At 36.7% G+C, this 288,358-nt stretch overlaps 4 protein-coding genes across 6 annotated transcripts; 2 read left to right on the top strand and 2 right to left on the bottom strand.

The window, feature by feature from the left end:
- Window positions 1–8,851: 8,851 nt before the first annotated feature.
- LOC149072182 (uncharacterized) lies at window positions 8,852–25,988 on the top strand. Of its 2 annotated transcripts, none has more exons than XM_089246195.1 (8): window positions 8,852–8,978; window positions 10,539–10,603; window positions 15,841–15,948; window positions 16,072–16,271; window positions 17,233–17,380; window positions 18,296–18,772; window positions 20,176–20,422; window positions 25,862–25,988. In XM_089246195.1, exons 1-8 carry the CDS (start codon window positions 8,870–8,872, stop codon window positions 25,921–25,923), a joined length of 1,416 nt encoding a protein of 471 aa, XP_089102321.1. In that variant the 5' UTR covers window positions 8,852–8,869; the 3' UTR covers window positions 25,924–25,988. The 2 variants fall into 2 exon arrangements, with proteins under 2 accessions (XP_089102321.1, XP_089102322.1); XM_089246196.1 differs by lacking the exon at window positions 25,862–25,988 and adding an exon at window positions 24,933–25,775.
- A 521-nt stretch (window positions 25,989–26,509) lies between these two features.
- On the bottom strand, window positions 26,510–47,273 carry LOC149072180 (regulator of microtubule dynamics protein 1-like). 2 transcript variants are annotated; one of them, XR_016194339.1, is made up of 11 exons: window positions 46,806–47,273; window positions 45,447–45,609; window positions 43,598–43,709; window positions 40,141–40,277; window positions 39,877–39,954; window positions 38,654–38,752; window positions 37,772–37,822; window positions 30,075–30,155; window positions 29,517–29,612; window positions 28,999–29,206; window positions 26,575–26,956 (listed from the first exon to the last, which is right to left on the bottom strand). XR_016194339.1 is itself a non-coding variant. In XM_089246197.1 (10 exons), exons 1-9 carry the CDS (start codon window positions 47,123–47,125, stop codon window positions 29,547–29,549), a joined length of 1,107 nt encoding a protein of 368 aa, XP_089102323.1. In that variant the 5' UTR covers window positions 47,126–47,273; the 3' UTR covers window positions 26,510–26,956; window positions 29,517–29,546. The 2 variants fall into 2 exon arrangements, 1 of the variants encoding a protein (XP_089102323.1); XM_089246197.1 differs by lacking the exon at window positions 28,999–29,206 and having other exon boundaries at window positions 26,510–26,956.
- Window positions 31,457–33,773, top strand: LOC149072181 (uncharacterized). The gene has a single exon (XM_089246287.1). It carries the CDS (start codon window positions 31,785–31,787, stop codon window positions 32,592–32,594), a length of 810 nt encoding a protein of 269 aa, XP_089102413.1. The 5' UTR covers window positions 31,457–31,784; the 3' UTR covers window positions 32,595–33,773.
- Window positions 47,274–109,732: 62,459 nt separating the features above from the next.
- Window positions 109,733–244,561, bottom strand: LOC149072179 (uncharacterized). Its single transcript, XM_089246551.1, has 12 exons — window positions 244,303–244,561; window positions 241,284–241,664; window positions 220,916–221,312; window positions 197,006–197,050; window positions 156,771–156,932; window positions 154,344–154,598; window positions 134,714–134,737; window positions 129,994–130,130; window positions 128,759–128,990; window positions 127,836–127,958; window positions 125,299–125,630; window positions 109,733–115,262 (listed from the first exon to the last, which is right to left on the bottom strand). The coding sequence occupies exons 3-12, from the start codon at window positions 220,995–220,997 to the stop codon at window positions 114,780–114,782; spliced, it is 1,875 nt and encodes a 624-aa protein (XP_089102677.1). The 5' UTR covers window positions 220,998–221,312; window positions 241,284–241,664; window positions 244,303–244,561; the 3' UTR covers window positions 109,733–114,779.
- Window positions 244,562–288,358: the final 43,797 nt, after the last annotated feature.

Raw genomic sequence — 288,358 nt, 5'->3', positions numbered from 1 at the left:
ATGTCCGACGGCATACGACGCACTCTTGAGAAATGTACTAGCTCTAAGTCCGATCAATGAGCCAAGCCGTAAGGACGATGTGTGTACTTCATCTGCCGATTCCGGTGCCAAGCGCGAACAGAAGGTCAAGTCCAACGACAGCAATAACAGCGATTTTAGCATACCTAACGAAGACCTTGAAGAGAGGATCATAGCCCAAGTCGAGAGTTACTTCACCGACTTCAACATCACGAAGAACAAATTCCTGCTGAAACAAATTCCGAGGAACAAGGAGAGCTACATCAGTCTTAGGTTGGTTTCATCCTTTAGGAAGGTCAAGACCCTGACCAAGGACTGGAGGGTCGTCTGGTACTGTCTCAGGAACTCGAACAAACTCCAAGTCAACGGAGAAGGTACTAAAGTGCGCCGGATCGTGCCCATACCGGCGTTCGAGACCAGATGCCCTAAAATGAACCTGGTATGCGACATGCCGTCCGAGAAAGTGACACCCGAGTCCATGTCACAGTTTATGTCAGAGCACGGCAGAGTTGTCGACGTGACAGTCGTCAATCGAAGATCTATGATACCAAATGTTTGTACGAAGCGCGGCCTCTACGTCAATGGGGACGTGGTGAAGAAAACGTTCGCCCTCGTCGAGTACAAGACCAACGAATCCACCCAGAGAGCGATCGCTGAAGAAGGCCGCGACGTCGCTGAGGACTGCGTCAAGATAGCACCTCTCCTATCAGACGTCTACGAGACCATTCGGGACAAGTCCGCGTCCGAGGGCAAGGCCTCACAGCTGAAGATGAACTCGAAACGATACGACGATGGACATCCTGTTAGCAGGAGGAAATCGGCACCGAAACGGTTCCAGTATAGGCAGGAAATGTCCAAGCAATCGGACCGGCGGTTGTTTTCGTATTGATTTGCCAAGGGAATCAACAGAGCTCCGAACCGGCAGACAAAGACCGAGAAAGCCAGAAGCCAACCGGCTAAGTCTTCGACCGCCAACAACGGTGTGCCGAGGAATAAGGGCAGGGAAAGGTCATCCTTCGCTTATGCCAGTGGCGACCACCACCTCATGAACTCTTGGGTGAACAAACGTTATTTGCCGTTCAAGGGTGGTATGGCCGCCTCCACAGCAGCTGCTGCTGCTCGCCTGCCGGATAGCTTCATGCGTTGGCCCAGGAGACCCGAGGTGATATGCAAGGTAATGCCGACGCCCTGTCACGGTTGCCGTAGAGAAACTGAGTTACGCTCTTGAAGCATCATCATCATTTAAAAAATTATGGTTGTGCTTTTCGATGATGGGAATAACTTGAAGCCTTCATAATTTAAAATCTTTCAGGTGCGAATAAATCCGTAGGCCTACCCAGATTAAACGTTTTAAGAGGATCCCGCTTATAACACTTTTCCAAAAATCGTCGTAAAAAACTGTGGAGGAAAAACATGTATTTGAATAGTTTTTTAATAACCCCAGTCTGCACAAAATTGAAAGCGTTCTAATCTAATTTTCTTGACTACTCTTTCTTCGAATTCACCACCCGCTTGCGCCCCTCTCACCACTCCTCCAACTACACCTGTGTTGAAAATCTTTCAGGTGCGAATAAATCAGTAGGCCTACCCAGATTAAACGTTTTAAGAGGATCCCGCTTATAACACTTTTCCAAAAATCGTCGTAAAAAACTGTGGAGGAAAATCAAAATGACTAAAAGTCACCCTTTTAGTCATTCACATGCTTCTTTTGATCACCGTTTGGTTACTTGCACACGCTCTAGGCCATCTTAACGCATACCTTCCCCTTCCAGGGGAAGACCTCAACTGCGGGGGGGGGGGTTGGCTGGTGAAAATGATATCTGGTTAAAATTTTCGAAATTAAACATGTCACATTTTTCGCCAGATAGGGGGCCTCAAAAAATCACTTTGCCTGAGGGCCCAAGATGTGATCAAGACGGCTGACTCTACGCCACTCACTGAACTGGTTCCTCGCTCTGTAGGTCGCTTGTTTGGTCATTCACATGCCAACTCACACTCTAAGTCAGTCTTTTGCTCACTCGCGTGATTGCAAACTCACGTTGGTCATTCCCTGACCTTACTGTCTAGGCGAGGGGGATTTATTTCACCGCCGTTCTCCCATCCTACTAATTTTCTTGGCCACTCACTCCTCAAATTTGCCGCCGTTCTATTGCCCTGGGCTATAGCCCGATAAGCCCCCCCCCCCAACCCGTAAATACGATACTGTCTTCAATGGCATGCTGGTTAAAATCTGAGTGTTGCAGAAAAAAAATAGCAGCAAAAAGAAAAAAAATACTCAGATTGAGTTGAATATTTTTGGAACTATATATATATATATATATATATATATATATATATATAATAGAGATATAAATTAATAGTACAATTAGGTTCTCTCTAATCTGGCACATATCGCACCAGGGTGTGCTGGATTACAAAAATTGCCGAATTACTGCATGTTGATTGAACACCCATTTAAACAATATAAAATTCTGTGCTCATAGCCATGCACTGATATATTTTTCTCTTCTATGCTCGAAGAAAACCGGCCTAAAAATGGCGAATTACTGGAAGGATTATTGAGAGTCCATCTCTATATGTAGAAGACGGGCCGAAAGTAGGATTTTTGCCGCCCCACAACTGTAAAATTCGATAATTTTATAATGGTGTGTTCTTTGTTCCCACCTAAAATTGCCACCTCTAAATTTTGCCACCAAAGGCAGTTGTCCTACCCTTCCCCCCCCCCCCATTCCGGCCCTGCGTATGGGATACTTTATTTGAGACAAAGAGTATGGGTCTCAGATGCAAAAATGTTCATGAATGAGTGTACAAAGCCGGAAATTTTTAATGAATTTTCTTCATTTGAAAATTATAAGTGGTAAATGAGGAAATTGAAGGTATTATTTTTGTAAATACAGACATGCCATCAATGGGTAAAAGCTTAGTGTTTTTACTGTAACGTTTCTTTTTATTTAAAGAGAAGATACAAGTTTGGTGTGTTATAAAATTTTCTTTGAATAACTAAAATCGTTCAGATGATCTAAAATCGTGAATGAGACACTCAGAGACCACAGAGGGGCCCATCTGGGGGTTCCTCACTGATGTAAACAAAGCTCATTTGGCCGGTCCCAGCACCGGCACGCAGTGTGAATAGGGAACAAAACTATCTTCTGCTGTACTGAAACCGAAACCGTCTTATCGTTGGCCCTTCATGTGAGAGTACAAAAGTTGCGCCGCGTAGACTCAGCTTTTTTTTTCTGATAGCATGTGGCCATTTAAAGTTTGAGTGATCACATACATTTTTTGCAAGCGCAGTGCTACCCGTTACGGGTAAGGGACTGTCTTTGTGTGTACGTAGTACATACCTAATTGATAACTGCTTTTTGTGTGTGGGGGCTTTGGATTAATTATTTTTCTTCAAATATTCAAGAATCTTCTCAAGGATAAGAGATTTCTGGTATCCGAGGTAGCTCATAATTCATTTATATAATTTTGTTTATCTGTTAATGTGCATCAGAATTCCTTTACAAAATGTTTATAAATATAACACATAGGCCTATTATTTATTCTCCTGTCAAACTTTTTCTTGCGAGAGGTATTTTTTGCGAGGGTAACATGCACAAATATCCAAATTTATTGCCAAAAAAACAGCTAATTCATCAATTGTAACATTAATTGTTGCATAGTAATGCTATTTTGAATAAGTGCTTTGCTTATTGAAAAAATATTTTTATGAAAATATGAATTTTAATTGTTTTTATTTTCAACTAATTTTAATTTTTAATTAATTTAAAGTTTTAAATAATATAAATTTTTAATTAACTTTTTTCAAAATATTAATTTTCATATTTTAAGTATGTCTGACGTCTGCGGACACCAGGTTGGTCCTCACTGTTCGACACATTCACTATAAAAAATCGTCGTCGTCCCCAAGATATCACCCTGCATCCGCGCCTGAGTGTGAACGTACATACAGAAGACTCATTGATGGAATTTTATATCACACGCAGTAACGTGTGGTACCACGTCACGTCAGCGTAGTGTTTCAGACTTTAGATATTTAGTCAATATCGAACCTAGTCTCACCATTACGTTAATTTACTACCGTTTTATCTTCGAAGGCTGAGAGTGCGAAGTATGAAATCTTATGGCTCGCTTTTGCAACAAGGAACATGAAATGTTTTCGATGAAAACTGTGATGTGAAAAATATTTTTTGTAATGTTAAACACCAAGTCAAATTAAAATTTGGATAATAAAATGTTTCACTCTTTAGTTCACTGACCTTTACTGCGTTGGAATGATGACTCTGATCTGGGACTTCTCCATCTTCCAAGGTGATTATAGTAATTTAATTTTTTTTTATAAATCACAATCTAAACTAAATTCAGTATTTTGAATTTTTTTTTAATTCTTGCTAAACGCAGAAGATAAAATAAAAATTGTGATGGATTTGTGAATTTGTGTGATGCGATTGATGCGTGAACCTAGACCAGATATCAATCCAGTTCAGACCACGGGTACCTCATATACAAGGTTATCCCCGTGCTAACACAACAAATCCGCGTGCAGATGTCCCTCACTTTACGCGATTAATTTGTTCTGAAAAACAAGCGAAGAATACCCGTAAAAGAGAAACGGGACATGATAAATAAAGGACCGAAATCCGTATCAAAATGAACGATCTGAAGTTAGCTTCTCGGCAACTAAGGAGAGGGGGGTGTTGAAGGAGAGACAGAGGATTAGAATGGATGATGATACGAACTTTGAAGCTAGTTATGGGGACGGAATGTCAATAACGCGAAATGAAGAGAGCGTATGAGATTTGAGGTTGTCGGCAGTAAGCCGACGTGCGCTAGCAATGTGCGTACCGAAGTGGGAGCCCAACGCATCTAAGTTGCAGGCATAAAAACCTTAACAAAAGTGGTGTTCAGGCTCTTCATACTAGGAACGCTTGGAAACCGCAAACCTAGCACAGTGAAATTAAAACTATTTTTTGCGGGTGTGTGCCACTTTGAGCCTGTGTTCCACTGTTGTTACACATTATTGGTTACCGTGGGGTTTCGTTTCTCTGATACAATCGTATTAAGTTTTTCGTTCTCTTGAAGCCCCACGAGGATCAGAAAAAATATTTTGAGCAACTGAATATACACAATATCCACGTGACTATGCCGGCCAGTTCCAAGAGAATATTAGAATGGATGATGGTACGAACTTCGAAGCTAGTGATGGGGGTAGAATGTCATTAAAAAGGAGTGAAGAGAGCGCATGAAATTTTGCGTTAAGCAATTTTTTGTTGATGCTACACATACGCGGCAGTAAACCAGTAGCAGCTGTTGGATTTGCACTAGCAGTGTGCGTATTGAAGCGAGTCCAACACTTCTAAAAATCGAACGAGAATTTTTTGTTAAGGCTCTTTAAACTAGAATGAAAGAAGTCCCGGAACGGAAATGGGTACCTAGGCATGAAAACAAAGAAAGGGGCGTCGATGCTCTTTAAACTGTGTTGCCTCTATTTCGATAACGAGCGCCATATGGTAAATTGTTTACAGTGGGGCTGCGTTTGTGGTGGAATTTAAACGATTAACTTAAAAAGGGGTTCACGAAGCCCCGCAATCAAAAATTTTTGAACAACTGAATACACACCTCCATGTTGCCCACTTTATGCCGACAAGAGAACGTTGGAATGGATGGAACGGGGCGGAATGTTAGTGAAGAGAGCGCACGAAATTACGCTAATCGATTTGAAGTATGCAGGGCCACAACTAGGGGCAGCAGGCGGGTCTCGTGCCCCGGGCGCTAGACCCGAGGGGTCGCAAATTTCATTCCGAAACCTCTCCTTCAACATTAAAAGGGGACGTAAAAATGCGTTCTTGTCCCGGGTGACCAAGCGTCTAGTTGCGGCCCTGGTTCACTGTTAGATTAGTAAACCAGTAGTCACTTATATTTGGGATAACGATGTGCGTAGAAATCAGAACGAAAGTTACCGTCCAGGCTCTTCAACCTAGAACGAAATGTGGTCGTACGAAAATGGTTGCCTAAGCACGAAAGCGGCTCTCCAAACTAGAAACATTCCGAAACCGCTAGCACGGCGAAGTAAATCTCGCTTTTTTTGTCGCAAATTATTGGTTACTGTGGGACTTCGTTTCTTTGAAACTTTAAGGTATAATCGTGAAATTTTTTCGAGAAGCTCAAGAGAATCAGGAAAATGTTTTGAGTAACAACACAAACCTCCATGTTGTCCACTTTACTATGCCGACAAGTTTCAAGGGAACATTAGAATGTATGATACGAATTTTGAAGCCAGTTATGGGGCGGAATATCAATAAATAGGAGTAGAGAGCATATAAAATTGCGGCAAGAGATTTGAAGTTATCGATGCTGCGGCAGTAAATCACGCTATTCAAACTGGAACGAAAGCGGCTTTCCAGGAACGAAAATTTTATTCTAGTTTGCGTGACCGTCCGGGCACGCAAACTAGAATAAAATTGCCGTCCAGGGTCTTCATCCTAAAACGAAAATGCCGTTTAGGCTTTCCAATCTAGAACAAAAGTAAGTCCAGGCACGTGAGCAGAAATGGTTGCCTAGGCACGAAAAGTGGCCTTACATACTCTCCAACTAGACTTTTTATAAACGCAAACAAAGCAAGAATAATTTCTCCCCATATTTTATTGTTCCGGTATCAAATAAAGAACAGTTTGATGCGTGCGTACGTAACTTCAATTGCTGCTTCAAATTATTGGCTACCGTGGTACTTCGCTTCTAAAGAATTTTAAGCATTTCAAATTTTGTACGTTCAAATTGTTTCGAGAAGCCCCACGAAAATCAGAAAAATCTTATGAACAACTGACAATGCGCATCTCCATGTTGTCCACTTGACTATGCCGACAAGTTCTAAGAGAACATTTAATCCTGGTAGCACGGCAGTGTCCCCGCCAATTCGAGCAATACAAGCACGGCCGTAACATGGGTACAACTTGGGTAATTTTGAGACCTTCATATCTCCGTATTGAAGTTGCTCAGGTACTTGATATATCTAGAGTATTTTTACAAATTCAAACTTCTGAATTTCACTTGATCATTTATAGTTCTTGAAAAATTCGAATTCAGTTTAATTTACAATCAAAGAAAAAATCGCCCTGTATTGCATGACAATGAATATTACACAATTAGCTTATTACGAATCCTCTCACGAAATCCATTTTAAGAAATCCTCTGATCATAATAGAAATTCTTAATCATCACGGGAAGGATGTATGCCATTTTAGTCAAAATTAAAAATTGACAATTTTATTTTGCTTGACTAAAGCTTAGATATTAGGTATTAAGTCAATACGTAACGAAGTCAACCACGACAGTGGGAATGGTTATCAAAGTAGATGAGAATCATGATCAAGGAATCATATTCTTAGGAAATCATGATGTGTGTGTTCCAGGCAGTGGTGTCGGAGTCCGGGGGTGCTGAAGCACCCACGGTAATTTATGGCATAGGTCTGAGCACCCACTGAATAAAGATCAAGACGAGCCCCCACAACACTTCCGACGCCCCAGTGTTAAAGCACCTATAAAAACAGGAGAGCAGACTTGTCCATCTTCGAACAAAGACCAATTTTTCCGCTCAAAGCGATGTCTCGGAAATAGTTAATTATTTTAGTATTAAAAAAAATTATTTCTTTACTTGTTTTATTTATTTGAAATCTTCAGCTCTGAATCTTCGTTAATTCGAAATTTTCATTAGTTTTTGTGATTTATATTTGTGTGCCGATCCTTTTTTTGTATGGTTAATATGATGCGGTTCCCCTTCCCAAAAATATATATAACAACTCGGCTACATAGGCATTTTTGGAGCCTCGAAATTTTCCAGACACCCCTAATACCGCTTTTATTTCCTCATCGGGGTCCGCGTCTGGTAGGGAAGTCCCAGAACTACCCTTAGGGGTGTGCGACAGATGCGGTCACACTGGGGCCCCCGCGTATTTGGGGATCCCGCACATACGGTAATAATAATTTCTTTCATAAATTCTTAATTTTCATCCATTCTGAAAATCTGCCTTTTCATCTAGAAAAAAATAATTCTGGAAGTCTGCATTTTTATTTAAAAAGAAGTAATTCCAGACTTTCTCTGTATTTTCATCTAGAAAGAAATAACTCTGGAACTATCGCTTTCAAAAATTGTGAATTTTCATCCATTCCCGGAATTTAGAATTTTCATTTATTCTGAATTTTCATGGGGGTGCTGGAATTACCTCTGCCAATTACTTTCCTTATTTTCGATGAATGAGTTTTTGGATGACGACTCCCCTGTCCCACAGAATACATACAATCGGGGCTAAAGAGAGCCGAAATTATTAAGACGCCTCTAGCCCCGCAATTATTTTTGCACCGGACCCCGCGTCTGGTAAGGGCTGCCCTGGGAAGCCCTGTCCACAGATGTCTGTAAAACGTCAGGAAGTAAATTTCCCAGACCAATTACCTGTAAATTCGTTCAACACACCAACCATAAAAATAAGACAATATTATATTAACTCTTTTTCTACACATACAATATTTTCGAATGCAAACTAAGTCTTCATTCGAAAATTCATTTCTCACTCAAGATCTATAGCAACGTCAACATGGAGGAGAAGAGTTAAAAGTTTCAACATTATCTTTGATAATTTTGATGATGAGAAATGATTAAGTAGAGATAAACATGGGGGTGGGGGAGATAATAAAATATCTTGCAGAAACGCCACTGTCCAGTGAAAACAATGTTCCCAAGGAAACCGTCTGACCCAATCAACTTTCTGCTGCTGATTTTTCTTTTCTCTTTATTTTCCGAATTACTACCGTTATATACAACTAACTTCGTTCGCAGTTCACCTGAAAATTTGAGATGGCTGAGGACGATAATTTGGAATGGGTTTTCGATTCTCTTGTCGAATTCCTGAAAGGACCGGTCTGGAATATCCCGGTTTTAACATTTATTGAGCAGAAATCTGTAGGTAAGTTAATGAAATTTTTTAATTTTTAGCTAGAAAAATCAACTCGTGATTTTAGTATTTACTTATTCGATTTAAATTCAAAATTAAGAAAAAAGTTCATAAATAAATTCACCAAAAAAAACGTCTCTATATATATATATATATAAGGCAGTGGTACACTCAATTGCTTTTTAATTCGCGGAGCTCTTTTTAGTCTATAATTTCGATGACGGAGCCTTGTAGGCTTCTGTTTTTATTTATTCATAAATTTAATGATTAATTTTATTGTCCTGGCGCAGCCACGAAACTCCTGGGAAGTACATACGGAGACCTAAGGGCTCCGCGGAACACAGGTTGAGAATTCGTGTCGTGAGAAGTATTCCTCCAATCCTCGGAAAACTGGTCTTTTAGAGAGGTGAAATAATATCAAAACATAAAAAAAAATTCCGAAGAAAAAAAAATTGGTCCAATAGGATGGTGGTCCTTTTATTCGGTTGGTCCTTCATAGAGGTTTCAATCTTGTATACGCATGCAGTATAGATTGCTAGAGAGTCATTCATTGCCGATTTTTAAGATAGACACACACATGTCATATCACAGTATCTCTAATAACCTATTTATTACACTTGAGTAATTAGGGTTTGATAATAATTTAATGCTCTCTCATGAATGAATCAAGTTGCAACCAGTTTAGTTCATCAACTCACATTAATGTCTGATTAGACAAATAACATATCCCTAGCCACAGTAGGCCCGAGCCCCGTTTACCTATCCGTTAAGATACCACTGTTCATGACTCCATCAAGAGACTGACAGGGCTTTGTGGCCTTACATATTTTTTAAAAAATTACCTAACTAATTTGATAGAAAATTAATATTTAGGGCTCAGGGAAAGTACCTGACCTAGTCTAGCTCACTGATGTTAGGGACATGACCGTATTTTTTGCCATATCCATACCGTATCCATTTTTATACACTTTTTGCGAACTCAATCAAACTTTCAAGTTTGCGTAAAAGATGTAAAGTGATTTCAACCCATTTTCAAAATCAAAAAGTGTGTCTTATACGGTCAGAAAATACGATACGGTATATGTCATTAAGTATGCATTGAAATAAAAATGTATATCTCAAGACTATGCGCGATAAAGGCAATAAATACCCACGAAATTTTCCTTTCAGAAACAACCAAATATTCCTCACTGTTTTTGTTGCCTGAAAAAACTACGTATTTACTGTATAAGCAATTTTACTGCTAATTTTGCAAAAGTCCGAATGTCAGAATATTTAAAATACAAATACAAATACAAATACAACGCCACAACAGGCAAAATGCCCAACGAGGTGGCTGATAAAAAGATGCCCATAAAAATATGGTTGTCATATGTTTCAAAAATACAGCAACCCAATTAAAAATGCAATTAACACAAATTACAAACAATATATACACATGATAAAATATTATACAATGCCCATAAAGAATACTTATGGTTGTCTTATCTTATATATATATATATTTAATTTTCAACCGTTGTAATTTAAAAAAAAAGTGATTGCAATATTTCCCCCCCCCCCTTGTTTCAGTGTTTGAGCCAGGAGCGGAAAATGAAGAAGAATTTCGAAAAATTCACGATCACTACAAGAATCTAGTAAGTCATCTATGATTACCATTTTTGTCGCACTACGGTCATTTTCTGCACACGAGGGCTAATTAGACCGGGACCTACGATTTATTGCCGGTTCCGAATGGCCGGCTTCTTTTTTATACTCATCGAGAGGTTAGTGCGCTAACCCCTCGATGTGGGACTCCCTGCGGTAGCAATTTTTTCTGCGGTCATGTCGCCGTTTTTGTTGTATCCTGTGTCAGGAACGTTTTTTGACAAGGACGAACCGGGTACCGAACTCGCGACACCTCTAAACATCCTTTGGTACTTTAGGCGAGTATCTTATCGACCTGGGCTACCGCGCCCTCATCTATGGTTACACTCAAAAAAATAACACTTCGATAATGTTAATAACATCATTGCATGGGTGTACAAACTCTGATTCATTCGAGAATATTATCCTACCCATAAAATTATTAAAAATGATATTTTATTATAATGAAATACGATGTAGAACATGAAATTAAAAATGTATAATATGTATAAGAAATAGAATTAGAAACCTGAATATATCACTTTGAACACTCAAAGACTTATACACCTATATCAAAACGGTTCAAATATAGAAATACTACCCCTAGCAGAAATTGTTTAATCATGTACAAAAACATAGCATGGTACGTTTAAAACTCAAAAATAAATAAATAAATAAAAAATAATTCTTTTTTTTTCTCCGAGTGAAAATTTTTGGTGAAAAAAATCATTCTAAATACGGAATAAATGAAAAAAAAATCATAAATTTATTACAATTTGACCTTGAAAATCAGTTCATGAACTGGCAACACCCAAGGAAAATGTATTCGATCAGCACTTTCGTAAGAGATAAGTGTTCGATCATTGTTCTAAAAAAATGTATTGGCTCGAAATATGCAAATGAAATAATGTTTGCGCAGTTGCAGGGTAACCAGACAATGCACAAAAAAATGATGCACACACACACACACAACCGGTTTTTCACCATTATAACTTTTTCTAAAGCACTAAGATATAGCCTCTAGAATAGCCTATATATCTTTCTAATGACCTCGAAAAGCTGATAATTTGCATGTTGGAAGACGGAGTTGCTTATATAAAAGGTAGTTTTAGATTCTTTAACTGTGTCCAAAGTATTGGGAACTGCCTTTGGGAAAAATTAAGCTATGGTCTATCGATTTTCATCACAAAATGCACCACATTTTCTTTCGGAAGAAGACTATAACAAAAAATCAGCAACAATCACGTGTATTTTCCTGGGAAATAGGGGGAAATAAGCTCTAGCAAATTATGTCATATTAAGGGGCGTACACAGCATTGACTTTAGGAGGAACACGAAAGGTTTGGGGGGGGGGGGGTCTTCAACACACGGAATTTCTTCCAGAGAAATTTCGAGTTACCAACCTTTGACAAGCTTTCAAATTGACAGAAATTGAGTAAATTAGCATATAAAAGATACTTTCTTTCGATGTTGTAATTTTTTTCACGAAAATATTTGAATTTTTTTTTAATTATTGGTTGTCTCGGGGGAAGGCATGAGCCCCCTATGCCCCCACTTCTGCGTACGCCTCTAGTCATGTTTATCTACAGAATTGTAAAGAGCCTGTAGTAGTTGTCGTGGTTGTCGCGCCACAGAGAGAGCAGCAGGCCTACACATAACGGTACAATTATTCAATCATTGCACTTCACTCATAGTTTGATGGCAGATTTTAGAATTTTTTTTACACATAAACAAACTTCACATTAGGTTCACAACACGCACACTCACGTCCCGGCATGTTCAAATTCGTTAGAAATTCTGTAGAGGAACGTGTACGAGGTGCATGTACGATTAAGTAGTAGTAGCGGTTGTAGGAGCCGTGCAAACATCGCTTTTCGGATATTTTTAACGTGTTTCCAACTCGTGAATATTTATTTAAGTATTTAAATGGACTTGGGCCATTTTTTAATGAGTTAAACTCAGTGATTTTTCCAATTTTTTTTTTCTTTTCCACAACAACCTTGCAACATGTGGCCGCTGCCTGCTATTTTTGTATAGCATGTTCAAATATTGGACTTCACACTCGTTTTTTGAAGTGAAACTTCTTTAGCGAGGCATAGCAGTGAAATTTTGTGAGGGAAAGAACGCCGACATGAAAAGTGAAACGGAAAGGCTTTCGTTTCCCTTAGATCCGGTTCCGTAGAATAACTGGTGTGTGATAAAGTACCGATGAGTGGTTGGGGTATGTTAATAGATCCTCGGCCGGGTTAAGGTGAATAAAAGAAAGTTGTTTTGGAGAGGTGGGGAGAGTGTACATAATAACAACTCCTACTTATGCGACCCAGAATAACGCGAACTCGAGTAGCGCGAGTTTGGGGATTTTTTTTGAAAAATACGCATTTCTCAAATTCAATTATAATCACAAACTAGTTACTGAATTGGTAGTGATTAGTAAATTATAATCAAGCAAGAATTGTTTGGTTGATCAGAACTGTATTGGTACGACATCTGCCATTTTTGTAGACAGACCACAGTTTTATACACGAGGTCCAACGTTATTGCCAGCCTTAAAAAAATAGTTTAATAGGATGCTCGTCAATGTGATAACTCACCGGGTCTGCAACTCTTAATCAATGTTAGCTTACGTTGTTTTCTTGCCACGTAATACCTAAACCCAGGTTTTATGAAAATGTTTGAAACATACTACACATGACGTTCGTTTGCACAGAGATTTCATGAAATATGAATTTTTCTAAAGACCTGATTTTTTGCGGCCCGAGGCAACTAGATTTCATCTTTCATCATGCCATCATTAAAAAAATAATTCGTCACTTTTCATTTAGTACGCATATAAGAATAACTGCATTTTTTATTGTAATTTACACTAAAAAATAGTTAATTGAGACTAAAATTTAGAAAAAAAAACTAATACTTGTGTCTAACAGCAATGAGAGGATGAAAATTCAAATTTATGAAAAAATTCGTTTTCTAATCATTTTTGAGCGTTCTCTTCATGGCCCCCCACAAGGGCGGGGCTGACAGGGCTCTAGCCCTGGGACTCGAGACAATTATCATAATTTTTTTGTTTTTTTGCGCTATAAAATTAACTATAGAAGGGCCCATAAAAAGTCTGACCAGGGGGCCCACAAAAGATTCCAGCCTAGAGGCCCTGATCCAAGATGTGGGAGCCATGCCTGTCTTTGATTCAAGGCCCTGGGTTAGATTCTCAGGGATCCCAACAGTGGTGTCAGAGCGGGGATTGCAGTGCTCAAGCACCCACAGTATTTTGTGAAACCATTCTGTGTGTGTGAGATTAGTATATTCCGAATTCAAAATCTCCTATATTAAGCTCGAACCGAGCACTCAAGCTGCATATACACTTCCCGCACCTCTTAATACCAATTAATTTTGTCTAGATCAGTGACATCAAAGTCATGCTTCGACTTGCATCATTTCGCAACTTTGAGTTCGTGAGATTTACAACCAGAACCACCAGACCAGATTTACAAGCGCATCAAACTTCCATTTAACCCTTAAGCCGGGTTTTCCTAGGAGCAGGTTACCTGCACCGTGTGCAGCGTGAAAACGCTGATTGGTTAAAAACTTGAAATTCAGGTTTTTTTACCAATCAGTGTTTTCACGCTGCAAATGCTGTAGAGACCTGCTCCTAGGAAAACCCGGCTTTAATGACGCGATATTTTTAGGAATCAAAAGAGTTTTTATATCTCATTTCAGCTAGTACAAATCAACTAGTTTAGAAGTTGGTTGCATGGGCGAAGATACGGGGGGGGGGGGCATGCCCCCTATCTTCGCCCAGCATCAAAGGTGGAGTCGACTGATCTAATGTATATGCGTATATATGAATTGACGTCATCGTCATCGTGCCCCCCCAGACTTTCAAGTGTATCTCCGCCTATAGTTGGTTATTAGATAAAACAGCCTAGTTGGGTAACAACACAGTAGGTTTTTATTAAAAGTTTTTAGTAGTTTTTTGTTTAGTAACCTAGTAGGTAAAACATCCTACCTTTGTTTCACTTCTATCGCGCGAGATTCTCACGAAGTTTTTTCTCTCACTTTAACTTGTATTTTAGTCCTCCACCTGTCTTTGTGATTATAATAAGGAAAAAAAAGTCATATAAGAAACTTATACCTTTTTACCATTAGTACATTAGAACGCTTGTTTACATTACGAGAATTGTCATTCTCAGTAAATGAATAAATGTTGCCTAGTAATTATGGTTCGGGCAACGAATGCCGTTAGAGTCGCATTCCGATCGAAGATCTATTTTCTTTTTTGGCTTTGTGCGTTTCCAACCATCAAAATTTCCTAGCGACCAAATAGAAGAGATGGTCATGCATTACTAGACCGTGAACGTATGTCACAAAGCCAAGGTTAAATCAAGTCCAAAAAAATCAGAAAAAAAACTCCAAGGAGATAAAAACCCAACAATAGACCGTTTCTTTATATTTTGAGATAGAAAAATCAGACTTATAAAAGCAGAATGAAATATTTCATGTTGAATGAAATTTTCCGGTTGACAAAAGATAATTAAAATATATTTTACTTACAATTTCATTTTATAAATGCAGTAAAATATAATATTAATCTCACTTTAACCCTTTGTGGTCTGGAGGTTTTTTCGGCACTTCGTTGGTACAGTTCGTACTTTATAGGGCGCCTCCGCAATGAGGAAGTCCCCTGAATGTTTGTGCCTTTGCAGTTTTTGTATAGCTCAGCGCTTCTCAACTGGTGCTGCGCGGAGCCCTAAGGGCTCCGTGTGAACTCCCAGGGGCTCCGCGGCTGTTCAAGGAAAATAAGAAAAAAACCAGTAAATTTGGAAAAAATAATTATTAATATTTTTGAATAATAAAAATAAGTCAGTAACTTTGATGAATAAATAAAAAATAGGCCTACGGGGGCTCCGCCATAGAAATTATATACTGGAAAGGGCTCAGTGGGTCAAAAAAGGTTGAGAACCACCGCTGGTATAGCTTATAAGTTCTGCTGAGATTCACAGGGGGCCTTCCTGTTATCGTAAGGGGCCGTTGTAACCATGAAGTACCGTTGTTTCCTGATGCAGACCTATATCGAGTCGACCTCGTCATAGGACCACAAAAGGTTAATTATGGACATCTGGTGATCTTATAATAACAGTGGCTAGTGACAATTGTACAGGGTGGAAAATGCATCCATTTATAAATTGATGATTTGTTCGACATCGGTCATTAAGATTGATTAAATCAGATATTCTGTATCCACTTTCCTTAGGTTGATTTTATGCTCGGAAGTTATATGGAAGATATTCAAATCACACCGGAACAATTCGAAAAAGCTTGTTGTGTTGCATCTAAAAAAGCTTTAACTCAATTTCATCAGGTAAGTAATTAAAATTTCAAATATGTCATAAAAAATAATCTTATAGTAAGAAATTGGCATTTCATATATGAAATCAGAGTTGGTTATTATCCTCATGCAGTTTATCATGAAAATGTTTCGCAGAATCTTTTTGAGCAAGTATGGGCAGCGGATGACTTCGAGATTTTCCGTAGGATGATGACGCAAAAGAATTTGGAGCTGCAGCTTCAAGCACTTGAAGTACTGGCCCAAAAATATGGGCTTTCTCCTGAGTTCATGGAACCTACCGATGAGCGCAATACACCCAATGAAGAAGAAGAAGACATCATGAAAGAAATAATAAGGTTTATACGTCAAATTGCCTTCCATATATTTTATGTCATAATTATTGTGGTAATGACTGAAACTACATTCCGTGTGGTCACACTAGCACCACCGTCTTAACGCAAGGGCCCGACCCAGGCCCGGCCCGGGGGGGGGGGCTCAGAAAAATTAGAATTAGTTGAAGTTTTCTAAAATTTTCCAGGTAGGGCCTCAGAAAAATCACTTGGCACGGGAGCCCATGATGTTTTTAAGACGACCCTGAACGCTATAGTGCCCGATCTCAAGATACTTACTTCACTGCCACCCAAGAGTTAAACGAAACACTGGTTTAGAATCAGTTTAAATTACTGCTTTCAATATAATTTTATCGAGCCGATTAGAAACAAGTAGGCAAGAGCAACCATGTCCGGGCTGCGTATTAACAAACTTTATAGAAGAGTAAGGAGTCAATTTTTATATACTCTCGTGATTGGTTGCAATGAGTGACTGAGCGACGAAGGTAGAATGACGTTTTTTTTACCCCTATTATGCCTATCGTGTTTTTTTTTTACTTTTCTCTCGTAGTTGCAGGATGCAGGCACTTTCTTTTTATGAATTAGAAAATGAGACTGTGAAATTTAAAAAAAAGATGAAATTCGAAGAAATGTTTACGATTCGCGAGAAAGTAAAAAAAAAGCATTCTATATACATATCTTCAACTTGAACTTCACCATGAACTCCGTCGAAAGTGATGAATTGCTTTCCTTCATCCCTTATTGTGGCCAATAACGGGAGTTTAAATGTCCTCAGTCGTATGAATGTAAAGTTTGTTAATATGCACACGTGCTAGAATTTGAATCTATAGACCTGAACAACCGCCCCCATTTAATTTCCAGATTTTTGAGGAGGATACACATAGAGTATTTCCTTGTACATTTCAAAATCTGTAATGGAATAATACTCACGAGATTTATCTCGAATATAATTTCTTAATTATTTTAGAAAAGCTGTTCTGGAGCAGGAATCAGAAGCAAACAAAAAAACTAATGATAACGTTTCAAATGATGATCAGACGGCATTAGAGCAAGCTCTCGAAGAAAGAAGTCGTTTAGAAACACAGAGGCAGAAAGAAAAAGAACTATTGAATTTGGTGAGCTATGAATTATATATAATGAGATTACTTAATTTCTTCATATAAAAATATTCTCTCTCTCATCTGTACATGGCCCTACCATATACGATTCAACTAATTCATTTATAAAAATTTGTCGTGCTTGATCATTCAATCGCTACTAAAAGATTTGGTTTTAATCAAGCTGACCGCATTTCTTCGAGAAAAATACGGGAATTTGGGATCCCAAATATACGGGAAAATACAGAAAATCTCCATAGGTAAGCAAAACTGCCAATTGTGACTAAAATCACTGAAAATTTGACAATTGGCGGGTAACGAAGTGCTACAGCAAATCGCAGTGGATTAAAATGTTAGTCAAGAGAAAAACGTTGAAACGTGAAAAATACGTGAGATGAATATTATATTTTTAGTCATAGTCATTATAATAGAATTAATAAATTGGGAAAATAATTCCAATTCCTGATTTCGGTAAATAATGGAAATTCAAGTAAGCTTTGTTGAAAATACGGTAAATAATGGGATATTTTTACAAAAACAATTCGGATGGCCAACATAGAACATAGGCGGAGATACGGGGGGGGGGGAGGCACGTCAATGCATGAGCCGACTGTGATCTATTGTATATGTATATATATGAATTGACATCATCATCATCTTGTCCCCCAGCGTTTGAAGTCTCTCCGCCTATGTTGTAAAATACGGGAATGCTCCTGGAAATACAGGTCATATGATCACTCTAGTTTTAATCGAAACATATTTATAAAGTGTACTTAATCTTCTTTATATACCGAGTCACAACATATAGTTTGACTATGTATGATCATGTTGGTGATTTCAATGTGCCTGAACACAAAAACTACAGCTGTTTTAAAAATTTCTGGTCATGTTAAAGTTAGCTGTTGAAAAAACACATATTTTATTTCAATTTAGGCCATGCAAATGTCATTGAAAGAAGTTCGTGATTCGACCGATGTAACATCCTTTTCTCCGGAAGTACCTCGTACACCCAATCCTTCTCCAATCGCAGACGATGAAAAGGAGCCAAATGAAAATTTATCAGCAGAAGATAACATTTCTTCAACAGATAACGATGAAAATGTAGATACAAACACTGCACCAAAAACGTTATCACCATCAACTTTAATAGCCATTGCTCAAACAGTATCCTCGCCTCATGAAAGTTCTGCGGAACAAGATCGATTTATCGATGATGTTGCATCGAGAGAAGCAAATGAAACGTCTTCTAATGAATCTTCCACTGGAAGTTTGAATGTACAAGATTCTTCTGCGCATCTAAAAAGCAGTTCATCGTTCTGTAGTGTAACAAAACCACCAGAAAGTGATACTCCGATTTCGCAACAAAGACCATGGTCAGATGGAGCAGATCAAGAAAGCACTATAAACCGAGTAACAAATTTAACCATACTTTTTTAAATGTTCCATAATATAAACATTAATCAAAGATAACTTCTCCAATAATAATAATGAACTATGTTTTGATTGGTACACAATTTGATTTCACTTAGGCCTCTAACGGTATTCAATTCTTTCACGAGCCAAACCATAGCTGAAGCCACTAAAAGAGAAAGATTTGATACGCTGCACTAAACTGGTTTTCAACCTTTGAGATATCTAACTTAATACTTTGTATTTCGGCAATACCGAGATATTTCGCCTCCTTGAGGTGGTAATGTTTTCCTTCCCGCAAACCAGTCGATCAATTATCAGTTGGCGCAACCAGCTTCTGTAAACACTTTGATAAGAGAAGGAACGAGATGTGTTTGAAATCTACTTTTTTTCCCCTTCAGTTTGGAATAGTAAAGGAATATGCGTATAGTGTAAATGATATAAAAAGAATATTTCTTTCCCTCGGGTTTGTTGTTCTCGGGGTTGAGGGTACTATCACAGGCACACAAAATCGGAAAAAAAAGCTTTTTCAAAAAAAAATGCGGCATTTTACTGAGGGTTTGGTTACCCAACCTGTGCCAGCTATAATGCGGATCAGTGAAATTTATAAAACCGCGGAAAGGGTTAAGGTGGATTTTAAAAAAAAAACCAAGAATTTCCAAAATCACGTGACATATCAAAGTCCATTCTCGTTCTTGAAGGAATAAAAGAAATCCTGTCAGGGAGGCACAAAAGTAGACCAGTTAAGTTCGATAATTCGACTAATGAATCATATTAGTTACAATCAATATTTTAAAAATTATAGAAATTGTCTGGATGATTATAAACTGCTCGAGCACAATAAAACGCAGTGTATTGAGACCTCTTTCGGATCACTGACGCATTTAGCGCCTTTGAGTACAGGCTTTTGGGAACAAATTTGGATGATGTATAGTTGAAGTACCAGCAATATATATCAGATACGAATATCTTTGTTAACATTCAGGAAATAAAAGAAACAAAGATGAGTGGAGCAGGTTTGCCATTTTCCCCTTTCCACATATGTGTATGTGATACCTACCAACGAAACGTCACGATGATATGAGGGAAAAAACAGTGAGAGAGCGAACTCCAGCTTTTTTCCAGCTACTCTTATACAAGAGATGTCTTGCATTTGTATGGGAAGGGCTTAATTATGGATGGCAATTCGTTCATTTTATCTGACATGATGGGCTCATTGGGCGGATAGCTTAGCTTCGGGCCTATATCTAACATTAAACTAAGACAGACATGCTATAAATGATATTCAGTCCTTGACTTGGCTTTAAGGTGTCTCAGTAGACGTTCATGATACAGAATTTTATAAATCTTCATACTTGTTTAAGCTTATAGATTGTAAATTTTCTTCAATTTTCTTTTTATAGATGGAAATAACACCCATTGACATGGAACGACGTCAAAATTATTTACGACAACAAAGAGATAAACTTTTAGCAATGAAACGACAAGAAAGAAGTAAAAACCTTTCAACTTATGAAAGAAGCGAGCAAAGGCCAAAATCCGCTAAAGCTGCACGAAAAATTTTGCGACAAGAAAGTAGTGAAAGCATCGATCCTCAAACTTTAGCCTTCCGGAAATCCCTCGCAAGTCGACTAAAAAACGAAGTCGTTGGTAAGTTGAGACTATCACAATTACATAATATTCTGACAGTTATCCAATTAACATAATTTTGGAAGGAGCACAGAGAGTTGTTTACATTTTTAAATGTTATATTTGAGGCATGCAGTGCTTCTGCTGATACAGTATTCAAACGCATTTTTATTTCCAAAAACGTTTTTGCAATAAAAGCTCTACATTAATACTGGTTAGGGGGGGGGGGGGAATATGTATCTCTTCTACCTTCCATAAGCTAAAAATACCCGAGATATCCGTTCTAGAACCAACATACGCGGAGATAGACTTGGAAGTTTGGGGGGCACGGTGATGATGATGTCAATTCATATATACATTAGATCAGTCGACTCCACCTTTGACGCGGGGGGGGGGGGAAGCACCTTCCCAGTATGTCCGCCCATGAGAACCAATCAGTAACACAGATTCTGAACAGGAGATTTTAACAGTATATTTATACACACTAAAAAGGAATCGTTTTCCCTCCCCAAAAAAGTTCATGAACATGATTTGTTTATGATCTTGTGTTAAGCCATCTGTTAAACATTGATGGTATTGAAATCAATAGGCTTTCTGGGTATTATGTCGAGGTGAACAGGAAAAAAGTGTTGTTCCTCTCCACTGGGAACAATTTTTTTTCCTGTTCACCTCGGCATAATAACCAGAAAGCCGTTTAGTGATTAGCTATTGTCATTTATTACAATTCAGATTTTTCAACTCACCACTTTTCTATGAGCAGAGGAAACTGCCAATAAATTTCAAAAGAGTAGGTTTCGAACTAAAACCTTATAAGTTAACGAAGGTGCCTATAAGGGATTGACATAGTTTACATCAGTGGTTCTCAACCTTTTGGAATCGCGGCCCGGTGAATCAAATTTCTATGAGTCTACAGCCCGGTTTGGAATAGCTTACTTGTTTATAAGTTAATAATTGATAAAAAAAAACAATTATCTTTTAATTGCAATCCAATTATCTGATTAATTAAAATACATTTAATCAATTAATTAAAAATACATTTAATAAATTAATTAAACATACATTTAATCAATTAATTAAACCCCCCTTTAATTGAATAATGAATTTAATTCCTTTTAATCGACTGATTAATTATAACCATTTTAATGAATTGAATCCATTATTATCTTACGGAGTGATGTAACATTTTGTTTTTTGGTAATGCATGATAATGTATTAATAACGTGCAGAAGTCAAAACATAAACAAAGCGTTTCATCAGCAACTGCAGTAAACATCCTCATTGCTTAGGCGCCGAACCTGGGTACTTTTAATTTTCTCTTTCAAACTGAGCACAACTCAGGTCTGTCATCTATGGACGATTTACTACCTAGTGAGTTGTGCCGGAAGTGTAAATGTGTGTTTGTACCTAATAGCCTGAGTGTGTATGCAGTGTTGTGTTTGATTTTTCAGTGCTGCCATCGATATTTCAGAAGCGAAGTGAGTGATGTTATGATTGAATTACATTTGTACTGTTTGTAGGTCTCTTGCTCTCTGTGGCGAGACTTTTTAAACGGGAGACCGGCTCGCATTCGCTCCTTGAAGTTAGGAACCACAGAAAACCAAGTATTTTGGAACCTGGGTACTGAGGCTGTTTGAGCACCCCAATAAATTTTACGAGGCGGCTAAGCCCTCAATAATCAATATACAATACAACACTCCACTCCCTCTCCTGCATAAGGGCTTGAGCCACCCCCCCTCAGTGTTTTCTTTCATTTCTGCACCTCTGCATCATTAGAAAATTCAATTGATCGAAAATCAATTGAAATGTCTTAATATTCAATTTTAGCATAGTGTGCAAAAATATGAAATTTTCATTCACAGTGGGCAATTGAATTATTTGAACTGACATTGACGCAACACTTATTTATTAGCATTTTTTTAATAACTTAGTGTAAAATATATCTTACAATCGAGCTTTTAGTCTTACCTAGAAACAAGGTTGTGATATAAAAAAAATTGTCTATATTGTAACTCACCATAAAAGTACGCTGAAGAGCAGAAAATTTTTGTTTGGGCAAAACACTCTCTTTTTGGTATATTCACGATAGATGCTTATGTTAGATTGTGTAACTTAATAAATTTCAAAACTTTGAGGGCCCGATTTTTCTACTCTAAAACTTAAAAACTTTTCTCTATTTTTTAATAAAAACTTAGATTTGTGAACATATCATTTGAACAAATGAAATATATGACACTGGAAAAAAAAATCAAAACGAAAACTCTTGCAATGTAATTCACTGCTTTCTGGCAAAGAAAACAGTATTCGAGTTATCACCAGTAGTTATGTGCACCTTGGTGACCGATTCAAAACACACTATTTTCTGTATACAGCAGGTGCTTCACTGATTAGTTGCTGACATTTGCCACACATATGTAAAATACTTCGTTCGTTTCTGAGAACATATACTAAATTGTTATAATAGGATTGCTAGAGGTTTTTACCGCTGGCCATAAATAACAGGTCCAATGGTCAAAGGTAGTTTTCTATTGCTTAGAAATTCCTAATCACTCACAATTACTCCCCTTTGAAGTTATCCAGCTTGGTCACTGGTGAGTAGCACAGATGTTTTTCCAGTCTCCAAGGAATTCTACAGATACCGAGTTTTTTATGGCATTATTGTCATCAGGGCATTTTCTGTGGTGCAGACAATGACAAACCATGAACAACCATGAACACGCAAACAACAGGGTCATCTGGTTGTCAACAGACATCCCTGAAGCAGTAGGATATTTTTGGGGAAAAGGGACGGAGAGTATGGAAAAACATCCCCCCTGCTGTATTGCTCGGGTTTCATGATGACATACTCAAAACTGCAAAAAAAAAAAAGAAATTAAAAATACTAGTTTCGGGGGGGGGGGGGGGACCAGCGATACGTTTACCTTCCTTGGGGCCTTGCAACAAAACAAAGGATTTTTAATGCAATATAGGGGAAGAGGGATCTTCTAAATTCTTATAATTTAAAATTGTGGCTGGAAGCCTTTGTTCCGGAACAATAGGAAGGTTTTTCATGTTCCCCTTGTATGATTTTTAGACTGAAAAATTCGAATAATATGTTTCATAATGGTGAAATAAACCAATTGTTCATGGAAATGCTTTGAAAAATGAAAGGGTAATTAATATGTTCTCGCGGCCCGGCAGTTGAGAAACACTGGTCTATATCATATTGGCCTTTCGAGTTGTTCTTTCCCCCGAGAAAATGAGCTGAGTAATAAACTGTATAAAACATTACTATTCAAAGGAAGATATGTTCAACCCTCCAAATTCATCTTTTATCAAGCGTAATATAGTACTGTGGGATAGTTCTTCCAACCGCTGCCAGAGTATGCTTGAGAGTCAATATTCAATTGGAATGGAGATTAGCTCACCTTCTCCAAAAACTAGGCTGATCTCAATGTTTACTGCTTTTGCACAAATTAGATTAAGTTTTCCTTATTCAACCCTTTCAGCAACTCTAATTTTTTTCTTTTCGCATCCTACAATGATGATACAAAAATACCATACCCTGTTTGCACAGGGGGGTATGGCATTTTACTGGTGAACTGTTGACCCTAGAAGTATACTTCCAATTAGGAAAAATTTCCAAATAACGTGTAGTACTCAAATATTAAATATATGCCATTCTTGTTTAAAGTTGTTGTATAGTTATTAAAATAAAATAAAGACTTTCTATACAGTCCCCATGTGCCCCAAAACCCAATTAGAAAGTTGTTGCCCTGTCTTTCCTGATGCCAAAAAAATCCCATGTTTGTAAGTGCAATATTCCCTGAGATATTTGAATTTGGAAAACTGAGGAAATTTGGGAAAACAGAGTTAAATGTGGGTAAAACGGTTTTTCCGCATTTATATATATAGAGCTGTATTTTTTTCACCTTTCTTCCATTTTTCTAATTCGAATATCTCAATTGAGATGTTTCCATGTTTCAATCCAGAAACATGGAATTTTTTTGGCATCAGGAGAGACAGGGCAACAATTTTCTAATTGGGTTTTGGGGCACATGGAGACTGTATAAAAAGTCTTTTTTATTTTATTTTAATAACTATACAACAACTTGAAACATGAATGACATATCTGAGTACTACATGTCATTTTGATACTTTTTCTAGCTATGTCTAGGATCTCTATATCTCTAGGATCAACGGTTTGCCACTAAAATGCCATACTCCCTGTTTGCTATATACACCTTGTATATATGCTAATTGAGATTCTCTCAAACCAGAAGCTTTAGTTACGTGGAGCATACATTGAAAAAATTGACTCATGTTTGTTTGACTTCTGGATTGTCATGAGAACTATGTTGAATTTCGCGTCACCTTCAACTTTAAAAACCTAATATATATTATATTTACCTTATTGAGATGATTCCACTGGAGTAAAAAATGAACATCACATTTATTAATAACTAAGCAAAATAAATTATTTTTTAAAAGTAATATTTCTTTCTAAAAAAATAAATTTTTTCTACAGATCTCTTCTATTACTTTATATTTCCAGATTACACAGTGTAGCAATTTGACACTACAGTTTTTCCACGGCGAATATGAAAATAGTTCTACTCCTATCATATCTATGCCATTATTATTTTAGAAGCATTTAAAGATAGTTGATGGATCAGTTAAAAACTATACATACTTGAAATTGTGAATATAGTATAGGCTATTTCGAAGAGAAGTGTTAGAAAATAAAAATCCCTACTAAGAGGAATCTGGAGCTAGTTCTAAGGCTCATAATGAAGATAATGAAAATAGAAAATGTTCAAAAAGATGCCATGAATATTGGGAAAAAAATGAAATTTGTGTACTAAATGATGCTGTGGTCCTCACAATACAGCATTTTCTGAAGTAAGGCAATTTGAGTTGTCTGCACATGACTATTGAAGGACAATGCGGTCCTTTGAATACAACAAATCTACATTCTCTCTTTACAGTTATATTTCACTCTTCAAAAAAAAAAAAAAAAAAACACAAATAAAAGTTATAAGGTTTGAAGAGTAAAGGTCTTTTAAAGTATATGCTGGTCCGAATTACTTTCTCAACAGCATTAGAACTTACTCCAAAGGCTTCCGAGTAGGAAAAATACTCATTTCTTTCAACACCTTTATTAATACATAGGTTTAGAAAATGAACAGCGAGCTTTTATAGTATAAGCTATTGTAAAATACTGTATTTAATAACCAAATCTACTTTGTGATTATTTTTTGATGAATTATTCACATGAAGATGGAAATGATAAAAGAAATATGTATATCTGGATGGGCAATATTTATCATACTTTGTGAAAAGTCGAGTAACTGTGAATTAAACGCTACTGCATCTGAACAAATAAATTTTGTGAATACTTTTGATGCATGTTTGATTTTAAAAAAATTAGTTGCAATGTCAACTTCACCTGTGTGTATGAAATTTTTTTTTTATATGCAATAGGAAATATATTGTGTTGGAAAAGGAGCCATTCAAAAACACACAATTTAAGAAACCATCCATGAATATAAAGGACTGTGGGCTACATTCAGAAAAATCATCTCAACTAAAATCAAGCCATACATCCAGAAAGACTAATGTTACATATAGAATATTTTATCCAAAAATGTTCATATAGATTCATCCCTTTGATTTCTCCCTTAATTATTTCTTAAATATACCGTATATACTGTGTGTATGAACTACTCTCTCACAGTACAATTCACCCCCCAAATTTTAAATGGTGTAACCTAGAAGAGGATTTAACCAGAGGTGTGTGTCAGTGGGTTCCATCATCTGGTTTTCAAATTAGCAGCACATTAATGTAATGATGCTGTTGGCTCAACATACATATACAAACAGACTATTTTCTGTTGTGAATATATTAAAAGCTAAATAAAATATTATTTGAGGTACTTGACCTTACTTCCACTTTACCAAAAGTGAATTCCATATTATAATTTTTTCCATAATTTATTAGTAGCACAAACTTGATTAGAACTGGTTGGTTACCACTCTAATTTCACTTTATTTTGTGATATTAAGAGATCTTTCATTTCTTTTCTTGTCTGACAATTATAAGTTTAACGAATGACTAAACTGAAGTGACCATTATAGAAATTCATTAAGTTTAATTTCCTTACAAATAGTAACCAAATGCAAATGGTTCTTCAATATAACATTATTTATTTCATTTTATACACAACTTCATATTTATTTAGTTGTCCCAAAAAAAATTATTTAAATTTAATGCACTGGTGATGGAAAATTGTTACAACAAAATAATTAAAAAAAAAGAGATAACATTCTCTAACATAAGTTTTTGTATAAAAAATAAAAAATACACTCTATAAAGTACAGATACACATAATATAGCTATCAAAACATTAACATATTAACAGGGAAAAAAATCTTTAAAAACATTTCTTTCTATTCAATATGTTTAAAATATTTTTATCCACAGAAAAGAGTATATGGGAAATAGTCAACACATCATATAAACATGCAATAAGCATGATGCAGTTACTCAGATGAGAATTTCATTTCATGGGGGTGCACCTAAAAAAGAATAATGAATAGAAATTTTATAAAGTTAAAGTTATAATGAAGGATAAATAAACCTTTAAGCAATATTTATCATTTACACACATACAAAGAAAAAAGAAGCAATGATAAATGAAGAAACGTCTAGTGAATAACTTATAGGGTAATATGGCAAACTTCCATATTGGCAAACAATCAAATCAAAGAGATGTTTGAGTGAATAATATGTACATTCATTCACTTTTCATAAACATTTTTAGTTTGGTAGCTGAATAAAACGAATGCCCAAAACTGTACAGCGAATATCATGTTATTAAGCTTCAAGGGGAAATCATAATACATAATGAATATCTTATCATTAGTTCTTACTTTTATTCTGTCATCCTTGTTGATAAAATTAGAAACTAAGACTCATTTTACAATAAATAAGTCAAAGATTGTTTGAAAAAAACTTCAGCCAACATACCTCTTACACTACTTTTCTAAAAAGTCATCATTTAAATTCAAACACTTGTAATATTGTGTAACGAGTTTTTAGATACTATGGATTTGTGTTTATTGGCTGATCCCATTACAAGTTTACTGATTTAATTAAGTGTGACATGATCATTATTTATGAATTCACTGTTTGAATGTAACAAATCATATGTAATAATGATGAAAATATCAGATGAATTAATCTGTTCTGTGATTGTGTCAAAATTTTAACAAAGGGAGAAAGAGAATATCTATAATGATGAGCAAACAGGACACTTTTGTTTCACATGATGACTGACAAATTCAAAAAATAACAATTGGCATGCCACATTTGATGAAATTAATGGAAGCAGAGGGACACTAAGTGGCATCCAAAAACTCATTACACAATATTATAAGTGTTTAAACTTACATGATGACTATGTAGCAAAGTAGTGTAAGGTATGTTGTTGTTAAATAAAAAAAGTGTTCCCAAAAATTAATTGAAAAAAACAGTTGACTGATTTTCAATTGTGAAACAGGCATTGTATTCTGGATACACCTCGTAATAACCAAGAAAGAAAAAAAAATTATTAAAACTTTAATGAAATAATTAAACAGATAATCATGTCCATATATAGACAGGAGTCATGATTAATTTGAAAGTTCTATTTGGAAAATGTTGCCTACAGATGTGCTGAACATTTTTAGTATGGACTGGAGTAGAGTTCCTTCTACTGGACTATGGTTAATTAGCCTACAATCTATCTATTACAACGCCAGCCATAAAAGCCTACATTCTTCCAGAAAATCATGTATTCTGTTAAGCATAAAATATGTAAGACAGCTATGGTTTAAGACAAGGTTGGAAAAAAAAATTCCCGGGTATCTCTGATAATCCTAATGGTAAATAAAAAAATTGTATGGATGTCTAATTTTTTTTTTGTATTTGTGACACATTTATTCTGGTCTGATGACATCACAATATTATCATTTCTCATAGCTGCAAGTAATAAGATTAATTAAGCTTTCAGCAAGGTGGTAAGTGAAATTAATTTCATTCTGCTTGGCTCCTAGAAAATTTGGCTAGTGCCTGAATTGTTTTTTCTGAATTTGTCCAGCCTTAGTTAAAGCAATAGAAAAAAAAAGCCACATTGTCATTTTATGGGTTAGTTAAACTAAAAAGCATGAGAAAAAAAGATCAATAAATACGTCAAGATGTTGTAAATATGAAATTTATCAAACATTTTAATAGTTGGATAACCTTGTCTCTCAATATAAAGTTGTTTTCAGTATAGAGAAGGAATAACAAAGACCTAGACAGTGACAGAAGTGAAATTGAATCAAGTTTCTCTCCTGAAATATTTATAAACAAATTTGTATAAACTATGAAATAAGAAAATATGCAGATTCTTTTTAGCCAATCAAAAAACCTAAAGCTTTCCCTTTCTTTTTTTTCCTTCAAGAAACTATTCAAATAATGGTCAATCTATGAGTAAACTGAACACTAAACTTATGTTGTTTTTTATTTTTTTCTTTTGGTTTGTCTGAGAATTCAAAATTATTTGCTTGAAGAAATGTTTTTCAATCTTATTTTATACCTGATTCAAATAAAGTATTCACTTATGATTGCCGGTATTCTTCATACAACATGTGTAACTGAATATAGCCACATAATACACCACAAAATTATGGATTTTTCATGAACTTTATTTGTAGGGATGATGTAATGCTCAGATATTGGCCATCTTTCCTCAGGGCCTTCCATCACAGCACTTTCGATTAGATCCCATAAGATTCATTTCCCCTCTAAAATAAGACCAAAAATATGTGAAAGCAAAATTAATTTTTATGGAGAAAACTGGTTCATTTTAAACACTTACATAACCAGTTTTAAAAAGTAGCTAACACAGTTTGAATTGTAATATTGTAAAGTTCAAACTGTTAAATAGGCTGGTAAACATTGGTAAAATATGACATTACTGCTCAGCAGTAACATACTCTAGATGCATCAACTTCACACACACACTTTTCATGCATATTCTAAAACATCCTATATTAAGTATCAATATTAGACTGAAAGAATATTATGTGGAAAAAATATCAGGAAAACACTTACACAATGACACAAAAAAAAAATTAAAATTCTTTATGTAATCCGATATGTTTGATACTTATACTCCAATTCTTTCAAGTCTTTGTGAGCCAAATTATCCTGAAAATAAAAAATAATTTGTGTTAGCAATCTAATTCACTGAAACTTTTCAAGGAAAAAAAACACATGAATAAAATAGAAATTAGAATGTAGACTTTTATCTTGATGAAATTTTATACAATATATACAATTTGGAAGCAAGATATCTGAAGAGTTCTTAAGTATTGTTTTATAGACCAAATGATAAGTAGGTTAAATTACCTAATAAATGTGTGATTAACATTTCAGATTTTGATAAATGCAAATACGAAGATTTTTTGGTGAGCATTACTTATATGATTATTTTATGAATAACAGATGTAAAGAGAAAACTCATTAAAACACATATTATCATAAAAAGTATTTTAATAACTGTTTTCTATAAAAGCCAAACACAAAGTAAATCAAACTGATAAAACTTTCTTTAATTTCATTCAATTTTCATATTTTTATGAACCAAAATATTCTATTTGCATTACTTACACTTTCACAACTGATAGGAAGCTGCAATGCTCTGTCAATGTAAGTAATAGCGTGACCATAGTCACCTTCTGCAATATAGGTCTGTATATAAAAAAATTGAGAAATGAAATTACACCAGCATAGTCGATCAGAATGCAACAAACTTGAGAGCATTAATATGAAAAACTAAGAAGAGTCAGTAGACATATACTGTGTGTACATATATAAGGTGGTCATGTTTTATAGATACGAAAGCAGGACATTATGATGGCCAAAACAGAAAATTGTGAATCATCAAAACATCACCAGTAATTGCTAACTATTATTAAAAACTACCAAAATTTGCAGATACCAGACCCGTCAAAAAAGGAGATTAGTGCATGAAATATATATACGGGGTGATTATAAAAAAACTATCCAGACATATGGGCCCCTAACTATCATACCATTCACAGAAACTGAATGAAATTTTGGCATAAGGTATTTTGAGGTATGCGCTCAAGAATGATATGGAAAACAACAGTGTCACTCTAACAGTTACGGTTACAGTGAGAAAATTTCGAAAATATCAAATGGTAACACCAAGTTTTTTGTATTGGAATGCGATCTCCATACTGAAAAACACTAAATAGCGTTGGAATGGCACCTGTAGCACGAAAATCCCCGGAGCTAGGCAAGGAAAAAGTAAAAAGGACTTTGCCGTGCACCAGAGCATTAATGTTCGTTTCATTCGTCACACCGTTTCTTCGGCTGAGATCCCAGCCTGATTAGTCCTCCACAAGGTCATGTGGAAAATTTGTGAAACACAATAAAATGCTTTATTTTATGCTGCTTCTCTGTCCTTATTGGTTGTCCTCACTTTTAACCTATCTACCGCCGGTGATTTTCATGCTACAGTTGCCGTTCGAACGCTATTTAGGGTTTTTCACAATGGAGATCACATTCCAATACAAAAAACTTGGTGTTGCCATTTGATATTTTCGAAATTTTCTCACTGTAACCGTAACTGTTAGAGTGACACTGTTGTTTTCCATATCATTCTTGAGCGCATACATCAAAATACCTTATGCCAAAATTTCATTCAGTTTCTGTGAATGGTATGATAGTTAGGGGCCCATATGTCGGGATAGTTTTTTTATAATCACCCTGTATATATATATATGCCTATAACAAATAAAACATTTATGGATATGCAATAGAATTTTAATGATACTGTGGTGTCTCACGCAGACGACCCCCCAAGAGTCGGGTCAACGACCTCGAGTGTGTCACGTGATCCCGGGTACTGGAGACGACCGTCTGGAAAACAGCAGGGCAGAGAGTCACTGCACACGAAAGCGTGAGGTTCGAAATTTCTATGTCGGCCTTCCTTTTCATTAACCCAGATTATCATGTTTGTGTCGTCGTAATAAATGTTTATTAAGAAGCTGTGGCTCTGTGTGGTGACTCCGCAGTGGTGACCAGCGACGTTTAGGAACATTAACCATCAAAAAAAGTCCATCTTCATTGAAGATTTAATGTCATGCATTTTCGGAAATTTTCTTCTTTCCGAGCCTCCATTATGTCTGTGGTTACGACGACTCGATTCTTCCCTCAAACAGGCCCCTGAAGAACAGACCCCTCTCGCCCACGCATCATCGTCTGCTCTTCTTCTCTTCTGGTGTGTGACCTCCTCCTCCTCTCTCTCGTCTTCTCTTCTTTTTTTTCTCTCTCTCCCGTTGGAGCTGAGCGATGGCGGAAGAAAATGCTCAAGTTTCGAGGATTGGACTTCGATTACCTCCGTTTTGGAAATCCAATGTCCAACTATGGATTCAACAGTGCAACAGTGCTTTTCAACTCAGTGGAATCACTAACGATGGCACGAAGTATGCAGCCTTGGTCTCTTCCTTGGACGGAGAATGCTTGTCTTTCGTCTCGGATCTGATATTAAATCCTCCGGCAATCAACCGCTATCAAGCCTTGTCGGATCGCCTCATAAAGGAGTTCGCCACGACAGAACATCAAAAAGTCAAGGAACTTTTGAACGAGCTACAGCTGGGTGATCAAAAGCCAAGTCAACTGCTGCGAAAGATGAAAGAACTCTCCGGCAACAAAGTCACTGACGAGTTCTTGCGCACCTTGTGGATGCAACGCTTACCGCAAAATATTCAAGCAGTGTTATCGGTTTCCAGTGAGCCATTAGATCAACTTGCTGTCCTAGCCGACAAAGTGGCTGAAGTCACTACCCAAAATTACGTGTGTCGAATCCAGCCATCGTCATCATCGCAAATGCAGTCGACTCCAGATCGAACCGATTCGACATCAGCCATCGAAACGCTCACCAAACAAGTGGCAGAGCTAACGGCTACGGTGAATCGACTCTCTAGAGGGAGATATCGCAGTAACTCCCAACAGCGACGAGCTAGGCGTTCAACATCTCGTTCAAGTCGAGCACGGGATATCTGCTTCTATCACAACAAGTTCGGTGAGAATGCCCGCTACTGCCGTCAGCCATGTAAATTCCAGAAAAAAAACGACGACCTTCCATCATCGCTGGTATGATGGAATCGGGCAACAAATCCAGCAGGCTCTTCGTGATTGACAGAGTTACGGGTGACCATTTCCTTGTTGACTCTGGCAGTGAAGTTTCTGTTATACCACCTAAAAAAAATTCGTCAGCACTACATCCAAGTTTCCATTTGTTCGCCGCAAACAACAGCAAGATTCTTGCCTATGGTTCCACGGTCAAGAAACTTGATTTAGGTCTCCGGAAACCTTTTTCCTGGACATTTCTCGTAGCTGACGTCACTTCACCAATACTTGGAGCTGATTTTCTCAGCAACTTCAACCTAATTGTTGATGTGCGAAACCGACGACTCATCGATTCGCAAACATCATTACGGGTACTCGGATCGATCAAGCCCACAACACAACCTTCCGTCACTACCATTGGAGATTCTGAATACAGTGTTATATTTCAAGAATTCCCAGATGTCTTCAACCCTTCACAGATCGGTAAAACAGTGAAACATGTGACGCGACACCATATCATCACTCGAGGACCACCGGTGGCTTCCAAGCCTCGACGTCTCAATCCAAAAATTCAACAACAGGTGAAAACCGAGTTTGAATTCCTTTTGGAACAAGGGATTATCCGGCCCTCCAAAAGCCCTTGGAGCTCTCCGTTACATATCGTGCCCAAGGCAGATGGTACTGTACGTCCTGTCGGTGATTATCGTCGTCTAAATAGTGTTACGGAATTTGATTCTTACCCGATACCCCATATTCAAGACTTTTCACAAGAATTGCACGGTAAGTCTATTTTTTCTAGACTAGACATCTTCAAGGCATACCATCAGATTGGCATTGCCGAAGAAGATATACCGAAAACCGCAATCACAACCCCTTGGGGTTTATTCGAGTATACAAGATTGAGTTTCGGTCTCGTAAATGCCGCTCAAACTTTTATGCGGTTCATGCATGAAGTATTACGAGGTTTACCATTCTGCTATGTATATCTTGATGACATTCTATGCTTTTCTGAAAATGCCGAAGAACACAAAATTCATTTAAAACAAATATTCCAACGTCTTCAACAGTATGGCTTAGTTTTAAATGTGTCAAAATGCATATTTGGTGTTTCTGAGCTTGAATTTCTAGGACATGTGATCAAACCATCGGGTATCACACCTCGTCCAGACAAAGTACAAGCTGTACTCGATTTCAAGCAACCGGAAACCATTGAGCAATTGCGTAAATATTTAGGTCTCATAAATTTTTATCGCCGTTTCCTACCGCATGCAGCTGAGACACAAGTGCCACTGCATGATCTATTGAAAGGTTCCACGAAAAAAAGAAAAGACAAAACAAAAGTTGTGTGGTCTACATCAACTTTGAAAGCATTTGAAGATTGCAAAAAGCTACTAGCTAATGCCGCATTGCTGGCACATCCATCCCCGTCTGCCCAATTAGCTCTACAAGTAGATGCTTCCGACTATGCTATAGGCGGTGCACTGCACCAGGTGACGGACAATGGTCTTCAACCGCTAGGTTTTTTCTCACGTAAACTTTCACCCACCGAAACACGATATAGCGCATACGATCGAGAACTTCTTGCCGCATATTCTTCCATAAAATTTTTCAGATATATGCTTGAAGCTCGTGAGTTTATACTTTTCAGTGACCATAAACCACTGTGCTATGCGTTTCGACAAAAAAGTGAAAAATGCTCACCTAGACAGCTAAGGCATTTAGATTATATATCGCAGTTCACAACGAACATTTGCCATATTCCTGGATCGCAAAATATTTCCGCTGATATCTTATCACGCGTAACAGCAATTTCAGTTCCTGGACCTCTTGATTTTACTGCCATCGCTGAGCAACAAGAGGGGGATAAAGAACTAGAGGAACTTCTAAAGAGCGAATCAGCTTTGCAACTGAAGAAAGTATTTCTTCCAGACTCAGCTAAAGCGCTCTACTGCGATTTATCAACAGGTGCTGTTCGACCTTATATTCCAGAAAAATTTCGATATGATGTGTTTTGGAATATGCACAAACTCTCACACCCAGGAATTAGACGCACTATTGATTTGGTCAGAAAGCGATTCATTTGGCCATGTCTAGCTAAAGACTGTGCTAAATGGACAAAAGTGTGCATACCATGCCAAAGATCCAAAGTGCACAAGCACACGAGATCTACGCTACAATCGTTTGTGGAACCTTCCCAACGATTTCAACATATTCATTTGGATATCATTGGCCCACTGCCCATTTCCGATGGATATTCTTATTGCCTAACAATGATAGACCGGTTTTCACGATGGCCAGAAGCGGTACCTATCCGCGACATCACAGCAACTACGGTAGCTACAGCTTTTCTTTCCACCTGGATTTCTCGATACGGCACACCTTTGACAGTAACAACTGATCAAGGTCGCCAATTCGAATCGCAGCTATTCCGAGAGCTGTCCAAATTCATCGGAGCGAAACGGGTCAGGACAACTGGATACCATCCACAAGCAAACGGTATGTTGGAAGAGTGGCATCGCCCTCTCAAAGCCGCGTTGAAATGCAACCAAACCCATAAATGGACTGAAGCATTACCTACAGTTCTACTCGGTCTTCGGTGCTCTCTGAAACAAGATTTGGGGTGCACACCTGCAGAACTACTGTACGGAGACACTTTACGATTACCTGGTGAATTTTTCCAAGCACGAGCTAATTCCAACTCAACTGACGCTTCCGAGTTTCTACAAATGCTGAGAACTCACGTCCAAACTTTCCAGCCACGACCAATGAAACGGCATGGAGGACATCCTACATTTGTTCATCATGATTTGAAAACTACTTCTCACGTTTTCGTAAGAACTGATAGGGTGAAACGTCCTCTGGAACAGCCATTTGAAGGACCATACAGAGTGATCAGCCGGACCGACAAAGTGTTCAACGTGGACATAAGAGGAAAATCAGTGTCAGTGTCAGTCGATCGGCTTAAACCGGCATTTCTTGTGAATCCGACGGTGGAGCCGGTACCTGTATCTCCAAACGTACCAACCGCAGTTACGTCTGACAGACTCGCAGCTGATTCTGCTGTGAAACCAGTCAGAACCACTCGTTCTGGACGTACTGTCCACTTTCCAGATCGTCTACAGTGCTCGTGATCACTGATGCTACTCCATAGTACGCGATCACCTATTATTACTCGTGATCACTGGGGAGGGAGTGTGTGGTGTCTCACGCAGACGACCCCCCAAGAGTCGGGTCAACGACCTCGAGTGTGTCACGTGATCCCGGGTACTGGAGACGACCGTCTGGAAAACAGCAGGGCAGAGAGTCACTGCACACGAAAGCGTGAGGTTCGAAATTTCTATGTCGGCCTTCCTTTTCATTAACCCAGATTATCATGTTTGTGTCGTCGTAATAAATGTTTATTAAGAAGCTGTGGCTCTGTGTGGTGACTCCGCAATACTTTTAGGTGTGCCGTGAGATAAAAAATGGTTTAAAACTGCTGCTTCCCAACAGCCAATGAATCAGCATTGTTAGGCAACATACCATCTAAACTGATGATGTGAAACCAATTTTGAAAAGCGACTAGAGAGAAGGCCTTCATTCCCAAGATGCAATTTGAACCCAGACATGTTGAGAAAAAAAAATTAAATGTAATAAAAGAAAAAAATTGTTAACTGAATGATGATGCTTTAACCACTCAACTGATATGTAGCATCTATTTTTTTATTACAGCAAAAAAGTAAATTTACCAGCATTTGTTTCATATACAGGTCTCTCCTGCTTTTTGCGAATTCGCATAATGCAATTTTTAAAAGCTTGTTTTAGGAATTTCAACCTGCAAAGTTTGGCTCGGAGTTTAACTTTAATTCTGGAAATAGGCTTGAAAATTGAAGATATAACATATTTAAATCCTTTGACGACGAAATACGTTGAATTTGATGATGTAGCTGAGATAATTATGAGGGAATTCTCAAATAAAACTCACCAGATCTCACTGATGAACAACGTTTGGTAACACATTCACAATGTCATGAGAAATTTAATAAAAAAAAGAGAGGTTCCAGTGAAACTAGAATTTTATAAGGAGATGAAAAGTGCTGCTTGTCAGCTGAATCTTGACTGTTTCATGAAAAGTTATCAGCCTATCATACCAGGCTCTTCGGGATAGAAAACATCCACACTCACTAGAATCAATCAGAAGTAGTGAAGACAGATAAAGTATTAATTTAATTCATTTATATTGCCCAAATTCACTTGATTTATTCTAAAGTATGAACAGTTAATTCATTAAAAAAAAGTTCCTTTGTTGTTGGGTTCAATTTTTTAAAAATAATTCTGAAGAAACCAACCCCCTCTTTCTATCTTTTTCATGTTAAATTCCACTCATTTTAAGCGATTATGTCTTATGCGACTATTTTGCAGAACCAATTAATCACGTAAAGCGAGAGATGCCTGTATATTCAGGTATTATGGAATAGTAAAAAAATATGAAATACCAGGTTTTCTCTGCTTTCAAATATGGCCACCGCATGGAACAGTGATAAAGTACTTGAAAATGACCCCCCCATGATGCTATAGAGTCTGTATCGTTCGGTTGCCACCATCACCATGGCTGCTATAGGAGAACATTTGTTTTTCTACTTCCTAAAATTTACTCAGACAAGTTTACAAAGGTGTTTATTAATTGTTGGAAATGTGCCCGATAATTTGAAACTAAGCACAATGTAAATAACAAGTGTTTTATTTTATAGGTGGAACACTATTTTCTCACAGATGGTGTGTTGGATAATATTGAATACTATAAGTATTATCCGAGTTGGACTAGAATATCTCTTCAAAATGGAAAGTTCAGTAAGATAGAAGAGGAAAGGAGTCCAGAAATAATGTGTCCCCTGTTCAGGGCCGTCATTTCAACTTTTTCCAGGGTGGGGGGGGGGGGGGCAAAGAACATGTACGCCATGTATTTATAATTATATATATATTTGTATATATATACCATTTTTAGTGTATTTTCAAAAGCCGGGGGGGGGGGGGGACAACGGCCCCGACCCGAGAATGTACGCTATATATATAACACCATCTGCTCATTAAATATTTCTCCAAAATCTGATAAACGAGTGTCATTTATACAGTTTCATATATATTAGAAAAAGGAAATTCTTGTTATTATAGCAGGAATGCATTTTATAAGTTAACTAAAATCACTAAAAATTAACCTACATATTTACCTTAGCAATGAATAACAAATTTTCTTTCCAATCGGGTTTCAACCGATCAGCCTATAAAAAAAAAGTAAAAATTTAAATATAAATTCAAAGTGTATAAAAGAAATGGTATATATAATTTGCTATATTTCTATGCTATGCATCTTTAATCATGATTTTGAGACATAAAATTTTACTTGTTTTCATTGTGATTAGTTACACCACAATGTTTTTAGAAAGTAATGGAGTTTTCGGGAAGTAAATGAAAATTAAATTGGCTAACCCAGTCCTAAGTTTGGAAAAAGTGATAGGAAAACTCAAGTATATCACAAGTATATTACATTTACTGCATGATAAGGTGTTAGGAAACATTTTTAATACAAAATTATGTTTTAAATGGTATTTAGAATGTTTAAAAGTTTGTTTTTCTTCCATCACCAATTCACTCTATAAACAATGGTAAATCAACCTATAAGTGTCTTGACTTGCAAGTAATCCAAGCAATGAGCAAAATATATCCACTATAAATGCTTCAATTTTTGGCAAACATTTGACTAATAAGCATAAAATGTATATGGAAAGCTCATTTCATGTTTGAAAGTTTAAAAAATTATAACAATTCAAAGCCAATAACATTGTCACGCTGTACTTTAAACTGAATTTGAAAAATTAATTAATTATTAATTTATTTATTTTAACAAACACTGCCTCAAGTTTTCAATCACTTCCTCAAGGACACCAAAAATTTGAACAGTTAAGCCATCTTTGTTCCAAGTTTTTAAGGCATCCAAATAACACTTAACATCACAGAAGACCTATTTGACAACATTTTAAAGGGTAAAACGCTGTTATTTATAAACCAGATTAATTCAAGAAAAATCTACAAAAAAAAACTATATTGCCAACTTTTGTGAGATGATCTCGAGCCTCTTCTAGCGAAGATTCAGGCATTGAGGAAAACAAAGCAGTTGCCACCTTCCTTTCAAGCCAAGAAAGTGATGCCACCTAAAAAAGTTTTATCCTAATATCAACATAATTGAATTTTAAAATGTAATGTTTCATAAAACCAACTTGGCTAGTTTACAGTGAAAAAAAATCCTGCTCATTAAAAAATAGTTTCAAAAGGTTTATTAAAACAAGCATCATAAGCAATCTCAAAAATTTATTACTTTTAATATTCAACCTGTAATTTTCCCAATTGGTGCAGAATAATAATTGTAGATTCCTAGAGCCGCATATCACAGTTCTGATGTTCGAAAACATTTAACATTAAAAAAAAATTCCTTTATAAGATTAGATAGCAATTGTTAATCTATCACACATAAAATTTCAGTAGTTAAAAAATAAACAAAACACAATTTGTAAATATATGTGAAAATCTGAAAATATATACAAATCTTCAATGCCAAAAGCAGAATATGCTGAAATCTGTGAGGTACGTTGTAGAACAACCAGTGCTACTGCAGAACTATCTGGAAGAATTTTAAGAAATGTGTAGAAAACAAGCTATTATGGTGATTGTTACTGCAGAACATTTCCAGTCAGCAGAGGACTTGTTGCAGAACAATTCAAAACATTCTGCTTTGGGGTCTTCAATGAATGATTTATACAAGTTGTGTGTGTGTGTTCTCAGATATTCATATGGAAATTACTATTTCTTAAAAGATAAATAGTCTTTCCTCATCTATCATGTGTACGTTATCTACACCAGTGGTTCTCAACCTTTGGAAGCCCGCTGCCAGTTGATTTCATTTTTGTGAGGGGAAGGGAAGGCCCAGTCACACACACGACTAATGGGAAATAAATGGGGAAAAATGAGACAGTGAATCATTCACTGCCCCATCTGACTCATGTCAGGGCCTGGTACCAGGCCACGGCCCAGCAGTTAAGAAACATTGATCTACAGTATTATATTCTTTGACTAACTTGAATCAGACATGAGGAAGGGGAAAGATATCTTTCAAAAACTATTTCTTTTTCTGTTTCCAAATGTAAATGCCATTTCTGGCAATTTTCTGCGACTATGAGATGGGATACATTTCGGTCAAACAAAGTAGGATTGAGATCTCAGTCCCTGCTTGCAATGTGTTAATGAAAAATTTGAAAATAAAAAATAATAACTCAGTTACTTCATAACAATATCTGCCAATCATGTAATGCAGAGTTGGATCAGATGGTTTCAGAGTTAAGGCTTGTTCAACATGATCCTAGATAGGAAAATAAATCTATGTAAAAAAACCTTATTGTGATAAATGCTGAATGGCATGACAAAATTTAATAACTATAAATACAGCTATTACAAAAAATAGAGAAAATGTTTATATTTCAAATGTGGTTAATATAATCAAGACATTAAATCAACATATATAATAGTGAGAGCCACAAAAACTTACTCTGAATATCAGCCCATTCATGATTCTGTCTTGGGTAGAAACATAATCCCCTAATGAACCTATTGTAATAGCACACCATTTGTGAACTTCTGAATGCTTTTGGTCTAGTTCATATGCCATTTTTGCATATGTTACAGCTAGGGGGAAATACAACAGATAAATATCTAGCAAGCAACACAGTAATTTCTGAATGTATCAGTGGGAACTAATGAAGAAAGTAGAAAAAATGCATATATCTCAAAAAAATTAGGAATCAAATAAATATTAACACTGATGATGCTTTGAGAAATTGGTTCCTACATTTCAATATCTCAAGTCATTTATTTATCATATCTCATGACATTTAAATGAAAATTGTGTAATATTCAAAATAACAATTGTGCAATGCCATTCTTAAATAATAAGACAAAATACAATTAATTTACTCTGCTATGAACAGGAAATATACATAAAGTGAAAATTTGCTGCCACAATGTGTGACTTTGATAACAACATTGTAATTTTTATTTTGGGAATAGTGTGTTGAAAAAATGAAATAAAAACTAGAAGAATCGGATTATTCCTAAGAAGACACAGACTTGCTTTGCAAAATGCTTATTTTGCAGCTATTGTTTATTAGCAAAGAAACCATTTTTGTGATGCTGATGGGTTTGCCCATCTGATTATGAACTTGGAACAAGACAATTACCTATGAACAAAAAATATGAATTTCTATTGTAGAAGAAAACAAAAATATTACATGTCATTTAAATAATCAACTAGAAAATTTGGCAAAAAAATGAGTAATTTCATAAGAAAATGAGAGCATCAAAGGTATTTTCTCATATACAGACCTCATTGATGATGAAACATTTCCAATCCAAAGGAAATACAAAAGATACTCACTAAAGCTGTACATTCAAATAAAACATGTCAAGATTTATTTTCTAAACTTAGATCTGGGACTTTAGCAAATTTTATCGATCTACAAACATAGTCAATGAAGTAGATATGTATGCTTCCATGAACTGTGTCACTGAAACTGCACCATATTCCTTCTGTGCGGATTGTTATATCATATCTAAAAGTTAACGCATAACCCAAAATTTTGACAGTTTTATGCACACATGATTTGAGATTTTTGCTTCTATATATCTTGCTACAACGATATTCGATATAATGATAAATCCCCCTACAATAATAGTTTTTCTTGGTCAAAAGAGTTCTGTTATATCAAAGTTTCGCTGCATTTCTTTTCTATTCACCATGTTATTTTACATTTTTCATCCCTTAAATACACAGAGTCTGTGCTGAAAATTATGTTGTGCATAAGCATATTCCACACTGTCACCAATTAGCAACTGATGAAAACGGACCTCAATGAAAATCATTCTCAGTTCAATACATCCCTTTCTAAAAATCACTTGCACCAGCTGAAAACAATGTGAACTGTAATTTTCTATAACAGGAGAAATTTCTACAAAACAATCATCTGTGCCCAATCCCATGTCAATAGTTCTAGCACAAAATTTCACGATACTTCACTTTTCTCCAACATGTCATTTTCGAACAACTGCTCAGAGTTATTCATTGTGATAAATGCTCAGTGCCTCCTAAACATTCCTCGGAGCAATTTTTAACTGATGAAAAAGTGCTCTGCATATGTTGAGTACCTAAAGAGAACATTATTGTTTAGAAATGTAAATGATTGTTTTGGTCATTTGATCATTTTTGTCACACCACGGTCATTTTCTGCACATGAGAGCTAATTAGACCACTACTACTACACCAGACATGTACCTCGTCCATATTTCTCTAGGGAACTTCTAACGAATTGGTACATGTTGGAATGTGTGTGTATGCATAGTGAACCTTCCGTGAAGTTTGTTTCTGTGTAATGCTTGTTATATGTAATGCTGCCATCTGCAATTAATTTTTTTAAACTATGAGTTTTTCTCAACTTGTAGCGAGTGAAGTGCAATGAATGAATAATTATACCACTGTAGGCCTGTTGCTCTCTGTGGTGAGACTTTTTAAAGGGGAGATTGGCTCGCATTCGCGCCTCAAAGTTGGTAACTGCAGAAAATCAACTTCAGCCAACCGGTGACGGTGGGGGTTTGAACCCGGATCTTTGCGATGAGAGTTCGTCACTATGGCCACCACAGTGGCGGCTAATTACACCGGGACCTACAATTTATTGCTGATTCTAAATGACAGTCTTTTTTATATGCACCGAGAGGTTGGTGCGCTAACCCCTCTGTGTGGGACTCCCTGCAGTAGCAATTATTTTCTGTGGTCATGTCGCTGTTTCTGTTCTATCCCTGTGTCAGGAAAGTTTTTGACAAGGACAAACCAGGTATTGAACTCGCGACACCTCTAAACATCCTTTGGTATTTTAGGCAAGTATCTTATCGACCTGGGCTACAGCACAAAATGACTGTTTTGAGATGTGCATGTACATGAGATGTGGATTTATGCATTCACAAACTGCAGCCTTCTATCTTCTAAACTTGAGAGCGACAAATCAGCAGGTTATTGCTCATGTATATTAATGCATGACTTTAAATGTTGGTAACTACTTGACGTTTGTAGTGATGGAAAGCTTTAACCTTTTGCAGTCCTATGTTAAGGTCGACTAGACATAGGACTGACTACATCAGGAAACAATGACACTTCATTGTTACAATGGCCCCTTATGATAATAGGAAAGCCTCTATGAATTCAGCTTCTCGGCAGAACTCAAACTATACAAAAACTGCAAAGGGACACCCAGAGGCCTTCCTCACTGTGGAGGAGGCACTATGAATATAAACTGCACCAACAACATGAATGAACGCCAAGGACTCTGCCACCAGACTTATCCAGTTGCCGAAATCTTTTCCAGCCCAGCTTCATGGCAGAGTCTGGGACAAAGTGAGTGCACCTAACAGTCCGAGTGTGCAGTGTTGTGTGTGATTTTTCAGTGCTGCCATCTATACTTAAAATTGTGAATGTTGTATGAGTGTAATGATTGAGTATTTGTAACGTTGTAGGCTTGTTGCTCTCTGTGGCAAGACTTTTTAACGGGGAGATCGGCTCGCATTCGCGCCTTGAAGTGGGAAACCACAGAAAACCAACTTCAGCCGACCACCACTGTGGCGCTGGTGGGGTGCACCAACAACAGTGCAGAAAAACCTCTGGACTTCAAAGGGATAACTCACCCCAAAATAAAAACTATCAAACTTGGTTTAGCCGTTTTCTAGAGTCGCAAACCTATGTATATCATGTCCAGCAGTTTTTTATTTCACCTACTTGACAGTTGAATTGTTAGTGTAATAGTCTGACTGTACAGTTCTGGGTTCTAATCTTGCTTCAGGCATAAATGAGTGCCTCTAACTCTAAAAATTTTTCTGGACAGATCCCACAGATCTCTTGGGAGAATACTTAAAAACCAACAGAAACACTAGGCCTAATCAAAACAAAAACATCATATTTATACCTTCAAAGGCCAATTCTTTCTTTTTTTCTGATTCACCTCTTGTTTGTGCAACAATGCTACATAAATGAGTTACTTTTGCCAAACGCCACAGAAACTCCACATTATTTGAATTCTGAAAGCATAAGGCAAAAAAGTTTTTTTTTATTCAAGGCATTTCAAACATTTTTTTAAAGCAATAGATAATGAAAAACAAATACTGTTTATCTCACAAACAAACAATCAAACATTTTTGGCTGAACTTCAATTTTGCATTACTGAAATTTAACAATACTGTGAAAAAAAAACTGAATATAATTAGAGTCAAATTTACAGCGTAATGAATATACATTGCGGGAAAATATTTTATATATCTGTATGCCGGAGGTAAAGGGCACTATGTCCATTTTCATCAATACGAGATGTTATTAATTTGCATTACTTTCGTTACACTACACATAGGTATAGGACACCAAGTTCTATTTCAATAAATAACAGAGATATTCATTTTATAAAAGAAGTGACATCCATAGAAGGACATACTAAAAACAATCTCTAAATGGCTCTCCTGTAAAATTTACCTTTTGTGACATGGTACCCTTTACCTTCGGCATACAGATATATTCCCGATAACAAAGAAGCAGCTTAACTACTAGCACATGAATTGTTAAAATGTTCAGGTTTTTGAATCACTGAAGATTTTAATGAAAAAAATTGACATATACAGTGGAACCTCTAATCCAGGTGCGGCCAACATTTTTTCCCAAGTCCATTGCCATAGTTAAGACCATTTTCGATGAGTGTGTCACTCTCAAATTTTAAAACCTAAACTATATGTCTATTTTTTACAGAGCAGGATCATTGGCTGTCGTTTTCTTTTCATAATCTTTTACTTTTCACCAGTGCAGCACAGTTCATGATGGATAAGGAAACTAGCCCTACTGATGATATGAACATATTTTTACATAATTCTTACATACCCCACAATTTATCAGTTTGATTTTTATTTGTTTGTAAATAAATTCATGTGACCTTAGCAGACTTTTATATTTTTGGGAATTACCTCTATCAACCAATCCTCCAATAATTAATTCCGTCACATGAAGTGACTCAAGACCCATTACTCCCTAGTTGATTGAGGCTCTACTCACCATAGGGCAGACCAACACCATCTATAGCAGACGGCCTCTGCACAAAGCTTGTGACGTCACTGAAGAAGGTCATCTCACCTATAGCCACTAGATGTAGCAGGCAGACGAGATATGCCATCTTTACCCTCTCTTGTAGTATATCCAATAGTTATAGGTGAGATGACCTTCTTCAGTAACATCACGAGCTTCACACAGAGGCCTTCTGCTAAAGATGGTGTTAGGCTGACAGGGCTTCAACCCTGGAGACGAGACGATTCCATCGTTTTTTATTTTTTCCATGCTTAAATTCACTTTAAGGGGACCATATGAAAGTTTGGTCAGGAGGCTCCAAAAGGTCCCAGCCTAGGGACCCTGCTCCAGGATGTGGGGGTGATGGTTCTATTATATTATATGGTAAAATTATCCCAATTTCTTGTGTAATGGTGCCTTAAATTACGAGTTCAATTAATTCCTGTAAGTTACTTACTAGTATCACGAAACACTCTAATTTTGAAGCAAGATTTTCCATTTGAAATAATGGATATCACTCAAACTGTATATATAAGCTAACCCCCCTCCTGATTAGAATTTTTTTTCAAATAAAATTATTGAGATTATGCACGAGTGTCATTTTTATAATATAAATTTAAATGGAAGAACACAATAAGAATATTTTTTTTTCAAGAAAACTTTCATACATCAAAGAAAAAATTATTTACCTTAAATAAATGTTCTAGGCTTACCTTTTGTTTCTTGGCTGTCATCATGCAATATAGAGATTCCTTATCTGAAGAATCTGCATCTAGTAAACTATCGATTTCATCAAACCATTTTTCTGTTTGTGAAGTCACAGAACTGTCGGAAATAGGTCCATTCACGGATGTACAAGCTCCAATGACTTCTTCTCTGAATTAAAACAAATATAAATTAAAATAAACCAGAACAAATAAAATATTAGTTCCAGCATTTTATTTGCAGATTAAATGTTGCAGAGGATTATTGAAGGAATTTTATGCCACAAATAAACAAAATTTGCAAGTGCAAATTAGCCTATACACAGGAATTCACAATAAAGTTATGATAATAGGTGTGATTATAGTCCTCCAACCACCAGATGAGCCTTGGTTATGTCACATTACATTACATCTCATGTCGGAGGATTCTATTTTTTCTAAAAGGACAAGCAAAATGTGAAAATTCAGTCGCTGACAAGTGATTCTCAATGTACAATCACTTTACCTAAAAGGAAAAAATTAAATTGTCTGAAGTGATGAGACGTTGCCAAGTTTCACCTCATGCTTGGAGCCTACCTACATCTATTAAGAGAGGAACTGCTCCATATTTTAATTTTTTAGTGGTTGAGAAAATGTTTTCATACAACTGTATTCTTTCACTTGTAAATCATCTCTCACTAAGGACGGTAAAATACAAATGGGTAGCATACATACAACGGTAAATGATGTACAAATTACAAATAAATACACGTATAAATTTATGTAAGTTGTTTATATTAAAATATGTTAATAAAAATAGTCTACAATGCCTGCAGATTATTGTGGAATTAAAAAATACAAGACTTAAAGTCAACCCCATCACGATTGATTTATCTCATGATTTATTATCACAGTAAAACTTCTTATCTGAAATAAAAGGGGCTGAACCCGTATAAGATATGAATAAATATCTTTAAAAGGAATAAAATGAGGAACATTGGAGTTGAATATTGTAGGGAAATATGCTTGTTTCATACAACAATTCAAAAAAATTTTAAAAATAATCTTAAAAATGCACTGTCTTCAATTAATTATACAGTACAACATACATTTTTTGTGGGTTTCAAAATTTTCGTGTGGATAATTCACTTTCAAGTTTTCTCGATTTCAACCAAATCCTGGAAACACCAAGTTCCTCAATCTCGATAAGGGAAAAATATGAACAATAAAATCATCTATAAAACCACATTTTTTCCAACGTCAACCTTTACCATTACATTGATTTCTTTCAAGGAAAACAATCAGTTTCCCACTAAAAATAGATGCTAATCAGTAAAAAGCAATTAGAAGTATGGCTCAATTATCACAAGGTAAAAATCATATGCTTACGTATCAGTGAAATCGAAATATTCATCATCATCTTCTATACTACTAGTGTAGCCAGTGAAATATTTACTAACGCTAGTTGATGCTTTACTCGAAGAATTTCTTTTTTCGGAAGAAACATGCCTCCGTTCTCTAGTAGAGGGTGTCGATTTCAGTTCCTCAATTTCTCGCCTAAGATTTTCAATAGTAGTACTAAGGTGAGATAATTCGCGTGTGACACATTTATTACTTTTATAATACAGATAGATGCCACTAATACCAACAACAATGCCAGCACCCAATGCCGCTATCATACTCAAGCGATCTTTCATCACATGCTCCATATTTAAGAAATTATTAATTAATTATGAATCCACTTTCAAATACAACTTTCCTCTATAATCATGATCACCTCAGCGATTGTCAACCTTTCCTCCTTGCCAACAGCGTACATCTATCCAGAAGTAAACATTGCTGCTGCCGTGTGACTTGACTTGACTTGACAGTCATCACTGTGACTGTCATTTGACCGCGATCATTTTTCGTCACCCAGAGAATCAGGGTATACGTAGACTTTTTGTCATAGTCCCCCACCATTGTGAGCAATGGTTGTTAAGGAGGAGTCCTTGAAGATGTTTCAGGGGCCCTACAGACTTGTAACTAGGTTGAGGCAACCGGGCAAGGCTCCCTCACATTCTGCAACAGGGCCCCTAGGCTGGAATCTGGACTGGCCCCGGGCCAGACTTTTTACGGACCCACTATAGTGAATTTATAGTGTTAAAAAATAAAAAAAATGCTAAGAATCGTCTCCGCTGGAACCCTACCAGCCCCACCATCCTGGCCCCACATCCTTAATCAGGGCCCTAGGATTGGAGCTTTAACGCCCCCTCCAGCCAATTTTTTCACAAGCCCCTCTATTGACAATTTACACCAAGTATCTTCAACCCGTTCCTCACGAGCACTACGATACTCCCTAAAACATCCAAGGTGCTCGATTGTTATGTGCGGAATATTATTTTGTTAAGAGGTTCGGACCGTGGTCTTCGTCCATGCCCCCCACTTAACATCTTAGAGCCGGACCCATAAGCTGAGCTTTCGCACCTGGCCCAGGATTTTTCACGAGCTCCTCTATAGTGAATTTATAGTGTACAAAAACAAAAATAATAAGATTTGTCTTGGGCCGTCGTACTAGAGCACTTGTAGGGGGCCATCCTTCATCTTACTGACAAAGGGGGCTCCTGGCCCGCGTCTTATTATTGACACAAAGGGTCTGTAGAATATGAAAGGTCAAGAACCCCTGACTTTGTGGGACAACAGGATTATCGCTATAGAAATTACCTTAGAGAAGTGATGATTTTCACTGTAAAAATAAGGGAAATTTAAAAAAGAAATATTTTCCACCATACGTGTCAATAGTTTTTAAAGTTTATTATTATTAGTCAAAGAAAGAGACTCCGGATATTATGGCCGAGGTGAACTCTGAAAGAAAAGTTTGTTTAAATCCGCTTGCAATGGAATCCCAGTCCCCTTACAGTCTAGGCAAGTGCGTTAATCATCATGATACGATTTCTACCTCCCTTATAAAACTCAAAATAGTGTTTTTTTCCGAGTTCACATCAGCAATAACATCCAGAAAGTTTCTTTCCTTGATGTATTGTGGGCTGAGAAGAAGCATCTTTCTCGACTATCGCCATCTGGAGGCCATCTACTGAAGTTAGGAAAATCTTTAGTTTCCAAGGACAGAAGAAGTAGTATCTCCGTGGTGCAGTGGTTAACGCACTTGCCCGGACTGTAAGAACACTGCGAGGTTCGATTACCTGCAGACACAAGCAAGCATTTTTTTTTTCCAAGTTCACTCCAGAAAATCTCTCTCTCTAAATTTTTATATTTTTAAATGTTGCGTTCGTCATCTTATCTTGGCCATCTTACGAGCATCATAGACGAGGCCCTCGGGTAAAGTGTTTTACTGATATATTTATATTTCTTCTCAATGGTTCCAACGAAATGTGGCCGTTGTAACGGATGCGGTCGTTAAAGGAGCTCTTGTTAGCGGCAACAATAAACCCTGAAAGACTTAGTCAAGTCAAGTCGAATCCGTTACTTTCGTGAAACCAATTTGGCAACAACTGTCATTCTGTCAAAAGTTTTTATGACGTTTTCCAGTTAACGTTTCCTCCCCAGCCGTTATCAGCGCACCTGTTACCCATTAAAGCCATGCCGTTATGTTAGTAACGTTCCTCGAGTTTGTGAAAATTGTTTATTCAAATTATATATTGATTTATTTAACGTTTTTCTTCAAGATTTATTTGATTTTAAAATTTGCGTTTGATAGATTTTATATTTTTTATTTTATTTTGATGTTTTGTCATGTTTTCATCACTCTATGAATTATTATTTAACCATTTGAACATGTCTAATTAGTTTTTCCCACTTAATTTCGATTGATTGGGAAGAACAATTATGATCACGATCCTTTTTCCTAATGGTTTTAGAGAAATATGTTTAATAATAACGTTAAATCGCCCGTTAATTTTTATTTTAATGGGAAGAGTTGTAAATTTACTTATATTAGTTATAACTTTTTCCGATTTTGAGCTGATGCATCTGCCAAAGCAGTAAAAGATCGATTTTAAATTATAAAGTATAAAAAAGTAAAATATTTATTATATAGTAGTAGAACCTAAATTATATGCGTTAAAAAGTGTGCAAAATGTGCAAAGAATGCCTAATATGCACATAAACATTCAAAACATGCAAAAAATTCAGAAAATATGCTCTAAAAAAATCAAATAACCTGACACTTGATGTTTTTTGAATTGGATGTTTTGTATTTTTTAGTGCACATTCACTTACAGAAATTCTCATGCTGATAATTTCTACATGTTTTTTTATTTAAGCATTTCTAATTATTTTTAGCTTCTCATTAAGAAAGGGGAAAATATTATATATCTAGATTAATTGCAAACAAGCAGGGCATCAGAGGTGTTTCAAACCTGTGGGTGCTCGTCTTTAGTTTTATATAGGAAATTTTGATTTCTGGCATCCACAGCATGACCCTGGCTTAAGCACCACAGCAAACACTGAAGGGAATGTTTGTTATAAAATCCTCAGGCTGCATTTTTTTTACCTTGCATTTAACATCTTACTCAAAAGAGAAACAAATGTGACAAGTAAATATGAAAAATGAAGAATGTGACCTTCAGCCAGTTCTTGACGAATCAAAAACATATTTAGGTGTTAGTGGAATTTCCTAGGAGCCAAGTATAATTTTTCCATGCGTTAGCCTTGGACTTCAATTTAGCAATCACATGTAGAAAATTTTAGGCAGCAATACTGATGTTTTAGTCATGTGTGACCTGGTGCTTGGGATTTGTCATGTCCTGCCTTTAGCAATTGCCCATTGTAGCTAGGAGTTGCTGAGAGTTCCCTTAGTGTCTTTTTTTCCCAACGGTCTGACAATAAGTCGCCAAGGTCCACATAATGCTGCTGGGGTGCCGTTTTCTCTCTTCCCTTCCAAAATTATAAACTAAATTGAAAAATAATTACTCAGATTGATTAGTTCTATATCAATGGTGAAGTGGCACCATTTCAGCCCTGTCATATAGGTTCTCACTTTGCGTGATGAATACCAGCAACAGCTACAAATATTTCCACTCATTCATAAAATAGGCCTACCACCTTGCAATAAATGTTATTTTTCCAAAAATACTCTCCCACTAATCATTATTTGTAAGGAAAATAAACAAACGATATGCATGTATTTTGAGCAATATTCATTTTAAAAAAATAAAAATTCGGTTCAGCTTTCATGAAATTTTATAGATATCAGCGACTGTTTATTTTTAAAATTCTGATTTTTATTCCATTTATATTCATTAATATTAAAAACGACTGAAATCTGTATTATATTTGTGTATAATCCAAACTCTGATTACAATTACAGTCAAACCTTGTTAGTGCGTCACTCAGTTAATACGTCACACCGCTTATCGGGTCACTTTTTGGAAGTCCCAATTGTCCTTAGACAGGAATTGGCACAGATATGGCTTACTCCGTTTAACGAGTCACTCCGCTTACCAAGTCATATTTTTGCTCTCCCAAGAATGACTCATTAACGAGGTTTGATTGTATTAGCTTGTAATTGATGCATTCTTGATGTTATACATGTATTCCTCGCTTCACATGTTTGCATCCACGGCTGCTGTTATGCGTATCTTCAGTTCAGCTAATGTAGCTGGTAGGCACATAAACGTAGTCTTTTATAAACCCCCACAAAAAGAAATTGAACTCTGTGAGGTCCGGCGATCTTGGAGGCCAGTGATGTTCAACTGAATCATCAGGTCCCGCACAGCCAATCCATCATTTAGGAATGCGATTGTTCAAAAATTCTCGAACGTCCAAGCTTCAGTGTGGTGGTGCCCCGTCCTGCTGGAAAATTAAGTCATCAAATCGATTTCTAACTGTGGGAAAAACCAATCTTGACAAACACTGTAGTGGCGGCTAAAGGAAGAGCATTAGCACTACCTGTCGGCAATTGCGTGAAATTTGAGATTTCCCTCTTTCTACCTATACAATATTCGATCAAAATGGATTAAAAGCTGAATAGTTATGATTTTTTTTTAAATCGAATGATTCTTTTTGAAACACCCTGTAGTATTTTCTATATTTTCCATAAAATTCTTCCAGATTGTTCCACAGGAGCACTGATTTTTCTGTGCCATACATGGAAGATTTCGGCATATTCTGCTTTGCGGATCCTGAGACTCACAAATTAAAGCTATAACATAATTTAAATCACAAAATTTGTGGTTTTTATGATTTAGATGAAACAAATATGGGACAAATGCTAATTCGCAAGATGTCACTAATCAACATCTTTTTGTTAACATTGAAAATTTTATCAGAATTTTTATCAAAGAAAAAGATCCTAATGAAAGTAAAATTGTCATATTTATGAGGAATATTCAGAATTCTCTATCAATTCTCTTGCTACTGAGATTTTCATAAAAGAAAACGAAGAATTCTGTTTGTCACCTGAATCTAGACTATTTCATTAAAAAAAGCTATCAGTCTATTACCAGGCTCCATCCACACTCACTAGAATTAATCAGAAGTACTAAAGACAGAAGTAAAAAGTATTAATCAAATTCATTCATATAGCTAAAATTCACTAGATTTATTTAAAAGTTTGAATAGTTAATTCATTGAAAAAAAAAATTATTTTGTTGCTGAAAGTTGAGTTTATTTCTTTATCTCTCTGAAGAAAATTCCCTATTCCTATCTTACCATGTTAAATTTAACTCACTTTACCTTTATTTAGCGTAGCTGTTCTCAACCTTTTTTTAATCGCCTTTTTAGTAAAAAAATTCTATGGCAGAGCCCTGTAGGCCAATTTTTTAATTATTCATCGAAGTATCGAAGTTACTGATTTATTTATACTATTTAAAAAAATATTTATAACTATTTTTTTAAATTTTACTGGTTTTTTTTATATTTTCCTCGAGCGGCCGCAGAGTCCCTGGAGAATGCACAAGGAGCCCCAAGGGCTCTGTGGAGCACCAGTTAAGAACTGCTAATTTAGCAGAACCAATTAATTATGTAAAACGAGGGATGCCTGTTTTGTGAAACACAAATCAATCCTCAGTCCCCAATTCATAGGTCCCTATTCGGTGCAATTGTGGAATATTGATGCTCCTATTCGGGACAGTGGGGATAGTTCATTGAATGAAATATTTTATTAAAAATTTAAAACACAAAATGAATTCAAATACCCAGTAGAATATAATATTATGATGAGATTTTATTATTCACATAACAAAGATTAGGCTTGCAAAATATATCTTGCAACCAAGGCTTCAACTAGGGGGGGGGGAGCAGGTGGGTCTGACGCCAAGGTGCTGGACCAGAGGGGGAATGCAAATTTCACCCTTTAACCTTTCCTTCAACATAATAAGGGGATGCCAAAATGCAGGCTTGCCCCGGCCGACTACCATTTAGTTGTGGCCCTGCTTGCAATTACATGTGTATTGTTTTCAATCAGTGATACCTTGGCTAATAAAGATAATGTGTTCTGCAATTGTATTTGTTAGTAAATTCCAAATGCGATTCCCATGGGTTTCTCAGAAAAATTGTTTGATTTGTTCCTGAATGCTGTTAAAAATTTGAAGATAAATTTTGTAAAATAGGGAAAAACACTAAAAAAGACAAGCTGGCTAAAGGTTGAGATGAACAGCTTCACAATGAGATGAAGGAGATATATGTGAAAATGAGAAACTGATCTTTTTATTTTACTATTCTGTACACAACTCAGCTGGTTTGTGGGTCTCCCCTCCCCTTACTATGTGATGTGGTCAGCTGATATATCTGTCTCTTGCAGACAGAAAAGATAAGCTCCTAGAATGTCTGAACTCTCATTTGATGCTAAGAAACTTACTGCATGCCCTGAAAACACTCAAGTCTAGGCTATTTTTAATAACAATTTTCTCTTCTCTGGTATTCATTTATTTTACTTTGAATGGCTTGAAAACTTTTAAAACAGAAATACCGTATATACTCGTATATAAGCCGACCCCCCTACTTCAGGACCACCAAAACCGCAATAAATTGAAAACCCGTGTATAAGCTGACTCCAAAAAATCAGTGCATTTTAGAGAAAAAAAATTCTTATATTTTCATAGAAAATGAATAGCTTGCGGAAATTTACAACAGAAAATGATTCAAACTTTTTAATCTGTTTCTTCTGAGCCTCCAAACTCATTGTAATTCATCAGATCCTCACAGGGTGCGGCATCTTCGTTTTTATCTTCATCTGGGCTGTCATTGTCATTTTCAAAGAGGATATCATCTTCAGTTCTGTCCATCGCATTGTCGATGCAACACTTTTTGAAGGATCAGCGGAAACAGAATTCCATGTCTCATGTACCCATTGGCACACTAGGCCAATGTCAGGTTTCTTCAAGGCACCACTGTTTGTAGTTTCTTGATCATCGGAACTCATCCATTCAATCCACAAATTCCTCAAATAGTCTTTGAAAGGCTTGTTAATGCTCTTATCTAAAGGCTGTGCAAACTACGTTAGCCCACCTGAAATCAAAGCCAATGATGTTTTCGATTTCTTTGCCTTAGCTTTGACTTTATCGGTTCCGTGGGGTTTCAACATATCCCATACCAGTAATGCGGGGGTCGATATTTTCTTATAAAAAACTAACCCGAGTATAAGCCGACCCCCCCTCCCCACTTGAGGAACAAATTTTTCCACAAAAAAACTCGGCTTATACACGAGTATATACGGTAATTTTTTTTGAGGTAGGTCTGGAAAGCAATGTCAAGGTGGATATGAATTCATCAGCAGGGGTGGCACAAGACAAAATTTCTACCCGTGCAGGAACTATTTTTGGTGTCTCTGCCCTCCAATTTATCCCCTTCCCACCAATTCTTTTTTTAAAATTCATTCATTTTCATGGGGGTAAAGTAACTGCAAGATTTTATGCTACTATATTATTTCCCCCAAAGCAGAATTTTTTCATAGTTTTGCAACACGGCTTCAGGTAACTGAAAATGTTCTGCGATAAAAATTTCCATAACTAACAAGGAAAGGGTCGGAAGGTGTCATATTCAAAAAATTATGAAAAAATTGAAGTACATTCATCTCACCCAGAAACATAAAAACAAAAAATATATATAAAATAGCGGTGGAGTTCAATTGTTAAAGCCAGAAAAAAATTGAGGCCGAGCCAAATTGTCCCATAATGTGCAAGTCTTGTAAACTGAGACTTTTTAAAGAAAATGACCCCCCCCCCTCGCCATACACACACAGGCTTTTTTTACAAAATATTATAAAATTCAATGTCTTTAATTGCATCTCCAACTGAAAAAACTAAAAAAATATTTCAATAACACTTGAGGGAATAATAATTAAATCGCGCATTTCAAATCACTTAAAGAAATAAAATGTAGTGGGACATTACCTTTGCAGTACGACATTGGGTAAAAAATTGCAACAAAATCTTCTCGACTTGGGAAAATTTCCTATCTTGGACTCTCATTTTTGTTGGCAGTAGATGATTTGCAACCAGCAGCTTGGTCTTTGATTTTGTTTCTCTGCTTTATAATCGTTTTTGAAGTTGCCACAGAGATATTCAACTGTTTTGCAAGATCGACTTTCATCATGAATTTAAAATTCTTGTTGAATTCTTCCAAAAAATTTCCAGTTATTTTTCTTTAAAAAAAGCACTTTTTGTTTTGTTGACATTATGAATGGCAGATTTGGCCATTACCTCCTAGAGATACAGGTAGGTATCTAGGAGGTAATGATTTTGCACAGCCATCAAGCGAAGCACCACAAAGAAAGAAAATTCAACAGGAAATGATGGAAAGAACTTATTGCATATGTGTACCGTATGTGTCTCTTATCAGCAAACCTGTAACCCCTGTGTGGACTTTCATTACCCTTTGAGGATAATGGCAAAAATATTGAAAGCAATTCTGAAAGGACATATGGCCGTCAAAACAATGAAACCTTTTTTTTTTTGGACTCACTGCGTCTGCGTATTCTATGAAAGAAGCAATAAACAAATCACTTAAGTGTCCGCTCTAAATGACCATCAGCTAGCTCAATGGCTAATTTTGTATATGTTAGCAATCATCCTAAAATTCATGTCTATTGTGGTGGCAATATGCAACAAGAACTGTTGCAGCAACGTGTTTTCACTGCATACAAAAATTGTTCTGTGTGTGAGACGAAGTGAAAACAATGAGTAATCAAGGTTTTGCGAGGAATAAATGAAGTATTTTAACATTAAAATGTAAAGGAACATATTACGACGGAAGCTAACCATCGTATAATCGTGAAAGTTGTATAACCGTATACCGAGCAACATATAAACAAGGTTCCACTGTATTTCTCTTTTTTCTTTCTTTCTCTCTCTCTCTGTGCTATACCTAATCATATGTGTTTGAATAATGCCACTCTAAAACTCTAGGGTTGTGGGATTTCTAGATTTTTAATTTCATTCTTGACCTGTATTGGTGTTCAAAATATTAATATTAAAAAATATTTTTGAGCGACCCATAACAATTCCGCCGGTTATTTTTATATTTTTGTGTATATTTAAATGAGTAGAACTAGTGGCAATTTTTTTGAAGCTTTTTGAGGATGACACCTTCTGACCCTTTCCTTGTAAGTTTTCTACACACACGTCTAGTTTTGCAGATAGTTTTAATCTATCTCTACACGAGAAAGTTTTGCAGCAGTACTCATTATTCTGCAACGTAGGTCACAGTTTTTGGTACATTCTGCTTTGAGGATTATTTATTTTTTACCTTTTCACCTCAAATTTGACACCACCTTCTAAAGTGAAAACATAATTTTCAATATTTTTTCCTCAATAATTTTTTCTCCCTTTCACCTTAGAACAGCCACATCTCTTCATAGGGCTCGAGCGACAGTAATTCTGATGATAATTGTTAATAAAAATCAACTCCCTAAATGGTTGTTTTATGTTGGAGTGCATATATTAGGGCCCCAAAGCAGAATGTGCCAAAATCTGCGACGCACGTTGCAGAACAATTTGGGAAAATTTTAAGAAAAGTACAAAAAAAAAACTTTATTACATGTATGGGGATTTTTACCGCAGAACATTTCCAGTCAGCTGAGGGCTCGTCTCAGAACAGTGCTAAACATTCTGCTTTGGAGTATTAGGGTTGACAAATTGAAAAAAATTAGGCGCCAGAACTAAATTTGTTAGGAGCTAAGACTGGTTTCTTGTTCAAGAAAAGCTGTCGTAAATAATTTTTTTTTTAAACTTTTCTGGGACTTGACCTTTTCTCTATGACACACTGTCATATAATGAGAAAAATTTTGTGTCATCCACAGACATAAATTTAGCAATCACATATAGAAAACTTTTGGTGCCAATGCATATCGTCTAGTCCAGGGCTGGACAAATCCCAGGCTACATGTCTCCATGGCGACTAAAAATTTTGTACTGGCCCTTAAAAAAAAAATTCCTTTGTGTACTTATTAAATTGTGGGCTGAGGGCAGCACAAAATGTTTGGAATTTATAGCAGCATATCTGCCAACATATAAAAGAGTCACTATGCCCTAGAAAAGTCAAAAGAAACATTATTTTGGAATAGTTTTTTCTGGCGCCTAGATTTTTTTGTGATTTGTCCAGCCCTGGTATAGTCACCATCATCAGCTAGCATGTGGGTTTTGTTAAGCCCAGGCATATACTGAAATATTGATTAACAGAGTTTGAAAAACCAAGAAAAAAATCTTTGTTAGCCAAAAAATTTGTGAGTCGAGGTTTCTTGCATAAAATTAATTGTTTCGTAAATAATATATTGAATTAAATAATATATGTACCTGTATATTAAGACTGAATTACAGCAATCCGTCTCCCTTCTTTAATGGTTGGCCAATAAGAAATGTAATTCATGTCTTCTTTTGACAATGAGTTGATTTTAAAATGTCTTAGGCCTAAATCAAATATCGTAAAACTTTAGTATAACAATACTCTGCGGACCAAGAAAGAATATCATGGAGGAATTTATCGTTATATCAAGTATCATTGTAGTGAGGTTCACTGTTTGTAACTTTTTACTAATAAAGGTTTTATTTCTATATTGTTAATGCAGTGGAATCTTCCATGCACATGAATAACAGGGGCTGAACCCATTTCGAATAGGAGAGATTACTTATGAGAGTAAATGTATCTATAAACCTGTAAAGATGCTAAAATTAGATGCTTTGAAACTGATAAATAACTGCACCAAACTAGGGTCAAAAATTTAACAAATATTTTACTGTCTTCTAGTCTTATAAACTAACAATAGGTCTATCACTTTTTTTTGGAGATTTTTTCCATGTTTTAAAACCAATTTCACTTCTGCCGAATTTATGTAGGAATCATTCTGTAAAAATATATATAGTTCACATGACTTGGAATATTATTCTATGTACCATTTTAATTTTTATAACACTGGAAGGTAATTTACCTAATTGCATGAGGTAACCATACACTCAGCCTGCACGTATCTTTGATATACATGTGTTAAAAAGAGTTATTTTATTTCTGTGGTTCTGAATATGGAAGGTTCTACTGTACATGTAATTTTATAATGCGGAAAATTTCATGATGTGAAAAACTTCTTAGTTATACTGTGGTCATACATGCAGCAGAAGCAAAACTTTCAAATGTGTTATGGTATTATGTATAATCTTTAAGTGCTAGCAAGTGACAACCTAAACTGGTAAAATGCTAATGTAAATAAAATACTATATTCACTTGTGTGTGAATTTATCACATTTTCCCCATCTCCAAAATCCATCTCTCATTATCATCTTTTGATAATGTTTATCAAAATGTACATTAGGGCCAATGACAATATTAAGAGGAAATACACATTTTCGCAACAAAGAAATTAAGCGGGAGTTCGAATCAGAGATGTGTTAGATTTTGATAGATACAGTATTATGTGGAATATAGTGAGGCCAATGCAATTTTGACGAAAATCCCCTTTCTATAAATAAGTGTTACGTAATACATGTTACATATAATAATAAAAAATCAGATGATTGGCCTCTATAGGTTACAAATATAATAAGCTAAAACTGTATAGTGCACTTAAAAATTAATTCCCACAAAATGTAAGCTATATTCTAGCTCAAAAACACAAATATACTAGCATGTATGGCTTTCAGAATATTTGTTATCGCACTTTAGGTTGAGGGCCAAATTATTAATATTACAATGACCATGCCTCTTTTGAGATATGATAGAGCAGTGTTTCTCAACCTATGGGCTGCGGACCAGAGGTGGTCCTCTACAATGGTGTAGGTGGTCCACTGACCAGACTTGATAAAATTAATTCTAATAAAACTTTAAAACTAGAATGCAATTCTAACTGAATGAAAACCTATTCAACCTTTGTAGTTGATGTTAGTGTTTTTCCATGGGGTTTCAAGTAAAAATTACACCTTCATACTTGGGTTAAACATACATCATCGTGGAAAATGGTGGGAATATCAATCCTACGGGATGCAATAAATACAGGTTATCACTAAATTTAGTCTTAAAATGCAGTTCATTGCCTCAAATGCGATTTGTTAATTGCTGCAGAGTGGGCAAATGAAAGGGTTGCTACAAATCATTATAAACAAAAATGTATTTCACGAGAAAAAATATGTAAATGATTAGATAACCATATTTCATTGAGAAATATACGTTAAACTGGGATCTTAAAGAAAAAAGTAAAACACGGGACATCACCAATTGGCATCAAAAATGCTGCCAGAAGTAAGCACAATCACCAATTGTTATTAAAATTACAGAAAAATTGCAGAAAAAAATGTTGAACCTGGAAAATATGTGAAATGAATGTTATATACAAAACGTTGTGTATTCGTGATCTTTGTTAATATTACAAATTCAATATTTATTGTGTAAAAAAATCGAAACAACAAAAGTTAAAGGAATGTCCTGTAATACGGGACACAAGTGGTCTGTCAAATTGTTTCAGACATTCTACTGGTCCTTCAGTTCAGAAAGGTTGAGAAACGCTGTGATAGAGCATTTTGATTGTTTCAAATTTTAATATAGTAGCCAAGTTACTGAAAATATTGATAAAATAAGTATAGAATGTTCTTTCACCTCTTTTTACTTTTGGTAATATTTTTTTTTTAAATAACTTTGTTTCTTCATCCCCTATTTTTTTAAATTATTTTCATTGTTAGTTTTTTTTGCTCATAATTTGTTTTTATCACAAAGGATTACTATTCAATATTGATGTATAGATGAATAAATTTTATTTTGTGATGTGTTGCACAGTTTGTACTATTTGTAATTCCACAATTTTTAATTGTTTATCATAATTAGCAACTCCTTGTTATAGCAATCCTGTCAAAAAAGGACGAAAATTTATTTATTTTTATTACTAATTAAGACGGAAATACATGCCAATTCCCCTTTCTTGTCAAGGCTGCTATAACAGGAAAGTACCTACAAGGGTACCTACTTCTATTTGTAAATCTCATTTAGAATTGCGACTATATGTGGAATATATTTTGAACAATGGAATTAGAAAATTTAGACTTTGCATTAGGTGTAATCTTGCAATCATTATAATATTTCATTCAAATTCAAGAAGTTACAAAACTTCTTTCAAGTGATTTGAAGTAAACACATGGAACTAGTGGTACCTTGTAGGTTTTTTAAAGTAAGTAAATTTCTGTAGTACCTAGCAAAAACTAGTTCCAAAAATGGTTTTCTATAGTAATTAGAGTATATTTTATTATTTTTTTATTTTGGGCCAAAGTAGCCTGTGTGTGCTGTATCGTCCTGGTCTGTATGAAAGTTATGTAGTTTGCAGAGATATATTATATACATTAGTTATCAGTTATTTTCTTTTAACTCATTGGTATATAATTTTTTTGTTTAATGAAAATCATTCAGTCAGTTTGGATACTCTGTATTCTGGATTCGAGGGTACCTTTTTTGCAGTAAATTCCAAATCCCAGTTGGGTTGAAATTGGTTTTAGAAATAGGAATCTGGGGGGGGGGGGAATCAAAAACCAGAAACAATGAAGTTTTAATTTCCCAAAGGATAGGCAAGTAAAGGTAAGTTATTTTTAAAAATCTGAATTGGAATCGGAAATACACTGCTGGCCACCGTAAATGCAACACCCTGAAGGAAGCATGCAAATAATATGAAATTTACAACATGCATTAGCGGAGGTGAGATATGCAAATGATTAGAATTTCAGCGCAGACGCACATCACGCGCGCCTGTGGCGCCGCTTCAAAGCGCTATTTAAGGCTTGGAGATTTCGACAATTTGAAGTACGGCAATTGTGTTTTTCTTGTGGTTTTTTCAAAAAAACGATCAATTATGCCTCGTAGAAAACAGCGATCATCTTTTGATCAAGTATCCGAGTTCGACAGAGGAAGGATAGTGGCCTACCGAGATTGTGGATTATCTTTCAGGGAAATCGGTAGTCGTGTTGGACGAAACCAAACAACTGTAATGCGGATATGTGATCGTTGGATGCAGGAGGGTACGACGGACCGACGTGTTCGATCGCATCCACCTCAATGCACCACTTCACGTGATGCCAGGCGTATTGTGCGTATGGCAGTGACCGATCGCTCAGCCACATCACGAACCATAGCACAGCACATTCAGTCTGTACCGCATCATCCAGTGTCTGCGCGTACCATTCGACGCTGTTTACAGCAGAGTGGTCTGTCCGCAAGACCTTCGTCTACCCTTGACGCAGAACCACAGACGTCTCCGCCGCCAATGGTTCGATGAAAGGAGGATGTGGACGGCACAATGGAATGAAATTGTCTTTACTGACGAGTCACGCTTCTGTCTGCAACACCACGATGGTCGGATTCGAGTCTGGAGACACCGTGGAGAGAGGATGCTGAACAGCTGCGTTATGCACCGCCACACTGGTCCTGCACCGGGTATTATGGTATGGGGCGGTATTGGATATCACTCTCGCACTCCTCTAGTACGCATTGCCAGTACTTTAAAAAGCCAGCGCTACATCTCCGAGGTGTTGGAGCCAGTTGTCCTTCCTTACCTTCAGGGCTTGCCCACAGCCATATTTCAACAGGATAATGCGCGACAACACGTGGCACACATTGTCCAAAGGTTCTTCGTCAATCGCCAGATTGAATTGCGTCCCTGGCCAGCTCGCTCTCCGGATCTTTCGCCTATAGAAAACATGTGGTCCATGGTTGCTCAACGATTGACCCAGATTACATCCCCAGCTGCCACACCAGATCAACTTTGGCAACGCGTGGAAGCTGCTTGGTCTGCTGTACCCCAAGAACACATCCAAAGTCTCTTTGAATCAATGCCGAGGCGTGTGGCAGCGGTGATCTCCAACAATGGCGGCTACTCTGGCTACTGATTTTGGCAGGAACCACACTTCACAGAAGTCTATAAATTTAATCATTTGATGCTTGGTCAACATGTTATCTACAAAATAAATATTGTTGCGATATCTCTTGTCTTTCTTGGTGTTGTAATTTGGGTGGCCAGCAGTGTAGTTTGGGTTAGTTCTGACATATTTGCAGGTAAGTACATGGTTCTTATCTCATTTTTTGCTGGAAAAGAAATTTTATAATTAATACGTGGTGATCAAAGCTTAGCTTCTTGCTTTATATGCTTACAAAACATTCATTATCAAATAGTTTTTGGTCTAACCAGCTATGTATTATGGAGATATGTAGCCAAGGCCGTCTTAAGAGCATCATGGGGCCCGGGGCCAAGTGATTTTTCTGAGTCCCTACCAGGTGTATTCTAGGAAATTTTAACCAAAACTCATTTTTGTGAGGACCTTCTTGTCTTGGGGCCCTGGGCGGTGCCTGGATGGGCCCATACATTAAGATGACACTGTATGTAGTGCTTACAAAATGAATTTTACAAGCCAAGTTTTTAATTGGATTTTCTTTGGTAAGTTTATATCAAAAAATTCCCTTGTCCTTTTAATCACATTGTGAAAAGTAGCATTTGTGATGATACCACAACTTACATGTGACTCATTCCACTGAATTATTATATTTTCCTCATGTAACACTCATTTTAAAAGCTATTTTTCATAAAGCTAGGTAAATAATTATTTTCAAAAAATCAAACTAATTGAGAAATTATTAGGATTAAAAAAAAATTGACGCTTGGAATATCTCTAAAATAAAAGTACCAATCACATAACAAACTGCTTTGATCTGACTGAAATATCTTTTTAAACACATCAACTGAATCCATTCATTTTGCATTTGGGCCATTTAGTAGCGTCTATTGCATTGCGCCCCTTGTAAGCAGTACTGTGAGTTAGTCTTGTCAGAATTGGTAAATAATTATTAAATAACCCAATGTATTACTTTATGTCAATGTATGCTGATGTGAATGAATTGACAGATGACAGTTATTGCAGCAAGAATTTATTAGTATGATAAATTTTATAGGAAAGAGGCAACATCAAGGCTGATGATTAATTAAAATAAAGAATAAAAAGCTAAGTGAAGAGAAAGTCAATTCAAAGAAATGAAAGAGAAGTGCAACATTTAAATGAGAGGTAAGTAATTTTTTTTTTACATTTGATACACTATAAGTAGGGTATCTGCATGTGTATGGTTGACTTAACAGTAAGTATTTGTTTCTTAAAAAGTTCTAAAACTTGTAGTATCAGCTTTGGCTCAGTTCTCCTAATTTGGTGAGGAAAAGTCAGATATTTCTTATCCTGTAAGAATCAGATAGTCTTCTGATATCTTTCAAGTTCTTCAAAATGTAGTGATAAGAGAAGAGTTCATATGTTTCCTGAGCAAATACTCTGCAGTACAGTATGTGGATTGGTACAGAGATTTCTCACAGTCATTCAAGCTTCTTCTGATGAAATATTGAAGGAAATTGTCTTGTTATCTGATTCAAGGCAAAGTAAAACTATCATATATTTTCTCTCTCTATTATTTTTTTACATTAAGTATTAGTTGAAACGATGGTGCACATTTTTAAGATGTTAAACTGGAGCACAAACCACCATGTTTTTGCTATCTGGGTGAGTGTACTAAACCACCGTGCCACAGAGATGATGGGTATCCCTACTAGTTCATAATTACAAACACAGAGATGATTTGGCTTGCAACTCAAGTTTGGGACTTGCAGTAAATCCACTTTACTGAAAGTTGCCACTCTAATCATGTTGCCATATTCCCATTTTAACTGAACAAGCAAGCATGCCGGGAAATTTAAGTTACAGATTCTGGATAATTCTCAAATATCTGTACTCTAACAATCATTGAATTGGCTGATTTGAACCTTGTCTGTTCTCTGCATTTCAAGATCCTTTCTGTTTTACAAACTATGATAGTTTATAATTATATTAACAGATAATTTGAACTTTATTTTGGTTTTTGCTACCACAAATCTTGATTTATTAGCCCTTTAAGCAGTTTTTAAAGTTTCCCTGATCCGCATTATAACTGCCACAGGGGAAATCACTAAACTCTGTAAAATGCCACTTTTTTTGCAAGAAGAATATTTTTTCTGATCTTGTGCAGCTGATAAGTGCTTTCTCTATCCTTTCCTATTATTAATACTATACTCATATTCCTATACTATCCTGAAGGGGAAGGAAAAATACAGTCCCTCTCCTTTTGTTGAAAAACTTTGAACAAAAGCTGACTGCCCACCAGCTGTTGATCTGACGGGTTGGGGGAGGGGGAAGAAAATGTTATTAGAAGAAGAAAACTTACAACAATATCTGGTCCCGGCATTGCCGAAATAAGAGTGTTTAAAGAAATGAGATATCTTGGAATTGCTAAAATACAAGGCATCAAGTTAGACGAGATATCTCATCATCGCAGCTGTATGGGTTAAACACGTTTGCTGCTAAGCATATTCGTCTGCATAGATTAGATGACTTACATGGAGACATATGTATGTAGACTGTGAAGTATTTTTGTAATCCTTGATCATGTGTGTGAATTGAAGTAAGCTGAGTGAAAAATGAAAGAATTGCATTGCAAAACATGATTTGTTCTAATACAAAAGCAACCACATATTCTTTCAATCTATAAGCATGCAAAAAAAAAAAAAACTGTGCAAAAAATGGTATCTGCACATTATATTAGGTTTACCATAATTAAATGAGAACGATAAGTAAATACTCAACTTTTATTATAGTTATCAAAGCCCATGTGGATCAAGTTCGCTACATGGAAAAACTGTAATTTTATTCTTATCAGGGTTGGTAAAAAAACCAAAAAACCGGGTTTTTTGGTTTAAACCAGGTTTTTTTGGTTTAAACCGGTTTTTTGTTTTAAATAGTATTAACATTAAAAACAATGAAATTTCTGAAAAATCATTCAAACTTCTAATAATTAACTAAAATAAAATGTTTATTTATGTAATTAGCACTATTCCCATGCTAATTAATCAATAAATATTTATTACATTTTAACAAAAACCAACTTTTGCAATTTAATTATTTTTTGCTTAACTCAATGGATTACTGTGTGTTTGAAAATTCTTTTAATGTTATTATTAATCATATAATATACAAAGGTTTTTCTCCAGTTACTTTCAGTATACTTAATTAGGAAGCTATTTTGCAAAAAGTAATAAAAATTAGGTGAATATAATGTATTTAATGAAGCATAAATAATGCAGATTAATTAGCAATGATTTACGATATACAGGGTGATTATAACTAAGGTTCTGATTTCAAAACACTGTAAAAAAAGAGAAAAAAAAAGTCAAAATGACGATTGTCAAAATGACTTGAAAATTGACATGAATATTCCTGAAAAAATGCAATTTTATTTGGTAAAGGGGAAAAAATACTTGAAAATGTAAAATTAATGCCATCATCCAACATGTGGGAAATTTGCTCGCAGAATGGAAACGATAGCCAGTCATGGCAAAATGATACCTTAATTATTTCACGATTTCATAATTCATGGAAACATCACAAAAAACGAAGTAATTGAACAAATAACTACAACTTGCTTAAGAAATGTTAAATATGTTGTCCACCACGTGTTCTGGCTATGAGGTTGAAAGCACAAAAATTCTTGTTCAACAACAGAATCGGAGTATGCCATGGTCATAATGTGGATGTGCTTACAATTCAGCTTTATTAAACCAAACACCCCCCCCCCTCGTTAATATTCCTGAGGAACTTCTAACATATAGGGAATGTGCTGGAGATTGCAATTCACCAAAGTTTGCAATCTGACCACTGTTTATAACATTTTGAGGTACCCCCACAGCCAGAAGTTTCAATGGTTAAGGTGCATCCTGTCAAAATGGGTCTTCAGCAGCTGCTTTGCTGGTATTGCAATGTGCATCTTGATGGAAGTTCTATCCACACACTGATGCTGTGGAAGTGCCGAAATGATGTGGTTGCACAAAATAGATTATACTGCTGGCCAAGTACAGCATCATCTACTTACACATTTTGCACTTTTTTCTTTTGCGAAAGAAACTTCCATTGCTTCAGGAGTATCCATGCAAATTTTCAAGTCATTCTGATCAGTACTTATTGTACAGTTAAATTATAATCTCCCTGTATATAGCTGATTATTTTTCATAAATCTTATTATTCAGTAGAACCCTGATTAACTGGGCTTAACAGTGTAAAAGTATAAAAAAACTACTATTCAATATTAAGACTGGGAGATATACAGTAAGAGACATGCTACTTCTTATGGGAAAGAAAATGAAAATGTATGTGAGGTAATGTAACTACTAGTACACTAGTCTTTGTCCTTTAAGGACAGTTGGTGTCTTTATTGGATTATAGGACCACCTGGCCCTAGCATGATGGTGTCACTACTGTACCTGCTTCTTTGTGAAGGGAAAAAGAAACCCCGTGAGATAATACACCACTACATTTAGATGTGTGATGCAATCCTTATTCATGAATTTGCTAAAGATAGAGCATCAGAACGTAGCCAAAGGTTAGAAAATGTTGTAAGAATGAGAAATTTTGGCTTTTGTATATAACTTTAAATAACTAAGATACTTCATATGAAAAATATATATATATTCTAGCCACTTTTATGAGACTTTTTGAAAAAAACCACTTATAAAATCTTATGTCATTTAAAGATATACCATCAGAATGTACCCCAAGGACATAAAATGTGGTAAAAATGAAACATTTTGGCTAATAGTGAACCAATATGATATTTTTCAAGGAAAAAAATGGTATTTAGGCAACTTTTATTTGATTTTTTTGAAAAAAACCGAAGTGGTTTTTTTAAAAAAACCACTTGGTTAAAACCAAGGTTTAAACCAAACAACCCTGATTCTTATTCACTTATTTATTCAGTATTTAATGTAAATGTATTATATGATATTGGTCCGTTGGATGTGAGCCTTAATAAAATTCACTTTTCTTGGCATGCTGGTAATAGATCGAACCCCAACATTCAAAAAGCTGGCATCATTCAATTTTGGCGGCATGCCAGCTGATTTGGGAGTTTACGGTAGTTGGGTAAAAATCAGGATTGATAAAAATCACATTTTTTTTCAAAAAAATTAAATTCTATTTTTTTTTTATTTAAATCAGATTTTTTTTAAAATTGAAATTCAATATTTACTCATTTTTTAATTTCGAGTTCAAAATGCTGACTTATTACAGGTATTGAATGGTTTTCATAACAGTTATAGTTCTCTTTTTTTTAACTAATAGACAATATTGAGTTCCAAAGATCTTTGTAATTCGTGTTTGCAGTGCTGTCTTAATGCATGGACCCACCCAAGCACGGCCCTCAAGAGAAAAGGGGCCTCAGAAAAATGAGAAGTAGTTGAATTTTTCGAGAATTTTCCAGGTAGAGCCACAGAAAAATCACTTTTCCGGAGGCCTCATGATGCTCTTAAGACGGCCCTGCATGTGTGCATCATAACGAAAAACCACTCTTATTTTGACTGCACCAGGATACAAATACAAAAACAACGCCACAATAGGCAAAATGCCCAACAAGGTGGCTGAGTTACTTCCAGTTCAAAGTTTTATTCGTTCTGGAAAGTTACTTATCTTGCAGTAAACTTTCTCATTTTAAAGTACGGAGATCTCTTTAATTCGGTCCACAGCCACCATAGGCATGAGATTAGCTAGACTGCTCATCCTATTGTCTGGTCTTTTCTTTTTTTGAAGCACGCACCCACATCCTGCAGCAGGACTCAAGGTTGAGATTTTTGGTGGGCCATAACGGGAGGGGGTATGCAGGATCGACCTTGGGGGGCACAAAACGTTCATTTCCAAGAAATTTTTAGTTACCCCTGTTCAAAAAGCATTTAAATGAACAGAAATTGATTAAAATAACACATAAAGTATTTTCATTTAATATTTTAATTTTATTTTACTGAAATATATTTATATTTTTCCAATTTTTGGTCGGCTTGGGGGGGAGGCGAAGCCCCTATGCCCCCCCCCCCCCCCGCGTACGCTTCCAAGCTCTAGTCTAGATTTTTCACGAGCCTCTGTATATTGAATTAACATTGAGAAAAAAAATCATAATTGTTCCGGTCTTCCGAGCTGAAGTCCTGTCAGTCGCACCCTTGTGCGGGCCATGGCCAGAACACCAAGAAAAAAAAATCATAATTGGATGAGCTGAAAATTTATTTTTCATGGATATTCTATCCCCGACAAATTGTCAGAATCTCGCTAACTTTGCTTCAAACATATATCTCATTCGAAGTCCCAAAATATTCAATTTCAAAAAATGTTAACACATTCACTGCCGATTATGTTAGTTTGTGTTGATAGTTAATGGAGGATTCATGCGCTGGCGTGAGATCGACAGTGAATGTGTTAATCGCAATATAATATATTTATTCTAAATTAATATGTAATGACACAATAAAAAATTTTATATATCTAAATAATATATTTTAATGCATATCAAAGCAAAAAAAAAAAAAAGCTTTAACGGAAACGAAATTGTACGCCAAGCCTCTATCAGCGGGACACTTCGGGGAACAAAATGTGCAAATAATAAATAGTCATACGAAAAAGAAATCTAATTCATTTGTGAAAGGTAATTTTTCCAGCTTTAATAGATGTTTCATTCCAATCTAAAGCACTGCAGGATTTCGGCATATCTGGCGATTTTTCAAGCACTTCGGTGTCCACACGTGTAGTAGCCATTGGAATAACAAGGAATTTCTTTCCATTCGTAAAAGTACCTACTCGTCACGCGGTTAGGTGCAGGAAACAAAAAGTAACCCTGCATGTGCGATCTAGTGTCATATCTATGACAGCCACACAATACTAATACTCGTATAGAAAAATCAATTACAGTTTTTAAATTTTATCTATTCCATGCATAATGAAAGTCGTTTTACAAGACAGTAGTCCTACATTATACAACTGTGCAGGAACGTCTTAACAGCACCGTGGCCCACCGGTGAAGAGATGCATACTGGGGTACCAGCCATCTCTAATTAAAAAAATTTCGTTTATTTTATTTATTTATTTTTAAATTATTTTTGTCATATTAACATGAGGCACCTCCAAAAACTTCAGATCACTCTTGTGTGTGTGGGGGGGGGGGGGCATGCTTTCAGACGGCCCTACAGATGTTCGTCGTTTTCGACTTGTTCAAAAGCACCCGAGCTTTCTCGTACGTTCCAAGCTCGAGCACTAAGCCGAGAATTACCTGGCAAGTTGAAACATTTATAGCGAAGATTTTTTTCTCGTAACTTGGATTAATCTAAAGTCGAGACAATCGTGACTCAAGATACAACTGTATTTTGTTTGAAATCAATCTTCAATTCGAAAAATTTCTGATATATATTTTCTCGGTCCTGGAAAATTCAAAAGATCCCCAACCACTTATTTTTGTACGCTCAACAAAATGCAACCCTCGAATTATTCAAAAATGATGCAGTCGATATTATTCTTTCATATTACAAAAATTGGAAAATTCTTTGATTTCAATCGGCTCTAATGATTGGTCTTTGCTATAAAAACTTCGAGTCCCATCATAATTTTTTTTTTCTGATACTGTATATAGAAGTCAAATAAAATAGTGGTCCTAAATATAAACTACGTGGAAAAAAATTGGCATGTTTTTTAATCCATGTTAATCAGTTAAATAAAAAACTGAGTTCCCTTATTATCGAAATCTTTTCGTTTCCGGAAGAATGAAGCTAAGATAACAGAGTAAAATGTGTAAAAGATTTTCAATGTCAACCCACGTTTAATGAAAATAATTTTTTTTATTGTATGCTAGACAGCGCTGTAACAAGAAACGAAAATTTACTCTGTCGCCCGGGGTAAACATTCATCTCGGCGTGCCCCTCCCTGTAATTTTGAACGGAAGAAGAGAGCAAACTCAGTGCCATGTTCTAGAGCAGTGTTTCTCAACCTTTTTTACCCGCGACCATCTTTTGGACTTTTTTTTCTCGTGGCTCCCGTCTTACCTAGGATCTTCGACCCTCATCCAGAAGCGAGATCCTTTCTACGTATTAAATTGATTTTTTTCAGTAAATTTATATTGAACAAAAATTTTGTAAATAAGATTGGTCTCCAGACCACTGGGCTAGAATTTATTGAGCTCCCCTCTAGTCCGAGTTCTATTCAGAGCAGTCTCAACATCATGGACCCTTAGTGATGTTCTAGTAGTCCCAACTTAGCTGGAAATAACAGCCTACTTACGGAGTCTACCATTTATCCTCAAAATTTATTGTACTGTACGAAATCTCATGAGGTGGGGGTCACTTATGGACATGAGACCCCTCGGTATGGCCCGTCATAAGAGTGGGACTTGTAGAGCTGTAGCCTGGAGGCCCGATGAGATTCTCATCATTTTGTGTTTTTTCACAGTATAAATTTAGCATACAGGAAAACGCGAAAAATATAGCCGGGCCTGCTGCAAAATGTAGAGGGTCAGGCCCAGATAAGTCCATGCCTTAAGATGACCCTGGTTTTATAGGCGGTTTTGTTGGATTCTATAAGTGCTCACCCCCCCCCCCCCATATTTCACTTGGAACATACATGCTCAACCCATGGCCTGCGGGCAAAATGTAGCCATCTGATGTGGCCCGCGACCTCAAACTTGACTTTGCAAAAGTGAATAAGCACTGAAGCAGCACATTTACAGATCATTTAAGTGGCCTGCTGCACATTTACAAATCAATCAATCAATCAACCTGGAGCACTATTCTAGATAATTTAATTGGCCCGTAACACTTTTTCCAACCAATGAAGTGTGGCCCACACTCTTCAAAAGGTTGAGCACCCTTGACTTGAAAGCTTTATTTCTTCACACCTGCATTTTTTTTCTCCGCTCTCTGTGGCCCTCCAAACTACCTGTTATGCTCCCCCCTTGAAATCAAGTACCACGAGCCGGTTGAGAACTATTGGTCTAGAGCAGGGGGTGTCAAACTCAACCGCTTCCTGCGCAATTTGCTTCAAAATTATCTTTTAAGTGGGTCGCCAGTTATTAAAAATTAATAATTAAAAAATCAATTCATAATAAAAATGCTTATTTTGTAATTAAAATTTGTTTACTTGGAATTGAAGGGAAGTGAAAAAGAAGGATTATATATAAATAAACCATAAAAAATTAATTCTACCCACCTAATCAAGATTTTTATTAATCAACTGTTGACACAAAAAAAATAATAATTGAGAATATCCTCTTCTAAATGGCTTTCGATCAAATCCAATTTACACCTAAAACTTGACCATGCACGAAAAATGTGTTGGTAGCTGATGTCTTCCTGGAAGTTTGTATTTAAGTCATTTTTAAATGTTTCGTAATATCAATTGATGTCGCACCCGTGTCTTATCATTAAGAAATAAAACACATCTTGATATTTCATTTTTAGGGACAGTTTTGCCTCGTTTAAAAACAAAAATGTTTTTTAGAACTTCGTGACAAGACAGCCAATATATTTCTGTATAACGAGGTTGCCTCTTGAATTCGCTTTCCAAATCTCTAAAAAGTTGTTGGAATTGGCGATGCTTGAAGGACGCTGGATCGGATGAAATTCAAAGTGTTTGTGTTTGTCACAGACTTGACAACGCTGCTGGTTATTTCCATCTCTTTGTAGCGAAAGGGCTGCTGATCAATGATGCAGTGGAAAGATTGCAGTTTGAGAATGTCTGAATACATTTCCCAAACTTTTTCTGTAAGCCTTGAAGCAAAATTTATATTTTTTGCCGGCCATTGTCATAATACAAGCCCGAAGAAACAGTCATCTGAGCCACGCATAGGCGTACGAAGAATTTTCTCGAGGGAGGGGGGGTTTCAGATTTTTTTTTCCTTCTGGGGGGGGGGGTCACGTTTTTTCCTACAAAATAACACTATAATCTTGGCTGAAGGGAGAGTTAGAACCCCAAACCCCCCCCCCCCCCCCCTTGCGTACGCCAATGGAGCCACGTACTGAGTGCCCAAAATGTTGGTGATCGCTAGTGAACAACACTGCACATTTGAGGATATTCCTTTCAACTGGTCACGTTAATTATCACCTATTGCTGAGTTATTTTCGACCAAAATACATCTCGATATAAAAATATCTGGTCTAGAATCTAGACCAGGCATCTTCAACCCGTTGCTCGTGATCACCACGGTGCTCCCTGAAGTACCCAGAGTGCTCGATGATCGTATTCGATTTCGTGCTCGCGAGCGCTTGATCAACGTTCCAAATAAAACACCTTGTAAAAATTTTATTCAAGGATAGAAATCATCCTGATTTCATGCATTCGTATGTTTAACTTGCCGTAAGGGTGCTCTTCTTTTGATGATGGGTACAGGCAGTGCTCGTGACTGGAAAAATGTTGAAGACCTACTCTAGACCAGTATTCCTCAAACTAGGCAATATCACCACCGGGGAGGGACGTGGTAGAAGCTATTGTTATACAGTCGAATCCCGTTTTAACGAATACCGTTATAGCGAAAAGGACTTTTTTCTATGGCTTGGGGGGGGGGGGGGGGAGGAGAAAATTTAAACAATACGGTGCGTGAAAAAGAAATAAAATATATTATATTTTATATATTAAGCGTAGGAATGCTTCATATTTCTTTTGTTTCGAAACGAGTGGCCTCGAAAAGAAACAGTTTTCGATTAAAAAAAAAATTTAAGATCATTTCTGAAGTTGATGCTCGAGTAAATGAAAACAATATGGCATTAAAATACGGCATATCTCCATCAGGGGCGTACGCAGGATCGACCTTTAAAGAGAGTACGGACTTAGAGGGACACAAAATTTTTCTTCTCCAGAAATTTTGAGTTACCACCCTTCAAAAAGCATTTGAATTAAGAGAAATTGGTTAATATGGCACATAAATAGTATTTTTTTTCGATACTTTAATTTTTTCATCGAAATATTAATTCCTCCCTCCCTAATTTTTGATCGGCTTGGAGGGCGTACACGGGCCTCCTGTGCTTTCCCCCGATTTCCCGAGAATCCCTCTGTTCTTTCAAAATTTTTAAAAAATCGGACAAAGTTGGAATTTCGAGTTCAAACAGCAGTTTTTGGATTCCCATAGAGAAAACCACTAAACTTTCAAATTTTCACGATGTGGATGTAACTGTCTTTACAGGACATTCTTTGAAGACATTTTCCAAAAACATGCATGGTTTCAAGACATTCATTCCCGAAATGTGCCAGTTACCAGCCCACTCGTGAGGAAAGACTGAAATTTGCATGTGCTTTTTGGATGTGAAATCTTTTAAGCATAGCACGCGTTCGAGTACGCGTATACTTTAGGGAAATTGTTGTTTCCTCAGCTTCTTCAATACTTGTACAAAAAAAAAATAACATATTTGAGGCAAATAACTCGTAAGTGAAACTTATCCAAAGAAAAAATCAATGCGTATCAATATTTGAGTTATTTTTGAAATTTAACTTCATTCTTTTTATTACCTAGAACGTAAATAAGTAACTTTTGCTTAAAATCAAATTCCGCTACAGCGAAATTTTTTAACGAATGTTAAAATTCGTAAAATCGGAAATTCCTTTAAACGAAATTTAGTTATAACGAAGTGATTTCTTCAGTTTCTTAGAGTTCGTTATAACGGGATTCGACTGTAATATAGGATCCTATGGGTTGGGGACGATGGACTATGGAGTTGGGGGCGATGAGGGGAAAAAATCCGAAATTCCGAAGAAAGTGACGATGGAGCGAAAAGTTTAGGATACCGTGTTTTTTGACAGAAAAAGAAACCCCATCTTTAGTACAAGAGGTTCTGTTGTAGTGTATATGTTTATACAGTAGAACCTCCTGATAATAGACGCCCGTTTATAGGTAGTAAAATACAATAAAGCCCGTTGACATATTCAAAAAAAGTGTCCGCTAAAGGGGAGTGTCTGTTATGGGAGGTTCCACTGCAGTGGCGCCGACATGAAGAAAACATTGGGGGCTGAAAGTTGCTGTTCGTCCCGTATATACGGGACTCGTACGCAGGAGGCAGAGTGGTGCAGTGCATTGTAAATTCATGAATTATTGGAGGGTTCAGCCAACACCTACAGAACAAGCTTCCACACGAAGCTTGTAACGTCACTGGCAGGGCGTCGGAAATGTTTAGAACCTGTGGGTGCTCGTCTTGAGCTTTATATTGGAAATTACGATTTCTCAATCAATTCTGGGGGTGCTCAGACCCGTGCCACAAATTACCGTGGGTGCTCGAGCACCCCCGGCTCCGACGCCACTGGTCACTGGAGTAGTCCATCTCACCTATAGCCATTGGATATGCTGCAAAGAGACGCGTATGCGATATCCAATACCTATAGGTGAGATGGCCTACTTTAGTGACGTCACAAGCTTCATGCAGGGGCCCTTCACAAAATTTATTGGGGGGAGGGGCAATTAGCCTCAGTTCCACTGTAATAGTATTCAAGGATTTGCACCGGTGAAGCTCACAAAAAGTGCATGGAAACTGATAAGGCAAATGTTGAAAGTAAAAAAAAGGAATGGATAAGTAAACTTTTCTAAAAGGAATCCCTTTTTTTAAGCCCTAGTAACTGAGGAAATTGATAGCAACGCTCAAAGAAGAGCTCCCTCTCTCCAACTCCCTTGACAAGTGTTTTGACATTATTCTACCAGAGATAAGATACTGTACTTAGAAAGCTTAATGACATCAAACTTCTCTTGTGAGAAAATAGCATTGTACGAGTATAATATCCTAGGGTGATGCTGATTAAGAACAAATTGGGATCCCCCAAAACGAAAATTCTAAAAAATACCTATAAACATTTTCCTGCATACAGCGGCGTATTCACTGTAGGAGCTTAGTAGCTGTAGTCCAGGGTGACAAATTTGAGTAACATTTGTTAAAGAAAATTCAATTAGAACGGGAGGAGGGTAGCAAAACCATGAATTCGACTTTGCTTCCATAGACATAAGTACATGAAACATCTTAACATTAAAAAAAGAAAAACTTTCAATGCATATCTTGGAGATCATGAATCAGGGGTGATCATGAACCAAGGATCTTTTTTTGTTCGATGAGGCTTTCTTCAAAACACCCGCTGACTCTATAATTGCATGTGTTCATCCTTGGTGATACGGCTTTGTAAATTGCACAAAAGGTGTAAAGGTAAAAGGGGAGTGGAGAAGAAACTTTAGGAGGGGGAAGTGGCAAGGAAAAATCCGATGCTGACAATACTAAGTCCCGTAGGGATTCGTAAACTTGCTACCAAACAACCAAAAGTATGTCGCTCCTACTCAGCAGTACCTTACCGGTTTTGGACTACCAAAAATTAGAATTAAAAAAAAACTTGGTAACCCTGTGTGTGTACTTATCCCATGGCCCCCACATCCTGGGGCGGGGCCCCTAGGTTGTGATCTTTTGCGGGCCTTCCGATCAGACTTTTCACGGGCCCCTTCTATAGTTAATTTATAGCGTGAAAAAGCAAAAAATGATGAGAACTGTCCCGGGCCCTGTTAGCCCCCCCTCCCCCATTGTGGGGGCCATGACTTACCCTACGTGTACCTGACCTCTTTTCAACCTATTATACTGTTGCGTTATTAAGTTCGTAGTGTTCACCGAAAAATTTTGCACGTAAATGAGTCTTTATTCGTGGTTTAGTCAAATACCACGATGATTGAATCAAGTTTGATTAACTCTCAACAGCCAAACGTATTTTTACTTTTTAATTCGTTTTTTTAAACAGCGAAAAAGTATGATACCATGCTGCGAGATTCCGTAAAATAATCTACTTATCTGTCAGGAAGTCGTGCAGACTGGCCATTATTAAGCCTTAAAATTTTTTTTCGGTTGAGAATCATTGCTTTAAATGTTTATTTTCACTGCTTTTTTTTTATTTTTTTTAAAGGATTTATTCTAATTCTTCATTTTAAAACTCTTGGTTCGATTTTCCGAGATTTTTTTCATCTGGAATTTATTAAATCTTGGCCTTAATTCTTTTATTTTATATATAATGGCATCTCTTTTCGCATATCGATTCATACATTTCCGATTCTGATGAGATGAAATTTTCAAACAAATCAAGCGTATTGTGGAGTCCTTTTAATACAAAATTTTGTGTTCCACACGAGTTGTCTCTCACCATATACACTTCTATTTATGCATATATCATGTTGTGATCGCGAAATTTCTTTGAAAATTTTCAGCTCCATCGCATATTTGTATTTCGCATACTGTATTAATTTTAGCAAGAGTAGAATCCTCTTTGAAAATTAGAGTAAAACATAGCAATAAGAACGCGTAATTTTGAAAACTTCAATAATTCACTACGTTTCATAATGCACGTAATACTCTCTCATACATACTAAACATATACAAATCCATATGTTTGGAAATGTACTTTTTGATTACGTACGTAGATAGATATACTAAAGGTACTAGCACGGAATGAATGCAAAACTATAAGCCAACTGCAAACTTAATTAAAAATCAACGGTTTAAATATTCCTAGCAATTTGCAATTTTAATGCTATAAATTTGATTCTATGGCATATTTTTTCAAACTGTCTGAGCAATTTCTTTCATCATGTTTAATCAAGTTGGTTTTTTGTTAATTTAGCATGAAGAATCGTTATTATAGAGGTAGAATGAGAAGGTAATTAGATCGATTGAAAAAAAGGATCTCATAACTCAAAATGATTAAACAAATCAAAGATTTTGTCACTTCATCAAATAAAGAAACGATCTAATAACACAGATATTATTAATTAAATAATTTATTCTTGCTTAAAATATTTCCTTAGAAGGATGAAAATTGGAAATAATAGTTCTATTACTGATCAATAGAGGGCGACAAAACACGTTATACCAGAATAATGTGGATATATAAGAAGTGCCATCTCTTGAAGAAATAATACATAAAACTGAGGTATTGCCAGATTTGCTATTTTACATATCGAGTTGAAAAAGTGCCATCATTGTGGTTTATAATTACAATTTTATTTCTAATCAAAATAGAATATGTGTATACCGGTTTTTCATAAATTTATCTTCAAAGATGTTGGACTATGAAAATTTGAATTTTGAAATTTCATTGTTAAAATTATTGATTGGAAATTTAGGGAAAGATGTAGCATTTTTTCCGGGGTTTATACACTAATCAGAAAAATTTAACTCTCAATTATCATTCTTTTGTCCCTGTATTATTGAAGACCATTCTTTTGTCTATATATATAGAGAGCTAAAGCCCTATGTAATGCTGAAGTTGACGGCGTTATAATGATATTTATTTATCGCAATTTAACTGATATGAGATAAAAGAGGCTTATTACAAATTTTTATGTACACGTGAAGTAATTTGATTTAATTTTTTTAAATTGATGTAAATAGTGAAAAAATAATTTAACCTCATTTGATTTATTCTCCTAGATAAAAACGGTTATCTAGTACTGTGATTGAAGATCTTTTTCCGATTCGGTAGGTAATTGTAACAAAATATATCTGGTAGTAATTTTCATGTTCACTGTTTATGTTTACACTGAAAACAAATTATACGCAGTGAAACCTCGATATAACGATATTCTATGGACCAAGAAAAAATCGTAGAGGGTTTATCCTTATATTGAGAGGCAGGTACCATCAAGGTTATGCTGCTGTTGGCATCTTTTCTAAATCGGCGTTAGTACCATCAATATGTGCTTTTGAGTATTTAGTCGCCGCAAAAAATTTTAATTGATCGGTTGATAAACAAAATTCAGTTAGGTGTATTATGCCAGTAAAGAGGTTTATTGCAATACACTTTGGTGTATTACACAAAAAGTAGTGATACTGAAAACTTCAACAGTTTTGGTGATCAGGTGGTACCATATACCGATAGCATTAGACGTCCTCGTAAGAACTAAAATATGTGACGAGTTTAAAAATATTTTAAGGATATTTCAAGCAAAATAAAAAATATATAATGTCGCAATTTCAAAATATCATTATAAACAAGTTTATATATATATATATATTGTGGTAAAGGATATTGTTGTATCCAGAAGAGTTGCACGTTGATTGAGGATACGTATATAAAGTAGTGATACTGAATAGGCTACCGTATATAGAGCCGCACATTTGTTCGGTGTATGTCAGAAGATTTGCAGTGACGTTGTGCCCCATGCCATATCTTTTAGACACGGGACGGAACAGATGCAGTATGGTCCGCCATGAATTTGGTGACTTTTTCCTCGCAATAAGTCGCCAAGACAGTTATAATGGGGCTCTGGTTTGCCGTATTTTTTAACATCTTTCCAGTTTACGCTGGGTGATACCAGATGGCACTAGATTCGCCAAACAGGATTTTTCTTTTGTTAATAATAATCCAAGAGATGTGCTGGAAATGGAACAACGGCTGTTTTGAATTTTTGAAAAAACACGGTGAAGAAGGAGCCGTTGTTCCATTTCCAGCACATCTCTTGGATTATTATTCCTCTCTTCTGTAGCTCACGTTATTTGGATTAATATCTACTGGTCAAGTTGTATCGTACCGTTTTATTATTTCATTATATTTATTACTTATTCATCCATTGTCATGGCTTCTGTCTTATCGGTTTATTATTTAAAATGTGCCTAGAGAATTTTTCATGCCTGGAATTCCTTATGCCCCGATCTGTTTATTATTATCCGTTTAAAGGCCAATGTTCCATAAATGGAACATAGTTTTTATTTATAAAAATATCAGATAAAAATTGATTCAAACATTTCGAGTTTTTTACCGTATATAGAGGAGAGTTTGAAGTATTTTTTGAAATAAATTAGGAAACTTCAGGTTAATCTAAAAATTTTTGGCAGAATTTTGAAATTTGACATTTTCTGGGCATTTTTTCCCCATTTTGATTAAAATTTGCCAAAATTTCAATTTTAAAGTAATTGAAAATTATTTTGTGTGTTTCTACTACTTAATATATCAATCAAAGTAAATGAATTAGTTTCTTTGTACTGTTAAACATTAAAGAGCTACACTTGTTCAAAAATGCATGTTCCATTTATGGAACATTGGCCTTTCAAGGGAGCTGGATTCTAGGGTTATGTAATGTGCAATGTGCTGCTTCGATTTTCCCGTTCGAACCCCAGGGTGTTATCATCATTTGACATGGTTATAGGGGCTAATTCTGGGTAATATGACACAGAGGATTGTGCTTTCTGGGGTGGATTGTTTATATTGGGTGAGTACGTCTTTATTCTTGCATTCTTAGTAATGTATATTTTAACAAACTGCAGACTAATCAAACCAAGTTCGACAATCTTAGATAGTCTTGTTGTGTTCAGCTGAGTGTAACCATATCAAAAAGATATCTAATATTAGAAGAAGCTGTAAGATATTTAGAAACTCTTTTTAGATTCCTAATTAGAGGATGTAGATATATTCCAATTAGGTGCTAATGAAAATGTGAGCATCGTGGATGAAGATGATATTGTTGAAAATCATCTAGTATGAACAGCTCCAACTGATGTATGTGAAATGCTAGGTAATTTTGCAACAACGAGAATGGGTTGTTAGAAAACTCCTGAAACGTGTTCTTCAAAAGGTGTAGGGCAGATAAAAGGAGCAAAGTGTAAGTGCAACACTCAAGTTAAGAAAAAGCAAGACAGTTTTGAGCAATCCGAAAAAAAATTATATGGGATAAAAAAAATATTTTTTCTAGAATCCGACCAAAACCTCAGCTCTGGATTCCATTGGAAAAGATTTACCATATGACCATTCTAGCACGTTCGATAATTCATTCAGTGTGTCGAGAAGCGGATATTATTTCTCATTTGGAATTCCGAAGAGAAGTGACAATGAACTTTCTACGATCTAAGGAGGGGTTAATTATTCATCCAGGTCCACGTTATCAACTGAAAAAAAGATGTCAGGTGATCTGATGGCCATTATATTGTGTCTGCGACGCAAGGATGGCGTGCCGTTTGCCAAAACAAAACACTATGTATAAATGCTACCAATGAGACAAACGGGTCCATCAAATATATGTTTTTCTTCTTTTATCACGGACATTATAAAGAAAATTTGAATTTTCTGCACTCACATTTTTATGTTAAAACAACCAGTATGTGTTGCGAATTTGAATTTGTAGTAGAAAATAGAAAATTTCGTGTGATAACTGGACTCCAGAAATAAATAATCGTGAGAATATAGGCGATACCAGTTTCCGCTTTCACCTCTCCCCAAGTGCCAATGTTCCATTTATGGAACATCGTGAAAAACAACGAAAAAAAATTTTTTCTTCAAATTTCAAACTCAATCTATGTATAAGCATGCAAAAGAACCTCAAATTTCAAAACAATAAGTGACTTTGTTCATAGTTCGGCCTTTAAACAGTTAAAAAAAAGGTCCGGGTTTTAGTTTTTAATACATAGAATATTTATTTATTCAACATGCCTGGAATTCCTTATGCCCCAATCTGTTTATTATTAAAAAAATGGTCCAGGTGTAATTTTTTTCAACTGATATTTTTTCTATTTTTATGCTTGGTGGTTTCTATTATGTTTTGCACGCTGATGATTTTTTTCGGCGTCCGTAGTGTCTGATGTCCTTGGTGACTTTTCGTTGGGCCATCTGATATGTTTGGCACCAAAAATCGCCAAGTGGCGGACCATACGACAGCTGTTCCTGCTTTTCAAAATTTATATATTAGTCCATGTTTGAAGTCTAACATCTTTGTGAAGTAGCCAGAAACTTGTTGATCACTTTCACTTGTCACAGTGGCTGCTGTTATATTATCCGATCCCATCTGAAAGATCCTATCTCGCCATCCAAAGAATCTGGTATCTACTTCATCCCATGCAAGAATTGCGAAAATGGTATATTGACCAAACTAGGAGAAATCTAAATATTCGAGTTCTCGAACACTGAAAACATGTTGAGGGGGGGCGGACGGATAGTTCGGCTATTGCCCAACACTGTTGGCAACTTTTCCATAATTTTGATTTTGATAAAGTGTTTGTTTTTAAAAAAGCAACACATAATTGGGGAGCCATCTGTTGCAAAGACCACTTGGACGCAGCAAATACAAAGGCGAACTCTTCGGACGACCAGACTTCATCACCCCTCCACGACTCATTCGTGTGAGTTCTGACCACGTGGTCTTGATGACGGCTCTCCATTGAAGAGCCAAAATGCGTCGACTATTCTATCAATTAAATTTTATTTGTCTTGAAAATGTGGCAATTTTTTTATAAATTAAAACCAGGCAAAGTTTCTAATTTTTGTGGTGATGTATTTTTTGTTTCAAACATCAATTTATTACAATAATTAAAACAAAATGTTAATTGCAATTTTGAATTTTCCAACATAAGAGTCTCAAACATATAAAATATAATTTTATAGTTTATTTATCTAAGCTTATCTTAATTTGTGTTCAATTTGCTAAGCAGAATAGAGCTGTTTATTCAAAATATGTATGATAGGGCATCAGGGTTAGGTTTTTTACCCCAGAAACTAACTTGGTATTAAAACTGTCAAAAACTTAGTCAATGATGCCAAATAGTTTTTGTTAACCTGACAGATATGTTAAATAATAGAACACTTTTATGTAGATTAAAGGGTTTTATATTCAGAATTATAATTACTGAGGAAAAATGGCTATCTTGATATTTTAAATTTTCTGATCTGCCTAAAATTTTATTCCATATAAAAATTCTCACGTAGCATCTGTTAATACACTAATTAAACTCATTTATTTTCCCCGAAAAATTTCTTAACTCAGCATGTATAAATTCACAGTTTTAAAGAGTATTTTGAACTAAAGCAGAGCTGATAGGACTTGATACCCAAAGCATTTTTTTTGCATGTTTGAATACAGCTTCAATTAGAAAAACATTGCATTATAAATGCTAGTAAATATACCATATCATAGTGCAAGAGTAAGAATAACTAAGTTTGACTAAGGATAAGTTACAGGAGTTTCTTAAGCATTATATACAAGCTAGCATTGTCTAATTAAATGACGTTTTAGTCCTACAATTTAGTATTTTGGTCTCTAGATATATTTCAATGTTATGCACAATAAGAGTATCGTTTTAAGTATCAGTGATTATGTGGATAATTTAATAACAGAAATCAACATTACATATATGATGTAATAAACTGTTTTAAACACTTATCTGTTGTATAAAGAGTGCAGCAGATAGATGGTTTATATCAAAGTACATATATAAGCAGTTGAAGAAATTTTGGAAGTGACGTCAAGAACCATCTTTAATCAGAGAATGTCAAATCCTTCCATAGTTTTCTCTTTAGTGCTATGCTTTATTCAAATTATATATTTTATAAGGAAAAAAAAACATATTTTGTGCTAAATAATTCTGTAGAGAGTAGAAAAGGATTTTACAATCGTATTAAATATTTATTTTTCGTATAACAGTCACTTTAAACATTACATGCAATTAATGTGTGTATTTCCAATGGGAATTTTTATATTGAAAATCAATATTTGAGGTTTTTGACAGTTTTTACTGTGGGTTAAACCATCAAAAACTGCCATGTGTCAAAAACCTACCAACCCTGGTTTCAGCTCAATGAGCTAAAATATGCTTTTTACAGTAATATCGCGGATCCTATAGACATAAGATTAACTAGACTGCTCATCCCCCCTATTGTCTGGTCCCCTGTTTTTTTTAAGCACACCCCCCCCCCCTCCACACACATGCCGAGTTGAATAACAAGACCATGGTATCATGACTTGGTGCACTATCTTCGTACTTGGCGACGCATTCTTTGTAACATTGTAACAAGTGAAGAAAATTTAGATTTTTGTTATTTTTGATTTTATTTAAAAGCGGAAATAAAGCGCATTTTAATATACAAAAGTAATAAATATATGGTATACCTAACTTTCACAGATGAAATTTCTAATAAAAATTGGTGCGGTAATTTTATTTTTGTAATATAAATTAATTTTTTTCCCTTGGTACACGAGCGTATGCAGGATCAACCTTTGGAAAGGACACAAAAATTTTCTTCCCAAGAAATTTTGAGAGAGTTAGCAACCCACTCGTCACGTTTAGGCGTAGGAAACAAAAAGCAACCCTGTATGTGCAATCTATGGTTATGTTCAGGGGTGAGAACTCTGCGGCACACTGCGCCAAAATTAACATTTTGCGATATCCTCCTCCAATAGTGTATTTTCGTATTTCTCTGCACCAAATAGTGAACTTTGCTTCAGTATGCCAAAGAATTTTTGTTTCTGCTTGCCGCGAAACGATTCTTTCCGAGAAAACAGTGTTTTATTCCACTGTACTTAAACTATCGGCCCCTCATCAGGCTTTCCATCACGAAACCCCGATAATATCCGTTACTGTGCAACTGAAGATAGTTTGCAATGGTATTTCAGCTTTAAAGCGCAAACGTGATTCAGTTTCAAAAAAGAAGTCTCCACTGGAAGCAGCAGAAATTACTGTAGGCGATCGTCATTGCGTCAAATCCTGATTGTTCATGAAAAAAATTTCATTCCGGGAGTAGAAAGTGCATGTCCGCAGAATTACGAATGATAATTTAGAAACTGCCGATTAACGAGCATCAGATTGCCAATATCGCTGAGTGTTGAATTGCCAAACATCGTGTTGATTCTTCCAAAATTCTCTCCTATTTTGCAAAAATTTCTTTCCGAGTATAAAAAATATTGAAAACTTATAGAAAACTTTTAGCCCATTTGAAGTGCTGCTGTTCCAGACAGCAAATAGTGCCCTCAGTAAGCAAAAATCATCTTGGGTGGGATGCAGTTTAGACCCCTTCAAAAAGTCGCCAACTGTGGCACCTCGAAAACGTTTGTTTACCTTCAGCCTCAATTGAATTATACTGTCTTATTGGTCTGCTAGGGCTTGATTTCTGCTTAGTGAAATATTCTTGCCATGTATCCTGCTTAGTGAAATAATATTGTGGTGCAAACAGAGTTGATAATTACAGGCTGGGGGCAGGGGTCCCCTTTAATGGCCGGAGGAGCGAAGCGACATAGCCAAGCCAGAACGAAGTTTGACCTACAGGTGCAGCCACTGATTTGCATATTCGCATGCACCTGTTAGTGATTGGACGAAACGTTTTCTGCGCTAATGCATTGCTGAACTACGTGTCACTTCCCTCACGCGTTGTTGCAGGATGTTCTGCTCACAGTCGCGTTTCAGCACCGATTTTTTACATTCTTGACAGTTTTAAATGGCTCCTGTTGGACCGAGGCCTAGTAACTTCAACCACTTCAAAGTTTAATAATTCTGGTTATTTTAATTTCGTAATGTCGTGATGTATTTCTAAAATTCGGTAGTATGAGTTTACCGCCCGTTCAATTCCGTTGGATTGTTTCGATTTATTATGCGCATTTTGGATTATTCACATGTTTGTGTCCTAAGGATAATTTCACGAGCATGTGTCCCATGGATTATTTCTGTTTCTAACGGATTATTGCTGTGCCGTTCAGGATGGGAAAAAAAACAGGTGAGCGGTAAAAAAAAAACCTTTTTTATTTCCCTTTCTCAGGGTTACATTAGACTCGGCACTGCTTGGCGCCATGGCTCCAAAGCAGTGCCAAGAAGGGTGCTTGTACTGCTTTTTCACCCCAAAAACAAAAAACAAGCTGGTTAATGAACAGATTCTTGTTAATTTTGCTGCTTTAATTTATAAATATCTGCTCTGAATCCTATATTTTGCTGCTCCAAAACTGCTCAAAATTCTGAATTTTCTGTTTCAAAACTGCTTAGAATCCTGAATTTTGCTGCTTCAAAATGGACTTCGTCACTTCCCACCCCTGTATATTATATCTATGGCAGATCCCTGCGTGTTAAGCAGCAAACGTTCATCACTAACAATAAAATATAATAAATGAAAATAATATAATAGTTATATGATTGTACAAAGCCACATTATTCCCTTTTTGAATGATACCAAACATGCCGAAATCTTGGATTAAAAAAATTAAGATATAAAGTTCGCCGCTGCGATGTACTGAGTATGCCGCTCGACGTTGAGGGATTAATACATACAGCCCTCTTTCACTCATCAGTAGCCTAAGGCAGTGTTTCTCAACTGCCGGGTCGCTGCTCAGTCCCGGGCCCTAACACTAGTCACACCAGACTGTCAGTGATTCACAGTTTCATTTTCCCTATTAATTTCTCGTTAGTTGCATGTATGACCCAGCCTTTTACTTACGCAAGAGAGATTTATTGGGCCGTGGGTTTCCAAAGGTTGAGAACCACTGGCCTAAGAGACGTGAATAATGAGCTAATGGACATGATTACTTTTTTGCCACATGCATTAATGCTGAAGATTCACAGTTAATACATGCGCATGAATGAAGCAATGGCCTCACAGTTCTATAAATAGCAGGTGGTAGTAATAGAACTATGTGTTCAGACAAATCCCTTTAATCAGCTCAATCAAATTCACTTGCAATGACAATCACTAGCAATTCTATAAGCACAAGCAAGCAAGACAAAGCCTCTGCTGACTTCTTCCATTAATTGCTCTCAGTCGGTCAATGCATCATATTTGGCCAAGTGTTTCACCTGTTAGCAACCACCTGCATGCAATAAACAGCTGACAAGACCTTCTGTTTCCAAAATCTTTTTCCCAGCTATCTGGATCACTGCAATTTCTCCCATGTCACAATGACATAAACTATTGCTTGATAAAGCACAGCCCCAAGCATTTATCTACCATTTTCGAGACCCATTTCATTCATTCCACAGACAACACCACATGCATAACACTTAACAAATTGTTTGTTTTAATGTTTTTGGCTGATTGACCTATATAAATGCAGCAAAAAAAGAAACCCTGTATTGTTTCAATAATGTATGTGTACTTAAATATTTGAATTCTCTCTTTTTTTTTCCAGAGTAATATTCAACAGAGCATATGCACCACTAGATGAATGCTGGTGTGGCTTTGATAACATCTCAAATATGTTAAATTATTTGCCTAATTGCAACGAGTTATTTACAGAAATGGAAAATCAATGGTAATGTATATAATGCCAAAAAATTTAATGCTCCTAAAATTTGTCCCAAGGGTAAGTTTGCGATTTCATTAACAGATTGTTTAGTTTGTCTATTATTTCCAAGGTGACAAATCTCATTCAAGTTTTCTCTATATCCAGGGAGTACTCTATGAATGAAATAGCTAACCTTGATTGATATAATGTTATCAGGGATCTTGTTGACTTTTATTAGTTGTAGTAATGAGACTAATGCCAATTAGCCAGAAATATTTGTAGCCAAATTGATGAAAACCACTTTTAAATGGTCAAAAGAAAAAAAAGTGCATGCATGTACTGACCATATTTAATTTAGTCATCCCGATAAGTGCAATTATTGTCAAATACTTTGTTAAATTATCTGTGATTTTCAAAGCTAAGTCATGCTGAGAAAAAAAAATCTTCAAACCTATTGTCTCTAGAACCCAGGTAGTTACAGAAACGTATAAAAGTAAGAAGTAAGAACGTGTACCATAAAATGCACAATTTAAATGTTCATATACCTTTTCCCAAAATTTTGTGTATTCAATGTAGTATAGCATGTCAGTGACTTCACTGCCCTTCAACCAGTGAGAAGCTGGATAGATATTGTTTATCAAATTTTGATTCCCCCAAAGCAAAATATGCTAAAAACTGTGACATACATCACTGAAGAATCAGTGCTGCTGCAGAACAATCTTGGTAAGAATTTTAACAAAATAACTCTTCGGTGACTAGAAAACACTATTGTGGGAAATTTCACCTCAGAACATTTTCAGTCAGCCAAGGACTCTTTTTTGGAACAATGCAAAGACAATCTGTTTTGGGGTTTTGATCCTTTGTTTAGTAGCAAAATGAAGCATCTGGATGCAATTTATCACAATGCCAAATATTATTATGGATGCTAAACATTACAGACAATTTATGAACCATTAGCTACCCATGGCTTCGCTCATGTGAATTTGATAATCTGAAAACTACTTGGCCATAATTCCCCCATATACCATTTGAATCCCTCATGACTCCCGGATGATTAATTTTCAGAAATCTCATTACAAATATATACAACAGAATCAAGGGAAAAACATTGAAAAATGGGAGCAGGTCGCCCCCAACCGGTCTTTCAGCAGAAGTAGAGTTTGGCTAATTGCCTCATTGCTCGATCCAAGATGGGATTCCCATGTGATGAAGTGGAGTTGAAAACACTTGTTCAGAAGTATGTAACTGAAAATAATTTAGGAACTAGGTTCCGTGATGGGCTGCTGGAGGATGACTATACAGTGGGTTCATGCGACGCCATCCAAAGTTGGCGTTGAAGCAGTCTGAACACCCACAAAATTGTAGAAAAACTGCTAGAGACCCTGAAATGCATGTTTCCAATCACTCCAAAATTTTGGGATAATTGGAAAAAGCAAGGGTAATTGAAAACAGGTTTAAAGGGGGCTTTAAATCAGCTTACTAACTTTGGTTTCCTCGTAGTAGTAGTTTCCAAGCAGGTACAGAGTAGGTATAATCCTTGAAAAGAAGCAAATTTTTATTTCCAGCAGATTAATTACGTGTTATGTTTGAACTAACTAAAAATAGTTTCCAATTATATCCCGCCTGACCCTAATTATTAGACATTCATATTTTTAGTGTAGTTTCTATATTTTATAAATCCCAATGTTCTCTATTCCTAATTTTCAATAAATAAATGTTTCATTGCCAATTTTTTAAATGCATAAATGTTCTGTTCAGAGTTTGTGTGCTTATTCACCCAAACATCCAATGTTAATTACAGCAAATTGTGAAAAGTCAATTGTTTATATCACAGATACAAGGATTATTGTATAGAATAAAGGTAGATGTGCAGGTAAAAAGAATTAAAGGAAACATGGCTTTTGTGTGACCTCTTGTTAATTAAAGAGATGAAACCCAGGTGTGGCTAAATGGTGATAGTTTTTTTTATGCAACCATAAGTCTTTTTTCCCCCCATTCTTGGCTCACTCAGCTTTTTCTGGTTGATTTGTAAACATTATAAGTGACTATTTTCTTAAATGCTACTAAAAGCTTACATCAAGACAAAATGTAATTTTGACTGCTTTGTCTGATGTTTGTACCTTTAGTGGTTGTAATGACTGCTTTGTTACCTAATTTTAGCCAGGTATATCTTATTGCAAATTTAGGAAATAAAAGTTCTTTCATGAATGTGCTGTTCTATTTACAGGGTGGTCATAAAATAGCTTTGTAGTACACGAGCCCCTAGTGGTGGCAAAAATTAGCCAATGCAAGATAAATTCGAGATATGGGGAGGGGGGTGACACGCACATGTGAACACAATGCATTTATCACAGTTAACTTCATTAAAACATTTCAAAAGCAATAATGTTGACATATAAGAACACTCAGGCCCATCATTTCAACATTTTCTGGGGTGGAGGGCAAAAAACATACACTAATTGTATGTATATATATGTGCTCAGTGGCCAAAAAATCAGGAACAACCCCACTCAAACTTTGACTCGTCCATGCATCACGTGCGCTGATGTAATAAACTGGATTTGCTGATACAAAGCTTTCTCCTGGTCAAACGCATCAGTTAATGTTACAATTTTCCTGTTCATGAGGAAAACTAGATTTGAATGACTTTGAACACGGCATGATTGTGGGATCCAGAAGGGGCAGTTCGAGTATCTCTGTAGCTGCTAACCTTCTTGGCTTTTCTTATACAACAGTATCTTGAGTCTTCAAAGAATTGCAGTTAAGCCAAAAAACTTCAAGCGGAACAGTGGGCAGGAATTGCTTGTGAACGAAAGAGGTGCTAGGCAACTGATACACATTGGGTGCACCAACAGAAGACCTGAAGCACAATAAATTACAGCTCAATATAACTTAGAATCGTTGCAAAGCATATTCGTATGCTCTATGAGATGGATTTTTAAACAGATTGGTTTTAATAGCCGGGGACCAACATGAGTACCTTCGATTTTGCTTCAAAACCAACAGAAATGGTTTTTGTGGGCTAGAGAATGTCAAAATTGGACACTTGATGAATGGAAAACGGTTGGCTGCTCTGACGAGTAAAGATTTCTTCTCCATGACATTGATGGCAGGATCTGTGTGTGATGCAAGCAGTATGAAACCATGGACCCGGCATGCCAGACAACTGTTCAATTGGGTGGTGGCAGAATCACAGTCTGGGGAGCATCTTCCTGGTATACTCTTGGTCCCTTATTTCCATTGGAACCAACCATCAATGCCAGTGCCTACCTTCACATCGTTGCTGTATGGGAGTATTCAACGATGTATTGTCCGGTGTACACACTCAGTCATAAACGGGTGTACATGGTATACCCATTTATGGCCTTAATGTTTTCTGATGAAGATGGATATCTATATATACACACCATTTCATTAGCATGGGCTAATATTCCTTTTCAATGGTTTCAGCGAGTTGTAGAGTCCATGCCTAGAAGTATATCTGCGGTCGTCAAAGCCAAAGGAGATCCCACACGATAGTAGTGATGAGTAGCAGGGTGTATTTCACCTTGTTTGCCCATTTGTATGGTACTTTCTAAATTTTTGTAATTGTAAAAGACTCCCCCCCCCCCCTCCTCAAATGACAGGCCTGAGAATACTGATGCCATGTTGTGACTAAAATTTCAGAGAAATTAGCGATTTTTTAATTTAGTTGTGAAAGTTTGTTTTAAAACATGCACAGTAAATTAGTTCTTACAAGTTCTTGGCAAAAAAAAACCTATCAAAACAATATTCAGATTCGAAGATAACCATTGAAATTTATATACATGTTATTAAGATAAGTTTAGGAATCCTTTTTGTTTTTATTTTAATTTGTAATGCTTTATTTTTTAAAATTAGTCTTAGGCCCCTTTCAGATGGAGTGAATGCGGACGCAGGTCCAGAAGAAGTTTTAACAATTAGTATATACAGAGCCTTTGCCTCGAGGCAAAATTCGCCCGTAACTTTGAAGTGTTTATGCAGGTTCGGGCGTCGTCTGTATGTGTCAAAACCAAAGTGTGGGCTCTGCATCCGCACATACAAGTTTTGTACATTAGGTTATTCTGAGCAATTCACACGATGCGGATTGAATGACGCGATGCCGCTGTGGTGGTCGAATGGTTATAGTGCCGGACTCGTGATGCGAGGATCCGGGTTCGAACCCCACAGTGGTGGTCGGCTGAAGTTGGTTTTCTGTGGTTCCCAACTTCAAGGCGCAAATGCGAGCCGATCTCCCCGTTAAAAAGTCTCGCCACAGAGAGCAACAGTCCTACAACGATAAATCATTCAACCATAACACTTCACTCATAGTTAGTAAAACTGGGGGCAGATGACAGCACTACACATAACAAGCATTACACAGAAAACAAACTTCACGTCAGGTTGCACTACACGTACACGCACATTCCCGCATGTACCGATTCGTTGGGGGGTTCCGCGGGGGGGGGGTGCATGTGTGGTGTAGCAGTAGTAGGTAGGGGCTCGGGGATCCATGATGTTCTTAAGTCAGCCACCTCGTTGGGCAGTTTGCCTGTTGTGGCGTTGTATTTGTATTTGTATTTGTATTTGAATTTGTCCGCATCTTTGGCTACTTTTTAAAGATGGTTTTGCATGGAATTTTTTTTTTTTTAATTATTTGCCATAAATACCCTTAAAAACACCATATGAAGGTCCCTGTTCATCAATAGGATGTACCCACATACGTCTATCCCTCCATTTCTTTCTGAGGTAAAGGAGATATAGCAACTTTTACTGCTTCTTGTCCATACTTGACAATTTTATACAATAAAACCTGTCAACAACGGCCACTGACGGGACCAAAATTATAAGCCATTCTGTAATTCATTACAAATATAATTTACTTAAATTTAATTTAAAAATTTTAATTTTTTTCTTTTTAAATATTAAATTTTTTTTAATAAATATAAATATTTAAAATTATTTTGAATATATTCATATTTTTAAAATTTTTAATCTTATGTTTTTAAAAAAACGTCATCCATGTACGGCGTTCACTCAGGGTCGGACTAAGACGTTTGAAGGCCCTAAGAACTTGAATAGCTTTCGTGCCCCCCGCTACCTACAAGTATATTTTACTCGATATTAGATCTCTAAACTAAAAAAAAAGTGCAATTTTATATTTCAGAAGTAACTAATCTAAGGATGGGATTCCACTCTAAAAGGTTTATGAAAGTTATTTTATAAAACTTGAAAAAAGCAACCAATAAAAGTATCGGTTACATTTGAGCAAATGCAACCAATCAGCATATTGGTTGCATTTGTAAAGAACTATTATAAAATTTTTATAGTGTAATCTGGGCTTAAGACAGAATCATGATGTGAATATTTCTAAGCACAGACATTTTGAAAGTCTCCACCCTTCCCCTTTTTCTACTTGCAAAGTTTTTGATATCTCCTGAATTTTTTTTTTTTTTGAAACACCATAGGATGTTTTTTGAATTTTTCTTTCATATTTTCCAAAAAGACAGATCTTAGATTTTTTTTTTCCAAATCTTTTGAGAGAGAGAGAAAATATTTTAAGATATTTTCTCCCATCGACTACTTGTGAGAATCGAACTGAAGGCATCTTTATACCCATATTCTACGGGGTTCTAAATTAAACCACCAAATAATGGCTCTAGGCTGCCTATGAGCACTGAATCAGGGGTGAAGGAGAAAGATAATTACAAAAATGTTGAAAAAATTGTTTTTATGCACAAATTTCAAACTAGAGATGCGAGCGAATCGCCCGCACCTTTAGTGCTCGTGTGAAAGTGCATCTGCTCCGTGTGAAAAGGGCCTTAAATGGAGGATGATGCACTTGTGAACAAAGCAGATATGAACAGTTTATAAGAACCTCCTCTACATCTGTTAATTTGAATTTTTTATTTTGTTTTGCAAGCATTGTGCTGAGAGATGCCACTGTACTCTAATTTACCTGGGTCTGGGACCCCGGTTATTCGAAAAATCTGGGTCCTTTTTGAGTGAAAGTGGGTCCCTCTCAAGAAAAATTATCTTGAAAAAAGGTATGGTTCCCCCTCCCCCTGTAATTCACTGGTATTTATATGAATTTTTTCCAGTGTGCCCCATGTCTTTGATCACTTTCTTATATATCTTCATTGAGACAGAGCTGCGGCAGTGTCGTCTTAACGCATGGTCCTACCCAGGTATGACACAGGGCCTCAAGAGAAGGCCTAAAAATAATAATACATCGTTGAATTTTTCTAGGAGTATGCATGTAAATTTGCCAGGTAGGATCTCAGAAAAATCACTTGGCCTTGGGGCTCATTATGCTGTTAAGACGGCCCTGAGTGGTAGGCCATGTTCTGTGAAGGAGGAGGAGGTATCTCTGTGAATCAAATAATTCATTTCTAAAAATATCTTCTATTCCATTGTCTACTAGTAGGAAATGCTTGCAAAGAAGCCCATTAACACTGAGAATTTAACATATGTAATTTAGCACATGTGATAAATCTAAAAGAAATATACAGTTGATCTCCCGCTTATAACATTCCCATTTAGAATGGTTTTCCACTTAGTACGACTTACTTTCATGGTCCCAACTCTAAGTAATTCTCATTAAGATTTCACATTTAAGTATTTTCCTGTTTACAATATTTTTTATGACAGTTTTTTTGAAAAACGTTATAAGCAAGATCCACTGTAATTAAAAGTTAGAGGCACACATTTATATATTTACCAATAAATCAATCTATAAATTCCCTTCTGATTGATTTTCCTTTTTTTTAAAAAAATCTTAACTCTTTTAATAATACCTTCTGATTAAATTTAAAGCAAATGAGATTCTCTCTCTCTGACACTTATCTTCTGATTCCCTATTCATTTAAATCATTGCAAAGCAATTTTCTGGTAAAATGATTTTATTTTCCCTCCCTGATGGTCCACCACTCTGATCTGTCTGTATTTTAACTGCCACATATTTTCACCTGAATATTGGAGCTATGTCAGATTTGTGTTGGTGAAACTTAACAGTGTGCTTGAGTGTGTGTGCCCAGCATTTGGCATGTTCAGTAGGTGGTGCCATCTATCCAAGGCCACAACTAGATACTTTCTCAAACAGCACAAGCACACATTTTGGCACCCTGTGTAATGTAGAAGAAGCAGCTATAAAGGATGAATTCAGCACCCCCTCTAGTACAGAGCCCAGGGCACTAGATCCGCCTGCTCTACCCCCTCCCAAACCCAGTTGGCCCTGTATCTATCCTCCAAATTGGTAATGCATGGATTTGAAATTTAATGTATACACATTTGTATTTTAAATCTGTGTGATCGTCGTGTCGACCAGAGTTTTTTCAAAGGAATAGCCAACTCAAAATTGTAAAACCTTAGAAAATCGTATTTTTAGCCAATTACCACTGCGCAATTGCGGGTTCCAAACACCCGGATTTTCACCAAAGGCAAAATCGGGGGGGGGGGGTATGGGGGCCCATGCTCCCCCTCCCAGGAAGATAAAAAATTAAAAATATTTTTAAAATATTAGAAAAAATACATTCTTATACTATATGTTAATTTGAAATTCTTTTTGAGTGTCAGTGACCCAGGATTTCTGTGGAAGAAAAACAAATCTGTGGAGAAGCCCCTCCAAAAGTCGATTCTGTGTACACACCCTTGATTTTCATGATGCAAAACAGTGACTACCACATAGCAGCTAGATACAAATACAACGCCACAACAGGCAAAATGCCCAATGAGGTGACTGATAAAAAGATACCCATAACAAATATGGATGTCATATATACTTTAATCATATCTCCCCAGCACCTACGTTCATCCAATGTAAACATTCAAAAAATGAAGTCTCTCTTCATAACTCAAGCTCCGTCTCCGTATGCCAATAAGGACACGCATAGCTCTTCTCTGCACCCCTTTAACCAAGTCTATGTCCCTCCATATATAGGTATAGTCTCCAAAACCCTACAGCATACTCCTGTCCAGTATGAACTAAGCCTCGGAAAAGCGGAAGAATGATTTTAGGAGAACGCAAAGAGACTTTTTTGAAAATGGAACAGCATTCTTTTTGCTTTTTTGACCACCGCTGAACAATGTTCAGAAAACCTAAGCCGCTTGTCAATGAGAATTTCCAAATCGGTGACCCTAGTTGCATCCGGGATAGTGACACCATTCAAGTTGTAAGAGAACCATGGGGTGTTTGAACCAAACTGAGCAACCATGCACTTGTCAATGCTAAACATCATGCTCCATTCATTTGCCCATGCTCCAATCCTGTTTAAGTTGGTCTAGAGCCACTCCCTATTACTTTGATTCCCGACTACCCCCATTAGCTTCACATCGTCTGCGAACTTCCTAGCAATCCCATCGACACCCTGATCAAGTTTATCGATAAAAAGTGAAAAAGTATGGTGCCAAGGACATTTCCTTGAGAAACTCCACTTGTGATGTCTGTCCAACCAGAGAATTCCCCATTCACCCTAACTCTTTGTGCCATATCTCTTAATCACGACTCTATCCAATTCAGCAAGTTGCCCCAATCCCATGTAATCGCTTAAGAGTTTACATTGTTAGACCTGATTGAATACCTTCTGGAAATCAAGGTAAACAACATATACATTTTTGCCCTTACCCAAAGCTTTCATCACATGATCATAGAAGCAAAGCAGGTTAGTAGCATATGACTTCCCCTTCCTGACGCCATGCTGATTATCTGATAATACATTATTCTCATCTATCCACTTCACCAACTGCCTTTGATAATAATTTCCAAAATTTTTGAGAGGGAGATCATCAAACACACTGGATGGTAATTGTGTGGACACAGCTTCTCTACTACCCTTTTTAAATATTAGAACATTATTAGTGAGCTTCCAACTCCTTGGGAAGATATCCTCAGTAACACTATACTCCTGTAGATCTGTGCGACTGGCCCCAACAATTCATTCCCTGAAGACCCTGGGATAGATATCATCTGGTCCTGGTGCTTCGCTTGCACATACATTTTTTAGAAGATTTAGGACCTCCACGTCTTCCACTTGAATAAAGTTGGGGATTTTATTACCCCATGCAACATCCTTACATTAAATATTATCTCTATTAAAAACCAACGCGAAAAATGAAAGCACTATACATGCCTACATTGCTCTCTACCCTAGATCCCCCTATCAAGAGGGGGCCAATTGTCCCCTTACATCCATTATTTACGTATCTAAAAATGATTTTGGGTCAGAGCCAATGTTATCTGCCAACCTAGATTCAACTTCCTTTTTACTATCCCTCATCACTTTCTTCAATGTTCTTCTTTTATCAGTAAACAATGATAGGTCACCTAACCCCTTTTTATACTCTCTGAATGCTCTTTTCTTTTTAAGATAAAGGTTATGCATGCTATCCGTGAACCATAGGGGGTGTGATGTAGAAACACGCTTTTTTCGAACAAAGGGTATGACGTCATGCAAAACAGAGGACAACTTTGTGCTAAATTCTTCCCATTGTCTTACTATCCCGACTGATTCCAACCAGTCTTTGAAAACTTCTGCTAACCTCTCTCTCAAAACATCAAAATTAGTTCTCTGAAAACAAGGAACCAGTCTTTTGTTATCAACCTTAGCCGAAGAAAAGTTACAGTGAGAACTGATGACACTGTGATCACGAGAAGAAAACTCGTCCCCCACCGAAATGATAAAACTGTGGTTATTCAAGGTAGAGTTTTTAACGGAAAATTTTTTATAATTTGAACTGGCATTCCAAATCCTTTACGATTATATGAATCAAAAATGCACATTCACATCGCTTGTAAGAACAAGGCAAATTTATGCCATATAGACGCTGTCTTTGAATGCCGGCAAATAGCCGTGAAAGTATCGTAATTTTGGGTATGTAAGCGGAGGGGAGAAAATGTGTATTGTATATATAAACAATACATTACAGTATACAAAGTGGCAAAACCACTTTTTCAAGGTCGCACGATCATGATAGACAGCTAAAAGAAGAGATAAGAAAGGGGAAAAAAGTTGGGAAAGTTTTTTCTCTTTACTCTTTTCTTCTTGGAACTAGGAAAGAATGCATCCCAAAGGACGCATGAACTAAATTTATATGCGTCTGTTTCCTTTTGATTTAAAATTGACAACACTTTCCAAGAAAGAGGGAAGGTTAGAAGTGTGTGAAAGTGGTCCTGATGAAATAATGCCATTGGAGAATAATTTTTGCAGCAAGTATGCTGTTAGACAAGTAGAATAGAGGAGAATAGAGTTAAAAAGAATGTGAGAAGTTGAACAGAGTGTGCTCTGTTGCAAATATATATGAATTTAGAAAATGAGCTCTATAAGTATAAACTCTAAGGCATAGCATTGAAGAAATGTAAGAGTAAATAAAAATAGTATAGAGAGCAATCAGGGTTGGGTTTTTGATGTCAAAATGACAAGCGTCAAAAACTGGTTTAAACTGTTGAAAACCCTCAAAAACCTAAATGAATGCTTTTTGATAATGTTTTGAACCCAATAGGCATATAACATGATAAAAAAATTACTTTTTTTGTATATTACAATGTTTTATTTTTAAACATTAATTTATTACAATAATTAAAACAAAATATATATACACTCAAATCTGTTTTTGTGCGGTGGATAGGGACCGCATAAAAAAAAAAAATCTCACAAAACTTCACGAGTAGCTATAAAAAATATTTTTCGCAACACATTTAAAAAGTATTTTTTTTATTCGGTGGATAGGGGCCGCATAAAAAAGTCTCACGTAGAAAATAACTCAAAACCTTACGACATATAACTAAGAATTGCTTTTATAAATGAAATCAAGACACGAGGCTTGGCAGCAGGGCCGCAACTAGGTCAGCCGGGGCAACAAAATACATTTTAGCGCCCCCTCATAATATTGAAGGAGAGATTAAAGAGTGAAATTTGCACCCCCTCTAGTACAGCGCCTGCACCCCCCTAGTTGCGGCCCTGCTTGGCAGATACTTGGAATCTCGCCAAACCTTTTGGAATCTGATTGAGAAAATACACATGCGAACATTTTTAAATATTTTATTTACATATGTAATTATTTTACACATACAAAACGTTTTTGTATGCCTCTTATAGTGGATTAAACTAATCCAAATTCTTTACCAAGAGCTGTGGATCCTTCACCTTCTGCTATTTGTTTTAAAATCGTAGTCTTAGTTTCTAAGGAAATTGCCTTTCTCTTCGCTTTGTTTTTGCCCTTATTCATTTTCAGGGATTATGTCGAAAAATAAAATAAAAATCCTAAAACTTTATATCTAAATGGAAAAAATAATAAATTTACCTTCAATTTACGCTTTGAAATGATGGCTTATCTTAATGGTCCAGGAATATGAAAGCACTTTGAAGGACGTCAATTAAATAATGCGATTATATACTTCAATACATATGTAATGTAATTGGCTGACGCAATATTTATGTGATGAAATATCAAAAATCGAAAAAACTAAATGGCTGATCAAACCTACTAATTTTTTTTATTGATAACTTTGTCAATTATGTTCTAATTTGATTGAAATTTTCATATACCGCACAAAAAAATCGCATAAAAAAAATCACACAAAAAAAGACCGCACAAAAACAGGTTTGATTGTATTAGCAAATTCAACATAAGAGTCTAGAACATATAAAATATAATTTTGTGGTTCATTTTATTTAAGCTACTGATTACCTGTGTTCAATTTGCTAAGTGGAATAGAGCTGCTTATTGAAAATATGTATTATAGGGGTATCACAGAGTTAGGTTTTAGACTTCAGAAACTATAAATCAGTAATAAAACAGTAAAAAACTTATTGTCAATGTTGCCAAATAGTTTTTTAATCTGATAGATATGCTAAATAAAAAACACTTACTTTTATGTAGATTAAAGGGCTTTACATTCGGAATTATAATTACTGAGAATCTATTTTGATATTTTAAATTTTCTGATCTGCCCAAAATTTTATTCCATGTAAAAATTCTCACACAGAATCTGTTAATACACTAATTAAACTCATTTATTTTCATTTTAAAATTTTTTAGAAGAGTTTTAAAGAGTATTGTCAACCAAAGCAGAGCCGACAGGACTTAATACCCAAAGCATTTGTTTTGCACATTTAAAATTAAATGCAGATTAAATTGAAAAACCATTGCATTATAAATGCTAGTAAATATACCATATCATAGTGCAGAAGTAAGAATAACTAAGTTTGACTAAGGATAAGTTACAGGAGTTTCTTAAGCTTCATGTACAAGCTAGCATTGCCAAATTAAATGACATTTTAGTTCTACAATTTAGTATTTTGATCACTAGATATATTTCAATGTTATGCACAATAAGAGTATCTCAGTGATTATCTAGATAATTTAATAATAACAGAAATGAACATTACATATATGATGTAATAAACTTTTTTAAACACTTATCTGTTGTAAAAAGCGTACAGCAGATGGTTTATATCAAAGCACATATACAGGGTGATTATAAAAAAACTATCCTGACATATGGGCCCCTAACTATCATACCATTCACAGAAACTGAATGAAATTTTGGCATAAGGTATTTTGATGTATGCGCTCAAGAATGATATGGAAAACAACAGTGTCACTCTAACAGTTACGGTTACAGTGAGAAAATTTCGAAAATATCAAATGGCAACACCAAGTTTTTTGTATTGGAATGTGATCTCCATTGTGAAAAACCCTAAATAGCGTTTGAACGGCAACTGTAGCATGAAAATCACCGGCGGTAGATAGGCTAAAAGTGAGGACAACCAATAAGGACAGAGAAGCAGCATAAAATAAAGCATTTTATTGTGTTTCACAAATTTTCCACATGACCTTGTGGAGGACTAATCAGGCTGGGATCTCAGCCGAAGAAACGGTGTAACGAATGAAACGAACATTAATGCTCTGGTGCACGGCAAAGTCCTTTTTACTTTTTCCTTGCCTAGCTCCGGGGATTTTCGTGCTACAGGTGCCATTCCAACGCTATTTAGTGTTTTTCAGTATGGAGATCGCATTCCAATACAAAAAACTTGGTGTTGCCATTTGATATTTTCGAAATTTTCTCACTGTAACCGTAATTGTTAGAGTGACACTGTTGTTTTCCATATCATTCTTGAGCGCATGCCTCAAAATACCTTATGCCAAAATTTCATTCAGTTTCTGTGAATGGTATGATAGTTAGGGGCCCATATGTCGGGATAGTTTTTTTATAATCACCCCGTATATAAGCAGTTGATGAAATTTTGGAAGGTCAAGAATCATCTTGAATCAGAGAATGTCAAATCATTCCATAGTTTATGGTATGCTTTATTCAAATTGTATATTTTATAAGAAAAGAACCATACATATTTTGTCCAAAATAATTCTGTAGAGAGTATAAAATTATTTTAGAATCATATTAAATATTTATTCTTTGTGTAACATAGTCACTTTAAACATTACATGCAATTAACGTGTGCATTTCCAATGGGAATTTTTATATTGAAAAGCAATATTTGAGGTTTTTGACAAAGGTTTTTGATGGAGGGTTTTTGACATGACAGTTTAAACCATCAAAAACTGCCAGGTGTCAAAAACCTGCCAACCCTGATTGCAATGAATGCTATGTTGCTTCTATGATCACATGACCAAGGCTTTGGGTGAGGGTAAAAATGTCTGTTATTCATTTTGATTTCCAGAAGGCATTCGATCGGGTACAACATGATAAACTCTAAAGTATTTACACGAGATTGGGAGCAACTTGTTGAATTGAATCATGGTTGAAATATAGGTCACAAACCGTTATGGTGAATGGAGAATTTCCTGATTGGACAGACTTCAAAAGTGGAGTCCCTCAAGGAAGTGTTCATGGTCCCATACATTTTACACTTTTTATCGTTTAACTCAATCAGGGTATCGATGGGATTGTTAGCAAATTCGCAGATGATGTGGAGCTAATGGGGAATGTTTGGAAACAAAGCAATAGGGAGTTGTTCCAGACCAACTTGAACAGGATTGCAGCATGGGCAAATGAGTGAAGCACAGCCTTTAACGTTCACAAGTACACGGTAGCTCATCATGGTTCAAGCAACCCATGTTTCAAGCTGAATGGTGTTATTATTCTGGATTACACTGGGGTCACTGATCTGGGTATTCTTATTGATGAGTGGCTTAGGTTTTCTGAGCACTATTCAGTGGTGGTCAAAAAAGTGAATAGAAGTTTTATTCTCAAAAAGATCTCTTTGTGTTCCCCTAAAGTCATTATTCCACTTTTCAGAGACAGTTCGTCCTGGACTGGAGTATGCTGTAAGGTTTTGGAGACCGTACCTACAGAGAGACAGACTTGGTTGAAGGGGCGTAGAGAAGAGCTACACGTATCCTTATTGGCACAGGTTGGGGAACTTCAGACTTCAGAAATGTGATCTGCATTGGTTGTTTGCACAAATTTTCTTATTTGTGCCTAGCACTGCTGTTTATCTTATTACAGGTACCATTGTAACACCATTTATGGTTCTTTACTACGCCGATCACTTTGCAATGCATAAATGTGAATGTTGCCATTTGAATTTTTTGAAATTTTGCTGCTGTAACCGTAATCGTAAGAACATCGTAACATTTCTGTACTCATTCTCAAGCGCATACTCTGAAACACTTAGACCTTGAATTTCATTCACATTTGTTGATTTTTGTGGTCACTAGATGACTTGCCTTGTATATCGGCAAAGACTTTATGACACCCCTATATTGTTAATGTGGTATTGTTAATGTAAATGTGGTAAATTTAGTATAGAGCACTATTCAGTACTATATATATATACTTATTATATATATAATATTGGTTATTATGCATAATAATGACCAAAAACCACGAATTATTATACATATTAATAAATATCCAGTTATTATGCATAATAATCGATTTATATCACATTTACTTTAACATATATATATTATAATTTCTTTTAGATTACCGAGGTTTAGCCAGCCAGGCCTTTCGTAAGCTGTTGTGATGCCCCGAGGGCAGTTCTCTGCAAAAATTCTTGCATTCCGCATTACCGAGGTTTGGTGATAAAAGTAAATTTTTCTGTTGTATATGATGCAGCTAGCTGTGTATATGTTACAACTCTTTTCATTTGTTGAACAGAGACTGAATAGGATAAATTTTACTTTATTTGTCAGATATTGATTTCAAATGTAATGGAAACACAGAACTTGCCACCTAAATTTTTTTCTTTATCTTGACAACGGTGACTAAAACATGTCAGGTGTTTCAAGTGTTTCAGGTGTTTGATTTCATATTTATGTGCCTTTAATAACATCGTGCATAAATTTCTCAACCAAATTATCTGTGAATCATAACTCAGAGCATATACCAGCCATACCGTTTACATATATACCATGTCTCAAATGCTTGCATAGTTGTAATATTTTTCATTGAAAGATCTAATGACTGGCTTCAATATTGGACATCATCAACACCAAGACAGTACCACACACACATTGGACTTATTCAAACGTTGAGAGCTCTTTCAGCTTTGCATTGTTGGTACTGTCTGAAAGTGTCTATCTACAGATGTCTATCATGCGATTAGTGTGTACTTCCATTTTTTAGTAGTGAGTTTTTGAAAGGAATGAATTTATGTTTGGAATATTCTAGGACAAAACCTCACAGGCTGTGGTAAGGTTTTTTTCCCCACAAGATGCCAGCTAGGATCGACATCTCAAGGTTGAGAAAGTTGGGAAGAACCAATCTTTGTTTGTGCCAACAGTTTGCATATAAGGAAAAATGTATGGACACCCCCACGAAGCAGAACACAGTCGGACCCGCTTTTATTGAGAGTCTGGATTTAATGAGCAAATTGATATGCATTTTGTTTATAACAGTGCTAGTTGCATGACAATTCTGTCTCTTTTAGTGAGCAGGTTTTTTATGGTAGCTCAGATTTAATGAGGGATTCAAAGGAAAAACCTTGCACATATACAACATAAAAAATACAAGGCAATACAAAAATGAGAGAAAATGAAGAGTGAATGCAGAACCATATAGTTTTTGTTGAGTTTATTTCACTACTCTCAAAATATGGAGATAATGAACTTTCACAAGAATAATGCACTTGACAAAGGATGACTGTCAATCAATCAGTTCGATAAAAGGTTTATCACCCCTTTAGGTTTGTGTCAATGTGCAGGAAAAACAACACTTCATCTAGAAAGCGTAAGCGGATACAGAAGGGAGGGCAATCATCCCTCCCCACACCTGTTCAGTGAAAAAACTGTATTATTGGCATAGGCTGAGGTGAACATCTCCCCTTCACTGTGAAAACTTTAGGAGACTCCTCCCCCCCCCCCCCCCCCCACCATTTGAGGAGGAGCTGTATCTGCTTGTGCTAGATGGGAGGAATGAGCATGAGAAATAAAGATAAGAAACTGATCAATCAGAATTTTAAAAATTTGGGGGAAAAGGTTGGGAACCACCATGTCTGTGGAACATTTTCAGTCAGCTGAGAGCTTATTACAAACATTCTGCTTTGGGGTATAGCCCAAAGGGCTGTTCAAATTAAACATACACAAAGCTTAGACAACTCAAATATATATGTAGGGGTGACCAACAAGCATCAACACTGCATGTTTTAGTATTCATAGCAACTGCGCAGAATGTGGTCACTCTGAGACATACCTCAGTCATATAAGTAACAGCTATGTTCAATGGATAAGTCCAAGTAAGTGAAGGGTGGCATGATTTCATTTCCATGCAAAGAAAATGCTTCAACCAGTGAAATATTTTGTCAAATACTAGCAGTATATGTATGGGAACATATATTTGTGACTGGTAATAAACACATTTTAAACTGGCAATAAAAATTATGACCCTTAAATAAAGACCTCCCATACCCTCCACCTCCCACACTTTCATGCATTAGCATGAATAAAGAAGGCAAATTTGAGTATGCTATATTTGACAAGGCCACATTGACAATCTTCTTTATCAACATAATTGTTCACCTTACAACTTGGTACATCATGTGAATACAGTGATTTGTTTTACAGAAAAGTAAATTTTACAAAAAAATCAAAGCATTTAAAGACACATATTATGCTTTACAGCATGGCTTGATTTGGTGATTAATAAAACCTGTAAGTTCAGGCAAAATGCCATACATGTTTTTTTTTTGTCTATTTTCAAACTTTTTTAATTAAAATGTGTTTTTGAATTTTTCCTGCCGTAAATGCCTATTTTAACATTGTTTTAAATTTAGTCATGAATTTTAGAAGCCATATTATGTAGAACTTGGATATTTTCAGCATTGAGATCTTCAGGTGTGTGTGTATGTGTGTAATTATAAAATCTTCAACCTTTAGTATTTTTGTCAGCACACAAGGCCCCACCCTCCTGGCCTCATTTAAATGAAAATAGGGGTAAGTGCCTGAGAGACAGGAAAATTGGTGTTAGAGGCATAGAAATTGTCCTTTTTATCTCTGCTATATACATAGCTTTCAAATAGCTATCACTACACTGTCGAATTCGCAAGATTGTAAGTGTTCTAGATGAAAGTAATCAGTGTATAAAAGCTTCATTCATTCATTCATAAAAGCTTCATTCATTCAGCGTATAAAAGCTTCATTCATTCAGCGTATAAAAGCTTCATTCATTCAGCGTATAAAAGCTTCATTCATTCAGCGTATAAAAGCTTCATTCATTCAGAGTATAAAAGCTTCATTCATTCAGCGTATAAAAGCTTCATTCATTCAGTGTATAAAAGCTTAATCCATTCAGCGTATAAAAGCTGAGAATAAACTAGAAAGTTTGTTTCTCCACATGCTTCACATAACATATCTTGCTCATGCATTGAATAGAATTTTAGATGAATAGATGACTGAGGACTGTCAGCTGATGTCCCAATAATGTCATGACTCCAACAGGGCAGGTGGAGGGTCCAGAGCTGGAGCCCATGTGTGTGGTTTTTTTTTTACACCATAAATAAATTCACTGCGAACAACCTTGGCAAGCTATTTTGGATATGCAAAAACTATCTTCAGAATTCGCAAGATCTTTTTCCATATTGATGCAAATCAATTACTAAGCTCAATACTGTATTTAAAAATTTTGAGAAAATTTTTGCCTATGGCTAGCACTGTCCTGCACATGTCAGAAAATTGCATATTGAATGTTTGATTAAATTGAACTCTCACCTAACCTTGAAAGACCACAAACACTTTTCTTGGTATAATAATAACTTTGCTGAAAATGTAGTTGTTATAATCTATTATGGAAATAGTAGATTCAGTGAGCACAGTCAGAGAGAGTTTTTAAGCCAGGTTTTGGACCCTTAATATCAGCTTTTAATTGCCTTTCTTTTTTTCCCCATTAGTTACAAATGCCTTTATATAGTGCTTATTTTAGGCATTTTTAGTGCCTTCTTGCTTGTCTATTTTGACCATTTTTAGTGTTTTTTGCACAGAAATTGAATAATGCCATATAGTACTTACTAGGATGTATCCATCCAGCACAGCTGTTTCTTAAACGTTCTTCTCTACTCAGCTGAGGCATGTCTCAATCTGACTATATCATGCGCTATTATTATAAATACCATTGATACAGTGCTGGTCAGTCCATCAAATGTTTGAGTTTCTGTTAGCTCATATGTTTCTAACTGTTGCCCAGTGAATGAATACCAATCAAAATATAAATCATTGCTGGGATCAAACCCTGGTCTTTTGGCATGAAAATTTATCATAGTTAACTGCTAAAAGTACTCTGACCTGTAAAAAAAATATTTTTCCCCATGTAACAAATACCAGATATTAAGTATAAACAAATGGTTTTTGTTTATGCTGTTTGATATTAACCCCTCAAATGGCAGGAAAATAGACATTCACATTTATAAATTTGGACTCGCCTATATCCGTACCGGCTTGATAAGCATAGATAAGCAATGTGAAATTTATAGGAAATTGAAAAACTTTAATGTATATGTGAAAATTTGTAATATCCGTGTTTGTTATAAGCGAGTCAGATTGTAATGGGTATTGAAGAAAAAGTTTGAATAATTAAACTTTTTTGTGCTTTCATGAACTGCAATCAAGTAGTTGAAATATGAGATTGCTTGATATTAGTCAAATTCCAGATCTATGAAACAATGAGAAAGATTTGAATCAAGCTTTTTACGAATCTAACAAAATTTACTGTTGGTATTTTAATTTTTATATTCATGAAATCTGTTCTGTGGTTATCTTCCAATTTTTTCCATCATGCTTATGTGGTTGTGGATTATTATATGCAGAACAACTTATTTTGTACTAATTTTAATTACTTTTTTTTTCATAAATCAGTGTTGACCTTTATATGAAAATAACGTTATCCATCCATATAACCGTGGCTCATTCATTAGTAAGAAATACCTTTATATACAAGCTGTTAACCAGACAATCTTTTATCCAGATCTTGACATAATATTAATCAGAACACCAAGACAGTAGTTTACCAGGATGCAACCCGGATCATGACGATATTGCAGCAGGTGCTGCTGCTTTATTTTGATTGACCAGCATTATTTTTCCTTTGACCATGGAATAAAAAATTTTTCAACATGCACCAAGATTTGTGTATGTTTTTAATGTGTATTGTGCTGTAAACATTTTTTCATTTATTTTTCATGTGTTCCATCTCCTTTTGTTGCATCTCAGTTCTTACTCCCTAAAGTAATGTATATCAAGCACCATGACATACATATACTGCAGAACTATTTTGGAAAGGATCTTAAGAAACGAAGGAAAAATAACTCTTCTGTGCAGAAAACACTATTATAGGAATTTTTAATTCAGAGTATTTTCTGTCAGCTGAGGGCTCATTGCAGAACAGTGGAAAATATTCTGTTTCTTAGGTAATTTTATATATTGTCGCCACCTTGTTAGAAGCATGAATGTGCAAATTTTAGTTTTTTTTATCAGCTGGTTGGATACCTAATTTTGCTATCTAAGTTTTGCCTGAAATGCAAATGTGTGTCCCTATTGAAACATATGTTACAAAACACTTTAAGGAAATAACTGCCATAGAGTAACATGAGTGGCATGGTAGCCAAAGTTGGTAAGATACATAAAGTACCAAAGGATTCTTAGAGGTGTTGTGGGTTCAATACCCGGTTCATCCTTGTCAGAAACTTTCCTGATGTAGGGGTATAACAAAAACAGTGACATGACCACAGAAAAAGATTGCTACTGCAGGGAGTCTCACAGTGCACCAACCTGTGTTGGTGAGTATGGTATGTAAAAAAGGCTGTCGTTCACAATTGACAATAAATTTTAGGTCCTGATCAAATTAGCCCTCATGTGCAGAAAATAACCATGGTGCAACAAAAATGATCAGTAGCATGGGTACAGTAAACATTATAATGTCATTTCCCATGTTTTTTTTTTTATTAAGGACATTGCACATTGATGCTTCTAACATGAGAGGGACAATATATGCATAAACTAAAGACTGGGAACATTACAGCTTATAACTACAGTAGAAACTCTCATGATCTGAACTGATTCATTATATAAACATATTTATCAGGCAATGAGATTTTATTTCAACTTAGACTTTTCATGATTTTTTACCCAAAATTAGTTTAGACTGTTTTTTGTTCAGTCATTTTCATTTTTCCCCCTATTTTCTCTAGTTTGAATGGAAACAATGAAACAAAATATTTCGAAATATTCCTATTTTAAGAGAGAGAGAATTTGTCACTGTGTGAGTGTGACCCATGAATATGATCATTTTGCAATCCACACAGTTTCCCCTACAAGAATACTTTTATTTTTCTAAACAGAGAATATTGATGTTTGTGAATCACAGAAAGAATAGGCGAAATTATATCAAACAGGTCAGTGTGAAAAATACAGATTGTACGATTGAGAAAGTGTCACTTAAAAAATTTCAAAGAATAAACAACATACTAGCATAATGTAGGACTTTCGCTAGTTGAAAACAACCACAGTGATTGAGATTTGATGAATGTGAAATGCATAACTATAATACCAAAATCTCAATCTTTTGGGGATCAGCAGTATAGCAAACTGGAATTTATAATGTAAGGGTATTGAAATGAAATAATGAATATTGATAATAACAAGCTGGTTGTTAAAAAATTTTAAGAAGGCAAAATTTTGCTTAATTTCATTCAAGCTGATTTTTTTTATCAACATAATGTGAAGTTGAAGAAAAATATTTTTTTTTTCATTGACCTGAGTAATACAGTGTCTTACTCAGTCATTAAAGAGAATAGGGAAAAACTGATTTTTTAAGTAAATAATGCAAAAGAGATGAAGGGGGGAGTGATGAATGCTTGAAGAATGGTCTTGACCAGTAAAAAAAAAAGCAGTCGACACCACTCATCTGTTTTCTTATATTTCATGAATAGAACTAAAATACCTGTATCATTGAAACCAAAACTATACATCACCCAAATTTGTTGTCAAAAATATATTTGTTGTGAGGGAGTCTAAACTGATTTCTAATGTTTTCTGAAAGGCCTCCAAATACCCTACCTGGGATAATGAAAAGATCAAATAGATGCTGATACAGAGCTGATCTAACAGTGAAAAACTATCAATTTTTTTTATCACAACTATGTGCATTGAATTATTGGAATAATTTTAGTTACAAGTGTAATGAGTAGTTTCTGTGGGTTGTCTATAGTTTTGGTATACTAAAGAGTATAATGTTCAGAGTTGATGAGAAAAAAATTCAATTTTCTTTTCATTATATAAATTTAAAATTTTGTTATAAAACAATTTTGATCTCACAGAATATTGTTTAGAAAATACCAGCTTTGAAACTTATTAAAATTTATGGGTCAGGCAGCTAGCTGAAAAAAAATTGATGCAAAATGTTGTGTTATACAAGAACATATGCCTTATGAAGAACAATATTTTTGTTTCTTGTGTGTGTGTGTGTTTTTAATATTATTTCCCAATAGAATGCTTTATTAGTTTAAAATGATTCATATTTATACATATAAGCACGTGGTTGTAAACATGTGCAGTGCAGTTATTTTTGGGCATTGAATATATTTTATTATGCATTTCAGAAGATATGGTCAGTCAATATTGTCTGTCATACACAGTTCCAAAAACTACTTAACTGGTTAAACCAGTGGTGACCAAACTTTTCCTAACCCATGCCAAAATCAATTGATTGTGCAGCTCTCCAAAATATGTTTGCATGCGCCATTAAATCTTTATAGTTGCTCTCTCATCTGGGGTTACCAGACATTCTACATTTAAAGAAATTTCTCAGTTTCTGTGAAAAATTGTAATTAAATTTAAAAACTGGAACTTTTTTCTCTTTTGATAATTATTTTGCAATTAATACTTTTTGAGACATTGAACATCATTATTGATTCATTGTCGGGACTTGAAAATTTTTAATGTAGTGTATAGTTGCCTACACCCTAGTGACATCAGATTATAGCTTTTATTTACAACCAATAAAAAATTCTTGCCGACTAATACAATGATTAAAATGATTAAAAAAACTGGCATGGCAACTCTATCTTCAAATAAATTTCTCTTATAATTTTTCTGGAAAACTTCAGCATGCCACTACCATGGTTTGCCATTGTCATGGTTAACATGTGTAGTGCTACACTTGATACACGTTGACCACCTCTTGAATAACTAATCAATATGAAACAAGTAACAACAGTCAGAAGCGGATTTAATGGTAGGCACACTGGACCCTGACTTCTGCAAGGGCCCTGCAAAAGCCCAACTTTACACTTTTTATAATTTAAGGGGGGGGGGGGGTTTCAAGTCAGCGGCCCCTTGGTCAGCAGGGGCAAGCATGCATTTTGGTGCTGCCTTGTTGCCTTGTAATGTTGAAAGAGAGGTAAAAGTGTGAAATTTGCACCCCTTCTGGTCCAGCGTCTGGGGCGGCAGATCTGCCTGCTCCCCTGTTTGATCCGTTTCTGACAATAGTAGAACGTTAGATAAAAATGTGTATGGCAGCTATAGATATTTGTAGATCCTTCAGTTTTTTAGTAAGAAACTCAAAACAGTGGTTATAAGAATTATGTTCAAATAATAATCAGATTTATGTGTAAGGTATATCACTTTCAATGTCATTTTGCAGGGTTCCCAGCAACCTAGAAAGTCAAAGAAATGAAAAATGGTCAGAAAAATTTTAAATATTTGGCAAAAGTCATGGAAATGTGCAAATATTTGATAAAAGCCAGGGAAAAGTTCAGTAAAGGGAAAAAAAGGAATTCCAAAAGCAAAAATTTGAAATTCAGAAGGTTAGGATTTTGAATTATATTTATTTTTTTCAGAGTTTTAGTCAGGGGGAAGTATGGGAAATAATCAAGCAGATTTTGTGGGAACCCTGTTTTGTTTATAACATTACTTTTTGAAAATCTCAGTCATTATAATTAGCAAATCGGGCTTAATCATTATTGAGTAACCCCACTTTTGAAATCATTTTTATTCTTTCTCCAGGAGTGATGTTATACCATATTCTGACTGTATATTTTTCTTTCGAAAATCAGTTTGTGATAATTCTCTTTGGTTTCACACACATTTCATGTTACTGTATTTTTACTTTATCTTGCATTATTATTGTGTAAATGCAAATTATTGTGACAATTTTGAGTTTATAAATTTGTATATGAAAAACTTCTCTGTTGAACATAAAATATATACTTGAGAAACCCTGTGCAGCTTTACAATTAGTGTAAAGAAACATTTGCTTTTTCAAGGTACATATTTTATATTACTTTCCGAGAAATTTCATCATACATTTTGAAAAAAAGAGAAAAACCATGCTATCGAGGTTTAATCTAAGCTGGCCTGTTTCTATTGTTTAGTTGAAATTTCAAGTTAAAAGCAAGTGTTTTTTTATTAAAAGTAAATATGTCTTTATTTTCAAATATTTCATTTTAACTTTTGCAAAATATTTGTTCAAATGATTACACTCTTCTGTGTGACATAAATTGTCTGTTGGATCTATTCATTAACCTTTATCTTATTTCATTTTTATATTGCCAATAATATTATATTCTCAGTTTAGAATGAAAATTATATATTTGACAAAAAATTATAAATTCAAAAATGAAGAGATCGACTCAAAGTAGCATATAAAAGTATGTGTTCTAATAAGCTATTGATCTCAATTTGTACAGTTCTGGCAGTTCACAAAGGAAGGAAAACTTGCGAGTATAAAAAAAGAGCGAAAAAAAAAGAAAAAAAAAGTTATGTAATTATGAAGCAAACTTTGATAGAACTGCTCTTCGCAATAAAATGTATACTACAAACAATGAATTTTCTATATAATACAGCTGCTTTAAAACTACATCTACTGATCACCTGATTTTTTTTCTTTTTGAAGAACATTAGAGAAATAAAGCTTTCAAGGCAAAGAAGCAGGTAAAACAAATATTATAGAGCAATAATTTAGCAACGTTTTCAGCGACAAATGTTATAGAGAGCATAACAGAAGAAAATCTATCAGAGTTGAGTAATACGGATTACACAGTGAATTTTCCGTTATATAATAACATGAAATTTTCAAACTTATGGTCGCTGGAAGACACATAACGGTCCACTAGTTGACGAACTAATAGTAATATCTTTCTCCATTTCCTTGAGCAGCAGCATTCCTGTTGACATTCTTCATTAGGCTGTTCTTAAAAACAATATATAATAAACTGGATCGAAACAGAAAAGTTTTTTTATATAAGAGATAATTCCACTGAAGCTACTGGAGTTCCGTGTTTTGTTGCGGTTTAATTTTCAATGTCATAGCACCATATTTAATGCTCGACAACAACAGCACTTTTATGTATCGGTCGGAAAGTTTGATTCAGAGCATTGTAGCGAGGGTACAGCATATGGAAGGCCACAGGCAACACTACATTTTTGCGTATCATTAAAAGCCTCACTATATATATATTTTACAGACAAGATATTATGCCTTAAAGCTAGTTCCAAAATATGTATAAAATTCAGTTACATAAATTAATGCAAAATCTTTAAGATTGCGTACGCTTTTACTAAGTATTACAGCGCAAGCACTCAATGAGATACAGTTCGACTAATAAAAATAATTTATCAATATTATTTTTCGAAAAAAAATTTAAGGAAAAAAATTATAGATGCCTATATGTCAATAAAAATGATTTCAATAGAATTAATTGAGCAAATGTTTGCCCTATGGCCAGTGTGATACAATATAAATGAATTTTTCTATCTAGTAAAATAAAGTTGGAAAATCTTTTTTTATATGGTAATAATGGGATAGGATAAACGGGATATCACACAGTTCAATTTGATAAAAAATAAAATTCAAACAGTTAATTGAATATGCTTACACTTTGCTAATTAGAAAAGTTAATATATATTGAAGTAATATAATTTTATAGTGTTGCTTGGCATTGTAAATCATTTGCCAAAATGAGATTTGTTAGAATCGGTTTGATGATTTGCTACCTAGTCCAGACCAGAATAGTAAAAAAAATATTTGTATTTCTGTCTTTAAAACTATCTACAAGTAGTTTGTATCAGAAAACAAACTTTCAATTCCAAAATACGAAATTATAACTTTATTAGAAATGTATATTCTACTAAAAAGTTTTAAAATCCATGTTGGATTCCAAACATCAAAGTAGAGGTAAAAAAGTTCCTAGTCTTAGAAAACAAAACAAAGAAACCAATATTTTTGAAAAAAATTGTTGTAATATATATTTGGTTATCTTTGTATAGAAGAATATGAATTAAATCTTTATTATACTTATGCTATGTGAACCACATTAATTATCAAAAAGCAAGTAAGATAACTTTTGGCACAATATAAAATCAATATACAGTAAAACCTCCTCTAACGGCCACCTCCAAACAACAGTAATTTTCAAACAATGGCTACATCTTGTTTGAACCGAAGGCATCCCATAGACTTCCGAAACCTCTGAACAATGATTTTAGAACAATGGCCACTTTGGACATGAGAGTGTGGAAAAAAAAATTCATATCATGATGAGAAAAAATAATTTTCAAGCTGATTTTTAAGGGAGTTTTCCCGCTCCCCAAATTTTATGGGGAAAAAAGATTATGTATGCTTTTTTTTCTGGGTACAAACGCTAGATGGAAATATCGAAGGCAGTAGAAAGGAAAAAACTTTAAGAGATAATATAGGGGACAACAGAAGAGACCTATTGTCAGTATTCTAATCATGAGAGCAGGGCCACAAATTGATGCTTGGTCACCCGGGGCTAGCTCACATTTTGACGCCCCCCTTGTAATGTTGAAGAAGAGGTTTCAGAATGAAATTTGCACCCCCTCGAGTCCAGTGCTCGGGGCATGAGACCCGCCTGCTCCCCCCTAGTTGCGGCCCTGCATGAGAGGGGTATGCAAGTTATCCGATTACTAGAAACCCTTTGTTTATTTGCCACTCCTTACTTCAAGGGATGGTTCTGTTCAAAAAAAAAAAATAGTGCTCACAAATAGGAATAGAAATGTTTAGGAGTTTTTGAGGCATGTGTCAATCTTTTTTTTTTTTAATAATAATGTATGTTATCGCCTATGTCTTCAGCTATTGGATTGGACTTGGGAATGGCCTAGGAAGAAGGTCTAGTTGAAGAACTGTTTAGGGTTGCTGGTACACTATTGTGGTCCATATCAGTTTTTCTCGCTATTTGTGTTCTATCTGAGCACTGCAAGCCTGAATTTTAGGATGTCATAATAGTGCTGTAGATCGATTGATCAATTATTATAACATTATCAAAATATATAATCATATATTTTAATATAATCAATTATATAACTCTCATAATCAGTTACATAATGGATTGTCATTTCACATGGGCGGAGATATGGGGGGCATTGCTCCCCCCAGCGTCAAAGGTGGAGCCGACTGATCTAATGTATATACATACAGGCCTATATGAACGAACATCATCATCATGCCCCCCCCCAGACTTTCAAGTCTATCTCCGCCTATGCATGCTATATATGTAGATCACAAATTTTATTTTATTTTTCCATAAATAAAACTACCATTCCTAATAGTGGCCACATTTTCCCGGTCCCATTAGTGGTCGTTTTTTTTTTTTTTTGGGAGGTTTTACTGTATATTCAAGTCACCAATTTTTATTAGTCGACCAAAAATCGTATGGGGGGGGGGGGGGAAACGGAAGTGATTTCTCAGTGAATGCATCAGGAAAACCTGCACTTTAGACTATACCAATTGTCTTGAAAATCTACCACATTTCACACTCTTTCAATTTAAAACCTATACACTTTCAAATTCATAATGAGATTTCTTTTGAAATTTCACTCACTCTGCTCTGTTACTAGAGATACGCCATAGCTAAAACTATTTAGAAATAAATATGTTTCTCTTTCTATAGCCATAACTATTTGAAATAGTTTTGAAAATATGGAAGCATGTCTCTCTTAAATTTAATATTCATTTACTTTTTAATAATATGATTAATTTTTAATTGAATAAAATTGAAGTCAATTTTTTTGTTTTTATTATACCATATGTTGTAATGCAAATAGCAAAAAAAATGTTGAAAACAAAAAAGGCTAAATGCAAGAAAAAAAAATAACTCCTTATAATGAGTACCAAAAAAATGTAAGATAGCTGGGTGGACATGAGAATGAGAGTAACCAAAAAACACAGCTTCTAACTAATGTGTTTCATGAGAAATAACTCAGCAAGACACAACTGAATTAATAAAATTGAAGCAATTGGTATAGCACCAAAAATATTTGTGTGCGAAAGATGGTATCAAATTGAGCCTTTTTTAATGTTTTGTTTAAGATTTTCAGTATAATCAATAGAAAATAAAATATGATCATCACATGGTTGGAAATTTCTATTGTAAATTCTCTGCATTAATTGATATGATATGATAGTACTTTATATGCACTCGCACCATTATATCAGTTTTAAATGAATATGACTTGTTAGGCAGAAAAATGTTTTTGTATACCATCAATTTGATTTCCAGAATCACTAATGACTTGAAACATTTGTTTATAGCCTATCCAGATAGTATACATTGTAGAATAATATACATAGTATATTATTTTGATTCAAGAGGATGACTTGTATAAGTTGAAATATTCATTCTTTCTTTTACTGTTGCTCTATCTACGGGTTTGATGCTGTTGAACTGTCTGCAATATGATACTAATACATATATATTACGACACATTATATGTTATATAACAATGAGAAAAATATGTTTTTTTAATCTTTTCCATCTATTATCCATCAAGCTGCAATTTTTGGCAAATTTTAAACCATTATATTTGATAGTCAGAGCCGACCAGGTGCCACTTGTTTTTACCAGTGAAATTATTTATACTTTATTTCAATAAGACTAATTATTATTCCTGAGTTCATATGTTTTCTTCAGGCTATGCCTACTTTGCTAAGAATCGAATGCACCATTTTTTGCAACAGTTGCAGAAGTTCGCTCATTTTTGTTTCTTACAAAAAATTCAAACAATGTATGAGGAAGAATCTAAACTTAGATTATATTTAATAAGATAAAATATATATAACTCTAAATAAAATTAGTCTACAGAGGAGGTGAAGGGAGCAAGAAAACTAAAATGAATATGTGCATACATAATTGAGTGAATGTGTATAAGTTTTTTATATCACTTAATTTAGAAGTATACAGTTGGCACTTTGAATTTGGCATCTTGAATTAGTCATACAAGAAAGAAGATAAATTCAAGAACTTTAACTTAAAAAAACCTCCTCTATTCAAGAATAGACTTGAAAGATGGTTTGTTTCAACATAAATTTAAAAGATGATATTTTTACGGGTGTATGGATGAGTATTTGTAAAACGAATACTAAATATCATTTGTATGTGTTTTAGCAGTTATAATACACTACTGAAGTTATATTTTCTTGTTTAAAATGAGCTTTGCGGAAGACCTATATTGCTATGAGACATGCAGCTGCTTTTCTCGCTTCCAGTGCCTACCCTCGCTCAACTTTACTCTTTCTTTTTGTTTTGTCTTGTAATTGAGTGTTTTAACTGTCAGAAATCTTCTTTCTTGTTCATCTGTGGAAGAACAACATTAAGAAGTAAAAAGAGATTTATTTTGCTTAGGTTTTGTTTGCTCAGTTCATGATATGGACTTAATGAGTTGTCATCAGCGATGCACTATAACATCTGGAGCCGACCTAGTGCTGTCGAAGCTTCTAGGTCTAGGGCTACTCGTTGGAGGTTCAACGACCGCTTCTGCTCTGAACCTCGTACTTGGTGGCAGTGGTAAAGGCACAGCATCATCCGCTTCTTCTTCATCCTCTTCAGGAGGATCTTCAAGGTAGGGCCTGTAAGGCCGGTTGTGCTTTTGGCAGACAAGATTGTCGGGGTGGAGCTGCTGCTGCTGCTGATGATCGCTGTCCAAGGTACGCCGGTGTTGCAAGGGAGGGGGAGGTGGAGGAGGCAAAGGTGGAGACAGGCTTCCCCTTCTTCGAGGATCTCCATGCTCTTTACAAAGAGGGTTGACTCCGTCTGGAAACGAATTGCTAATTATGTGAATCCCCGTTGAGTCATTATCTTCAGAACCATCTACTTCTCGGCTGATAACATGACCACCATTCGGGCTTTTGTGAAAAATGCTCAAATCAACCTGAAACAATAAACAGTGTTGGTGATTGATTCCAATTTGTAAATGAACATAAAAATGAAATTGTCAGCTGAAATTCCAAGAACCATTCAAGCGAGACATTATAATGAGACTAACTACAGCTAGTTGGAAAATTTGCACACAATGAAACTTTATTGTAAGTTTGTGCTGGGGAATATGCGCATTGAAGTTTTCACCTTGAGTTTCAGGATGCCAGAAATCTTTACATATTTATCCAGTTTGTTAGAATAAGCTGGTTTAATACAAAAATTTTGTTTAATTTTGAAGAAGCACTCAATAAGAAAGTACTGCAAATGAATGTTACAAACGCAACAGGATGCTTACATTTTTTTAAAACTTTTATTTAATTATTTACTTGTTTTTTGGGCACATGCGACTACTTATCATTGACTTATGCAAACTCAGTGTTATGACTTTTTATCTTTTGCTTTCCCGCAGTATTAAGCTGATTCTGAGCAGTTGGACAGAAATAACCATGCCCCAGCTTCAGCTTTCTTTAAAACTGAGTATAATTCCGGGCTATCACTTTGGGTAATTTGCTAGCAAATGAATTGTGCTGTAAGTGTGCTTACGTATGTAAACCGAGCATGCACATAGTGTTGTGCACAAATTTTTAGTGCTGCCATCTATTTTCCAAACTATGAACAAAGTGAAATGGTTCTACTCGTATATGTGTACCGTTGTAGGACTGTTGCTCTCTCTAGTGAGACTTTTTGACTTAAGAGATTGTCATGCCTTGAAATTTGGAATCACAGAAAACAAACTTCAACTGACCACCACTGTGCTGCTGGCCAATATTCTGCCACCATTGAGCAATTCCACTATTAATTTTATTACCATTCAAGGTTCTCACTGGCGAAAGCAGAGTGTTATGAAGGACAAGGCCGCACCTAGATGTTTTGTCAGCTGGGGCAAGTGTTTATTTTGGCACCCACTTGCAATGATGAAAGTTGGGTAAATGGGTGAAATATGCACCCCCTCTGGTCTGGCACCCAGGGCATCAGACCCGTCTGCTCTCCTCTAGTTGCAGCCCTATCTATCATCCGCAGTATCACGTCAGTTTTATCGTTACAGCTAGAGCCTCTAAAATATTTTTAGACGCCTTAGCTAGAGCCAATAGCTGTTCCCATGCCATTTTTTTCAACGATTAGACGTCACATTGAACAGAAAACTGGTTTTTCCATCCGATTTGGATTTTTCAAGGCATCTTCCGGCATAGGGGACAGCTATTGGCTGTAGCGATAACATTGACGCAACATTGCGCAGTAATGGTGGACAGTGGCATCGGAGCCGGGGGTGCTCAAGCACCCACGGTAATTTGTGACATGGATCCGAGCACCCCCGGAATTGATACAGAAATTAAAATTTCCGATATAAAACTAAAGCCGAGCACCCACAGTTTCGAAACACTTCCGACGCCTCTGATGGCGGATGATGAGTCTGCCTAGATTTATCCAGTGGTTATATATCATGAGGCTTTTTGGATCACGTGATATTTCACTTTTTCTTGAGGGACATACAAGACAACCAATATGGCGACTTCCTGCGCGACTCATGAAAGAAACAAATCTAAATTAAAGAAACATAGAAATGAATAGTTTTTTTTTTCTTTTTAATGGAAGCTAGATATTTCGAAATTGTTTTTAAGTTCAAGTTATTGATCTGCCTGTTTTTGCTCCAAAACTGCTTGATTAAAGCAGCGGAATTTCTTCAATGTAATTTATATGAACCCACATAATTAATTTCAAAACATCCTAAACTACATGGATTGATATGCAATTGTATATTATAAAACAATACGGAGTCATTAATTTTAATTTTCGTGCTTGAGAAGATATAAATAAAAAGTTGAAATCAATGTTATTGCATGGATATCCACTTCAAAAGTGGGCCTGGCTCATTATTTGATATTTAATTTTCTGGGTTCGTATCTCTTAGAGAACCCAATATTTCGAAAATCAAAAATTCGATTCAATTTTTAAAATTATCGATGTGGTAAAGATAGGATCTTTCAGATGGGAAAAGGTGAGTAGATCCCATCTGGAAGATCCTATCTCACCCTTCAAAGAATCTGGTATCTACTTCATCCCATGCAAGAAATGATTGCGAAAATGGATATATTGGCCAAACTAGGAGAAATCTAAATATTCGAGTTCTCGAACACCGAAAGCATGTTGAGAAGGGACAGAAGTTCGGCTATTGCCCAACACTGTTGGCAACTTTCACATTATTTTGATAAAGCGTTGTTTTTAAAAAAGCAACACACAATTCCGAATTGAATTTTCTCGAGGGATACTTTATCAGAACATGCCAGAATTTCCTCGTTAATGATGGAAGAAACACGCCACCTATTTCGTCAGCTTGGACAGACTTTATTAACCTCAGTCGTGACAAAACTTTCAACACTTTGCAACAGATGGCTCCCCAATTCGCATCCAAAGACCACTCGGACGCAGCAAATACAAAGGCGAACTCTTCGGACGACCAGACTTCATCACCCCTCCACAAAGCCGCTTGTAAGTTAAGCGTACCCACTCAATGTTAAAGAAAGGCCGCGGAATTGATGGCAGCGCCATCTGAAGTTTGATGGGTCAAACTTGCCGATTGATCACGTGGCTCCCACGCTTCTCTTCCCCCCTTCCCTTGATCGTGTTATTCCGATTTCAACTTTGATTTATTTTTCAGTCTATTGCTACGGAACCTAAAAATCTTAATTCCCACTAAAGCGGACATTTTTTACTTCTTTATAGGAGACGTACTTGTGCATAAAAATATAAATCACTCAGTAACAATAACAATGTTATCGACACTTCAACAGCTAAATCTATACTTGTGAACACCCGTCTTCGTGTTCATTTTACACCCATCAAATGCACGCGGACTTATTCAATAAATATAATTTTAGTTGGCCCTCAGAAGGCCCGTTTTTATAATTTTAAAGATGAAAAATTTGCCAAAATAACCACGAGCAATAGCTAACCAACCTAACCGAGAGTCTTCACATGAGTAAGTAAACAAAATGGCGCCGTGATGGGGAAATGCATTATGGGAAATGACTTTCCTACCCGATGCTAGCAGCCAATCACAGGCCAGCAGGCACCCATCTAAACAGAGAGGGCGCTGATGCCGTTTGGCTACCAGTTTAACAATAGGACTGTTTACGCTTACTCTTAATGCAGCTTTGCCCCTCCACGACTCATTCGTGTGAGTTCTGACCACGTGGTCTTGATGACGGCTCTCCATTGAAGAGCCAAAATGCGTCGACTATTCGACCAATTAAATTTTATTTGTCTTGAAAATGTGGCAATTTTTTATAAATTAAAACCAGCCAAAGTATCTAATTTTTGTGATAATATGTGTAAGTTCTTTGAATCATATCGTGCGGGGGGGGGGGGGGTTCAAATGACCTCAGCCCCTAGGTCCCGGCGCCTATGGTTGTCAGTTGTCATAATTTCACTGCAATTTTCTGTAGGGCTTCATTAATCACGAGTGGCCACTTATCTTTGATTTGAGCTATACTTAGCGAGTTTGCTTACTTTTGGCATCATTTTTAGCGCTGGGGGCGCGGTAGCCCAGGTCGATAAGATACTCGCTTGAAGTACCAAAGGATGTTTAGAGGTGTCGCGAGTTCGATACCCGGTTCGTCTTATCAGAAACTTTTCTGACATAAATGTGCAACAGAAACGGCGACATGACCACAGAAAAGATTGCTATCGCAAGGAATCCCACATCAAGGGGTTAGCGCACCAACCTCTTGATGAGTATGAAAAACGCTGCCATTCGGAATCGGCAATAAATTGTAGGTCCCGTTCTAATTTTCCCCGGTGTGCAGAAAATGACCGTGGTGCGACAAAAATGATCTAATTTTTAGCTTTAATTGGCCATGTCCCGTATTTTCCCTTATTTGGAAGCCTAATATACTGTATTTTTCCTCAAGTAAATATGGTCAGCCTAGTAGCAATATTACATATATTTGCGTTTTTATAATTTGCAAAAAAACAAATAGGGAAGTATAGAAAAACAAATATAAGTTTAAAATGCATCTTCTTCAATCATTGACTGATTTCATAGATCTTCCGACCTTCGTTATAAAACATGATATGTGTTGATTCACATATAACAATTCATCATTGAAAAGCTTTACATTTTCATTCAAACAAAATTGCAATAAAAGTATACTTTAATTTGTCGCGTGACAATCAGTAACGAATAAGGGAACCTTTTAAGACTCTCTCAAAAAAGTTTTTTTTTTGTTTAACAAACATTTTGATAATTTTTAATACTTTAATGCGAAACAAAATTTTCCGATTTGAAAAAAATTCAATAGTTTATGACGTAAAATCATTTACGTATATCACGTCTCATTTCATGACCTTCATAATGTCATTTCATAACCTCATAATGTTGATGGTTGTTAAAGGACTATGAAATAGTGTGATTTTTTTTTTCACTAACGTCATTCACCGAAAATGACCAAATTTTAACGTCATGTGACTGCTTGGGAGCAGACGACATGCGTGACGTCATTGCTCTGACAGAACTTAGTATATATATATATATATACACTGAAGAGCCAAAAAAACAGAACACATGCCTAATATCGTGTAGGGCCACCGCGAGCCCGCAGAAGTGCCGCAACACGACGTGGCATGGACTCGACTAATGTCTGAAGTAGTGCTGGAGGTAATTGACACCATGAATCGTGCAGGGCTGTCCATAAATCCGTAGGAGTAAGAGGGGTGGAGATCTCTTCTGAACATCACGTTGCAAGGCATCCCAGATATGTTCAATAATGTTCATGTCTGGGGATTTAGGTGGCCAGCGGAAGTGTCTAAAGTCAGAAGAGTGTTACTGGAGCCACTTTGTAGCAATTCTGGACGTGTGGGGTGTCGCATTGTCCTGCTGAAATTGTCCAGGTCCGTCGGAATGCACAATGGACATGAATGGGTGCAGGTGATCAGACAGAATGCTTACGTACCTGTCACCTGTCAGAGTCGTATCTAGACGTATCAGGGGTCCCATATCACGCCAACTGCACACGCCCCATACCATCACAGAGCCTCCACCAGCTTGAACAGTCCCACCCTGTTGACATGTAGGGTCCATGGATTCATGAGGTTGTCTCCATACCCATACACGTCCATCAGCTCGAAGCAATTGGAACCGAGACTCGTCAGACCAGGCAACGTGTTTCCAGTCCTCAACAGTCCAATGTCGGTGTTGTCGGGCCCAGGCAAGGCGTAAAGCTTTGTGTCGTGCAGTCATCAAGGGTACACGAGTGGGCCTTCGGCTCCGAAAGCCCATATCGATGATGTTTCGTTGAATGGTTCGCACACTGACACTTGTTGATGGCCCAGCATTGAAATCTGCAGCAATTTGCGGAAGGGTTGCACGTCTGTCACGTTTAATGATTCTCGTCAGTCGTCCCGTTCTTGCATGATCTTTTTCCGGCCGCAGCGATGTCGTAGATTTAATTTTTTACCGGATTCCCGATATTCACGGTACACTCGTGAAATGGTCGTACGTGAAAATCCAAATTTCATCGCTACCTCGGAGATGCTATGTCCTATCTCTCGCGCGCCGACTATAACACCACGTTCAAACTCACTTAAATCTCGATAACCTGCCATTGTAGCAGCAGTAACCGATCTAACAACCATGCCAGACACTTGTTGTGTTATATAGGCGTTGCCGACCGCAGCGCCGTACTCTGATTGGTTCCATATCTCTTTATTTGCATACGCATGCCTGTACCAGTTTTTTTGGCTCTTCAGTTTATATCAGTTCCTTAGAAACCGAAGGAATCAATGTCGAATAAAAAAATAAAAATTATTGATTTTGAGCATCATTGTTATAAACTTTCGTACAATTTCAAATGATTTCAACTACTGAAGTTTGAGCGTTTCGTAATTTTTTTTTTCGCTGTTTGTGTATTTCTGAGCTTTGCAGCAAAACATACGCACACCGAGAAAATGAAAAGTTTCTCCCAAAAAAAAAAGTAAAATAAAAATCAGTAAAACTGAAAAAAAAGTTCTGGTTTCCGCACCCTGCTGGGCTTAAAATTAGCGATAAGAACACGAGAATAGATGTCCCATCTCTCGTGCACCGACAATAACACCACGTTCAAACTCACTTAAATCTCGATAACCTGCCATTGTAGCAGCAGTAACCGATCTAACAACTACGCCAAACACTTGTTGTGTTATATAGGCGTTGCCGACCGCAGCGCCGTACTCTGATTGGTTCCATATCTCTTTATTTGCATACGCATGCCTGTACCAGTTTTTTTGGTTCTTCAGTTTATATAATCCGCTTCGCTACCTTATCACTATAGTTTGCAATCGTTGTACTGTCCATTTTACTGAATTCATTCCGAAATTATCTTTTCGATCATTGTCAGTAGCATCTGTATATTTATTGGCTTGCATTTTTCAATGTTTTATACCCTTAAATAAAATATTTCAGTCATTGGCGTACGCAAAGGGAGAGTTTTGGGGTTCTAACCCCCCCCCCCCCCCAAGCCAAGATTATAGTGTTATTGCGCAGGAAAAACGTAAAAAGTAAAACTGGCAGATGCTTGAAGTTTGTGTTATGTAAATACCACGGTGAAAGCTTACCTGCGCTCTGCGGGAAAAATTTTCGAACAAAAGACCGGTTAGCATTCGTACCTCGAAATTGGAAAAACGAAAAAAAAAAAAAAACAACTCGCACCAAGTCAACCATCTCTTTGCCGCCAGTAAGGTTCAAACTGGGATCATCGCGATATGAGTCTATTATGATGCCCACACGATCGCACAGTGGTTATCACATACTTCTAAATTGCAGACGCACAAACATAGGGTGCCATGAATCCAAAAGGTTTGGAAACCACTGCTTCAAACGAATTGGTGTGTGCCGGAAATTTTCGTATATGCCATAACACATTTAAGTATGTCTGAAGCGTGTTTGAAATGCCACTGCTCATTTTCCGAATCGAAGTGAAAGTGGCAGGTGTATGAATCGATTGAAATAATTTTTATGTTTGATAATCTACCGGCTTCCTTGAAGAAACTGTTTAAAGGGCAGTTCTGCTCGAAGTTGAAAAACTTAAGCAGGCATTGTGCACAGTTATGTGTATTTATTTCTAGTGAAATAAATTCATGGGTGTATTTTATAACAAATCAGAGAATGTAAATATATCGAGTGATGAATGGTACAGACTAGCACAGGGGTTCTCAAACTTTTTGCATCCGCGGTGCCCCCTTTCCCTAATCAACGCTTATTCGCGGCTCCCAAAGCAGTTTAACAAAGAATCTCTTTGAAACACTTTCGGGTTGCTCCGCGGTGCCCCCGAAAAAAGTTGGTGGCGCACAGTTTGAGAACCCCAAGACTTGGTTCTTGGTTTTTTTCCCCCTCGTTATTTGACCAGAGGACCTACGGGTAAGTGCTGGCAAACCTCACGACGGCAAAGTCCATATTAGTAAACATCGTGATAAGTGTAATTCAAAATTCTACATAATCTTTTAAGAGTAGACTCAAAATTTCGCGGGCACTTTTTTTTTTTCCTGAAATAGTATACGTATGTATCTTCAGTTATTTTTAAATTTTCCACTTAATAAATGCCAACTCCAGACCCGATCTAGGTGCCTCAAGTGCAAAAGGGATCCAGTCAAAATTTTCGAGAGTAAACTATTAGGCAGGCATTTCTGAACAGGTAGAGGGCTTCAGAAAAGTCCCTTTGATGCTCGTAAGACGACCCTGCGTAGACAACGAGTGTGTTGTTGTGAGATTATTTCTCACAACAAATAACGCGCCCGTGATTCTGCTCTAAAAAGCGATGAGTATGTGTAGTGCCTTTATATTATTTTATTTCGGAAATATTCAACGGATTCTCAAAGTGTTCGTCGTGGCTCATTGCCATACTTTTTTTGAGGGGCGTAGCAACGCGTTGATGCGTGCTCATTCAGTTCTTTGAAGTGGTTCTTTTTTACACATTACGCGCAGGGGTTTTCAAATTGTGCGCCGCGGTGCCCTGGTGCGCCTCCAACCTTTATCAGGGGTGCCATGGAGCGGTGACCCTGACAAAGGTTTTTCGAAAATATTTTTATTAAAAAGCTCTAGGGAGCCGGTGGATAAGCATTGAATGGAGGAAAGGGATGCCTCGGGTGTAAAAAGTTTGAGAATCTAACCTGAGTTTTAGAACTTTAAAAACGTTTGAGAACCTACGTTAGGGTATTTTGGGCAGCCGCGGATAAACGATGACGAATTCAGGGGGCTAAGGATGCCAAAAGTTTAAGAAACACTGGATTAATTGGACGTGTCATGTGTTTAACAAACACACCGGTCATAACTTTTTCCAGGGAATAATTTCTCCGATTCAGCACACTACCGTATATGCATAATGATGAGCCAAACAGTGATTTAAAGAAAAGAGAAACTTCACCGTGAAAAAAAAAAAACAATGATTCTGAGAAAGTCACATTTCAACAGAAAATTATGCATTATCAACACGTACAGTACAATATATTATCATACAAATATAGATGTGACTGTAATTTCCTCTCTCATTTTCTGCATTTCAGAGCGCTATTGACTCAAGATTATAGGTTTTTTATTTCACCCACCTTTAAGAAATACTCTTCCAGAACCCCGTTTGTGTTTTATTTTGAGTTTTTTGGGGCTCAAAAGCTCACAGAGCAGTTTTTCCCACCTTTTCCTAGTCTTTGACACTACCCTATACACAAGATAGTAGCTCTTGCGAAGGAACCTGCAAATAACGTGGCATTTCTAGGCACTCCGAATCAAGCCAAGTCTCCTATAAATTTCCCTCTCCTAAACTCTCCTTTGTAATTTGTAATTTGTGTTAATTGTATTTTTAATTGGGTTGCTGTATTTTTGAAATCTATGACAACCATATTTTTATGGGCATCTTTTTATCAGCCACCTCGTTGGGCATTTTGCCTGTTGTGGCGTTGTATTTGTATTTGTATTTGTATTTGTATAAATAAGGCGGTATTTCTAGGAGCTCAAGCTCTACTTAAGGCGCCCAAAGAAAAGACGACACTTCTCGAAACTTGAATCCTAGCTATTACTTCATAGGTTCAGTGGTCTCTTCACAATAGGTTCCCGTGCCTAATTTCTTCAGAAGGCGCCTCAGTCAATGCTTTGGCCCTTTAGAACAGAATAAGCATTTCGTGAACGCCACATCCTCGGAACTCAGGTACCTATGAAAGGTATCTAGGGGCTCTACCGAGAACGACCAACAGCAATCGAAAAAAGTTACAGCAAGCAACGGGCAAGAGATTCTGTCTTTTAATACAGGTGAAAACAGAGGCCGTGATCTGGCAATTTTCAAAAATAGTAATGAAAACCGCCACTTTCTTTTATTTCTTTTTCTCTTAAAGGACTAGTACAAACCCAATCACTGTGAAACCATAAGGGGTGCATATATAAATGGAGATTTCTTAAATATATTTTTCTCTCATCATTTTAGTCAATGAAAGTAGAAAATTAAAGTTTTTTTAAAGATCAAAAGTCATTTAGGAGAGTAGGCGTCAATGTAGGCAAAATTTTGATTGGGGGAGCCCCCAGCTACGCCACTGTTCATACGTTTTTGATCTCTCTGATTCATGATGAGCATTGTAATATTTTGCTCCTTTATGAAAGTGCATCAGTGTGACGATTGGGTCAACACCGCACCAGAGACTGGGGTGGGGGCAGGATTGATCTTTGGAGGGGTGCAACGAATTTCTTTCAGAGAATTCTTGGTTACGAACTTTTTTTCAAAAAGAATTTTAAAATCAACAGAAATTCATTGAGATAGTATATAAATGTATTTTTTCTTTCGATGTTTTAATCATTAAAAAGAAAATAATATGTTTGTAAGTTTCGATCGCCTTGGGGGTGGGCACGGACTTCCTGTGCCCCTCCCAGCGTTCGCCGCTTACTAGAGATATATCTAGTGTGGTGTTGATTGGGTACGGTATGCCTTACCTTGTTATCATTAGGGTATATTCGAGAATGAATAAGAAAACTTTACCTCTGGCACGTAGCAACCATTCGATTCTTCCTCATCCATCCAAGCAGGTGGTGGCCCTTTTCTCCTTGCAGCACCGATTTCAGCCGCTTGGGCTGCTAACGCTGCTTCCAGGCCAGGAGCCATACTGCATGCCAGTACGCGGTCCATTTCGGCTTCGACAGATACTTCTTTAGAGCGCCGTAATTTATACTCTTGCTTTTTCTGGCGGCGGTCTTTCACTTTGTTGCAGCAGGTGATCACGATGGAGGCGCACATTGAACTGAGCAGGGCGAAGAAAACTATCAAGATGGTAATCATTTTTTGCGAGGAAAGCATTTTGGTTGCTGTCAAGGCTACAAGAAACAATCACACGCACACCAACTAATTATAATTTTGTCTCTTTTGAATAATCGTTGATTAGCACGTTATCCATGCTTACTGATTAGTTTTGAGCGTATTATGTTGTTATATTGCAGTACATAAAAATAAATTAGAATATAAATAGTAAGCGGTAAGCTTTTATATAATGCGTAAAAGTTTTGCAACATGACACTTTTCTCGAACTATCTGGCAATTCTGCCATTTCTTCTTCAATCTCCATTCTTATCCGGCCGAGAATGTTTTACAAGTGACACTACGTAAGGATTGATCGCATATATAAATGACCAGTCGAGTGTCCATACTTGGGACAATTTTTATCTTTGCATTAAAAAATCAACCTCTGTGAGTGAAACGTTAAAATAAAAAATAAAATACCCACATTCTTTAGGGTGTCTAGGTTCTTTGTATCAATAATTTGAAAAATGTAGCTGTACATTTAGTACCTAAAAAAAAATAAAATAGCGCTTGTCCCAAGTTAGGCGTTCCACCCTAACTTGGAACAGCATGCATAGTTTTTGTGTGTTGTCGCGCATATTTGAGTGCCTTTAGTTTTAACTTGGAACAGGCTAAATCTTTGTATAAAAAGTTCTAAGAGAATACCAGAGAAATTAGTTTGTCCATTAAAAATAACGTCACAACCTTTATGACTAGGCTGACCATATTTGCTAGAGAAAAATACGGAAAATTGAGTTTCGAAATACGGGACATTGCCAATTATCGCCATAAATGATGCCAACAGTAAGCAAAGTCGCCAACTCGTCCTGAAATCACAGAAGAGTCACCAATCGTGGAGAAATGGAGCACCATTTTAAATTGAGTGAATTAAAAAAAAAAATACAAATATGTTGTGGGAGATGAATATATTCTTGTTTGTAGTCGTGATTATATCGTAATGCAATTTCTGAGTTGGAAAGATAGTTTTAAGCGTTGATTTGAATAAAATGAAGAATAAAAAGTCAAGTTGGCTTCATTGAAAACATGTGAAAAACCGATACGTTTTTGCAAAAAAAGTCGGTCAGCCAAAGAAACAGAAAAGACAGACTGTCCCGGGAAATACGGATGTATTGTCACCCTATTTATGACAAAATCACACAGTAAGTCCTCTGGTAAAAAAATATCACATATCACAGCACACCTTCAAAGAAATAAATGAACTTAAGAAGTAGAAAACTTGGAAAAAATTAGAATTAAAATAGAATTTTTAAAACAAAAATTAAACTCGAAAAACTTGAACTAGAAAAACTTGAAAATCTATGATGTGTATAGTGACTTTGGCTGACATGAAAGAACAAAGAACAAAGCATTTGAAAATGTTTGAAAAGCTAGAAGACAAAAAGTGTAGCAATCTCAGCGGACGCTAAGAGGTTTAACAATTCTCTTTATCTCATTTGTTGGAACTTCATCAACGTCATCAACATCAGTAAATGAGAATACATCTATTTTACCCATGTAAGTTCTCATAAAATGAATTGTGAACAGCTGCCCATCTGAACTAGCATCTATGTTTATTCCTATATGATTAATTTGTAATTCCATGTAATGTGCCTAACGTAGGACAGTGTCCCAAGTTTAAACAAACTTGACTTTTTCTACTGAAGCCGCGCTGCAACTAACAATAATGTTGATAAAAAACCCAAGTTAGGCCGCTGTCCCAAGTATGAACAGTTGACTGTATTCAAAGTTATTTGTTAGCACCGTTAGAATTATTTCACAACAAACTACAATGAATCAACTTGAGATTCTGACATTTTCGTATGTCTGGCATACCCACACGGTATAATTCTCCCCAGAGATTGGAATTAGGTCTTATTTGAGTATACCCTCAACAAAATCTACTGTAGTTCGTGGGAAATGTTAAAACTTGAGATGGTCTTTTGTTTACAACGGCATTCATCATCTCCGAGGTAAACATTAAATCTAATAATCTTTTCAAATCTAATCTAGTCCGTTATGTGTTAATCCAGTCAAGAAGTTACAATAGAGTTCTAAAGCACTATATCATGAACAGAAGCGTATCTACGAGAATGAATGGGTTTTTAAGAACTCTTCCATTTCGCCGAGTCAGTTAACTGAAAATAATTGAAAACCTCGAGCCGTAAATGATAAATTTGAAGTGGCAAAAGCCGTATATCTAGAGTAGTAGGTTATGCACGGTAAATGAGCTTAATGAAATTTACCTGGTGTACACAAGGCTGGATCTTCGTCGTAACGGTATTTGCAGTTGTACATAGAATTGCATTTCAAGGACTTATCAATGCATGTTCCGTCATCGCAGCTGAACTCTGTTTCAATACACTTATCTGAAAGGAAAAAAAATTATGATAAAAATTAGACCCTCTATGTAAAATAATATCTTGATAGAGATGAATTACTCTGACGATGCCTCCCTACTCCATACGTTCGTGAAATAAAATTCTCTTCACAACACACGTTCTGAAATTTGAGGAATGGGGTTCTTCATTGAGAATTTGATGAAATTCTGCCGGATTGTGGAGCGATTGGTACTCATTTTTGGTAAACATTTTTGTGATCTCAGTTTTTACATTTAATGATGATTAGGTTTGTCTCACTGCAGATATAAACGCGCTTGTCAGTGCTGCGTGACTTTTCACCAGCCAATTTCATTCAAGTGTTGTCCGCTTTGAACATCCGAATGCAATCACTCCTTTTTTTTTATCAATCACTTATATCATTTTTGCGAACCACCCTGCAGGAGTGCAACATGTGTCATATGTTCTCGTGTTTAGCAACCACAGATTGAGGTCGGAAATTTTTTTTTTTTCATTCGATTAAAAATGTATGAGAGACTGGTTTTTGACAAGAGCTCATAACGCAGAAGAAATTGAAGAGTGGCGTCGGTTGAGGGCAAATGATCTGTGGAAACGATTTTTTCAGTTTTAGAGACTTTCCACTGGGACCTAGACCATCATCCAATCTAATCCATCATCCAAATTTGTCACTGAAAATTGACGGGTTAAAACATGGGAAAAAAGGTTTATAGGATCCACAAGTCTTAAGATTTGTACTGATAAATTATTATACATTATACACACAAATGTACTACGGTTATTTTGAACTGAAAAAAAATGAATTTACTTACCCGACTCACGAAAAGCTGTGAATACGATCTCAAACTTTCCTTCAAGAGCTTCGGGCGTCGCAAAATATCTGACGTAAATTAGGCTGCCATCAGATTTTTGAGGCTCAGTCGCAGTGCTACAAAAATGAGCTAGTCGTGTTCCATCGCTCAGAGAACCTTGATAAACGTCTATAAAGTTCACATCACAGTTATTTGGTTGGTAGAGCTTATAAGTCTGGAAATTGATGTACATCTGAAATATAAATTATTGGTTTATGCTAATTTTGTGATACTAAGTACCCTTGGCCAAACAGCAAAAATATACACCATATACAGAACCATCAGCTTCTAAATTCGGAATAAAGATCTTGTGCGGTAAAGACACCATCCAGATCGTTTGAAAATGACACAAATTAACCTTTTCATCACCGGCAGCATCAGTAGAAGCTATGGCGTGGTTGGAACAGTTTCTTCTGGTGTCCAATGTGGTTGATCATGTGCTGAGTAGAAGATGTGCTATTAGCTGAGTCAGGTCAGACTGTCAATTGTACGCTACTACGAGCGAAAACAAATCGCGTGTATGAGCAAGACTACTATGGTGGTTTTGCGCATGCACGTGACATGTTTTCCCTCGTAGTAGCTTCCAGTGGATGACCAGCACATGAAGATGGGCCCACATCTGCAAAAGTCCTCAGAATTCCGTGGCACAAAAGCAAGTTTTAGGGTGTTGCTACGCAAACTCGACCATTTAAATCATCTGCGCTGTGCAAGTTCCACAATAAAACCAGTTTTTATGCTGCGGAGTTCTGTGGGTGTATACCCTGCGCATGGAAGGAAATCGATAGATGCTTTTGCGTTCTTTCTTTCCACAAATTCATCCTGGCATAATATCCAGTGGTCATTATTTTTGTATTAATGGCGGAGAGTGATATCATCTCTTCGTATAGTTTTTCTGGATGCTTTTACAAGGTTAATACTTGTCGAATGATTAAAAAAATCTTCCCTAGCCACGGTTCCACGTCCTGGAAGTTTCTACTGATGATACTGGCCGTGAAAATCTGCCTTCCTTCATTGAACGTCTCTACTGCAAGGATATTCATCGATTGATTGGAGAAATTACTTCTGGAACATGGACGGTAGTTTTTACTGGAAATGATTTATCTTTTATTCAGTCATGTATTTTTCATATTTACGCTGTCCATTCTTGAAGGTTATCTATAAGAGTAAAATTTTTTGATAGGATATTAAATACTCACCTTCCAGCCGTCAGCAACTTTAATAACCCAAGTGCAGTCCAAAGACACGTTCCAAACGATAGAATAGTTCAATGTAGCTTTGCTAATATCTGCAGGACTTATCAATCCACCAGCACCACCTCTCTCGAAGATGCATTCTATTAAATATTGAACGAATTAGAAAGATTCAATGTTAATTATAATATGAAAAATCTAAAATATTTTACTATGTTCAAAAAACACTTATCTAGAACTGAATCAGGTAATTAAAAAATATATGAAAGGAAAACTCGTAATTTAGCAATAAATTTTATATATTCATAGTTTTACCCATTCTGTACTTGTAAAGACTGATTCACGACAATCACACCAATATTTACATATATTTAGGGTTACCAGATGTCCTCTTTTTTGATGTCATTTCATGCGTCCTCCTACGTTTTTGAAAATTGACACCCTTTTGTCTCGTTTTTTGGTTTCCGTAATTATTTTCATTCACCAAACGTCTCCGCATATGCATAGTTTGAACTACGAAGACAATAGTAAAAGCACTGGGGATCCACTCACTAGAATGACGTCGCATGGAGGCCGACCTGAAGCTCTGCTACAGACTTATACATGGCCACACATCTCTCTGTCTCTCTTACACACCTCCTCAATCACCATTTTTTGAACTGCGTGATCAAGCATCATTTTGTCGACACTCATTTCAAATCAAAATGTCAATGGCAAGAGGCAACATGCGATTCAACAGCTATAAATGCAGAACTGGCAGAATATGGGACATTTTACCATCACAGCTTGTTTGTTCTTCATCTATCGAGAATTCTGCTGAAATTTATCCAACTTCGACTTATCGCCTTTTTTAAAAGTCTACCCTTTTTAACGATTTTTTTTCCTTGAGGTTGCTTTCTATCTTAATTTTGTTAGTTTGTGTACTTATTTGTATTTTTTATTGTAATTTATTTTTGATTTTTACTGTCTACATTTCGATTTTACTGTTGGCGTTGAGCTTTTACTATCTACATTGTGCTTTTGCTGTCTACATTGATTTTTATTGTCTCAAAACTACGCTTTTGCTGTCTACATTGATTTTTATTGTCTCAAAACTACGCTTTTATTGTCTACACTTCGATTTTATTATGTCCCCATTTTTTTAAATTGTATATATATAATTGAAAAATATGATTTTTTTAAAATTTAGATTATTAATTTTTTATATTTTATTAATTTTTTTTTATACTTTATTAATTTTTTTTTTAGTTTTATTAATTTTTCTGCTTTTTTTCCCTTCAGTGTTTTTATTGATTGCATTTTTTTTACCTGCTCTTCTTTGTCAAGTAGAGCAAGAGCCTCTAACAAAGCTTTCCACAGCAATTGGTAAATATATTTTTTTTTCCTGGGGAAATTTTTTTTCCACTCTGAAACATAAATGGCATGAGTGTTTGTGTGTGTGTGGTTTTTTCCACACGTGTTTAGTGGCCTTGACAAACATTTCCAGAATACCGGAACCCAAGTTTCAAGCAGGACAGCAGATACTCTATTCTAACTATATCCCAGCTTGCTCTTTTGCGGTTTTTCTTCTTCCAGAGCTATCTTTTTATATTATCCCAGAGAAAACTGGACTATGTTAGACTAGCATCTATGCTGTTTGGGGGCAACTTAGGTTCTTTATTCTGGAAATTTGGACGGCAATTGGTCAAATCGTGTAAAAATGTGTGTGTGTGGGAAGGGGAAAAACAACAACACCAACAAAACCAACATATCAATGAAGAGGTTTGTTTCAGAGTGAATTTTTTTCTCCCAAAAAGAAAAAAAATTCTAGAAATCTGAAAAAGAGGACAAACAGTGAGAGTTTTTAAAACACACACACACAGGAGGACGCTTTAAATTAACATCAAAAAGTACATCACCAGATGTACTTTTTGATGTACTGAAGTGTGGGGAAATTCATCTAGAAGGGGTCTGGGTGGACTTCCTTTTTTGTGGACCTAAATATAGTTTTCACAATTCAAATAGAAATTGATTTAAAAACTTCTTGGCTTTTTTTCGTACAACATGAATGAATGAACGCCAGGGGCTCTGCCACCGGACTTATCCCGTTGCCGAGATCTCTTCCAGCCCAGCTTCGTGGCAGAGTGTGGAACAAAGTGAGTGCACCTAACAGTCTGAGTGTGTAGCTAGTATTGTCCTTGATATTTCAGTGCTGCCATCTATACTTCAAATTGTAAATGAAGTGTAATAATTGAATATTTGTTACGTTGTAGGCCTGTTGCTCTTTGTGGCGAGACTTTTTAACGGGGAGATCGGCTCGCATTCACGCCTTGAAGTTGAAAACCACAGAAAACCAACTTCAGCTGACCACCACTGTGGCACCGGTGGGGCTCGAACCCGGATCCTCGCAATGCGAGTCCGTCACTATGACCACTCGACCACCACAGCGGTCTTTTTTTTTTCGTACAACAGTATCTCAAGTCTTCGAAGAATGGCAGGTAAGCCAAAAAACTTCTAGCGGAAAGCGAAATAGTGGGCAGAAATCGCTTGGGAACGAAAGAGGTGCCAGGCGACTGACACGCATTGTGTGCAGCAACAGAAGAGCTGAAGCGCAACAAATTGCAACGCAATACAACTCAGGATCTCGCAATGCATATCCGTACTCTCTGCACGATGGATCTTAAAACGAATTGGTTTTAATAGCCGGCGACAAACAAGAGTCCTTTTGATTTCGCTGCAAAACAAAAAGAAATGGCTTTTGTTGGCTAGAGAACGCCAAAATTGGACACTTGATGAATGGCAGAAGGTTGTCAATCTGACGAGTCAAGATTTATTGACTCGTCAGATGATGACTACATGTAGATGATTCTACATGACGTCGATGTCGGCATCTGTGTGTGGCGCAAGCAGCACGAAGCCATGGATCCGGCATGCCACATGACAACTGTTCAAACGGGTGGCAGCAGAATCACAGTTTGGGGAACATTTTGGTATACTCTTGGTCCATTATTTCCATTGGAAATATCCGTCAAAGCCAGATCTTACCTCCACATCGGTGCTGACCATGGGCAGCCCGTTTGTGGCCATAATATTTCCTGATGATGATGGCTATTTTCAGCAGGACAATGCACCCTCGCATGGGGCTGGAATTATTGGTTTCAGAAACGTGATTCAGAGTTTCAATTGCTTCAATGCCCCCCTCAGTCAGCCGATCTCAATCAACACTTTCTATAGCACAAAGCCTAAGAACGAAGCTTTGACATCACTAAAGTCACCCATTTCACCTGTTGCCGTCGGATATAGCAGGCCGACGTATGCGAAATCTTTACATTTTTTTGCGGTATATTCAATGACTGTAGGTGAAATGGACGACTTCAGTGACGTCACGAACTTCGCGCGGAGGCTTTCTGCTATAGAAGATGTCAACCCAATTGAGCATTTGTGGGACTAGGTTGAAAGGTCTGTTAAAAGCTCTGAAACACAACCTTCTAATCTGAGGGAATTAAGAGCTGCCATTTCGTTAGCTCGGGCTAATATTCCTTCTCAACGGTTCCAGCAACTTGTAAAATCCACGCCTAGAAGAATATCTGCTGTCATCAATCCAGAGGAGCTCCCACACGATATTAGCGGTGAGTTGCAGGGTGTTCCTATTTTTTTGGCCACTGGGTGTATGCTTACGCTGTTTTTGGATTAAAACTTGTGTTTCAAAAATAAAAATGATTAAAAACGAGAGTTTTCTCATAAAAGTTTTCAAATATAATTGTTTGTGTTGTGGGGATGTTTTTTTATGATATTTTTTTGAAAAATTAGATTTCTTTTGATTCCAGCAGGTCTGACCATTTTTAAAGCGTAAATTTCGAATTTCCCATTTCCACGCATGCACATGAACACAATAATAAACCTACTGCATAGTAAATTTGTTGCGTTTTAAAAAAATACGAATAATAAACCTTTCATCTGGAAATAATATTCTTCACGAAAACTATTCGTATTTTTTTCCGGTTAAGACCTATTTATAACTGTTTTTATAATACAACGCCGTATTTTCGTATGGGCTTCCTCGTGCCAGAGGGATCTCATAAAAATAAGACCTAGCTGAGATTAGTGAAAAAAATTTTAAATCAAAAACATTTTGTGTAAGCATTTAAAAGGCGCACATTTTTAATCAGGTCGGAAAAATCATTTTGGAATTGGGGATTCATGATGAGATGTGCTCATTAGAAAACCCTGACAAGCCGCAGAACCCCACGTATATTGGTGACGCGATCTTCAACGCAAAGCAGCTTTATATGCACTTGCGAAATCGCTTCACCATTGCGAAAACCTGAATGATATTTGACAGTTGTCTCGATACTGAAGTATGTCCTGAGGTGTGTGTGAATCATGCAGGATCGTTCTATACACAAGTCTAAGGTACATAAGTACATAATACTATACCATATTAAAAAGCTTTAGGCACTATACATTAACTCGTCTTCAAATTATATATATTACTAGGTTTCTCTACGAAGCTTTAGTCGAACCTTTACTTGTCAAACTAGGCAAACACGGCCATCAGCGCCCACGTGGCATATTGGATTTCCTGAAGACTACTTAATGATACAAATTCTGTCAGGTCTGTGAATATTATCTACTGGATAATTTTCTCAGAAGCTCAGTGCGAAAATAAAAAATTTCTTCTCAAATTATCGCTGCTTATATATAGACGCTGTCATATTTATAAGATTCATGAAGATATTAAACTCACCTTCAGCCTGCGGCCTGCTGTAATCTGAAAATAAAAGTAATAAAAAAGACGTGTAGAAGAAATATTACATGCTTAAAAAAATAATTCATATAAGTAAAAGTCATAACAAAACAAGAGCAAAAAAATTCTTTCCGAACTTCTTTCAACTACAGTATTTAACGAATTTATTTTCTACCGAATTTTTAAATCACACAGTGGACTTATTATACAGGGGGGTATTATACTGGCCGCGGGAAAAACAGGGCAACAGCTTTGTAATTGGGAGTTAGAGGGTAGGGGTACCGTATAAAAATTTAAATTTTTTATTTTGTGACATACTGTATTTTTACTCTTGAATCTAGTACAGAGTGATTTTTGTACACATTTTGAGCATTTTTTATATTGGAACCATACCTTTATGATGAATGGTTGATGAGATGAAGGCCGTATCAGGATTTACAGGACACTCTGTACATACCAAACATTTAGTTTTGTAAGAATGGAATTAAAAAATATATAAACAATAAAAACTCATTATATTTTGGTACCGAAAAAATAGTTATACGAATAAGACTACATTACTTGATTAGAATGGTAGATATACAGTCAAACTTGGTTATAACGACATCGAAGATTCCACAAAATTTTGTCGTTATAACCGAGGTGTCGTTTTTAAGACTTTTTTCTGACAAAACATATTAGCTGAAATCAAATACCGTGCATGAAGTTTTTATTTCATTATGATTATGGTGACTATATATAGGCCTATATTCGATCGAGAAAAATACGAGAGAATGGGATAATTAATACGTGGCATCGTCAATTCTCACCAAACATACTGGCAATTGTCAGCGAAATCGCCAAATACTGTTTATAAATAACCCTAGACAAGAAATGCGCTACAGCAAGTCTGCTGAAATATATTTTATGGAGGGAAAAAAATTGAACATGACAAATACGTGAGATGAATGTTTTTGTCATATTCATAATGGCACAATTTATAAATTACGCAATTAACCTTCATCCCCGATTCTAGTAAAGAATAGGATTTATAGGATTTTAGGATTTATTATGAAAAAACGGGACATTTTTGTAAGGAAATAGTCAGGAAGGGAAAAATCACGGGACTGTTTTGTAATTCAGTCATGTCAATGATTAAGCCGGAACGTCGAACACGCAGTAAATCTTTTTTTTTCAACGTTAGGTATGAACAAAACGACAGATGAACATTTCGTGAATGTGATCACCTCTAAGTTTAGAAATTTCTTGAAAAAACGTCTTCGATACGGAAACAGAAGCGACGAAAAATTTATCGTTATACCCGAGTTGGTTCCTTTTCATCGACGTTATAAGCAAGGTTCATAAACATCATCTTTGAGAATCAACCCGGATGGCCAATTATTGACGTTATGGCCGAGGTGTCGTTACAACCGAGGTCGTTATAACTCAGTTTGACTGTAATTGCTTTTGTGAATAACAAAGGTAATAACAAACACAGCTCTAAAAAAGAAAAACATGTTTGGTGTCTGGAATGTTTTACTATTTTGACTATATTTGGTATGCTGAATTCAAATATGAAAACAGTTTTCCACTATCAGCTCTACTTTTCGAGATTCAGCGTAGCTACGTTATGCAATATATTTGACTATACATAGCAAGCAGTGGTTAAATTGAGTTTTTCTATGTGGATTGGTTCCTGCTGTTTTTCTTCCCTCTTCTCTGTACTACTATCAGATGATTGTATGAAGCCATATTTGTTGACATGACCTAGTGTTTACATCTAACGCTACTTATAAAGTTCTTTGTTTTCTTTCAAACTGAGCACACAGCTCCAGTCTATCACCCCATGGGCAATTAACTACCGAATGAGTTGTGCCGGAAGTGGTTCTTTGTTTTGAAGGTTGATGAAAAGACAGAGTAACGTCCAGTCGAAGAAGTTGTGTTAATCATCCTGATTTATTTTGCTACATATGTGATGAGGACACCCTAAAAATAGAACATAAAAGCCATTCCTGATTTTGAGGCTTGGTGACCAAGATGAAGTTTTGATTACACGCATTGTGCGTGAAACTTGTACAAAACACCTAAGACAGTGTACATGGGAAGAGAAGGAGTCTAAAACTTGGTGTTCCAATGGTTTGGAGGAAACCCCAACTTTAATAACTGTTATTTTTGTATTATGAATATTACAGCATAAGCAGAACTAACCCCAGCATGTGGAAATATCCTGATTTAGCCTCTGCAATACCCATTGCTCACTCAACCAAAATGGAAGAAGAATATGATACCATAGCTTTGGGCATGGAGAAGATTAGGTTTAGCGAACATCAATGGGTAATTTATGTGGACTTGAAAATGATTAACTTTCTCCTTGGTCAGCAAGGAGGCTACATGAAATATCCTTGCTTCTTGTGCTTCTGGGGATAGCTGAGCCAAACCATACCACTGGATAAGAAAAGAGTGGCCTACGAGAGAGAACATAGCTGTTGGAGAATGAAATTTCTTTCTTTTCGTCCGACAAAGGGTTTTGTCGGACGAGACAAAATTATTTTGCCTCATCTGGACATGGAGCTAGGGTTAATGAAATAGTTCATGAAAGTTCTTGATCGGGAGAGCCCTTGCTTTGCATACATAGGACAAAAACATGCCTGGAATAAGTACAGAAAAACTTGAAGCTGGAATTTTTGAAGTGGTCCTCAAATCAAAAAGTTCATAAACGATCCTCATTTCATGGATTCAGAGTGAAAAGCGAGAATCTCATTTTTTGATTACTTGCCCAGCCGTTTCAATGAAAATCTTGGCGATACTAGTGAAATATAAGGTGAACGATTTCACCAGGACATAAAACAATAGAGAACCGATACCAGGACAGATGGGATACTCATATGATAGCAGATTACTGTGTAAACAAAGTTCACTCAAGAATCTCAAACAAAAAAAGCTTTCGAAGGAGAACATAATAACATTTTCTTTGGTTTCCATTTGATTCCTCTGATTTATAATTTTAAATTAAGCTACTGTAGATTTACAGAAATGTTGCTGAGTTTTTTTGCAATCAATTAAAATGTTTTGCAAAATTTCTTAAGGAAATTTTTTTTAATTTAACGCCTATACCGTAAGCCTAATTTGATGTGTTAACGTAACTAACGATACTATCATGTCTCGCAAACAAGAGCTGATGGGCAAAAACTAATATCATATTTGTTTTTAGCTTATGGAATTCACATAAAATCAGTTAACCCCCCCCCCCCACCGGTACCAAATTATGTGTTGCCCTGTGTAATCAAAATATTCTATTAGCATTCCTATTGATATGAATCGATATCAAAGACAGGGTTAAAGGATTCCCAACTTACAAATTACACACAGACACACACCCACTGTTAACAATATTTCTTTGAGACGGAAGAAGGAAATGGAGCTAACTATCACCAATTTGTGTCAAGAAATTAGGTCAGACTACCTGTCTCACGATCAAAACGAAATCTCGCCAAATTGGAACTAAATACGGGATGTGTGGCCAATTAGACGTATATTACCCAAATATACAATAATTTTTGTTATGTGCCATGTAATGTTTCAATTTGAATTAAAATTGAATTCTTTTACTCATTCCAGAGATCTATTTGATGCATGGGAAGTTTACAAAATATACTGGCATTTCACTTATTTTTAAAAGTAGGGCACGAACACGGACAGGAACACCAAAATACTGACTGCTCATGCTAAATACGAACGTCTAGTAACACTAGAAATTAGCGATGGATGTCTCTCGAAACGAGGTCTATAAAACTATTTGCTTATGCATGTATCTACATCCTTCGATCGATCTATGGATTTTGCATCGGTCACTAATCCGGATTTAGCACGGGAATCACTAACGTTGGTCATAAAACCAATCTGGAGTTTATCAAAGATAGAATAATTGGCCTTAATTTAACACCAGCCACGTGAATTCCATCTATCTTAATCCTTTCACTTACGGGATTTGGCAACAAAGTCGGAAAATATACACAGTAAATGTCCATCATAACAAATACGGAACGAATAATCACGAGTAATTCGCAAGTGATTGTCTAATGTTAAAGATACAAAAATATTCTCTTATAACGAAATTCTCGAATAAAGCGTGTTTTCCCCCTTCTTTAAGAATTATACATAAAATTGGACTATATAAAGAGAGTGACATTTTTTAAATTTCTTCAACCTATTCATAGGTATTTATAAACGGGGCATATATGCAGGTCCGTCTTAAGAGCATCGTGGGCCTCCGGGCCAAGTGGTTTTTCTGAGGCCCTACCTAGTAAATTCCTACCGGATCTCATTCTTGTGAGGCTCCTCTTCTCGAGGCCCCCGAGCCATGCGTTAAGACGGAACTGCATATATGTCAATACCTCCCCATAGATAAGAGGAACACATGCGGTATCTTATTTTCTTGTTATCTATATGGAAAACACATATCTTGTATTAATCCGTAGGTGTGTTGGTTGGGCAGGTGGGGCACAACCTCTGGTTTTGACATTGTTATTATTTCCCTTCAAAATTCCTTTCTCCCCCCTCCTCTCTACTTCCTTGGAATCTTCTAGAACTGGACACAGGGCAAACAGGTCTTAATAATTTTCTTTACCTTAAGTAATATTGGGAATTTCACGATGCAACGAGTGTTCCAGTTGCAGAAACTGCGGTATATTCCATAAAGCGCAAATTTTTTACACAATCAACATTGTGTATGCATAAGCAGCGAACTCTAGATGCATATTTCAGCAAAAGTAGTTCAAAATAAAAGGAAAAAGAAAAGTACATTTATTTAGTTTGTTTTTTCCCCATTTATAATATGTTTCTGCAGTGCGAAAAAATAAAACCAGTTTACAACGAGAAATCCGTCATAACGACAATTTCCCCCCGATTGGGAACAGTCGTTATAACGGGCTTTTACTGTAGATGTCTAGCGATAAATCTTTGAAATTGGTATATTTCTACTTTTTAGTAAATAAAGGGGGTAGATTTCCCCTTCGTTATATCCACATCCACCACCCTTTCACTATATACAGTGAAAACTCTCTACAACGATTACTCGATATAGCAATAAATCCTTCTGCAACGATATTTTTTTAAGTCTTTTGGAAAGGCCTATAACCTATATACAGGGTGTCCTGTAAGTGCTAATGCTGCCTTTATCTCATTAAACGACTGTCGTAGAGGTACAGTTCCAGTTTAAAAAATGCTCAAAAAGTGTTCAAAAATTAGCCTGTACGAATTCTGAGAGCGAAAATACAATGTGTAACAAAATATTCACTTCTCTCGATACAATGATGTCCTTTACTACGATAAATCTCTCTACAACGATATTTTTTAAGGACATTTCGAAACTACTGCAACGCTCAAAATCATCTCCAATACATTTTTAAATTCTTCAAAAGTTATAGTTTTTTCTGGGGGTGTTTAATAACTTCGGTATTTTGCACTATTTACCCTCAAAGTGTTAATGAAGTTTCCGTGAAGCTGCTTTCTGTGTGATACACGAAAGCATTGTTCAGTAAACTACTTTACAGAGTTAAATAACTAACTGAATTTTTTTAATTAACTAATTAGAATTTTTTGCTGCGAATAAATACTTACAAATGAATTTTATGGTGGTACTAACAACGCGCCAATTCAAAAGAGATGCTGACCACAGAAGAAATTTGGAGGTGCCTGATCATAATTCCACCTCTCAATCTAACGATAACCCCTCCACAACGATATTTTTCTTGGTTCGCAGAGCATCGTTATATCGAGGTTTCACTGTATATATTTTACTCGTTAAACTATAGCGTCTTACATGATATTCACTTTAGCAAAAGGATTTACGTATCTCGCCAAGGCTAGAGATTTATCGGTGATTATTGTATAATGTTATTTTCATACTACAGTCGTCTACCGTCACGGTCTCAGGTACAAATCCAGGGGATAATATATAGATAAGATATTTCCCCATATATATATGTATATAATGAGCTAGAGACCACCAATAGACGGTACCTTCGTTTCCAACCCAACTCATTAAGGGCAGTAAATTGTGAAATGGCCAGAGTTGGCGTTTGGTGAAGAAGTAGGAAGATGATTCGATTGTGTTGGCGGGGGTGACCATGAAGTTAAGATGCGTTGACAACGTAACTCACTTTTTGTGCACTATAATAGGTTGAACCGGTGGTTTGAGAATGGTATGGTACATTAGCTCAGGGTTCTCAACCTTTACTCCGCGAAAATATGCACTTAAAAATGCCAAAATATACACTTAAAAATGCCAAAATATGCACTTAAAATGTGCCATTTCCAGAGGTTCCATGGACGATCCAGGAAAATAAATTAAATCAGTAAATTCGATGAATAAATTAGAAAAAAAGCGGCCTACGGTATTTTGCCACAGAAATTATAGTCTAAAAATGGCTCTGCGAGTCAAAAAAATTTGAGAACCGTTGCATTTTTAGCTTGTTGATAAGGCCAGTTTTGAGTCGATCGAAGTCCACTTCGGCCAGCTACTGTTTGTCTACTTTCCTCTTCGCAAATCGCTATGTCAACAAAACGGAAAACTTTGTGCTTGACAGTGGATGAAAAAAAAAAATGTTTTGAAAGAAATTATATATAGTGTTCAGAAATTTTATTATATCAATTCCTTGGAATCTTATATTTAAGCCGGGGTTTCCCAAGGAGCAGGTTTTCTGCGCCGCGGGCAACGTGAATCACCCAGCGTGACACGCTGTCCATTCACCAATAGGAAAAAGCGGTACGAATGTGTTCCTACAGAGTAAACAAGACTCACGCCAGCGCTTTACGTCGGGCGTATTGACCGACTGCTTCTGGAGGAATCAAATGCGTTGTGCGCCGAGCGTTTTTCGTCGATCTTTTCACTGTTTTATTGTGTTTTCTTTCCCCTAATTCCTATGTCTACCCTTTTTATTGCGCAAAATGGCAAATATACGTGGATATGCAGACGAATGAACAGATGATTCGACACGCTTATAGGAAAACACAAAAGCGTAGCGTGATAAAATTACACTTTTGCCGAAGCGAAATGGTCCTATACGGTTCACGCGGCGCCGAAAAACCTGCAGCTAGGAAAACACTGCTTTAACAAAATTTTGCGATGAAGCAAACAAAAATAAGTGATTTTTTAAAAATCATCAATAAATGTGGAAAAAAAACTAACTCATTTTTTATTTTCTGCACTTTCTCGTTTTGCATCGTCTCTCCCATTTACGAACTCTCGATTTTACGAACTAATTACCTGTTTGTACGGATTCGAAAAACGAGCGTCGACTGTATTCGTTTCTCTATGGTCTGAAATAACTCTAGTTTGGTGTTGTTTTGCCGGATCACTGGGAATATGGATGCTCTAATTCAAGGGTGCTCAACTTTTAGGAGAGTGCGGGCCACCTCATTGGTTTGAAATCATGCCGCGGGCCACTTGCGTGATCTGGAGCAGCACCGCGTGTGACTTAAGTGATCTGTAAGTATTCCGCGGATAACTTAAGTGATCCGGAAATGTCCCGCGGGTCTTTTAAGTGATCCGGAAATGTCTCGCGGGTCTTTTAAGTGATCTGGAACTGTGCAGCGGGCCATTAAGTAATCTGTGAATATGCTTCAGGTTCCTTAACCCATAGCGAAGATTTTTGGTAGCTCGTTGGTACAGGTCATACTTTGTAGCGCTCCCTCCCGCCATAAAGAAGGCCCCTGAATGCTTCTCCTTACGTTTGTTGAATAGCTTCCAAGTTGTACACGGAAGCCGAAAACTCGCAAGGGTCTTTCTTTAATCGTAAGAGGCCGATATCACACAATGAAGTATCGTTTTTTGAGTTCGAATTATCGTTGATTTGTTTGTCGAGTTCACCTCGACATAGGACCGCAAAAGGATAAGTGATCTGTAAGTGTGCCATTTGGTTAATTTTTACAAAATTAAGTTTGAGGCCACGTGCCACATAATATGACTCCAATTGTCGAATTTGGTCCGCTGGGCATGGGTTGAGCATGCATACCCCAATTAAAACCACCAGCTATATGCAGGACAGACACCCTTTACGTTGGAGGTACCGTAACGAATATTAACGTGGGTATCTGTCTGGGGTATTTCAAGTTCAAGCTATATACAGGGGTGGATACTATCGACCGCCCCGTAATCACAAACGTGAATCCCTGTACGAATAATGCTGATCGCTTGGGAATACGCGCGAATCTCGTTATTGAAAACAAACGAATAAAAAAAAAAAAAAAAAAAACAACAACAACAACAAAAAACTAATACAGACGAGTGTTTACCATTTTAGGATCAGACGAACATTAAGGGATCTATAACGTTTTGAAATTTTGTGACGTGTCAGTTATCTAACGGACAGTTACGCGCCAAAAATACCCAACGAAAAAAAAATTTCCCCATGCAACGAGTTGGAGCTGATTGAAAATGAACTGAAATATATATATTCACCCTCACATTTATAAGCCAAGTTATTTTCTTTCACGATTGGCACTTTTTTCTCTTCGTGTAGACTGATGTTAACCTTGTTATGCGCGTTAACTTCGCCTCACTATATCGGAAAATTTATCACCAGATTTGTCAAGCGTTAGCCAAATGAGATCTACACTGGTGTAAGAAATTAAGAGAATTTGCAGACCTGGTCGATTATCGCTAGAACTACTGTACCGATTTTAATGAAATTTGATATGCACATACATTGATACAATACAAAACAAATAACCATTCAATAATTGTAATACACACGTGCATGATACATGATTGTGCGTAACACTCGTTGGAGTCGGAAGGTATGAAACAGCGGTTGCAGAATAAACAAAAAAATGGGTTAATAGGGGGTATGGTCCCCTCTTACAGATATACAGGTCTCGCAGCGTGATTTCATACTTGAAATAAGGCAGTTTATCATTTCCTGTAGCAATTGGTCCCACTCGTTCAGCAACGCTGTTTTCATTCCCTGGATGGTTCCCGAGGGGGGTTGCGAGTTTCAATTGCCCGTCCCAGACATGCTCTAGAGGGTTAAGGTCTAGAGATCTGGCTGGCCAATTCATCCGGCGAATATCCTCACTCTCTAGAAAATCGTCGAGCAGAAGAGCTCTATGTGGCCTCGCGTTATCGTCCATTAAAATGAACTCAGGGCCAACTGCACCCCTGAAAAGGCGAACATAGGGCTCCAAGACCTCATCCCTATACCTCACACCAGTCACAGTGCCTCTTTCAAAGACATGGAGAGGTGTGCGGCCATCCAACATGATGCCTGCCCAGACCATTAAACCTCCTCCGCCATAATGGTCGATTTCGCGGACATTGGATGGTAGGTAGCGGGTCCCTGGTTCTCTCCATATGAACATACGGCGAGAATCGGTGCTTAGGCTGAACCGGGACTCATCAGTGAAGAGATCGGTCGCCCATTGATCCATACTGCAATCTCTATGCTCTCTGCACCATGATAAACGGATTCTCCTGTCCGTAGAAGTGAGCGGGCCGCAAACAGCAGGTCTTCTTGAAAACAACCCCCTCTCATGAAGTCTTTTGGAAACAGTCAACCTTGATACACGGGTTCCTGTGGCTGCATACAAGTCAGGAGAGAGCTGAGAAGCTGTAGCACTCCTGTCACGCCTCGCTATAATCGACAAATGGCGATCTTCTCTGGCCGTCGTGGTTCTTGGACGACCTTGCCCAGGCTTTCTTTCGATGGATCCGGTATCCTGGAACTGTTTCCATAAGTTACACACGACGCTGGGCGTTAAATTGAACTCTCTACAAATCTGGACTTGAGATTGACCTGCTTCTAGCCTCCCCACAATTCGCCACCTCATTCCATCATCTAAACGTTGGTGGTTACTCATTTTTACTGTTACAATTTGAAATTAACCGATTGCTGCAAAATAACACCAAGAAATTCGCCGAGGTGTGCTAGCGAACGAAATGCGTCTTAACTTACGCGCGCTTATAAAGCCTGTTTCTCTACTGGCTCCGCCTACACACACGTGTACGCTTACGTATTTGCCGTACAAGATTTGTATTTTTGTCTAGAAGCAGTGGTTTTACATTCAGTTCAGTTCTTTTCATGAAATTCGATAAAATATGCAAATTCTCTTAATTTATTTCACCAGTGTATTAGGAAATTTTTTATTTCCCAAATTCATCACTTTTTTGCCAAAATGTAGTAAATTTTTTTTCCTTCACTGTTAAGTGAAATTTTTTGAAGGAAACGACAAAAGAAAAAAAACTGGTTTGCACAAATTTAGCTTTCTTGGGTTTTACGCTCAGGGTTCTGGCATTGCTATCAGTTTGAAAACGCCAAGTTATACGTTTGGTGCACTTTCGGTGAATTTCGGTGCTGAGTGTGTGTGTGGGCTCCGGGCGTCGCATCGCTCTTCCACCATGGCCCAAACCCTCTGGGTAACCAGCTTATATCCCTATGGCGACAGAGCGGGGGCCATGGTCGGTTTGTTGTTGTTGTTCGGTGAAATTGGCAGATTTCAAAAGTGATGTCATCAATTTTTTATGCGTTATACCTGCACAATTACTGGTCAAATCAAAAAATTGAAAACACTTTTTCCGTATTAATTTCCCACAATGAATCACGTATGTAATTATTGGGAGGTCGATAGTATCCATCCCGTATACATTTAAACATTTTAAAAATGAGAAAGGAAGTGGTATAATTTCCAGTCTCAAAAACTTCATGGAATCTAAAGTAGTGCCAAATTTTGTCGATGGCCGTCACGCGCATGCGTCTGCCTCTCTTCTCACTAAACGAAGTATCCCTACAGTTTAAAATTTGAGAAATATTGGTCGGCTTCGATTTTCACATTAAAACGCTTCGAGAACTGGAATCTTTCCGAGAAAAAAAAAAAAAAACGAACAAAACAAAATCAAAATAAAAAAAATAGGAAAAGTAATGTTTAGGAGTGAGTGTTGCCCTTGATGTTGCTGGCGTCGGATAACCCATTACTCAAAAAACCCTGCAGCTATATGTACTACTATTTTACAAGAGCAGGAAAAAAAAGAGCAATGCGGGAAAGAAATCAATCTCTTTCGGTAGCATCTTACAAGTTCTTTGGATGGAGGACAAAAAAAAAGAAGAAGAAGCAATATCAAGAAAAAGGTAGTGAGAAAAAAACGAGTAGAAATGAGCAAAAAAAAAGTAAAGGAAAAATATTGCAAGATTCGGCCGTATCACTCGGAAAACTCGCTTCAGTAAGGAATTTTAAGATTTATTGCAACGGGGGAAGGGGAGAGAGGGGGGAGGGAGAGGGCGTTCTAATATCAACGTCGAAATTCCCGGCTACAAAATTTTTGTGTGTGTGTGTGAAGCTCCTTTTACCTTCTAATTTCAAGCGAGTTCTTGTTGTTTTGCTTTGAATCTCTCATCCAAGTTCAGTCAAACTCGGTTATAATGATATCGAAGATTCTACGAAATTTTGTCGTTATAACCGAGGTGTCATTACCACCGAAGTTGGCGTTTCTAGACTTTCTTCGACGAAAAAAAATTATCAATTGCAATCGAATACTGCGTATGAAGTTTTTATTTCTTTTGTGATTAGGGTGTCTCCGCTCTCTTCCTAACCAGAACCAGATTAAGGTAGTTTAGGCCCCGGAAAAGAAAAAATATTAGGCCCCTTAAATTACAAAAAGGGAAAGTTGATATTTTTCGGGGAACTTCAGAAGTCCGGAAAGCGTGCCCGGTGCGCCTGCCGTTAAATTCGCCTCTGCTCCTAATGGCCGCCACTCTGCGTGAATGAAGAAATTGTCCACGGAAAGACAAAAGCTGGTGTATGGAACTAGTAACGCGGAAAACATGCTTCTTACTTACACTCAGTGGTCAGAAAATTAGGAACAGCCCTGACTCAAACTTCGACTCGTCCGCGCAGTGATAAACCGAAATAAACCGGATTTGCTGATAAAAAGCTTTCTCCTGGTCAAAACATCAGTTAAAGTTACAATTTGGCTGTTCATGGAGAAAACAAGAGATTTGAATGACTTTGAACGCGGCACGATCGTGGGCGCCAGAAGGGGTGGTTCCAGAAATCTCGAATCCGCTAACCTTCTTGGTTTTTCTCGTACAACAGTATGTCGAGTCTTCAAAGAATGGCAGCCAAGCCAAAAAACTGCGCTTGGAAAGCTGAATAGTGGGCAGAAATCGCTTGTGAACGAAAGAGGTGCCCGGCGACTGATACACATTGTGTGCAGCAACAGAAGAGCTGAAGCCAACAAATTGCAGCGCAATACAACACAGGATCATTGCAAAGCATATTCATACGCTCTACAAGACGGATCTTAAAACGAATTGGCTTTAATAGCCGGTGACCAACATCAGTCCCTTTGATTTCGCTGCATAACCGAAGCAAACAGCTTTTGTGGGCGAGAAAACGCCGAAATTGGACACTTGATGAATGGAAGTAGGTCGTCTGGTCTGACGAGTCACGATTTCTTTTCCATGACGTTGATGGCAGAATTCATGTATGGCGCAAGCTGTACGAAGCCGTGGATCCGGCATGCCACATGACAACTGTTCAAGTGGGTGGCAGCGGAATCACAGTTTGGGGAGCATTTTACTGGTATACTCTTGGTCCCTTATTTCCATTGGAAACATCCGTCAATGCCAGCACCTACCTCCACATCGTTGCTGAGCAGGTGTACCCGTTTATGCCCATAATATTTCCTGATGATGATGGCTATATTTCCAGCAGGACAATGCACCCTCCCAAGGGGCTGGAATTATCTCAGATTGGTTTGAGAAACACGATTCAGAGTTTCAATTGCTTCAATGGCCCCCCTCAGCCACCCGATCTCAACCCATTCGAGCATTTGTGGGACGAGGTTGAAAGATCTCGTAAAAGCTACGAAACACCACCTTCTAATATGAAGGAATCAAGAGCTACCATTTTGTTAGCATGGGCTGATATTCCTCCTCAATGGTTTCAGCAACTTGCAGAGTCCATGCCTACAAGAATATTTGCCGTCATCAGAGCCAGAGGAGATCCCACACGATATTAGTGGTGAGTAGCAGGGTGTTCCTTATTTTTTGGCCACTGGGTGTAGAGTCGCAACAGAAAAGTTTGGATTTTGTCGATTGTAATTTTTTTTCAATGTTGGCTACATGTTATATACTGAAAAAGATCAGTAAAAACAACGGAATGAAGAAAAGGATTATTGGAATTCAGCCAGAAATTTTGAGAAAATAGACATTTTGCAAATGAAAAATCCGAATCAAACCTGGAATTATCCAAAACACGAGGAAAAAAGATCAAACTCAACGGGTAATTTTAACATTAAATGGAATTGAAAAACTCAAGGAGAATTCCTAAAATTTTCGACATAACGCAGTTCGAATTAGCCACGTTCGTCAGTACTGCGAAATTGACTGAACACACAGATTATCATAGCAGGAACCGACGATAAAGGCAAATGACAGGGACGAAAGCCACGAATTTCTGACGAATTTCGCCACACTATGGGAGCCGTCTTCCGACAACGGGTATATTTTATCCTCTGAAGAGTGAATCCTCCATAGTGTGTGGTGGCTTCATGGTGGAACTCGTGGCTTTTTCCCTTGTTGCTTGCGTTTATGGTTGATTCCTCCTGCTATTATACGGGTTATCCTATCAGTCTTAATTCAGCTGTTATCACATCAACCGTTTGTCGTAAAGGTATGGCTCTAATTTAAAAAATGCTCAAAATATGTTCTGCACCAGTTTCAAGAGTGGAAATACAGTATTTTATAAATTAAAAAAAATCTAAATTTTTATACGGTCCCTTATCATCTAATTTCCGAATAGAAATTTGTTGCCTTGTTTTTTTGCGGCCAACAAAAAAAATACACTTTTCGAAGTGCAATATTCGCTGAGATATTTGAATTCAAAAATCAAAGAAAAGGTGAGGAAAGAACAGCAAAAATGAGGGAAAAAACGTTGTCCGTTAGCTCTTATGCTGTTCTTTCCAAACTTTTCTTCCAATTTTGAACTCAATTATTTCAGCGAATATTGCACTTGAAAATTTGGAAATTTTTTTTGTTGGCCTCAGGAGAGACAGAGCAACAACTTTCTAAACGGGTTTCTGAGCACAGGGTGTCCGTATAAAAAGTTATATTTATTATTTTACGACACACTATATTTTCACTCTTGAAACGGAGTGATTCCTAAACACATTTTGAGCATTTTTAAATTAAAAGCATACCTCTACAACGAACGGTTGATAAGATAAAGGCTGAATTAGGACTTATAGGACACCCTGTATATCAGGCAAAGAATTATTACTCCTCCATAAGAAAAAAAATTAGGATATAGACTATCTTATAAAGAATTATGTGAATATTTTTTGAGAATGAGATCGGTGTCCGACAAATTTGCGTCTCACATGTTCACGCAGCAACAACAAGACAAACGCATGTGAAAATTGATTCCTTTATTATGACTAGAAATTTGAAGTTCAGGAAAAATGCATAAATGCCTATTTTTGCCTATTTCCATTTTTTGTAAAAGTGCCTTTTTTTTCATTTTTCCTGCCACAAATCCTATTTTAACATTGTTTTAAGCTTGTTCGTGAATTTCAGAGGCCATATTCTGTAGAACTTGGGTATTTTGAGCTTGGAAATTTGTTTCTCCTTATAACATATCTTGCTCATGCATTGGACAGCATTGTATACGTATAGCTGACCGATCACCGTCCCTAGAAGTCATCAATTGACGTCTTGGCTCACCCAGGCCGATCGGGAGTTGAGAGGACTCTGGCCCTTTGGCCCATATTTCATTGCGGCAAATTTTATTTTTTTACACCGCAAAAAACCATGACAAGTTAATTTAGGAATTTAGTATTCGACTGAATTGAGCAGAGACGCCATCAGGGTCGTGTGACAGGTGCGGCCACACCGGGCTCTGCCCTTGAAGCGTATGTACGCGTATGTAATATGAATGAAAAAAAAATTCTTTTACTGCAGTAAAAACACGAGAGAGAGATAGCTGTGTTTCAACTATAAAAATGATTATGAATTTTTCAAATTATACAACAAATAAATGAGAAACATTCGTAACTCGAAGGAGCTCCACAGCCCACAACTATTTTTTCTACTGGCTCCAAGTCTGGTAATGCTGGCCCTGGAATAGACCTAATCCCGAAAGATCAAAAGCACTTTATTTTCGGCATGAAATCAATTAAATTTTGAAAAAAATACAGTTATATCATAAGCTATAACTGAAAGAGTAGACGGAGTAAGTGCAACCAATTTTTCAGCTAGTTTTCGGACACTTAATATATATATATATGTATCTAGAGGCCTTATACTACTTATTTTTCCTTTCTTCCATTAATTATAAATGCCATTTTTTGTTTTTTGTGCCTTTTTAAGCATTTTTAGTGTTTTTCCCTGCTTATTTTGACCATTTTTAGCGCCTCAACTTCCCGTGTCACATCTACAATAAGAAGCTGTTTCGTAATGTTGATGAAGTAAATGAAAATTCGCTGATGAACTGTTTTTCAGCAGTGGAGAAAGTGCATTAAGTGCTTTTGTGTGTGTCATGAGAGCTTTTTTGCTTAGAAGTATTTTTAATTTCTTTTAGTGAATTATTAGAATCGAACGCGTCCCTTTTTCTTTTGCTGAACCAAGGCCCGACTAACATCTTATCTTCGGCAAAAGCCTTTCAAGTATCACACGCCAAACTAATACGTTTTACTCGGCGACTGACGTCTAATCAGTAACGTATAAAGAATAATTTTATTCTGTCTCGTTTTCTCACACTTCTATAAAATTCCAGACGTCACGTGATCATCTTTTGACCAATTACAAAGACGTTAGACAAAATACGCCCAAGGTTAGGAACTAGTGGGATGAGTGTTTTACAAGCTGGGTATTAGCTTTTTTCGTCAACTTGTATATTATACCACTATAAGCACACTTTTTAGGATACTAAGATACGTATGATCATGAACTTCATAATACAGTGAAACCTCGCTTCAACGATACTCAATACAAGGAGAGATAAATCCCTCTACAACGATATTTTTTAAATCTTGTTGGGAAGTGCCTATAGTCCGGTGTTAAACTCCTCTCGATAGAACGATATCCTATACTACGATAAATGTCTCTATAACAATGATTCTCAAACTTTTGTCACTCACGGCTCTCTTGCCCAATTCATAGTCTGCCTGCGGCTCCCCAGAATAGTTTGATATTTTCCCACATAAATTAACCACTTTAAAGCATAAATAGGCACACAAATCAATATCTCCAGCTCACCGCGAAGCCCCTAGGATCCGCGACGCGCACTTTGAGAAACACTGTGTTACACCCTATATAGGTTGAAGATCGCAGAGGGTTCAGAATATGCCTTGGTAACTTGTGAGATCCGTATGCAACGTTTCAAGATTTATAATTTTCTATCACACGATTCGAAAGATAAATCTTGAGCGAGATATACTGTCACGGCCGCAATTAAGAGAAAGTGCGTGGGGGGGGGGGCACCGGGTGCCCGGGCTCTGGAACAGAAAGGGAGCTGAGTCTTTTTCCGTTCAAAATTACAGGGAGGGGAGCTCCGCTATGGATGCTTAAAATTATTATTTTCATTAAATGTAGATTGACATGAAAATCTTTTTACAGATTTTACTCGGTTATCTTGGCTTCATTCTTCCGGAAACGAAAAGATTTCGATAATAAGGAATTCAGTTTCTCTTATTTAACTGATTAACATGGATTTAAAAAAGACATCCAATATTTTTCCACGTGATTTGTATCAGGATTTACTATTTTGTTTGACTTTTATATTCAGTATCAGGCAAAAAAATTATTTTGCAATTATGTTAACTTTTTTATTGTTTTATGCTTTGTTTATTTTACATTTCTCGTCATGCATTAAGAATTTTGTCTTTTTTGTGTTGTGTATACTTTTTCGTGGTTTATTTTTGTCATTACGTTTTTTTATTTGACATTGATAATTTTGTCTCGCTTATGTTGTACATGTGTCTTTTCTTAATGTTCATGTCGTAATTTTTTATATTTTATTCCTTAATTATCCTGTAAGTTTTCAATCATCCATACAGGTATCATAGCCTCTGGATCTACGCGTTTTACAAAAATTAATGTTAAATCTTTCTGTATGTGTGGAAATGATTTGACTTTTTATAGCGAAGATCAATCATTAGAGCCGACTGAAATTAAAAAATTTCCCAATGTTTTTAATATGAATAATAATATCGACTGTATCATTTTTGAATAATTCGAGGGTTGCATTTTGTTGAGCGTAGAAAAATAATTGGCTAAAATAACGGTTGTTCTTTTGGCTTTTGCGTATTTTCCAGGATCGAGAAGAGATATATCAGACATTTTTCGGATTTAACATTGATTCTGAATAAAATGCAGTTGTATTTTAAGTTACGATTGTCTTGACATGAGATTAATTCAAGTTAAGAGCAAAAAAATTGTTTCCTATAAGTGTTTCAACATGCTAGCTAATTCTCGGTTTAGTGTTCGAGCTTGGAACGTGCGAGAAAGCTCGGGTGCTTCTGAACAAGTCGAGGACGATGAAAAGACCGCCTGAAAGCATGGCCCTCACTCGCGGCTCCCTTGCCCAATTCATGGCTCAGCCATCTGCGGCTCCACAGAGAATAGTTTAGTAGATATTTTCACTTATAAAAGAACCACTTTGAAGCTTAAATATGAACACATCAATATCTCTAGCTCGTCGCGACGCTCCTGGCAGAGGTTGGTGACGCTCGTAGGAGCCACGACGCACACTTTGAGAAACACTGCTCTATAACGATATTTTTAGGAGAATTTGAAGCTATCGCTACTTTCTGTGTAAGACAGAAAAAGCAATGCAGTAAACAACTTTACAGGGGCAATGCATGTAACACAATTTAATTAATCAACTAATAAATTAAAATTTTTCACGGCGAATAAATTTACTGGAGATGGTAATGTCGCCTCTCGATATAACAATAATCCCTCTACAACGATATTTTTCTCGATCCACAGAGTATCGTTATATTGAGGTTTCACTGTACAACTTATTAAGAAACTAATTTTGGCAAATTCTCATAATGTCTGCCGTGACGGCCTACTCGTATATGGCAGCTTATGAGTGAAAATGATTATCTGGAGAATAATGTGTGAGAAATACCGGATCTATAAATTCATCACACGAATTCCATCTGGCTCTCAAACTTAGTTCTCACTGAGTTGTTCGACGGAATGCACAGCTTGAATATTTCCTATTCAAGGCTCCTGAAGGGGCGTTCCGCAAATAATCAGTTCCCATTTCTAGACACTGCGGCGAAATGAGCAGAAACGATGTTATCCGTCATATTCCACGCATCTTAATTCATCATTGTAATCTTAAAGTATAATAACCCGTGTCACAAAATGCCCATTTAGTATTGATATTTTCGAATAAACTTCTGGTTCACGAGCCTCGTTTTTTGTACTTGACGCCAATTTTTCAAGTTACATTTGTGTATAATTAAACCAGTAACCTGGTTTAACCATTAAACCTGGTAAATAAATTAAAACCAGGCAAAGTTACTCATTTTTTTGTGATAATTTGTGTATCTGTTCGTAATTTCAGTGGATTAGAGAAATTTAGCTGGATTTGATTAGACTTTAGAATTAGTTTTAGCGCCACTGTTTTAGTTGCGTGACAAGCTCAAAACGGAATAACTGATATTAGATTGGAGATAATTTCATCAGCGTGAACGGGCTTCATACGTAAAATCGGCTCCCGTTGAGAGCTTCTATCAGAGAGAGAGAGAGAGAATTGACTATCTTGAAACTGAGGTCACTGATTTAAGCATGTCAAATGTGGATAGAAAGTGATTACTCCCGTGAACACATAAATAAACCCCCCAATACTGTTTGAGTAAAGGGGTGGTTAGTGTGCAGATAATGTGAATCGTGAATTGTGTGTGGATTACTCCTCCCAACTAGAGTATCAGGTATTGTTCGTACAAGCATTTCGGATTCACCATTTACCGTCTTCAGCCTGTTATTATTTATTCAGTGTAGTGTCAGATGCAACTCGTGACAAAATTCTTTGAATACAATCGAAACGTTCGACATAAACGATCGATTGATCGTTGGATTGTTGATGTTTCAAATATTGGCAGAATATTTTTCCGGCTAAATATTCAGCTGCGTATAGTTACGAGATTACAGCAGAAAGACAGACGTCGCGTATACAGGGTGTCCTGTAAGTGCTAATGCGGCCTTTATCTCATCAACCGTCCGTCGTAGAGGTATAATTTCAATTAAAAAAATATAAGACTTTCGTTAGTTCGTAAGAAGTGTTTTTGGCTACCAATATTTATTGCGGATTGCTATTTTCCTGATTAACACCAATATATTCAAACTTACACATGGTAGTAAGTATGTGCTGCCATTTACCTTTCAAGTTAATATCTTGACAGGAAGAACGCGTCCCGTTATTTTCATTTTCGCAATCTGGTAGCTCTATTAGAAATTTCCAACATTATTTTCGATAATGGAATTTCGTGGAGAAACTGAGAATTTTCAGGTAGCTATCACAAAAAGATTTTGCACTTATTTAGGTCCCTTCAAGTTTGCGTAACACCAAAACATAGCTCAAATTTCTCATAGAGAAAAAGATTTATTGATTAATTAAATAGGTTGATTAACTAGGAGCTTACTTTCGATTTGATTGAATTCATAGATGGCTTTGAATCCTTCGTATTCTATGCTGTCGTCGGAGAAAAACTGCAGCCAGAGGTAACGGTCTTCGGAAACAAGAACGGGGGGGAATCTATTACCACAAAACTTTCCGAGTAGCTTGGAATAGCCATGGGGCCCGTTTCGTATGTCTAAGTAATCATACTCGCAATCTGGGGCGTCTTCAAGGTGGAAGGTATCCCGGAAATCAAGCCGTATCACGTGACCATGAGGCGCTGAAAAAAAATCAACAACATGAGCTTTTTAATTAATCGTAAATTAGGAACGAAAACATAAAGAGGTACTTAACCGAATTTAGCGCTCAAATATACCACTATAACGATAAAATTAACCACAGAGAATTCGTAGAGCTACTCCACGAATCGCTAAATACTTTTATATTCATCGGTTGCAATTTTTTAATCTTTCTGAGCCTTAGAAGATGTGTATATTTTATACAAGATGGTTATAAATAAGCTGACATTACTCAGACATATGCGTTACTCATTCTGATGGAGGTATTTGGATGAAACTGGGTATATAGGATATATGGACCATGGGGGGAAAAGAAAGATTAAATAAAAAATAGTTGAATTTTTGACCACCAGGTGAAAAAGTGGTGCTTTATTTTACCGCCTTATCTTTTTCCCATGGTTACAAATGACGCATATACCAAGTTTCAATGAGAAAAGTCCACCACAACGGACGCTTCATAGGTCAGAGTAGTGTCCGTATAATTGAGCTGAGTAGTGTCAATTGAAATTTATTCGTCAGTATTTCATTTTGTAGTGCCTTCGAAGTGAAACTTCAGTTATGATCACCCTGTACATAGAAATTACAAGAGGCGGAAACACTTTTCATGCATCGACACGCCTCTCTCTCACGAAAATGAAAAACTCAAAAACACGTTTAGCTGTAACGCCAAAACATTATTAATGATTTTTAGTTTCCTCTCTTATAACCAAGTTTCTTTCGAGTGTAATAATCCCAATTAATATTAATTGATGGTGATAATGACAGTTTTTTGTTCAATTAAGCTTTTGACAGATAAAGGTGTAAAACATTCGATTAATCTAGAATATAATAAAAATAAGCTACTCTACTTTATAATATGATAATTATTAATGATATCGAAAGTATTAATGAAAAATTAAAGACAAAAATTTTTCATGTGATATACAGGGTGAATCTAATCTGCCAAACGAAAAAAGGTGATAGATGAGCCCAAGTGGAACATAAAACACCGTAGCAACCCTGTCTCATCTCTAACCATTTTCGAGTTATGGTGGGCAATGGATTATGGACGGGAAATGCGCAAAGTCGTCTCTGAAAAACCCTAATTTGCGAGGTTTCTGAAAGATCTACACGCAAACTAAGCACACAAATTTGTAAAAAAAGAAATCCTATAAGATGACACCATTTTCATCAGAATATCTTGATTTAATGGCAAGCTACGAGTACTGAAAGATTGATGAAGTGCAAAATCCAGTCGTCACCAAAATATGTAATTGCTATTTATGCAAACACTCTTCTAGCTACAATCGGTTAAGTTTATTAAAAACTTGCTCATTCTCCACCAGCTTTCGAAAGAGCCTACAACAAATCATACTTGCGCTCCAGTTCAGGAAAAATTCAGCCTTTTGTTCGCAATACATCACGGAAATCAGCGTTTGTCGAAGTAGACATTTTAGTAGATTTTGGCGACAATTCGATTTCTTCGTTAATCTCTCAGCTCTTGTTAAAGATCCATATATTCTGCTAGAGATGGATAGACCTTATAGGATTTTCTCTGAAAATCGAATAGTCGCCAAAACAAAAAAACCGTCATTCTGATTGTCTACTTCAGATTTCAGTGATGCACACACACACACACACATTACGAACAAAAAGCTATATTTCTCCTAAACTAGTGTATGGATATTATTTATTACAGGCTCCTTTGAAAACTGTTGGATTGGACAAGTTTTTGGTAAATTTTGACCGATTGTAGCTAGAAGAGTGTTTGTGTAATTGGCGGTTACAAATGTTTTGGTGGCAATTCGATTTTGCACTTTTTCAAAATCTTTCCATAATCCAGTATTTGTAGCTTGCCATTAAATCCAAATATTCTAATAAAAATGGTGACATCTTATATGATTTTTTTGATCTTTCCAAATATATGCTTAGTTTTCATGTAGGTCTTTCAGAAACTGTACAAATTTGTGTTTTTTCAGACTTGAGAGAGAGAGAGAGATGCATTTTTCTTCCATAATCCATTTTCCACTATAACTTGAAAACGGTTAGAGATTCGACAGGGTTCCTAGGATGTTTTATGTTTCACTTCAGCTCGTCTATCACCCTTTTTCATTTGGCAGCTTAGGTGCAGTTCACCCCGTATTTGGTGTGAAAAAATAAGCACAAAGCCGTACCTTTTAATTGGAGTTCGCATTTGGTGTTGTTCGGATAGTTATTGGGAAAATTAGGGGAATAAAATTCTTTTTTCTCGGGGTTCCCTTGGGTAAAGTTAAAACAGACTTTATCCTGATCAGCTTTGCTAAGCTCTCCTCCCTGGAAACCTTCAACATCTTTACCTGCAACAAATAAAAACTTAATTCAATTTCATATCCATGAAAGTATCAAATTATCTAATAGGTAATATCGTCATCATGTTCTGAATTGCATTTCTGAATCTAAGCAAATGCAAGATAGCTACTATCGATGATTTGAAACATTCTCTCTCGGGATATATATAAGAACCTCATCGATTCTATTCCATGATGCATAAAATTCATGAGAAAAGTTTACGCGCTCATAAAGGAGAGAGGACTCGTCGTCCATCTTTGAGCAAAGAACAGGTTTGCCACTCTAAGTGATGTCTCGAAAATCATTAAAAAAACAAGATTGTCTACAGCTAAAGCTTCTTAACTACTTCACATACAAGCTTTTCGCAAAAAATTTGGATTATCTCTAGTTGACAAATCAGCGATAAATCTGGTAACCTCGTCCTAAAGCTAACTGCACGTTAGGAAAAGATATAATAGATAAGGTAGATAGAGTTTTTAAGTCTCTTTTAGCCTCACCCTACGTGTTCTCTTTCGCTTTTACATGAATTTAGTAGAAACATATATTATATATTTGTGGGAAAAAATCGTTAACAGGAATATAGAAAGAAAGGGGGGGGGAAGAGAAAGAAAACAGAGTTTTCAATCGGATGTTATAACTTTATGAACCAAAGGGGAAACAACTGCATTCGAAATTTCGAACTACATCTGATCCACATTATCAAATTTTTTATTACGACTGTGCTCAAAAAGTACAGTAAGGATCCAATTAACCGATTATGGGTTATCCGAGTTGCTTTTCATAAATTTCTCTGAAAAATTAGGGGCAGTAAAATGACGTACGTCAAAAAAAACTGGTTTACAGACTGTCGCAAAGTGCATGGCCGCAACTAGGGTGAGTAGGCGGTCTCGGTCGGTGAGACGGGCATCAGACCTTGGGAGCAGGGTCGTCTTAAGAACATCATGTGCCCTGAGGCAAATCGATTTTTCGATCTGACTAGAAATGCCTGCCTACCAAATCACGTGCTTAATCTCGAAAATCTACACCAGATCTCATTATAATGAGGCCCCTCTGTACTTGATGACCCCCATGGGGGGAGGCCCATGCGTTAAGAAGGCAGTGCTTGGGGGCATCGAATTTATTCTTCAGTATTATATGGGAGGGGAGTGCGAAATGTGTACTTGTCCCCGGTTGTGGCCCTGGCAGTTATAACGCGAGCTCTGGGGATTATGAACGTAGAGACTTGTACTTCCCAAACTGGACGATATCACCCCTTTGGGCGGAGCGATGGAACGGATCAGGGGGGATGGTAGAAACTACAAATAGAACATAGCATCTAATGGGTTGGTTCAGCCAGATGGACGACAGAAATTGATTTTTTCTGAGAAGGAGGTCGATGAGAAAAATCAGTTTAGAAGACTTTTGACCAGACAAACAAACCGTCTACTTGCAAGCACGATGATACTTCCTGAAGCTAAGAGTGCTCGATGACAAAAGACATTGATAAACTGTTTTTCAAAGTATACTGCATGTAAATAAATCTTCGAAATGTTGTGTAAACTGTAAATGCATTATAGTATTTCATGTAACTCTCTTTACACAATATTCATTTGATCTTTTTATTTTATTTTAAAAAAATTAAAAATATAATGTTTGTGTAAATGTAATTTATATCCAACATATATGGCTCAATTTATTTCATTCAACCTCAAAATTCTTCAAGGTCCATATTTTCCGATGTAGGTCCGGTCCACATTAACTCGGAATTTCCTACTGTACTTAAAAACACGTAAATTTGGGACATACTGAAAAATTTGAATTTCTAACTTTAGCATTTCATGCAAATTTCTAAGATGTTATTTATTTTTTAGGGCAAAATTTATATTATTAAAAAAAATCCTGAACTCTTTTTGATGTAACTATTTGTAACACCATCAAATATACACGATCTTTCGACCTTATAGAATGCATTTCTCGAAGACAATGCAACGCGGGCGAAGCCTAAATTGGTATTTTCTTCGTATGGAATCACTTCAAAGTCCAAACAAGAGACGACGCATCAATAAATCCGTCAATCCAAATACTTCATCCTCGCAAATCATTATCCCACAACAACTGCACGAAGTTCTCTGATTCAGCGATGCTCAAAATGTCTCCACCGTATGTTCCCGGGACAAAGTCAAATCAATATAAGCTCCATTGTAGTATGTAAGAGGAACGAACAATGAAGATTGATCCGAAGAATCGGGGTGTTCCGAGGATCACCAGCGTGATTATAGATGCCACGAGATACGACCATCTTCATTAGAGGCCGCATCGGAGCGATTCTATGCCTGCAATTTATCTCTGCATCGAATTGCATCGATTCGATGAACTTACACACAATGACTATATATTTTAAGTTACCCCGCCGTGGTGCGGAATCGACATTTCACGGTCAAGAGCTCTGGTTAGACGAACAAAAGTTTCGTTCTAAAACTTTTTGATGTATATAATAGACATATATATTATTAAACAGGATGCACAGTAAAATCCTAAATAACGTAATGTTTAAAAGCGAATAAGCTACAGTAAGTGGATTTAAAATAAATGTATATAGTAGGTGCAGTTAATTTCTCCGGGCGTAGAGCTGGTACGTGTAGATGTACACTGATACTACTAAACCACACACATATGTACCTCGTCCATATTCCTCTGCGGAATTTCTAACTAATTGGTACATGTTTAGATGTGCATGTCCGTGTGGTGAACCTAACGTGAAGTTTGTTTCTGTGTAATGCTTGTTATAGTGTGCTGCCGTCTACGACATATTTTTCGAACTATAAGTGAATCGTAATGTTTGAAGATTTTATTGTTGTAAGCCTGTTGCTCTCTGCGGCGAGACTTTTTAACGGTGAGATCGGCTTGCATTCGCACCTCGAAGTTGGGAACCACAGAAAACTAACTTCAGCCGACCACCACTGAGGCGAGGTTCGAACTCGGGACCTCGCGATGCGAGCCCGTCACTATGACCGCTCGACCACCACAGCGGCTGTACACTGATACTCAAAATCAAGAGAATGGACACATTTCTTTGCGAATTTCCAAAAAAAACCAAAAAAAGGCTGGACAGAATTTAGTAGATATGCAGAGTACAAGACATAACTTACTAATATTTACATGAAACTACCCGTTGATGATCGTGCTCATAAGAGCCTGAATGTCTAAATCTGACGTTGCATGATGTCACCTCATGCTCGCTTCCAATCATGTTATTCACAAAAAATAGAATGTATAGCCACCTCTACAGCCAGGTTCACACCAGCTGCGCTATGCAATGATGGGACTCGCAAAAATTGGTTTTTGACGGCTAAATCACCTCAGCCACACCTGAAAACAGATTTTTTGAGTGACTCGGGCGTGGCGTAGCTCTGCGTAAGACGCCTTGAATCCCTAGCAGGCTCATCGAGGGAAACCAGTTTTCTGTTCAATGTGAAGTCAAAGTGATGTCTAATCATTAAAAAAAGGCATAGGGGACAGCTATTGGCTGTGGTGACGTCACACTGCTCATTAATGGTGGATGAAGAGTCACCCTGGATTTTTCCAGTGGCTATAGGTCTGCCGATGTGGAAACGGACACAGTGAATCGTCATACTGTTTACGAAATAGTTGAACAGTTTCTGTGATAGCCGTAACCAATGCTGTACCAAAACAGTTGTTAGCTCCTGAATAGTTCTCGGAGGCGGAGGGGTTGACGATTTTCAGTTGTCCTTCCAAGTACACCCACTCATGCTCAGTTGGTTTCAGGGCCTAAAGCACTGTCTGGCCAATCCATCCACCTAATATCTCAACTTAGAAGATCGATATCCATTTATGGACGAGCATTATCGTCCATAAAAGTGAACTGATAACTAACTGCGCCTCTAAAAAATCGGACATATAGATCTAAGAGATCTTATTTTTTTTACCCTCAAGTTTTTTCTCTTAAGCGAAGGGTTATTAACCAGAGGTTCTTGGGGTGATTTCAGGTGGTCTGTGAGCTGGGATGAGATAACAATCAAATTATTTAGGAAGGAAACCGTTTAGAAATTAACTTATATTTTGTTTTTACATTATTTTCTCTGCATATTGTTCCATTAAGGGGTCCACGAAGGTGATTGGCTGCTAGTTTCATTTCAACAGTGGGTCCGTGACCTCTATTTTATTGTTATAAGGGGTCCAAGGAGCAATAGAGGTTAAGAACTTCTACTCTGAGCAATCAAAGTTTTCGCTAAACACATGGAGTGGGGTGTGGTCATCTAACATAATGTCTGCGTGGACCACGTCACCATTTTGGTCTCTTTTTCTGACGAGAGAAGAATGGTATCGGGTGAAGTTCACACCTATTCGAAACCAACGCTTTCTATTATTGTCGCATCAAACATCTTTTAGTATTAAATCAGTTTTTTTAGAAATTTTATTTCAGAGAAAAAGAGAGACTTTCTGGATAGATACGTGTCGAAAAGAACGCGGAAAGCGAAGTTTGCTGTTTCCGTCCGGAATTGAACCCCGGTTCTCTTGCGATCCGGACAAATACTCTAATATACTGTGAAAAAAGAGACGGATTTCTCTTTTGTTATAACACGCTAAGTATCGCGAGAAAAAAAAATTATACGTCTTCATTTGTATGTGTGTGTTTATTATCTTAAATTTGAATACCAGATCTTTTAGAAAAGGGATTTTATCGTTCTGGATCTAGTTATATACAATCAAATCCTCTCACATACCTATTTCTGCCCAATAGATTCCATAATAACCTAGTTAAAAAACTGTCAAATGCACGTTCTGGGCCAAATCGAACGACAACAATCTGTTCAACATGCCAAATCCAAAAAAGGAATGATTCGTCGCTCTCCAATTACCAGCTTGACATGAAAACGTGCGATTCCCAAATTAAATTCTCGCTGATTTGGATGTCATTCGGTTGTCAAAAGATATCAGCTCATTTACAAACTTTCTTTAAAGATTCTGAAAAAGGAGAGAGAGAGAGAGAGAGAGAGAAAGAGAGCTTGATCGATCTTCAATTTGAATTCGTCGAAGCCTTATCCGTTCTTTGTAGTACGTTAAAAATATGACACCGCCAGAGATTCGTCGAGAGGTATTATACGTACTAGTTTAAATATTTCGAATGATGACAGGCAGCCTGAATAGTTTTTGATATTGAAAGTGCATTTGACACCATGATTCACATGTTCTCCCGGTCTTCCTTAAACTGTTTCACCCGTTCACGAACTTTGCCATTCGAACCGTACCATGAATCTCTACAGGCGTAACCCTTTTTTTCCTGTAATGAAGCGAGTAGCAGACCTTAATTCAAAAGAGGTTCGCAATATTTTCATCGCATGACACAAATTTCACTCTATAACCAACGTAATTAAAAATGGCGTGTGTTTGCAAGTATGAGCTGCTGAAAGACAATGCCCCTGTGCCAAATTAAGAACGCGCGTTGGAATATATTTCCTTACTAGGCTGACCATATTTCGTTGAGAAAAATACAGGAAATTGGGATTCAAAACACGAGAAAATACGGGATATTGCCAATTACTGCCATGAATGAATGAACTACTGCCAGAAATGATGCCAAAGTCAAGCAAAGTTGTCAAATGTTTCATAATTTCTTGAAAAATCGCCAATGGCGGAAAATAAAGCACTACTGGGAATTTCAGTGGATTAAAAGGAATTCCACGAAGTAAAACGTTAACCATGACAAATATGTGAGATGAATATTCTTATTTATAGTTGTAATTATCTTAATGTAACTTATGAGTCGAAAAATAATTTCAATCCTTGATTTCAATAAAGAATTAAAAATTCAAGTAGGCTTCGTTGAAAAAATACGTGAAAGACCGAGAAATTTTTCCAAAAAAGTCGGGATTGGTCAAAATTACGGGAAAATACGAGAATGTACCAGTACGTATGGTCACCGTACGCCTTACATACTAAGAAAATAGCCGTCGTATATACTGTCTAGTACTTATTTATAAAAATTGCAATATCAAAAAATGCTTTCTTGAGTCGAGAAATACTGTCTAAATTTATTCGAGGATGTAAATTATATCGAGATTTATTCGCGAATGTTTCATGACGAAAATGTTTAACGATGAATAAAGGAAGCAGAAACGAGGGGATATTGCTTTCATCGTTGTAAAAGATAGCTGCTTTTTTTGGATTCGATCCAATTTAATGTAATTACTTGGGGCCTAAAGTTGTCTCGATTCTTGATACCGAATATTTTACGGTCAATTCATTTTGGCCCTTTATCAGAAAGAAACCTTTAACGCATGACACTTGTTATACCTATTAATACGGCTGTAATTTAATCAATTTACGACGTCAAATGTAAAATAATTGAGTTGAAATTGGATTATTATTTTGAACGGAGTTTTTTTTCTAAAGAATTAAGGTTTTATTTGCTTATGAGTTGAGCTCTCATTCGCTTTGGGATCGCTAGAAAATGTAACAACGGCATTAATCTCTAAATGTTTGAGGTGTATGATGTGAATGCAATGATGGAAAAGTTCGTAATTGGATGAAACTGTTCGTGGAAGGCCTCATCCTCCTAACCAGAACATGATTGGGTAAACCATTTCTTTTTAAGCAGCAGAAGATCGAAATGAGTTACAGACGGCTGAAAGAAGCATGCTTCATCTCATGCAGGTTGTACTTTGGTTGGTTTGCCTTAAAATACGTCAATTACAGTACTTACGATCCTCTCTATAAGTATAGAGCGAAACGCGCGCGATGTCACTCTCCGCTGTTCACACGAAGTACGAAAGCCTAGATAATCAAGCGGAGACGAAGTACGGGAAGAAAATTCACATTCCTCTGTGCGGAATCAAACAACCCACCTCTCATTATCCGGGCGAGTGCTCTACCACTGGGATACAGAGGACAGACATTTCCTTTCCTTAGAGCATATGTATGACACTGAACGGGACTGCGGATGGACAGTATCAGCTAGAAGCCCGGACAGTGAGAGGTTGGTGGTTCAATTCCCCACAGAGGAATGTGAATTTTCTTTCCAAACTTCATCTTAATCTCCGCTTGGTTATCCACGCTTTCGTACTTCTTATGAATAGCGGAGAGAGACATCGAGCGTTTCCCTCTATATGCCGCCATCTGGGGGGCTGACGTCGTAAGAGCTATTAGCTGAGTTAGAGGAGGCCGTTATGCGGAGTCCCGTTCAGCGTCTAAGGAAAGGAAATACACATCTTCTGTAGCTCAATTGTAGAGCACTCTCCCGGAGGCTTTCGCACTTCCTCCATAAGTAGTCGGACGATATACTTCACACGTTTGGTGATAAATTCCTAGGGGAAGGGTCCCATTTTTGTTATCAGAAAGCGAATATCCGAACTTATTTTAATGGCGTTTCGAATTTCTTAAACATTGTCATCTCACCACACGAAATACACACAACTGTGTTAAATTCTCGGAAATGGCGTCCGTTTGTGCGCAAAAAGATGTAGGAAAACATTGCGCATTTGCAAATTACGAATACACTTTTTAAAAAGATATTGCCAAATAATCCTTATACCTTGGGAATATCCGTCGTTTAAAAATTTCACGTTTTTAAGTAGAAAAAAAAAGCTGTGGGGCATTTTAATTTTTATTTTTATGGTAAAAAATATTTGATGAATGCTTCTGAAATTCAATTTAAAGATTGAAATACAAAAATTACATGGGAAAATGGTTCACACGATGTGAAACATTCAAGTAGATGCGACATAAAAAATGTTAAATTGGGATCATAAGCATGAAAAATCGCCAATTTTCACCAAAAATGTTTCCATTTGTCCGCGAAATTGTCAATTATCGCTTATAAATAAAGGTTGGGAGGAATCAAGTTGCGCTATGCAGCAAAAATGTATTTCATGAAGAAGAAAAAACAACAAAACATAGCAAATATGGTAGATTAATATTTATTACGAAAATTGAAATATTTATAACAGAAAGTCAGGAAGTGCAAAATTAAAGGAAAATACGGGACATGCCAATGAAGAAATTAGACATTCTGTCAATGTGATGAGCTCTAATTCTCTATGTTTGTTATATCCAAGGTCGTTGCATTTTTATCGACGTTATAAGCAAAGTCCATTAACACAATTTTTTAGGCGAATCAGTAGGGATCGCCAATTATTGACGTTATACTGTAGCAGAGGTGTCGTTATTACAGAGTCTCTGAATATATACCTCTGTAATCTTGTACACCTCTCTAACTTAGATGATTTTAATGGAACCGTAGGTGTTCACCTCGAAGAGAAACAGGTTTGACTGTAACAGAAGATTCTTTTGGATATCAGCTATGATTAATAATATTAATTGAGATATAACTATGATTAATTATATTAATTGAGGAGCTTATTTTCAGAAAAGAAACATTTCCACAATTACTAAATTTGCAGTAGAAGTTAAAAAATCTTTTTTCTCCGGGATGGGCTGTTTTACAAAAGCGGAAAATAGCTCAATATCTGGCATATGTTAGGGCTATAAGAATACATAAATATTATGTTTTTTGATCAACATTCAAGGGAGTTATCCACATTTGAATTTTGAAAATGTCAAGTTTTGAAAGAAAAATTATACGGAAATGTTACCTTCTCTCGCTGATTAAAATTGAAGCTGGTTAAATCAGAAAAATCAGAAATGTTTCTACGTCACCTGTTGATTCTAGAAGGTTTCACCTAGCCAAGGAAGGTACCCTTGCTACTCTCTCGTGAGTAACATTAGAAACACGATCATTCTACAGTGGAACCTCCAATAACGAACACTCCCGTTAGCGGACACCTCCAATGACGGAGACAATTTTGAATTACATTGACGAGAGTCAATGTACACTGCTCAAAACAATTAGGGGAGCACATGGTTTTAACAAAATTACGCAAAGATGTATACCGATAAGTAACATAAAATGAATCATCCATAATTTAAAGCCTAGCAGGAAACGGAAGAAGAAAACTTCATATGCAAATCAAAGTTCATGACGTCAAAAACCAGAAAAAGGAGATAAGGGCAGAAATCGGGATGTTGCAGAAACGTCTTTTTTACTGCCGTAACTGTGAAATTCGATTGCGCAGTATTTTTTTTTGAGACAAGGTGATTTGAGGATGTCTCAACAACGTGATTTACCGGAATCCATGGCATGGCGTGTTATAGGCAGACTGGAATCCGGGCAAACACAACGTAGTGTCACGGACGCTGTTGGAGTCGCCAGAAGTGTTGTTGCAAGGCTGTGGAATCGATTCCAAGAAACAGGAAATGTTAGACGTCCACCAGGGCAAGGTTGGCCACGCGCCACTACAGCAACTGATGACCGGTATGTACGGTTAACAGCCCGTCGAAACAGAACAGAGAATGCTACGCACCTGCAAAGACGGTTGCTCTTGGCAACAGGACGAAGGGTGTCCAGCCAAACAGTACGTAATCGGCTTCATGAGGGAGGGCTCTATGCACGTAGGCCAATGGTCTGCATTCCGTTGACCCCACGCCACCGTGCGGCCCGAAGAAGATGGGCTGCTGAACATCGAGATTGGGAGCAACATGATTGGAGCCAAGTGCTGTTTACAGACGAGTCCCGATTCAGTCTGGAGTGTGACACCCGATGTGTTCTGGTATGGAGGGACAGGGGCACTCGAAATAACCCCGCATTCGTTCGTGAAAGGTCACAATACAGACGAGCTGGTTGGATGGTATGGGGTGGAATCAGCATAGGCGGGCGTACGGACCTGCATATCATTCGGAATGACACTTTGACGGCCCGAAGGTATGCAGACGAGATACTGCGACCTCATGTCATCCCTTACGCTGGAGCCATTGGAGATTCCTTTGTTTTCCAGGATAATAATGCCCGACCGCATAGAGCTCGTCTGGTGGAGAACACGCTTGAAGCTGAAACAATACAGCGTATGGAATGGCCAGCGTGCTCTCCTGACCTGAATCCAATCGAGCATGTCTCGGACGACGCATTGCTGCGCGACCAAGGCCGCCTGTTACTGTCCGAGACTTGCAGATTGCACTTCTTGAGGAGTGGAACAGTATTCCCCAAAGTCTGATCGATAACCTCATCGCATCCATGGCAAACAGGTGTGCAGCAGTCTTAGCTGTTCGAGGAGACCACACGCCCTATTAAAACTCATGCATCATGTCTAAACAGTACTTTTTTTTATCGTTTATACGTAACCAAATTGTTGCCCTAAATCATCTTTTCATGTTTTCTCCATATTTTCAAAGAATTAAAGCTTAATTCCAAATTTTTTTACGTCTTTTTTCTGTATTGCGCATTGATACGCGTGTACTATCCATTGTATGCCAATACGTGGCTGTCTCGAACGGTTTTCTTCACTTTATTGCTTGCTCCCCTAATTGTTTTGAGCAGTGTATTTTACTATGCATTAACGGATACTCCTCGTTAGAGGACAAAGGTTTTCGGTCATAGGTGTCCGTTATCGAAAGGTTCTACTGTAAAATGCGACATTGTAAGCGCTTTTAAAGAATGCCGTTTTGAAAAAAAAATCCTTTAACGCAAGTAGAAAAATTGCTTTATGTTCTCTTTTGAATGAAAAATACCGAAGTGAGAGAGAATGAATAACGTGGATATGTTCCCTTTTGGTAGAAATGACGAACTTTAGATTGGAATCTCGACCAAAAATATTCTCGTTTGAATGAACCCTGTTGCATAGTCCGAGCTCAACCCAAAGATTCAGAAACCGTTAAAAAGGTCATTGCGAAAAAAAGTGGAAATGTTCCCTTTCTAAAATATAAGCTCCTCAATTTCACCCATTTATTGCAAAACAAAACAATAATACCATAAAATTTGTACTACGAGTTCAGAATCACCCTGTATAGGAACCTTAAAACATAAAATTTGCTTTCGATATACAGCCCCCAAATGTGGTAGTACTCCAAAAGGACAAAAAAATGTTTCTAACACACAGCAGGTAAAGTAATTTAAATCGTAAATTCAACTTTTAATAACTTTGCGTCCATATTTCGTTAAGAAATGCGTTTTTTTCTCTCCTCTATTTGACTAATTAGACGTTGGAAAGCATTTCTCTAATTAGGACTTCGTTGGTTTTAGGGCCCGTGACAAAAGTTAAATTTCTCATTTTTTCAGATACGTATACTAAAAGATAAATTTCGAATGTTTTCAGAATTTTTGCAAAGCTTACGAAAGGTACCTAATGTAAAAGGCAATCGGAAATCTTGTTAGCAATGGTAAGTAAGGTTCTTTTGATTGGCCATCTTACGTATCCTTTTGAGACTGGTTAAATCGATTCGGTGGATCGAATGCCGAAATTCTTAAAGGAGTCGAGATTGAATTGCCGAAAAGGACAAATTATTTCCGCGACATAATAAAAGCCGTAAAAGAAGCTATTCTTCGAACACTTATTCCTCGACGACGACGACGATCTGCTAAATTGAGTTCTACTCTCTTGCCAAATGATATTCGTTCCTAATAGTTGCTTAATAGGAACCTATTTTGTTGTCATTTATTTTCACAGTCAATCAATGGTTAACACACTGGATTGGATTCATTCTCTTAATGGACCAAACCAAGTAAATGCTGTTGCACAAGTACAGCTTTTGCTTACATACGTATAGCGTTGACTTCAATAATTTTCTTGGAAGATGCCTGAGGACATATTAATTTTGTTTAGCTTTATATATATATTTTTACAATTCGCATTCTTTTTCGCATCGGGTATTGTACATAGGGCAGGAGTTTTGAACCAAATGATTCACACTTGGGTTGCAGGGACTCCTGTGAGATGGGTCGTACAAATCCACTCAAAATTCGTGGCAATTCCTTTTATATCCCTTTCACAACACAGCTTTGATTTTTTGGAATTTTCAAAATTTTTTTGTAATTTTGGTTCTCAAAAAAATATATTAAAAATATAAATGTCAGCAAATCTTTTTTTTTGTTGTTGAAATTTTCAATTTTTTTTGTGAAAAAAATAAATTACTCTTCGTTCCAATTTTTTTAGCCGAGGTGATGAAGGGTATATTCACATACAGTTTTTTTTTCAAGAATTTTATTGCTAAAGTTTATGAAATAAATCAAATTTTTCCCGAAGGCATTTTCTCCTGGAAGCTATGTTAGAATCCCTTTCCGAAAATTTAAGCGCGACCCACTGATGAAAGTCTCACAAAAGATAATATTCACCATAATTATAACTCAAAATTTGCACAATCGTTCGAGTTAGGGCCCCCTGAGCTAAAAAAAGAATTTCTACAGTGAGAAAAGCAACCCACACATTTGTGTATGCAGGGTCTGAAAGGGCCATGGAAATGTTTCTGCTCACACGTCTCTCAGTATGACAGTTCTTGGCAAACAACAAGATGGTGCTAGCTTCATTGTCTTATTGTGTATTCCAACGTTTTTATATAAAGAAAACTCTCGAGCAGAAGTGATTGTATGAATGCGCTGTTAGAAAATTCAACGATGGCTTGAAGAATTGGATATGAATCTAAGACAGGGTTTCTCAAAGTGTGCGTCTCGGCTCCAAGAGGCAACGTCAACCTTTGTCAGAGGCGTTTCGGTGAACTGGAGATATTGATTTGTGTGTGTCTACGCTTTTTGAAATGACTCTTTCATAAGTGAAAACATCTACTAAACTATTGGGGAGAACAGCAGATGACCCATGAATTGGGCAAGGGAAGCCGTGGGTAACAAACGTTTGAGAAGCACTGATCCTAGGATATCCCATTCATTCCTAGTGAAGGCAAGGGCAAACATTGGTCACACCATCAGAGTGGAGTGAACCAGCGCCTGTCTTTAAACGCCTTTAAAATCGCTTCTGAACCAATAAAATTATATTAAATGGTTGTCAGTGTCGTATAAGGCAAGTTTCGTCATCGTATCATTCAAATCGAATGCCTACAGTGGTATTTAAGTGCCAGAAAAATACATTGTCTTTTAAAACCGTAAAAGACATTCGAGTAGGATATGGGTACTATACGGCACCCAATCATTGTGGAATTTTAACTCTTCACCCAACAGACATCAATGTAGCACTGAAAAAATTTTCAGACTTTTCCCTGTGGCTTTTCTATAAGGGACTATTGTCCAGGACAGAGTTTTTACCTCCCCCTCTTCCTGTAAGTTTAAATAAGCTGTGAAAGACGGGATCACGGCAGCTGTGGTGAGGTCTGATAAGAACACTTTCCAGGGCGTTGACAGGAACTGAATTATCGCGCTGACATTTGCCGGGTGGCATATTTCGCAAATGAACCGCTCTCTATTCCGTGATCACACGATTTTTTTCGTAATTTTTTCCAAGCAACCAATCACGTTGCTTCAGCCTCTAAGATAATTTCAGTAATTATACGATATTTTCATTTTCGTATCTGATCGCGGAATAGCGGTGCAAACAAAAGTAGATATTTCCACCGCTGTTCTGCGAGACATTTCAAATGTGCAGCACTATTTTCAATGCAATATGAATGATTTTATTTTCTAAACCAACAAATTTATACAATGAAAGCAAACGGAAATATTCGAACAGTTAAAGGAGGATCATGATTTCAAATTAATGAAAATGTGATAGAAAATCTTTGCAAATTTTAGCAAAAAATGTCTCCAATTTATCAATGCATTTTCCGATAGCAATTCGATTAAAAATAAACAGATAAAAATCATAGTATGAAAAAATATATCGTGCACATGTTAAATCGTAAGCTATGAAATATTTAAACATCTATTTAAATATCGGAACTTCGGAAGAGTAAAGATATACTAAGAGGGATTAAATTTTTTAGAACATTATTATTGGTATTAATGATTTTTTTCTACCTGTTTTTTTTGTTATAATACTTAATTTATTTATTATATACTAAAATTTTAAGATTCGGCAAATTTTATATTGCAATGTATTGTATCAGCAAAGAAAAATGAAAATATTTAATTCCTTTTAGGACGAGGAGTGAAAAAAAACCCCGTAATACCTACGAGCCGGAATTGAACCTTGCACTTAAAGTCCAGAGTCTGATACACTATCAACTACACCTTTTCAGATACAGACTTAGGACGTAAGACTACTTACTACCAAAAGCAAGTAATTTTAGTGAAGCTCACAAAAATAATTTTGCCTTTTTCGAAGTATATTATTACCTTCATCACTCGCTACCATTAATCGCGGAATTTTCATTTTTCCCTAACGCGAATTAAAGTAAACAATGTTTGTATGGCATACAGCGTGTTAACCGAAGCTATAATGTTATTAACGAAGCCCAGTAACCGAAAACACAACAGATCGTACGATATTACGATAGTGAGAATGATCGTAAACCAAAAAGCAACGTGATTGGCTGAATTTTGCCAATTTTGTTTTGTGGAACATGCTGTCCGGGGTGACGTACAGAAAATTTTATTCCAGACAAAAGGAGTTCCAAAAGTGTTTACGTTACTTGTTGACAAGTTAATTGGGCTTGAAGGTCATCCAAACCACCTTATTGTACAAAAACAACCGTATATATATAAACCGTATAAATAATTTTTCTTACAGATGGTTTTTCAGTTAGTCCACGACAAAAAAAAAGCACGTCTTATGAGATTTCATGATCTATTTTCGATGGTTTTGATGATAGTCGTCCAACAACAGCGACATTATCACGTTCCCATCTAATAATCACATCATGATCAAGTTAATTCAAGTTCTTAGGTGCTGTAATTTGTCCGCAATCGCATGTACGGACAAGTTACTCGAACGACGGTCCATAATGACTCCATCTAAAAATCGGTTAATTGAACACGTGCACCTATTTTTCACACTTGTTCTTACTTTGTTACTCTCATTATACTCCGCTGTTAGCGATAACAGGACAGCAATTTACATATTGACTTTATCAATTAGGTGTCCGCAATCTTTTTGAAAACAGAGTGAATGTTCAAAGAAATACCAATGAACAGTAATATAGTACATTAGCATTTTTCCCCCGAAATAGAAAATTAACAGAATCGCCGTTAATATAGCGAAAAGATCCGGAAACAGATCTTTTTGTTTCAAGAAAATGGCAAAATTAAAGTTAATTGACTTAATTAGCTCTAATTTTTTTTCGCTACTTTCAACTGAGATGTTTTGAGTATATCGTGAATTAATTACGCAGTTTAATTAACGTTGTGTTTCTTCGCATAGACATTTTTAAATTTTGTCATTCAAATGCTTAAGTGTTCTTATTTTTTCACGAAAAAAAAATTTTTTTACCACAAAAAACGTCTAAAGTTGATTTCGGAATATTCTATGGAAAAAGTACCTCAAACACGGGTTTTACTTTGGCCCACGTTTATAGAACTTTTTAGTTAATCTTATACTAGGAAATAACAATTAAGAAATACTGAGATTTAAAGTAAGTTTTAAATGGATCAAATCTTTCTCTAAAAGATTGTAGTATAACTAATCCACTTTCGATATTTCTACGAAATTTATTTATTTCTATTTTTGGCCAAAGTAGCGTGGAGATTTTAAGTAAGTTTTAAATAGATCAAACCTTTCTCTAAAAGATTGTAATATAACTAATCCACTTTCTATATCTCTATGAAATTTATTTATTTCTATTTTGGGACAAAGTAACGCATAAGTTTGGGAAACTTTGACCTTCATAAAAATATTCTTATTTTAAAACACTGTAAAACATTCTTGAAGCAATGGAATCCACTGGCCATAAAAAAAGTAATCTCACATATCAATACAAAAATACACTTTATCTGTGACAGCTAAAAGTCTTCGCTTAGGGTTGCACAACAATCCCGGTCCCACAGGAATTCCTGCATGCAGAGTTGTCTAAAAGCACGGGCCTACCTGGTAGGGCCGGTGCACAGAGGGGGCCTCGTGTTAATGTTACAAAAACATACAAAAACTAGCTAATACATTTATGTAAGTCACTTTAAATCTGTTAGTAAGGGTCCTAAAGAATCTCTTTGTTCGGGAAATCATGGTGCTGTTAAAGACAATAGGCCCCACTCGTGATAATCTGACGGGACTCTAGACTGGTAGCTCCAGTGATTGAACTCATACTTCATGGGATCAAAGAGTGATTGAACTCATATTTTTAATTGTCAAAATAAACTATAAATTTTTTTGAAAATAAATATCAAGAGTCCGCTAGAAGACTTAATCTGCGGTCCTGACAGAAATTGAGGTCCCATCCAAGAGTTCTCGTCCATATTAGGGTTTCTTGAAGAAAGAAACCCTAGGCTGATTCATTCGTCATCTATGAGGAAAGTATGATCGGTATGAAGTATGAACAGTATTATATTGCTTTAGCAATCGCTGTTCCTTTTGCTGCTTTTTTTAACGATTAGATATCGCTTGGAGCGGCAAAACCAGTTTTCTATTCAAACATGGAGGACGATAAGTCCGCCCTCCTTTCTAAGCGTCTTAGTCTATATATATGCCTATTAATAAGGTGTAAGACACATATTTTTACATGCAAACGACTTCCGACATCTGCCCTACTCATGTGAATGATTACACTGCTCAACACTGATTTTGTTCCTAATATGTTCCAATGATTTTAGGGTGATTTTGGGGCGCTGTGTGGGGGGGGGGATTCCGTATCTGGCATTGGTTTTGTCTGATTAGCTCTATTTTTTGAGATAAAGTGAAAATTAAATTTCAATGGTAATGCATAAGCAGCGTGCAAATCACATTGAAACATTGTGTGATGTACCACCACCATTGAAGATCACCACCATTGATCAAGGTCGACAGTTCGAAAATTCCTTGTTTCAAGCCCTTGCTACAATTCTTGGTATTAAAAGAATTCGTACCACACTATATCATCCGGTAGAAAATGGCTGTGTTGAACGTTTTCATCGTGACCTGAAGACTGCATTACGCTACCTCGAAACTGACCACTGTAACAACATACTTCCTAGCATTCTTCTAGGTATACGCTCGTGTGTAAAGGAGGACGTCGGAGCTTCATCAGCAGAACCGGTCTATGGGACGCCACTTCGCTTACCTGAGCAGTTCTTCCAGCTCTCCAACGATGTTCCACCCGATAAATTTGTGCAAACACTCCGCAACACTATGTCGTCAAAGCTGCATTAAGAGTGCATTACAAGCGGCTTTGCTATGTCGTAAATTCGTCCAGTTCCTACAACCACATGTCTGCCACAAAATCTTCTGGCATCCAGCAGTAGATGACTGTTCTCGTGTTTTTTGTGCGATGTGACGCAGTTAAGCCTACCTTGCGGCCGCCTTATGATGGCCCCTAAGCGGTCATCAACAGAGGTGATAGACATTTTACATTGCAGTTTCCGGACCGTGTCACTACTATAAGTGTAAACAGACTGAAACCTGGCTTCTTGCTGAAGCCAAAGAACATGATTTCGGTCCCACGGAAGACTATCCTCAGGCCAAAAAGAAATGGAACTGAGTTCCGGAAAGAAAGTGCGTTTCAACGTATAATTCGTCAAGAGCCTATGATCCTCTCGACTGAGAGGGGGTCATGTATCGACCCTTTCAACTATGTTTATTATTATTATTCTCTTTATTATTATTATTATCATTTAGTTCAGTGTGACAACGCGTATTTTTAATTCAACTTGTGAGCTCGCCTACCGAACGACGTTGCGCCTCCAACACATAACACGTTGAATAAACTATGAAAATGAGTAGAAAATTGAATGTAAAAATTCCACGCAAAAATTAGTGGCTGCATAAATTGAAATGTTGCGAGTATGCATTATTTCAAAAACTAGAGCCAATTCGGCGAAACTAACACCATTTTTAAAATCAGCAGCCCAAATATACCCTAAAACCATTAAAATTTTCTCGGGGACATGAATTTTTTTTTTTTGAGCAGTGAGATTTTGCAAATACAATGCCACAACAGACAAAATGCCTAACGAGGTGGCTGAGAAAAAGATGCCCATAACAAATACAAATGCCATATCTTTATACAAATTATGAATGCTAAAATACAGCAACCCAATTAAAAATGCAATTACAAAAACTATATATATACACATGACAGAATAAAATACAATGCCCATAAAAATATTTATAGTAGTCTTATCTAAGTATGGATAGCTTCTCGATTTACCCCAACATGCTTATCGCATTCCTTTTTAAACGTGTCAAATGCGTTAGAATTTACTACCATCGGGAGTAAGCTATTCCATTTATTAACAACCCTATTAGACGAAAAAATTCCCTGCTACACCACACAACTTATAATTTTTCCTTACCAATCGATACTGGTGTCCCCTTGTCAAAGCAGTCAATTAACGGCGTATTAATAATTCATAGTTCATCCTATCCGTCCCGTTGAAAATTTTGAACACTTCGATCATATCCCCCGACACCTGCATTTTTCCAACATAAACATCTCTCTCCATAACTCAAGCATAAGGAACAGAGCGGGGGCCATGTTTGTTGTTTGCATAACTCAAGCCTGTGTGCCAACAAAGAAACGTGTAGCTCTTCTCTGCAACCCCTTCAACCAAGTCTATATATCTCTCTGTAGGTATGAACGCAAAAACCTTACAGCATACTCCAGTCTAGGACGAACTAAGCTTCGGAAAAGCGGAAGAATCACTTTAGGAGAACGCAAAGGGAACGCGCTTTTTGAAAATGGAGCAGCGCATTCTATTCGATTTTTTGAGCACCGCTGAACAATGTTCAGAAAACCTAAGCCACTCGTCAATGAGAATTCCCAAATCGTTAACCCTAGTTGCATCCGTTATAGTGACACCATTAAACTCGTAAGAGAGCATACAAGCATTCATTATTTATGCATGTAGGTGCCGCCATCTATCTTTTACGTAAAAAACTCGATAAGGAAAACATGTCTCGTCTTTGTATAATCTGAAGAAACTTTAAGGAGTACTGCAAACAAACAATTTTTTGCAGTTCCTGGGTTGTTTTAAGTTAGTAGAATTATAATCCAATAAGCCTATAGACAGAAGATGCTTATTTTATTGTGCTCTGTGACCCCCCTTAAAGTTTGCTTCGTGACTTCAAGAGCCATTTGTATAAGCCGAAGTCGGTGATACGAATATGCTGTTTCTTATTGAAGGTACGTTTCTTTCCACTACTGTGAGCAAATAGTCGTGAAAAGGAAAATCCTTTCCGCATGCACATGCCGGGAATTGCATTTTTCTCACAACAACCTCGGTGACTTCGTGAGAAATGGCCATCACCTCTTCCGGAAGAAATCATCTTATACGTATATACATACATATATATATATAACCGGAAAAAACAAAAAAAACAAATTGCGATTCTTGCTGTTTTCTTAGTTTATATAGCGAAGACATTAGCTCCGCTCAATTTATTTAAACGCATCAGCTACATACATAAACAGTTACGGATTCCTGGTCATCAAATTATCCCACAAGACGATGACTGTTTTCTATGGATAATAAAAATGAATTGGGCAATTCTGGAAAAAAAACAACAACTAAATTATGTGCTAAAATAGACGTTTTACAACGTTCTAGAGTTTATAAAATTATGATATTATCAAATTTCCATGTAGCGAGTCATTTTCTATGCAGTTCCTTCCATTTTTACCGCAATAATTAAAATATAAATTCTAACAATAAACATGTTCTGTTGGTAATCCATGTTCACAAATTGTTTTTTTCGTAAGGAATATTTATTTATACTATATTTAAGTTCTTTTTTCGTGTTTATAACCTCGCAATTGTTAATGGGGCCGCTGGACAGTAAACCAAGTGGCATAAAAATAGTTTTGTCAAGAAGATATCTCCTAGACCAATTACAGCTAGTAAACACCCAGGGTACCATAACATAACCTAAACTTAAGTGTTTCCTTATGTGATAAAGTATAAAGACCTGCATTCCAGTCACGCTCCGCACGAGAGTGTTGAAAAGTAGCCCCATTCGGCCCATTCTGTCTCAATTTTGTAACGTTTCAGTTTGTGAACTGCGAATTCGATAAAGATAAAACAAGTGTTTGACGATAGGTTATTATAGCTTCTGTTCATACAATAAAATCCGATAATAATTTGGAACGATTCAAATGAATTTTTTTTTCAACAACCAAAAGAACAAATGGACAAAAATAGGTGTCCATCGATAGATCTTGAAAAAATTTTGCTGATATACAGGGTGATCCTTAATTTTGTGGATAACTTTAAGAGGTAATATAAGACACCTAAAAAAACAAGCATTTTTGGTCGTAGAATGTGTAGTCGAAATCGCAGTAGCAAACACAGTAGAGGGTGTTTTTAGAAAGTGCATAGCGGCATTTCACCAAAAGAAAATATCATATTTTTGGATGTATTTGCCACGGTAGGTGCTATCAACCACTCTAAGGTGCAGGGGGCTGTAATGTGGCAGGCCTCTTCATGGTGCAACCTGGGTAACGCAGTATTTATCATTAAAATCATTATTAAGACATTATATCGCTTGTTATTGTTTGGCGCGGCATAACTTTGATGGTCCTCACACGAATAAAAGTCAAACTCCAATCCAATCCGAAGATGCATATGCATCAATAAAAACCAAACTTTTTTTTAACCCTTTATATCTTGACGGTACTTAAAAGCACCAGGTTAAATATTTTGTTTGGAACTAACTAATTGTTTAAAAAAATTTTTTTTTCTATGATTAGAACTAAAATGACCTACTAAATAATTTACGTGATAACTATTTATTATCTCATTACATTTATACTTTTATTTTAATTTATTATAATTTACTTCTCATACTACTTTTCACCATGTTGAATGAACCATCAAAGTCATGCTGCGCCAAACAATGACAAGCCAGGCGCGGATCCAGAGAAATGTGTTGTGTGGCGATTTATTCGTTTGATTGCTTTGCAAAATACGGGACACGGCAATTTTTTTTCTATATTATTTAGCCCTTGGAAGGAGCGATCCCATCACCCCTCTCTGGATCCTTGCCGTGATAAGCGGTACAATGACTTGTGGTAGATTTTGCGTTACCCAGGTCGCACCATGAGGAACCCTACTACATTATAACCCTCTGCACCCTAGCCGCTGTGGTGGTCGAGTGGTTATAGTGACGGACTCGCGATGCGAGGATCCGGGTTCGAACCCCACAGTGGTGGTCGGCTGAAGTTGGTTTTCTGTGGTTCCCAACTTCAAGGCGCAAATGCGAGCCGATCTCCCCGTTAAAAAGTCTCGCCACAGAGAGCAACAGTCCTACAACAATAAATCATTCAATCATAACACTTCACTCATAGTTAGAAAAACTAGTGGCAGATGGCAGCACTACACATAACAAGCATTACAGAGAAACAACAAAATTTCACGTCAGGCAGGTTTCACTACACGTACACGCACATTCCCGCATGTACCGATTCGTTGGGGGGTTCCGCCGGGGGGGGGGGAGGGGTATGGGCGGGGCGCATGTGTGGTGTACTAGTAGTAGTAGGTAGGGCCTCCAAAAAAATGGCTCGGGGATCCATGATGTTCTTAAGTCAGCCACCTCGTTGGGCAATTTGCCTGTTATGGCGTTGTATTTGTATTCAGTCGATTTTGGGATACTATGTATTATCAATTTGTATAATGAATGATTGATAGCACATATCGCAGCAAATATATTTCCTTTTGGTGAGGTGCTGTTGTGCACTTATGAAAAAAAAACCCTGTACCGCCTTTGCTACTGCGATTCGACCACACATTCTATGACCAAAAATGCTTGTTTAAGTGTCTTTTATTACATCTTAAAATTTATCCTATGAATTTAGCATCACCCTGGATACCTCATTTATTACGGCAAATAATATCTGTAAGAAAAGGACTAAGAAAGTCCCTTTAAAGTTGATAATTCGTAACATTCAAGTACAAGGTGATCTGAAAGTCAGTTAACATTTGAAAGTTCAATAATTCACGGAATGATTTACGAAGAGGGACAAAAATTGATACACATGCTGGAAACAACATGAGGTTTTATTAAAAAAAAAACTTAAAAAATTACAAAATGGCCAACAAATGGCACTTCATCCGATAGCAATAGTGAGAATTAGCATCACAATGCATTTATTAGCAAAGATTTATTAATATATTAATTAAAGGTAGATTAACACTTCTTACGTGGAAGATTTTCAGTTCCTTCAAGCATTAGAATGGCATGATACGAATCAGTTAAATTATACTCAATGGATAGCACTGCCGTATAAGGTCAGTTTTTTTATCATGTAATTCTAATCTACAGAGAGAGTAAGTACCAGAAAGATTGTCTTCTACAACCTTAAAAAATTCGGGCAGATGTGGTTAGTAATATATTGCATCCACTGTGGGATTTGAACGCTTAGCTCAACAAATATCGATGTGGCACTGAAAAGAGGACTACCAAGAAATTCAGACCATGTTTAAAGTTTGACGGTAAGAAAGTGACCTGTTCTCCATCTGCAGGCGTAAACCTTCAGGTCATGTCGTATATATATCCAACTTCCAAGACAGCCCAGATGATCTCTGGACAGAAAATCTCTGAGTGTAATAGTGACACTGTTTTCATCCCATGCAGTGTCCTTTCAGTACGTGGCCGACCTAATATTTGTTTGTCATTAATGCTTCCCATATAACAGAAGCTATTAATGACCCGATACACAAACTAATGATGATTTCCAGCTGATTCAGCTGGCTGAAATTTAAAAAAAAACAGTTTTCCTTTTTTTCCTTATGACGCGTTCGAACAGGTAAAATTCATGTTACAAGTTCTTTAGTTCTTGCCTTTGCTCGACAGATATCAATATGGAACTGACAAGTAGACTGCAAAGAAGTTCAGACCTCATGCCCTGTGACTTTTCTGTAAGAGACTATAATCAAAGACAGGGCTTTTGTCCCTCCTCCTGTAAGTTTAACTGAGCTGTGTGTGAAAGACGGGATCGCAGCAGCTGTGGTGAGTGCTGATAAGAACACTCTCTAGGGTGTTGACAAGAACTGAATTATCGCGCTGACATCTGCGGGGTGACACATAGAAAATTTATCTTTTGTCTCCACCTTGTATGCCAGTCAATGATCGGCTATCAAATAAAAGGGACGCATGCGGTCGATTCCTTCCAGCATCAGAATGGTTTGATAACGCTTTGGGTTTGATCCGTTCACTGATGACAGACATTGTGTCCGAATTGTATCGTATTTCTTACAGCGGAAAAAAAAACCTCAAGGAAACTACTACTCTCAACCAAAGTGATCGATGTTCGTAGGTCGAGTCAAGTCAATTTGTAGGCGGGGAATTTTTCATTCTTCGTTTCTCTTTCATCCACGATACGTAATTTAACGAAACAAAGAGAGAAAATGGACACAAAAGAGATTATTTAGTAACGCAGTTTGTCATTTGTTTGTTTATTTTTTTGTACACATGATATTTCTATCCTCTGGTTAACCGAGTGAGTGTAATGTTATATGTTGTAGCCCTGGCTTGGCCTAGCTTGGCTTTAAAAAGCGAAACGAAAATGGTGTTGGTGGGCGTTACTGCGTGATCTCTGGCGTATTGTGTGTTTACTCCTACTAAAACTTCCATCTTTGCCACTTTCTTTGTTCTTAAGCCGGTAATGACCACGGAGAGATACTTGACACGGAGGTGGTGCGGCATGTGAGTGTGGATAGACTTTTATCTCTGGGAGCCAGCAGCAGCAGCAGCAACAACGCTCGCTCGCTCGCTTGCTTGCTCAGTTGGAGTTTTGCCAGCGGTAGAAACGCTACGGTCGATAGAGCATCATCGTTCATTTGCACCAGCTCTACATCACTCTGACTCTCTCCCACTGCACCAAAAACTTCCATTTATTTGGCGCACGCGAGCACGCACCCACCGACGCACGGTCTTTTCTCGTCCATGGCTTTCTTTCTATGGGAATTCTCTTTGCGAGCAGATTCGAGAACACGATACTGCTCTTCTCTCTCTTTCTCTCTATGCTCTTCCACCACCCCCTGTATATGCGGCTTTCTCTTTTAGCCGCCTTTTTACTGCGCTACGACTACAATGATCCTTGCTTTTTGGAGGAGGGTTTCCATCGAATGGCTATGTTTCCTCATGAAAACCTTCAGCGACATACACGTATATATATACATACACATCCGACATCGTTCCAGACTTGCCTTTTACCTCTCCCACCCGATGCCTTCTGGTAATGTTGCCGAACCTTGGAATCATCCACCACCACCACCATCACCTAGTCTACAACTAAATAAGATAAATCGAGTTCAATACAAAAAATAACTTTGAAAATAGAATCTCTAGGGTAATTGTTACTATTACTAATTAACTAGTGGGCAAAAAACACTGAAAAATTGCTACCTTGGAATCTTGATCGCAGATTGCTTTTTGTTCTTAAATTCTGCTATAAAAATTGTATATATATATATATATATTTTTTTTTTTTGTAGGATTGTGTGAATGGGCAGTCAATTTGCTTATCATGATCGATATGGAAGACGGCGGTGCTAGAAAGTCTTAGGAATTTTATCGAGGTTTATCTTTTGCGAGATCTGCAACAGGTTTCTCAAGTGGAAGGAGCAACGGACGGCATCTCATTTAGGAATTTCTTCGAGGCATAAGAATTAAAGGAAAGCTGAATAAAGATTTTTCCTCCCGATCGCTGCAACAGGCTGTTGCTATTCTATCCTTTTTCTAGACACGATCAACTTGTTGCTTAGGTGATATCTCTTTTACGTTTTGCGTTCCAGGAATCACCGCAATCACAAGCCAAACCAACGGATTTTCGCAGTGTGGACTGATTTTGTCATGTTGAACCCTAATATCCTTAAAAATATTCTTTCTTTGCCTGAATAAACTTGTCCCAGTTTTCTGACGGCTGGAAGTCAATCATAACGACATTTGACGATCACGAAGAAAATTGTCGTTATAACGGACTTTTCATTTTTCGCTGTCAGGTTATGAATTTGTATAAAATTGCTGCTTTATCTGCATAACTGCATTAAGTTTACACGGAATTTCGTATTGTCGGAGTGATTTAGTCGACCAACAAAACAATTGAAAGTCTCAATCAGTGTTTAGTCTGCTCTACTTCGCTGCTCACTTCCAGGGTTGTATGGACTCGCAAACATTTTCTTACTAATTGGAAAAGTTTTTAGGACGATTTTTTTTTTCAGTCATTCGCAAACGACGTCAAACAGCAAGTTCTGGTTCCGTGGTTTCTAAGTCACTAGGAGAAACAAAAGTCGAATACGATCATCACATATCCCAGTTGTATAGTGGGGACGCCCAAAAACAGGAAGAGAGGGGTTAAAAAAATTGACTTTTTTGTTTACATCCTAGAGTAATTTTTACGAGGAGCATGTGCCATATCATGTAATCAAGTTTAATTCTTGAAGATGGAGAAGGAAAACTGACGTTTTCGAGAATGTTTTTGATGTTATAGCGAATGCTTCCTAATTTTCAAATCGCTATAACCGAATATTTTTTGTATCTTTAACATTAACTATTTGACAATCACTTGCAAGTCACTCGTTATAGTGAGATTTTCGTTATAAGCCGAACTCGTTATAACTGACTTTTACTGCGTAGTTCCGAATCTCATGGTCTGGGAAACCGTTTCAAAACTTGTGTGAATTTTCTTCAAAATAATCTTAATTACGGGATAACGTCCGTTCGAGGGCTTTCTTAAGGTACCGTGAGAAGAGCCACTAGAACATCAGTGGGTAAGCAATGCTTGAGCTATGAAGAGAGACTTCATTCTTTGATTATGTTTTCCTTGGAAGAGTGTAGATGTCGGGAGACACGAGATCGTGTTATTTAAGATTTTAAATGGGATGGATATAATGGACTCTGAAATATTGTTACTTCGTTAATCAAATGCTTCCACTTACATGAGTGATTGAGTAGTTAACTAAATTTTAAGTCATTAAGTACTTCACACACAGAATGAATGTATGCCAACGTTAAGGCCCGTTTACAATGGTTTAGTTGGCAAGTGATTTAATGGTTAAGTAGATAAAGTAGAATAAAATCTGGTCTGTTAACCTTTTAGATTAATTAACCATTAATCTTTTCAGACTCGAGCATTCATTTTTTGGAATTTTCAAGATGTTTTTGCATTTTTGGTACCTACTCAAAAAATACATTAAAAACAAGAAATGTCAGAAAATCGTTATTCTTTCCATATTTCAATTTTTTGGGGTTTTTTTTGAAGAAATAATTAACTTCATTCAAATTTTTTCAGCCAAGATGATGCAGGGTATATTCATCTTCACATACAATTTTTTCCATAATTTTATTGCTTAATTTTTTATTGACAACGCTTCTTTGCCAACTTCCCTCCAATTTTGAACTCAAATATCTCAGCGAATATTTCACTCAAAAACGTGAATTTTTTTGTTGGTACCAAGGGAGACAGGGCAACAACTTTCTAATTGGTTTCTTGGGCACAGGGTATTCGTATAAAAAGTTATTTTTTTTATTTTAATAACATTAAATCCCCTTAACAATGAATGATGTATCTGAAATTCCTGACTTCACACATTTATATTCAGCAAGAATGACTTTAATATCCATCACTGTTTTCTTGCTATCCCATTTTGAAAACCATCACTCGATTGTGGGATACCGTATATATGTAATTCATTTATTTTCACTTTTTACATTTTTTTCAAGTCACCTTGTTGGGTAACTTACCTGTCGTGACCTTAAAAAGTTTTAGTTTTTATTTAATTTACATTTTTAGGAATATAAAAGTGTCACAAGGAAGAAGATAACAATACGGTGTGGATGGACACTGCCACCATTTTCTTTTAGGTCAAGAACTGTCAGATAGAGAGATACGTATGTCGAATCAGAGTATTGTTACAGCGAAGGAACCAATTTCCCGCAACGTATTTGTGGTTATGTTCCTGATTAAGTACGTGGGACACAAATTTTCTACACAGCAGTATCATTCCCCGATAATAGGTGATCCATGTCTAGTTTATTAGTTTAACCAATGGTTTTTAGCGTTTGAATTTTTGACGCTTTTCAAATTTCCGCTAATCAAAGAACGTCTAGGTCGGTGTTTCCCAAAGTGGGCAATATCGTCCCCTGGTTGGCGATGGAATGGTTCTTAGAAACGATAGAAGCTACGGATTTAGCATAGGACCCTATGGGTTTACATGAGTTGGGGGCGATGAGAGAAAAATAATTTCTGAAGAAAGAGGGCGATGGAATGAAAAATTTGAGAAACTATGGTCTAGGTCATGGACAAGTCTCCAGTATATAGATTTCTATTTTTGCGATTATTTGTGACAGAATACCATCCTTGAAGGATTTTTGTATCATATCAATGGTTTCAGCTGCGATGTTTCTCTATAAAAATACAATTTCACACCTGTATGTCCCGAAAACCATAAAAAGCTGAGTTTAGGAACACAGGCAGAGAAGTATTAAAGACTAGCCGCCCAATGCCTAGTGCTCTTGAGAAAAGTTTTTGAAGCTATGCTGTTGTATTACAATGACTGTGTCGTCGGGACTTGCACTTTCATGTTTTATCAAATAATTTACGATAAGTATTCATTGTAGAGCCCTGTATTGCCAGTTCTGAATTCGCACGTCTTGTGCTATCTCACTTTACTGTTATGAGAGCATTGTTAGTATAGTCTGGACATAACTCGTGGTCCATGAAGACTCAATCACACTTTATATGTAAATGAAGTTCCTTAAAATGGCGAGAGATCCCATTCAATCGCCAATCGTAGGATTCCAATATCGTGGCTTGTGGGAAGTAATCCCGTTTCCCATGTTGAATGCGAGTTTATATTGAACCCTACAAAGAGAGAGAGAGAGAGAGAGAGAGAGAGAGAGATAGATATCATATTCTCGCTTTTAAATTTTTGGTAATTGAAGCACATTCCAGCAATGACATATTCACGGAAACTATGTTTTGAACAATTCGTTTATGTTTAATGACAGTAAAAATGTGCGAGAAATTACACTATTGCTTCCAAAATGAATAAATTGGCAATGGTTGGATTTGATTCAAAATTCAAATGCTTTTCAAAATTTTCAAATTCATGGTGAAATACTTGAGCAGTATGGATTTTTTCCTCAACATGTGTGCAAAATTCTATCATCTCTTTGGCTATAATCTCTTCCTTTTGCTACTATAACAAATGGTACATCGTTGATTACGTCCTGAAAAGAGTACCCAATTTGTCTATTTCTACAGCGATTGTTGCTAAAAATTACAATTGAAGAGTCGCGACCCTTCATTTTCCCCCCGACCGGGCTGGGGAAAATGTGGTTTTAGTCCATAACTTTTCAGGAGGCGAAAAATAAAGTTTTTCTTTAAAAATCTGGTTTATAATTACTCCAGTTAGAAACTTTATTTTAATTTTATATCACGGTATATGTTATGTAAAACTCAAACCAAACTATTTTTAAAAAGAAATTAAAAAAATGGTTCTATAAAAATTTTTTTTTTTTGGCTTCACCTCCTTCCACCAGAACATGTAGTTTGGACAGGATTCTTATACCGAACCACACACATTACATAAAATTTGGACGATTATGATATTTGAGATCATGGTATGATGCATTAAGTTAAAAGTAGAGATAAAAAATTCTTGGTGGTTTAGTGCAGAAAATATTCAGTGAAAAAAATTGTTTGTTATCCTTAGTCCAAGTACATGTCATCATGCTGCTCATCGCTCTCGCGTCCATCCCACGTCAAGTTGTTGTAAAAGTTCTTAAAGATTGCAGGTCATTGTACTTCGCACGAGAGATTGGGATTGAGGCCTTGTACAAAACTTCAAATTCTTTGATAGGCATGTACTTCTTCTGTTGGTGGTGCTTTCTTCCTTTTTGCTTGTTTTTAACAGTAACTTCATGGCTGGTGTGACTATCAAAGAAACTGGAACGGTGGTGCACTACAAGCGGTGTAGAACTATCTACATGAGGGCATCTGATTGGCCTTGTCGGCAGTGAGCATTTGTTCTGGTACATAGGCTTTTAAAAAATCTGTCCAAGCTTTAAAAATTTCTTGTTTACAGTCAATCACTATGAAAGAAGATGGTTTTACACGACTGCTTCTTATAACATCCATCCATTCCTCTGGAATCTTGACACAGGACGTTTGTGTAGGACACAGCATAAATCTACAGGCTATTCAGTGATACTTTTTGATACACGAACTAACCTCAAATTCATAAGCACAAAACATGAACTACACATCAGTAAAACAAAACAAATACGCACACACTCAAATATCGCTTTCTGCGCATGCGCACATGCTGGACTCTGACCGTCTTTCCATCTGAGCACTGTGACTAAAAAAAAAATCACATTGTTCTCCCATATGCCGTATCTTTCTTCCTTTATTACAGCGGACTGAAAGCATTTTTGCCTCTGATGTTTTACGTCAGCGGTTCTCAACCGGTGCTCCGTGTGAACTCCCCAGGGGCTCCGCGGCCGCTCGAGAAAAATACAAAAAAAAAACAGTAAATTCGGAAAAAATAATTATAAGTATTTTTGAATAATAATAATAAATCAGTAACTTTGATGGATGGATGAATGAATGCCTACGGGGCTCCTCCTTAGAAATTATATACCAGAAAGGGCTCCGCCAGTCAAAAAAGGTTGAGAACTGCTGTTTTACGTGGTTGACAGAGACGGTACTGAGCTATGCAAAACCGCAAAAACATTAATTTCGATTTTTTTTTTTTGTACTATTTTTCCTCCCGACTCAATTTTTTACAGCAAAACGTCACTTTTCTAAATTGTTTATAGGTTTCAGTACACATAAATACGTAGACAGAAGCCTTTATATATAATCTAGACATCTTTTAATATTTATCTTATTTTTATTGGACTCACAGTCCAGAGTCCAGAAACAATGTCATAAGTTTGACATAATGCACAGAGATCGCCATTTTTTCGATCCTCATACGTGAAGTGTGTAAAGGATGCAAGTTTTAACGTACTTGTGACGTCGAAATATTTAACGATACCTTGAGTGTTTAATTACTGTAATTATTTTAAGAGATATAACCGCGAGACAAAACTCATCTATTTTCATGTTGGATTTTCCATGCGTATACCTCATATACGTTTCGAAAATCAAAGACGTATTCATGTCAAAATAAAACGTTTATACTGTATAATCAAATGACTTTCATCTTTTAATCTGAATAAAACCTGAAAAAATCTTTCTTCGCCATAATTTCTCACGCTATAACACTAAATTGCCAGATAACGTAAAATTAATTCAAAACAAGAAATTGATAAGCTTGGCGTTGCCTATCCTGTTAAAATTGCTGAATTTAACATGATTTAATCACAGAAACGAGCGTGATTTTATGAGGATTAGACATAATGAGGATATTTGTCATATTTATATCCACAGCTTAATATCTCTCTCAAATGATATTCGACCAAATATAGCAGTTTAAAGGTTTATTTCATGGTGGGATAAGTAAGGTACGCGTGCAATAGAAAATTAATTGGAAGCATTATTTCAAAAACTTACATGGGTTTTAATTTTTCTTATCATCTTCGCTTTAAAGAGCAATTTTCTATTAATATATAATTAGTATAAACCTACATTAACTCTCATTATATATCTATATATATATAACTTTTCTGTTCGTGAGTTTCCTGAGCTGGAGCTATTTCTCTCCTCGTGATTGAGAGTAATGGGAATAATTATCGGATCGATTCTAGAGAGACCATTAGCGTGGGAATATTCTTCCCAACACACACCCAATTTTCGTGCTAGATTGGCCAATAAAATCGAGATGACGTAATTGCCTTGATGACTTTTTTGTCGATTTTCTAAAATAGAGAGTCTAAATGAGCGAATGTGGCAAAATCATCGATATTTGATCCATTTTTTCTTTCTGAACTGGCACAACATGAACTGAACTCGAAACGCTTATACGCCATAAAAAATATGTATTAATCCGTCTTCATAGGAGACACATATTACAAATACAGGGTGATTTTCATTATAGATATTTGAAGGAGTGATAGAGCATTATATATACACAGTATATAATAAACATTTTTTGTCTTAGATGCCAAAAGGCACGCGTTTAGGCTCTAGCGTCCCATTTAGCACTGTTGAATTAGAGTGATACTAGTGCGAAACACCACGACTCTGCAGCAAAAATCTTTAAATTTCCTAATTTATTATATAAGTCTCTTATTTATAATACTTTTATTTCTACCGGTAGAGGGGCACTGTTTGGCCACGACATGCCTGTTATCTCGGAATCCGTAAATACAAAAATACCTCCAAGTTACACGATAGGTTGGATCGATGACAACCGCGTAAGTCGGGGTACAGTTTTCCATAGAATTATAGTACATTCCGGTAATTTGGAATACAAGATTCGTTTGAAAGATTGGTTATTTGTGGAGATGAAGATTACAAGGAAGAAAATTCATCACTGCCCCCACGGGGACTCGAACACCGGTCTCTCGCCTGCCGGACGAGTGCTCTACCATCTAAGCTATAGCAGCAGACGGAATATGCCAACCTTGGAGCGTATATATATGTTGAAAGGCCCCGTACATGTTCGGCGGCAGCAATCAAGTAATAGCTCATGAATGACATAGGCCACCAGATGGCCACATCCATATAGAAATGTCCTCTCCACTTGTTAATACAAGATTCATTGAAAGACTGCGCTTGCTGGAAGTGATGAATTTTCTTCATCTCCACAAATAACCAGTCTTTCAATGAATCTTGTGTTAACAAGTGGGGAGGACATTTATATATATATAAAATATGGAATGTCAGGTTTTCTTTCGCTTTCAGATACGGCCGCCTAATAGAACGGTGATAAAATACTTGGAACTCTATTGATATAGAGTCGCCATCACATCACGGCTGCTATAGAAGAACGTTTCTTTTTCTACTGCCTGAAATTAACTCAGGTGAGTTTACACAAAGGTGTTTATTAATTATTAGAAATGTGCCCGATAATTTGAAACTAAGCACAATGTAAATCACAAGTGTTTTGTTTTATTGTGCTGTGCTAATTTTTAGCTTGCGATTCTCTCCGGTTAGATGGGATAATATTTTTCCGCAGATGGTGTGTATAAACCGTGGATGGTTGGTAAAAAATAATATGGAATATTTTATAAGTGTTATCTAAGTTAGGCTAGAATATCTCTCCAAAATGAAAAGTTTAGTCAGATATAAGAGTAAAGGTTTTCAGATATAATGTTTGTCCTGTTCTCTGTGGGCCCATCATGACTGTTTTGGGACAGATTAGGAATATTGCATTTGTGACTCTTGTAAATAGACTATGACACCACCGCATCATTAACTACAAGAAACACGTACGCTGAAATTTTTAATTTTTCATTGTCATAGATTCATTAAATCTTGTTTTTGATCGATTCGAATTAATTATCTTTGTCCTGAGCCCCCTATTCCTCGTTACCCGACTACTCCACATTACCCCACGAAAATAATTATTTTTAATGCATTTTTTCTCAGTTTTAATATTTATTTTCAGATACGATATACTTGTAAATGCAAAGACAAGAAACAGAGTTTTATAAAAATACAGGTTTTTTTTTCAGGTTTCTACCATGTTTCAAATTGGAATAATCGAAAAAATAAAAATGGTATTCCATATTACCCGAATGTACTATACATATAAGTACTAGGTAATTTTTGGAACAAATTTTTGGAAGAGCGCCTGTCTTTTTCTTTCGTACTATTAATGCTATGGAACTCTTCTTTGGCTTCATAAAATCTAACTTACGTTGTGACTGCAATCCGGTCCGGTAAAAAAGACTGCATTCTCCTATACCAGGGGTAGCCAACCCGCTGCACGCGTGCCACAATTGGCACGCGAACGCTTTTCAAAAGAAAAGAGCAAAGAAATTCTACTCCATTTTTCAAATGGAATGTCTCGAATTTTTAAACAATCTTTTTCTGGGGCACGGATTAATTACACAATAAAAGTTCTTTTTAAAACTAGACAAAATGCAATCAATAAGCGGATCGGTTACATTCGAGCGAATAGTATATATAGGCACTCTTAAAATAATAATCATGTGATGACTTTCTATTCAATACTGTTTGGTTTTTCCATCATTGAGCATCTCGTTGCTGAACGTGCAGTGTGAGACATAATTATAAGACGCTACGAATATTCGCAAAAAAAAAGAAAAAAAAATAGAAAGAATATTTCCACAATAACAAAACTCAATTACATGCATTCTTCATGTAAGTGAAATTACAAGGACGTCCGAGAAATATTTTTTGATATTTTAATATTTTTGTGAATTGCAGTAAGAAATTAGTGTGACAGAAATATAAGACATTTTCATTTCTACCATTTTACAGTAGTGTAGCACTGCGCTACTTTATGTAAATAATTTTTTTCACGTTACTGGAGATAACAAACTAATAAAAATATTCCCTCTTTACAAGTATCTCATCAGTAGAAAAAATAGCGCGGGGTGCAGTGCTGCAAAAAAGTGCAATTCGCGAAATTTTGCTATTGCGTGGCACCGGTGTTTCTAAAACGTATGTAGCAAATAAGATTATATTCTGACAAAAATAAAAATAACTATTCTGATGAATAAAGCCACAGCAATAATTTTCCTCAACTGAAACAGAACCCTAAGAAGAAAAAAAAACCAGAAAACAGTCTGGGAATTTCGACGGCTATTGGTCAATGGAAAAAACACAAAACACTCACTTCAATAAAGAGATACATGTTTCAAAGTGAAAAAAAGAAAATTCCTGAGAAAAATGATTCCGGAAACTTGAAAAAGGAGAACAAAATGGCGAATTTCCCGAATTTTGAAAACGTAGGAGGACGCTTGGAATGACATCAAAAAGGAAGACACGTCCTCCTAAAGGAGCACGTCTGGTAACCCCGACACATGGGGGACATGCATTGTATACTACAACTACATTGTACATCCATTAATTCTAGCGAGGGGCAAGCTTCTTAGAAAGTTTATTGGGAGCGGGGTGGGCAAGCGACCTGAATGCTAAGGTTCTTATGGTGTCCTCAGGTGTCTGTGTCCAACCCGGTGTAGGTAAGATGGACTTCTACCAATATACGTACATACACAATCTGCATTGCGACAATCGCATTTAGGACTCAAAAATAAAACCAATTCAGAACTAAAGAGTGACAAACGTAGCATTTTTACGAAAATAAGAGGACAGCCGAACAATATTGTACAGGAACGGTGAGAATGCTCGTATCCCGTAAAACGGGATGTATGGTCTGCTTGTCAAAATACGCAGAGTGGCACGCGCACCAAAATAATGTGGATTATGGAACGGTTCGGAAAAAGGTTGGCCACCCCGTCCTATACCTTGTACAAATGAAAGTCATAGATTAAACGCTTTGAATGTTTTGATAACATCTTGGCCCATCGAGAGAAAAGTGTTTAGGGGCACGAAAACAACTTCCATGAGTTGAAATTAATTTTAACTTACAGACCAGGGGCATTTTGTTACAAAGAGCATCACATTAAACAAATTATTTTTCAAACTGGCGTTGAACTCCACGTATGAAACTGTGACCGTCTTTGGAAAAATGGCAGATACCAAACAAGCCTTGGGGTTTCATTTATAAATCCTTGCAAAGTTTTCATCTTTATATTGTAGCCTCTCAAAAAAGCGGTGTACAGTGAAACTTCGGTAAACGAGCTTAATTCATTCCGCCAACGTGCTCGTTATCCGAATCGCTCGTATTTATCGAACCAAACTTTCCCATAGGAAATAATGGAAACTCGGATAATTCGTTCCACAATTAGTCATTCACATGAAAATGACTAATAAAAATGGCTTCAATCAATAATAATATAATAAATAATATAACGCAATATAATATCAATATTCTTGTTCATTTTATACCAATAGTTCCTGAATGACATCCTCATGTCCCATGGTCATCCCAAGGACACAATGTCTTCGACAAATGTTGGCTCCTGTTCATGAGCGATTCCCTCAATGTCACGTTCAATAAGGCAATCAACCCACAGTTTTCTCCAGCAGAATTAAAAAAAAAAACTTCAAGCACACCATACGCGTAGTTACAATGCTATCTCTAGTTTCGTATCGTAAACAGTCACGCTCGCACGTGCGTTCATTTTTCAAGCGAATCATGCTGACCGGAGACTGTAGGGGAGAACATTACCCACAATTCTACAGTACGTGTGTGGACGAAAGCGTAAAACCATCAGCTCAGTTGCGCTAAAGTGAAAATAAGTAGGCAAATAGCAAAAGTTTTGCTCGCAATGCGAATCATCGCTTGTTAACCGAGTCAAAATTTGTTCAAAATTTTTGCTCGCAATGCGAATTGATTGTTAACCGAAAATCCACTAGTTTCATCACATATCACGTTCTGATTGAATAAAACAATTTTTTATTTCGTTATCATCTCATAATCTCTATTATCTAAGCAATAACCCCATAATCATGATTGAATTTGAGAAATATGCATTTTTCACAGAAAATCGCGCAACTCCGACATCTCGCAACTCGGGATATCACTATACAGTATACGTCCGCGAAAACGAGAGCCCACGATCACGGGGAGAGTTGTCGATATAACATACTTTTGTTAAACGCGAATTTAAATTTTTTTGCTCAATCAGGTAACAAATTGTAGAAAATTCCTTCTTAATCTGCATTATAATCGCTTTTGGGTCATTTCGTTCTAATATTAGCGAATGCACATTAAATTCTAGTCCTGAACTTGATTTTTAATTTCAAAGCGATTGATAGACGCTTTGGCATAGAGTTTGGTAATCTCGAAACGAGATTCAGCCAATCAACTGAACAATTGAAATTCTCACCGCAGTTTCATGGAATTGATAAAATTTTCCTACTAATTAGAAAGTTTTCCGAGCAAGATTCGTTCAGCGGTTCAGAGAAACGGGTTTAAATTGCAATTCCCGGTCAAATAAGCCCAAATAAGACCATAGTTAGTCACCAGGAGCGACAAAAGACGAATAAAAACGTCACATATATATCCCATGTGTACAGGCTGTCTCAAATTGTTTGCTCACCGGATATCCCTGCAACCGTTGACTTTAGAAATATACTTTTAATTACAAAAAGTTTCCAAATGACGTGCGGTTACTCAAAGTGTCTTAAATTTCTCAAGGGATCGTATCCATAAAAAAATATAAAAAATAAACTTTTTATATAGACCTTGTAACCTAAAACTTCCAATTACTGAAACATAAATGCGGCCAAGGCCAGGATCACCCTATAAAAGTTGTTTAAAAGATCTTCTTACAAAACTTGAAAAAAAAAACAACAACCAATAAGCTTGTTGGTTACATTCGCTCGAATGTAATCGATACGCTCATTCGTTAAATTTTTCAAGTTTTATTAAAGAACTTTTCTAATACATGTCTATATGTAGCAGCTGTATTAGATTAGCTCCATGTGACGAGAGCGATAAAAGTGAAATATATGAGAGGGAAAAACTATAATATTAATTATATAAACATATAGTTTTTTCTGCCAAATTTTGGAGAAAAAATGATTACCACATCATGACTGCGGTTTGATGGGTTACCATAAATAACGTGGACATAATTATCACTAAAATGTCCGCCAACCTGACGATGATCCCGAATCATGTCTTTTTTTTATCGGAGTTTGTCCATCCAGGGTTCACCGACCACTTTTCGGCCAATGTCCGAAATTCGGAACATTGGCTAGGTCAATATTTAACGAAATTGCTCAATTCGCGAAGTGGCTGGCCCCGTCGCGAATTTGTCGATTTCGTGCTTTGGCAGTAACATATACAAATTTACACTATAATTCATTGTTTATTTTGGTTATTATGAAAGAACAAATTAACCGATTGACAGGAAATTTTTAGTATTTTATTTGCAATTGAATGAAATATTTTTTGAAATCATTTTTGAAAATTCGACTCAAAAGTCTCGCGGCATCCCTCAACGCGCGCTTACAGAAATGAATTCTTTGGCAAAAAAAGTGTGCGTTGGTGTTCTCGATCACTTTCTTAAATCTCGGACCATGAAGTCAGAATCACCCTGTATATTTGTTCTCGCATGAGAAACGTTTCGATGTACTGCTTTTCCTTATCTATTAGATTCGGCAGTTTTTCATATTAGATATCTCATACGAGAAGGTGACTTTTTGTTCGACCGAATAATATAAAAAAAAAAAATGGCTGTCATGTACATTTGCACGCTTGGTTCAGTCCAAGTCTTTGGCTGTCGTTGCGTGATGACCTATTTTCTCGGCTTTTTCGACGAGCACTGGACTCGCGAAAATAGTCTTTTTGTTTTATGTTTTTGTTTGTTTTTTCGTGGGAGGAAACGAACAAATAAATAATCTTTTTCTTTTGTCTTATTTTGTCGATTCCATTATTTACTCGATACGTGATTCAATGTTCGGTCGGGATGAAATGGATTAAGAATCACATTTCTAGCAGGAATTTCCGGTGCTCATGATCGGTCAAAGAAACTCCACACAAACCGTTTTCCATCACAAGATATTGTTATCGACACATGCTCATAACACAAATAATTATAATACAGTGGTGGTTATAGATACACTGACACTACTCAGCGTGTGTAGCTCCCATTTTGATGGAGGTATTTTGATGAAACTCAGTATATTAGGACATATAGACCACGGGGGAAAAGATAGATTCAATAAAAAATAGTTCAATTTCTGATCACCAAGTGAAAAAGTGGCGCTTTTGACCACAATTATATTTTTCTCATGGTCAAAATAACGTATTCACCGAATTTCAATGAAATACGTCCAACGCAGCAGGCGCTACATTGGTCGGAGAAGTGCCAGTATAATTAAGCTGAGTAGTGGCAGTTTAATTATACTGACACTACTCCGACCTATGTAGTGCCCGTTGTGGTGGACGTATTTCATTGAAACTTGATATATACCTTATTTGGAACATGAGAAAAAGATAACTGTGATAAAAAAGCGCCAATTTTCTACCTGGTGAACATAAATTGAACTTTTTTTTTTATTTAATCATTCTCCTTCCCCCTATGGTACATATATCCTTTCATCAAAATACCTCCATCAGAATGGGCGCTACGGCGTTACATATGTCTGAGCAGTGTCAGTTTATTTATAATCACCCTGTACTTAAAGAATGAATTAAAGACCCATTAACATAAATATTCCACGTTTATAATAAAATGTAGGCACATCTGTGTGTACATTTCACTAATCATTTTTCAAAATGACTACGACCGGCTCTCACAGTCCGCCAATCTTAGTTTTCACTCAGAAATTAAATTGCGCGATTTTTCCACTGGAAAACTTCCACGGTATGAACCAAACACGTTTTATTTAGTCAGTATTGGCATTAAGTCTCAGCATACTCGAGTGTCTCATATTTCGATGCATCGAGGTTAAAACATTCCTGAAGACCAGTCATTTGAAGAGACAATGTGATTTTTAACCGATAACTGATGTTCTTTTCTTTATGCACAGAATATGATTGCTTCAGGAAGCTCCGTGTTCAGTCAGGTTTTCGAAAGTTGCACAAATTCTTCACCGTTGACAATTCACAATGTCTTTGTGGATTTATGCAAGTTTTCCTGCCATTTTCTCACTGCAAAATTTTGCTTTCCTGACCCAGTTATGTTGAAAGCTTTGTTTGCTCCTTCTGTAGGCTTTCATCTCTAGGTCATGTCTGAGCAAGAAAAGCATGGATATCTTCGCAATATCCAACCCCGAGCCATCATGGTTGATTGTCTGGATAGAAATCTCTTGGATGCGAGCACTGTTTTGATCATATCCAGTGTCCTTAAAGACTGTGGCCGACACATTTTTTGTCTGTTATTAAGTCTCTCCATATAACAGAGCTAGCTCATTGATGACGAGGTAAACAAACAACCTGCTGATTTAACAAGCCGAAAATTAAAAAATTAATTTTCAAAATTTTGAAGTACTCTTACTGGTAAACTTCAGGTTATAGTGTCCTTAATTTTTTCCTTTGCCATAAAAAGTAAATTAACACAATATTGTAAAATATATGATTGAAATCGCAGAATGATCAAATTCACTGAGAAATAAGAATTTAATCGGCAGATAAGTCTCAGTAAAATTATTTTCCAGATAATAGATGGTAAATTATTAGTAATGAAACTTTTAACACACGGAATCTACAGAAAAAAATACATTTCAACAAATTATATACTTTATTTACAGTAAAATTTATTATTAGTGTAGTGAAGTATGTAGCTGTGTTAGTGGATATTACGAAAGCATTGTATTCAACGAATCACTATACACTTGCTCGTGAATACAGCGATGTACTAACTGCACATACAACTAAAACCATTGTTGTCTGCCTTTAATATTTCGATCTAAATAATTAGTGCGTCTACTTATCCTTGATATAACTCATCAGTGGATATGATAAAACGATTAAAATATTTGTAGTAGACCTCTCTTAAAACGTTATCCAAGCAAGAATAATTTGTATTATTTATAGCTAAAGAAAACGCGATTGTTGCGTCAACTGAAAGATGAAATACTTAGTTTAAGACATTGATAAAGGTAGTCAATCCTCAGAGAATTACAAAATGCTGAAAAATCGATATGAAATTTTGCGCTTCCATACTTACTCGACACTGAACATGTCAAAAAAATGAGCGTTTCCAATTGAAATTGATTGAAATCGAATCAAAAGTAAATTGAAAACTCACCATTATTGTACTGGGGAAAACTATGATTGATGAAATTGATACTCAATCTTTACTTACCTCATAGAACTAAGAAATGCCCAGCTTCTACACGGATACTTACTTTGTATTGATCCACATACGGAATATGAACATTAATCGAAAGAGTTTTTGTGTTGTTTAAAAACTTTCAAAAAATGTCTGCACGCGTTGAAGTTAAAATTTATCACCCAAAAATACGTTTCAATAAAGTAGAAAATTTAAATGAAAAATTATTTCTTGTAATTACGGTACACACTAATTTTCTTGATAATGTGGATCCAAATACAATTGAAGAACTTTTAAATATTTTCCGGGAAATTTTATTCTACTTATTAAGATCGAAACTTTACGAATTAGTTATTCAAATGTGTTTAACGATACTAATTTTTCCTGTAAAAAATGGGAAATTTAAATTGAACAGAAATGACTAAAACTAATTCTGATTTGAATAGTTTGAAATCGAGAACACACAAACTTACCTTGTGCTTTCTGGGAACTACAAAACAGTATTACTGTCACGAATGCTGGAAAATAAATAAAACATTGATGAGTATTTATTAACTCATAAAAATTGCTAAATAAAAATACATTTGAAAAGAACTTCACAAGAGAAATCGAAGATGTGTGCGTGCGTACGTGTGTGTGTGTGTATTTGTAAGTTTATGAATGAAGCCATGCAATATGTATTATTAATTTATGGAAGAATGGCTACCAGAGCTTAAACGCATCACGTTATTTGACAAGAAATGTTTGTTATAGTGTGTGTGTGCTCTATAACCACTTAAAATTTGCAACCTTGATTTCAGAATCGCCCTGTATACAGCAGCTCATACATGTGTATAATAATGCGCTCGTCGCTATATTCTTCTATCGTTCAGAATTTATACTAATGGAGAGAATTATGAGTGTGAAATTCTTGTGGCCTAGACATAAACTTGTGTCAGCAAACTCGATTCCTTTCTCCCTATTTGTTCAGGTTGCTACTTACTGGATTCGGTTAAGCAAGTGACGATCTATAATCCAATAAAGCATCTGGCAAGTGTCAGGAATTGTCCATCTTGTTCACTGCTAGCGAGCAACTCTACTCCTGTGAATGGAGTTCTTCGCAGAGAACTTTCTCAAACTGTCTAGTTGGAGCTTTGTTAAAAGTTGGTTTCTCTTCACAAAGCTTATATGTGCCGTGAAAACTTGAAAAGGCAATCGTGTACTACATACAATAATTGCTTTGCGAACTTAGTCCCTTTTACAAACACAGATATTACAGTTAAACAATTGTACATAAATAAATTATTCATCTGAAACTAAAAATTACGTTTATTACGTAAAAATATGTTTTTTTTTATTACTTCTCTAAATAAAATTCACTGAAAATTTTTTTTACATTCATGATTTTGGAATTTTATTATCTAAATTGATTTAAAAATTTTGGAAAATCAAAAATTAATATTTTTAAAACTTAATTTTATAACTGTATGAATCGGACTGTTTCAAAATTACCGGTGCAATTATATTTAGAGACACACACGTTAAAATTTTCCCAAGGGGAAAAAATCTCAATTGGAATCTCAATCTTTTGCTTCATTTCATGAACTGAACAATTTCTTTTATATATTTTGAATCAATATTTTTATTCAATTACATTGATGTAATGCTATTTTATCATGCTCGCAAGCTGATTTTAATGCATTATTTTGAAAATTTGTGAAAAGTTAAGTATTAGAGATATGAAAAACTTTATACTGACATAGGGTAGCGCATAAAATCAAAAATATGTTTGAAATAAATAATGGTTAAGTAGTATTTTTTTAATGAGATTTCCACTAGAGCAACAGTTTCACCCTGTTAAAACCTTGCAAGGTTGACAGAAATAGACCGAAAGTGCTCTTTTTACGACCCTTTCGTGCGTAAAGTGTGTAAATTAGATTTTTTTTGGTCACGTGTAAGATACGTATAAATGTGAGCTTTGTAATGATACCCTAGACATTTACTTATTGTAATTAGTTCAGGAGACATGACCACGACAAAACTCGCCTTTTATACGTCGCTTGTTTTCTACCCATATATACGGTTTTGGAATCGAAGACGTATTCACGTAAAAAAATGCTACACAACCACACGCGTTATATACATCTGCCGTAGACATCTTCATTGACTGGAGACGAATTTTTTCCCCCTGACTAAAACAGTTATTCATTTTGACTAAAGACCATTAAAGTTCGCGATAGCGTATTTTAAGCTTGTCACGCCAGCAATTAAAATTAAATATCAAACAATCGCATTCAACACGGCTGAGAAACAGTTCATTTCGCAACACACAAACGCCTCATCAATCAGTCTAGATAGAACTTCCAAACAAATCACAGCGGTCACGGAATTAGTGTCTCTTTCAAGCTCTTCGGGCTTCTCTAAGACAAGAATTAATTGAAAAAAGCCTTTCTCCAATTAAGTTCGAATTCCTTTCGGAATGTATTAAATTCGAGTGAAAAGTAGTTAAATTCCAAAAGGGATATCCAATATATATTCCATTGTGTGTGCGTTGAGGCGCTCTCTCTCTCCCTCTTTCGAATCTCCGATATTTCAATAGTTTCTTTTCCCCCCCACCTCCGTTCCACAACAAAACGTACTAGATGCCACACCGAGAAGTCATTAAAGAAAACTTCCGATTAATGCACTATTTACAGATGCTTGGCTCGACTTGGCTTGGGCTTTGGGTTGGTTGTCGAAGGGAGAGGATAAGAAAAAAAAGGCAATTAAAAACCCCGGGTCTATAGCAAATTAAGGAAGTGCTCCGGAGAATCCACCATCCGCCAAGGCTAAATGTCTTGTTTCGCGGTGGTCAGGCGTTGAACCGTAGTTTGAGCAATAATGAAAGAATACGGGACATTAAACCTCGCATCATCACGTCCTCTCTTTCTCCTTTGAAAACGCATTCTTCCTACCCGATGAACCAACCTAATTGTGTGCATGTGTGTATGCACCTCTCGCACAAAATGTATCGGCTTGTTTTTTTGTGTGTGCTATCTGGCTTGTTTTTTTTTAACTGTGAGTTAAAAAAAAAAATACCTTGGGAAAATTGCCAGACTTGAATGAGGTTGCAGATGGTGTTATCGATCCCGTTTCGTCGAACAGCGATTAGAAAGACATTAAAAGTAACCAACGTCATCTTTCTTGTTGTTTTCACATTTAAGATGTTTATGCTACCATCACAGTCAGTACTCTATTAGTGGTTTTTTTTTTGAGTGAAGGTACTAAATCAATCCGATCGATTGATGGTGATCTTTTGGTGTTCATTCTTTTGAAATTGCAGTCTACTGATGGACTACATTTGAATGAAAGATGTGTGATCTATTTTTTCTTTACAGTTTAAGGTATCCGACTACCTTTCTTGTCACTTTTTTTTTTAAATGGTTCTGGAGTGCACTTTAATTACATTTTTTGATAGAAAGTGTCTCGAAATGGTGAAAACAGTGACAAATTTTGGTCTATATTTACTATGAAAAAGTCATTTTTATGTCAAATTTTAGGCAAAATTCCGGTGATATTCAAAACACGATTGCAAAAAATTTTATTGATGAAATGCTTTTAGATTTTCACAGTGCATTTAGCTAGTAATGTTGCAGATTATGAACCAAAATTTAAAGGATTGCATGATATGCTCATAAGTTACATCAAAATATGTTTAAGTATGTGTGAATTTTTTGAAATTTCATCCTACATTTTGTCTATAAAACACTGTAATTCACAAAATATATGTGATAGACCTCAGATTCTGGTTCATAACCTCAATAATATACAGCAAAATATCACATTAAAATTTCGTAAGGATGCAATGGATCAATTTTTACAAATCATGTCACAAAGTCAAGTAAAATGTCAAAAATAGCATTCTTCGTAAAACAAGTTTAAAGTCTTTATTCGCGTATTACTTCTATGCAAAAACGCAACACTAAAGTGAATGTAACTTTGATTCTAAGCATCATACAGGTATAAACAAAACAAGGCCTGTTTTGAAATCACAACAAATAGGGCTTTTATAAAAAATAAAAGAAATTAAAATCTATATTTTCTTCCAAAATGACGTTTTCAAAGTAGTCGGATACCTTAAACTTCAGTGGGAAATATTTATACAATTTTTGACAAGAATACGTCTTTCGGATCAAAGGCGAGTTTTCTATCGCGACTACCTCTTAGACTAACTGCAGCAAATAAGCATCCAGGGTATCACATTACATAGCCCGAACAGGACGTGTATGTTACGTCAGGGACCATTATCACACGCGGGGACCGGTGCGAAAAAAATAGCTGGGGCCATAGGCGTCTTAATAATTTTCGTGGCCCCCTTAGCCCAATATTAAATATTATGTGGAAGATGGGAATCGGCATCCAAAAATTCACACTTTATTACAAAATATATAGGTATGCTGGAAGTTAAAACAGGTAAGCCGAAATTCCGTTCAAAAAATATGGACACAAATATAAATTAACAAAAAAATTACAAATTTCGAATTGAAGAAAATTTTAAATTGATGAAAGAAATAATTCCAAAACCAATTAAAATTAGGACCAAATGAAAGAAATTGTCTGAGAACTGATAAAAACTCAGAATCCACATGAATTGAAAATAAGAAAAATAATTGACAGAGATAATAATTCCAGAACCCATGAAAATTTAGGATAAATAAAAGAAATAATTCCAGAATTCACGAAAATTCAGAATAAATAAAAGAAGTAGTTCCACAATTGGTGGAATTCCGAATTTATGAGAGAAATACTAATTCCAGAATTATCTCTTCCTAGATGAAACTGCAGAAAATTGTTTCTTTTTGGATTAAAATGCAGAATTTCAGAATTGATGAGAATTCAGAATTTATGAAACAAGTTATTATTACCTTAAGTGGGGGGCCCTCCAAAAGGCGGGGCAAGGTGCAACCGCACCTTTCCCCCACACGTAATGGCTGCTCTGCCTTACGTGTCTAATTATATAGACCTACATCCTCGCCGCTGTGGTGGTCGAGTGGTTATAGTGACGGACTCGCGATGCGAGGATCCGGGTTCGAACCCCACAGTGGTGGTCGGCTGAAGTTGGTTTTCTGTGGTTCCCAACTTCAAGGCGCAAATGCGAGCCGATCTCCCCGTTAAAAAGTCTCGCCACAGAGAGCAACAGTCCTACAACGATAAATCATTCAATCATAACACTTCACTCATAGTTAGAAAAACTGGTGGCAGATGGCAGCGCTACGCATGGCAGGCATTGCAGAGAAACAAAAAACTTCACGTCAGGTTTCGCTGCACGTGCATTATAGAGATTATAGATGATATTAAAGAAAACTAGACGTGGCCCCGCCTTTGCTCCGATATGCGATGTAAGCCCGTTATCTGGTAAGGTTGGGATCATGTCTTCTAGGGGAAAAGCGTTTTAGTGTAAATCTAATGATTTCAATCGGTTTTACGTTATGCACTTGAGGGTAAAGCCCTGCCGTGTGAAAACTAAAAATATTCGGAGCCCTTGGAACGAATTAATAAATTCTATACTAATTCCTATGAAAAAACTATTTCAGTTTCTGAACTATTCGGTTTACGAACGGACTTCCGGAACGAATTAGTAAGTTTGCGAACCCAGGGTTGACTGTTCGTAGCAGTATCGACGTTATAATATGAGATTAAGTGCCCTCAAGTCTCCTCTCTAGTATTTTATGATTATATAATAAAACGCATTTCCCCTTCATGGCATACGCCCTTCAATCACGTATATTGACGTCTGACACAACCATGGCTCCGATCCTCATGTTTTAATCGTTTCTGCGCCTCTGCAGAAATAGTGTGATAATATTTTCTAACACATTGCTAGTTTGCTATTTTACATTGCAATGCCCACCAAATGAGAGTTTTGAAAATGTCCCGGTTTTAATTAATGAATGTCCTTGTTTTGAACAATGATTATTGGGATTTGTCCCGGTTTCGCAGGCACCTCATCTGATCACCCTATGTCCAACTGATATCTGCAGTTAATACAATGTATAATATTGTATAATATAAGTAATACATCTTGGAAACATCATCACAACGTCTTCTGCTTCAATTTGAGACAATGCGTTAGAGCTTCCATGACGCATTTCAAAGAGTATATCCTACGAAATAGGCCGAAATATTTCACAGTATGGCAGCCTACAATTCATCAATCGTTAGCAAACAATGTGCTGTGAATGTCATTCAGGTGATCCGAGGGGGGAACTAGTCCACAACTGTAAATCTGGACCGGAATAAATCGAATCAACGCAGCTAGAACTCAAATGATTTTGTCGGAGTGCTCCTGTTGGATAACCGACCCAATGGTCATAATCATAGTCTTGCAGGCAATTTGAAATGAGGAAGTTCTGTACCGGACAGCATTCACAGTTAATGCACGCCACAGCGTCATCCTCGAGAAATAGGGAATCAAAAAATCACCCAAATTCCACACCATTAAAAACTTTTTGTCTTATCTTAACGCCTTGAGCAAGCTTAACCCTTTCATACGTCATAAGACAGGCTTAACCCTTTAAGAACCTGTTGCCACAAATGTGCGGGTTGCTTTTTTTTCACTGTAGATTTTTTTTCTTTTGACCTCAAAGAGTTAAGCTCTGACTTGAAGGATTGTGTAAGTTTTGAGCTAAAAATATGGTGAATATGAACTTGGGAGACTTTCATCAGAGAGCAGCACTTAAAGTTGAACTTTCAGGGGGGTTTTTAAGATGGCTTCCGGGAGAAAGTGCCTCCAGGAGAAGTGATTCAGTACATAAAATGTATCAATAAAATTCTGGAAAAAATTAGTATGTAAAGATGAATATAACCTGCATCATCTTGACTGAAAAAGTTTAATCGTAGTGAATTATATCTTTACAAAAAATTTAAAATTTGAAAAAATAATGATTTGTTGACATTTATTATGTATACATTACTTATGTTTTTAATGAATTTTTTGGGTATCGAAAATGCAAAAACATTTGAAAATTCCACAAAATGAATGCTCGAATCTGAAAGGTCTATAAAAGTCGAGAATCAGCCCACAAGCCGCAACTGCAACGGCTAACGGTCTCCATATATATAATACAGTAATAATCTAACTCTTAATGGATGTAGACGTATTGCACATGTTTAGAGAGGCGCATTCTTACAGGGTTGTCAATTTGAATTGGCAGCTACAATATGCGTCATGTTGCAATATAGAAGCTTACTTTTTGATTTTCAGTCATCATATTCTACTTTCATAATGGGATACTATTCTACTTGAACATCTTTTTGATACCTTATTTTCATAAGCAATAAGAAAAACGATTTCTCATCGATTGCCATATCGGTAAGACGACGGACGATCAATAGAAAGTCGAATAAATTGCTAAAACAGGAGCTTCTTCAACAGAATTTACGTCTAAAAAGAATCAAACTCTTGCTCTTTTTTTGTTAAATTATTTTTTTGCTATCTTTTTACCTGCGATTCTAGGTTTTTATAAGACAGTTGCCACCGACTTTAATGGGTTTTTCGATGGTGCAAAGCGTAGTCGTTACAAACAAACATTGGGTCTTTAAACGACTACGATGTCTTTTAAGTAAAGAACATTCATTTAACAGGATAATATCTTTCAAACGCAGACCCCGATGCCGCCAAGCTTCGTTGAGCAACCAATTCTTCTTAACCGTTTTTAGTTTATCAAAAAAAAACAAAATTCTAACACATTTTTCCCCTTCTTTTTAAAGTTTTTTCGGATAATGTTTGGACGCGAACGTTATCTTTATACTTGTGTACTACATTGAGAAATTATTTTATAATCTTAACCAAGTTTTAAAAACAAATTATCCGCTTCGATATCTTTTTCTTAATTAGATTAAAATGTTATTCACATGATGCAAATGAATAGATACTGTGCGTTCGCATTAAATGTGGTCTTCTACTGGTCTTGGGACGTTTTCATCATCGGAATTTTCTATTGTCATGAGCTGGTGCGAAACGGAATTCAATACTATACAGCAAAAAGTATCCGGACAACCATCTAGTGGATGTGGATGCTTTTTGGTCTAAAACGTCAACTGATTTGCGGTGAAAGTGATGACAGAAGCCATAGACTTAAGCCAAGTTCATTCCCGCAGAATTCTGCGACAGAAAATCGGTTTTGAGGTTTATCTAGTACAGTGCGGGCGATTTTAATGGTCGATTTTGCATAGCCACACCCGAAAACCGGTTTTTGAGCCACAATTTAGCATGATAGTACAGTCAATTATAGTCGATTTCGCGTAGCCATATCCTAAAACCAGTATTTACGCTGCGGAATTAGGCGTACTTCATCGTATGTGGACCATGCTTCATGGTAGACAGCGAACGGTATTCATAAAAGTTGTTGAACTTGACGCTGGGATAAAACACGTGATGTCGGGAGAAAACGGGATCCGGGCTATTATATTTGGTGCTTTTCTGCAGCACTTGGTAATGGTGTGTTATTTTTCATGAACTGAATCATTAACAAAATTTGACATCGATTTTAAAAGTGTACAGGCGTCAAATTTTTTGTTCTATAGTGAAATCTTTCGCTGGGATTTTTCGAATGACAGAGCAATGAATCAAACTGTTCTTTAGGATTGGTATTTGACGACTCAAATACTGTCAAAAGGGTATCGAAAATAATAAGTGGTCATGCGGTGGCCTTTCTCTCTCGTGTGCTTGATTTTTCATGAAGAATTTGTTGGCACATTTAATGCATGCTCAGTTAAAATGGCACTTCCTGAGATTCCAGTGACATCTGCAACAAGGTCTGTCGTCACCATTTCACAATTTCTTTGAAAATTACGGTATGTTTATTCGTTGTGGAATCATATGTTCAATCGTCGAGAATTCACGTCAAGATCGATTTTTAAAAAATGAAAATATTACGATTGGCAAAGAAATTTTGAAAAATTACAGTCGAAAACCATTGAAGAGATTGTAGATGTTTTGCTGGAATCTCAGAAGTTGCTATAACAGATAAACCATTATAAATTAGATGTGCCAACAAATTCTTCTCAAAAAGTCCGCCTCTCCTCACGAAAGCCCTGAACTCTCACTAATCTCGATACTATTTCAGCCGTTTTTGAATCGTCGATGCCACTCGTAGGCAGGGTGCACACTGGCGTGATACTGCAGCATGTATCTCGACACAGACTGTTAAAAAAAAGCAGAAATTCAGGTTTTTACTCGACACGGATTGGTTAAAAAACCTAAAATTAAGGTATTTTAACCAATCCGTGTCGAGTTGCATGCTGCATCGCTTGCAGTATCGCACCAGTGTGGGGAATACGCTTTAAACTCCAGTTTGGCTCAGTGTTCTCTCACAGTACACAGACTTGTCCATTTGAAAAGTCTTTGTGATATATTTTCTTGACAGAATACAAAATTTGACACTTTAATGCTGATGATGGTGTTCTTTTTTTTGTTGGAAGAGATGGGTGTCGAAAAAAATGATCTGACGTTCACGGTGGTCCAATCTCAACACCATTAAAAATCTCTGGAAAGAATTTGAACTCAGATAATGGGCATGGTCAAACGTTTCATCTACTTAGGTAGTAGCAATGAAGCTTCATGAATCTATAAAACCGTATAAAGACGTCTTAAATAATCCAACATTCTTTCAACATTTAACTTTATTTTCGCGTTCCAGTCTCGAAAAATTCAGTGCTTCGAGTTGCAATCTATATCTAGATTTACTCTAAGCTTCATCATTTATTCAGTTACTGATTTTGCTGAATGTTCGTTTGGCTAACTGGCTCCAGGCAATTTCTGTTGATTATTAAGCGTGTCAAGAAACCATGAAAGATTCCAAAGACTCGACTCAAGATGGAACGATTCTGGGATCGCGAGGGTTACGAATCTAATTACCCGTCGTATGTATAACATGTCGGCCGTGGCACGACGAAATGAGCCAGATGGACAAATTCATTAATCACGCTACCTGATCTTTGACGTTCGAAGTTAATGAATAATACTGTATTCAGTAGAAGCTGAATGCTGTGCGAGTGAATTTTTGGATATTCTTCACGTGCATTCATATGAATCGTTTTATTACGTTTTTTGTAGGTTATTTCGCATGCTTACCAAGTTAATTTAGTCACATTTTCAAATTTAAACAGAGGACTGATATCTCGAGTTCATTTTTAATCAGTTACGAACATTATTGCTCAACGGGTGATCATAGGATTTGCATTGAACCCTTAATTACTTTGATTGTTTGCAAAGATTGCAGGTAGGCTCTGTCTGGAGGCATGCTCATTTGGAGGCATAGTTATATGTCTATTTTCGTATTCGAATCTAACTCCGCAAGAATTTCTTGAAAAAATAAAAGATAATTCTTCTGCTACATTTAATATCAGTCTAAAACCAGCTCCACACCTGCCGTGCTACACCACTCCAAGTCACTCAAAAACCAGTTTTCAAGAAGTGGCTGACGTGATTTCGCCGTCAAAAATCATTTTTTTGCGCGGCGTGGCATCGCGTAGCGCGGTGAGTCTAGATCCGGCTTCAGACATTTGATCTGAACAACATGATCAAGAATGCTTCGACTAAGAATATTTTGTCCCAACCGCGTTAGTCATTTGACTAACAGCTCTTGCCTTTGCTTTGCAACCAAAGTAAATGAGTTATCATTGAATTTGTTTCAACAAGAGCTATTTGTAGACCCTATTAACGTTCTGGCTTTTGCCACAATAGCGAGTGCGCTTCTGAGTTGAATTTAGCACAACAAGAGAGAGCACTCTGTCAATACCCTTTATGTTTATTTCTGCTGGCGATTGATGGTGAAATAATTAATTATAATAAAGTTTTTTTTGTTGAAAAATATTACCAAAATTGTTTGTTTATTGTTTCGTCCATGCGTTTAATTTTAGTGCATGGACAAAAGATCCAATGACCAATCTTTGACTTGTTTCATTTTTATCGGCTACAACGTGAGAAACTTGACGGAATAAACCTAAAGTGACTTATTTCAACCCTCTCTCGCAAATTATGTCAGAGAAGTAGATCCTTTTGATTAGTCACGTAAAATACTAATGACTTTAGGCTGTACGATAATACCCTGTGGGTATACTTGCTGTAATTAGTTTATGAGATATCCCCACGACAAAACTTACCTTTTATTTCACTTAGTTTTCTATTCGGGTACCCTATTTACGGTGAAAAAACTGAAGACGTATTCACGTTAAAAAACTTCCGAAAATCAATTATATATTTTAAAGTTTTTCATCAGAGAGATAACAACAAAAACCAATCGAAACATTTCGTAAAAATGTGCAAAGTCACCAACTATTAACCGAAGTCGTAGGAGAGAGAGAGATTCGGTTTTTAATTTATTATCAAATATAAACGTATTTAAAACTTCGTTTCTCAACGAAGAGTAAAAGTTTTCGGAATATTTTTTCACTCTTTCAATTAAAAAATGCATTAATTAGATAAGCACTCGTATAAACAAGGAGTAGCAGCAGCAAAAAAGCATTTATCATCGATACGAAAAGGTGTTGTTTGTTTCTAGTTTCAATTTTTATCGCGGGCGAAGAACATTTAATACCGGAGTAAATTTTTCATATTCATCGCCTTGAAACTTCTTTCCTTTTTATTTTTCAGTATTATTATTATTACTAGCGTTGATTTCTGAAAATATTGGCACTTTACCAACCATCAGGAAGCAAAAGATAAGCTGCTCTGTGAAGGAGGTCACCGACTGATGCGAAACAGAGATACCGGGCCCCCCCCCCCCCGAAAAACCCTTCGCCACCATCCACTACCATACACATACTTTCCTCTTGCTATGTCTCTTCTTGTGCTTTTATACTGCTTACTGCTTTTGCTGGAATCGACCGACCGCGAGCGAGAGATGGCGTCGCTCTTTTTGCCAGTTCTATTTTCTTTGATGGTGACTTTTTTTATTTTTCTGGGGCAGGAATTTTCAAGAACAAACCCCCCCCCCCCCACATACATACAGAAAATTCCTTTTCTATTATTATTATTTTTTTATTTTAACTTTGTTTTTCCCGGAGCGACGGACGACGTCGATTGGAAAAAATGAAATCAGGTAACCGTAAAATAGACTCCTTTCAAATATAAAGGAACTACACTCTCCTTGTAACTAAAGGTAAAATATATATACGTATATGTGTGTATATAATATTTTAACAGCTTAAACATGTGTGACATGATGTTGTTCACGGCACCGCAAACAACTCTTTCCGAGGAGAAAGATTTGATTCGGAATGGAAAGAATCCGCCTCGAGAGAGTGGTCCGCTATTAAATTAATTGCGTGAAAGTTGTCATTAAGTTTACGGGTAGTGTCGTTTTTGTTGTTTTTTTACGTGCTATTTGATTGCGTTGTTACAGGAATTTACGGGCAGTGATTGTGTGTCACACGCAAGGAGTGATTACGTACCGTTTTGACGTGAATAAGTCTTTATGGGGCCGTTATTCTTGGACAAAAATATCTTGGGACACGAAATAGGCTGATATTGTCGCGTGAATGTCTTCTAGACTAATTACAACAAGTAAACACTTTAGGTGTCATGACATAGCCCAAACTTACGTGTTCAACCATGAGAAGGTTTACACGTTACACATTCCGCACGAGAGGGTTGCGAAGGACCACTTTTTCAACCCATTCTGCAACTTATGTATACCACCATCTAATACCATACATATGCTTTCTCTCGTTATGTCTCTTCTTGTGATTTTATACTGCTGACTGCTTTTGCTGGAATCGACCGACCGCGAGCGAGAGATGGCGTCGCTCTTTTTGCCATTTTCTTTGATGGTGACTTTTTTTATTTTTCTGGGGCAGGAATTTTCAAGAACAAAAAAAAACCCACATACATACAGAAAATTCCTTTTCTATTATTATTATTTTTTTATTTTAACTTTATTTTTCCCGGAGCGACAGACGACGTCGATTGGAAACAATGAAATCACGTAACCGTAAAATAGACTGCTTTCAAATATAAAGCAACTACACTCTCCTTGTAACTAAAGACAAAAACATATATGTGTATATAATATTTTAACGCCTTAAACACGTTTGACATGATGTTGTTCACGGCACCGTAAATAACTCGTTCCGAGAGGAAAGATTTGATTTTGAATGGAAAGAATCCGTCCTGAGAGAGGTCCGCTATTAAATTAATTGCTTGAAAATCGTCATTAAATTTACGGGTTGTGTCATTTTTGTTGTTTTTACGGACTATTTGAGTGCGTTGATACAGAAATTTACGGGCAGTGATTGCGTGTCACACGTAAGAAGCGATTACATACCGTTTTGACGGGAATAAGTCTTTATGGGGGCCGTTCTTCTTAGATAAAAACATTTAAGGACATGAAGTAGGCTGGTATTTTCGCAGGAATGTTTCCTAGACTAATTACAGCAAGTAAACAATGTAGGTGTACCATTACATATCCCCCTTCCCCAGTAACGTGTATCTTAGTTGTTTAACCATGGAAAGGTTTAGACTTTACACATTCCGCACAATAGGGTTGCAATGGAGCGCTTTCGTTCGATCAAGCTAAAACGTCAACTGTGTAACGTTATAGTTTGTTAATTGCGACTTCAATAAAAAGGAAACAAATGATGAAAGATGAATTATAGTCTTTTAAGCACACATATATAACAAAATCAACAATTCATCTGATATTTCGTAACAAAAAATTAATTATATTGAAGTATTTTGCCAACGATTCCAAACAAAAATGGACGAAATGTGTATTACGGATAGCTCTTGTTAGATTCACTATGGTAGCAAAGTCTGAAGTCTATAAAAAAGGATTGAACAACATCATGTTGAGGACAAAAATTTGTTTTTTCGAAGCAGTTTTGTTCACGATGTTCAAATCATTTGTAAATCATCAAAATGTTACATGAATATTACTATTCAAATGAAAATGAACTTGTTCGACTCCCTCACCCTTGAAAAATATGAAAAGTACAAGTATAGAAAGAAAATATTTCTGCAAAAGTAATATTACCTGTGCATAAGATTCGACAGCATGGGAAAATGATATCTTAAGAACAAATGATACAAAGACTATTTTTGATCATGGACTTGATATACGGGGTGATTATAAAAAAACTATCCCGACATATGCGCCCCTAACTATCATACCATTCACAGAAACTGAATAAAATTTCGGCATAAGGTATTTTGAGGTATGCGCTCAAGAATGATATGGAAAACAACAGTGTCACTCAAACAGTTACGGTTACAGTGAGAAAATTTCGAAAATATCAAATGGCAACACCAAGTTTTTTGTATTGGAATGCGATCTCCATACTGAAAAACACTAAATAGCGTTGGAATGGCACCTCTAGCACGAAAATCCCCGGAGCTCGGCAAGGAAAAAGTAAAAAGGACTTTGCCGTGCACCAGAGCATTAATGTTCGTTTCATTCGTCACACCGTTTCTTCGGCTGAGATCCCAGCCTGATTAGTCCTCCACAAGGTCATGTGGAAAATTTGTGAAACACAATAAAATGCTTTATTTTATGCTGCTTCTCTGTCCTTATTGGTTGTCTTCACTTTTAGCCTATCTACCGCCGGTGATTTTCATGCTACAGTTGCCGTTCGAACGCTATTTAGGGTTTTTCACAATGGAGATCACATTCCAATACAAAAACTTGGTGTTGCCATTTGATATTTTCGAAATTTTCTCACTGTAACCGTAACTGTTAGAGTGACACTGTTGTTTTCCATATCATTCTTGAGCGCATACCTCAAAATACCTTATGCCGAAATTTTATTCAGTTTCTGTGAATGGTATGATAGTTAGGGGCGCATATGTCGGGATAGTTTTTTTATAATCACCCTGTACATCAAATCATTGAATCTTTAAGTCTCTGACAAATATCTGGATTGAACTCAAATAGGGCTCCTGGAAAACCAGGCTGGTTTATTTGCCGTCTTTGTGCAAAGTGGCAAAGTCAGTATTATCGCTACAACCAATAACTGTATGCTATATGTCACTTTTTTAACGATTTAGAGTTAGACGATTCCACAACAGTGGAACTCTGTAGAATTCCGCAGCGCCAAAACTGGTTTTGTGGTGTGGCAGCTCAAAATTGATAACTAAATTCGCCCGAGCTCTGCTAGCCCCCACCCCAAAACCGGTTTTTGCACTGCGGAATTCTGTAAAGTTCTGCTGTGTGAATCTGCTTTAGATGTCACTTAGAACAAAAAAATGGTTGCGCTGAGCTAAGATGGGGGGACGATGAGTGGCCCGGTATTCCAGTTGTCTTAAACAAACCTTGGTTCTTATAGCCGCTATCTGAATGTCGATAGTAATTGGCTTGCATTTGGCTAGCTTGTTTTTAGCATAATACTGTACCACAATGTCTCGATAAGATAAGCACGAGGTAATATCATCAAACATCGCGAAACCACAGAAGCATTGATGGAGCTTTGTGGGCTAGGGCCGAATTCCTGATAGTAACTTCGTTTTGAGATGCTTTGCCTGCTGGAATCAGAAAAGAGATAGTACCTCAGAAGAGTTCCCTAAATGCAGATTTATGTTGCTTTCTATTTCTCGATTCCAGAAGCTGAACAGATATCAGCTTCACTTTCACAGAAGCTTTGGATTCTTTTCTATCGAAATTTCGTTCATGTCCACAAAGCTGCGTCAATGTTGCTGTAATTCACATCAGCAAAATCTTGATGGCACATTGCCATCTCTATACAAGTCTTAGACTTATAAAACCAAGAAAATAGAGAGAGAGAGAGAAAGAGATCCACTGATGCTGGCCTATACTTTCTGGTTCCAAAAGTTGAAAAACTTTTTTTCGGGATTAAATATTAAGTTCCATCAAGAATTCAGCCATTTCCATGAAACGTCACTAATGCTTTGGTGGTTTTGTGATGATGGTACCTGGTGCTAATCTTATAGAGATCAGGGTGTGTCATGCTAAATAAAAGAAGCTATTTAAATTCAAGCCAACTGCTATCGACATTGAAATAAAATTATGGGAACACGGTTCATGTGTAATCCAAATACCTATCAGAGATAGAATGATTCAATTTTTTTATGTCTAAAATCCATGCCTAAATCCAAGACAAACACAGCCATCTTATTATGTATTCTTACAAATACATATACAGTCGAATCACGTTTTAACAAATACCGTTATAGCGAAAATCTCGTTTTAACGAATACCGTTATAGCGAAAATCTCGTTTTAACGAATACCGTTATAGCGAAAATCTCGTTTCAACGAATACCGTTATAGCGAAAATCTCGTTTTAACGAATACCGTTATAGCGAAAATCTCGTTTTAACGAACATTTTTCTAATCCCCGAAATAAGTTTGCATGGGAACAATACAAAAACCTGGAATTCCTTTATAACGAAATTTCCTTATAACGGAATGATTTCTCCGTTCTCTTGGAGTTACTTATAACGGGATTCAACTGTACATAGGTCACAACAGGCAAATTGCCCATCGAGGTGACTAAAAAAATTATGCCCATAAAAAATATGGATGTCACAAATGTAACCAAAATACAGCAATCCAATATAAAAGCACACATCACGAAAGAAAAAATAATATGAATGTATAATACACTGCCCATAAAAAAGATTATGGTTGCCATATCTAAGTATGGATAGCTTCTCGATTTATGCACTAATCGTACTTCTTCTTAAACGTATCAATTGTGTTAGAATTCACGATCCCCGGAGGTAAGCCATTCCATTTATATTGACAACCCTATTAGAAGAAAAACTCCCTGCGGCGCCAAAACCTGGAATCGTCCCATACCAATCGATACTGGTGTCCCCTTGTCGAAAATTTTACTAACTCATGGTACATCTTATCCATCCCGCGAAAATTTTAAACACTTCGATCATATCTCCCCGAGACACCTGCGTTCCTCCAACGTAAACATATTCAAGAAATCAAGTCTTTCTTCACAGTTCAAGCCTTCTGTGCCAACAAGAGTGTTCGTAGCTCTTCTCTGCACCCCCTCAACCACGTGTATGTCTCTCTGTAGGTATGATCTCTAAAACCTTACAGCATTCTCCAGTGCTGGTTGAACTAAGGCTCGGAAAAAAGCGAAAGAATGACTTTTACGATATCGACACATGTTTTTCATGCTGTCGAAGTACACGTGCAAGTAATTTTACGTTTGCAAAAATGTACTTTTATACCTGTAATGTCAAGATTGAAAAAGTCGAGCAAATTAATGTCCAATAACATTCATGTAATAATCCATTTTTATTCAGATATTCCAATTTTTTTCAGACAAGTATTTTAAGATGCTGTAATTTCTCAAACGAAAAAAGGAAAGTGTTTTGGCATTTTTAGGAGATTATCAATGTAATTCTCTTCATGAAAATTTTTCACCACAAATATGCTCAAGACTCTTTAATAGATGGAAATGCAAATTACAGAATTATTTTAATCGGGCTAACCAAATTCAGCATTCCACCTACTTTCGAAAATTTTTGAGGGTGGTCTAAATTTTCTAAACAAACGTGTAGGTGTCGCTGTGACAGTTCTATGTTGTAACGTCATCGCACCTTATATTATGTCGATCTGACGTCACCGCTAGTATTGCATAAAAACTCTTCGCTTTTTAGTATTCAACTTTTTATTTTTAACATTACGTATCCCTGTTATCCGTTTTAAGTTACATAATTTTTCAGCATGTTAACCAGTTTGTTCTGAAGTTATGTTTTTAGTAAATTAAATTGTTCAATTTATCAAGTTCTGGAGTAGTGGCAATCCATGGAGTCAGATGAGTAAATTAATTGTTATCACCATGCGGTTCTAAATAACAATTTCTTGAGGCCAGATCCATGGGGGTACAAACGTATGTATTATGGTTAGACGAGATATCTCGTCTTACTCATTTAGAAAAACAAACAGTCTCATGGATCACGAAGCTGATCTTGTTGATTTTGGGTCGCTGCTGAGAAAGGTTAAGAGCCCCCGATGTATACACTTTACTGGTAGACGGATGTTACGTTTTTTGTAAATTTTTCTCTTAATCGAGACTATTGGTGATTATGCGTAACCATCAGTATATCACTTTTACAGTAACATATATCAACCAATTACGACCGAGAAGCGAAACCTCGTATAAATGTTAAAGCCGTATAAACGAGGTTCTACTGTATATTTTTCCAAATCAACCACCCCTAAACCACCACGCGACTGAGGAAAAGTTTTTTGAACAAGTGTTTTTGTACTGAAACCACACCGTCCCTCAAGGGGTTAAAGCAGTGTTTCTCAACATTTCTGAAAACAAGGATCAGCAAAATGTATGAAACAATTTGACGGACCAGTTATGTCCCGTATTACGGGATATTCCTGTAATTTTCGTTCTTCCAATAGTTTTTATACATTTGTCCCGTTTTTTCAACGATATTTAATCGGATTAATAATATTTACTACAAGCGTGAATACACACACAGCGTTTTCCTAATGTAAAGCCGTGTATTGTGATAGTTATGATAGAAATTATATATAAATATTTATCTCACATTTATTAGAACCTATATCTTTGTTTCATTTTATTCGCCAGGTTTAACGTTTTGGTCTCAATTTGTTTAGAATTTTAATTGCGATTGGGGGGCAATTGTGCCTACTTCTGACAATGTTTTTGATGAAAATTGGCGATGTCCCGTATTTTACGGATCATTATTTAAGGTCCCAGTTTACCGAATTTAATTTTTCTCAATGAAATATGGTCATCAGATCATTTGAATTACTTTTTGTCAAGTGCGATTTGTAGTAGCCCTTCATTTCTACACCCTTCAACAATTTCAGCAGTAATCGGTAAACTACATTCAAAGCAATAAATTTCAGTTTTTGGCAAAATTTAGTGATATCCCGTTTTTTTAGGATCGAAACTTCCTGCATTGTCTTCGACGAAGTGTGAAGGTATAATATTACTTGAACCCTCTAGTCACAACGGGTGAATAATTTTATCAAGTCTGCTTGCGGACCACCTATCGTCATAGACCACCTTTGGTCCACGGGCTACAGGTTGAAAAATCGCTGGGTTAAAGGATTAATCAGAAATATTTAAATTAAAAATAGACTGATGGGTCGCGGCTTAAAAGGATTGAAAACCCTTGCCTTACATCCTTCACTGAAAAATTTTAAGAAAAACAAATTTGGTCTCAGTGCTAATGTCTATCATATTGTTCTGAATGTATATGAAAATTGTGTCAATGTCCAGTTAATATATTTTCAAAAGCAAAATTTTTAGGTGAACTCACCGGTGGAACACACACGCAGTTACAATGATACAGACGAGAATAGAATTTCCTCGAAATAAACGAGTAAATTCAATATCGGAAAGGCACAGTTGCGGTAGAAGCAACACAAACCGAATAACTCACCCCTAACATGTGCTCTCAGCAATTTGGAGCATCAAAATGTTCCCTGTTCGTATCATTATAGTTTGCAATACGGGGGGTTTTATGGCTTTTATTCTCAAAACTCCAAACAGAATCGATTTCTACTCACAGCGTAACATTTGCGGGTTTTGGAGAAATGGCGCTTCTTTCAGCCCGTGGCGCTACTATTACTCCTTTAAAGAAGAAGAAGCGCTTTATTGAAGACGTGCAGAAAGAAGAAAACAGATAAAGTTAAAAAATAAAATAAAAAAAAAAAACCATTTTCATCATCGCTATTTCTCGAGGCTCATTCAAATGAGAATCGAGCAGCAGCCGAGGTAACAACAACAACAGAAATAAAAAAAAAACCCAGATCAATATGTGTTTGTACCACCAACCAACACATTCTTGGAACTTGAAGCCATTTGCCTTTTCTTTTTTAAACGTGGCACCATTTTTCCCATTGTTGCAAAATTCATTCTCCAACTACTTCGCGGCTGTATGAAAAATAAACCGTACGCAAATGGCGTTTAGAACTGAGAAATATCCGATGAGAGAGTAACTGTCTTCTCTCTGGCATCGAGAAAATAAATCCATCCGGTTAATACCTTTGTTTTCCAATAGATACAAAGCGCAATTAAATGTTATTCCAACCCCGAAATGGGTTCGGCGAATTAGTTTAAACTAATTTCCCGAGTGAAAGATGAGTTTTAAAGTGAGAATATTTGTTATAAAAGCGAAACGAAAGATTTCAAGACAATTTATCAATAGATGGTTTTGAGTTAGATAAATGCACTCCCACGCAATGGAGGGTTCGTTCGACTCCTCCGATGAAATACGATGGATTTAAAATGCACGTATCCCCTTTGAATAATGCATCAGTTAGATGCCGTCTAAGGCATTATTCCATGAAGATTCTCGAAATTCAAGAATATTTATGTTAGCGGGCCCATTGTGATGGATGAATAAGGATTTTCTGATACAAGATGGAATGAGAAATAATGTCATTGAGTCATATTTCATGCGTAAGATGCAAAGAATCGCGCATCGTCACTGCAACAGCCTGCCGTGACGGCATTGAAATTACTTACTGGATAAGAAAATACGATGTTGATGGTCGAAGGATTAAAAACTAGACTCTATGATACCGTAAAATTTTAAAACAGTATTGATATGGCTTGATGACTTCCCAACAAATCACAGTTTTTATGTCCATTGGGTCAGAAAAAAAATTGAATAATTTTTATATGAAATGGATCATGTGACTGATGAAATTTGTTGATCAACGTCCTACTTCTGATAGCTGCTAGGATGAACTATTCAGTGAACTCCAAGACTATATAGTAAGGGCTGTCTCATTCCTTTGAAGTTGCTCTAGCTGACTGGGCACAGTGAGTGAAATCACACGGATTTGGTGCATGACGTCAGTGCTCTAATAATTTTTAACTGAAGCGCGACATTGAAATATCAAGGTAGACAATGGCAATTAACCGGGTCTATCAGGGCGATGACGTCAGCTGATACCGAGTCCGGACAGCACCTCCTAGACATAGAAGGTCTCCGCACGGGTTGCAAGTTCATCTGTAACGTTATTAAGACTACCTAGCAAGTTTGCCACATTTTGAACGACAACATCCTATTTCATTTCTTCTTTTTTTGGCGTCGAATCTTCCTGGTTGGCTCACAAATAGCGCATGGTGATTGGATTTGGCATAGAAATCGCCAATTCTGAGCCCGATCATTAATTTTTTCCGCACAGCAATGATACTAGCACGAGCAGGGAATTTTTTCCCTGAATATTCTGAGGGAAAATGAACTACTTGCTGACGTCACGGGCAGCGTGCGGAGGCCTTCTATCTGTAGGAGGTACTGCTCCGGCGCGTCACGAGACAGCCCTTGCTATATGGCTCTGAACTCAACACCAGCAGCTTCTATAGAGAAGTCTCACAATATGCTAACACAAAATGTCCAAAACAGACAGCATTTAGCAAGCTTGTTAGCACAATGCCATAATGTCTCGATAAGATTAGAATTTATCACGTACCATCATCAGATGTCACGAAATCATCGAAGCATCAATGGAGCATCATGAACAAGGCGGAATTCCTGATGGAAACTTCCCTTAGCAAAGAGATTTCTTTCCTGCTTGAGTCAGAAATGACAGAATAACTCAGAGGAATACTACAAATTTGGATTTATTTTGCTTGATATTTTTCGATCCGAAAAGTTTAAGACTATTTTAAAGATGACAATTTTGTTTCTATCAAGATTTTGTTCATGTCCACGAAGCTGCATCAATGTTGTTGCGATCCACAAGGTCAAAGTTTTTATGGCAAATGAAATTTCCATCTCCATGCAAGTTGTTAACTTAAGAGCAACATGAGTTTGTGTTCAGAATAGACTTCTCTGCGTACACAAGCCTGTGAATACGTCATTTGGATTGCTTGCTGTCTATCCTTGGCTAAGTGTACTGACCACCAGCCATGTGGCAATAGAATGAGGCCATCACACACAATTCTCATAGGATGCTTTTAGCCCTTACATATCCAAACTACATTCAATGGTAAAGGCTCATTATGGCCATGGCAAGAACTGATGGAAACTTTATTAACACATTATTAGCGCATACTATGTTCACCATTGTCACCTGTAATCCCCACAAAACCGATGGCGAAGCACCTGATCATACGCTTCTCCTCTGCTCTGCTTCAAATCCATTATTAAGAGAAGATTTAGAAACGAATCTAAAAATCTGCAGTCATTAAAGGATCCCAGGAGAAACAACTTTGGAAACTGACAGTTCTGGTTTATTGCGGCATCGGGTGCCATTATTCACCTCTGAATGTCATGTAAAAGTAAGATCATGTGGCTGTGCGAATAGTGTATTTATTATACTATACAAAACTTGTCCTTAAACAATTTAAGTGCCGTGATGCAGCTCTTTCTGCGCGTGTTCAATGACCACCGCTGACCGGTAAGATATCTTACTGTCTTTCTTGCTGTCAGGAGGCGTGTCAATGATACGAAAAAGATTTGCAGACGTATGACAATCGGTGTCAAAATTCTGCGGAGTCGCTGATTCAAATGGAAAACACGGAGCATGCATTATATGAAGCTGCTGATGCGAATGATATGTTTTTCCCGGGCTTTCAGCAGCTATTAATGTGATGAAACGTAGCCAAAATGTCATCGACCGAGAAACGGATAGCTGAGCAGCGAGATAAGGCAGGAAAAACTATTGGCGAGTTTAAAGGCATCGACGGAGTGAAGAGAATCTCGAAATTCATGAAGAAATAGAGCCAAAACAATATCCAAAGATGATCCACAACACTTTATTCGAACCGGAAACTGAAGAGTGCTTTGTGGGATGAATTCCAGTATGCAAGTACTGTATATTTTATAATAGGGCGCAGAGTTTGGCAACCAACAATGCGCAATTTAAATTGCTTCAATAACACTATGATGTGTAAAAAAACTGCAAGAAGAAATGGATAATGTCTGAGCACCCGTGAATCCTGTGGTATACATCAAGCAAACTGTGTTATAGCATGCATAAGGATTATTTTAGTTCAAAAATTATTGGACTAAAAGTCGACAATAGAACCGATGACAGCTGTCTGTGGGTTAGTTGTACTGTATCGTATTGCCGGGAAATTGCATTTCTTGTTTTTTTCTGACGTGATAATGAAACTTCGTAACTGAAGTTTCACTGAGATCAACAAATGACGCTCCGATGCATATTTAGGAAGTCCCGCTCCAGCACATGAGTACGATGGTCTCCTGCGACTAGCGCGTCTCTCGTTGTATGCATTTATTAAAGATGATGTAGATTGACGTATGCGATTTATTGCAATTTTAGTGACATTTTTCGAAACAATTGTTTTTACGCCGAATGGGTTTCTTTTAAATTGAGTAATATTCTCACGAATCAGCCCTAAAATACCCTCCCTCTACATAAAAAACGGAACTCCAGTGAACCGTCGTGCAGTCCGCGGATGTCTTGAATAGGCGTAAAAGACAGCGAATCATGATTAGCGATGGATCCTAATCCTGTGTTGGGTCTGATGATCCGTGGATTCGGATTCAGAGACGAAACGAACAGCGTTCTAATCTACAGTTTACCTTTGAATTGTACCCAGCCGTTATTTGGATGGCGTGGAGTGCCATCCAGTACAACAGGATATCACTCTAGTATAGCGTGAGGAACTCTAACAATTAAGATATAGGATACATGTCCAGCAGTTTCTACAAACTGTTGCAGTGCCATCATGTATTCCAGCGGCTAATTTCTAAAAATACAATGCCCGACCGTACACGTCACGCATCTCCCAGCCTTAATTACGTCGTGCGTGTTCCAACACTGCTTAGTGAGATTTCCCCGAATATCGACTGTCCCATAGAAGATGTTTGGATTCAGTCGTCAAGTTTATCAAGTAGCTGCTTGCTGCTTTGCGGAATATACTCCAGACCAGTGTTTCTCAACCGCCGGGCCCTGACATCTGTCAAACCGGGCCGTGAACACAAAAAATTCTCTCTTTCATTTTCTTCTAATTCTTCCCCATTAGTCGTCTGTAAGGCCGGGCCTTCCACTCACAAAAAAGAATTCAACCGAGTCGCAGGCTCCCAAAGGTTGAGAACCACTGCTCTAGAACAACAGCTGCAGAATGCTTTGTAAATTTTACTCTTAAACAACAGTTGCAGAATGTTTGGCAGGACATATCCCGACAGAACAGACACGACCCAGGGTCTGTCCCTCCCGGGATATAAGCCTTTTCAGGACAGCAGGACATATCCCAGAACAGTATACGAGTTCCGTATGACCTCATGACTTTCGGATACTGACTTGGAGGTGTTCCGTCTTTTTTTTTGTTAAAGATTATAGGAATTCTTTTGTACTATCAAAAACTGTACAGTTCTTTTCTCGTTCTTTTAAGAATCCTTGTAGAAATGACAGAACTAATTTGTTTAAGAAAAATGCTAGTAAAGCAAATTGTAGAAAGTTATAACACGAAAGAGTTTACCTTGCGTGCAGGCAGCTGTCGGATGCACCATTGAGTAGGAGATGGAATGGTTGTCCTTCCGATCCACAACATATAAAGACATAAGACACAAGTTTCGCCCCTAATGATTCGGAATCCGATCACTGAAAGCTATTATCACAAATAACTAAATCGTGCTTCTATCAGAAAAAACTTGGCGGTATCAGTCTTTAGATTCAGATGGTCATGGAATGCGTTTGTTGGTGTCGGGAGGGCTGGTGGCGCATGAGGCGGCAGCGATGGGGTGATGAGCTGATGTTGATGTCGGTTTTGCTGTTGCTTCATCGGGCGGCGGCTTTTTGCCCATGCGCTACTCGATATTCAGGTAGTAAAGATTGCAGTTTCACAGCATCCAGCCTCAACAACATCCCGCATTTTCCTATTAAAACAACACAACTCGATCAAATACTCATATAAAATTAAATACTTTGGGTATTAAAAGTTATTTGTTAAATACCCGCATGCAAATACCTTTTTCGGCATTCCAGAAAAATCCTTTTTCAATAACCTTGAACTACATTTACATGGGTAAATTAATTTTTTCAACCATCATACCTCTATCCTGTTCCCTTTGAATCCATATTTTAATAATTTCAAATTGAATTTCTATGCGAAAAAAGAAAACTCTAGCAAGTAAGGGTTATCAAGTGGGGGGAAGAACAAAAGCGGATTGTTCTTGGGTAAAAATAGGGAACTAATTTTATTTGCAAACGACCGTTTGGCAAGAATTCCTCGGTTGCAATTTTGCACAAATTCAGCGGTTTCTGCACTACCTTGCTCACAAACAAACGCCATTTTGAATCACGTAGGCAGTATTTGCGTTTCATGTCGAAGGCTGTAATGCTCAAGAAAATCATGCTGTCCAGACTCAGTAAGTTAAGGCCTGGTAATTTGCTCCCTAACTACGATAAATTTGAAAACAGCAGAAATTAGTCACCAGATTTTTCCCAATGCCATGAGGATGATAGAGTCCATCGATGGGCAGAAATGTTCAAGAATATCCGGAAGATATTGTGAATCACAGCGTCTAGCGCACGTACAAGATTGTCAGTGATTACAAATGACCAACCCAAGCGTGATTCGTCATGTGCGTTTTCTCGGCCTACCTGAAGGCGTTCCATTCGTTTACGAACTTCACCACTCGTGATACTCAGACCACGTAATTTTACAGCTCTTCATTTTTGTGACATTTTTTTCACGTCAGAAAGCGACCAAGATATACCTCACAGTGTTACTTTTTCCGACATTTTCAAGCCAACTACACGAAATGCTCATCGACATGATTCATAACGGCAACTGTTTGTATTGTTATTACAAGGTGATTCTAAATTCATCCGATAAACTTTAAGAGGTGATAGAAGACTCCTAAACAAGCACTTTTGGTCGTAGAATGTGCGTTTGAATCGCAATAGGAAAGGCGATAGAGGGTGTCTTTAGAAAGTACACAACGGCACTTCACCAAAAAGAAAAATCATATTTTTCCGACGGATTCGCGACGATATGTGTTATCAACTATTCGAGGCCACATATGCATCTTCGGATTGAATCGGAGTTTGTTTTTTATTGGTACTAGGACCATCATGGTTATGCTGCGCCAAACAATGATTAAGTGGTACAATGACTTGCGGTAGAATTTGTATTACCCAGGTTGCACTACGAGAAGGCCTACCACATTACAACACCCTGAAACCTTGCATGGTCGATTGATCGCACTTATTTCAGCAAATCCGTCAGAAAAATATGATATTTGCTTTTGATGAAGTGCTACTGTGCACTCTCTACCGCCTCTGCTAGTGCGATTCGACTACGCATTCTATAACTAAAAACGCATGTTTAGATGTATTATAAAGTTTGTCCCATGAATTTAGAATCACCCTGTATATTTGTGAAATTGTTTTCCAACAAGATCTATCCGTGAATACCTATTTTTGTCTGTTTCTTCAAGTGGTTGATAGCAAATATCGCTGGAAATACGTCGGAAAATATAATTTCTTCTGGTAAAATTGTGTTGTGCACTCCCTAAAAACACCCTCTACCGTCTTTGCTATTGCAATTCGACCGCAGATTCTATGACCAAAAAATGCTTGTTTAGGAGTCAAATCACCTATTAAAGTTTGTCCCATGAATTTAGAATCACCCTGCATTATTTTTTTAGTGAATGTATCCCGCATTAAGTTTGCTAGTATCTTGCAGCGTTTGAAACCCCTAGTTTACGGAAGGAGTTGGCAACAAAAGCTTCCCCTTTGTTAATCTTTTTCCTTATATTTTGTGTTCACTGATTATGCATAATGAAATACAATTGATTCGGCAGCATGTGATACCATATATTCGGTTGACTGAACCTTCGCATCATTTGAGCTTGATTCCCTTGCTTTGTTCTTCGAAGGAATCCAAAACACGTGGTGAACTCGATGAACTCTACCTTATAGTTATTTCGTTGGAATGAAAAAGGAAAAGGCGATGTTCGCCAAAAGACACAATAAAAGAAAAAAAAAATAATATAATGCTTTTTATATTCTCCTGGGCAGTCTTTTCTGGACAGGCGGCTCCTGGTTCTGTTCCTCTATCGATAAAGAAAAAGGAAAGCCTTGTCCTCAATCATAGATCATGAAATACAATAAAAGAGAAGCAACGTATTTCCAAGATTGACACGACGGCTGTTAACCGAGTTCTCTCCGGACTTTGTTCTGAAACTTTGGAACTTTCAAAAGAACTACAATTCTTAAAAAAGAAAGAGAAAGAGGAAAAGATCAATAGATTTTCTTCGAGCCACCGTTGATCTTGGTACATTGAAAAAATATATACGTATATACTAACGAAGAATTCGAACGAAACAAAATTACTAAAAGTAGATTGTAACCCATCGATGACTAATCTTTTGATCAAATTTCAATGTCTATTTTCCGTTTTCCATGGCAACGTTTCTTACAAATTATTAGGAAGAAATAAAAATGTTTCGCTTGTTATTTACGAGACTTATTTTGAAAGTGAAATCCGTTTGGAAATATTTTTGTAAAAAAAAGAAGCATGCGTTCTTCACGTTTGCGCATATAAGCTGTGTTCGGGCGTCTTTGTTCGCAAACAGACGCCATTTTGAGTCATGTCAGAAGTTTATGTGTTTTTTGTCTTAGCGTGAACTGGAAATGCTTAAGGAAATCGAACAGCCTGCCATTGGAGATGTGACAACAGCAGAGATTAATCGTCAGATCGATCGATCTGTGAAATTTCTAATCCGAAAGGTAGAATGATGGCGAAGTTCTTGAATGGGTGAAGCTATTTAACGAAAGCCGGGAGAATATGCTTGATGAACCACGCTTGGCAAGCCATCTGGAATTAGAGGTGTTTTTATACGTGAATTAAACACCGTGACTCACACGTTTTTCCGATCTTCCTTAACCACTTCATGTACAAAATTTTGGGAACAAATTTGGATTTGACGAATCGGTGATAAATCTGGTAACCTCGTCCTAATCTAACCACACGTTAGAAAAAAGAAGGAGAAAGGAAAAATATGTATAAAAGAGGACAAAGTATAATAGATAAGCTAGATAAGAGAGTTTTTTCAGTCTCGTTTCACTCTCACCGTACGTGTCCTCTTTCGCTCTTACATGCATATAGTAGAAACATACATTATATGTGTGGAAAAAAAATCATTAACAGGAGTATAGAAAAAAAGGAAGAAAAGAAAAATCAACTTCAGTTGATAGGGCTACTATAAAGCTTCGCGGTGGTGAAGAGAGAGGAAAGACAACACAGAGAACTTATTTGAATTTATTTCACTGGCACGTGATCGCAAACGGATTAATTAATTTCCCCCTTTCCTGAACTTTGCCATCAATATAATCTACAGATTAGGTGGTGAATATCCGACGTTGTCACATTTCTTGCAGTCAGGAAGAGATTGGAACGATTGTAGAATAGATAACGGACCGTATTTCAGAAGTGGCGAGCACATCAATTTTCTTAAACATTTTCTGTGCACTGCCGACATGATTCCCGTTGTGTGAAACGAGCAAAGAAGTGTAAAGAGGCAACTGCGCATTATACAAAATTACGAAAGCATGTTTTTTGAAGAGATATTGCCTGACGATTCTCAATTATAAGACACCTCTCGCAAATAGACTCCAAAAAAATTCGGTTTCTTCAAAAAGTCTCAAAAATGTTGACGAATCTTGACGAGTATTTTTGAAATGCCTCGCGCATAGTTTTTTTTTTTTACTCCGAAAAGAGAAAATTACATGCCGCACTTTCGTATAAGCCATATAAGTCACGTATATGGGGTGGGGGGGGGGGAGAAGACATATCTTTCAGAATTCACGGTACTTCTTACATCACGCAGATTTTTGCTGCTATACTTAGAAACGCGATGTTTATGCAAGATAACAAATTTACTTTTAAATTGCTTTCAAAACGTATTTTTGTGGCTTAAAAAATATTATAAATAGAATATATTGCAGTATAAACTGCCTACATATGCAATTTCATTTCATTTTCGATAAAATGGTCTGCCAAATGTCGTAATAGAGAAATAACTCTTTCATTTTGGCGTTCATAAAACAACAAAATAGTGGCTGGGTTTATTTATCCTTTCAATAAAAGTTGTGAAAATAGAATTTAGCCAATTATTTTCATTGCTAATCAGGAGTGAAGTTAGACCCCCTTTCGTAATTCTGTGGTTTTTCTCTAGTCCACTATAATCAATCTAATTTTTTATGTACAAGGTGAGCATAAAAAAAAGTTGGCATGTAAACAATCGAAACCTGTTTATCGATACCGAAATCGATACAAATAAGTATTATTCAAAGATATATCCGAGGATGATGTCACTCTCTTTGCTATTTATACTAAGGTTTTTTTACCAGCTGGCTGATACAAAGATGAATTTAAGAAAGAGAGAAAATTCAACTGTCCTTGCGGGGAATCGAACCCACGTCCTCCCATTTTCCGGCTGCGTGCCTAGACCACTAAATTACAAAGGCAACGAATACCGCAATTTTTACTTAGAGCTCGTGTGCACTGAACGGGACCGTACATGGACGGTCGGATCTAGCGCAGGCCAGAGCTCACAATTGCTGACACTGCCACCAGATGGCGACTTATCCGAGGATTATGCCATTCTCTGCTATCCATACGAAGGTTTTTAACAGCAGGCTGATGCGAAGATGAATTTAGGAAAGAGAGAAAATTCAATTGTCTTTAGAAAATTCAAAATTCTTGTCACTGCCATTCAATTAACTGTCAGAAATTGTGAGCTTTGGCCTGAGTTAGGTCCGACCATCCATGTACGGTCCCGTTCAGTGCACACGAGCTCTGAGGAACGATTGCGATATTCGTCATTTGATCATTTTTGTCCCACCACGGTTATTTTCTGCACACGAGGGTTTATTATACCGGGACCTACAGTTTATTGCCGATTCCGAACGGCAGCCTTTTTTATACTCACCGAGGGGTTGGTGCACTAACCCCTCGGTTTGGGACTCCCTGCAGTAGCAATCTTTTTCTGTAGTCATGTCGCCGCTTCTGTTGTACCCCTGTGTCAGGAAAGTTTCTGACTAGGATGAACCGGATATCGAACTCGCGACACCTTTTGTACTTTAGGCGAGTATCTTATCGACCTGGGCTACCGCGCCAATGCGATATTCGTTGCATTTGTAGTCTAGGCGCTCACCCGAAACGTGAGAAGACGTGGGTTCGATTCTCCGCAAGGGCAGTTGAATTTTATCTCTTTCCTAAATTCATCTTCGCATCATCCAGCTGTTGAAAACCTTCGTATATAAAGATATATAGTTTCACAATTCACCCGACAGAAGGCGTTTTATGGCAGTCTGGGGTGGTTCCTCAACCAGATATTTATCCGAATAAGACGATTTCAGTGAGCAAAACGGAAATATAAATGAGTCATTTCTTCCTTCCTTATTTCATACCGTGGTTTTCCAGAACGATGAATATCGCAAAATGGATCTAAATAATCGTTTATTGATCAATTAATTTTGAATTAGATTGTTGGGACCAATAATTTATAACTGACTTTCCTTGATTATGGGTGATATGAATGTGTGTGTGTGGAAAATAACGTCATCGATGGGTTCTCGTGATGGCGTAATATACCATAAGTGCTTAAAGCTAGTATTTCTTTTATTGACTCACGGGAAATAAGAAGAATTTTTCTCATCATGAGTGGAAGAGTTTCTTCCTAGAAAAGGAGCTCCTTCAAAGAAGTATTTGCACAAATGGCAGACAGCCAGCCAGCCACCAACTATGCTTCATAAATATACTTGCAGCAGACCAAAAAATAAACCCGTAACTCGATTTTGTACGAAGACTTTTTTGCTTAAAAACTGCAGTAAAATCATGTTTAGGAACAACAACTTCGATGGAACAAAAATTTTATTTGACTACAAGGATAATCTAATCCATCCAAACGGTCACTTCTCGGTCCATTAATGGAAGACAACGTTACTGTCTGCAGTTTACAATCTGCATAAGTGCTATATTCTATACAGGGTGCTTCTAAATTTACGGAATAAACTTTAAGAGGTGATATGAGACTCCTAAATAAGCATTCTTGGTCATAGAATGTGTGGTCGAATCGTAATAACAAAGGCGGTAGAGTATGTTTTTAGAGACTGCTCAACAGCCGTTCACCAAAAGCAAATATCATATTTTTCTGACGGATTTGCTGCAATCAACCATTCGAGGGTGCAGGATGTTGTAATGTGGTAGACCTACTCATGTGGTGTCACCTGGGTAACGCCAATTAAGTACCACAAGTTCTTATACCGCTTGATCATTTTTTAACGTAGCATATTGATGGGTCTTGCACCAATAAAAGCTCCATTCCAATCTGAAGGTGAATATGCACCCTCGAATGGTTGATAGTACATATCGCAGCAAATCCGTCGGAAAAATATGATATTTGTTATTTGAGAAGTGCTATTGAACACTCTCTAAAAACATCCTCTACCGTCTTTGCTATTGCATTCGACAGCACATTCTATGAACAAAAATGCTTCTCTACGTGTATCATATCAATTCTTAAAGTTTGTCCCATGAATGTAGAATCACCCTGTATTTGGTGAGAGTCACGTTTAACAGTTTCTCTTTAAAAAGCGCACGTTCGTAATTTTGCACATGCACAGTGTGTTTCGGGATCTCTTCCGTACAAACCGATGCCATCTTGAATTTTTTCTTTAGTGATTTTGTGCCTTAACCCTCCGTCGGGCGCAATATTGGGACCAGCGAGTTCGGGTACAGGAAAAAAAAATCGCAAATTTATACCCATTAATTTTAATTTTAGAGTTCTAAAAGTAATCACTGACTTCCGTGGGAATGTTTAGACAAAAAAAAAACGAAATTCGTTGAAAAAAAATAACGAATTTATTGTTCAGAAACAAACTGTGCCTGTCAGGTCGGTTGCGCCCGACGGAGGGTTAAGATGGAAATGCGTGAGAAAATAGCTGCCCTTCATCTGTGAGATAAGGTACATCATTTTCTGTCTGCGGGATTGTGGCAACGGAAGTGGTTCTTTGCCGAATCTGTGGAATGTATGTACGGCCTGAATGCCATGTTCATCAATTGGCCAGCTTGTTTAAGAGAGACCGAGGGAACGTACATGATAAACCACTCTTGGGTCGCTCATTTGTAATCACTTGATTCGCGTTAATCACTTCATGTGCGTTAGACACTATAATTCCCACATTCTCGCGGCCTTCCTTGAATAGTTTCACCCATTCACGAACTTTTTGATCCCTTATGGCTTTCGGAATACACAGATTAACGGAACAGATTTCTTGTGGGCAGAAAGCGCATAACGTACCTCATATCAGCAGATGGTCTGTGTCACGATGTGAGTGCAACATCATGAGTTGCCTTTCGTGATTTAATTATGTAAATGATCATACTGGCTGGAGTAGAAATATTTATAAATGGACGGTATTGACGGCAAAATATACACAGATTTAAATAAATAATAAAAAATTATCTTTCATTTACATGTCAGATGACCAAACAGTCCATCTTGATAAAGGAATGCAGGCTTTCATGGTTAGTGTCATCAGTAGAAGCTTCTGGGCTATAGAGCTGCGACACAAAAGAAATTTTTCCAAACGGTTCGTCTTCTTCCACCGTCAGGTCAAACAGTCCATCTTGATGAAGAGATGTAGGCTCACAGGGTCGGTATCATCAGTAGAGGCTTCTGGACTATAAAGCCGTAGTCCAAGAATAATTGTTTCGAACGTTCCGTCTACATCTACGATAGCATTTTTCAATGACGACAAAAAGGAAGACAAATGAAGATGCAGAATGTAGAATGCAAAAAATAAAAATGAAAATGCAGCAACCAGCGGTTAGTGTTCATTAAGTCGTGGAGGCATGCAAAACTCGTATACTGCAGAAGCATATTCTGCCACGCATTCTGCAGCTGCTATTCTAGAGTATTCATCAAAGCGTTCTGCAACTGCTGTTCCGCTCAGGACTCTAAGTAACTGTTGTTCTCTCTCTAGCGTATATTTCGCAAAGTTTTCTGCGGTGTAGCCTACTCTGCCAAACATTCTGTAGCTGTTGCTCTAGAACAGTGGTTCCTAAATATTTTTAGTCGTGAACCCCCAGAAATCTTGATGTCTGCCATAGATTCCCACTTATAGCAGCAGAAACTACAGCCATCTTAACGGCAAGAATGTTATCGAATAATGGAGAACATTCTATCCAGTACTAGTAAATGTGATGCGATAGCAATGCGATCTACTGGAATGCAAAGAAACTAAAACAACGTTTCATACTCCGATTGAGATGTCAATACAACTACAGTTTTTGTCAAATCATAATATATGCTCCTGCAGTCTACCAACGTTGCAGCGGTGCTTCTTTTGCGCATAAATTTAATCAAAACTTCTCATTTTATGTAATTAATTATATTTTATTTATTTATTTTATTTTCAAGTCATTCGTATTAATTTTTTTATAATTCTCCCAATGAAAAGACCATGGACTTAGAATCCAGGCACCCCTAATAGGGAGCCGCTGCTCTAGAACAACATACGCTTAACGCTATACTCTAGAACATATTCCGCAAAGCATTCTGCAGATGTATTCTTCTAATGATGTTACCGTAGATGCAGACAGAAATTTGGAACAGTTTCCTCTGAACCACGTCTGTATATCCCGGAAGCTTCTAAAGCCCATCTTGAAATTAGAAAAGTGAAAAGGAGGGGAGGATGGAAATGCAATTAGGCAATACTACGGTTATGACAATCGGAAAATATGAATTCACGACAAAGAGCCAAAGGCTTTCTATGGAATCAGTCGACCAAATAATCTGTTTGATGTATTTTTATACGCGCATTTAACGATGTACTAGCTCGTCTGTGCACTGACATTTCGACGACTCTCGGGAGGAAATGAAACGTGAACGAATAGAAACGTGACACAACACGATCCAACAGCGAACAACACACAGAAAATGTCTGTGAGAAAAATCGATACAAAAGAACAATTCACCCACTCACCGTAATGACTTCTCCAGGCTTCGTTCGTATCTAATCTTAAGACTGGAAAACAAAAAAAATAAACACAACAACAACTCGGTACCTGTCGTTACTGTCGAACAGCGGCCAAATCCTGATATGCTGTGACTTGAAACATGAGGATGTTGTTTCATCAACTAAAAGGAGCGACTCAAACTCGTAACTCACATATTTGTTACACGATTTTGCTGCTACTGCTCATATCAGTATCATGAAATTCCAATATTTTCGGAATCAGTTATTATCCGAATAAATTTTAATTCTGGTAAGGCAGCGCGTTTGTTTGAATAGGATTCACTTTGTTGGTAATCAAATTTTTCAGATATCAACTGATTAATACCATTACCACATTTATGTTCAATCAAAAAAGTACAAATTCGTAAATTATTCGGTGTGATTGAAAAGGTTATGTGGATTGCAGAAAATAATGCACATATTTAGCATATAATGCACAAATAATAACACATATTAAAAGCAAACAAATGTGTTTTTTTCAGCATTGTGCAATGTGTATGATGTTACATGCATATTGCATCAGCATGGAATTTACATTTGGAGTGAGGAATACTGTGACACTGCCCTGCCAAAAAAAAAATGTCGAATGCGCAACTAAGTTGTTGGAATTTTAGAATGAATAACAGCATGCGTTCGACTTGGAAAATATTTTTTTTAAGGTGATGCACTATCTCAACACTAATTTCTACCCTATTTTGCAAAATTAATTCACTTAACACATTCTCATACGGGGGCCGTGGGGGCATCCCCCGTATCTCCGCCCATGTCCATGGTGGATCAGAGAAGAAACGAATGACTTCTTAGATTCAACTTTAGTAAGATCTATAGGCTTTCGATCAAATATACGATGTGTGTCTATTCTACTTCTACGGGATGTGGTGTAAGTCAAATGTTTGAATGTTGCCTACTGCTGTTTCCAACCGATTTTCAGAGTTTGGGTCCCCTGAATCATGGCATTGTCATCCTGAGACACGTCATCGTCTTCGTAGAAGAAAATGTCTATTGATGAATAAATTATGATCATTAAGCATGATGAGAGTGCTAACTTCATATTGTTGACTCACAATAGTCCTAACCCTTATTAGTTCAACACCAAAAACTTAGATCAACGCTTCTTCTGAAGCTTGTAGTATACTATACCAAATTCCACTGAAGAATGTGTACGAGGTGCATGTACGGTTAAGTAGTAGTAGTATACTACTTATATCGTGACTATTTTTGGCTACTCAATGTGAAAATGTAGTTCAAGTAGACTCGCTCCCTCCATCCCTCCAATTCACTCTTATAGCTTCAACTTGGTGATCTCTTTCTTTGATAACAAAAAAACTACAGCACGAGGTCACCGTCAACAGTCAACAGTAAGAGATTGCAACACCTGTATCGTTCCGTAACAAAATGAATTAATTCTCTAGAATGCTGACCCGCGATAGTTGTGTTTTCCTAAGAGAGATAGTGACCACCCATATTTAGCTCAACCAATTTTATCATCGATATTTTGCTTGGAAAATATTGAAACCTCTCTGCTATAGTCCGGACATGTGACTGATTTTGTTGAGTTCTCCTTAAGTCGATTCCACACCCGCAGCTCAGAACTTTTGAGAGCAGCTCAAAAACTTGTTTTTGAAGTGGTTTTGCCATGAAAAACCGGTTTTGGCATCACTCGGTGATTACAAAAGTTTTCAAATGACTTGCAGTTACTAAAAATCTGAAAATGTGTTTGAGGAGCCGTGTACATGGTACATGAAAAAATAAAGAAATTAGATTTTTATGCAGTGTCCCGTGTTCAAAAACTCAATTATTCTGTCTCAATTTCTTATTATTCTGGATAATTTTCTGTCTCTTTTGAGGCCAACAAAAACAAGTTCCACTTTTCTAAGTGCAGTATTCACTGAGATATTCGAATTCGAAAAATGGAAGAAAATTGGAAAAAACAGCGTTAAATGCGGGTAAAACGGGTTTTCCGCATTTAACGCTGTTTTTTCTCAAATTTACATTTTTTTTTTTTTTTTTTTTTTTTTTTACAATTACAAATATTTTTTCATGTACACGACCCCTCAAGCAAATTTTGAGATTTAAGTGATTCATTTAAGCACGTCATTTAAAAACTTTTTGTAATTGAAAGTGTATATATTATATTTCTAAAGTCAACGTTTGCAGAGATCTCCTCTGTGCAAACAATTTGGGACAGCCTGTATAACTAGTACGTATATTTTATCGTCAAGTAGCCTACTCTCATCTTTAATGAATCTTTATAGTTGGATTAGCGTTTAAATATAAATTTTTAATTGGATTTTTTTACCATAATTAAAACAAAAACTTAGTGTCTGATACAAGATGATTTTTATTTCCTAGTACAGTGCGAATTTCCAGGGTTGATAGAGAACATCACAAAACAATCAGGTTTTTTTTTTTCAAAGAATGCATGGATGAAAGGCCGCCTTTAACGTCTCGTGGCCTATATTTAAGCGCTATTGAACCTGGTAAGAACAGCTAAACAATTGCAATACACATATTCCTTATTCGCGACAGTCTTTCAATTTCATATTTATCGAGTCTTAGTAGCAATACGTTTTTCGGACTGGTAGAGTATCCTGCTTAGCTTGACATGTTTCAAAATTGTCCCTATGGTGGAATATTCATCATTGGAACAACCTAGGGTGGCCCATTTGTGACTTTCATTTTTCAGATAATGGACGTATTTATGAATTTTCAAAAGACCGACATGCCCTTGCAAGCATATCAAGCAAAACAGTACATTTTACGGATGAGTAGAAACGCGTTGCTAATACATTAGGAATAATAAACTTTAATAAATGCACGAATTTATTGCAGTTCTTTTGAATTGTTGTCACCAAGTAGCACTAATTTAACAGCACCTAATAAGCCGCAAGGACTTAAACGCTTAATTTCCATCCGTGCTGCCAAAAATACAGTTCTCCATCACCCTTTGAAGCTTGTATCACGAGTTCATAATCATAAAGACCTGTACAAAAAGTGCGAAACTTCCTTTAGGTGATTGGAATATATCCCAAAAACACACAGTAAAATATTTGAGCATCGAAAAACGGTCTCTTCATGACCATCGCTAAACTTCCGTTCGTTATTCATTAGTTGTCAGAGCATCGATATGTGAAACTCTTAGCAATATCCGCCATCACATATAAACATCATTTTGTCGGCGGTTCGTAGTCGCTCCGATGACTTGTTGTTGACAAGCCTTGTTGAGCCAGTAAGTCACTTATTGCTTCACCAGTAAGAGCCAGAAAATTTCCAATACTTTTGTTTTATTTTTTCTCTGTTGAATGACACATCGAAGTTGGATATTGAGTAGCGACACTTCAAGCATCGGAATTGGCCTCTTCCTGCTTGGAGTGTCGTTCCTTATTTACTCTCCTCCGATCTGTCACGCACGGCGAGGTCTAGTCTAAAAACAATTCTTTCGACACCGAAATAATTATTCATATGTATACTCTAGAAATATGTTATTTACATACTTTGAGACTTCAATTACTTTCACGGGATTTCAGTCTTAAATTTAACGTTTTTGGCGTTCATTTCCTTGCCGATTGGCGATTCAAAAAGAGAAGGCTCAAATTGTGGAGTGATTTTTAGATTTTTGGAATTTTTTTGGAAATTTCACCACTTCTGTGCTTTTGCTCTAATTACATGAGTTTTTATTGAAAGCTCGATAAAGACGAACTTGATGTTGCTATACATGGCAATAAACGAAAAAGACTTCGAAAGGACTAGACGCCAACATATGTTTCCTATCCCGGATCAGCTTCTCCAACTACCGTTAAAATAAAGATCGTTTTTGGCAATACATTTTAAAAGCATGAGTTTGTAATTGTGCACATGCGCAGTTGTTTGTGATATCTCTCGAACACATAAAGACGAAATCATGAATCATTGTGAATGGGTGAAAATATTTAAGGAAAACCTTGAAAACGTGTGAATCGTAGTGTCTAACGCGCGCGCAAGATCATCTAGGATGGCTAGCCAGAGTGTGATTCATCACGCACATTCTACCGGCCTTTATTGAACATTCTCACCCTATTCGAACCTTCCTCTCTCTGTCACTCATGGTGTCTATAAACCTTACACCGACGGATTTCGGACTTGTTCTTTGTCGTTATCACATTTCATGCCGATTAGTAGGCGAATAACTGATTTTATCTTAAAAGCGAAGGGATCTTGGATTTTCTTGGATGCTTCTAGAAACTCACAAATTCTAACAGGATTCAAAATGGCGTCTGTTAGTGTACAAGGAATTCCCACAGACACTGAGCATATGAAAAATTTTAAACGTGTGGTTTTTAGAAAGATATATATATAATCCAAAACGTCTTAACTTCAAAAATATATATAATATTACCATAAGCAACAGCTAAAAAACTATATTTGAAGGTAATGTAAAGCTGTAATTCTTGAATGAAATTTAGGTTAGTTAGGTCTTATTCAAATACAGATATCATGTGCTTACCTTTCCAAAAATTATAGTTATTTTAATCGTAATTAAAAAAAAATTCATTAATATAAACGATTTTTGTCGGCATAGACAACTTGACCCGAATTATTTCGAATAATCGACATTCCTACTGTAAACAACGAGTGCAACATGGGATTTCCTTACAAAATATACAGCGTAAAATGCTCCAAAAGTACTATAAATTTTAGATGGAGAGCAAAAAAATGATAATGATTCTCGACGGACTGCGGAAAGGAAAACTGCATTTTCTTGCTCGTACTTTGCTAACGACCGCAAGCTTTAAGAGGAAAATATCTCGAAATTCTGTTGCAAGAGAGTGGAAGGCAGTCAGCCTACGACGACATGGTCTCACTTTTAACGATACGGCATCGGATGAAAGAACCTAGACAATGGAACTCATAAAACCGAAAGCTTGTAAGTGATATATCTCGATTTAAACTTGAGCGAGAAGACGAGAAAACGAGCCCTGTATCTGATACTAACTTCATTAAACTTTTTGACTATCGTTGAAGCTTCTAAACCGCGTCAAAGGTTTTGCTCTGCTTCGAAGAATCTAGAATTCGATATAAAGTTTTAGCGACTTTTTACATAGCTAACGGTGGGATGATAACGTCTTGTTTACGAGTTGCACAACCATTTCAACCATTTCTGTTCTGACTGTTCTGTCAGCGATGAATCTCATTGAAGTATTTTGAACTGGAATTAAAAGTAGACAATTAGTGAAAGCACGGAATTTTGGATGTCATTAATATCCACCTGAAAAACCCTTACAGATGGTACTAGTCTAAGGGACAAGTGCCCGAGATGAGTGGTGGTATGATGCTCGTCTATCACTGTGAGAGTTGCCGCCACAGTCCCGGATTCAAACCCGAGGGAGGATATTGAGAAGACATTTTCTTAATGAGCTTGAGGCGACCACCAATAGATAGTGCTTTCATTTCCAACCCATCTCATTATTAGCAGTAAATTGCAATATAGTGATATGGCCAGGTTTGGTGAAATAGTCTTAAGAAGCTTAGGTTGATTCCGCTTTCTTCTTTATGAGTCACAAAACTTGCGCACATTTCCGAAAAGATCACACATGGATATGGAATTTGACGACAGAGAATTATCGATAATATACAATTTCCGGGCTGTTATACCATTGTCCGACAAATTCACTTCTTGATATTTTGTTCACACCTGGGGCAGAGCCATCTTCACAGGTTTGATAACGCGTAGGTCTCTGCGGCAAGCGAGAAAGACGTCGTATATAAAGGGGGTGAGGGGTGATTGAGCGCAGTAAATTTATATTCGCGCTGGTTTGACTGGATGGATCGGGCTCTGGTTGGCTGCCTGTGAAGTAGTGATATAACTTTCGAAGGCGTCTGCAACAGATGGGTAAACGTCAGGAAGTGAATTTCATCGGACCATGGCCTAACAACTCAGAAAATGAAAACATTTTATCGAACATCGGTCATAAAAGCCTATTTCAGAGTATATTATCATTCGGGTGAATCGAATAGAATTAAAATTTCAAGGAAAATTTTTGTATAAACCACATATAAAACATGTCATCATTCAAATAGACATGACCAGTGGGTTATTGGATGTCCGAGCAGTTAGACAATGAATCTATTTTCAATGTCCCTCGAATATTATGTGCCATATGAGCTTTGTAGCAAATCGATGTTCGTAAATGAAAATTCTCGAGTTCAAATGAATAAATTCTATAGACCAGTGGCATTTCTTTCCGAGTCCACCTCTGCATAGTGTCCAGAAAATATGTTTTCTAGATATAGCTTTGAGTTCATACATATACAGCGTGATTCTGAACTCATGAGACAATATTTAAGGGGCGATAGAGCACACCAAAAAAGGCATTTTTAATCATTGCTGCAAGTGATGCGTTTCAGGCTCCAGCGGCTTATTCAGGAGCTATTGAATTACAGTGTCATTAAATGAAAATAACTAACAATTTTGTGACAAATTCGTTATTTATAACATTCCTTAAATTTCTTTCTCATAATGGCCTTTTTCCACCAGTAGAGGTCACTACTTGACCATGCATGCTTAAAATATGACTTTTTGATAGGATATGGGATGGGATATAATTCTAGAAACCAAGCGAGATCATTATCAAGTTCAGTTCTAATCATGCCAAGTATGTATCCAGTTCCACACCTGCAATGTTACACTGCTCCGAGGCACTCAAAACCGGTTTTTGCGGAGTGGCTGAGGTGCAATTTTCCCGTCAAAAACCGGTTTTTTTCGCGGCTCGGAAAGGTGTAGGAGTGCGAGTGTGGAACCAGATTTATGATCAGCTTTGCCAGCGAGAAAAATGCATGATAAATAAGGTTTATAATGAATAAAGAAAATAGAGGAATGCTATAAATAAGGAATTTTCGTATTTTTTTCACCTAACAGCACTTCCAACAACGTCTAAATAAGTTGTTAGAGCCTGACCACGTCAAAAACGTTGTTTTAGTGTGCTTGTAACTCCTTTTTGCGCTAAGAGTATAGAATCGAAAACTATTAACTAATCTGTACGATTCACAAAAGTCTTTAAAACTACCCATGATTTGTCCCAATTATGTTTCATAATTATAGTGATATAGTGATATACTAACTTCAAACAAAAACAAAAACCAGTGTGTTACTGGTACGTTGTTAAAAAATTTTGCGTTGCGCTATCAGCCTCATTATATCAAAATGTTTGTGTTCTGGTAACGCAATGCAAAAATAAATAAACAATATACCAATAACACACTAGTTTTTGTTTTCCAAGAGAAGCTGGGATCTTATTCGGCATTGCTATCATCTGCCAGTAGCAGGTGATCTCATGTCACTGATGCTTCTAGATAAAAAGAAGATAGAATGCGAAAATGTGTATAAGAGAGGAAGGGTACTCCCTAAACAACCAGCAGACACGCTGTACTGTATTGTAATAAAAACATGCCAAACTATATCTCAGAAGTATACGTTGCAGTGGTGTCTGCGGATAGACCTCGTATAGACAAACAAAGCTTGGAATTTATTTTCAATTTAAAAGTACTAGACGGACTGTACTGCACCGTAACGACGTATAAAAGACGCATACAAGTTCAAACTCACGGCTAAGCGTTAGCACATCCCACGTACTAAAGAGGCAGTACAATGTTCACCCTTTAAGTACGGACGAAAACCGAGTAGTCTCAAGTTGTGGTCTTGTCAGCGATGTCTTTCTCTAAGCTGGATTACAATATACGACTTCTTAATAAAAATCGTTTTTCTAAAGAAAGTTTGGGGCAACTTCTGGACACCTATTTAATTAACAGGTCTTGGGTACACACACGTTTTTGTCAAGTCCATACATACGAGTGCATTTTTAAGTCTTTTCGTTTGAAGGGAACTTGTGTGTTTTTTGTAGAAATACAAGATGTTCTCACCCGGTTTATACTTGCCAGATGTGTCTGGCGGCATTTATTTTCACAAAATCCGTTTTCGTGATTCCTTTTAAAGGAAAACTTCAATAACTTGAACATATTTACTTTTCGCTTACAGACATGTTTTCAGTTTGGTTTATTTATTTATTTTATTTACTTTTTTCCAGTATCTTATTTTCACGTTATTCTGAGTCTAAGAATAAAAAGGGAAAGTATTTTGAGAAGAAGGTAAACAAAACTTTGTCTCAATTACTTTCGTTTTAAACTCAAATACTTATCTCGACTCATGAGCGTTTGTTTGTGTAACTCTTTATGTTTATACTCTTAGATTTTTACTTACTTTATTATAGCAACTTATGTGAAAATTCTAACCAAATTCCCGTTGACACGTTTTGTTGGGTTTTTAAGAAATTTCTGTGATGGAAATGCATTTTTAGGAGAACAAAAGGTGCGAAAATTATATTTTCTAGTCATAATTTCTTTTAATGATGAATATAGGCACTGGAGCAGTTCAAAATCCCTGGGTTTTCAATCCTGGCATTAGTAACGAAGATTAGCCATCATTTGAAATTGGTTTTAACTGTTGGTCTCGGTCTAATTTAGTCCTGTTTCACATGAAATAACCGTGGTATAGTTAAAATGATGTTTTGAATCCGTACAGACTAAAACCCGTTTTTCGAACCGGGTTCAACTGAAAATATGAGGCAAATGCGAATAGACTTTTAGAAGAGTGTGAGACTTGTGGAGCACCCTGTATATTAATAGATAAAAACTGCAATTCTTTTTTTTATACGTCCTTTTCTCTACGGAATAAGATACACTACAAACCAAATAAAAAAATACACTACAACCAAAAAAGATCCCAAAATGACAACGAAAGATCCCGTCTCTCGATATCCATTAGAATAGACATCGAAAAATATTTTCACCGCACAGACTCAACGAAAGGACAGAAATGTGGAAAAATAGTTTACAAGATTCTCCTTAAAGTCCAGCAAAAGCCTGGAAAATGGACGTGAAGGGCGGAAAGTCGTTTATGGCTCTCCACTGTCCTGTGTTTTTTTTCTTTTTTGGTTTTTTATCAAACGCACGTGCATATTTCATGAGCTTTCGCTGAGCCGCGGGCGCATACAGCAAAATGAGATCATTCATCTTATTATTTCACTAAAATGTGCTCGTATAAAAACTATATAATATATAAAACAAATTCTTTTCAAGCTGTAATAGTTCTAAAAATTACATACAGTGAAACTCGGTTATAACGACATTCAAGGAACTATGAAATTGTATGGTGTCGTTAAGATATTGAAATTAAATATATGGGGTGGTGAATATTAGTGTTTACCAATTTCTGAATTGCAAAATGCATGAGAACATGGGTTGTATGTTTCCATTTTTTCGTCGCTGGGAATTTGGCAAAGGTCATTTTTTTAGTGTAGATACAGATATTATGAAAATCCGCAACTTTTAGAAGTTCTATTTGCATGCAAAGATTAGTATTTCTTAAACCTTTTTATGGCTCCCTCTTAAATGCATTTTTTCTCTTGTAGCCACTGTTCTAATCAGGACCATCAACATCCAGGAGGGAAACCTTTTATAATTACCAAATTGATTATTGAGAAAATTTATAGCGTACAAAAAATTTCTTACATATATAAGGTGGTACTCCGTATCCTAGATCAGTGGTCCTCAACCTTTTCTGAGAACGCGGCCCAGTAAATTGGAATTAAGACAATAAATATTCGATAATTGATATGTTTATAATAGTTTTTTTGTATGATTATTAACTAATATCACACATTATATAACCAATTAAAAAAAATTAAATACGGCCAACTAGTTATCACAAATACCTTTGTCCGTAGGATTTTATATCGTATATGAATCGTTATGATATCGTTATTACCTCATGGTATAACTGATGTCATGACCTGAGTGTTGAGAAAAACTGCGTTAAATACCAATCAGCCTCTCATTTATAAGGGTGCTATTAGCATTACTATTAGATTCAAGATTCAAATCATGCATTTTCTCCTGAATTTCAGTTGTGGTTTACCCTTAAAACATCCCAGTGCCGCAGGGGGGGGGGGCACCATATGGCCCCGAGTTGAAAACCACTGTAGATTATTGGTTCCTACAGAGATGGCAAAACACACATTTGAAATTTTTGAAATATACTGTATACTGATCACACACATAAAAAGAAGCTCCTACGTAAGGTAATGCTTGAATGGGTACTAGCATGAATTAAACGGGGTTAAGGATTGGAATCCCTAGAGCGATGGTTGTAACTTGCCATGGACACTAGAAAGTGAAAGATATATCAATAAAGAGAGAAAGCGAGAAAGAGATCTACACACATAGCTTCTAGGATCTCGGCCAATGTTTCGGTCTAAAATGATCGATAATCATTGAATGAATTCTGCTCTTTTTTTCTCGTGATTATCAATAGAAAAAGCAAGAAAGTTTTTCAAAAATGCACTGGGGTGGAATTCCAAGAATTTATTGTAAAAACACCGTAAAAGCAAAAGAAGTAATTGCTAAAAATTAACGTTAAAAGAAGTTAATTGCCATTATTTTCTATGGGAATCGTTCGGGAAGCCGTTTATTAACTTTATAACCGAGTATGACTGTATCTACAATGTTCCATCGGAAAAATATATGCATACAGTAAAACCTGTCGAAATGGAGACCTTTCTACATTGCAGAGTTTTGAATGGACTCATCTATAATCCTATTACACAGAATGTCTGAAATACTGTATCAGTACTCTGTGTACTCTGTAAATCTTGGACACGTCTCTAACTTTGAAAATTTTTAATGGAGCCACGCACACGCACGCACGCACACACACAGGTGTCCAACTTGGATAGGTTTTACTGTATATTCTGTATATAAAAACAAAATTGCAGTAAACTTACCCGTAAAGAGCTGCTTGGAGAAGCAGGTATCGATTGCGTCAGAAAAAGGTGAATTCTCAAAATAATATGAAAAGTTTGATTCGCCACACATCGCAGATATAATAAAAACAAGAGAAGAATTAGAGCTTGTGAAAGCCACTTTCGTTTTTAGTTGTTCGTTTGGTAGTAAAAATGTGATTTCTTCATGAAAATAAATGAAATTTCATGAGGTTTTTGTTGCATCGTCCGAAAAATCAGCATTAAAAAATAAATAAATGAAGCCTGATTTTTTCCGCTTAAAATCAAGACAGAATTTGCCAGGATTTTACCGCAGTGAAAATGCAAAACATGTCGTCCTTGCCCAAAATTCAATGAATTTCCAGTAACTGCATTAGTTTTAACCTGTAAATAAACCAAAAAATATTCGAATATGTAAGTCATCGTGAAACTAGAGGTAAGTATATTTGTGGGTAATTTATATAAGTATTTAAAATACAGAGCCAAAATCAAACTTTGCTTTAAAATATTGATTTTCTATATCGAAGATAGACTCATTTTCGATCTGTCGTGGTACTAAAAGGTTCTTGTACCTTTTAAATTGTCTTAAAAACTATCTTAAGAACTGCCAAACTCTGCCCCTTAAAAATAAATTATTTCTAGTAAAAAATATCATTAAAAATATATTTAATCACTGATTTATTTCAAATTTGGTATACATATTTTCGAATGTATATTCTATGCTAAACAATCATAGTTAGTTGAATACTGCATATTTAATACTTATTTTTTGCAAATCTTCAAATATTAAGAAAAGATTTATTGTTCAATATTACATCAAAATCTTACACACGTGATGAAATAACGTGAAATTAATAAAAATTAATGAAAATTGATTGAAAATAAATAAAACTCGTCTAGTAGAAGACAACGGTATTCTACTGAGTCAACGGTTTCCACATCAAGTCTGCAAGTTTTTGAAAATTCTGTATTTTATGACACTATTTCTTGATTTCTTCTCTACCTCATCACCTTAAAATATTAAATTTAGAGCCTTAATTTTTCATTTTAATTTATATTAATCTTTTTTTTTTTAAATACGTCCGTCAGCGATTGTGTGAAAAATAAATACGATGTTGGTTTCTTTGATAAAATAGCGTATCCGCGAGGAAAATACAAATTTCCAACACGTATCCAATTTATAGAAAATTCATTATTTAATTACAGCATTTCTTGGTTTCTTCTCTACCTTACCACCTTGAAATATTAAACTACGGCCTCAATTTTGTTCATTTTAATTTATACTAATTTGTTTTTTGCATACGATCGTGTCAGAGAAACAGCCGTGTGATGTTGATTTCTTTGGAAAAATTATACGCTTGCAAAGAAACAGCTGAAAGCATTGGAATAATAAATCACGGCTTCAATAAACTATGGCCTTGCAGTCTGAAACAATCAAAATTTGTAGATAAAAATCAGACTAATAATTATATTTAGTCTAGAAGTTCTGTTTTCTGTCTAGAAAATATGATGGATTTAGGTTATCTTTCACGAAGCGTTATCCTGATTTACACGGAAACGCACTATAACAATTATTCTACAATTACCGTTTTTTTTATTTCACTTGATATTATCTCTGAACATGTGCGTGACGTTATTACCGGGTTCGAAAACAAAATTCAAAACTCACTATCCAATCGAGAATGATACAAAAATTCCATTTTTCTCGCGCGCACGAATACTAATCATGGATGTACAGTTGAACTGTAAGGGAATGTTACAGTTACGACAGAAAAATATTTACTTATGTGGTTTATTTATTTATCTGGTCACGCAAAAAACATCGAAAATGTTTCGTTGAGTTCTTTACTTAATTACCAGAGGGAAAATAACTTGAAAAATCTTATTTTACAGACAGCAAAGTCAAAAAAACAATTTTTTTCAGCATGGAGCTCAATGAAGCTAAATTCTTTTCTTTTACATAAAATACTGATATTACAAGATAATACACATGGAACTTGACGGTTTAATATAAAATGCATAGAATTACTAAAAATGAAAAAAATGGAACTACAGTTCTCTCTCTCTACGTTATTTTTGTGGTTCAGAAGGCGTTTCCTATTTACCTTATAACAAAATTACAGAACTAAATCATTTTGCATCAGAATTTTTATAACTGGCACGTTTTTATACATTTTTGTAAACAGAGGGGTAAGAAAATGAATATAAAAATTTAGTATCCCCTTCAAGAAGTGTTACATAAATTGTGTTGAAAAATTCGAAAATCAAAATTAGCATTCGGTTGAGCGTTTTTTGTTTAAGGTATTCACATGCATCAAGTTGTTTTTTTTTTTAAACTCCAGGTGAGGCTACATCAAATTATCCACTTAGACAAACACCACCGACTATGTAAATTAAGATTTTGAATGTTTACTTTTTAATAACTTTATTCATTTTTTTAAAGAGTCCCAAAAGCTAGCGCGTCAAAAATCTACATGATGTTGGTTTCTTTGCAAATATTACATATTTGCACATAAAACAACACAACGAGTTTCAAAGATTTTCTCCTCTAGAAATTTTCAAATATACGAAATTCATCTATTATTCCAATTGCAAAAAAAGGTTAAAAAATGAAGTTTCAAATTCATGTTTTTCATAAATGCATCCTGTAAAGAAAACAACTAAAAATTCAAACAGAAACGGTCTTGATTTTCATCATAATTCGTTCATTTTAAAGTTAATTTAACAACAAAAACCTTTTAAGAAATGAGAAATTTCATAAATCTCACCAAAAAATGTTTACCTACGTATAAGATATATCTTGCTTGCATATAATTACTAACAAACATTTAAACTCCACACGTTCTAATAAATTGAAACAATCAAAATTCATTTGCACTTGTAAACTAAAATTATTTTCCTTTGATTACTAATAATATAAAAATTATTTTGCGCCACGAGAATAGCCCGATACACAAGTTAATCACCAAAAATAAATTATTACATAATAATGACACAAAATAGAACCAATTACATAACTTACCTGCACTGTTTGGTAACTTGTAAATCTGACCAACACGAGACACGATGGTGCTATCAAACTTATCGCCGCTGCAGCACAATCTCCACTATTTAAAATAATTTTTATTTGTATTATTTATTACTTATATTTTACTATTATTTTTATTTTATTTTTAATTATGACCGAACAAGTCACAGCAAGAGAGACAGAGAGAGAGAGAGTGAGTGAGAGACGTGTTCATTCACATTGACAGTGCTGCTGCCTCCTCACCGGGCCCCGGGGGTTGCCGATAGAGGATGCTACCGAATCCCACGCATCCATGGCCCTAATGCGCATGCGCTCATCATCTTCATCCCCTCCCCGTCTTTTTTTTACCCCCTCCGCCCGTGGCGCCCTCTGGCTCCCTTAGAATAAAAAAATAAATTAAAAAAAAAATACAACACCTTATATATCCCAAGCCCGAACTTCCCCTATTATTATCTCGCCGAGAACATATAATTTTCCATTTACTGTTGACGGTGGACAATCTATTCGCGGAAGTGTAATCTGTAATCATTTTGTTCGGTTTAATATATACTATGCATTTATGTGTGTATTTACTGATTTTCTATTCACAAACGACTCTTGGTGTTGCCGTCACAGTGAGAAGAAAAATAATAATAATAAATAATAATAAGCGGAATCAAATGATAAGAATTAACGATAAGAAATTGTTTCCTTTCGTCTATTTTTCATCATGTATCGTTGATTACAAATTACAGTAAATTAGTACCCGTGTAAAAATACACACGTGACAAGATATAATTTAACACCCAGAAGTGTTTCAAATGTATACCGTGTCTATATTGTTTGATAAAATTGCTCGTTCCGATTTTTAGTACAGATTTAAACTCATTTGTGTCAATTTTCTTTTGTGATCTCGTTTGTTGTGACACCTATTGAACATCGATGGTGTTAAATACTGTAAAATGTCATCTAAGCCTCTAAATATTTGTGTTTAATTGTTTGCATTTTTTAATAAGTTGCTGTTTTTGCTTTCGTTAAGAATATGCGCCTAAATTTTTTTCGAAAGGAATGTGTGTGACTAGAGATTTTTCAAATTCTCTACAACAAATTTCCGAGATAGTTTTTTGTATGATCTTGTTTGTTGCGACATCTCTTGAATATCATGGTGTTAATTACTATAAATATTCATCTAAGCCTCTGAATATTTGTGTTCGGCCGTTTTAATTTCTTAGTGAGTTATTGTTGTTTGCTTTAGTTAAGATTTTTCGCCTGAATTTTTTGATAAAGGTATCTATTTGCCACAAGTTCTGTACCCAAACTTCTAGAACTCAGAACTCAATCTTTTGTGATCTCGTTTGACGCGTCATGTATTGAACATCGATAGCATTAGATACTCTAGAGAATGTCATCTAAACTTCCAAATATTTGTGTTTGATTGTTTGCATTTCTCGGTAAATTATTGTTGTCTGATTTTGATAGGATTTTTGTCTTTAATATGAGCAGAGATAGAGATCTCTGCCAAATTCTTCACAGAACTTCCAGAACTCAATTTTTTGTGATCTTGTTTGTTACGCTATCTATTGAGCATCGATCGCGTTAGGTAGTATAGAATTAAAATCAAAGACTCTAAATATTAGAGTTTAATTGTTTAAATTTCCTGATAGATTATTGGTATTAGTTAGCCTAATATTTTTGATATAAATAAGCAGAGATTTTCCGAATTCTGTACCAAACTTCGAGTACTCAATTTTTTTGTGATGTTGTTTGTTGTGCCATCTTTAAAACATCGATGGTATTAGGTACTATAAACCGTCATCTAAGCTCCCAAGTATTTGCTTTTAATTGTTTGCATGTCTTGGTAAATCATTGCTGTTTGCTTTTGTTAAGATTTTCCCCTAAAGTTTGATATGAGCAGAAATAAAGAGATTCGCCAAATACTTTTAATAGTTTAGGAAACCCGTTGGAAATTAAGAACCCGATTTAAATATTTGAGAGCTGTTCATTTGACTACATTCCACTGATCTTTAGATATCAAATCCGGAAATTTATATTTTGAAAAAAATTTTCACGGCGGCTTTCTCTAAAAAAAAAAAAGCAAATGACAATAACTCACCAAAAAACGCAGCTCTGACATACTGTAAATAATCACAGGCATGGATGACATTTCATAATATCTAGTGACATCAATGTTTAGCAGATGGCCCAAAAAAAGAACATCATAAAAAATTTAATCCGAGAATGCTTTGTACAGACGGTTTATCCCGTTTTTAAATTTTTGGCTTATCCGTCGAGCTCTTCGGGAAGTTAAAAATGATATAGTGACGCTAAGATAAATCTGAACCAACACAGATCGGATTCAATATACGGTTTATTCAACTATACAGCCTGGCTAAAATTTTCATCGCCTTAGAAAAGATACAGAAAAAACATTTTCTAAAATATTTATACACGATAATATCCGGAATTTTACATGGAATTCCTTCATACACGAAGAAAAAACTTTTTTTTTCAATTTTCATTGTAACCAAAGAAAATTTTGGAAATATTTCTTTTTTCACTTCTCAGGAGAGAAATACCACAAGATCCTCTCTTTCTTCGAAAAAACAAAAAATATATCTTTTCGATTTCAAGACAAAAATGAGTAAAACTGAAGAAAAACTCTAGATCTAATTCGAACGTGAGGCTACAAAACAAACAACACAAAAAAATAGGAATGCAATCCTTTCCTCGTTGGGAAAAATATAAATAACGCCGAATGTGGAAAATAAAAATGGAATTTTCTTTTATTTAAAAAAAAAAAAAAAAAAAGGGATTTTTTTTTTTTTGTGAATCCCTGGATCAGGAATGAAAAAAAAAATGTCCATATTGTGAGAGGTAAGTTTTTGGAGAAGCAACTGAGCAGAATTTTAGAGAAATGGAGGAATCCATATCCGTGAAAGTACCAAAAAAAAAAAAAAATGTCGAGGATAAGATACAACGAAATACATGTATATGATTTTTTTTATCGTCAAAAATACGAAATGTTTCAAGAAATTTTTGAATGGCTATCTGGCACGTCATTTCATCATTAGAGGACTTAAGATTATCCTCAACTCTTTCTCAGCACATGAAAGAAATACATAAATTTTGAACGGTGAGTAAGATATGGAGAAATTCAGATAAAAAATGGGAAAAAATGTAAAATAAGTGGAGAAATCTAACGCTTTTGAGTGGAATTTGAATTTAAGATTTTGTTGCCGAGTCCATTAAAATCATACACTTCAAATAATCAGCTATATATATGTAAATCTTAACCCTTTTTAGCCGTGACCATAAACCGAAAACACCATTGACTTTGCAATCCATGACTCAATTTCGAATTTGTAAATGCTTATTAAGTATTTCTAAATAATAAAATGTTTGTTTTTCAATATTTGTGAAATCTGTCAGTGGTGTTTTAACGGGTGGGCCAATGGATACCGAACTTAAAGCTTGGAATTAAACATGATCCCTAATTTATCGTAAACTTCCACTAGTTGTGAAATAATTTCATTCATGAATTCTGAATTTTTATTAATTCTGGAATTATTTCTCATTAATTTTAATTATTTATCTCATTAATTTTTGATTATTTACTTCATTAATTCTAACATTTTTTTAATTAATACTGCCATTTTTTCATTAATTCTGGAATTCTGTATTTCTTTAATTGATTTCAAAATATCATCAATTGCGAATTTTCGTTAATTTTTATTACGGTGAATACCCTAGACTAGAGTTTAGTTGGTTTCCTACGCAGGGCCGTCTCGACATCATGGACCATATTACATATTCACATACTTACTTTCGAATATCAATACATACCAGATTTCATCATGTAGTCCCCCTCCCCCATGGATATGAAGCCCCCCTGGCCATAAGTTGGTTTCATGTGTTGGGAGGGCCCTGGATGGGCATTTCTGCTAGATTCTGAAAATAGTCACGCTTTTTCAAAAAAATTTCGCATAAAAGCTTTACTTTTTTCACATGACTTTTTTTCGCAGCTCTATGAGGTCCCCCCGTGACCACAGACTCTGCTTATTAAATTTCACCCGTGGTCTCCTTGGAGTATACCAGGACTGCAAGGGGGCCATAGAGCCCCAGGTTGATAAATAGATGGTGTTTCATCTGATAACAAAAGCAAGAATTAGCATTAAAATGTGTCTGTTAGCAAAGATTTATTAATATATTAGTTAAAGATAGCTTTAAAATCTGTCCAGCATCATCTGCTGGAAATTTTCGCAATTATTCTTTTAAGGTTTCAATAAAACCCCATGTCGTTTCTAGCATGTGTGTCAATTTTTATCCCTCTACGTACATTGTTCCGTGAATTACTGAACTTTTAAATGTTAATTGCCTTGTGAATCACCCTGTATATCAGGGGTCAACCTTTCAGGCACCGCGGGCTCGATTGAAATTGCCCAAGAAGTTCACGGGCCACCAACTCGTACTCGTACTGAGGCATTATAACTGTAAGAGTCTGTATATATAGATTTACAATAGCAGGCATCTTCAACCCGTTGCTCGCGAGCACCACTGTGCTCCCTGAATCACCTGGAGTACTCGATGCTCATGTTCGATTTCATGTGTCGGAAGCATGTGTAGGAATACGCAAGTCTCTTACAATTTTCTAGGGATACGCAAGCCTCATACCTATTTCCAGAAAGTACTTGGAACATGAAACGCTGGAAACCAGCAGATTAAATCTAAATTTTGATTAAAAAAATACCAAAAAAATTATCGGAAAAATAATAATCCCTTAAAAATAATTTTCCAGCTTTAAAAACAACTTCAAGAAAATTAATTTGAAATATTCTTGGTTCATTAAAATATACTAAATTTGAATAATAATTATGCATCAAAGTGATAGTATAAAATTCAATAAAATAAATTAATAAATTATAATTGACACGAAAATTTGTTGCAAGTTTATATCGGTATCATTAGAAGAAAAAAACTAAATCAATACAAACCAAATTTTGATGAGATTTAAAGTGTAATTTTGATAGTTAAAGAGCTTATTTTCAAAAGGGAAAGTTTCCACTTTTGCTAAATTTACAGTAGAAGTAAATTAAAGTATTTGTTTTACAAAAGTAGAAAATATTCCAACAAGTAGCATATCGGAATGGTAGAAGAATATTTAAATATTATGTTTTTTTACCAACATTCAAGGGAGTCATCCACATTTGAATTTCGAAATCGTTCCGTTTTGAAAGAAAATTAGTGGAAATGTTACCTTTTGATTAAAATTTGAGCTGGTCAAGTCTGAAAAATTGGAAATTTCTACGTCACATGTTGATTTTTGAAGGTTTTAACTAGCTCAGGAAGGTACCCTTACTGCCCTCTCGTCATTAACATAAGAAACACGATCATTCTACAATGGAACCTCCCATAACGGACACTCCCGTTAGCGGCAACTCCACTGACGGACACAATTTTGAATTATATCGACGGGAATCAATGTATCTTACTATTTATTAACGGACAAAATTTTCGGTCCACTGGGTGTCCGTTAACAAGAGATGAAAAATACCGTATGAAAAGTGTATGCTTTACCGCCAAAGCCCGAATCGGCCGAGAGTTTTGGCCAAACCCCGATTTTCAGAAATGATTCGAGCTTTGGTCAGCCAATTCGCGAAGTGGCTGGAGATACCTGGCCAAAGTTCGATGTGCTGATGTAAGACGGTCCGGCAGGCGCCAAATCCATTTTTTTTCATCGCCAATATGTGATACATGGATATATATATATAGTAGCTGTATTGGATAAGCTCCATGTGACGAGAGAGAAAAAAAGAGAAATTTTAGAAAAAAAACTATAAAAATAATGTATATAAGCTTATATAGTTTTTTCTGTTAAATTTTGAAGCAAAAAAATTATTACCGCATAGTGACCGCGAAATGATGGGTTGCCATACCTAACGTGGACATAATGATCACGAAAAAATACGCAAAATTGGAGATGATCCCTAATCACGTCTTTTGTTATCGGACAAGGATCTCCGGCGACTTCGTGAGCTGGCTGGCCAAAACCCGAAATTCGGACATTGGCAAAGTCAATTTATAACGAAGTCGGGCAATTCGCGAGGTGACCGGCCAGATCGCAAACTAGCCAATTTCGGGTTTTGGCAGTAACATATGAAAAAGGTGAATATGTTCCCTTTTGATAGAAACGACTATCTTTACATTGTAATTTCTACCAAAAATGTTCCCGTTTGAATAATCGTGGGTGCACAATCTGACAAAGCTTATCAAAGATTCAGAAACTGTGCGTTTAAAATGAAGAAAATGTTCCTTTTTGAAAATAAGCTCCTCAATTATCGACAAAATCATTTTTTGCAGAAATAGTTCTAAATCCTGATTTATAAAAGTAATTTTCATATTTAACTGTCAGCATGCATGCGTGTAATCGTATTCAACATTAAATCTGTATATATTTCGGGTAACTTGTTGCCATGTTATTATTATTTAACAAAGCTGGACATTTTCCAACATGGTATTGCTTTAATTCGGTTTCTCGGAGCCCATTAAATCTTGGTTAAAAGCCAGAGACGTTAGAAACAATTGACTTCCACTAATCACTAGTCACTTCAAAGGCAAAAAAAAGAAAATCTTCGGAGAGAATTCGGGCTTAATAAAAGCAATTCAAACACGCATTAAATTTATTCAAAACGGAAATCACACAAAAATATTTTTAAACATGGTTGATTAAGCTGATGATTTGGATATATGTATACGGTAAATGTGATATAAATCGGTTATTATGCATACTCACCAATCGTCTTCGTATTGCTAAATTTATCTTTTTTACCGGTGAATATGAATAATACCCAAGTGTCGTTGGTAAATTTGATAAATATTTGAAATTTATCACCTTTTTCAGTGATTACGCATAATATCTTAGTGTAATTGGTGAATTTGATAAACATGGAAAAATTCCAAATGAGTAGGAAAAACATTATGAATATAGTCGGACCCCGATATAATGATAACAAATTTTACGTTCGTGCCCGGATGTAATGATACAATACATGTATGAATTACCATGTATAGTATATCATAGTAGCTATAATACCCGGCGCTGCCCGGGTTTACCCCATATACTGACAGTATTAAAGAAATAACATGCCGTTGTAAATGCATACATGTCTAAAATGCATTGTTAGGGAACCAAAGTAAACATTCTAAAAGTCATGAAGCCGAGAGACCATTGTGTTGTGTCCGACAGTTTTTTGCCCAATTGAGGCTATTTATTACCCAGCTCTGATAAACTTTTAAAGTAGCCTATCGTTCAATCCGGGTACTGTTTGGTATATATGCAAAATTTGGCGACGATCGGTCAAAAATTGTGGATTCGTATAGAGAATATGCATACACACACACACACAGAAAATGAATGTTATATAAATTTAGATAGTACGATTTATCATGTTTATTAATGACGCAACGCTTGGGTATTATGCATAATCACCAGTAAAAGTAATATTTTTTTAGTAGTTATTAAATTTACCAATGACCCTTGTGTGTGTGTGTGTGTGCGGGTACTACGCATAAACGCCGGTAAAAGTGATTAATTTAGGGAAACTTATCAAACTTACCAAAATGCTCGGTAAGTATCCATAACCGGTTAGTATATGCATAACAACTGCATTTATCACATTTACCGTAACATATATCAATCAAAAACCAATTATTTTTTAAATTGAATTTCGCATTTTGAGGATAGAGGCAGTAAATATTCTAAGATTTTTGTATCGTGTTTATGAATGAAATTTAACAAAAGCCGAAGCTGTCAAAACTGTCAGTTAAGTTTTTCCGTAAAACCGGTAAATTTAGAAAAATGTTTCCAGGCCGAAAATACTGTATATGGGGATAGAAATTTGAATAAAAAAAAATATTTTGCGTGGCCGCTTTCAAAGTTTTGTGCTACACTTTTATTTGGATAGCTATACTTCATGGTTTGGGTTATAAAATCTTCAAAATGATTGTCAAAACTATCGAATTGTTATTATTATTATTTTTTTTGCCAGCAAGTTATTTATGTGATTCAAAAAAATTACTGTCCATTAACTAAACCAATTGAATTGAGTTGAAGTCATACGAGCAGCTATAAAAAATTTTGAAACACTAAAATTTTAAATTTTTAACAAAAATCCGAGTATTTCAATTTTAATTAATTGATTTAATTGAATTAAAAGAATGTTCCTAATTCTTAGTGACTGAAATATATTTTAAGTTATGTATGTGAAAATTTTTATAATTCAACTATCTGTGTGTTTAATTTTAAGTGTAAATATTGCGTCTAAACTTTCAAAATGGGATGTATGACATACTATACAAAAACTTATTTCATGTTACGACAAATATTTCAACAATGGAAATTATGCAGAAAATAAGCTGAAGGTATATGGTATCTCATAATTACCCGAAATTTTTAAGTGCAGCGTACAGTAATTAACGATAAACACTTTGAGTTGGCAACACTGCTTGTGTTCCTTGTGGTTACCCTTCTTCAAATAAAATATTAAATGGATGTTCTCATTAAGTTCATAACAGTTATTATGATTCAAAACATTAACGGCTCTTACATGGCTGCCATCTAGATAGCAATAGTGAGACCTCGCTACAACGGTACTTGATATCAGAGCCAACGACATTGCAGGGCCAAAATATCTAAGTCAATTTTATCAATCAACTATTCAAATACAAATTTTTTCGAAGAATAAATAATTTTAGTGCATTTACTTTCGGTACTAATAACGCCAATTTAGAAAGGATGTCAACAACACAGAATAAATTCGTTGACACGTAATGATAATGTTGCCTCTCGATACAACGATTTTCCCTCTACAAAGATATTTTCTCCTGGTCCACAAAGTATCGTTATATCGAGATATTTCAGAGTTTATTCATATAGAAATTAATTTTTCGATGTTGTGATGAACAAAATCCTCCAAAACTATGCTTGATCATTTGATCATTTTTGTCGCACCATGATCATTTTCTGCACACGAGGGCTAATTAGACCGGGACCTACAATTTATTGCCGATTCCGAACGGCAGGCTTGTTTTTCATACTCATCGAGAGGTTGGTGCGCTAACCCCTCGATGGGGGACTCCCTGCGGTAGCAATTTTTGCTGCGGTCAAGTCACCGTTTTTTGTTGTACCCCTGTGTCAGGAAAGTTTTCTGACAAAGACGAACTGGGTATCGAACTCGCGACACCTCTAAACATCCTTTGGTACTTTAGGCGAGCATCTTATCGACCGGGCTACCGCGCCCCCAAAACTATGCTCTCTCTAGTAGAATCGCAAATATTTAACCATTGATTTATATCAAATTATACATTTGTACAAATTTGTTCAAATTGTACACATATTTTTCGTTGTATATGTTATGTCATTACAATGATTTACATACCTCCAACCAGGACCGTAACTAGGATTTTTGCCGCCCGGGGCAAACATTATTTTGCCACCCCCACAACTTTAAAATTCAACAATTTTGCAACGGTGTTCTTTGTTCTTACCTAAAACTGCGGCCCATAAATTTTGCCACCCGGGGCAGTTGCTCCCCTCTAGTTCCGGCTCTGTCTCCACCACTTAGTTTTTTTTGCAAATTTTCTAACACTTATAAAACAAAAAGGATTGTTAGCACTTTGTGTGCACGATAAAATATCATCACATCAATATAATTGAATAAACATTTATGAGATCCACATTCACAAGTACTTGATTTATAAAATGAATTCTAAATTATAAGAATTTAATTTTAAATAAGATTGAAAAACATACATTTCAAACAATAGAAACCCGTTTCTTTGGGGATCGTCGCGTCTGCGCATTCTCAGAAACAAGCAATAAACAAGTCACTTAAGTGTTCACTTTAAATGGTCATAAGCCAGCTCACTGGAAATTTCCATATACGTTAGCAGTCACCCTAAAATTTAGAGCTTTTGCGGTGACATATGCAAGAAGAACTGTTTCGGCAACGCGTTTTCACTGTCTACAGAAATTGCGCGCATTTGATGGATATCAATGAATTTTTTTAAAAACTAAATCTTCTCGTCAAAGTGTGAAAACGTCGAATAATTGAACTTTTGCATCGAATAAATGAAATATTTAACGTTAAATTGTATAGGAACCAATTGCGACCGAAGCCAAACGTCATATAAATGTGAAAGTTGCAAAACTGAGTGGCATACGAACTTCAACTGTATTATACAACATAGTATTTGAATTAATATTTTCTACTTTCATTTTAAGTGTATAGAGCTGACGAAACTTTTAAGCATTGGGTTAATTAAATCGTTGTGTACTAAGTAATTTTTTAAAGAAAAAAATTTTTTATGCTTAAATAAGAACTAAAACGTCCAACCAAAAAAATTCACATGGTAATTGTTTTATTTTTTCATAATGTGGTACTGAGAGGGTTAAATATTTTATAACTAAAAACATGAATTTAACGGAGGTCTTTTTCCGTTTATTTCCGTCTTTTAAATCTCTCGAAAATCAAAGATGCCCTTTTGTATAGTTAATTTTATTCAAAATTCCGAGGAAAACATTCTATGTCTAAAATGAAAAATAAAGCAGAAAAAACACATTTTTAGGAAAAAAACACGATAAGTGAAGTAGAGAAAATGTTTGAAGACTTGGTACTTTTTTTTTTGACACATCCGTTCTATAAGAGGAATAAGGTTAACCGGAAATATTTTCCCAGATTTTCTATCTAGACCAGGAAGTTATTGTATCGGTCACGGTTTCTCTCTGTCAAACATATATATACAAACACGTATAAAACCCCTTGCTGTGTGTACAACGTCCATCAAAAAACGAAATTTAATCACGAAAGCATCAAAAATATTTCATATATAATCGAACATGAAAAAAAAATTCTATTAGCTTCTATCGAAACAAAATGAGAAAATTTCCGCTGATGAGCGGAATAAAATTCAATTTATTTCATTTCTGTAATGGAGATTTTTTTTTCCCAATTTAAATTTCGAAAAGTGAATATTACGTTTTATTTAGATATTCTAATTTAAAATTTTTTTTTCCGATGTTTTATTTTAAATTGCTTCAGGAAAAGAGAAATGGGGATTTTCGTTATTATTTGCTTGTTTTTTCGAGTTGACGTTCGACTAAGAAGAAAATTTTTTATGGAAATAATCTCAGGAATAAGAGAAATTTTAAAAAAATATTTATAAAACGGTGAATGGTTTTTTCGGGCCGGAATAGACGCCGCATGTTTGATTATTCACTCGATGTTTCTTCAACTCCAGTGTTTGGCGTTATCATGCATTGTATGCGGGACTTGAAAATTTGCGAAAATTGATATTTATTATGAACTAGCTGATACCCGGCGACGTTGCCCGCCCCGTAAAAAATGCATATATGTATAGCTTATTAATTATTTCTTAATCAAAATATTTCTGCATTAAGTAAGAAAAAATTACTTTCATTTTTAAATATTTTAATTAAAAACTTCAGGCAATTGCTTGTGGATACACAATATTTTTGTTTGTCCATCTGGTGTGTAGATGTACGAACTTTTAGGATTACCAACACGCTAACAGGCGACGTAAAGCTGTCCGTGTGAAAAACAGGGCTCAAGTAGGTTGATACCTGCCACTGCTAACAACTGGCCTTGCGCTTTGTTGATCGTCATGGTAAAAGCTAAACGAATCGGGAACTAATCGCTTGAAAGTGAATGGCATTTCTTCAGTGATAATTGGGGTATGTGGAATGAAGACGTCTGCTCCTCCAGCACATCCAGTTAGAATCGTTGCTTCAATGATGTAAGTGTGCAATTTCTTCACGCAGAGTCTGTTGCAATTGCAGAGTATCGGTGCCTCCAAATTTCTTAAAAGCATTATAGGTGCTCCGACTTTGAGGGTCAAGTTGTGTGGTGGCACACTCGGAATATCCAAAGAGTTTAGAAATTCTTCAGGATACAGAACTGTCTGCGCTGTGTCTGTGACAGTGTCAACCGATTTGTAAGATGTGGAGTCTCCCGGAATAATTTTTAGGATTTTTTCGTTGATCTTGTTCACACTGTCATTTTTCGGTGCCAGAATCACTCTCTCACAAAGCCACTCATGGTTTCGGTGATTTTGTTGAATGTTTGGGAAGACTTTGTCAGCAAGTTCTTGAACTGAATTTAACAACTGTCAAAATCCATTTGGGAACATAATCAGTCCAGTGCTTGGGTCTACGGGAATTCTTCCATTGCCAAGTTTGATCAACTGATGTGAAAATGATAGCAGTGCTGAGTCATTTTGCAGTTGAACTCGCATGTTGGTGGATAATGATAACTTTTTAACTTCGTACCAGAGTGTTAACTGTGTGCCAGAGTTTTTTAAATTGAAACTATACCTATACGATGGGCGGTTGATAAGATAAAGGCTGCATTATCACTTACAGAACACCCTGTATATAGGCTAGCTGAAATACCTGGCGCTTCCCGAGTTTTCCTCAACTACTGGGAGGATTGGAAAAGTGACAAACCGTTATAAAGGAATAAACTGTTATAATAACAGAATTAAAGGTGTGGCAAACCATTGTAAAGGCATATATTCACGTCTGAAACGCATTGTTGGAAACCACTGTAACCAAAGTAAACGTTCCGAAAGTAATTGTTGAGGCCCCAAAACCATTGTTACCCGACAGTTTTCTGCCCATTTCGGGCATTTGCCCAGCTCTGATGAACTTTTAAAGTAGCCTAGGGTTCAATCCCGGACCTGTTGGGTATATATGCAAAATCCGGCGACGATCGGTCTAAAACTGTAGATTTGTATAAAGAACATACATACACACATATTTTCACATTTATATATAAGATATTATTTACGATGTGCAGCTCTCAAATACCCCCTACATAGAGAAATCGGATGATATTTTTGTGAGATTACATTCGCATCTACAGAAAATTTTCAATGCTCAACCAATGGCCAGGGGGCCGAATGTGGCCATCGGAGTCATCTTATGTAGTCCGCTATCTCAAACCTAATTTTGTAAAAGTGAACTCTAAGCGGTATATAAATAGATCACTTAAGTGACCCACTGCACATCACTTGAGTGTCCCGTTGCAGTCAGATCACTTAAATGACCCGCGGCACATTTAAATATCACTTGAGTAACATATAGCATAGTTCCAGAGCCCGTGCTACATTTCCAGGTCCCTTGAGTGACTTCAAGTGTTGTTCCCAACCACTGAAGTGTTGCACATTTATAAACCACCAAAGTTATCTGTGGTGCGGTACCACATCACTTGGGTGACACACGACATATTTATGGATCACTTGAGGCATGGGCGTACGGGGGATTCTCTCAAGGAGGGTTTTCAATTTTTTTTTTCTTCTGAACTGGGAGGTTACGTTTTTTCTTGAAAAATAACACTATTATCTCGGCTCAAGAGAGGGGGGTTATAACCCCAGACCCCCCTCCTTTGCGTACGCCTTGAGGGATTCATGCCATGGTTCCAGAGCACTTACGCGGCCCGCCTTATAATTTCGGATCAATTAAATGACCCACGGCACATTTCAAAATCAATCAAATAACCCACGCAGTATTTAGAAGTCACTTAAGTGATTCGCGGTATATTTACGGATCATTTAACCCTTTCCGCGGCAAGGGAGAAATCAATGAACTCCTTATATATATATATATATATATATATATATATAACCTCTCGATGAGTATAAAAAAAGGCTGCCGTTTGAGATCGGCAATAAATTGTAGATCCCGGTCTAATTAGCCCTCGCGTGAAAAATGAGACCGTGGCACGACAGAAATGATCAATGATCGAACATGGGAGAAAGAAGCTGGAAGTTGCTGGTCGTTCCGTATATACGGGACTCGAGTGAAGGCGCATAGCATTGCTTTTTTTTGAAAATTATTGGGGAGAGGGGGCTGAGCTCCCTTACAAAATTTATTGGGAGGTTGGGGGCTCAAATGATCTCAGCCCCTAGGTTCCGGCACCCGTGTTTCCCGATCAAGGGCCCAGTACATTTCCAGATCACTTGAGTGACCTGCTGCGCTGTTCCATATCAATTAAGTGACCCGCGCTCTCCTGAAGGTTGAGCACCCCTGGTATAGATAATTCGTATAAAATATTTTGGATTTAATTTTCTTTGTGGTCTTGTTTGTGGTGACATCTATAAAAAGACATCGATGGTACTACATACTATTATGAAATATCATCTAACCTTCACAATATTTGCACTCTGTTTTTTGCATTCTGTCTTAAGTTACTGCGTTTTATTGCTCTTGAATGTTTTTACCTCGTTACTTTTTTGATATGAGTGAAACAAAGATAGAGAAATTTGCCGTCAAATCAGTTGCACTTTATTAGTACCCGTGACACACTTTTCGGGAATCATAATTCCCCGTTTTTCAAACTAATGCAACAGACTTACATGGAAGATAGTCTTAATGTTTTCTTTGTTTTGTCACACAATTACTTTTTGTTTACTTTGAAGTTTTTTATGTTTTTGTTGTTAACTTCTTTCAAGCTCAGTATACTGTCGAGAGAGTTGTTTGCTTTTATCCCTATGAAATTGCGATAACTGCGTCGAACCCACCTTGCGTATGCCTGTAAAGGCGGGACGGCCGAACTTATTGATGTTACATGGAAGATAGAGCTCACCTGAACAATTTTGCGTCTTAGTATGCGTGTTCGAATCGGTAGAGGGCGCTTTTAGAAAGTGTAAAACAGCAATCAACTGGAAGCAAGTGTCATATTCTTATTGGTGGATTTGTTGCAGGATCAACCGTCTGAGAACGTATGTGATTCTGAGGTAGCGAAGCCAACCCGTTTTTACCATGGAATGTGGATAGGACATAGTGAGTCCAACACATGGCCTCCCATTTCAACTTCTGTTTGTGGAGTCATCTCAAGGGCATTGTATACGGGATTCCCATTGAAACTCCCGAAGACCTCTTCGCTAAAACTAGTGTCAATATTGAGTTTGCATCTAAATGGTTCATATCGTCATACTATGACAAAAAACATGTTTCTTTTTTATATCATATTCTATGAACTCTTTTAGTTTCTTACATTAGTTTTGGAACACCCTGTATTTTATCCCCAAAATATCTCTCGAGAATTCGCAGTGCACCCTGTTAAGCATAGCTCAACATCTTTAGTTACAGTTACTTGGCCACCCCCCAGAATTTAACTGAACATCCACAACAACGGACATCTTTTTCTCAGCCACCTCGTTGGGTATTTTGCCTGTTGTGGCGTTGTATTTGTATTTGTATAACTACATACTCTTATTTCTTGATATTATGAACGGGTAAAATGAAACATCCAGATTTATTCATACAAATACTGTCATATGCATCATGCACACTCAAATATATTTAAGTAAAAAATATATATTCCTTATCAAAAAAATACAGGGTGGTCGAATAGTCCTGTACGCATTTAAAAAATTAATTACAAAAATCAACTAATTGACATAAAAAAGTGCGGTTTGCACCAAACTACTTATCAAGGCATTGAGTTTTTTTTTCATGAACAATAAAAACAAGTTAGAAATTCAACGTTTCCAACTCACAAATGGCACTGTACCACGAAATACTCGACAGTAGACATAAACACAAACAGTGCGTAATTAATGTTTATAACGATTTGCGTTACAATAAAACTGCATACATCATATTTCTATAGGAGCACCCTTTCACCGTTTAGATAAAACCCGGTCTACAAAGGATGCTCATATTGAAATGTGGTAGTTTTATGTTACACAAATCGTAATAGACATTAATTATTATGTACTGGCATTGCCACATTTCACGGGTTATGTCGAATTTTTCGTGAAATAGCACTATCTGTAAGTGAAATTTTGAACTTTTTTTTATTTTTCTTCAAAGAAACAAGCAAAAAAACTCGACGTTTTGATAAGCAGTTTGGTGCAAACCGCACTTTTATATGTCCACTGGTTAATTTTTTATTCATTTTTAAAATGTGTCCAATACTTTTCGCCCACCTTGTATATCATAAGGTTGAAACAATTCTTTTATAGGAGTTTCAAAGTAAGACTTTAATTATGTCATCACCCTGTACTTCCACGGATCTATTTTGTACGTGCAACGAACATCTTTAGTCGCGCCTTGACCCAAAGGAATACAAGACAGAGCTCTTTGCATATCAACATACTCAAGAACAAAATTTGAATTATGTCATCCTTTACTTGGGCCATTGGCTTTTGTATGGTAAAATGACAGCGAGATTCGGTGTCAGCTTTTTCGTAAGTACAGTTATTTGTTTAGAGGAATGTGCACAAAGAGAGAGGCATTTACGTCACAACACGTGGCACTGGTGAATTTCGAAAGAGTCATTTGGTTAGAAGACGTGGTGAAAAACTTTGATGATAAGATCAAAATATATCCTCTACGTGACCTCATGGAAAAATGAAAATGTGTTTTTCGTTTTCATTTTTATTTTCTCCGTTATGTCACGAAAATCTGGAATTCGCAACATCGCTTTGCCCGTTGAAAAGAAAAGATTCCCACGAAAACTGCGTCGCAATTTATCCTCTCCACCTCTTTAGTTTAACTTTATGCCAAAAATAACTCATATCCTCTCTTAATTATCTTGTCCTTCACCCGTCTTTATTGGAAATGTCCTATATTCTGGTTCTGATTAAAGAATTTGCTGGAGAAACTTTAATTTATACAGACATGGCAAAAGAAATTTTATGGATAAAAAATGAATCAAGACATAATTTCGTAACAAACTTTTTTTTGTGTGCTGGAATGTTATCTACAAGTTATAACAGCATTTTTATAATGGCGTTGGTGATCGGTGACCGACAATAAACTTGTATAGAGATATATTAAGGTCGCGACCTTAATATAGCCTATACATTAAGCTAGCGGTTCTCAACTTTTTTGTCTGGCGGAGCAATTTTTAATATATAATTTCTATGGCGGAGCCCCGCATGACTCTTCTTTTTTCTTTATTTATCAGATTTACTGATTTATTTTATCGTCGTTATGGCCGCGGAGCCCCTCGGAAGTGCACGCGGAAGGGCTCCGGGAGCACTGGTTAAGAACCGCTACATTAAGCATAATAATAATAACAATTTATTTGCATATTGGCCATATGGCCCGTTAAAAAGGTTGGCAACACCATGACTACACAAGAACGCATCTTAATTCAAGAAATCATATTAATCATACTTGTTCAAAAAATTAATTAAATTAAAATAAAATGAAACGAAAGGGAAAAATTAATTTACATATCAATTTCAAATAAAAGTAAACAGACATTGTTGAAAAAATTTTGTGTATATCTGATATAAAATTTCTATTCGATGAGTTAATATTTAATAATTGTAAAAATCCACTTTCATTATAATTAATAAATTCACAGTGTGGCAAAATATGTCTGTTACGGTAAACATGGAAAGGGAACAATGAAATATATAGGATATATGTACAATATTTACCATAGAGTCCAGAATTACAAAGCGTACAGATCTCTTCGCAATTATAACAAAATGTAATCTCACCATTGTCACTCAATAAGGACAAACTATTGTAGATCTCGGTCGAAAAAATGTGCGAATGACTTTAAATAGTAAATGAAAATGAAAATGTGGCTCCCGTAAAAATGAAAAAAAATAAATATTTATAATATGGGAAGTATGTTCAGTTTAAAATAGGGTTATAGTAATCGCAAGTTACAATATGATTTAAAATGAAAGGAATAGTACGCTTAATTTTGGGAATAGACAATGACCATACATAAGCATAGCCATATTCGAATAAAATATCTTCAAGTTGATAAACCCAATTAAAAGTAACATTGCTATTTTTCTGATTGTTAAAGGCATTAAAACTTTTTTTAGTTATCTTGTTATCGCCAAGATTAAGAATGCGAACCCATAAGTATAGAATTAATTTAGTTACTGATCGTTTTAGAGTTGCTCATCCAGTTTCATATCGTATCATATAACCAGGTGTATTTGATCTCAATTGGAATATTCTCTTTAAAAAATTAAATGGATTTTTTTTCTATTTCGTCAAGGTACCCGTGACTCCAAACACCAGCACTACAATAATACTGAGGAAACAATTGAGTTAAACAATTTCAAATGGGTTCCAAAGTTATTGCATTTAGTTTAATTAACAAAGGTATTAAAAAGTTAATAGAAACTTTTGCTTTATTAATAAAAAATGAAGCAGCTATGGAGAAAGAACCAGAGAAAGAAAAAAAGCACACCTAGATAAGTATATTGTTTGGACACTTCTGTTTCTTGATTTTTGCAGAACCATCGATCCGATTTGGCGATTTTGCCCCCTATTCTGAAATAACAACATTCGTTTTGTTCAAATTAACTTCCAATTCAATACTCTAAAGAAAAATTAAAACTAAATTGATTTTTCGCTGTAGATTTTGCTTCTATCAGTAACCAGGACCATATCATCTGCGTACAGCAGGATGTACTTCAGTATTAGAATTCACACATATGCCAGAAATACCCGAATTTTCTACATCATCGATGTATGATGTATAGGGGAAAAAGATTAGGGCTTGAGAAATTAGGCTCCCTGCAATACACCAGATTTAAAAAAGTACATATACTTTTGCTTTATCATAGAAGTTTTTTATATTTGAAATGAACCCTGGACTAATTCCATAATGAAGTAATTTTTCCCATGAAATGTTACAATTCACAGAATCTAACACGCGACTGGGATCAATGAAAGCTGTATAAAGTTTACGTCTTTTTTTCGAAAATTGCAAGTGAATTAAAGCATTCAAAGTGAAAACATGATCAATGCAGCCAAAACTCTCCCTAAATCCTGCTTGATAATCATTAATGATATTATTTTCACCAGAGGTCAAGTCCCTGATTCAGAATGGAGGTGAAGAGTTTGCACGTACAGCAAACTAGAGAAATTGTGCGATAATTTGATACGAGATGAACGTCACCCTTTTTAAAAAAATGGGGTTGATACTTAATTTTGATCATGCGTCGGGAAATGTATTTATTAAAAAGAATTACCAAAAGGACTTGTCCTATTAAATGTATTAAAAATTCATTTCTGATGTGTCCAGCCGCCTCATAATACCGCTGCATTAGGCTATACAGGGTGTTTCAGAAAAGAGTCCCTATCTTTCAAATGACAACTTGGAAGCAGTGATATATAGAAAGATAAAACTAGTATTTCGTTTGGTGGACAGACTTGGAATTTCGAAAACACCGGTTTGTGAAATTAGTTACAACTTTAAAATTAGTAACAGATGGTGCCGAATCCGTCTCATTTCAATGTCTTTCGAACAGTGGGTAGAAATTGTCCTTCGCAAACATGGGCCAAATCACATTGCTAGGGGTTCGAAATGCTTTCCTTGCCTAACAAGGACATGAAAAAAATGAAGAGTGTAGTTTAAAGCCATTTTCCTGCAATGTCCCTACTGCAATGGATACCCGTACTATCGAAAGTACGGATGTGTCATGGGATGATAAAATCCTCAACGATATTCAAGTAAAGATGTGGAAGTCCTAAAACTCCTAGAAAATGTATGCGTAAGTAATGTACCAGGACCAGATGATATTTATCCTAAAGTCCTTAAGGAATGTGCTAATGAACGGTTAGGGCCCAGTTGTACAGATTTACAGTAGTGTTGCTGAGGGTATCTTCCCAGGGGATTGGAAGCTTGCTAATGTAGTTTCGATATTTAAAAAGGGTAGAAGAGAAACCGAGTCGAATTATCGTCCAGCGAATTTGATGAGCTCCATCTCGAAAATTTTGGAAATTATTATCAAAAGGCAATTGCTGAAGTGGATAGACGAGAATAACGTATTGTCAGAAAACCAGCATGCGTTCAGGAAGGGGAATCATGTTCAACCAACCTCCTCTGCTTCTATGATCACGCGACTAAGGCTTTGGGAAATGGCAAAAACGTCGACTGGATTTATCTCGATTTCCAGAAGGCATTGGATCAGGCCCAACAATGAGATTGCGATTGGGGCAACTTGTTGAAATGGATAGAATCGTGGTTGAGAGATAGATCACAAACGGTCATGATGAACGGAGAAATTTCTGATTGGATAAGTGTCAAAAGTGGAGTCCATCAAGAAAGTGTCCATGATCCCATTCTTTTTTCACTTTTTATCGATAAACTCGATCAGGGTATCGATGGGATTGTGAGCAAATTCACAGATGACGTGAAGATTATGGCGAAAGCCAGGAATCAAATCGGAATGCAGAGACTCCAGGGGAAACTTTAAGATGATTGCAGCATGGGCTAACGATTGGAGCATGCCCTTTAGCGTTAACAAGTACATCGTCACTCATTTTCGTTCGAACAACCCATGTTTCACTTACGAGTTGAATGGTGATGTCATTCCGTATGCAACTAGGATAACCGCTTTGGGAATCCTCATTGACGAGTGGCTTAAATTTTCTGAACATTGTTCAGCGATGGTCAAAAAAGCGAATAGAATGCTTGTTTTCACTTTCAAAAAGGTCTCTTCGCGTTCTCCTAAAGTCATTCTTCCGCTTTTTCGAGGCTTACTTCGTCCTGGACTGGAGTATGTTGTAAGTTTTCGGAAACCGTACCTGTGGGGTGCAGAGAAGAGTTACGCGTGCCCTTCTTGACACACTATTCTTGAGTTATGAAAAGAGAAGTTTATGTTGAAGATGTTTATGTTGGAAGAACGCAGGTGTCGGGTGATATGATCGAAGTGTTCAAAATTTTCAACGGGATGGATAGGATGGACTATGAATTATTAATACGCCGTTAATCGACTGCTTTAACAAGGGGACACCAGTATCAATTGGTAAGGGGCATTTCTAGGTTGTGGTGTAGCAGGGAATTTTTCTCCAATAGGGTTGTTAATAAATGAAATAGCTTACTCCCGAAGGTGTTAAATTGTAATGCAATTGACACGTTTAAAAGGATATACGATAAATATGTTGGGGTAAATCGAGAAGCTATCCACACTTAGATAAGACAATCATAATCTTTTTATGGGCAGTGTATTATATATTATTAATTTTTTTGGTGATATATGCTTTTATATTGTGTTGCTGTATTTTGGTTATTTGATATCCATATTTTTTATGGGCATAATTTTTTCAGCCACGTCGATTTGCAATTTGGCCTGTTGTGGCCTTTGTATTTGGGTAGGTATGCCTCATAGTTGAACTGTTCATGCTGATACAGTGTTTGAGGACTCTTGCTGTAAAAAATGACCTTCAAATGACCCCACAGAAAGAAGTCGAGAAATAAAACGACCGCGGTGTAGCTATTGGTTGAAATTGTAACTAATTTTGCGAACCGGTGAATCTGAAATTCCAATCTTCTCATCAAAAGTACGAACCACTTTTATCCTCTTTCTGTCTATCACTCTTTCCAAGGATCCAAGCTATGTCATTTCAAAGTTGGGGAGTCCTTTCTGAAACACCCTGTATGTACTGTATCCCGTATGTACATCATTATCGTACCCACTCCCTTTCCCGGCCTTACAAGTGTGTCTCCGCTTATGGCAAAAATTCAGAAAAGGACAATGGGCAGAAACTCAAAAAGAACAACGAGAAAGGCAAAAATTCAAAAAGGTCAACAAAGAGAGCCAAATTAAAATTAGGGAAAGAAAAAAACTGAAATTCAGAAAAGATATTCATTAGAATGCTTTCAACGCATTGTCACGTTTTCGTAGACATTGCATATGAAATACGGAGTGATTCGTAAAGAAGTAACGATAGCGCGTGTATCCCGTGATTAGTCTATAAAGTGTACAGCCCTTATTTTTTCATGGGAAGATCTTTTCTAGGATATGTTAAGTTCGATACCAAAATTATAGGACGACAGTGACAATTTTATTCTCCAATTAGATTGAAATGTCGTTGCACAACAGCTACGGATACTGTTTTGCTCAACTTAAGAATGCAAAACTCCCTCTCGATTGCAGAAGCAGTCATTTTGAATTAGTCACGTGACATGCACGCATATGTCACTTCCTATCGGTAGCAGGATACAGACTTGATGGATACATTTACCTAACGCAGTGTATCTCAAAGTTTGCGTCGTGGCTGCACAAGGGGCATCGCCAACCTTTGTCAGAGGCATCGCGACGAGCTGGAGATATTGATTTGTGTGCCTATTTTTTTGCTTTGAAGTGGCTTTTTATAAGGAAAAATATCTGCTAAACTATTCTAGGGAGCCACAGATTAATCATGAATTGGGCAACGGAGTCGCGGGTGACAAAAGTTTGAGAACCACTGACCTAACGGATCGCAGTTGTGGTCCTCATCTTCAATTGTTTTTTACGGCATCTGGAAACTGCATATTTCTTCATGAATCACCCTATACATCTCAATACGCCATGAACTTACTGAGTAGGTAACAAATATGTGTTAATGTGTTAATTCATTCCAAGTGTTAAATCCGAAACCAGGTGAACAAATTAAGGTGGAAGGGCGAATTGCCTTCTTGGCTCCAAGCGTCCCTAGAAAAATTTTGCCTTTTCTCTCTTTCTCAAATGAAATACATCACAACTAATTTTTTTTCAAAAACTGAAACTTTTCAAATAGAAGTCGATTCAATGAACCTTCTAGAATTTACCAACATTATCGAGTAGATAACTCTCAATTTGATTGAAAATTTACTTAAAAATTAGAAGAAAAATATATTCAAAACAAATCTTCTACGTGATCTGGGGCTGCTGACTTCGGTGAGTCTACCTACCATCAATAGCAATCCAATCTTGAGATATCTAATGGAATAACGTACAGACACAAGCATTGTTCGCTCAAGCTTTTTTTCCCCTCCATCTCCTTTAGCATCCAATATATCCGAAGAATATGGTGCTACTATATGTCTGTTTCCTATTGCCTACGCTAATCAAATTCTCTTCCCCGATGGAAGAGATAAGTGCTATACAATCCTAGTGTTCACGATCACAGATGATTCTGTTGACTATGTCCATTATTCTGTCCTCTGGTCACTTGCGTCGATCGATACTCGCAGCAAATAAAAACCGAAGATACATTCAGAATTATTTATTTTTTCGGGAAGAAAGCAATGACAAAAATAAATTATTGTGTGCGTTTCACTATTGTATTAAACCTCCTCCTGTGGGCTTCTGTCTCCGCAGGAACCAATAGTTTACTTTTAAAACTGAAATGTTGCGGATTAACCACGAAGAGAATTACGGTATAGTATGTTATAGAGAAACAAAATATGAGACATAAAATGTGTATTTTCTTTTTCCCGATGTTTAACCCATTTAGCCTATTTCCGAGGTAACAAATAGTACGTGAAATAGGTCTAGATACTTCATGAAAATAAAAAATAAAAACATTAATCAGAGTTTAGATTTTCTACAGAAAATGAAAACAATTCGAGTTTAAATGTACGGGGGTGAGTGGAAAGTCGATGACGCATTTCAAAAATTAATACAAAATCAACCAATTGACAATCTCACTAAAATACTTTCATGAGGCCGGGGAGGGGGGGCGTAGAGTTTTTTTTTTTCACAAATTGACAATATTGTTTGAAATTTCTCTCACAGATGACGGTGTACCATAAAAAACGTTGCATTACTTATAAGAAGGGACATGAATACTGTAGACGGCACGACAGATCAACGACGTTTGCAAACTTTATTTTACAGGATCAAGCTGTTTTTTTCATTTTCACATGTTTGTTTGCAGCTTTCGGGGTTTTTTTTCAATTTATCAAAAAAATTCTTCGCCATGATAAGCATTATGGTGCAAACCGGAACATTTTTGTGTCCATTTTTTTTATTTTATTTTTAATTTCAAAAATTTTTCATGCACTTTTCACCCACCCTGTATATTCCCTCTTTTATCTATACTTTTCACACGTGTAAAAAGTCTACTTTCGCGGACGAAAGCCCTGTGAACTTTATTCCAGCGTGCAACCGTTCTAACAGTTACAGATAATCTACAGTACAAGATAATGGCGCACTTTAGTAATACTGAGTCCGGCCGTTTTATTCACTGTGACGCAGATTTGGATACGGTTTCTTCTTCCCCAGACTACATTTGCATGCATGGTGTTCTTTTTCTCCCGATAAATTTCAACAGCAATGCCTTTTTAACGTTTGTGGAGCGGCCGTTTCGAAACGCGCTAGCGCATTTGCGTTTCATGTTAGACCATGCATTCTTTGATGAAAATTGTTTGTATTGGTGTGTACTATGATCTCTTAACCTTGCTGTTCTCTTTCGCTCTTAGCTGTATATAGTAGAAGGATGCATCATTGAGGTAAAAATGGTTACTTTTTTTCGTAGGGTTGCAACAAAGCTTCGCGGTGTGTGAAAAAATACTTGTGAAATGGTCATCACATAATATGTCCTGTATTGTAATTATCCAAAGTCTCATATTCGTCTTGAAGAAATATGGCCGTCCTAAGTGTGGTTTTTTTATTACTTTCTTTGTTTTCAAACGAAGAAAAAAAATGGAAAGTTTTGGCATTTAATTGGTTAGTCAACAATTAGTGATCGTTTTGGTAATGTACCGTTATCTCAATAACAATGCCCGTTTTTCGTCTTCATAAAATATGGTCACATATTCTCGCTGCTAATATTTATCTCACATATTTGTGACATTTTTTTTTTCAATTCACTGCAATTTGCAGTAGCGCTTCATTTCCCGCGATTGGCAACTTTTCTGTGATTTCAACAAGATTTAGCAATTTTGCTTACTTTTGGCATCATTTTTGGCAATAATTAGCAATATCCCGCATTTTTGCGTATTTCGAAGCTCAATATCCCATATTTTAATCGAGCAAATATGGTCAGCTTACTACTGCAGCAACCGCAGGCGGAAAAATAATAAATGCCACTAACTGTAACCAAAGCCGCTTGTGAAGATTCTTAATGCAGCTTTGACTGTAACCGTCAAAAACAATGGCGGAATCTTCTCGTCATTTTTGCTACGTTTTTCGACGTCACGTTTGTTACTATGCATTCCGTCGACTTGATTACAATCGCGGTTGTATTGTTTTTTTTTCTTGTGATGTACCTTAATAAAATTTTAATTTACCACCTATGTGTCACTCTGATGCCAAACAGACGCAATCGTCCTTCGTCAAGATGGTGGCCACGTGCCTTTCCATTTACACCGGTAAATCTATTAAGTTACTTTTTTGCAATGATGCCAAAGTTAGAGTTGTCATGTTCTGAAATATGATATTGTCAACACCAGGGCTGTCTTAACGCATGGGCTCTCTCGTAAACGGCCTATGGCGCACGACGGAGGGCCTGAGACTTGTCCAGTTCAAAAGAGGTAGGTCTAGGTTCATATGGGACTACTATGACAAAGAAGTCAGGTCCGTGGCCAAAAATTTCGTGCGGAGGGAACCAAAGTAATAGAATAATAGATTTAGCTATCTTTTTCCCTTTTTTTTTGGTCATTTTCTCACATTTCGGGAGGGGCTGGACTAGACTCCCAAATCCCACACCCTCGCTACGGCCTTCAAAGAAGTACAGTGATTTCGGGAGTGTGTAATTGGTACTTGGCAGCAAATACTTCTGGGCAGATGGCTGTAAATACCGCTTGACCCAGGGCCCATGGTTCTGTTGAGATGGCCCTGGCCGAAACTTCCACATTCACTGTTTAAATGCCCTCCTCCTAAAGGTGAAATTGACAGGGCTGTAAACCTGAAAACTTACTTAGTTCTTGACCACAGACGTAAGTTGTTAAAAATATTGGCGGGAATCCGGCGCAATTTTTTAATATAAATAATTAAGATTGTGGTTAATATTAGGGAGGATTGATCGAATTTATGCATGCATGGCCGCAACTACGGAAGAGGGGAGCAACTGCTGCTCCGGACCAGAGGGCGCAAAAATGCATTCTTGCCTTGGCTGACTAAGCATCTAGTTGCGGCCCTGCATGCATGTATGCTTCCACCTTTCAACAGGGTCCTAGGCTGTGGTTTTTGGCGTCCTCCCACCGTGAATTTATGGTGTAAATAAATGTATTAGAATAGTCCCCGCGCTGTCAGCTCCAATTTTGCGGTGGGGACCCCAATACAAGTTCTCGCTTGTGTTTCAATTACAGTTCTGAGGTGCTCTATCACGAAACGATAGGTTTTTTTTTCTTTTTGAGTAGGTGAAATTTGATCTTGCTGCCTCACACTCCTCTCTGAGATGGGAAGCGGGGTGTGTCCGGTCCTTCAATGTTCAATGCCTCACACTCCACTGGGGAGAACGTCGATAAGTTGACATTTATGCTTCAAAGAAAAATATATTTAGCTTTCAAATTTTCCATCTCTATTTTTGGACCACTCTCTAGTTTTGGACATGGTCTCAAGTACCCCCCCCCCCCCACCCCAAACCTCACTAGAATTATCATATCGAAACGATGCCCTCCTAAAAAGTACTGACCCGGGGCCTATAAATGCATTGGACTAAGTGCCCATTCCACTATGGGGGGGGGGGGAGAGCTGCACCATAATGCCAACTGAACTTCTGCTATGCTTCCGAAAATGGGAGCGAAATTGAAGGGGGAGTTCCTGAACTCGTTAGGATGGCCTGTACTCTTTTTTGTACCAGCGCAGGGACCTGTTATTTTAATTCTCAATAAACCAGTATACTGAGAGGTACCACCAGTGTGTCTGACCTTCTTCGCCAGATCCCCATTCCATGCACCATATTTTTTGTCAGTTATGGATTTGTCTTTACAAGCCTCCTGATCCAGTTGCGATGCGAAGCCGTTTCTACATTGATTTCTGGGCATCTTTTTCTCACCACCTCGTTGGGCATTTTGCCTGTTGTAGCGTTGTATTTGTATTTCTGGGTAAATTTGTATCGTCCAAATATTTTATAAATTTATTAGATCTCTACACCGCCCCTCCTCCCGAACTAGATTAATCAAGCCTATCTACAATGTTTCACATTAATGCTTGACATCTTTGTTATTTCACAGGTTTCTGTCCCCTCCCCCCCCCCCCACCAAATCTTTTTGCCGTGGCTCCCTGTCTGCTTTATTTTCACCTGTGATCCCCTCAAAATATTCCAAACTCACAAGCGGGGAGAGTTATATGGGCGTCAGATAAGAGCCATTGACAAATGCTAATGTTTCCCAAGTGAGATATATCACCACCTTGAGGGCACTGGAGGGCTAATGATTTAGGAGGCCCCAAAATTTTAACAACATACCGTATTTTAACGTGTATAAGGAACCCCACGCCCTGATTTTTTGGGCTCAAAATTTAGAAAAAAAAGTTGAAAGATATATCTATAATACTATTCATGTATAAGAAACCCCTCCTGTTCTTGGGACCCAGTTTTTGGCAAAAAGTGGTTCCTTATACATGTTAAAATACGGTATATTCATTGATCAACATCTTTGTCACAAGGGTACCTTGCAAAGGACCCGTAATTTCTGCTTTACTCTCAAGAGATAATACAGAGAGAGTCCCATGGGGTTTTTCAAAATGGGAGCACTAAGAGTAAGCATGCATTTTTGCGCCCCCGGTAATGTTGGGGAAGTAGTTAAAGTGCGAATATCGTGCCCCTGTGGTTCGGCACACGGGGCACCAGACCAACCTGCACCCCCCCCTCCAGTTGCAGTCCTGTGCTTATCTTCAGTACCGCCCTTACCAGACACGGGGCCCGGTGCGAAAATAATAGCGGGACCAGAGGCGTCTTAGGCCCCAATTTTCTGTGAAAAAGGGGAATCGGCACATCCAAACATACGTACAGTGTAAAAAAATATACAAGAAAGCTGAAAAATTTTCATAACCAAAAAATAGACAAAATTAAATTTTAATTAACAAAAACATTTAATGAAAATTTCTTACAGGAAAAATTTTTAAATTGATGAAAGAAACAATTTTAAAACCAATTAAAATTGGGACTTAATGAAAGAAATTGTCAGAGAACTGATGTAAATTAAGAATCGGTAAATCAAAAATGAGAAAAATAAGTAACAGATAATCCAGCACCCATAAAAATTCAAAATTAAAGTAAAAAATAATTCTAGACCTGTTGAAAATTCAGATTAAACAGAGTAAAATGAACGAAATACTTCTAGAATTGATTAAGATTCTGTATAAATAAAAGAAATACTTACACAATTGATGACAATAAAGAATTCACAAAAATTCAGAATGTACGAAAGAAATTATCATTACCGTAAGTGCGGGACCGGTGAGACAGCACCAGTCGCACACCTCCCAAGTGTGGCTCTACTGACCTAGTCCCTCGGTAACAAGTGCTGGAATTAAGGCTGCCATTGCTATTCTCTCTTAACCAGCTTTCTGTATGTCGCTTTTTTGTCACCCGTGGTTCGCTTGCCTTAGGCTGCGCTCATAGTGGAGCGAAGAGGTACGAGTTACAAGAATTGCGATTAGGAAGAAAAAATCGCATCGGGTGGAGGAAGAGGATAGAGAAAATGACCGGAGGGGTTTCCGGCCCTCTGGTGAATCGGTCATTGCAGGTCACAATGTAGCGATGTCCTTTACTTGGTGGAAGTGGACCCACGATGTCAATATGGACATGCGAGAACCTTGCGGAAGGTAATCCGAATGCACCAACAGGAGAATGTGTGTGACAACCAACTTTGGATCGCTGATAAGGGATGCAAGTTTTGCACCACTCTTTGCAGTCCCTTTCTAAAAATTTCCAGGGGAATCGTCTGCGAACCATTTCAGTAGTAGCTTTGGCGCTAGGGTGGAAGAGGTTGTGCACTGCATCGAAAATAGCGCGGCGAAACGTTGACGGTACGTAAGGTCTAATTGAACCAGTTGAAACATCACGCCGCAGAGTGACTTCAGGAGAGCCGAAGTCATTAGTTTTAAATCGAGACCTGAGCCCGTTTCACGAAGTAATCGCAATTCTTCCTCATCCTGAGCGCGAGCCATCTCGGCGAAATCGATACTAGGAGGTATTTCAAATTCCGATATTCTTGAAAATGCATCGGCTACTGCAATTCGATCGCCTGAAATGTGCTTGATACGTGTTGAAAATTGGCTAATGAATTCTAGATGACGAATCTGCCTAGGTGAACATTTTTCAGTTCTTTGGGAAAATGCATAGACCAATGATTTATGGTCTGTGAGAATTTCGAAGTCAGATCCTTCTAGCATATGTCGAAAATATTTAATTGCTGAATATATCGCGAGCAGTTCTCGATCGTAAGCACTGTATCTGCGTTCAGCTGAAGTTAGCTTACACGAGAACAAACCTAATGGCTGAGTTTGATCATTAATTGCTTGATTCAAAACTCCGCCAATCGCGGAATCAGATGCGTCGACAACTAGAAGGAGTTGCGCACTTGGAATAGGATGAGTCAATAGAGCAGCATTGGAAATCATTTCCTTGCATGACGCGAATGCATATTTTGCTTCCTCAGACCAGTCGATTTTTGTTTTATCCAGTTTTCGCTTGCCTTTAACTAGATCATGTAAACATGCTTGCGTGGAAGCAGCGTTTTTCATGAAACGATGATAAAAATTTATTAGTGCCAAAAAACGTCGCAGCTCATCGATTGTGTTGGGCAATGGAAAGTCCAAAAGTGCGGTAACACGATCCGCGCGCGCGCGGCAACGGGGAAATACCCTTTTCTGACACAAGATGACCTAAAAACTGGGTTTCTTTGAGTCCAAATTGGCATTTGTCAGGATTGAGAATTAAACCGTATTCGCTTAGTCTCTTGAACAACACATCAAGATCATGTTCATGCGACTTCTCATCAGCTGACGCAACAAGAATGTCATCTAAGTGAACATACCAGAAGTCGAGATCCGAGAGGATACTGTCAACGAATCGTTGAAATGTTTGTGCAGCGTTCCTGAAGCCAAAGGTCATGTAAATATATTCGAAGAGACCGTGCGGTGTAATCACAGCCGTCTTGGGAATATCGCTTTCTTTCACAGCAATCTGGTGGTATGCCTTTACAAGATCAAGTTTAGAAAATATTCTTTTTCCAGCCAGACCGAAAGAAAAGTCTTGAATATTGGGAATAGAATAACGGTCGGGAACAGTTACAGCATTCAACCGACTAAAATCACCACATATGCGCCAACCACATGTCTTTTTTTCAACTAGGTGGATAGGGCTAGCCCACAGACTTTTGCTAGGCCGAATGATGCCTTGTTTCAAAAGAAAGTTAAACACTTTCTTGACGGCCAACAGCTTTTCAGGAGAAAGACGTCTAGCCTTTGCGAAGACGGGAGGCCCTGAAGTTTCGATGAAGTGGGTTATGGCATGTGGTTTGGGTTGAGAATTTAAGACCGAATCGGTAAGATTTGGAAACTTAGTCAAAATTTTATGGTATGGAGTGGCACTAGAAACTTTCGTTAGACCGAGAGAAGGACCAGTAGTAACTACACCAAGAGAGTATAGAGTAGTCAAATTATCAACCAACCGAAGATTCTTGACATCAACAAGTAAACTGAATCTCTCCAAAAAATCGGCACCCAAAATAGGATTTGTTACGTCGGCCACTAAGAAATTGAATGAGAATATTCTCTTCAGTCCGAGATCCAAGTTCAAAATGCTTAGTTCCATATGTGTTAATTTTAGTGCCATTAGCCGCATATAACGAAAGGTCGACGGGCTTAGAAACTTTGGCAAGTGATTTAGGGAAACAGCTCACAGCTGCACCACTGTCAACAAGGAAACGAATTTTCGATTTTCTATCACAAATGAATAAGCGACTTTGAAAGTGGCAATCTCCGGCCGCCGCTGTAACAGGATTGCCCACTAGTTTTCCGAGTGTTGGCAAGGTGAAAAGCAACGATGTGCTTTTTGACCATATCGAGCATGATACCAGCACAATTTGCGTCGATCGGAGCGATCTGAAGATTTTGTTTCGCGACCGACCTCTGTATTGGTTTCGAGAACGAGAGAGCTCCTCGAGTTGTGTAGCTACGATGCAATTTCTTTTTTAAGTTCGTGCATCTTTGAAGAAGGCAGAGGAGGATGACGTACTAAATCACTCACGTAAGACAAGATTTTTGTGTCGAGAACGGAAATCACAGAATGAAACTTCGTCTTATCCGCGGTAATGCCTGCCGTAATAAACTGGGATTATACTTGAAGGAACCATAAATCAACGTCGGCTTCCCAAAATGGAGGCGCACGGAATGAAACACGTGAGACTTCGGCTCCCGAAAGGGAAAGCTAAGTCTGATTGGCAGTTGTTTGTGTATTTGTCATAGCGAAAAAGAAGGAAGATGACAATAGTCCTACGAAAGAGAGAAATTATTCACTCACGAAACTGAAATTAAATCCAAGTTGCAGAAAGATATTCATGATCTGTTGTAACGTTCGAGGCTGAACCGGAACAGAAACTTCAGAAGGTAGTATCCAATTGCCCATAAGTATCCGATATGGAAATTGCAGTCACCAATGTAGATGTATCACTAGTGTAGAAAGGGATGCGCTGACACTTCAATTAGTGGCTTCACCATAGATATCGTAAATCTGACTCACGAAATATACTTAAATTCCAGATAACGGCTAAATATAAAGCTTTTTATTTGAAGAAACACACGGTACGTTGTTACACATATACGAAACAAGAATACGCGGACACATAAAAATGACATCATGAATGCAAGAAACGAAAGCCTTCTCTCTCAAAAGAAGCGAAAGAGAGGTAAAGAAAAGGCACGCTCAAGAAAACGATGTGTTGGCAGATTTATTATATTGGAATGCCAACACCTACTCACATCATTGCCGACAGCACCGCCACACACCTAATATCACCTTCTTAGTGAGGTGTGCTCTCTCTTCTTCAGCAACGTCATTTACCTGGATTTACAACAGATGGCGCCACCATTCCAACAAATACCCTTTTATCCTGCTTTTAATTTTCCCATAATTTTTTCATTTTTTTTTTCTTGAGGAATTTTTTTTTTCACTCTTAAACGTATTGTTGTTTAACCCCTCTTGTGTTTTTCCCCCACCCATTTTTACATGCTTTGACCGTTCGCCATCGAAACTGTCAGACTACAAGAACCCAAGTTGACCCCAAGCAGGACATACAGATGCTATTTTAATCATGGCTCCACTTGCTCCAGGATTACATGAAAAAAGACAGTCCAAAAAAAACGAAACCGCAACATCCATTTTAAAAATACCATTGTTTGCTCACCAACAGCTAATGCCGTATACTGGAGTAGAAGTGTTGCCTCTTCCATTCAGAAATAAAGAAAATAGGACGCAAACAATACTCAATGCTGATTCCTATGGCGAAATCATCTCTGGGGAAAAAAAGCAACGCTCCCGAAATAAATATTAAAAAACTTTCTGAGGGTAGAGAAATAAAACCTCTCGCGCCTTGGTTCAGGCAAAGTAATAAAACTGACCAGACTGTGTGAAAAATTCATTAAAAGCGAGTGGAGACGGAACGTTATTTGACGAAAGACGTCACTCTCCCTTGTTAATACGACTGATACGGAAAACTGGTTGAGTAAAAAGATATTGATGTTCCAGGAAAGGAAAATTCATCGCTGCCCTCACGAGGACTCGAACCCCGGTCTCTCGTTTGCCGGACGAGTGCTCTATCAACGAAGCTATGAAAACAGAATTTCCCCTTCTTGGAAGCGTATGTATATGCTGAATGACTCCGTGCAATGGACGGCGGAAACATTCTGCTAATAGCTCGCATTTGGATCGTTATTTGTTTTTTTTTTTGGGGTTTTTTTTTGCTTTTTAGAAGTTCATGGGAAAAAGGTTAGTTAGGAAATAATAATTGTGGTGGTGGAGTTTTTTTTATTTCTTCAGTATAGTGCCGCCATCTGTTGGGAAAAGTGGCCTTACAAATTGTATGTAAAGAGTCCTCTTTTCTCTGTTTTTGAATCTGGTAACCCCAGCGCCTGACCACTCAACGTAGCATATCCTGATTGCATTCAATCCCTTTTATGTTTCGCAATTGTGAACCAACTTCATCTTTCTAAACTTATTTATTTTGGGTTGAATGAAGTAAATGTCACCCTTTTTTTTTTTAAGATGTTAACTGGTGCAGTTTATGGCCCACCAGAGCCTTTCTATTTGGCTCACCAGTAACAAGAAAAAATGTTCACTCGTAGGCTATGACCTATTGTTGTTTGTAATCATTACAATTTTTGCCAAATGGTGTTGGATGCATTTTCTTCAAAGTGGCCCACCAGTTTGAATTTCTTACAAAATGACCTGGTAGATGTAGATATTATTGGTCATAAAAATAATAACGAAACATTTACAAATTGTCAGGGAGATTATAGCATTTTATTCCATTTAATAATTATACTGCACTTATTTTTTGATACTTAAATAACTATTTTACAATGGTTTCATAATTGAAATATTATTAAATGTTTTGATAGCAGCAGCGTAGACATGAGTAGGGGCGAAAAAGAAAAAAACCGAGAGTTTTTCGAACAAATAATCATCTGATCCGCTTAGGGGGCAACATCGGTTCTCATTTTGTTCGAATTGCAACAGAGATTGGTCAAAGTACATATGCAAATATAATAATACATATGCATAATACATATATACATATGCGTAATACATATATACATATGCGTAATACATATATACATATGCGTAGTACATATATGCATATGCGTAATAAATATAATACATATTCATTAAAATAAAAAAGACCATATAGACACACACACACATAGATTACAGGTGCTGCTTGGCAGTACAAAAAAAGCACCAGAAAGGAAAAAGGAAAATAATTCCAAAAACCTAAAAATAAGGACAAAATCACGCGAATGTTATTAGGCAATTAAGCGTTACATACACAGAAAATGAGGACAAGTCCTAATAAAAGACGATATGTGGTTACCCTACTCACAGAGAACGTTGATTTAGGGTCTTTTAAAATAATTTGAAGCATCTTGGATTTTAAGGTCCGTCTATATCACACGCTGCATAGTCACTATTGTTACATAGTCACTACACTGCAATGTTCATTTTCCTCCAAAGCAGGGCTGTCTTAAAAGTATCATGGGCCCCTGGGCCAATCGATTTTTCTGAAGCCCTACCAAACAAATTCTCGAAAATTTCAACCAGATATCATTTTTGTGAGGCCCCGGGCCGTGTCCGGGTGGGCCCATGTCTTAAGACGTCACTGCTCCAAAGCCATTAAACGCTAATTAGATTAAATTCTTCCAAACTGTTGAAGAAGCGTTTCCTGTTTCGAAAATGCACGAGCTGATAATCATTAGTGATTTTAATGTACCCAATATTGATTTGTCAATGGATCCTCCTTAACCAATTCCCAAGCACAGCCCGGGGGCCTCAAGCCCATAAGTGGCCTCGCAGGGCCGCAACTAGATGGTTGGTCTGCCGGGGCAAGCCAGTATTTTTGCGTCCCCCTTGTAATGTTGAAGGAGAAGTTAAAAGGTGAATTTATGCCCCCCTCTGGTTCAGCACCCGGGGCACCAGATTAACCTACTCCCTACTCCTAGTTGCAGCCCTGGGTCCTCGTGATAATGAGATTTGGTGCTATGATTTTCGAGAGAAAGCATATAAATTTATAAGCAGGTGCTTTAAAATAATTACGGGGCCCCAAAATATCACTTTACCCGGGGCCCATGCAAGGCTGGAACTAGAGGGGGCAACTGCCCCTGGCGGCAAAATTTAGGGGATGGCAGTTTTAGGTGGGAACAAAGTTATAAAAACACCGTTATAAAATTATCGAATTAAATTGTGGGGGCGGAAAAATAATGTTTGCCCTGGGCATAAAAATTCTAGTTACGGCCCTGTGCCCATGGTGCTGTTGAGATAGCCCTGCCTATTTCAGCAAGAGAAATTAGGAATATCTTGTTCGAAAACCTGGATTTTCATGGACTGAAGCAAGTGAACATACAGCCAAACTCTATATGAGGCTTCTTGATCTTATTCTTGCTCCTCGCAAATGGGATATTTTACCGAGTTGAACATTCCGAATGTCCTTTAATGATGGAAGACTCACACCAACTGTCATATGAAATTTTTCTCCAAGTTAAATCTTAGTCGAAAAAGGTAGAAAAGTTGTGAAGAAACTTATCATTTCAGTAAAGACTTTGTTTCGTCTACTGGGACTTTTGAATTGGGACTGTCTTCTTCACACTGATGATACTGACTCTGCGATGAAACTATTTTACGAAAATCTACATCAGGTGGCTTGGTACAGTAGAGCATCGATTATCCGCATACTGATCAACCGAAACATCGGTTGACCGAAAGCGTTCCGATCGGCAAATGTTGTGTTGTTCAATTTCTGTCTTTATATGAAACGTCTGCGGCAAAAGAACGAGTCTCAGCTCAGAAACAAAAGAACATTTTGGAATTATTTCCCTACAATGTAGGCCTACTTTAATAGGGCCATTTTGAACTTGTCAAACAAGGCTAGTCAGTTCTCTGTGTTATTTGTAAGACGTGTGATACAAAATATATACAGTTTTGTGTTTAGTATCACTGTTTCTTTGTTTCATATTGCTCCTATGACACTGGTACAATTTTTTTCCTGAATGATCGGTTATTTGAAAAATAAGTAACCGAACACCCCCACTCTCCAATCATTTTGGATAATCGATGCTCTACTGTACTTGTGTTCCATAGAAGAAAGCGTATTGACGTAAATTCCCTTCACGGTTCAACAGTGAAATCATTCACAGCATAGCAACTAAACATTTAGCTATAAAAAAATATTTTCATACCAGATGTGAGAAGTTTAAACTTAACTTACATTTGATCAGTCTCTTATGGAAAGAAAAGATTCGGACTACTTCCTATTTGAGTGATGGAACAAACGTCGTTAAGCTGCCATCGGAAAATCTTTCTAAACCTCATACAGTAGAACCGCTCGATAATGGACACCCTTGAAATCAAGAAAAGCGCGCACTCTATAGATCATAGTTTCCCAGAGGGATCTCAGAAAAACGAGAAGTAATTGAATTTTTCAAGTAGGGCCTCAGAAAAATCACTTGTCCCGGGGCCCCCATGATGCTCTTAGACGGCCCTGCTGAGGAACCCAAGTACTCACTAGGTAGAATCGCTTTAGAGGTTAGACCGCACTTGTAGTTAGCAAATTTATGCCCTCTGACCATGGCTTCCACATCCTGGAGCAGGGCCCAGGCTAGGATCTTCTGTGCCCCCCCCCCCAACAGAATTTTCACGTTGTATTCTATAGTTAATTTATAGCGTGAAAAGGCAAAAAATGATGAAAATTGTCCCAGGCCCCAGGGCTACAGCCCTGTTAGCACCCCTCTTTGGGGGGTTGTTATGTATCTGGCAACACCAGAAAATAAGCAATATTATGTTGTATGAAGGTGGCAACACTTCAAGAGAATGACAACATGCCGGGAATGAGATGTAAATATTGTTCCGTAATAAATTAGTTAAGAATTATCGTTCAGCTCATGATTCACTACAGAAACGGCTCATAGAATGACTCACGAGTAAAAAAAAAAATCGGAAATGGCAGACATTGACGATCTAGTAACCGTTTTAAGTAATTTCGTCTCGAAGTTAAACGAAACTCATCCAGGACCTTCAACCTGCGTCAATGGGAAAACGCTTCTTCAATCACAATCGATCTCGTTTGAATGCTACAACGAAGATAACGAAAGTTTCGGTGAATATGTACAAAGACTCGAAAACTACTTCCAGCTCGAAGGACTCACGGATTCAACAGCAGACGTCGCCGAAGCCAAGAAAATGGTGTTAATCAACTGTCTCGGATCTAAATACTATCACCTGCTTTCCAGTCTAACTTCACCAGATCTCCCTTCATCGAAGACGTACGACGACCTGCTGAAAATCTTGAAAGATCGTCTCTGCAAAAGGGTAAACATCCTGACGGAACAACACAAGTTTCTTTGCCGCACACAACACCCAGGTGAGCCGATTTCGAATTATATCGCTACATTAAAAGAACTTTCGAAAACCGCCGAATTCAAATTACAAGATGCCGAAATCCGCGAAAGAATTCTACAACAAGCTGAACTTTCCCGTCTCACTGCACCAGATCTCCCTTCAAATACGTACAAAGTTACGATGCCGAAGCCAAGAAAATAGTGTTAACCAACTGTCTCGGATTCAAGTATTATCATCTGCTTTCCCGTCTCACAGCACCAGATCTCCCTTCATCAAAGACGTACAACGACCTGCTAAAAATCTTGAAAGATAGTCTCTACAAAAGGGTAAACATCCTGATGGAGCAACACAAGTTTCTTTGCCACACACAACACCCAGGTAAGCCGATTTCGAATTATATCGCTACAATCAAAAAACAGCCAAATTCAAATCTAGTTGGGAAAATGCAGAGTGCTCAAAATCTGTCTTCAACCTCATGCTACGTGCTCAATTTATAAGTGGATTACGGGATGCCAAAATCCACGAAAGGACTACAACAAGCTGAACTGACGTTCGACGAAACACTCAAAGTTGCATTAGCAATTGAAGCTTCGAAAATCGAAAATAAAGAGCTCTATAAGAGTAATTGCAGTTCCAGCATGAATAAAATTGCACAATGCAATAACAGCGGGAGTTTGTGACGAAAATCGACTTTGCATCGACGCGACAGATCGGGAAGTTGGAAGCAAAACCTCAACTTGAGTCAAATCGGGTTAGACAACGTGTCTCCATTGCACAAAAAGCAACCACCAGACTCAAAAATGTCGAGTGAAACACAAGCTCTCATGCCAGATTTGCTTCAAAAAAATGTCATATCAGTAGAGTATGTATTACAGAGCTTCTGCAATGGAAAAATAAAAGCGGATCTGAAGGAAATGGTGTTCAATATGTGGAAAATCCAGATCACTTTCAAGTAAGCCAAATTGTTGATATACGCACTAACACTGCATATTAACTGCATATTTTGATGATTTAATTATACAAGGCAAGACTCATGAGGAATGCACACACTTGCTGAATGTTCTAGATAAATTACGAAAATATATAATTTGCATGTAAATAAATATCAACAAATGTAAATTTTTTGAAAAAAGTGTAGAATACCTTGGAAATGTCATAACTTCTAAAGGACTGAACAAATCTCCAGCTAAGATTCAAGCTATTCAAGAAGCACCAAGACCAAAAAATGTTGACGAATGAGACAATTTTTGGGCTTAGTTATGTATTACTCGAAATTCTTCAAGAGTGCATCAAAGTTACTTCACCCACTAAACAATCTTCTCAGGAAAAGTATTCCCTTCAACTGGACAGCTAATTGTGAAGCAGCATGGATAAAAATCAAGCCTGAAATTGCTAGTGACCAAGTCCTAATACCATTTAATCCAGAACTTCCAGTGACTTTGGCTACTGATGCTAGTCCACATGGTCTATCCAGCATATTATCGCATATTACGCCTGATGCAAGTGAACATCCAATAGCATTCACTTCAAGATCACTAACAGCTGCCGAGAAAAATTACAGCCAGCTCGATTAAGATGCTACAGCTATTACCATTAACATAAACTTTTATGTGAAGCGCCGGGGCTTATATGATGCTACAGCTGTATATTGGGCATGCTATGATTACATCTTCGGTCGAAAATTCACATTGGTAGTGGATAATAAACCAATGATGACTCTCTTGCATCCAGAGAAAACACTTCCAGCATTGTGAGCTACAAGAATGTTGCGGTATGCACATTTCCTTTCCAACTTCGACTATGACATCAAACATCGAAAATCATCTGAACATGCAAACGTAGACTATTTGTCGAGAACTCTCTTGCCACCGACAGATGTACAAGTCAACACTGTTGATGATGAATATATCCTGCAAGCATCAGTGATCAGACGCATATCCATAGACACAATTACTTCTGAAGAAATCCAAAAAGAAACAGAATTGGATGATCTTCATGGACTGAAGAAAAAAATGTGATGGAAGGAACTTTATATGACCCAGAAATAACATTACAGGATGTAATTCTACTTCGTGGACAGCATGTAATAATACCTAAGGCACTCCAACCAACCATCCTTCAAGAACTACACTCAACTCATTGCGGAATTGTGAAGATGAAAGCACTTGCTTGAAATTACTGCTATTGGAAGAATATCGACTCTGACATAGAAAGTCTAGTGAAAAGTTGCAAGAACTGTTATGATGTCAAGAAAAACCCCCCAGAAAGTTCCAGTGCACAATTGGGAAAGTCCAACAAGAAATTAGCAACGTGTTCACATGGACTATGCGGGACCCTTCATGGGACCCTTCTTACTTGTCATAGATGCAAAGTCTAAATGGCCAGAAATCTACTACATGAAGAAAGCTCCAGATTCTGCTATTACAATTCATTTCCTGTGAGAAATATTCAGTTGACAACCTACAACTCCTGAGTCATACAAGAACAAAGCAACATAGCCAGTCTTCGACAAATTTTTCAAAGAAGGAGATAGAGGAGTCAAGGAATTACACTCATTCAGGCCTATGGAAGTATGGAACTGTTGTTCAACGATTGGGTCATGATCATTACCTAGTTGAACTCGATGATGGATACATTATCAAGAGACATTTTGAATAGTGGGAAGTAAATTGACAGTCTTCTCCAACTACTATTCGACTATCTCCTATTCCTATGAGACACTTCCCTCGGAAGACAAGTCACTTTTAAGCCCCGTTCACATGTACAATAAAACATCCCGGGAAGTTTTCCCGGTAACGGGGATTTTCGCTACAAACAGTTCACATGACGTTAAGTTTATGCCGGTAATTCCCTCTCTTCTTTCCGGAAGTCGTCACTGGTTACGTAGGTTGAACGGAAGTGATTGATTCAAGATGGTTGACGAAGGAGCTTATAGCACTTTTCGCGGGGCAGAGGATTATGGGAGAGAAGGTCTGTGTCGACCTCCAATCCACCCCAAGAAAGATGGGCTTTTTTGGATGAGCTTCTCTTCCACCTTTTTCTTCCCTACGAGGGGAAAAAAGTTGTCATGCCGGTAATTATCACCAAAGCGACCCCCAATCTTGCACATGTGAACGGGGCTTTAGTGATCATGTAAGTCAATGAGAGACTCCTGCAATTTGCCAACACCCGGGGCGTATTTATGTTTTTGCCGCCTGTGGGCTATACAAATTTTGCCGCCGCCCCCCTGCCATTATTATTAAACAAAGATAAACGAAAAAGTGGTACTGTATATTAGTTGCGCTTAAATTTTAATTTTCTGTCCTGTATTCGTATCCTATTCCGATCCATAACGATTGTCATATAACGAGGGGGGGTAGGTGCTCAACCTCCGGCATGCAGGCGTCTACACATCGATAAAAAACACTTATAAATTTATTTGAAAGTACCTCAGCACCAATCAATGGTGTCGAGATACTTTCTGCGTACTTGGTTATAGTCCTAGCAACAAAATTAATAATGCACACATTACATAATATCTATGCATATCATCTTTAACAGCGCATCCTAAGGTGTATTTTTAAATAATGAAATACTTTTTCAAAATGGTTTCGTGGACCGATTAAAATTCTAGACGGAGCCCGCCAGCGGTTTGTGCACTCGTGTCATTTAAATGTGCTTGCATTACTCGAATATACATAGTGTCCCACAATCACCACACGGTTTTCTAAATGGGAATAGCAAGAAAGCGGTGACAGATATTAAAGTCATTCTTGCGGAATGTAAATGTGCGAAGTCAGGAATTTCAGCTACGTCATTCATGTTTCAAGGGATTTTGTATAGTTATTGAAATAAAAAAAAAATAACTTTTTATATGGAGCACCTGTGCCCAAAAACCGAATTAAAAAGTTGTTGCCCAGTCTCATCTGAAGACAACGAAGAAATTTCCACGTTTGTAAGTGCAATATTTGCAGAGATATCTGAATTCAAAAATTCGTTGTCCGTTAGTTTTTGCTGGCTTTTTTTCCCCCAACTTTCTCCGATTTTCGAATTCAAATATCTCAGTAAATACTTAGAAACAAGGCAATTCTTATTAATTAAACTGCTTTTGTTCCTTCCATTTTTGTTCTTTTCCCAATGCTACTTTTATATTGAAAGCTACATAATACAAAATATAATAATAGTATAGAACAGTGGTTCTCAACCTTTCTTGACCCACGGAGCCCTTTCCGGTATATAATTTCTATGGCGAAGCCCCGTAAGCCTATTTTTTATTTATTCATCAAAGTTACTGATTTATTTTTATTATTCAAAAATATATTTTTTTTTTTTCAAATTTACCTGGGAGTTCACACGGAGCCCTCGGTGGTATAGATTATGTAAAAAATTGTCTGAAAAGTTAATTTAGTATTTAAAAGGTTAGAATAATACATTTTATAGATTTTCTCTTGTTATACCGAAATCAATTTTTGCGAAAACATTTTACATGATATTCAAAAATGAACCCCGTTTAAAATCAGTCACTAAAAATTCATCACGAAACTTCATGGTTTCCAAAACTTGGTATGTTCATCAGTTTACAGACAATTTTCCAAAATTTCAAGTTCACACGTCTGAATAATCAAATTTATAAATAATGTTGAATTATAAGTATAAACTCGTCTATTCGAGTGCTCAATTCTTGACTAATTCGACCTTTTTTTCCATAACATCAAGAAAAAATATAATAGCAACGTGGGTCAAATATATTAACATCGGCGCTTTATAGTGCGTGGTGCTGCTGAAAAACGATCTTACAGGGAAGATGGGTGCGAGGACTGATCTCGACGACGTCACGAATCTCGGGAGGAGGCTTTCTGCTCTAGGAGGTGTTGGTACCAACACGCCCCATAGACTATAGCCCTTCAAAGAAAATACCCCCCCCCCCCACTTCTTTAGGGAATGTCGACTGAACTCTTGTCTTTTTTCCAACACCTTCAGTAATCTAAAATAAGTTCTGCTTTGATTCGCTGGACGCCTACTCACCCTCCCACCTCTACTTGTGACAATACTATTTCGGAAGGCGGTTAATAACGCTGTAAATAGGAAAGTTAGACAATCATATATTTTTTTACTTGAACGACATTCTGTGTGGAGAAAAAACAAAAAATAAACAATATGGCTTAATAATTATATGTTATTTACTATTAGAAATCACACATGGCACTTCCACACGTTTACGAAACGTGAAGTTAAAAAAAAAAAAAAGTTTTTCTCTCCCCTCTTTCTATGCTCCAAAATTCGCCGCCCTGGGCCCCCTCAGTCCCCCTGTAAATACACTACTGGCCAACACAAGACTTCATCTATGGTAGATGCTTCTACTGAAACAGAGCAAACTTCAAATGCAACTCCTCGATCAACAAGAACTATTTTTCCTCCAGCTCAGAATATTCAACTGACACGCTCAACTCGCTCCAGAAAACCAGTTCAAAGATTGAACTTGTGACTGTTCAAATGTTGATTCTTGTGTATAACTTTTGATTGTATCGTTGTATCATTAATCATCTCTTAATTTAGTGTGGGGGAATTGTTATGTATCTGGCAACACCAAAAAATAAGCAATATTATGTTGTATGAAGGTGGCAACACTTCAAGAGAATGACAACATGCCGGGAATGAGATGTAAATATTGTTCCGTAATAAATTAGTTAAGAATTATCGTTCAGCTCATGATTCACTACAGAAATGGCTCATAAAATACAATAAAGGGGTCATGCCTCTCACGCCAGTATTTGAGCCAACGATTGAGCTCGGTTGAAAATTGTTCAATCCTTTTCGTATGTTTTATTTTTCAGTCTCTTATTTATATTCTGTGTCAGGTGTTTCATCTATGTTTTAATTGTGAAATATTTTATTCTATGTTCTTATCGCAATCGTATTTAGCATGTCGCAGAAACTAGGCAAAAATCGCGCCGAACGGCAACCAATGCCGCGAATAACCCGCCTTTATTTTAAAATACGCCAGCGATTCTGTTTCATGACGAAACTTTGATAATCTGTGTGAAATCATTTACGCGAAATCGCAAATTTGTGTATCCACTTTTTATATGACTGTTTTTCATGCATGGACAGCAATAGAGGTCATTTTTCTCTGTGCAGCCAACATCGGCTATAGCAGCCGGTATCTGCTACAGCTAGTGTTGGTACAGCCCTCCCAGCCAAGGAGAAGTGACAGTAAGATGCCACTTCGGAACTGTAGATGGCCCCAGGGCCGCAACTGGAAAAAAATTTACTGAAACGCCCGGAACCAGTTTTTCTTTTGGCGCCCCCTCCCTGTTTAATTTTGAACAAAAAAAGAGTAAACTCAGCACACTTTCTGGTCCGGCGTCCGGGCCAACAGACCTTCCTGTCCTTCCCTTGTTGGTCTTATAGCAGTGGTTTCTCAACCGCCGGGCTGTGACATTAATCGTACCGGGCCGCAAGAATATAGGCCTGCAACCGTAAATTATAGGAATTTGAATATTCCCTCTTCCCCTATCGCACTGAAAATCACTCGTTTTGTTGCAAGGCCCAAGGAAGGGAAACGCGTGTCTCTGGTCAGCGCCGTAATTTTAATTGCATTTTTTTTTTCTTTTCGCAGTTTTGAGTTCCGTCGTCATGAAACCCGCACAATACAGCAGGGGGAAAAATGTTTTTCTATACTCTTCGGTCCCTCTTGCCTGAAAATATTCTACTGCTTCAAGGCTCTCTGTTGACAACCAGATGACCCTGCTGTTTGCGTGTTCACTATTTGCCATGAGAAAACTCGGTATCTGTAGAATTCCTTGGAGACTGGAAAAACATCTGTGCCACTCGCCAGTGACCAAGCCGCGTAACTTCAAAAGGGAATAATTATGAGTGATGGGAATTAGAAAACCACATTCGACCATTGGGCCCGCTATTTATGACCAGTCAGAGTGAAGCACCTGCATGTATACCGAAAATATTGTGTTTTGAATCGGTGATCAAGGTGCACATAACTAGGGATGTTGATAAAGAATACTGTTTTCTTTTCAAAAACACAGCGAATTACGTTAAGAAAGTTTTCGTTTCGATTTTTTTTCAAATGTCGTATTTTTCATTTTTGTTCAAATGATAGGTTCACAAATCTAAACTTTTGTTAAAAAATAGAGAAATGTTTTCAAATTTTAGAGTAGAAAAATGGCGTGCTCAAGGTTTTGAAATTTATCAAGTTACACAATTTAACATGAGCATCCATCGTGAATACACCGAAAATAGTGTTTCGCCCAAAATTGAACAATT

This window comes from Pholcus phalangioides, unplaced genomic scaffold (genome assembly GCF_987345545.1).
Source record: "Pholcus phalangioides strain wild (caught in Gottingen) unplaced genomic scaffold, Ppha-v1.0 ptg000017l_1, whole genome shotgun sequence".
Classification (NCBI taxonomy): Eukaryota; Metazoa; Arthropoda; class Arachnida; order Araneae; family Pholcidae; genus Pholcus; species Pholcus phalangioides.
Note: the sequence above shows the minus strand (reverse complement) of the source record. Positions and strands in the feature narration are given on the sequence as shown.

Coding starts and splice junctions, on each gene's coding strand:
- LOC149072180 (XM_089246197.1), bottom strand. CDS start 47,125: ATGGAGCATGTGATGAAAGATCGCTTGAGTATGATAGCGGCATTGGGT. Junction 45,610..46,805: donor TATTTCGATTTCACTGATAC/GTAAGCATATGA, acceptor GTTTTAATTCAG/AGAAGAAGTCATTGGAGCTT. Junction 29,613..30,074: donor TTCCTATCAGTTGTGAAAGT/GTAAGTAATGCA, acceptor TTTTATTTTCAG/GATAATTTGGCTCACAAAGA.
- LOC149072181 (XM_089246287.1), top strand. CDS start 31,785: ATGGCGGAAGAAAATGCTCAAGTTTCGAGGATTGGACTTCGATTACCT.
- LOC149072179 (XM_089246551.1), bottom strand. CDS start 220,997: ATGTCTTTATATGTTGTGGATCGGAAGGACAACCATTCCATCTCCTAC. Junction 128,991..129,993: donor AAGTTGCTGACGGCTGGAAG/GTGAGTATTTAA, acceptor TTTATATTTCAG/ATGTACATCAATTTCCAGAC. Junction 115,263..125,298: donor ATGGTTGCTACGTGCCAGAG/GTAAAGTTTTCT, acceptor TTATTGTTTCAG/GTTGATTTGAGCATTTTTCA.
- LOC149072182 (XM_089246195.1), top strand. CDS start 8,870: ATGGCTGAGGACGATAATTTGGAATGGGTTTTCGATTCTCTTGTCGAA. Junction 16,272..17,232: donor ATCATGAAAGAAATAATAAG/GTTTATACGTCA, acceptor TAATTATTTTAG/AAAAGCTGTTCTGGAGCAGG. Junction 18,773..20,175: donor AAGAAAGCACTATAAACCGA/GTAACAAATTTA, acceptor TTCTTTTTATAG/ATGGAAATAACACCCATTGA.